The sequence below is a fragment of the Oncorhynchus keta genome, chromosome 10 (assembly GCF_023373465.1).
Source record: "Oncorhynchus keta strain PuntledgeMale-10-30-2019 chromosome 10, Oket_V2, whole genome shotgun sequence".
Classification (NCBI taxonomy): Eukaryota; Metazoa; Chordata; class Actinopteri; order Salmoniformes; family Salmonidae; genus Oncorhynchus; species Oncorhynchus keta.
The window spans coordinates 37,810,507-38,096,934 of record NC_068430.1 but is presented as its reverse complement, the minus strand read 5'-3'; the positions used below and the strand labels follow the sequence as shown (position 1 = coordinate 38,096,934).

At 44.0% G+C, this 286,428-nt stretch overlaps 4 protein-coding genes and 2 long non-coding RNA genes across 15 annotated transcripts; 3 read left to right on the top strand and 3 right to left on the bottom strand.

Moving 5' to 3' along the window:
* Window positions 1-23,652: 23,652 nt before the first annotated feature.
* On the top strand, window positions 23,653-29,220 carry LOC127932689 (uncharacterized). Its single transcript, XR_008146358.1, has 2 exons — window positions 23,653-23,937; window positions 27,364-29,220. It is a non-coding gene; the product is annotated as an uncharacterized LOC127932689 (long non-coding RNA).
* A 10,386-nt stretch (window positions 29,221-39,606) lies between these two features.
* LOC127932688 (uncharacterized) lies at window positions 39,607-42,034 on the top strand. Its single transcript, XR_008146357.1, has 2 exons — window positions 39,607-39,862; window positions 39,959-42,034. It is a non-coding gene; the product is annotated as an uncharacterized LOC127932688 (long non-coding RNA).
* Window positions 42,035-49,036: 7,002 nt separating this feature from the next.
* Window positions 49,037-225,973, top strand: LOC118388177 (low-density lipoprotein receptor-related protein 1-like). 4 transcript variants are annotated; one of them, XM_052526961.1, is made up of 88 exons: window positions 49,037-49,629; window positions 84,402-84,524; window positions 117,681-117,818; window positions 130,438-130,557; window positions 130,789-130,917; window positions 131,105-131,365; window positions 142,498-142,660; window positions 146,430-146,652; window positions 147,775-147,964; window positions 148,086-148,229; window positions 149,546-149,782; window positions 149,975-150,155; window positions 151,850-152,072; window positions 152,248-152,437; window positions 155,585-155,710; window positions 156,315-156,455; window positions 156,868-156,993; window positions 157,407-157,523; window positions 157,772-157,852; window positions 159,049-159,216; window positions 161,170-161,352; window positions 161,572-161,769; window positions 162,019-162,264; window positions 163,701-163,898; window positions 164,825-165,029; window positions 165,273-165,437; window positions 165,529-165,773; window positions 166,323-166,454; window positions 167,437-167,664; window positions 167,928-168,102; window positions 176,526-176,620; window positions 176,725-176,874; window positions 177,097-177,237; window positions 177,369-177,494; window positions 178,882-179,013; window positions 179,227-179,361; window positions 180,083-180,212; window positions 181,130-181,256; window positions 181,345-181,496; window positions 181,844-181,968; window positions 182,207-182,581; window positions 188,021-188,210; window positions 188,729-188,933; window positions 189,050-189,242; window positions 190,041-190,172; window positions 190,362-190,490; window positions 190,594-190,713; window positions 190,829-190,942; window positions 191,596-191,742; window positions 194,500-194,622; window positions 194,741-194,857; window positions 195,001-195,129; window positions 195,665-195,787; window positions 197,001-197,141; window positions 197,378-197,565; window positions 197,744-197,927; window positions 199,672-199,757; window positions 199,885-200,004; window positions 200,121-200,308; window positions 200,529-200,734; window positions 200,895-201,083; window positions 201,193-201,341; window positions 201,500-201,593; window positions 201,692-201,928; window positions 202,181-202,303; window positions 202,420-202,545; window positions 202,723-202,839; window positions 205,193-205,299; window positions 205,556-205,688; window positions 205,812-205,934; window positions 206,028-206,150; window positions 206,266-206,406; window positions 206,533-206,670; window positions 206,778-206,897; window positions 207,174-207,445; window positions 207,569-207,747; window positions 208,880-208,986; window positions 209,147-209,266; window positions 209,533-209,709; window positions 211,512-211,652; window positions 218,851-219,024; window positions 219,263-219,424; window positions 221,405-221,588; window positions 221,724-221,825; window positions 221,962-222,035; window positions 222,288-222,381; window positions 223,744-223,888; window positions 224,150-225,973. In XM_052526961.1, exons 1-88 carry the CDS (start codon window positions 49,533-49,535, stop codon window positions 224,288-224,290), a joined length of 13,668 nt encoding a protein of 4,555 aa, XP_052382921.1. In that variant the 5' UTR covers window positions 49,037-49,532; the 3' UTR covers window positions 224,291-225,973. The 4 variants fall into 4 exon arrangements, with proteins under 4 accessions (XP_052382921.1, XP_052382919.1, XP_052382920.1 ...); XM_052526959.1 differs by having other exon boundaries at window positions 223,744-223,900; XM_052526960.1 differs by having other exon boundaries at window positions 200,895-201,089.
* On the bottom strand, window positions 183,182-185,946 carry LOC118388648 (delta-type opioid receptor). The gene has a single exon (XM_035777922.2). The coding sequence runs from the start codon at window positions 184,716-184,718 to the stop codon at window positions 183,708-183,710; it is 1,011 nt and encodes a 336-aa protein (XP_035633815.1). The 5' UTR covers window positions 184,719-185,946; the 3' UTR covers window positions 183,182-183,707.
* Window positions 225,974-227,883: 1,910 nt separating the features above from the next.
* On the bottom strand, window positions 227,884-244,079 carry LOC118388646 (E3 ubiquitin-protein ligase DTX3L-like). 6 transcript variants are annotated; one of them, XM_035777921.2, is made up of 13 exons: window positions 243,802-244,079; window positions 243,453-243,513; window positions 239,436-239,512; window positions 239,248-239,337; window positions 238,193-238,279; window positions 232,352-232,489; window positions 232,155-232,238; window positions 231,872-232,000; window positions 231,427-231,658; window positions 230,998-231,167; window positions 229,333-230,895; window positions 228,974-229,122; window positions 227,884-228,859 (listed from the first exon to the last, which is right to left on the bottom strand). In XM_035777921.2, exons 3-13 carry the CDS (start codon window positions 239,457-239,459, stop codon window positions 228,790-228,792), a joined length of 2,736 nt encoding a protein of 911 aa, XP_035633814.1. In that variant the 5' UTR covers window positions 239,460-239,512; window positions 243,453-243,513; window positions 243,802-244,079; the 3' UTR covers window positions 227,884-228,789. The 6 variants fall into 6 exon arrangements, with proteins under 6 accessions (XP_035633814.1, XP_035633813.1, XP_035633809.1 ...); XM_035777920.2 differs by having other exon boundaries at window positions 228,974-229,191; window positions 232,203-232,238; window positions 243,802-244,074; XM_035777916.2 differs by having other exon boundaries at window positions 228,974-229,191; window positions 243,802-244,073.
* Window positions 244,080-244,395: 316 nt separating this feature from the next.
* Window positions 244,396-282,655, bottom strand: LOC118388645 (extended synaptotagmin-1-like). Of its 2 annotated transcripts, XM_035777915.2 has the most exons (52): window positions 281,985-282,655; window positions 280,691-280,732; window positions 273,576-273,710; window positions 273,309-273,382; window positions 273,091-273,163; window positions 270,819-270,908; window positions 270,068-270,123; window positions 269,723-269,843; window positions 269,185-269,361; window positions 267,182-267,264; window positions 266,874-266,922; window positions 266,706-266,795; window positions 266,393-266,494; window positions 265,727-265,798; window positions 265,474-265,560; window positions 265,161-265,310; window positions 264,710-264,829; window positions 264,398-264,574; window positions 262,625-262,710; window positions 262,343-262,391; window positions 262,101-262,190; window positions 261,590-261,685; window positions 261,338-261,409; window positions 260,719-260,805; window positions 260,448-260,594; window positions 260,206-260,315; window positions 259,921-260,125; window positions 259,599-259,775; window positions 254,880-254,962; window positions 254,647-254,695; window positions 254,421-254,510; window positions 254,177-254,272; window positions 253,915-253,986; window positions 253,745-253,831; window positions 251,590-251,736; window positions 251,195-251,325; window positions 250,253-250,388; window positions 249,961-250,067; window positions 249,687-249,828; window positions 249,330-249,506; window positions 248,922-249,004; window positions 248,527-248,575; window positions 248,241-248,330; window positions 247,911-248,006; window positions 247,609-247,680; window positions 247,441-247,527; window positions 247,127-247,273; window positions 246,906-247,042; window positions 246,500-246,631; window positions 246,289-246,391; window positions 245,988-246,037; window positions 244,396-245,788 (listed from the first exon to the last, which is right to left on the bottom strand). In XM_035777915.2, the coding sequence occupies exons 1-52, from the start codon at window positions 282,342-282,344 to the stop codon at window positions 245,761-245,763; spliced, it is 5,568 nt and encodes a 1,855-aa protein (XP_035633808.1). In that variant the 5' UTR covers window positions 282,345-282,655; the 3' UTR covers window positions 244,396-245,760. The 2 variants fall into 2 exon arrangements, with proteins under 2 accessions (XP_035633808.1, XP_052382916.1); XM_052526956.1 differs by lacking the exons at window positions 254,647-254,695; window positions 254,880-254,962; window positions 259,599-259,775; ... (5 more) ...; window positions 261,590-261,685; window positions 262,101-262,190 and having other exon boundaries at window positions 281,985-282,654.
* Between the last annotated feature and the right edge of the window lie 3,773 nt (window positions 282,656-286,428).

The window sequence follows — 286,428 nt, the reverse complement described above, 5'->3', positions numbered from 1 at the left end:
ATTCCTAATTTTCCTTCATGGAAATGTTTTTTCTCTTCATGACGTTTTGCACAAATGTGTTAGGTGAGAGACAGTTATGAGAGATCATCCTCAAACTATTCCAGAATTAAGTGGTGTGTGTGTGGTGGGTGTCTGTCTGTCTGTCTGTCTGTGTGTGTGTGTGTGTGTGTGTGTGTGTGTGTGTGTGTGTGTGTGTACAACATTGTATACTAGTTGAATACTTTACAATCATCTGTGAGATTGCTTGTGTGCTGCAACTGGATGTGCATGAGTTTGCATGTGTTTGTTTGAGTGCATACCTAGCCTATAGTGTGTGTTTTAGAGAGAGTGTGTCACTGTTAAATGTGTCTCAGGATTTAGGCTAAGTCATGTCTGTCTGTCCGACGGCTGTTGGGTTGGAGCATTCCACTGACTAGCTGCAGACGGGGGACAGATAACACAAGTGACATTGTTGCACTCAGCAGTACCCCGCTCTGATGACGCTCACATTGTTTGGACATCAACAGGCCCGTCGCTAAGCAACCCAAGCCCCTTCCACCCTGAGTGTTCTGACTTTTAAATCCCCACTGATTACCTCTGTGGTGCCCAAGTATTGCATGTGTGTGTTTGTATAGTATATGCGGGTATGTGCGAAATATGTATGTACGAAAGTGTGTGCACACATGAGAGAGAAACGTGTGTCATTTGTGTGTGTGTATGTGGCAGTAATCCCTTCTGTTTTGTGACTCCCCCTAAACCTAAACACTGTTTAGCCTCAGCACTCTTCTGGGTCTCACCAGTCAGGACAGGGACATTGAAGTAGTTTCTAAGTCTTGATCAGGGTCAAACCAGTAACATATATAATCAATACCATATCTGATGCTCCAACAACAGCCTACTTAGTTAGAGTAGTTATTTATTATTTTTTGAACATACTCCTTTACACACGTAGAAAGGGATTATTTTTGAATAATTTTTCACTTGATCAATTCTGAAGACACTTGATCAATTCTCCACCTCCTTGCATGGGGAGAACCCACTATCCCCCATACATCTACACACCCAGCTCAAAACAACACTTTTGTGGAATAAACAGTGCACCAACATCAAAGTGGGGTGGAAGTGGGAGGAAGGGGAGGGATGGTGTGTGTCCCATTGATGTGAATGGCAGTAGTAAATAGTTCCGGGGGTTCATGCGTGTCTGTGTGAGGAAATTAGTTAGGGGGTTGAGTCATTGAGACTGTCAGCGTCGGGTTGAAGGTCAAAATGTACACAGAGCAGGAGGAGAAAGAGCAGAGAAGCAGTCAGAACACAGGTGCCTTGGAGAGGGAGAGAGAGAGAGCACATTTTAATTAAGCAACAATGGAGTCTATTTAAACAGACATGCACACATTCGTTGGTTTTACTGTGCAAGTGATGACCCAAAAATGTATTCTCATTTAAAATCAGGATACTCTAACCTTAAACCTAACCCCAAGTCCTAACCTTAATTCTAAACCTAAAAATGTAAACCCTAAGCCAAAATAGCATTTTTCCTTTTGGGTACTGGCAAAATGTCTCCACTTGTCAAATGTTCCTTGTTTTACTATCCTTGGGATGACTTTTGGAACCCAAAAGCATAGTAAAGTTAGACCACACACATACTGTACACAGACGACCAGATGCACAGAAAGGATTCCATAGACTGAGACAACATGTGTATTGGTGACTCCATCCTCCAGATCAAAGTGATCGTCTCCAGAAGAGACCACACACAGACAGCATCAGTGAGTCAGTGCTGTTCCTGAGAGCTGGAATGTGTTTCATAGTGTGTGAAAGGGGAGGTCTGGGGCTTTGTAGAGGTTTAAAGGGGAGGTGTGTAGTTGGTGCACAAGCCCCCATCTGTCGTCAACAGAAGAAAAACAACATGTCCGTTGTGTTTGTGCGTGCATATGGGCATTGTTCATTATATGCATGTTTGCATGTGTTTGTGTGTGTATGTGTGTGGGACTTGAGTTTGTGTGTAGTGTCTGAATAACAGAACAGTATTTTGTTGCTCGTTTAGGCTAATGCGCCAATGATATATTTTAGAGCGACATAAAGGACTGGTTGTTCTCAGAATACATGATAGTGATTTATATGACGAATGAAAACAGAGATGACATATCCACAGTCTTCCACAAGGTGTAATGAACACAATGGGAGACAAGAGAGCTGTTTTCAAGTGCAGGGTGCAGCAGGTGTTTATTGGTAAAGGACCACAGAAGGAGGCAGGTAGCTGGGTCCAGGGGCAAGCAGAAGGTCATAACACAGGGGGTCCAAAAAGGCAATAGAACAGGCAGGGAAAAGGCTAGTAATGTTGTATGGGAGATCAGGCAATAGGTTGATAACAGGAAATCCGTACAGGCAGGGAATAGGCAAAAGGCGTCGTTAAGTGAGGCAGGCCAAAACTATCATACACAGGATGATTCGTTTATGGGAAAAACAGAGCTCCGAATAGAAGTGTGTCACAAAACAATACCTCACAAAGATGGGGTGCAAAGAACTGAACTAAATAGTGTGTGATAATGACATACAGGCGTGTGAACAGGTGATCAGAAGTCAGGTGATTGGGATATGGAGCGTGAGCTGTGTTCAGGGGATCTATGTGTTTGAGAGTGTGAGCTGGAAAGTGGGCTGGAAAGTGAGCTGCGTTCCGGGGATCTATGTGTTTGAGAGGGTGAGTTGGAAGCGGATGTTACACTAGTGTTTTACAGCTTTTAAAATGCTTTGTGCACATTAACTGTTCCTGTAGCTGTTCAGTTATATATGGTTAATCTTCATGGATTAATAATGTACTAATCATGTGTTCTAAATGCACTCTCATGTCTGGCAAATGCTAATGCAAATGAAAGAAAGGAACGTGTAAGCAAAGAGTGAGGGTGTGATAGTAAAAAGTCGCAGTCTGCACCATGGTAAACTTCTCTTCTCTGGATTCCCCCTAGCAGCCTACTCTGGATTCCCCCTAATAGCCTGTTCTGACATTTTGTGAATACAGCTAACCACCCCTCCTCTTTTGTGCTCAGTGGGAATGTTGTTGTTTTCATCTGAGCAGGTGTATTTGTTTTTGAAACGGCCAGACACAATAACATTCAGATAATATATTTCAGTAGCACTTTACATTAACATAGAATTTATAAAGGGTTCATAGTCAACAACACTTCTTCAACCTCAGGAGGCTGAAGAAATTTGGCTTGGCACCTAAAACCCTCACAAGTCTTTACATATGCACAATTGAAAGCATCCTATCGGGCTGGATCATCACTTAGTACTGCAACTGCACTGACCGCAACCGCAGGGCTCTCCAGAGGGTCGTGCAGTCTGCCCAATGTATCACCGGGGGCAAACTACCTGCCCTCCAGGACACCTACAGTACCCGATGTCACAGGAAGGCCAAAAACCTCATCAAGGACAACAACCAACCGAGCCACTGCCTGTTTACCCCGCTATCATCCAGAAGGCGAGGTCTGTACAGGTGCATTAAAGTTGGGATTGAGAGACTGGAAAAACAACTTCTATCTCAAGGCTGTCAGACTGTTAAATAGCCATCACTAGTACCTAGAGGCTGCTGTTGGTTCCAGACTTGGTGGATTGGTACCGCTTTCCATGAGGTAGTAGTTAGAACAGTCTATGACTTGGGTGGCTGGAGTCTTTGACAATTTTTAGGGCCTTCCTCTGACACTGTCTGGTATAGAGGTCTGGATGCCAGTGATGTACTGGGCCAGTCACACTACCCTCTGTAGCACTTTGCAGTCGGATGCCAAGCAGTTGCCATACCAAGCAGTGATGCAGCCCGTCAAGATGCTTTCAATGGTGCAGCTGTAGATCTCAACCCGCTCCACCACGGCCTCATCAACGTGAATGGGGGTGTGCTCGGCCCTCTGTGTCCTGTAGTCCACGATCAGCTCCTTTTTCTTGCTGAGGTTGAGTGAGAGGTTGTTGTCCTGGCACCACACTGCCAGGTCTCTGACCTCCTCCCTATAGGCTGCCTTATCATCTTCAGTGATCAGGCCTACCACCGTTGTGTCGTCTGCAAACTTAATGATGGTGTTGAAGTTGTGAGCAGCCACGCAGTCATGAGTGAACAGGGAATACAGGAAGGGACTATGCAGGCACCCCTGATGGGCCCCCGTGTTGAGGGTCAGCCTGGCAGATGTGTTATTGCCTACCCTCACCACCTGGGGGAGTCCCATCAGGAAGTCAAGGATCCAGTTGCGGAGGGAGGTGTTCAGTCCCAGGGTCCTTAGCTTAGTGATGAGTTTGAAGAGCACTATGCTGTTGAACGCTGAGCTGTAGTCAATAAACAGCATTCTCACATGTGTTCCTTTTGTCCAAGTGGGAAAAGGAAGTGTAGAGATTGTGTCATCTGTGGATCTCTTGGGGCGGTATGCGAATTGGAGTGGGTCAAGGGTGTCTGAGATGATTGTGTTAATGTGAGCCATGACCAGCCTTTTCGAAGCATTTCATAGCTACAGATATGAATGCTACGGTGCGATAGTCATTCAGACAGGTTAGCTTGGCGTTCTTGGGCACAGGGACTATGGTGGTCTGCTTGAAACATATAGGTATTACAGACTGGGTCAGGGAGAGGTTGAAAATATCAGTGAAGACGCTGGTCAGCGCATGCTCTGAATACGCGTCCTGGTAATCTGTCGGAATGTTAACCTGTTAGGTTAAGTGTCAGAATATGTCACTTTTTGATGAATTGCGTGCCCAAACTGAACCGCCTCCTACTCTGTCCTAGATGATAATATATGCAAATTATTATTAGTATTGGATGGAAAACACTCTGAAGTTTCTAAAACTTTTTGAATGATGTCTGTGAGTATAACAGAACTCATATGACAAGCAAGAACCTGAGAAGAAATCCAAACAGGAAGTGAGAAGTCGAATTTCAAAATCCCTGATAGATATCGATGTGCTTGCACTTCCCAGGGCTTCCACTAGATGTCCCTGTCTTTACATCCTAGTTTTAAGATTATACTATAAAGGAGGAGCTCATGAGACTCATTTTAGTGAGTGGTCTGTCAGGGCGCCTCAGTCTCATGAAGCGCGCTCCCGAGAGAGTGTCCTCTCGTTCCAGGGTTTTTATTCAGACAATGACATTCTCCGGTTGGAACATTATTGATGATATTTCTTTAAAATATCCTCAAGATTGATTGCAGACACATTTTGACTTGTTTCTACAACCTGTAACGGAACTTTTTGAGTTTTTGTCATGGAGGAAATGGTCGCGCCTCCATGAAGATGGATTACTGGACTGAACACGCTAACAACAGGTGGTTAAATGATGGGCTTTATGGAACTTTATGGAACAAATCAGTCATTTATTGTTGAACTGGGATTCCTGGAGGTGCCATCTGATGAGGATTATCAAAGGTTAGTGAATATTTATAGTGTTTTATCGAACTAATGTTGACTCCAAGATGGCGGAATTGTCTAGTTGTTTATAAGAAGATTATCCTTTTTCCGTAAAGTTTTTTTTAAATCTGGCACAGCGGTTGCATAGAGGATCAGTCTATCTTTAAGTCTGTGAATAACACTTGCATCTTTTATCAATGTTTATTATGAGTATTTCTGGGAAAATCACTGGATGTTTTGGAATCAAAATATTACTGCACGTAACGCGCCAATGTAAACTGGGATTTTTGGATATAAATATGCACAGTATCGAACAAAACATACATGTATTGTGTAACATGATGTCATATGAGTGTAATTTGATGAAGATCATCAAAGGTTAGTGATTAATTTGACCTATATTTCTGCTTTTTGTGACTCCTCTCTTTCGCTGGAAAATGGCTGTGTGTGTTTTTGTGACTTGACTATGACCTAACATAATCATATATGATGCTTTCGCTGTAAATCATTTTTTAAATCGGACACCATGGGTAGATTAACGATATGTTTATCTTTCATTTGCTGTATTGGACTTGTTAATGTGTGAAAGTTACATATTTATAAAAAATATTTATTTCAGCGGACTGTTGAGGTGGGGTTCCGCTAGCGGTTTAACCTAGACAGGTTTAACCTGTTTAACGGCTTACTCACATTTTCTACGGAGAGCGTGATCATAGTGTCCAACTGGTGCTCTCATGCATGGTTCAGTTTTGCTTGCCTCAAAGCGAGCATAGAAGACATTTAGCTCTTCTGGTAGCACTCCGACATCATTTACAAATGCAGTACTTCCTGTTTGAGTTTTTGCTTGTAAGCAGGAATCAGGCAGATAGAGTTATGGTTAGATTTGCCAAATGGAGGGCAAGGGAGAGCTTTGTATGCTTTTCTGTTTGTGGAGTAAAGGTGGTCTAGAGTTTTTTTCGCCTCTAGTTGCACAGGTGACATGCTGATAGAAATTAGGTCAAATGGATTTCAGTTTTCTTACAATAAAATCACCGGCCACTAGGAGTGCCGCCTCTGGATGAGCATTTTCTTGTTTGTTTATAGCCCTATACAGGTTGAGTATGTTCTTAGTTCCAGCATCGGTTTGTGGTGGTTAATAGACAGCTTCAAAGAATATGGATGAAAACTTTTGGTAAATAGTATGATCTACAGATCATCATGAGGTATTCCAACTCAGGCGAGCAGATCCTCGAGACTCCCTTAATATTAGAGATTGCCCACCAGCTGTTGTTAAAGGTTAACTCTCAACCCCAATATCAGCCTTTACCAAACCCCTTTTAAAAAATGCATTCAGGTGAGAAGTTGTGGGTGGGGGGAATTGCACTTAAATATCAATTTTGGGGGTGTGGAAACATAGTTGATCCCAACACTTTCTCTCGAAAGCATACTTACCAGAAGTCCACTGGCACGCTCGGATAATAAAATGATGTGCAACACAAGCAAATAAGGCTCGGGACAGTTGGCTTACAGTGGTAAGGTGTCGAGTTCTTGGGATGCAAAAAAATATATTTGAAATGAGGACTCACATTTTGTTTTGCTGTATTGTGTTGGGAAGAAAAGTCTTGAAAATGAAGATGAGATGTTCAATTCAATCCAACCCGCATTGCAGTATTTAAGCAGTAGCTCTATTACAATTGTCAAATTAACTCAGATTGGTCATGCGTACTGTATAAAAACCTACAACTACTACCAGGGCGACCACTCTCACAGGCATGCTTTCACTTTTCAGAATTAGAAGTGTGTGGGCACGGGATGAATATTGTAAATAAACAAAAAACATATCTGCCCCATGTGGGATTAAAACATATAACAATTGAACTATGAACCCACCCTCTTAGCAGGCTGAGCCACCAATCAATCTATGCAGTTAGGAAAAAATAGAATGAGTTGACCTGACCACCATTATCATCTATTTTTTGGTTATGATGGATGTAGTTATGAATATAAACGTATAATCCTCATAGTTTACATGTTTTTTTTCTTTGTAAAAACACGTGTATGAAGTGGTATGCAAAAATGTTGAATTTGATCATTTGCGGAAATGTGCCTTACCACTTAACAAGACCATTGCTTAAAAAAAGGTGCTGCTGTCAGCTGCTTTTATAGTAAACCTTGAGGTGGTACAGTCCAGCAACATACACTGAGCAAAAATGTAAACACAACATGTAAAGGGTTGGTCCCATGTTTCATGAGCTGAAATAAAAGATTCCCAATATGTTCCATATGCACAAAAAGCTTATTTCTTTCAAATTTTGTGCACATTTATTTTTACATCCATTTTAGTGAGCATTTCTCATTTGCCAAGATAATCCATCCACCTGACAGATGTGGCATATCTAGAAGCTGATTAAACCACATTATCATTACACAGGTGCACCTTGTGCTGGGGACAATAAAAGGCCACTCTTAAATGAGCAGTTTTTTTTTACAAAACACAATGCCACAGATGTCTCATCTTTTGAGGGAATATGCAATTGGCATGCTGACTGCAGGAATGTCCACCAGAGCTATTGCCAGAGAATTTAATGTTAATTTCTCTACTATAAGCCGCCTCCAATGTCGTTTTACAGAATTTTGCAGTACGTCCCACCGGCCTCACAACCGCAAACCACATGTGACCACGCCAGCCCAGGACTTCCACATCCGGCTTCTTCACCTGCAGGATCATCTGAGACCAGGCATTGGACAGCTGATGAAACTGTGAGTTTACACAACCAAAGAATTTCTGCACAAACTATCAGAAACCGCCTCAGGGAAGCACATCTGCATGCTTGTCGTCCTCACCAGGATCTTGACCTGACTGCAGTTCGGTGTCGTAACTAACTTTATTAAATGCTCACCTTCGATGGTCACTGGCACACTGGAGAAGTGTGCTCTTCATGAATGAATCCTGATTTTCAACTGTACCGGGCAGATGGCAGACCAGCTGTATGGAGTCCTGTGGGCGAGCGGTATGCTGATGTCAACCTTGTGAAGAGACTGCCCCATGGTGGAGGTGGGGTTATGGTATTGGCAGGCATAAGCTACAGACAACGAACATAATTACATTTTATCAATGGCAATTTGAATGGACAGAGATACCGTGAAGAGATCCTGAGTCCCACTGTCGTGGCAGTCATCCGTCGCCATCACCCCAGTCATGTGAAATTCATAGATTAGCGCCTAGTGAATTTATTTCAATTGAAAGATTTCCTTATATGAACTGTAACTCAGTAAAATATTTTTAATTGTTGCATGTTGTGTTTATATTTTTATTCAGTGGAGAAGGGAATATATTTCATACTGAACCTGTTACACCCTGACTTTAGAGGGCCTTTTTATTTCTCTTTTGGTTAGGTTGGGGTGTGATTTGGGTGGGCATTCTAGTTTTTCCGTTTCTTTGTTGGCCGGGTATGGTTCCCAATCAGAGGCAGCTGTCTGTCGTTGTATTTGATTGGGGATCATACTTAGGCAGCCTGTTTTCCACCTTAATTTGTGGGATCTTGATTTTGTTAGTTGCTGTATAGCCTGCAGAACTTTACGTTCGTTTTGTATTTATTTATTTTTTGGGGTGTTCATTTTAACAATAAAGTAAGATGTTCGCCTACCACGCTGTACCTTGGTCTAATTCATCTTTAAACAAACGTAACAGAACCCCTTCCTTGAGATGACTTAAGGGCACCTTCTCAAGGTGCATCTACATCACAATTTCAATGGTAGACTTGAATTGCTAGATTTACTCATAAAAGACCAAAATACAGTAGCGGTTCGTGGGTAAAATCACTGGGGAAGCCAGAAAGAAAGCCATACTACAAACTATGTGTTGTGGTAATTGCATGGTTTGCATTAAAACATGATTGTTCATATGCCTTGCATCCAAGATATATAGGCCTAAGGTCGAGACAATAAAAAGACATGATGGCAGAATAAATCATTGGCCAGTAGGCTAAGGAGAATTAAGTAAAACCACAAGTCCAAATCCCTATCTCCATCCATTGCTAATTTAGGAAAGGGCCAATTTAAGCTAGAAAACTAGCCACCGGAGGACAACAACAAAATGAGATGCAACGATTCACGTTGTTTAGGTCAATAACGTAGGCTATTTCTCTTGATGTGTTGTGATAGGAATGAAGCCAAATCCAAACTGGCTTCCATTGACACGTTTTTTTTTGGTGTGCAATTACCAGTCCCAGTTTAGCTCAGCACTGATTGGCTATTATGTTATACTTTTTTAATCAAGGTAGAACAAATGCTCGCTGGCTTCCCTTGCATTTAATGCTACGGGAGGCAACAATGTCGTACTCTTTATGACCCTACAGCATCAGATAGATGGCCTACACATGCAAAGATAGAGGCGCTGTTTTGCTTGCTAGAATGCTTTCTCCGCTGAGATACATTCAGCCTCTTGCGAATTGAAGGAACATTATGAAAATACAGAGAGATGAAAGATACATTACTTTATATGTTGTTTTTTCTTGGTATTTTTTGGGTGGGGAAGCCTGGCTTCCCTTGGCATCCATGAATACACTCCGCTGCCAAAATATCACTTTTTCAACAAATGGTCAAAATGAAGACCAGCATTGATGTGTTTCACTATAACTAAGCCAAAAACATTTATTTTTATGAAAACATTTTCATAACAGTTCATATTTAACAAACAGACTCACTTCATAACAAATAACCGTCTTATAAAGTGAGAGAGTTGAGAGGGGCCATTACATGTTGTGAATGTATAACATTACAGCTAATAATGCCCTAATGAATTGTTATACAATTTGTTGATGCATTATGACTATCTGTAATGTGTCAAACATAGTTGTTAAGGCACTACAACATTTCATAAAAAGCCACATCAAGTAAGTGTTACCCAAGTAGTGCTCCGTGCTCCAGCTATTCCAGAGTTAATTTGCTTGTTCATCCTTCAACTAAGTAATTAGATAAGTCATTGTGTGAAAATTCTGGACACACGCTGTACTCATTTGATTAAGACAGTCAGGGTATTGACTGGCCTGGCGCACTACACAATCATTCATGGAATTGTTTGTGCCTGGTTAAACATTCGCTCTCTGCATTCAAAGGACAGTCGTTTTTGAAGACTTGGTGTTAGTTTCGGTTTCTCACAGTGAAACTGTGTGTTTGTCGATAAGAGTCGAGTCTAGTGATTCTAGGGTTCCAGTATCTAACTCAGATTGTCTACACTCGCCACACAACTTCCAGACAGCAGAGGGTTTTTCCTAAAGGGTCCAAGGGATCAAATCTGCCAGCATTTGGGTGCGCTTCACTGTAAGCAGTGTTGTAGACTTTTACGACATTCTGTTTTCTTTCTCTTTTTTATTTACTAGACCCCAGAATCACCAGAACTGAGTATTTACTCTACTCTCCAGATGGAAGTCATTTGTGGAACAGATTTCTGAGACTGAAGAGATGGGGAGAGAGAGAGAGAGGGAGAAAGCAAGGGAGAGGGGGCATGGGGATGAGGGCTGAGGGAAGGGAGGATAGGGGAAGGCGGGAGGGATGGATGGATATGGAGTAGAGCTGATGGAGGAAGGGCTGTTTGTGCATTCCTGGCATTCCTTAGGTGTTATCAGCATAGCCAGCTCTCAATCTGTCCCTGAAGAAGAGAGGAAAACAAACAAACTCTCCTACATGCTAATGCTATCACTAACTCTACTATGGCAGAGTGAGAGTTTGCTGGTTAAAACCCACAGATATTATACATTAAATGTTTACTTTTTGTTGTTTGTTAGGTTTAGGAGGGAGAAAACAAAGACAAACTTTAGTAAATAATTGTAATGCTCTAGCTAGCTCCTTCCATTGCACGTTAACTCACAATAACAACACTTTTAAATTGGAACTCAGAATTAAGTTGATTACAACAAACAATGGGCACAGATTTGTGATAAAAGGCTGTCACTTTGCCTTATTCAAATGTGAATGTTGACCAGATTGAAAGTAAAAACCTCTCTCTACTCTGTCTTCGTGTCAATTAATCCATCTCGCCTCCCAAGTGGCACAGCGGTCTAAGGTACTGCATCGGGTTCGATCCCGGGCTCCAGCGTCTTCCGGGTTAGGGGAGGGTTTGGCCGGCCGGGATGTCCTTGTCCCATCGCGCTCTAGCAACTCCTGTGGCGGGCCAGGCGCATGCATGCTGACACGGTCGCTAGTTGGGCGGTGTTTCCTCCGACACATTGGTGAGGCTGGCTTCTGGGTTAAGGCGGCAGTGTGTCTTGAAGCAGTGAGCTTGGCAGGGTCGTATTTTGGAGGACACATGGCTCTCGACCTTAGCCTCTCCCGAGTCCATACGGGAGTCGCAACGATGGGACAAGACTGTAACTACCAATTGGATATCACAAATGTGGGGAGAAAAAGGGCTAAATAAATCCATCTGAGGTTTGTGACGGTAACCACGGCAATCCCACAGTGTCTTGTAAACGCTGTTCCCTTGGTATTCTAGGTTGATTATGCTGTCCATATCATTGCCAACCCTTGACAGGGAAGCCCTGACCTGCTAAGGTCAAAGTCAAACGGTCAGATAAAAGTATGCAAATCGAGGTTGGTGATACTATTTATTGTGACCCATAAATCATTAGGCTCTGAAGGCCAATAGGGTCATCTCAAAGAGCTGTCTCGCCATCATTTATAACACAAAAATATTACATCTTCCTTAATGCTATATTTCTCTCTGTATCATGTATTAGCATTTCTGCAACATGGTTGCCTTCAACAAATGGAATCCTTACACCTAAGCTGTGTTCGAATACCCATACTAACATACTGTATACTACATACTTAATGAATATATACGACATACTATATACTAATAGTTCATTTTAGTATACTGTAAATGAACAGTATCCTTTCAGTGGAGCATACTACTGCTTCACCAATCTACCGGAAGTTGATGCTGTTGATATGCAAACTCTTGCTAGCTTGTTAGCATAACAAATGACTAGCTAGACATTTTACAGTTTTGGGTGTGTTCATGAACTCAATCTGGAGTACCAGTGTGTGCTCGTAAATCCAGAGCATTGTCAGATTTTCCTTTCGTAAATTCAGAGCGCGTCACTGGACGCTCTTGCCAAGGAGTAAGGTTGATGAGCATTCTGACCTCACAACGGCAGTCAATCACCCAAGCTAACTGGCTAACGTTGGCTAGCTTGCTATTTCCAGACACAAATGAGAGAACACCTCACTCTGACCTTTTACTTAAGCTGTTTTAATGTTATCCAGCGTGTTGGTGACTGTAACTGTTCTTCTGGCAACAATTTAATGACTTTTTTTGTTGCAGACGTTTACGGACATTACGGTATTTAAGGTATTTTTTTTATTGAACCTTTTTTTTTAACTAGGCAAGTAAGTTGAGAAGTAATTCATATTTACAAGGCGGCCTAACCCAGCCAAACCCTAACTCAATTGTGCGCTCCCAATCGCAATTGCGGCCAGTTGTGATACAGCCTGGTATCTAACCATGGTCTGTCGTGACGCCTCTGGCACTGAGATGCAGTGCCTTAGACACCTGCGCCACTCGGGAGCCCATATATTCAACAGGTGTTGAGTGTTCTAAATTCATTAGTTATTCTGCGCTCTGGCACACTCAGACGAGAGTGCTCTGAAGTGTATATTGAGAATGCACAACGACTATGCCACTTGGGGATAATCAAGTAAATAAACGTTGGGTAGTTAGTTAGATTATAGTTAATATACTAGCTGGCAAGTTTTAGGTTTTAGTAGCCAACTAACGTCATGTAACTAGCTAAGATGCCGGTACATACTGCTGTAATGCTGTGTTTTTTTTTTTAAAACATGTTTTTTAATGTGGTTCGTAAGGATAGCGTAGCTAACAAATTGTCAGCCAACATAACATGTAATGTAACTTATTTGAAAAGTCATTACTTTGCTCAATCTTTTCTTAATATTTGTCACAATTAGCTAAAGCAATGAATTTGTATTCGCTGTCGTCGGATTTCGGCTGCATATTTTCCGCCATGTTCTTCAAATCTGAAAATGTGGCCAAGCCACACCCATTTTCTGAAGAATTGCATTATGGGCCACATAACGTCCCCCTCTACTCACAATGGGATTCGATAAATTATTAGCGTCCGTTGCTATATCAACGGCGTGATTACCTAATAATTCGAATTTTGGAGATCACTACAGCCTAAATTACGTTCTTTACTTTGTCGTTATGCAAACAAGGCTGATTTCCACGATAAGTTCACTGTTTAAATACGTTTTGTTTAGCTAATAAAATGAAAACATTAATTCTAACTACTTTGGGTACGTTGTTAACATTGCAACATGAAATCCATATTTTAAACGTTGCTACGTTTCGGAAATGTCAAAGAAAACGTAATCTGCATGACACATTAAAGTTACTTTCTTACAGATCATGAAGTCAGCTAATTTCCACTCCATTCATATGCAAATCCTTTTAAATCATACACTGGCTTGTCTGGCTGTCATGTTATTTTAATAAACCTGCCATTCCCTTATCTACACTGAAATAATATAATTTCAGTAGTCCTCTACTTTGATTAAGAAATATATATATAGCTCATTAGTACACCCTTGTGGTTGAATATATGTATATATTGCAGGTCCTAGGATACAACAATGAATAATGTGAAATAAATAACAAAGGATACCTTACAACTTACAATAATGAACACCTTGTGAACCAGCTGTGAAGCCCAACCTAGCAATTTAAGATTTTAATACATCAACTTTAATATTTTTACGGCAGGTAGCCAGTCTCAGCTAGGGGTTCATTAACACAGGCCTGGTTTAGTTGGAAGCCCTCTCACCACGTCAAGGTACAGGCTGAGATATTATTATTTTATTTTTTTACCCAGTTGAATTAAGGCCTTTAACACCCCCTACTCTATCTTTGTCATGTTTGACCTGATGGGGCTTGGATAGTTGTAGCAATATGGTGATGACTCCACCCTGCTGTGTAATGGACTCTGTGACACTTCTGACATATTACGTCAACTAATCTAGTACCTCCAGATATGCAAACACTAACTACAAAACCAATGTCTAATTCCATACCAACCCTGGCCTCAAATTTGATTTGGAAATGGGCACAAAAGATTAATGGCTAGGAAGAAGGGGTTAAGGACCAATAAGGAACTGTGCAACTGAACAGTCAATTTCAGTCATTTGAAAACGTTACTTGCAATTAATACATTTAATATGCAAATATAACATTTACAATCAATTCTAACAAGTTTCAAATATTTACCAGCAAACAAATGGACAAATATTTACTTGCTTGTAAACGTAACTTGGAATACAAGACAGATACATGTGCTATATACTTACCAACCAACTTCACAGCCAATGTCTGCAAGAAAACACATCTTTATACAAATTTAAAACAATATACTACACCAGGTTATTATCCCGCCAAGATGGAATAGCAGTCAGACGTCCTTTGTCGTCGTCTTGTCGTGTCCCGTATATATATATATTTACACCTTTCTTCACATATCTTTTATATATTTTTATTTTCCAAAAACTCAACTTCAAAACTCACTCCTGCAACCCGCATCACCAATTGAAAAAAAGTATTATTTACCTCAAATCTGAAATCCACAATAGAAGCTAACCAGAAGCTAGCCAGTTTACTGGCTAACGTTAGTGTTCAGCTAACCACGGTTTGTGGTCATCAGCTATCCTTTAGCTCGAAAATCTATCACCAATTTTGTACAACGCGACTCAGACCAGAACATACCGGACCTATTTTTCTCTCCATATCCTGGATTTCAACTGCAAGCTCTGGACATTTACACCAGGATCTCGCAGCTAGCTAGATGCTATCCATGTGACTATTGGCTTACGTCGATCCCGGAGCAAACATAAATTATTCCGGAGCTAGCCAGCTGAAGAGTTCCATCAGTCACTCCTGGGCTACAATCACCTATCCGGACCCATTTTACGGCCAATGCGGAGCCCCACCGGGCCTTAACGACTGGACTACCGATGTTATCTGCCCGAGGGAGTTATCCAACTGGCCCCTCCGTCGCGACGTTACCTGAACGCCCATCTGCGGCCCGCTAATAGTTAGCTGTCTTATTGGCTGCTATCTGAATAGATCTATCGGACAATTTTTCTTGGGTCACGATAACTATATCTATTTTGCCAATTGGATTGATCCCCTCTACCACACGGAACCCCACTAATCTACCGACGGAAACGCACGAGGTGGCTAAAAACAGACCTCCATCCTATGCTAGCTTGCTACCGATGGCCCGGCTAGCTGTCTGAATCGCCGTGACCCCAACCAGCCTCACTACTCACTGGACCCTTATGATCACTCGACTAAGCATGCCTCTCCTTAATGTCAATATGCCTTGTCCATTGCTGTTCTGGTTAGTGTTTATTGGCTTATTTCACTGTAGAGCCTCTAGCCCTGCTCATTATACCTTACAATATCTCTCTCATCATCACTCAATACCTAGGCTTACCTCCACTGTATTCACATCCTACCATACCTTTGTCTGTACATTATACCTTTAAGCTATTTTATCGCCCCCAGAAAACTCCTTTCACTGTCTGTTCCAGACGACCAATTCTGATAGCTTTTAGCCGTACCCTTATTCTACTCCTCCTCTGATGTAGAGGTGAATCCAGGCCCTGCAGTGCCTAGCTCCACTCCTATTCCCCAGGCGCTCTCTTTTGATGACTTCTGTAACCGTAATAGCCTTGGTTCATGCATGTTAACATTAGAAGCCTCCTCCCTAAGTTTGTTTTATTCACTGCTTTAGCACACTCTGCCAACCCGGATGTTCTAGCCATGTCTGAATCCTGGCTTAGGAAGACCACCAAAAATTCAGAAATGTTCATCCATAACTACAACATTTTCAGACAAGATAGAACGGCCAAAGGGGGCGGTGTTTCTACATTTACATTTACATTTAAGTCATTTAGCAGACGCTCTTATCCAGAGCGACTTACAAATTGGTGCATACACCTTATGACAACCAGTGGAACAGCCACTTGCATCTAAATCTTGTTGGGGGGAGAGAAGGATTACTTACCCTTACTTACCCTGTCCTAGGTATTCCTTGAAGAGGTGGGGTTTCAGGTGTCTCCGGAAGGTGGTGATTGACTCCGCTGTCCTGGCGTCGTGAGGGAGTTTGTTCCACCATTGGGGGCCAGAGCAGCGAACAGTTTTGACTGGGCTGAGCGGGAACTGTACTTCCTCAGTGGTAGGGAGGCGAGCAGGCCAGAGGTGGATGAACGCAGTGCCCTTGTTTGGGTGTAGGGCCTGATCAGAGCCTGGAGGTACTGAGGTGCCGTTCCCCTCACAGCTCCAGGCGAGCACCATGGTCTTTAGCGGATGCGAGCTTCAACTGGAAGCCAGTGGAGAGAGCGGAGGAGCGGGGTGACGTGAGAGAACTTGGGAAGGTTGAACACCAGACGGGCTGCGGCGTTCTGGATGAGTTGTAGGGGTTTAATGGCACAGGCAGGGAGCCCAGCCAACAGCGAGTTGCAGTAATCAAGACGGGAGATGACAAGTGCCTGGATTAGGACCTGCGCCGCTTCCTGTGTGAGGCAGGGTCGTACTCTGCGGATGTTGTAGAGCATGAACCTACAGGAACGGGACACCGCCTTGATGTTAGTTGAGAACGTCAGGGTGTTGTCCAGGATCACGCCAAGGTTCTTAGCGCTCTGGGAGGAGGACACAATGGAGTTGTCAACCGTGATGGCGAGATCATGGAACGGGCAGTCCTTCCCCGGGAGGAAGAGGAGCTCCGTCTTGCTGAGGTTCAGCTTGAGGTGGTGATCCGTCATCCACACTGATATGTCTGCCAGACATGCAGAGATGCGATTCGCCACCTGGTCATCAGAAGGGGGAAAGGAGAAGATTAATTGTGTGTCGTCTGCATAGCAATGATAGGAGAGACCATGTGAGGTTATGACAGAGCCAAGTGACTTGGTGTATAGCGAGAATAAGAAGGGCCTAGAACAGAGCCCTGGGGGACACCAGTGGTGAGAGCGCGTGGTGAGGAGACAGATTCTCGCCACGCCACCTGGTAGGAGCGACCTGTCAGGTAGGACGCAACAAGCGTGGGCCGCGCCGGAGATGCCCAACTCGGAGAGGGTGGAGAGGAGGATCTGATGGTTCACAGTATCGAAGGCAGCCGATAGGTCTAGAAGGATGAGAGCAGAGGAGAGAGAGTTAGCTTTAGCATCTACTGCAAAGGTAGCCTGCAGAGTTCTCTCCTCCTATACAGGTCTGTACCCAAACAATTTGAACATCTACTTTTAAAAATCCACCTCTCTAAAAACAAGTCTCTCACTGTTGCCGCCTGCTATAGACCACCCTCTGCCCCCAGCTGTGCTCTGGACACCATATGTGAACTGATTGCCCCCCATCTATCTTCAGAGCTCGTGCTGCTAGGCGACCTAAACTGAAACATGCTTAACACCTCAGCCACAGTCTAAACTTGATGCCCTCAATCTCACACAAATTATCAATGAATGCCGTAAAGACGGGCACCCTCATAGATATCATCCTAACCAACTTGCCCTCTAAATACACCTCTGCTGTTTTCAACCATGATCTCAGCGATCACTGCCTCATTGCCTGCATCCGTAATGGGTCAGCGGTCAAACGACCTCCACTCATCACTGTCAAACGCTCCCTGAAACACTTCAGCGAGCAGGCCTTTCTAATCGACCTGGCCGGGGTATCCTGGAAAGATATTGATCTCATCCCATCAGTAGAGGATGCCTGTTTTTTTTTAAATGCCTTCCTCACCATCTTAAATAAGTATGCCTCATTCAAGAAATGTAGAACCAGGAACAGATATAGCCCTTGGTTCTCTCCAGACCTGACTGCCCTTGACCAGCACAAAAACATCCTATGGCGTTCTGCATTAGTATCGAATAGCCCTCTTGATATGCAACGTTTCAGGGAAGCTAGAAACCAATATACACAGGCAATTAGAAAAGCCAAGGCTAACTTTTTCAAGCAGAAATTTGCTTCCTGCAACACAAACTCAAAGTTCTGGGACACTGTAAAGTCCATGGAGAATAAGAACACCTCCTCCCAGCTGCCCACTGTACTGAAGATAGGAAACACTGTCACCACCGATAAATTCACTATAATTGAGAATTTCAAGAAGCATTTTTCTATGGCTGGCCATGCTTTCCACCTGGCTACCTCTACCCCAATTCCAAACAGCACTGCACCCCCCACAGCAACTCGCCCAAGCCTTCCCCATTTCTCCTTCTCCCAAATCCAGTCAGCTGATGTTCTGAAAGAGCTGAAAAATCTGGACGCCTACAAATCAGCCGGGCTAGACAATCTGGACCCTCTCTTTCTAAAATGATCTGCCAAAATTGTTGCCACCCCTATTACTAGCCTGGTCAACCTCTCTTTCGCGTCGTCTGAGATTCCCAAAGATTGGAAAGCAGCTGCGGTCATCCCCCTCTTCAAAGGGGGGGACACTCTTGACACAAACTGTCACAGATCTATATCTATCCTTCCCTGCCTTTCTAAGGTCTTCGAAAGCCAAGTCAACAAACAGATTACCGACCATTTAGAATCCCCCCATACCTTCTCCGCTATACAATCTGGTTTCAGAGCTGGTCATGGGTGCACCTCAGCCACGCTCAAGGTCCTAAACGATATCTTAACCGCCATCGATAAGAAACAATACTGTGCAGCTGTATTCATTGACCTGGCCAAGGCTTTCGACTGTCAATCACCACATCCTCATCGGCAGACTCAACAGCCTTGGTTTCTCAAATGATTGCCTCGCCTCGTTCACCAACTACTTCTCTGATAGAGTTCAGTGTGTCAAATCGGAGGGTCTGTTGTCCGGGCCTCTGGCAGTCTCTATGGGGGTGCCACAGGGTTCAATTCTTGGACCGACTCTCTTCTCTGTATACATCAATGATGTCACTCTTGCTGCTGGTGAGTATCTGATCCACCTCGACGCAGACAATACCATTCTGTATACTCCTGGCCCTTCTTTGGACACTGTTAACAACCCTCCAGGCGAGCTTCAATGCTATAATTCTCCTTCCATGGCCTCCAATTGCTCTTAAATACAAGTAAAACTAAATGCATGCTCTTCAACTGATCGCTACCTGCCCGCCTGTCCAACATCACTACTCTGGACGGCTCTGACTTAGAATATGTGGACAACTACAAATACCTAGGTGTCTGGTTAGACTGTAAACTCTCCTTCCAGACTCACAAACATATCCAATCCAAAGTTGAATCTAGAATTGGCTTCCTATTTCGCAACAAAGCATCCTTCACTCATGCTGCCAAACATACCCTTGGAAAACTGACCATCCTACCAATCCTCGACTTCGGCAATGTCATTTACAAAATAGCCTCCAATACCCTACTCAATAAATAGGATGCAGTCTATCACTGTGCCATCCGTTTTGTCACCAAAGCCCCATATACTACCCACCACTGCGACCTGTGCGCTCTCGATGGCTGGCCCTAGCTTCATACTCGTCGCCAAACCCACTGGCTCCAGGTCATCTTCAAGACCCTGCTAGATAAAGTCCCCCCTTATCTCAGCTCGCTGGTCACCATAGCAGCACCCACCTGTATTACGCGCTCCAGCAGGTATATCTCTCTGGTCACCCCCAAAACCAATTCTTCCTTTGGCCGCATCTCCTTCCAGTTCTCTGCTGCCAATGACTGGAAACAAACTACAAAAATCTCTGAAACACTCCTCCCTCACTAGCTTTAAGCACCAGCTGTCAGAGCAGCTGACAGATTACTGCACCTGTACATAGCCCATCTATAATTTAGCCCAAACTACTACCTCTTTCCCTACTTTATTTATGTTTGCTCCTTTGCAACCCATTATTTCTCTCTACTTTGCACATTCTTCCACTGCAAATCAACCATTCCAGTGTTTTACTTGCTATATTGTATTTACTTCGCCACCATGGCCTTTTTTTGCCTTTACCTCTCTTATCTCGCCTCACATCGTATATAGACTTGTTTCTACTGTATGTTTGTTTTACACCATGTGTAACTGTGTTGTACGTGTCAAACTGCTTTGCTTTATCTTGGCCAGGCCGCAGTTGTAAATGAGAACTTGTTCTCAACTTGCCTAACTGGTTAAATAACTTGCCTAACTGGTTAAATAAAGGTGAAATAAAACAAATTACAAAAAAAATGTTTATTTATTTACAATAACATACAATTTACAACATGATCCAATGTAGCAAAATATCTACCGTCTTGAGGTGTGGAGCCAGCCAAGCAGTGAAAACAAGGGTGGGGAAAACATCAGACAAAACAAATGACAGTCACGATGGACAGACAAATTCATGCACATTCATCTTAACGGATGATGACCCCAGCTAGGAGCGAAAGAGCAACGATGTTTCCCAGGTCTCTCCTTCCTTTCGTCCTTCTTCCAAACCTGTTGAAGCACGTGTCCCCTTGATTCTCCTCCGGTAGCTCTCCTTCTGCTTATCCTGCGCCTTGTTGATGTTCCGTCTCACCTTGATTGATAACAGAAATAAATGCAAATATATTGCATATTATTACAAATATCTCTCGGAGGGCCAGAAAATAAATTAACAGCAGGTCATAAACCTCCACGTCCTTCTCAGCCTGTGACTGAACGTGGTCCTTCAAGGCATTCTGATCTGGTTCGACAACTTCCACATCAGGTGGAATTTCAATGATCTGAAAGTATGTTATTCAAAAGTAGTGTAACAGTATAACTTTAGACCGTCCCCTCGCCCATATCCGGGCACGAACCAGGAACCAGGTTACCCATCGCTCCACAAAAGCTGTGGCCCTTGCAGAGCAAGGGGAACTACTACTTCAAGGTCTCAGAGCAAGTGACGACCGCTGCGAGGTAAAATAGAGCCAAGCAACAGACGATTTGGTGCAAGAACCCTAGCAACAGCAGCTAGAACTCATCGAATGCCATTGTGATGTAGACGGGGACACTATTTGTCATGACAGGCCCTAAAAGAACAGAAATAGTGTCCACTGCTTGTATAGTTAGTATTTTGGAACTCTATTTAATACGACATCTGGGAACTTTTGGCATACTAACTATAGCCATACTATGACCAATAAGCATACTACATACTCAATTTACTTCACAGATAGTATGGTTAGTATGAGTATTCAAACACAGATCGACTTTAACATTTTACAATAGTTATTGCATCATATATATTGCCACCATAAGTTACATGCAGGAACACACAGGAGGAACATGGCCTTTGGGGTATTAACCATGCAACCCTCTGAGATCAACAGTTTATTGGTAATAAGAGATGAATAGTGTATTGGTAATGAGAGAGATCTCTGGCTGGGTTTGATAGGGGAAGCTCTTCTTTCTCTCTAGAAGACAGTGTTGGGTTGGGAGCTGCTGTCTGATTGCCAGGAATCACTGTGTTCTGTGACAGCCCCTCACTGATAAGACCGCTTTCTTGTCGCTGGATTCTCTCTCCATCTCTGCCTCTCTCCATCTCTGCCCCCCCCCCCCTCTGTGTGTGTGTGTGTGTGTGTGTGTGTGTGTGTGTGTGTGTGTGTGTGTGTGTGTGTGTGAGTGAAGAGGGCTCTAGCTATCTCTATGTGATAGAGAGTTCCAATGTATCATGCTTCCCGAACCTCTGCCAAACCCTCATACAATACATTTCTGTGAAGCACTGTATTAAGAGGTTTTCGTGCCTGGACTAGATTAGCTGTTTCCTGTTTGAGTGCTTCACAAAGTGTAGATAAATAGAGTGGGGCTGATGAGGTAATTGAATTTTTTTGACTGTTTTTTGACTGGCTGGGGATAGTACAGTATTGGTGGGATACACAAAGGAGGCAGAGCGCTCTGGGAGACTGTGATTGATGAGATAATCCATCTGGCTCTGAGGCTAGTGGAGGCAGAGAGGGAAGAATGGGAGGGGGGAGCACAGACTACGGAGGGGATGATCATAGTTCCAAATAATGATGCAACCCATAGTGTGTGTGTGTGTGTGTGTGTGTGTGTGTGTGTGTGTGTGTGTGTGTCCGTCCGTCCCCTTTGTGGGCCTCATCAGGAGAGGGCAATATACAAGAGAGCCCTGTGTGAAAGCTCCTCATCTTGAAGCAATAAAGTTTCAGCGGTGACATTACCTTATTTAGGAGTTAATGATGATGAGCACTACAAAAAGTGTTACAGCTTTATCAAGCCTTTATGGTTAAGGTGAAACAAAATCAGCAGAAAGTCAAGTTTGTCTTGAAGGCTGACTACAAATCGGCACCCACAACCAATAGGTATTTCTATTAGTTCATTCTGAGAATAAACTCAGACATAGAACTATACTAAACAACTAGAACTACCAGAAATCTGTTTTGGCCTGAAACCAGTATTAGTTAACCACCATATCATTTGAGGCACTACACTGAGATAGGTCCCCAGTGAAACAGCATGCAGATGCTGATGTGTTCCCCCTTGTCTGTATGTACAGTATCTGCTGTGGGGCTTCTTCACCAGAGGAATGAGATGCCTGGGTGGATGTTCCTCTCATCGTTGGCCTCAATTATGCATGTACGTACAGTGTTACACAGGAAAATGATTCACACCCCGATTGGGACACAAAACAGTGTGACTAAAGCTATGAGTTATTCTGAAATAAACCATTCATTTAACACCAGGCCCAATCACTTCTCTTTTAGAATGCAGAGGTTTTTAGTGAGTGGAGGAGAAATTAAAAGTAAGCAAAAGCCAGAGAGACTCTTTATTTTTGCGCAAATCATTTGGCCGGCTAATGCCCACTTGTCTGTATTGTGTTTCATCTTTGGCTTTTCTGGTCTCCCTGTCGCTCCTCTGGTGGTTTTTACCAAATTACCATACAACGTATACACCCTGCACACCCTAATTGACAACCAAAATAAAAGCAAAGTCTTCACATGCTTTGGTGACGTCAAAAAAGCTTTTGACTGAATTTGGCATGAGGGCCTGCTGTATACACTGACGGAAAGTGGTGTTGGGAGGAAAACCTATAATATTATAAAATCAATGTTTCTTCCCTCAGGGCCGGGGGTGGGGTGAGACAGGGATGCAGATTGAGCCCCACCCTCTTCAACATTTATATAAATTAATTGGTGAGGGCACGAGAACAGTCCGCAGCAGACGGCTCACCCTACTAGACTCTGAAATCAAACGTCTGTTTCAAATCAAATTTTAGTCACATGCGACAAATACAATTGGTGTAGACCTTACAGTGAAATGCTTAAGAAAGAAAATATTTACTAAATAAACTAAATTAGAAAATAAAATGAACAGTAACACAATAACGAGGCTATAAGCTAAATCATGCAAATATAACTTGTCTGTATATCTTATATACTGTATATAACCAGTATAAAAGAGTTCTAACAGGACTGCCCTGGGGGAGCTCACTTCAGACCAGTACTTTATTCATCTAAGTTTGACTGTGACCTCTCCAGCTTGCTGTTGGGAAGTTCCCATCTGACCAAAAGACGACAAGGACCCGCCCAGACCCTTACTGTGAGCTGCCCAGGAGGAGACGCATCATCCATGAACAATTGAGTGAGACGACAACTGAATTTCAGTAAGTCAATTTAAATGAATCTGAAAAAAATGTTTTATAAAATAGTTTTTTTTTAACTTAACAATAAAATGGTACACAGTCTTATGGTGAGAAGGCTATTTATTCAGTGAGCACAGACAGGAGAAGCCATTGAAAAGCTTGAGAGGGTAACAGGCGAGATGGATAAGGGTTGTTCATCGATACACTGAGATTTCACTGAGATTTCCATGAGAACATGTGTACCTCTCAGGCTGGCTGTGCTCATTGCTGGTGGCGTGGATGTGAATACATAAGTTGATTGAACGTTATATAGGGAAATTAAATGTGTGAATGGAACACTAAGGTGTGTGTGTAGGAAGATATGAAATTAAATTGTTGCCTGTATAAATCGGTTACTAGAGATTTGATCACGCACACACACACACACACACACACACACACACACACGAAATGTCCCTTTTCCAGGACCCTGTCTTTAAAGGACCCTGTCTTTCAAAGATAATTTGTATGAATCCAAATAACTTCACAGATCTTTATTGTAAAGGGTTTAAACACTGTTTCCCATGGTTGTTCAATGAACCGTAAACAATTAATGAACATGCACCTGTGGAACGGTTGTTAAGACACTAAAATCTTACAGGCGGTCGGCAAATAAAGTCACAGTTATGAAAACTTAGGACATTAAAGAGGCCTTTCTACTGACTCTGAAAAACACCAAAAGAAAGATGCCCAGAGTCCCTGCTCATCTGCGTGAACATGCCTTAGGCATGTTGCAAGGAGGCATGAGGACTGCAGATGTGGCCAGGGCAATAAATTGCAATGTCTGTACTGTGAGACGCCTAAGACATTGCTATAGGGAGACAGGACGGACAGCTGATAGTCCTCGCAGTTGCAGACCACGTGTAACAACACCTGCACAGGATCAGTACATCCGAACATCACACCTGCGGGATAGGTACAGGATGGCAACAACACCTGCACAGGATCAGTACATCCGAACATCACACCTGCGGGACAGGTACAGGATGGCAACAACACCTGCACAGGATCGGTACATCCGAACATCACACCTGCGGGACAGGTACAGGATGGCAACAACAACTGCCCGAGTTAAACAAGGAACGCACAATCCCTCCATCAGTGCTCAGACTGTCCGCAATAGGCTGAGAGAGGCTGGACTGAGGGCTTGTAGGCCTGTTGTAAGGCAGGTCCTCACCAGACATCACCGGAAACAACGTTGCCTATGGGCACAAACCTACCGTTGCTGGACCAGACAGGACTGGCAAAAAGTGCTCTTCACTGACAAGTCGCGGTTTTGTCTCACAAGGGGTGATGGTCGGATTCACGTTTATTGTCGAAGGAATGAGCGTTACACCGAGGCCTGTACTCTGGAGCGGGGTTGATTTGGAGGTGGAGGGTCCGTCATGGTCTGGGGCGGTGTGTCACAACATCGGACTGGGCTTGTTGTCATTGCAGGCAATCTCAATTCTGTGTGTTACAGGGAAGATATCTTCCTCCCTCATGTGGTACCCTTCCTGCAGGCTCATCCTGACATGACCCTCCAGCATGACATTGTCACCAGCCATACTGCTCGTTCTGTGAGTGATTTCCTGCAAGACAGGAATGTCAGTGTTCTGTCATGGCCAGCAAAGAGCTCGGATCTCAATACCATTGAGCACGTCTGGGACCTGTTGGATCGGAGGGTGAAGGCTAGGGCCGTTCCCCACAGAAATGTCCTGTAACTTGCAGGTGCCTTGGTGGAAGAGTGGGGTAACATCTCACAGCAAGAACTGGCAAAATTATTCAATTTCTGTTAGCCACATATCTGTGGAAGTTTGTCTCAGAAATTGAATCTTATGTTCAATTAAATATTTACATGTTCAGTTTGCGGAAAATAAACGCAGTTGACAGTGAGGATGTTTTTTTGTTGCTGTGTTCATTATATACACACACACACACAACTTGCATATCCACATGTAGACGTACGGAAGTGGTGAAAAAAGTATTTGAGAAATAAATAATATAATGGGTTATTAGATTTGATGAAGTAACAATGTGTAAATGTAAATTGGATCAGAGTTTCACTTGCTAGGTGGAGACTGGACAGAGCACGCCATCTGCAGGGGACTGATAGACAGTGCTAGCCCAGTTATAATACATGTTTTAATCCCAGAAAATGTCTCTTCCCTTCTGAATTGGCCGATGTGTTCTATCAATTTAGGCGCATTACACGTTCATCTTAAAATAATATACATTTAATAAGTGTGAAGCAGAAAGTGTATATCCAACAGAAATTGGTAATAAATATTAAGTATGACTAAAATTAAAACAATGCCTTCCAATAACGAGAAAGTTATGTTTGTTTTGTTTTTAAACCGTGTAATAGGGGAAAAAGCAGAACATTGTTTGAGAGTGATCCAATTGTATTAGCAATAGTGATTGAGAAGTTCTTCCTGTTGGGAAGAAGGGAGTCCTAGTTTAAGGAAACATATGCAGACTAGTGAAGATAACAAAGTGAATGGTAATATTAGTGGCTTTCAGATTGCACTCTAATAATGCAATGTTTTAGTAATTTGAAGAAGTAAATGTTTCAATACAAGGTCACATGACGAACAGAGGGATTGAGGCTTGGGACTGACGTTAAATTAGAGGCTGTCATCTGGTGTTTGTTAGAGATAAGATTCCTGTGAAACAATAGATAGCCGCCAGTACTCACTGAACTCAAACAGGCTTAAAAAGGGACACAGTGGGAAAATTTGGGACAGAGGTTTGAATAATTGAATAAGAGACGTTTTTGACCATTTCCAATTATTATTAGTCAATTCTATAGTTTGGGTAGCACCACTGATTTAAGTAAGAAGGTAATGTGGTCCTTCTGTGGCTCAGTTGGTAGAGCATGGCACTTGTAATGCCAGGGTAGTGGGTTCGATTCCCGGGACCACCCATACGTAGAATGTATGCACACATGACTGTAAGTCGCTTTGGATAAAAGCGTCAGCTAAATGGCATATATTATTATTATTATTATAATGTCATCTAAAACAATAATCAGTTTCCATTACGTGGAGCTGTGTCCACAATTGAAGTAGATCTGGGTTGGCGCCCCCCTTGGGTTGTGCCGTGGCGGAGATCTTTGTGGGCTATACTCGACCTTGTCTCAGGATGGTAAGTTGGTGGTTGAAGATATCCCTCTAGTGGTGTGGGAGCTGTGCTTTGGCAAAGTGGTTGGGTTATATCCTGCCTGTTTGTCCCTGTACGGGGGTATTGTTGGATGGGGTCACAGTGTCTCCCGACCCCTCCTGTCTCAGCCTCCAGTATTTATGCTGCAGTAGTTTGTGTCAGGGGGCTAGGGTCAGTCTGTTATATCTGGAGTATTTCTCCTGTCTTATCAGGTGTCCTGTGTGAATTTAAGTATGCTCTCTAATTCTTTCTCTCTCTCTCTCGGAGGACCTGAGCATTAGGAACATGCCTCAGGACTACCTGGCCTGATGACTCCTTGCCGTCCCCAGTGCACCTGGCCATGCTGCTGCTCCAGTTTCAACTGTTCTGCCTGCGGCTATGGAACCCTGACCTGTTCACTGGACGTGCTACCTACAGACCTCCTGTTTTCAACTCTCTAGAGACAGCAGGAGTGGTAGAGATACTCTGAATGATCGTCTATGAAAAGCCAACTGACATTTACTCCTGAGGTGCTGACCTGTTGCACCCTCGACAACCACTGTAATTATTATTATTTGACCCTGCTGGTCATCTATGAACATTTGAACATCTTGGCCATGTTCTGTTATAATCTCCACCCGACACAGCCAGAAGAGGACTGGCCAGCCCTCTTAGCCTGGTTCCTCTCTAGGTTTTGGCCTTTCTAGGGAGTTTTTCCTAGCCACCGTGCTTCTACACCTGCATTGCTTGCTGTTTGGGGTTTTAAGCTGGGTTTCTGTACAGCACTTTGAGATATCAGCTGATGTAAGAAGGGCTTTATAAATACATTTGATTTGATCCAAGTACCAAATATTGAGCTGATAAGCCAGCACCAACCTTTTGAAGGTCGTAGCAGATTTGTTAAACAACAGGTTTCATATTTTCACTAGTTGATGTCATCGTCAGTTCAGATCATATGTCAATGCAACAGGTCAAAATGAATGGTGTCCATTCAGCTTAACAGGACACCGTATCATCTGATGTGTCTGAAGTTCTGTATACGCATGGATTTATCAAGACTTCCTGCCCAAGATGCAGTAAACTCGATTAAGAATGTTTAGGACTGATTAAGATATGCAAACTAAGTACATGTTCATTTTCTTTCTTCCAGGACTTATGGAACGTCCAATAACAAGTTCTGATGAGTATACCAATGATTCTGTATCCCTCCCTTTGAAATGCTTTCTGAGGAAGGTGCCTTGGGAGAAGTTTGTATAAAAAGGTACACAAATATGTCTAAGGGAGCTCCCATATTAATTAAGGCCTGGCCATTATGTTCGTTTTTACCCTACATTTTTACCACAAACGCCAGTACCCACACACAATCCACCTGTTATTGAATATTTGTTAGTGGTGTTAATACTGATTTATTGTGTGGGGTCTTTTTATTTTAGTGGTTTTTCACAGGTTAGAAAGGATGCACCTTAAAAGGGCACACAAATGTCATTTTCTGAAGTTCTATTGTCAGAGTTTGTTGCACACACGTCAGTTCTCCTGATAAGAAATATACTGAAAAACCCAATGTGAACATGGTATACAAAATGTTTGAAATGTTTGAAATATCTTTCAATTATGAGGGAAAGAAACACTAACTTAATGTGTTGAATGACCTCTGTTCTGACTTTCTGTTGAGGCCTGATCACCCTCACTAGAAAGGCTAGAGACATTGGGTGACATTTAATTGCAATATGTAAACACTGATAATTAGGATTACATTTATAATTTAACAGTCCTGTGTGATTCGAACCGCGAGAGAAAGAGAGAGAGAGAGAGATGCCCCTGAATGAGGGAAACCTGTCTCTAGTCTATTTTATGGGAAACAATGGTTTTCCTTATAGAGTTAAACAGTTGTAATTAAAATGTTATTTGTTATTTTGATTTAACCCTTTCCTGTAGTTTTTTTTTTCTTTTTACATATGAATCCCAATGTGAGTCATGTGTCTAAAGGGAAGAAGTGTATTGTTGTTTTGTTTTTGTCTTGTTTCAATACAAATCTCACCAGATTTGGTCTGCTGGATGGTCGGGATTAGCCCTCTAACTCGCTGACTCTGTAACTGCGGTGAGATCGCCGATATGATGGGGGAGTATAAACCAATTTGAAAAATTCATCAGTGTCTTGCTAATCTCTTTGAAATTTGTGTTAGATGCTTGTATTCAGAATATTGGTAGTAGTTATAATTAGTCATACCATACCAATTTGTCAACCATTTGTCTAGATTTCCTGAATCAGAAAATCCCTAAATTAAACTGTTGTTCTGGTCTGTCCTCTCTTGAGGTTATGTTGAAGGTGACCACAGACGGCATCTAGATGCACAGAAGGGATAATTTGGCCAAGAACAGTGTGAGCCTCACCCCCTCTAATAGGCTTAAGTAATGGCGACAGTGGCATTCACGATGGCCCTTCACCACTTCTACCTGAAACCGAGCCAGCAACCTGTACACAGCATCCAGTCGAAGCTATCAACTGCCTTCTCTCATGAGTGATATGTGCCCACGTGGAGAGAGCATGGAGAAAGATCCTGTCCAAACTTCTCATGCTGCTGGTGTACTGGTAGGAAATTAGACAAGATATAAATGGACCGCAAAAGATGGTGCCAGCCTTGGTGAGAGTTTCGTTTGCTGGAGGAAATCAGATAATTCCTCAGATATTGAAATTGGGACATTATAAAAAGGGCCATCCACTTTGAACATGTGCCATTGGGAGGACTAACTGAAACACTATCTGAAGAAGGAAATGAAGAAGTACCAGAAAAAATGGAATGCCGAGAGGGAGGGGATGGTCAACCGTGTCTGTAATTGATTAAGGCTTGTCCAAAATTGTTTATTTGGGGTATCAGGTTGATTGTAGAGGTCTTCACACCGCAAAATGTATAGTAATAAAGACAAAATGTATTGAGATACCGATCTGTCATCAACATGCCACTCACGACAAAAGCTCTAGCTGAAAATGTCATTACACAATTTCATTTATGGATTCTGGCAATGAAGCATATGTGTAACTGTATGAAGCAAAGGTCTTAAGCCATGGCCCAGAATGAAGGGTTTGAAAGGATGAAGTGTCTGGTTTTATGCGTTGATTTTGTTTACCTACTCCTTTGATAGTTTAAGTAATAACCAAATGAATAAAATGAAATTATAATCACAGTGAGTGATAAAAGGAGGGAATGTGATGGAACATTTTATGTTTGTGCTTTTCTAATAACCAATTTATGTATTAATGCAAGTGACTGATTGATCGTGGCTAGGAAGAATCCTCACTATTAGTATCTGCAATTTGGCAGTATGGCCAGAACCTTATTTTGAGAACGAAAGGGATATCTCCATTTCAAGGTCTCAGCTTGGAGAGAAGCCTCGTGAGGTATCGGTCGGTCACATGCATGAACCAAACATTAACAATGAATTAATTATGAATAAGCTAAATCATGCAAATAACACTTGTTTGTGTAAGCAGTAAAGAGAACTGGACTGCCCTGACAGAGCTCACTTCAGACTCATACTTTATGCATCTAAGTTTGACTATGACCTCTCCAGCTTGCTGTTAATAAAGAATGATTCATTTAAGATTGACTTCGACTGTCCCTGTGTAGAATTTCCACGACAATGTACAGACTCCGTGAGCATAGCCTTGCTATTGAGAGAGGTCAGCATACACAGACATGGCTCTTAACCTTTTCAGGAACAGACCCTTTCTAAAACATTTTCATCTGAAATGACATACCCAAATCTAACTGCCTGTAATTCAGGCCCTGAAGCAAGGAGATGCATATTATTGGTACGATTTGAAAGGAAACACTTAAGTTTGTAGAAGTGTGAAAGGAATATAACACAATAGATCTGGTAAAAGATGATACAAAGAAGAAAAAAAAAACATTCTTTTGTATTTTTTTTTGTACGATCTTTGAAATGCAAGAGAAAGGCCATCATGTATTATTCCAACCCCAGCTGCAATTTAGATTTTGGCCACTAGATGGCAGCAGTGTATATGAAAAGTGTTAGACTGATCCAATGAACCATTGCATTGCTGTTCAACATTTTGTATTAAGTCTGCCCAAATGTGCCAAATTGGTTTATTAAATCACTTTTCATATTAAAAATTGTGCATGCTCCTCAACAATAGCATGGTATTATTTCACTGTAAATTGGACAGTGCAGTTAGATTAACAAGAATTTAAGCTCTGCCAATATCAGACATGTCTATGTCCTGGGAAATTATCTACAAGCTCATGCTAATTGCATTAGCCTACATTAGCTTAAAAGTTTTAAGAGATGACAGGATATATGTGGCCACTGCTCACAAAATTAGGTGGAAACCGAGCTGCAGTTTCTAACCTTAGGTCAAATATACGACCGTACAAGAGAAATGCACTTTCCTCAAATTACACAAACCCACAAAGAATTCAAACACAAATCAACATTTTGACAAACTCTGAGGTGAAATACCACAGTGTGCAATCACAGTATTAAAATCTGTGACCTGCTGCCACAAGAAAAGGTCAACCAGTGGGTCAAAAACCAATGTAAGTATAACATATTTATTTCCCCCGTAATTTGTATATTATTATATTAATAGCCATTTAGCAGACTCTTTAATCCAAAGCAATTTACAATCATGCCTGCATACATTTTACTTATGGGTGGTCCTGGGAATTGAATCCACTACCCTGGCATTACAAACGCCATGCTCTACCAAATGAGCTACAAAAGGACCATTTGTTAGGTGCCTCCTAAGAAGAGGTAGGTGCAGGAGTCAGGAGCAAGAGAGCAAGGACTTCCAGTTGGACCAGTTGTTTATTATAAGTCCCAACCCATCAACAACAGGCGGGGAAAATCACGAAACACACGGAGGAGAAACCTCTACTGCTAATACAGTACCAACAGGTACAACGACAGTGAGGGAAAAGAAACCTGTGGCGCAAACACGCACCCCTAACAGAGCTAACACAGCAAAATAATCCCACACAAAGACTAGCAGGCAGCGGAGGTTAATAAACCTAATCAGACACAGGTGATGACAAAACAGACAGACACAAACGAAAAGGAGAAACGGATCGGTGGCAGCTAGTAGGCCGGCGACGACGACCACCGAGCGCCTCCCGAACACCTTCGGTGGAAGTCGTGACACCATTTTAGAATTTGCACATTGTCACAACACTTATGTAACAGTTAAATGTTATACAGTAAATTGATCCCTAATATAATCTTTTAAACGTTGTTCTTCTCTTGAAACTTTGTGTGTAATGTTTTACTGTTAATGTCTGTTCATTTTCAGTTTTTTGTTTAATACACTTTTTTGGTATCGTTTGATTATTTCACTTGCTTTGGTAATGTAAACCCATGTTTCCCATGCCAATAAGGCCCATTTGAATTGATCAAAGAGCGAGTGAGAGCAAAAGCATGAGAGAATTGTTATGTCGAAGGCAGCTCTGATACAACTCTGTAGAGGTGGAAAAGGAAAAGACTACAGTTTTGGAGTGAAAGTGTGATGACGTACGTGCCTGGTGTTGTAGTCCCAGAAAAGTCTGTAATTGAATTTAACATTTATCATCTCAGCATGATAAATCAGCCTGGCAAACAAGAACACCTAAAGTAACTTATCCACTTACAAGAGAAAATTCATTCTCAAACTATCATCCACTTCTGGTTTGTCCTTAAAAAGTTGTGTTCTATCCTGTCCAGCTCCTCTCCCCAGTCCCATCCTTACCAGCTCCTCTCCCCAGTCCCATCCTTACCAGCTCCTCTCCCCAGTCCCATCCTTACCAGCTCCTCTCCCCAGTCCCATCCTTACCAGCTCCTCTCCCCAGTCCCATCCTTACCAGCTCCTCTCCCCAGTCCCATCCTTACCAGCTCCTCTCCCCAGTCCCATCCTTACCAGCTCCTCTCCCCAGTCCCATCCTTACCAGCTCCTCTCCCCAGTCTCATCCTTACCAGCTCCTCTCCCCAGTCCCATCCTTACCAGCTCCTCTCCCCAGTCCCATCCTTACCAGCTCCTCTCCCCAGTCCCATCCTTACCAGCTCCTCTCCCCAGTCCCATCCTTACCAGCTCCTCTCCCCAGTCCCATCCTTACCAGCTCCTCTCCACAGTCTCATCCTTACCAGCTCCTCTCCCCAGTCTCATCCTTACCAGCTCCTCTCCCCAGTCCCATCCTTACCAGCTCCTCTCCCCAGTCCCATCCTTACCAGCTCCTCTCCCCAGTCCCATCCTTACCAGCTCCTCTCCCCAGTCCCATCCTTACCAGCTCCTCTCCACAGTCTCATCCTTCCCAGCTCCTCTCCCCAGTCTCATCCTTATCAGCTCCTCTCCCCAGTCCCATCCTTACCAGCTCCTCTCCCCAGTCCCATCCTTACCAGCTCCTCTCCCCGGTCCCATCCTTACCAGCTCCTCTCCCCGGTCCCATCCTTACCAGCTCCTCTCCCCGGTCTCATCCTTACCAGCTCCTCTCCCCGGTCCCATCCTTACCAGCTCCTCTCCCAGTCCCATCCTTACCAGCTCCTCTCCCCAGTCCCATCCTTACCAGCTCCTCTCCCCAGTCCCATCCTTACCAGCTCCTCTCCCCAGTCCCATCCTTACCAGCTCCTCTCCCCAGTCCCATCCTTACCAGCTCCTCTCCCCAGTCCCATCCTTACCAGCTCCTCTCCCCAGTCTCATCCTTACCAGCTCCTCTCCCCAGTCCCATCCTTACCAGCTCCTCTCCCCAGTCTCATCCTTACCAGCTCCTCTCCCCAGTCTCATCCTTACCAGCTCCTCTCCCCAGTCTCATCCTTACCAGCTCCTCTCCCCAGTCCCATCCTTACCAGCTCCTCTCCCCAGTCTCATCCTTACCAGCTCCTCTCCCCAGTCTCATCCTTACCAGCTCCTCTCCCCAGTCCCATCCTTACCAGCTCCTCTCCCCAGTCCCATCCTTACCAGCTCCTCTCCAGTCTCATCCTTCCCAGCTCCTCTCCCCAGTCTCATCCTTACCAGCTCCTCTCCCCAGTCCCATCCTTACCAGCTCCTCTCCCCAGTCCCATCCTTACCAGCTCCTCTCCCCAGTCTCATCCTGTCCAGCTCCTCTCCCCAGTCCCATCCTTACCAGCTCCTCTCCCCAGTCTCATCCTTTCCAGCTCCTCTCCCCAGTCCCATCCTTACCAGCTCCTCTCCCCAGTCCCATCCTTACCAGCTCCTCTCCCCAGTCCCATCCTTACCGCCCTGCACGCCACAGCTGGTCCTGCTAAGCCTGGTCTGCAGTGGGATTGTCTACAGATGTGCCGGTCTCAGTCTCGAGGGTGCCCAGCGTCTCTGACCTAGCACAAATCCCAAACGTGCCTCCCATCTGCCTCTGCACCTGTCACTGACTGCAACAGTTCGGGAACATTACAATACTAAACAACGACACACACTCTTTCTTCCATTGTGTTCGTTGATGTTTGGTCATAAATGTTTAAATGTAGTTTTGTTTTTACATGTGATTCTTCTAGAGGGTATCTTAATGCAGTGAAATTATAACCTCCAATGGACATGGTCTCTTTAACTATGTCATCATCATGGGACACCATCACTCATTGGCTGCTGCGTCAACTGATGCCATGGGACTAGCCATGTCAAACACAATTTGGGAGAGAGCATAAGGGGTGGTGTTGTAGAGTAGAGCAGGCCCTGCCTGTCCTATACAGACCCCACCCACACGCCCTTATGTCCCAGGACTGCGTCTCCTCCGTTCACACTGACACTCGCCAGATTGCCAGCTGAACCTTGTCCCCATGGATACGATGTCAACAAACACAGCGAGCAGCAAGCACTGATACAACCATACAACACTGGAAAAGAGCCTAATTACCTACAACATGGCAGACAGTTACTACTACTTTGTCCTTTGTTAAGGCTAAAGTGTAGTTGGCTAATGTATGGCTGCAGTAACGACACAAGGATCCCATTGTCATGTGAATACTAGCAGTATATTCAGTGCAGGCCAAAGTGCTGGTCTGGGATGCAGTTCTACGGGATGTGTTTAAACAAACTTAGCGTCCAACATTCCAACTGTCTGACATTAGCATTAGGTATTACGCAGGCAGAAGGATGTGATGAGATTTTCCATTTCCTGTACCGTCTGGGAGCTGTAACTAATGTTTCCTTTGATGTTAATAATAGGGGCCCGTTGCCCTGTAATGCATTGTATCCATTCAACACTTACCATAAAGGTCCCTTCTGAAACTTACAATCGGACCAACAGACACCAGGACTTCCCATAAAACCACTTGTGTCTTCAAGGGTAATGTTGGGGGATGTGTTCACCCGCTACCAGCACCACCTCACATGACAGAATGGCCAGCTGCAACATCCCCAGATGCTCACTTGGCCCCAGTGTGTGTGTGTGTGTGTGTGTGTGTGTGTGTGTGTGTGTGTGTGTGTGTGTGTGTGTGTGTGTGTGTGTGTGTGTGTGTGTGTGTGTGTGTGTGTGGTGTGTGTGTCATAAACCCCACACCTGCCAGACTTGTGTTCAGAGTACAGAGCCCTTTTTTTTTGCTCACAGCCCCCTTGAGAGTGACGGAATGGAATGAGTCCTCTGCACTTTAAGAACTGGAGACGAATGGGGAAAGTATCTGTAAGATGCCTTGTCTGAGAGAAGAAAAGGGGACATTTGAAACATTTATGCAGTAACTGTTGCCCCTTGATTTGTTGATTGTTTCTCTTTATGATGAGAACGGCCTGTTTCAATTACTTTTCTGTTGGTTTGTGGAGTGAGTGTGCAAAAATGACAGGAAGATGGCGCCATCTTGAGTTCAAAAGACTATACTGTTGGATATAGGAGTTCAGGAAGAAACCTTATATGGGGTGTGTGGGCAAGCGTGTGCATTTGTATGTGTGCAGGCATGCATAGTGTCTTTGATTGTAAGTCCTTCCTTTTCCTCATTCTCTCTCTATTTATTTCTCTTTGTTTAGTTTTAGAACCTTGGTCTCTTAGTATGAGGAGAGTGCTTGGACCAAACTGCTACATTTTATAGATTAAGTAGTGCATGTAGACAGTTACTGTTGCTGTGTGGGGTGTGAGACACTTAACTCTTGGAAACCAAGTAATAACACTAGATTACGCCCTCCAGTTCCTTACAAAGCACTCAGTCTAATGTAGCAACAAGCTAGTCTATCATAGTATCAGAGACAGCAGGAAAACAGTTTGATATTCTGGGTGGAAGGGACTCTGTACAAAGGCTGTGTTTGAAGTGGTTTAATCTAGGAAGCCTTCACAGAGGGAGACAGGAAGAGCCTACCGGAGCCTCAAGGATGCCTATCAAAGGCCGGAGGGACGAAGTGATACTCCTGAGGGGTAAAGGGAAGGTCAGTGCTTTCCAGGATCCCTGGGATGTTCCTGCCCTAAACTTAAAGGGAAATTTGTTTAACTTTATAGTAGTCATCATCTCTAGCACCACCCTAGCATATGTGGGGGAAAAGGAGGGGATAATTAGTGTTTCCAATGACGTTGGTGCGCATCATGTGTGATTTTAACCAATTATGAGTAGTTTTCTACCAATTGGTTGATGATGTCATTGAAAACACTTACCTTCCTCTATCTTTTTGACTACAAAACATAGAAATGCACCATTTTCACAAATGTTGATATTGGGGCGGTGGTGATGATGAATATGAAGATGAGAAATGTATATTTCCCAATTAACCATTTAAAAAAAACATTTTAAATGTGTTGGGACACCCCAAGGATCTCGTGTAGCACGGACCGTAAAAGGAAGGTCAGGGTGATCTTAGTCTGCATGGGGCTTGATCGCAATCTGTATTTCTGCAATTCCTCACATCCCATCTCCTTGCCTCCTCTGCAACCATATTGGAGAAGATCCTTCCTCTCAGATATTTTTCTCTAATGCATTTTGAGGAGAAAGGATGCTAGCAACAAAGGAAAGGAATTGAGAAAGAGCCAAGGACACAAATGGAACAGGTTAAGGCCAGGAACAGACAGCTACATTACAGTAAGATAGCAACCATATCCTAACATAAACAACCACAATGATAAACACAGCTACTGCCCTAGAATTAGAGTCTCCACGTCCTGGGCCCATTGTGCTGCACATGCACGGACATGCACAACCAAACTTCTTCTGAGGCAATTCATTAACATTGCTGTTTGCCTCAGAGCCGCAAGGAAACTGAGCTGGATCGATATGTGGTGAGGAAAGGGAGGACAGATGACATTCTTTTGACGGGGTGGTGACCTTGTGTTCCTCCAGCGAATTCCTCATAGGAGAAGAAAACACTGGTAGCCATTGATGAGAAGGATGTTTGTCTCCGGTCAGTTTGATTGCAGTTTCCATAAGCTCCCTTTTTCTGTTTGGAACAGAGCCATGGTCTCACCAAGGAAGTTTAGTTCATATTCTCAGTTGGTAGAGCATGGCGCTTGTAACGCCAGGGTAGTGGGTTCGATCCCCGGGACCACCCATACGTAGAATGTATGCACACGTGACTGTAAGTCGCTTTGGATAAAAGCGTCTGCTAAATGGCATATATTATTATTATTATATTACTCATTTGGGGTCTGAAACCTTTTTGGGAGAATGAGAAGCAACCTCAGAATAAAAATCCTGCATCTATGGGCTACTATAGTGTATTAGGCCATCTGCATCTCTTAATGACAGCGCTACATAGCCTACCCAAGCCCATTCCTGAATCCTGGCATGTCACGCAGGTAAATCATTCATTGAATTGTAACATCCGATTGGCTCCGTTGCTCATTTGAAAATGTAAAAAAAACAGCCAGCCATATTAGAGATGTTTTTTTTTAAATGGAAAAAACCCTGTTGTGTGAGTGTTGACCAAGAAGATGGGATACTTTTATACATCAATATTCATGAATACAAATAACTTACTGTGCCGACACCATGGGAATATTAAACAAATCTACATAACAATATAAACGTGTTGGCCACCACATTCATGTAATACTCACAGTCAATAAATGCATCGTGAGGGTACCATTCTGGTTTGGTTGAAAAAGAGCTAATGAATTTCAAATGGGAGCATTTAAAGGGATAGCCCCACCTCTTTCAGGTAAGCCCCACCTCTTTTTTTACAGGACCATTGAGGGAGTTTGATTAAGCTGAATTGTGGTGCACCAGGCTATGGCCCGTGATGTGAACCGGTTGAATCGGTGATGGAGGCGCACCCTTTTCAAATCAAACAGTAATCTGTCCCAATCTGTCATGTTGTCAATACTGCAGCATGATGCATGGTTTAGAAACGTACAGCATCTATTTTTGGGGGCTATCGGCCGAAACAAGGCACCTTGCTCACACTCGGGAGGCAGCACGGTTCCAAAAACGAAAGCAACCAACGCTAACCCAATTCACTTGGGGAAGGCCAAGGGAATAAATATAATCCTCTCAATGTTTTACAACTGGTTGGTATATGCCATGTTTTATCACATCCACTAAGGGTCAGACTTGTGCCACATGTCACTGGGAATACAAGTGTTTAAGCTTTGGGTTCTACAGATTTCTCTGACATCTTACCTCTCTCGGTTTCAGAAGTTGAAATGTACATTATACAATTGCAATAAAATAAACAAAAGAGATATTTAATTACCTCAAATTTTGCCTTGGGTATTAAACAAATGAGACCACTGTTCACCACAGTTTAACCGCACTGGCAGATTTTTCAAGAGCAACGCTGACATCTTTCATAGAATCCCATAAACCCGATGCAAAAGCTTGCTGCTTCTAACCATAGAAAATGAACTGTCACTCCAGGGAAAAGAGCGAGAGAAGAACAGACAGATGGAGGAGGACGAGAGGAGCCAAGCAAGACGTCCATTGAATTAACCTTTTAGAGTGACACACTGCCCTGGCAATTTAATATTGTGTGTGTGTGTGTGTGTGTCAGAAGACTAAAAGCTTGAGAGAGACATTGGCCTCTCTCTCGCTGCAGCATTGCTGCCTTTGCATGCTTATCAGCGTTTATGCATCTACTGCGATAGAGAGATAGTTACAGCCTGGTGGATAGAGGAGGGGAAGCGAGACAGAGGGAAGGGGGGAGAGAGAGACATACACACACACAGAGATCAAATAGATATGTAGAGACTACAGAGAGGGGGTTGCACAGTAGGAAAGTGAGCCGAAAGACCATGATTAAATATATATATATATTTTTTTCTTCTACACTTTAGTCATTTAGCAGACACTTATCCAGAGTAACTTACAGTTAGTGTATTCATCTTAAAGGGATAGTTTGGGATTTTGGCAATGAAGCGCTTTATCTATGTCACATCTGCTCCGGCAGCATAACGTCACCGGTTTACAAACCACTGGTCCTGGCAACCCATCATTAAGCACACCTGGCAACCCATCATTACACACACCTGCGCCCCATCATCAGTTACACCTGGACTTCAATTACTACCTTGATTACTTACCATTTATCTAGCACTCTGTTCTGTCATTCATCAGGTAGTATTGTTTAAGTTTCCTTGTTAGATGCTGCTCTTGGTTTGCATTAGGTCCATGGTCATTAAACTCACACTGCACTTGTTTCCCTACTCCCATTACAGAATACTACCTCACAAAATATGGAAGCAGCAGTAGAGAACTGTGTACCAGACAGTTGGCGAACAGGGACACCTATTCTGCCAACACCACGATCAGCTGGCGCAACTGTGTGTGACTATGGATGAGGTCCTCCACCCAAGAGGATTCACTTGCAAATAGCGGAGAGCCTTCTACCACGAGTCGTCCCAGCGAGCCAGTCCCCCAGCCTACCCAGCAGTCAGCCCAGGTCAGTGATGCCCAACTATCTCCCAGACACATGACTGGACTCCATCCAAATGTTGTGGCTTCCTACTCCAGTGCTCGCTCTTTTTTTGCTCATCAGACTGGAGCCCCCACCACCGAGAGGTCCTTGGTTGCCCCGATCATTTCCCTGCTGACTGGGCGAGTATTGGATTGGACTGTGGCAGTTTGAGAGAGGGGAGAAGAGGAGTTGGGTTCCTACGAGGGGTTCATGTCTCTATTCTTGGCGGTTTTCGATCATCCACCGGAGGGCAGAGAGAGAGGTGAGCGACTACTCCGGCACGGTGCCCAGACCGCTGAGGAGTACGCCCTCACCTTCTGAACTGTGGCAGTCTCCAGCAAATGGCATCAGCCGGTGCTCCGCAACCTATTTCGAAGAGCACTGCGTGAGGAGGTCCAGACGGCGTTGGCGTGCTGGGATGACAACCCACGGAGATGGGTCAAACACCTCTCCATGACAGCACTGGAGACATTGCGTGTCACTTTTGCGGGCAGGAGGGGCTCCAGTGGTGTCTGGTGCATCTCAAGCCGAAGTCCACTAGGGCAGAGGGACAGCCCTGTGATTATCTATCTCTCCGGGTAGGCGTAAGTATTCCCTCATCGTTTTCTGCCAAATCCTTCTTGGTTTCTATTTCCCTGGCTGGCTGTCCCTCAGGTGTTGTCTCTACAGCTCTAGTGGACTCCGGTGCCGCAGGGAATTTTATCAACAGTCCCTCAACTCCTCTCTGTACATCACCACATATCTGCTCTCCTATCCTTTTCTGTTACATGCCCTGGATAAACAACCATTGGGATCTGGCACCCTCACGCACGCACATCACATATACGTACCCACGGAGGTGAGGGATTGGCTGTTGACCTGGGCGCACGCATCCCTTTCCGCTGGACACCCACACTAGACAGACCATCTCCACTAAGTACTGGTGGCCGGACTTTTCCCAGGACGTTTCCCGTAGCCTAGCAGCAGGTAGCCTAGTTAGAGCGTTGGGCCAGTAACTGAAAGGTAGTTTGATCGAATCCCTGAGCTGACAAGGTAAAAATCTGTCATTCTGCCCCTGAGCAAGGCAGTTAACCCACTGTTCCCCGGGTGCTGAAGACGTGGATGTCGATTATGGCAGCACCTCTCTGATTCAGAGGGGTTGGGTTAAATGCAGAAGACACATTTCAGTGAAATATCTAGTCAGTTGTATAACTGAATGCATCTCCCTTTCCCTAATTCATGCTCCATCTATGCCCAAACAATGTCCTTGGCACACTCTGGCAAGGAAACTCCCCCTGCCCCCTTCCAGTGACTCAGCGGCCTTGGTCCCATCTGTCACGGGCATACAGTTTCACCACTGTTAAGGTTCTTGTGGACAGAATTTCTAAATCCTTCAGTTTTTCTCCCTCTCTCTGGCCTCCCTACCACCCTCCAGGTCGATGAGGCACTGTTCCAGCAGGTCTTCCAACACAATGGCCTTCGGAGGACATCTTCTTTGACGTGCCCACATTTCACTTCACTGGTGTGGAGAGCCTTCATAGAACCTGGGGGTCACGGTCAGCCTCACTTCCGGGTACCTGCCTCGCTCTAATAAGCAGGTGGAGATGATGAACCAGCAGTTGATGTTCCTGAGGAGTCACTGCCAGGACCGGCTGGGGGAGTGGGCCCCAATGCCTTCCCTGGGTGGAGTACACCCAGAATTCATTACATCACTCTTCCACCGGGCTGACTCTCTTCCAGTGTGTTCTGGGTTATCAGCCAGATCTGTCTCCGTAGATCCCAAGCCAGACTGAAGCTCCTGCGGTGGACAAGTTATTCAGGTGCACAGAAGAGGTCTGGAACAATGCCCATGTGAGGTTCCAGGAGGCCGGCAGAAGGATGCAGGCAGGTCGATAATGCAGTGAGGCTCCCGTGTTCCATCCTCGTGATCGCATCTCGCTCTCCACCAGGAACCACCCACTCCGTCTTCCCTGTTAGAAGCTGAGACCCCAGTTTGTGGGGCCTTTCAAGGTCTTCCAGAGGGTCAATGAGGTTACATATACACTACTGTTCATGAGTTTGGGGTCACTTAGAAATGTCCTTGCTTTTGAAAGAATCACTTTTTTCTTCATTTAAAATAATATCAAATTGAACAGAAATACAGTGTAGACATTGTTAATGTTGTAAATTACTATTGTAGCTGGAAATGGCAATTGTTTAATTTTTTTAATGGAATATCTACGGAGGCCCATTATCAGCAACCACTCCTGTGTTCCAATGGCACGTTGTGTTAGCTAATCCAAGTTTATCATTTTTAAAAGGCTAATTGAGCATTAGAAAGCCCTTTTGCAACTATGTTAGCACAGCTGTCCTGATTTAAAGAAGCAACAAAACTGGCCTTGTTCTGGCAGCTTCATATGCATTGTACCTGCAAAACACCAGTCTCGACATCAACAGTGAAAAGGCGACACCGGGATGCTGGCCTTCTAGGCAGAGTTCCTCTGTCCAGTGTCTGTTCTTTTTGCCCATCTTAATGTTTTTTTATTGGCCAGTCTGAGATCTGGCTTTCTTTTCCTAGAAGGCCAGCATTTTGCTGGTACCACTTAATGACACTGACAGTTGAGGAGTTGTTAAGAACTTTCAAAGTTCTTCATGTCTTAAAGTAATGATGGACTGTTGTTTCTCTTTGCTTATTTGAGCTGTATTTTACCAAATAGGGGCTATCTAATGTATGCCACGCATACCTTGTTACAACACAATTGATTGGCTCTAATGCAAAGCTGTCATCAAGGCAAAGGTTAGCTACACTTTTTGGATACTACATGATTCCATATGTGTTATTTCATAGTGTTGTCTTCACTATTATTCTACAATGTAGGAAATAATAAAAATAAAGAAAAACCCTTGAATGAGTCGGTGTGTCCAAACTTTGACTGGTACTGTGGGTCCTGGATGGCTGGAAGCTTTGGCCCCAGTGACGTAATTGGCCTTACGCGCTACACTCTGTAGCGCCTTACGGTCAGATGCCGAGCAGTTGCCATACCAGGTGGTGATGCAACCAGTCAGGATGCTCTCGATGGTGCAGCTGTAGAATGTTTTGAGGATCTGGGGACCCATGCCAAATCTTTTCAGTCTCCTGAGGGGGAAAAGGTGTTGCTGTGCCATCTTCACGACTGTCTTGGTGTGTTTGGACAATGATAGTTTGTTGGTGATGTGGACACCAAGGAACTTGAAACTCTCGACCCGCTCCATTACAGCCCCGTCGATGTAAATAGGGGCCTGTTCCTGTAGACCACGATGAACTCCTTTGTCTTGCTCACGTTGAGGGAGAGGTTCTTGTCCTGGCAACGCACTGCCAGGTCTCTGATCTCCTCCCTATAGGCTGTGTCATGGTTGTCTTGTGTCATCAGCAAACTTAATGATACAAGTCAGACATGCAAGTTAGTTCATAGCTCACACGTGTGTTCTGTGTAATCTAGGGGAAAACTAAATAATGGATGCAGTTATGGTGGTAGCTAACTCATGTCTGAGTGTGACTAATACAGTGAACTTGGAGCAACAAACCTTATCGAAGTCAACAGCCTTAATCTAATTCAATCAGGAGCTACAGTCTACATCAGCAAATAACACAATTAGGGTTTCCACTAGTTCCCACAGCCACAAAGTCAAAATTGGTTATATTGTAAAAATTCTTGAAAACAAAAATGTGCTTTTTGGTCTTAATTTAATGTTCGTTAGGCATGGGGTTAGCAGTATGGTTAATGTTAGGGTTATGTTTAAAATGAATTTTTAAGTAGATAAATTGGCTACCTAAAATTGACTTGACCCGAGTTACTGCCCAGATGACACACTTCATCAACAACAGTAATGTGTGTTATTTGAAAAGTGATTAAATATTGACTTACTTTTTGAAAATCTTCCTCTGATTTGTCATCCAAAGGGTCCCAGTGTAACTCTTGTCGTCTGGGGAAGGAGAGGAGGACCAAGGTGCAGCGTGGTAAGTGTTCATATTATTTAATGAAATATGCAACACTAGACAAAACAACAAAACACGAAAAACAAACAGTCCTGAAAGGTGAAACAAAAACACTAAACAGGAAACAACCACCCACAAAACACAATGGAAAACAGGCTACCGAAATATGGTTCTCAATCAGGGACAACGATTGACACCTGCCTCTGATTGAGAACCATACCAGGCCAAACACAGAAATAGAAAATCATAGACAAACTAACATAGACAACCCACCCAACTCACGCCCTGACCATACTAAAACAAAAGACAAAACAAAGGAACTAAGGTCAGAACGTGACACCCAGCTATAACATGTAGTGTTATTTTGTTAGTTAAAATCCTTCTTTATATCCCAAAAACTCTGTTCCCAAAAAGCCATCGATTTGAGTAATCCACTCGTTCAACATGCAGAGAAAGGAATCCAAAAATCTACCCCTAAACTTTGTTTCAAAAAGTCAAAATACGTTTCCATTTACTCCTCAGATACCCTAAAATGTAATCACACTACAATATTTCTTACGTAAAGAAGTGTGTTCGATAGGAAACCAATTTTAGCAGCTGCGTCCTGTCTTCATGGCCCGCTCAAACACGAATTTCCAAGACTGTGTCCCTGAACTAAAACTGATATTTCTTATTCGTTTTTGAAGTTACAAGCCTGAAATCTTGAAAATAGACTGCTGACACCCTGTGGAAGCCATAGGAATTGCACCCAGGGAGATTAATGACCCAGCTAAGCAGAGACGAGCTGTAGAGTCATTATGGTTGTGAAGTGCATTATCAACTTTGTTAGAATAGTATAACATGTTTTACTGATTGATGCTGACCAAAAATCGCATTCAAAGGTCTCTCCCAGTCCCTTGAGAAATCTAATGCAATAGTAACTTCAACCTATTTCAAATGGCTTGACTTTTGTTGTTGTTCCTTCGTCTTGTTTCACAACCATCCTGATTGGTTTCAAGTGCAACGCAGGGTAAGCATTTCCAATCTGTAGGGAGTTGTAATAATTACACCCAAAGGTTTTCACTAAGTGGCCTCTTTGGCAGTCAGACCACTTCAGAACTTTCCATAGATGATATTTTTTGGGGCTCGGGTGACATTATTTCTCAATCTGAGCAGCAGCACATCCCAGTAAGCAATATTACGTGGAAAATACGTATTTGAACCAGACGTTGACATCACATGCATTTCAGGTGCTGAATGAAAGGATAGAAGACATCATTCCGAAAATATGTTTTTCAGAAGTTGAAATCGGGTGCATTTTAGGTGACGAATGAAAGTTGCAAATAAGTTATTTTAACCCTATTTACAGACATTGAAAATCCATATTTCTTGGTAATTGATTCTACGACCAGATTTCCTATACATTAAATTAAGTAAACATTATACACCACATACGAAGAAGGTATATGGACACCCCTTCACATTAGTGGATTCGGCTACTTCAGCCACACCCATTGCTGACAGATGTATAAAATCGAACACACAGCCATGCAATCTCCATAGACAAACATTGGCAGTAGAATGGCCTTACTACAGATCTCAGTGACTTTCAACATGGCACCGTCATAGGATGACACTTTTTCAACAAGCCGGTTCGTCAAATTTCTGCCCTGCTAAAGCTGCTCTGGTCAACTGTAAGTGCTGTTATTGTGAAGTGAAAATGTCTAGGAGGAACAACGGCTCAGCCGCAAAGTGATAGGTCAAACAAGCTCACAGAAAGGACCTCCAAGTCTGAAGAAAGAAGATTGTAAAAATCGTCTGTCCTCGGTTGGAACACTCACTACCGAGTTCCAAACTGCCAGCACAAGAACTGTTCGTCGGGAGCTTCAAGGAATGGGGTTCCATGGCCGATCAGCCGCACACAAGCCTAAGATCACCATGCACAATGCCAAACGTTGGCTGGAGTGATGTAAAGCTCGCTGCCATTGGACTCTGGAGCAGTGAATCACGCTTCACCATCAGACAAATCAGGGTTTGGAGGATGCGTGGAAAACGCTACCTGCCCCAATGCATAGTGCCAACTGTAAAGTTTGATGGAAGATTAATGGTCTGGGGCTGTTTTTCATGGATCGGGCTAGGCCCCTTAGTTCCAGTGAAGGGAAATCATAACGCTACAGCATACAATGACATTCTAGATGATTCTGTGCTTCCAACTTTGTGGCAACAGTTTGGGGAAGGCCTTTTCCTGTTTCAGCATGACAATGCCCCCGTGTACAAAGTGAGGTCCATGTAGAAATGGTTTGTCGAGATTGGTGTGGAAGAACTTAAATGGCCTGCACAGAGCCCTGCGCAAGCGGCAGGTAGCCTAGTGGTTAGAGTGTTGGGCCAGTAACTGAAAGTTGCTGGACGGAATCCCCGAGCTGACAAGGTAAAAATCTGTCATTCTCCCCTGAGCAAGGCAGTTAACCCACTGTTCCCCGGGTGCCAAAGATGTGGATGTCGATTAAGGCAGCCCCACGCACCTCTCTGATTCAGAGGGGTTGGGTTAAATGCAGAAGACACATTTCAGTTGAATACATTCAGTTGAACAACTAACTAGGTATTTCCCTTTCCTCAACCCCATCGAACATCTTTTGGATGAATTGGAACGCCGACTGCGAGCCAGGCCTAATCGCCCCTCACTGCCTGACCTCACTAATGCACTTGTGGCTGAATGGAAGCAAGTCCCCACAGCAATGTTCCAACAATGGACCAAATCTGAACCAATTAGAGACGTCTATTTTTGGGCTAAATCCAGCTCGGTCCGGACTGCACCAAAAAAATACCAAAAGACGTCACCTGAAGTAAAATGCTTAGTGAGATGTTTGTGGTTATTCACTTGTCAGACAAAAACAAAACACAGTACAGTCATGACTTAAATGTATTTAAATGACATCTAGGTCATTACACAAAATTAGTGCCTTTTGCGTCCCTTTCATATTTCAAGTTGAAATTGTGCCACAAGATTGTATTTTAAAAGCCTGTTATATTAAATAAAGTGCCATTTAATATAGACCACATGGATAATTCAGTCAATCTGATTATTAATGTCCCTCCATGCACCCTCTGTGACTTCTATGAAGATTTTAACCCACTTAAGCCCCATATTTCTTCAAGTTTTCACCATCACTGTAAAACCTTAGTTATTTATTTGCTTTGAAACAGTCATTTCAGAAGATTCATATTTATTTTATGTGATTAGTGATATATTGATGTCAGTCCCTCACTTTAAGGTCAACCCTGTATCTTGACCTGAACTCTTGTTTTAATATGGTGAAAATGAAACATTTAAAATCTAATAATCAAAACATAGTGTAAAAGCAGGTGAGCTGGTTGTACTCTTTTTGGCAATTTTCTTGTTCTTTTGTGGCGTAAAACTGAGCCGGTCGACCATAACACATCAACCCTGTTACACATAGATAAAAATGTTTAAACAATGTATACTTTTTGGTGAAGTTTGCATTCAATTGCCGCTCACTATTGCACACAACAAGGGTATTTATAGCTGATTTAAGATTAAATTGTCAACCCTGTTACGGTCAACTCTGTTACTTTATTTGGCACTTAATAGACACTTAGTAATTTTTTTGGGGGGTTAAAATTAGGTTAAATCAAAAAAACATTATGACTAAGTTAGACTTCTCAAAAGGCACCAAACTGATGGAACGGCCCGTCTATGTAACACAAGTGTGGACAGTACAGAGTGTATTTCAACAGAGTACAGTTTAATTCAGTTGCGTACAGTACATCAGAGTACAGTAGATTACAGTTGAGTTTAATTCAGTAGAGTATAGTAGGATACAATACAGTACTTTATATTGTACTCTACCCTACTGTGCTGTACTCTACTCTACAGAACTATACTCTAATTTACTGTACTGTATCCTACTTTGCTCTACTGTACTGTACTGTACTGAACTATACTATACTTTTCTTTTATTTTCTGTACTGTATACTGTATGCTGTGCTTTACAAACTTGTGAAACTTAGACTTCTATGATTGGTTCAGATTTGGTCCGGTTCGACCTGCTTGTCAAAACTGACACACACACACACACACACACACACACACACACACACGCACAGATGCACAGACAGACATACGCACACAAACACACAGGCACACACAAACAAACCTGTTCCTGTTTGAAAGAGTGTTCTTTGTTTTCAACAAAAAGCGTTAACTTTACTTTTTTAACTTTATCTAAATAGTTTATTTTTATCCAAATATCAGATGGTTACTGTTGTTTGTTTTTATTAAGCATTAACATGATGATTTGAGTGGAGTAAGAACTACAATGTCAAATCATCTAACTATGTTACATTTATTTTTCCTCAAATAAAGGCTTACTTTTTCCAAAACTTTGTAAATTAGTTAAATTGTTGCTGAAAAACAAATGGCAAACACTGTGACAACCAACCCCATACTGTGTGACAACCCCGTGATGGGGCTGGTTGTCACAAGTCGACAGTGTGTTTAATGGTGTTTAACTACATGTTGGAATAAGATATTACCCAACACCTTGGTCTTTCTCCTAATAATGAAAAGTGTATTGTAAAATATACCATCAAGCCCAGTCTCTCCTACATAAACATAGTGATAAGGTGAGCTTTTCAACACCTTCCACACTTCGTTTTCTTTACTCATCATTTTGATTTACTATGGGATGTTTCATCCCCATCCCAGGAAAAAATGGTCCTGAAACTTTGCAAATAAATTCTCACTCTAGATATAGGATTATGCTAACAATTCTGAAGTATGCACCTTTACCCAGACATAAATATAACAAAATGATGTAATGTTTTTTTCATACATTTATTTGTCCGCTTTCGCACAATCTAGGCTGCCACTGTAGGCCTTTCTTGCTAGCCTATCCTGTACGACACATGGGCAAATATCAATATTTTAGCAGATTCTGTGGACAAATTTGGCATTCGAAACAGGCTTTGGATGAGGAGATAACGACGCCACTAGCATTTGAAAGAAAAATAATCATATCCATCTAAGACAACTGAAAATGGGTAGCACTATTATCAACATACACTCTTCGCGCTCTGGTTTGATTCGTGGAGCTTGTCACCGAAAATAATTTGCCCAATCGTCGCCTGGCGCGCAGGATGCTCGGTGGACAGAATTGTGGCCAGCCATTGGTGTTGGTGACGTCACACACACCAGCCCGCTGATTTAAGGGGATGAGGCTCAATACCGACTCAATCTGCGTTACCACCAGCAACAGAGGTGGTGGGGTTGGGGAGAGAAATTGCTATTACTTTTTTTATTTTCTGCTGTGGTTGTCAGAACTGTGTCGCCGGCTGTCACGGAGAACAAAGAAAAAGACACCCCTGTATGGTTTGGGCACATCATAGGCGCCGTCTCTCCTGTTTCTTCATCTCTGCTTGCGTGTGCTGCAACCCAGAAAGGCTAGCTAACAGATAATTCCAGCTACATGGTATCCATGCATCAAAGGAACCCGTAGCATTCCCGGGGTTGGAGAAGCCTTGGCTTTAGCTCTGATAGAGTACACAGTTTTCATTCTCGTTGCGAGCACAAAGCCCTTGAAGCTCGGTTGCGCATCGACAGAGCATCGCTCAGGCACGGAAACATTTCGCAGGCTGACTGCGAACTCTCACTTGACAGGACCAAAAAGCGGTGGTGGATGAGTTTTATTTCGTTTATCTTGTTTTTATCTCTTTTATGAAACAATGTTTCGCGCCACAGCGAACACGCTGGCGGTTGGGTTGTTTTTCTTGGGATTTTTGCACAGTTTGGAGGTAATCGTTCCAGCCAGAGCCATTGACGGTAAGCCGCACTGATAACCTTCTCTAATTCTATTTTATGCGCCGTCCTTTACTACCCTTTCTTGAACCATTCAGAAAAAAATACCTTTGACCCGGTTTAGGGATATTTGCAAGAATAATTTCTGCCTATGTTTGCCCGGTACGCTGCTGCATGGAATACACATTAGCTCTCAAGTGACTGTTAGGCTATGTGGCTATTTGATTTAGCACAGGGCAAGTAAAAACAGTCGCTTATTTGTGTACCAGCCATTGGAATTCACATCTGTTGTCAATTGCCATATCCACGTTGAATAGGTTAATCTTGTTATTTGGTTGCGACTGTTATATTCGGTGAATAGGTAGGCAATTCACAGAAAACGATGTGATGCATTGTCACATCTACATTCATGTAGTGAGGTCTTTGGCTACAAAATGTAACCAGTCAGTATGTAGCCATTCATTTTTACATAAGATATGAATATGTGTGTTTAGGCTACAATGTTGCAACTTCCTTCAGGGTCGTTCCATTTGATTTCAATCACTTTCTGACCCCACCCCTTTTGGTTTGAACGAAACTTTCCATACAGATTTGCCGAAGGCAGAAATGGTCAGAAAGTGACATCTTGGACTTGAATGCCAAGACATTCAGGAGATAGAGATGCTCAAAGTTGACCCATTTTCCATACCCCACCATACCATGAGAAATTCAATTCTTCATCATTGGAAAAGATAAACGGTTGAGTTTGATCATTTAAAAGCTAACAGGGTTGTCAAACACTTTTGTTTTCTTTAACTTAAAATAGCCTGTCTAAACTAGTATACTTAGCTTGTTAAATAAACAAAAAAAATCACACGTAGTTTAGACTCTATTTGATATAATCTGAGTTGTTTGGGTTGTGACTTAAATGTAAATGTTGTGCCCACCATCAGTTGACACAGCATACTCTTGAATACAGGGTGGGAATACAATTGCAATTTCAACTTTCAGATGGTATCACAAATATGGTTGGAGGTCCACACATCAGGTTGACTTGAATGGGAATATCAGTTCTTATACATTAAACTGAAAATATTCAAGAGAAATCTAGATAATGGAACAGACATTCACATTTTAAGCTGACATTTGACGGCAGGTGGACCAACGCCCGTCTTTGTGAAAGTAAATTGGAATTAAAAATGTACATTTTAAATTATGTGCCAGTTAAATTGCAATGGTTTGAAGGGATAGGTCCATTATAAGAATTATAATTTAAATGAAATCCACCCTGTATTCAAGAGTATGCTTTGTCTCAACCGATGTTGGGCACAACACAAACACCTCAGATTATATAAATTAGGGTTTTAGCTACAATATAGGTGGAAATTGAAGAAAGAAAAAATCAGCGATTACGTATTTTCAGATAATTGATGTTAAACAATCTCGCAGTATCACTTTTTCTACTTACCCAGAGTCAGAGAAACTCATGGATAACATTTTTTATGTGTCTGCTTGCAGTTTAGTGATGATTGAAGTTATCATATCGTTAGCTTAGCACAATTGCTACAAGTCTGCCGGTACAGTAGTCAGCGCCTCTTAAAAGCAGAGAAATGGACTTTCTAACAGCACTAAAGCTGCGTGGTTGGCCCCAAAATTTGTCAAAGATTCCAGTCACCCAAGTCAGACTGTTCTTTCTGCTACTGCACGACAAGCGGTACCGGAGGGTGAAGTCTAGGGCCAAAAGGCTCCTTAACAGCCTCTACCCCCAAGCAATAAGACTGCTGAACAATGAATCAAATGGCCACCTAAACTATTTCCATTGTTTTTACACTGCTGCTACTCATTTATGCATAGTCTATTTACCCCCTACATACATATGCAAATTATCTCGAGTAACCTGTACCCATGCACATTGACTCAATACCGGTACTCCCTGTATATAGCCTCGTTATTGTGTTTTTTAAAATTTTATTTGTCCTTTCGTTTATTTAGTAAATATTTTCTAAACTCTATTTCTTGAACTGCATTGTTGATTAAGGGCTTGTATAAGTAAGCATTTCAGGTCTACACCTGTTGTATTTGGCATATGTGACGAATTAACATTTTATTTGGTCGTTTAGTCTTACAACGCTATACATATGATTTTATGATAATTTGTATTATTAGGATCGCCATTAGCCAACGCCAATGGCGACAGCTAGTCTTCCTGGGGTCCGACACGTAACGGAAAATACCTTGCAGACAAAAATACTCATACTTATCATTTCATTAACAAATGCATTTAGACTTGTAAGTAAACACTAAATACAAAGTCATCGTTATTTTATGCATTCGTCATTAATGTTACTGATTAATCATAAGAAACAATATTCTGTCCACTTCTTCATTCCTTCCTTGTTGCATAGAGATCGCAACGTTGCATGCTACTCAATGGCGCTGCGCGTGAACTCAGACGCTATAATGGGACAGATACAATGTTGTGATCTCTATGCGAATTCTGGGAAAGAATGAGGAAGTGGATAGAATTGTTTCTTATGATTGTCACTCAGTAACTTTAACAAATGTATAAAATATTGACTACTATGTATAGCTTTGTAAGACTAAATGACCAACCACATAACATAATAGCACAATTGCTGGAAGCTAACTTTCATAATCTCCAAACTCTACGCAGAGACATAAAAATTGTACCCATGAGTTTGTCTGACTCTGAGTAAGTAGACAAAAAGTAGACAAAATACTAAATCTTAATCTCTCAGTACCCGTTTAGTTTAATGGTTAAAAGCATGCCAACATGCTGTAGATAAAAAAATAAAAATTCTAAAATAGTTTGACACTGTTGGTAAGCTGTTAAATCATATCAAACTCAAATATTCATATTTTCCAGTGATGTACATGAATGTCATGTTATAGTGGGGTGTGCAAAATGGGTCCACTTTGAGCACCTCTAACTCCTGAATGTTTTGGCATTCAGGCCCAAAATGTCACTTTCTGACCACCTCTACCATGGACAAATGCTGTATGTATGGAAAGTTGCACTCAAATCAAAAGGGTGTGTGTGTGTGGTCAAAAAGTGATTTGAAATCAAATGGAATGACCCTTCAAGCATTTACTTTCAGCTCATTACTGAATCAAATACATATTGCATTAAATGTCATTAAAAAGGCTACATTGCATGAACGGCATGTAGCCTAATGCTTTCTCCAATTTCATGAAGGCTACTGTAATGTACTGTGTAGCCCATGTATTTGGCAGAATTACACAAAATACAAGGCCTGCATATTTCATGAACCCGCTCCGTTTCTTTTCCCCAGAACCACCACCGCTGCTGCTTTCCTAAAGAAAGCGTTGAGTTTAAAAGCCTCTGTCTTCCAAGCTACTCCTCATCCTGTCTTTATATTTCATTCATTTTAACATGCTGATGACTGTGTAATGTTAACTAAATAAGATGAGTGGGATGTCATGCAATTGGTGTTTACACGATCTAAGCAGCTCAACAATCTAAGCAGCTCAACAATCTAAGCAGCTCAACAATCTAAGCAGCTCAACAATCTAAGCAGCTCAACAATCTAAGCAGCTCAACAATCTAAGCAGCTCAACAATCTAAGCAGCTCAACAATCTAAGCAGCTCAACAATCTAAGCAGCTCAACAATCTAAGCAGCTCAACAATCTAAGCAGCTCAACAATCTAAGCAGCTCAACAATCTAAGCAGCTCAACAATCTAAGCAGCTCAACAATCTAAGCAGCTCAACAATCTAAGCAGCTCAACAATCTAAGCAGCTCAACAATCTATCTCAATGCATTTGGTTGAGCATGAGGCCTTCTAGACTAATTAACAAAAATAATAGTGATTTGTCAACTGAATGAGTTTGTGCAACTGCCCATCGAGGCTGCTCAAGTGTTGCGCATGCCTTCTGTGCTGCACATACCTTTTATGTCTTATCAAATAATAGCTGTTAAGTTCTGGTGAGTTTGTGGTAGCGCTCTTATGTCATCTATTCAGAATGTGGAAGGTGCTACACAACAGGCGGCTCCCAACCTCAACTGGATACCCCAAATGACCAAATCTGGAACTTCTGGAAACAATTACCCGTGCACGCCTCTGAGCGTTTTGGTGACACGTTTTTTTAAAACGCCCCTTTCCAGACTTTCAGAAACATTCTTCAGTTAGCCAGTTGCAGTTAGTCCCGGTCATAGCTGCTAAAATATGTTTTGAGTTTGTGGGGTGGGGGTGCTTTTTAAAAATGAATGAATTATTATTTTTGCGTACTGGCATAGTTGTGCAGACACATGTTTGGGATTTCCACACACACGGACTACTTTTTATGCATGGTCTTGGGGTGGGATAGCCTTTTTATAAAAGCATTTCATGCAATTCTACATTTATTTACATAATAGAGGACATAAGCAGAATATTTTTTAACACTACAAAAATGGCCTTATGCAGGCTACTGTGCAACTTGCTATTCAGGTAGGATGCAATTATTAACTTTTTGTAGTATTTAATTTGTTTTATTATTCTTGTATATCCTTATTGTAGGCCTATGTATTAATCTAAATCAGTTCTTTAAATATGCAAAATGTGCTTTGTTACATTCAGTTGAGACATTTTTCATTGGATAAATTAAGTTCAACCTGTTTTTAATCGTGTGCTCTGTTTTTAGTTTGCTTATACATACATATGTTTTTTTTGGGGGGGGGGGCAATTTTAAGTTCCAATTGTAACGTTGTGCAGCTATAATTTCCTGCTCGTATTTTCCTTCTAATCAATGGCTTGACTGATTATTGATATTACCCTATTGAAGTTCAGAAACTTTTGTAAAGGTGTGGCTATTAACCTATTTTACTGCGGGCCTATGATATGAAGGTAGTGCACACCAGTGCTCCAATTTAACTCTGACAGTTGAACTTGAGGTGAAAAACAATGTTTTAGGCCTACCAGAGTTACTCCTATAATCTAACAATATAATTCTTATCTTTTATTTAAAAAATATTCGGCTAGAATTGCGAATTAGCCTCCTGTGTGTCTATCTGTATAGCAGACACTGTAGCCCTGTGTTTCCCAAACTCTGTCCTCTGGACCCCAAGGGGTGCACATTTTTACACTAACACTACACAGCTGATTTAAATGATCAAAGCTTGATGATTAGTTCAGAATTTGAATAATCTGTGTAGTGCTCGGACAAAAACATGCACCCCTTGGGGTCCTGAGGACAGAGTTAGGCTACTGAGCAGGGTTTCCCAGTCTGACAAGGATACATAAGTGCTTGTTGGTGTCGTAGAATGCCGCCTGCATACCTTGATCTCTCCTGGGGCTAGGCCTAAGCTTCTTTAAAAAAAAAAAAGTTCACATATTAATATCATACGGTGGATGCCTATCCATGTAATGCATTTATTGCTCAAATCCCTAACAGTTGAACCGTGAGGCGGACAATTATTGATTTGGGAAAGTAAACGAATACGCTATAAAGTTTTGCACTTTGAAAAACAAGGAATAGTGTTTTTGTAATTTGTTATGTCTCATTTGGCCAATATCCATAGTTTGATGGTGCTGGCTGCGTGGGTAGACACCCTAATGGGTTACGCACCCAATGATGAATGGGACATTTCTCAAATGTCAGATAAATCAAAATCTTCCCAGTCGCTTGTCCGGTGACAAATTCTCCTGACAGAAACCCGTGTGTGTTTATTAGAGGTCGATCGATTTATGATTTTTCAACGCCGATACAGATTGTTGGAGGACAAAAAAAGCCGATACCGATTTAATTGGTCGATTTTTAAAATGTATTTGTAATAATGACAATTCCAACAATACTGAATGAACACTTATTTAACTTAATATAATATCAATTTAGCCTCAAATAAATAATGAAACGTTTAAATAATGCAAAAACAAAGTGTTGGAGAAGAAAGTAAAAGTGCAATATGTGCCATGTAAGAAAGCTAACGTTTAAGTTCCTTGCTCAGAACATGACAACATTTGAAAGCTGGTGGTTCCTTTTAACATGTGTATTCAATATTCCAATCTAAGAACTTTTAGGTTGTATTTATTGTAGGAATTATAGGACTATTTCTCTCTACTATTTGTATTTCATATACCTTTGACTATTGGATGTTCTTATAGGCACTTTAGTGTTGCCAGTATAACAGTATAGCTTCTGTTCCTCTCCTCGCTCCTCCCTGGGCTCGAACCAGAAACACAACGACAACAGCCACCCTCGAAGCAGCATTACCATGCAGAACAAGGGGAACAACTACTCCAAGTCTCAGAGCGAGTGACGTTTGAAATGCTATTAGCACGCACCCCACCAACTAGCTAGCCCTTTCACATCGGTTACACCAGCCTAATCTCGGGAGTTGATAGGCTTGAAGTCATACACCGCGCAATGCTTGACACACAACGAAGATCTCCTGGCAAAACGCACGGAAGTGCCATTTGAATTAATACTTACGAGCCTGCTGCTGCCTACCACCGCTCAGTCAGACTGCTCTATCAAATCATAGACTTAGTTATAACATAATAAAACACAGAAATACGAGCCTTAGTTCATTAATATGGTCGAATCCAGAAACTATCATCTCGAAAACAAAATGTTTATTCTTTCAGTGAAATACAGAACCGTTCCATATTTTATCTAAGGGGTCGCACCCATTAGTCTAAATATTCCTGTTACATTGCACAACCTTCAATGTTATGTCATAATTACGTAAAATTCTGGCAAATTAGTTCGCAATGAACAAACTGTTGCATATACCCTGACTGCGTGCAATGAATGCTAGAGAAGTGACACAATTTCACCTGGTTATTGCCTGCTAACCTGGATTTATTTTAGCTACATATGCAGGTTTAAAAATATATACTTCTCTGTATTGATTTTAAGAAAGGCATTGGTGTTTCTGGCTAGGTACACGTTGGAGCAACGACAGTCCTTTTTCGTGAATGCGCACTGCATTGATTATATGCAACGCAGGACACACTAGATAAACTAGTAATATCATCAACCATGTGTAGTTATAACTAGTGATTATGATTGATTAAATTTAATGCTAGCTAGCAACTTACCTTTGCTTCTTACTGCATTCGCGTAACAGGCGGGCTCCTCGTGAGGCAGGTGGTTAGAACGTTGGACTAGTTAACCGTAAGGTTGCAAGGTTGAATCCCTGAGCCGACAAGGTAAAAATCTGTCGTTCTGCCCCTGAACAAGACAGTTAACCCACCGTTCCTCGGCCGTCATTGAAAATAAGAACGTGTTCTTAATTGACTTGCCTACTTAAATAAAGGTGTTACATTTTTTTTTTTTAAACGGCAAAATCGGCGTCCAAAAATACCGATTTCCGATTGTTATGTAAACTTGAAATCTGCCCTAATTAATCGGTCAACCTCTAGTGTGTATGTGCACTGTACAGAATTAACAGTGGGCATAGTGCCTTGCGAAAGTATTCGGCCCCCTTGAACTTTGCGACCTTTTGCCACATTTCAGGCTTCAAACATAAATATATAAAACTGTATTTTTTGTGAAGAATCAACAAGTGGGACACAATCATGAAGTGGAACGACATTTATTGGATATTTCAAACTTTTTTAACAAATCAAACTGAAAATGTGGTCGTGCAAAATTATTCAGCCCCTTTACTTTCAGTGCAGCAAACTCTCTCCAGAAGTTCAGTGAGGATCTCCGAATGATCCAATGTTGACCTAAATGACTAATGATTAGAAATACAATCCACCTGTGTGTAATCAAGTCTCAGTATAAATGCACCTGCACTGTGATAGTCTCAGAGGTCCGTTAAAAGCGCAGAGAGAATCATGAAGAACAAGGAACACACCAGGCAGGTCCGAGATACTGTTGTGAAGAAGTTTAATGCCGGATTTGGATACAAAAAGATTTCCCAAGCTTTAAACATCCCAAGGAGCACTGTGCAAGCGATAATATTGAAATGGAAGGAGTATCAGACCACTGCAAATCTACCAAGACCTGGCCGTCCCTCTAAACTTTCAGCTCAAACAAGGAGAAGACTGATCAGAGATGCAGCCAAGAGGCCCATGATCACTCTGGATGAACTGCAGAGATCTACAGCTGAGGTGGGAGACTCTGTCCATAGGACAACAATCAGTCGTATATTGCACAATCTGGCCTTTATGGAAGAGTGGCAAGAAGAAAGCCATTTCTTAAAGATATCCATAAAGTGTTGTTTAAAGTTTGCCACAAGCCACCTGGGAGACACACCAAACATGTGGAAGAAGGTGCTCTGGTCAGATGAAACCAAAATGTAACTTTTTGGCAACAATGCAAAACGTTATGTTTGGCGTATAAGCAACACAGCTCATCACCCTGAACACACCATCCCCACTGTCAAACATGGTGGTGGCAGCATCATGGTTTGGGCCTGCTTTTCTTCAGCAGGGACAGGGAAGATGGTTAAAATTGATGGGAAGATGGATGGAGCCAAATACAGGACCATTCTGGAAGAAAACCTGATGGAGTCTGCAAAAGACCTGAGACTGGGGCGGATATTTGTCTTCCAACAAGACAATGATCCAAAACATAAAGCAAAATCTACAATGGAATGGTTAAAAAATAAACATATCCAGGTGTTAGAATGGCCAAGTCAAAGTCCAGACCTGAATCCAATCGAATCTGTGGAAAGAACTGAAAACTGCTGTTCACAAATGCTCTCCATCCAACGTCACTGAGCTCGAGCTGTTTTGCAAGGAGGAATGGGAAAAATGTTCAGTCTCTCGATGTGAAACTGATAGAGACATACCCCAAGCGACTTACAGCTGTAATCGCAGCAAAAGGTGGCTCTACAAAGTATTAACTTAAGGGGACTGAATAATTTTGCACGCCCAATTTTTCAGTTTTTGATTTGTTAAATAAGTTTGAAATATCCAATAAATGTCGTTCCACTTCATGATTGTGTCCCACTTGTTGATTCTTCACAAAAAAATACAGTTTTATATCTTTATGTTTGAAGCCTGAAATGTGGCAAAAGGTCGCAAAGTTCAAGGGGGCCGAATACTTTCGCAAGGCACTGTATGCTCCTGTCTAGGAGGGTTGCCAATTAAAATGGGCTTGACTATGTGGGGCACAACGGACCTGAGACCGTTTAGATTTACAGGTCAAATGTAAGTAGTAGATTCACTGAGTGGTCAAAATATTAAGAACACTTGCTCTTTCCATGACAGACTGACCAGGGGAATCCAGGTGAAAGCTATGATCCCTTTATTGATGTGGATTTAACAAGTGACATCAGTCAGTGTAGATAAAGGGTAGGAGACAGGTTAAAGGCTGATTTTTTTATTTTTTATTTTTATTTTTTTATTTAAAAAAAATATATTTTTTTAATTGTAAAAAAATTTAAAGCCTTGAGACATGGATTGTGTATGTGGGCAATTCAGAGGGTGAATGGGCAAGACGCAACATGTCTTTGAACGGGTATGGGTATGGTATCTTTTATTTAACCTTTTTAACTAGGCAAGAACAAATTCTTGTTTACAATAACGGCCTACACCGGCCAAACCCAGACGACGCAGGGCCAATTGTGCGCAGCCCTATGGGACTCCCAATCAAGGCCGGTTGTGATACAGCCTGGGTTCTAACCAGGGTGTCTGCAGTGACTCCTCTAGCACTGAGTCGCAGTGCCTTAGGCTGCTGCATCACTAGGGAGCCTGAGTAGTAGGGAGGTTCTGTAGTTTGTGTCAAAGGGGGATACCAAGTCAGTTGTTCAACTTAAATGTGTCTTCCACATTTAACCCAACCCCTCTGAATCAGAGAGGTGCGGGGGGCTGCCTTAATCGACATCCACGTCAACGGGGAACAGTGGGTTAACTGCCTTGCTCAGGAACAACAGACTTTTACCATCCACCAACCTTTCGGCTACTGGCCCAACGTTACTACCCGCCAGAACCGCAACGCTGCTGTGTCTTTCACGCTCAACAGTTTCCCCATGTGTCTCAAGACTGGTCCACCACCCAAAGGACATCCAGCCAACTTGACACAACTGTGGGGAAGCATTGGATTCAACATGGGCCAGCATCCCTGTGGAATGCATTCGATACATTGTAGAGTCCGTACCCAAATTAATTGAGGCTGTTCTGAGGGGTGCGCAACTCAATATTAGGAAGGTGTTCCTAATGTTTGGAATACTTGGTGTATGCCTCTGGTATGGAGAGGCAAGACCTATTAATAAGATCACATTTGATTGGTCTCATTCCCCCAAAGTGCATTTTGGATGGTGTGGTGGTGCACAGTGGGTGGAGACTTAACCCCCCCATCACTTTGAAATGAGGATTACACATTAAACTGCAACAGAGAAGTGGGAAGAGGAAGAACCATCAGACCATTGCTTCTTTGATGTGACCGCAATCCCCTGTTAACAATAAGGGAATCTGTAATAATTATTTTCCAAATAAGAGGCCTCCATTTACCGCATGACTGATTCTGTACAGTCTTTACCTACAGTGCAGTAGGCCAGGCATGACAGTTAAAGCTACTTAGATTGCTGCTGCTGAGGGAAACATTTTAGAGGGGATTATCATGAAATCCTTTAGTGTCTTCTCACGGGACCAAACACAAGCTTACAGGCAGTGTGGGATGCACAACTTAGTTCTCACTTTGACTTATCTACCATCCCTAAGACCGTTTTCACCCCTTTTCGTCCATCATCCACTGTAGACACCCATGAATGTAGTGTGTAAGAGACTCTGAGGGACGATGATTCAATAGCAGTTGTGGCATCGTAACCATTACCATACAACTGTTGCACAATACAACTCAACCGAAACCATAATGAGATGGATCGGACCCACTGTCTGACCACAAGATGAGTCATTTACCCTAAATGTAATTGGTTGGATGGAGATCTAATAGTCTGTACCAAGCATTCATTCACAACCTGAATGCATGCTGCATTTACCCAACCCCACAGAATCAGAAAGTTGCAGGGGGCTGCCTTAATCAATGACTACATCAGCACCCAGGGAAAAGTTGTTGGCAGTTACCTGCCTTGCTCAAGGGCAGGACAGCAGATTTTTTTCCCACCTTGTCAGTTTGGGGATTTGAACCGGCAACCTTTCAGATATTGGTCCAATGTTCTTAACCGCTAGGCTACGTAACCGCATTAGAGATGAAGTGAGGGCAAAACATTTTTATCATTTCAGTATGTTATCATTCTCAGTGAGTAAGAGTTGAGTTTACGAAATATGTATTTATTGCAGCTCCCCTGGCACGCACCAGACTTCGCACATTGAAAACACATTACAACCGTAGTTTATTTATTCCATCTCCTATGAAAAACACGTGCAGTTTTGCCTGCTTTTAGTGATGTTACATCATCAACCAGTGTGTCTAGGTCGATCTCATTTGGTCCACAAACATCACCAGTCCAGTACACTTCACTCCCTCTGTCCCTGGTCAATGAGGTGTGAAGATGGAGGGCATCAATGTGACAGTGTGTCCCTGTCCAGGATGTTACATCATAGTAAAGACAGCCTCTGTCTCTGTCCAATCAGGTGTGATGAAAGCCTTTGACCACTAGCAATTTTTTTTCCCTTCACAATGGAATCAGCACAATTCCATGGTAACGGAATTACACTGACTGCAGTTTTTTTTAAAACTTTAAAATGTATACCAAACAAGTCATTGATTTCAAAGTTTAACAAACTATACAAGACTATGCACAATAACTATTTTTAATTTCCACTGAAATTTACAAAAACAAATTTATTGGAGAACTGTGACAATGCCAACGGAATTACGGTAAAACCTCTCAGGTTTTTATGCGACAACGTTTTTCAAAAACTCTGTTTATATATCTGCTCCAGATTTAAAAGATGTCTGCAGAAAGAATGACATGGCACCTTGAGGTTAAAAACACATCTCTTTTGATTATTGAACTACAGCGAGTGAAGTGGATTTACACAGGGTAACGGAATGACATCATGGGTCCCTGATCTGTACTGCGTCACTGTGGATATGAATGTCATTCTCCCCATGTTTCACAAGTTTGGACATCACAGAGACTGTGCCTTATAATGGAGTACAGCAGAGTTCAGTGCAGCATAATATACTGTACTATTCTTTACTATTGTATTGCACTGTGCCCTACTCGCTGTATTATCCAAACTTGTGAAACGTGCAGTACGTCTATTGGGTCCGGTCAGTCTGTGGACATTAACATCAACGCCAGGGCGGACTGACCTCATGTCAACGTCCATGGGTGTCCGGTGCTCGGTTGGTGAGGAGGATAGTTACAGTAAATGGAAAGAGAGGGGGCACATGGGTAGGTGTCGGTAAGATCCATGAGAGGTGACATCAACTGGAGAGTGAGAGGCACAGCGACAGTGCCCATCCAAGAAGGCTCTCACGATCTTTGGCCACAGATAAAATGACGTCAAAGCATTGCAAAACTATCACTAGCCTGCTATTCAGTTGAGTGGGTGTGTGGTCCCAAGTCTGAGTTTAAGGGTCTCTTTTCAAAGTTTAAAATGTTAAACATTCACAATTGGCCATGCTGTCAAGCCAGCATGATTTCTGCCGCCAAGCTCTGACAAGGAAAATGTGTTTTGAACGGTCATCCAACTCGGAATTGTAAGTCTGGACCTCGGGCCTCTTTCTAGAGCTACAACCTGAAGATCACTGACGTCATCATGATTCAACCTTGTTTTTTCCCGAGCTCCCAGTTGTCTTGAAAGCACCATACATGCAGAGAATGCCAGACTTTGACAAAGTTTGACAAAATTTGCCCACGAAAGACCGCCGCGCTACCTTCCTGTTCAAGTGCGTACAGCACAACGTGAGTCAAATTGTTTTGGAGGCTGCTGCATAAATGATGTAATATGCCAGGGAGATGTGTACTGTTGCTAAGAAAGTAATACGGAGTGAATGTTGTGTAGTAAACTTTTAGTAGCCATGTGCCTCACCCTAATAATTTGTCCCCCCCCCCTCTTAATTTCAACTACTGCTCTGACTTGGTAGTGCACATGTAGCATATAACCAGTTTTAGCGAAATGTAATTATTGAATATTGTAAGAGCTTTCATTGTCTGCTTAAACACACCCTTTATTTATTTATTCTACGGTCCTGACTTGGTGTACAGGGAGAACACTAACACCGGCCCATTTTCTGAATTCTGTTGCTGTACATTTCAAAAGCGCTGAAAAAATTAACTACGTTTGTCCTAGCTTGCTCATTAGAATTTATCAAAATTACGGATTTCCTCTTATCTGTTTGTTGTACTCTTATGTTTAAAAAAGGCAGTAAATAAGGCCGAATGAACTGTTTCACTGCCAGACAGCGCTCCGCTGATAGCTGGGTGTAGCGATGGAAATGCTTCAATCCATGGCTCTGAAAAGAAAGCTCTGCTGTTGGGACAGCTTTATGTAGGGCCTAACAGTTTGTGGGCTCTGTTTGCCACCAATATAGTGCAATGTGTTGTGTAGTGGCTTTGCTGGTATGCATCCCCAAAACATTTTTTGAGTTTACCCCCAAAAAATGTACATGCTAAAATCACCACTGCTTTTAAGAGTTTTTTTCCTGGTAGATATTTTCTACAATCCCTTTTCTATTTGTTTATCCAGAAATCAAAGCATTTGCTTACGCCATGTTTTTTTGATGGAAAGTGGTTTAAAAATGTATATACCTTAATTTCCCTAAAATATAGATTCTTAGCTTTAATTTGATGCCCAGTTTGATATGCTCCTATGAACTTCACGTTGGTGGTTATGGTTCCTTTTTGATGGAAATGCCCAGCATTGAATTGCCTATGGTATACTAGAGGCACACCGTATGTACTGACTGGAGGAGTGGGGTTTAAAAAACATCACTAATCTCACTTAAAGGTGTTTTAATACCCCAGGCTACATTCACTCACACTGGTGATTTAGAGGCACTAATGGCGCACTAACATCATTCCGTGGTAAACACAGGCAGGATTCTAAATGTTTCACAGGCTTTGTCCACAGCCCTGTGAGGATGGTCACTGGCCAGGTATGGGGCCTAACAGTCGGGAAGCCCCAGGCTGTTTGATTGACCTCCACATACCAACAATCAAAGGCAATAAAATATCCAGAACAAAACATGTACCGAACTCACACAGGGCAAGGGTCAGGCCACCAAGGGCTTTCTTTAATGGACACCCTAACAGTGGTCTGTGACTGAAGTTCAAAATGAAAATGATATTCCTGCAGATGGTGAAAATGTAAATGTGTTTTCAGGAGAATGTGTTAGTGCAGTGTATAAGGCCTATGTTCAGCAAGCATTGGCCTGTCAGAAAGTAGTCAGTCAATAGAAAAACCTGACAAGGTAGTCTGTCCTTGATCGCCTCAGGCGTCAAACTGGAGATAAGACAGTTTCCAAATGGCACCCGACTCTCTACATAGGGCACTACTTTTGACCAGAGCCCAGTGCCCCACATAGGGAATAGTCTGCCATTTGGGTGTAGACAAGAGACAGTTCAAGTGCCAGGCTATACACATAGCCTTGGGCACACTGGTACATCTGTATTGCACCAATTAAAGGGTGTTGCCAAGGATAACCATCTCAGGTTGAGAATAACAAGGAGGCGAGGGAGTGAAAAAAAGAACCAGGATCTCCTTTCAGTAACTCTGGAAACTTCCTCAACATTATTCCCAAAACCTCTGTGGGTTGACGGTGCTGGGAAGGCTTGATTAGCACCACCACATATCGCTTTTTGAAAATATGTTGACACCCATACATGAACTAGAACATAAATACTTAGTCATGTCTTCAAACAACCATTGACCCAGTATTTCTGTCAACAACTTCATAGCAAATCATTGTGCCAGTAAACCTAGGAATAGGAAATGGAAACTGCAACTTTACAAAGAATAATATTAGCATCTCAAGACTAAATTGGCGACAAACAATTGGCGACACACAATTGGCCCAGCGTCGTCCGGGTTTGCTCGTAGTAGGCCATCATGGTGAATTTGTTAACAACTTGCCTAGTTCAATGAAATAACTCTGGAGATGTGAGAAGGGAGCGCAGTTAAAGACCTACTCCTAAGTGGAATTGAATAAAACCCTGACTGCTTATAGGCTACTACACAACGGTATCATTTTGAACCCTTGGCTGTGTTCAAGACAGATATTTGAGACTGAATGACTCCTAATTACAGGGCTAAAGTTAACTTCTAGGAGGACATGGGGGGGGGATGTGAAATGTCATTATGAGCTGAGAGATATGCCTGCATGACACCTAGTCACCCCCACACACACACACACACACACCAGGGTTTTCTTTAAGAAAATGTGGAACCGGACATTTGACATTTTGAATTTACCAGACCCATCTGCATTGGGTGCGTAACCTAATTGGGGCATGCTCAGAATGACAGAAATCACAGAAATCACATTTAGATTATGGTCATTCATATTAACATGCAAGTGGAGGATACAATGATGTGCACTTTGAAGATGTTAACTGACCACATGTACTTTTCCTCAGCCAACAAATGAGTCATGAACAGAAAAATCACTAGTCTTTATCAATCTATCCCACATAGTAGAAAAGTTTAACTATTCTGTTTGTCAAGAACGGCAGCCTATTCCAGACTCTGGAACAGTTGTGGGACGATAGATCCCAAATTCATACAACCAGTAGGCCTAGTGTGTGTGTGTGTGTGTGTGTGTGTATTTCACGCAATGCGTCTGCAACAGGTTGTTCAGCTTAAAATGTTGATACTCTTATTTTTTACATTTTTACGTCCCATAAGCGCAGCAATGTGCACAAGACCGTAGGCTACGAGCAAATGTTAGTTCCACAATGCAACAACTAGCATGGGTTGCTAATGTGACTAGGATTTTGCTTTTGGCTACTGGACAATGAGAGAATGTTTTATATAAAATAATTTCCTCCATGAATATGTTCTGATTTGACTATGATACTTTGACGCAATGTAAGACAATCCTGACAATATGTAGTAAAATGTTCAGGTTTGAAACTATTAAATGTATGTTTTAAAAATGCATGCTGCCTCCAGCTCATTGCAAAGTGGTGTGCTGATAGACTGCCTTCCTATGCTTTTGCTGTTTGGGATGCTGTAGCAGCAGCTCTCCCACTGTCTGACAGATTTTCCACTCAAGGCTCTGTATCTGTAAGCTGTACATGTGATAAGATGCATAATGTAAACTAAAAAAAAGTAATGTCCTCTCACTGTCAACTGCACTGTCAACTGCATTTTATTTTCAGCAAACTTAACGTGTGTAAATATTTGTATAAACAGAAGATTCAACAACTGAGACAAACTGAACAAGTTCCACAGACTTATGACTAACATACATGGATTTATGTGTCCCTGAACAATGGGAGAGTCAAAATCAATAGTATCTGGTGTGGCCACCAGCTGCATTAAGTACTGCAGTGAATCTCCTCATGGACTGCACCAGATTTGCCAGTTATTGCTGTGAGATGTTACTCCACTCTTCCACCAAGGTACCTGCAAGTTGGCCCTAGCCCTCACCCTCCGATCCAACTGGTCCCAGAAGTGCTCAATGGGATTGACATTCCTGTCTTGCAGGAAATCACACACAGAACGAGTAGTACGGCTGGTGGCATTGTCATGCTGGAGCGTCATGTCAGGATGAGCCTGCAGGAAAGGTACCACATGAGGGAGGAGGATGTCTTTCCTGTAATGCACAGCGTTGATTGCCTGCAATGACAACATGCTCAGTCTGATGATGCTGTGACACACCACCCCAGACCATGACGGACCCTCCACCTTCAAATCGATCCCGCTCCAGAGTACAGGCCTCAGTGTAATGCTCATTCCTTCAACGATAACGCGAATCTGACCATCACCCCTGGTGAGGCAAAACTGTGACGTGTCACTGAAGAGCACTTTTTACCAGTCCTGTCTGACAGTGGGTTTGTGCCCATAGGCAACTTTGCTGCCGGTGATATCTGCTGAGAACCTGCCTTACAACAAGCCTACGAGCCCTCAGTCCAGCCTCTCTCAACCTATTGCGGACAGTCTGAGCACTGATGGAGGGATTGTGGACTCCTGGTGCATCTCGGGCAGTTGTTGCCATCCTGTACCTGTCCCGCAGGTGATGTTCGAATGTACCGATCCTGTGCAGGTGTTACACACTGTCTGCCACTGCGAGGATGGACAGCTGACCGTCCTGTCTCCCTGTAGCACTGTCTTAGGCGTCTCCCTGTAGCACTGTCTTAGGCGTCTCACAGTACAGACATTGCAATTTGCAGCATGCCTAAGGCACGTTCACACAGATGAGCAGGGACCCTGGGAATCTTTCTTTTGGTGTTTTTCAGAGTCCGTAGAAAGGCCTCTTCAGTGTCCTAAATTTTCATAACTGTGACCTTAATTGCCTACCGTCTGTAAGCTGTTAATGTCTTAACGACCGTTCCATAGGTGCATGTTCATGAATTGTTTTGTGGTTCATTGAACAAGCATGGGAAACAGTGTTTAAACCCTTTACGATGAAGATCTGAAGTTATTTGGATTTTTATGTTCTTTATTTTCTTTGAAAGACATGGTCCTGAAAAAGGGACATTTCTTTTTTTTGTTGCTGAGTTTATATACTGTACACATGCAACAATTTTAATTCTACAAAAGTATGCAGGGACATTTTCATAACTGTCATTCCAACCCCTCTATCTTTCTTTCTCTGGGTCTTTCCCTCATGTGTGAACTTTTTCACTTCCCCAGTGGTAACAGCCTCTACCTAAAGGAGCTTCTTTTCTGACATGCACTCGCTCTCTCTCTCTCGCAAACTCACACAACCTAATCTGGTGTCTTTAAAGATAGGGTGAACATAATCTCTTAAATGGGACATTTCCCAAGCCCACACTGACTCAGTGGCACCTGGGAAATGCCTTAAACCATGAGACTGATTTTAGGCCTCTGACAATGTGACGAATACCTCATAGGCCAAGTCCGTCTTCACCAGTGGTTGAAACCCCACATTTATAGCGAAGAAACCCATTTATGTCAGTTAATGGTGCTTTCAAGACAACTCTAATTCGGAACCGGCAAGAATTTTTTTTTTTTTTTTTTTTTTTTTTTTTTTTTTGCGTAGGGCTCTATTCCCAACTCATCCTTCATTCTTAACTTGACTCATCTTAATTCAGTCATTGACGTTCTCCCTCCCTCCTCCCCTTTTCCTTGGCTTGCTCCATCTATTCCTCCCTTACTCTTACTCTCACTCCCAAACAGATAAGCAACAGAACTGTAGATATGGGCTCCTTCAGTCCTGAATTGCACAAGCTCTCTATTGCCTTGGCTTTCATTGAGAGATGGATCTTCAAGACCTGTCCTGGAATTATTGTGTTGTAGTGATGTAGAGCCTAAGTTGCAACATTGAGAGTAGTAGGTCTGACCAGTATGCTGTGAATGAATTGGCTTTGCTTGGATGTGTGTAGTATGTATACTGTTGGAATTCTCCAGAGGCCAGTTGCCCTCAACCTATTCAATGGGGGGAATTCAGACCATAGGTAAGTGCGCCTAAAATGGAACATAACTCTGTGCGTATTCTGACCTTGAACTTCAGCATGAGAATAGCACATGCTATTTGTTTGGGGTGGAGATCTAAGAAATGAAGGTGTAGTGATGCTTGGGTAATATCACTGAGGAAGTGAAGCCAGTAACAAGAGCCATATTACAACCTGTTTGCTCTATAACTCATTCGTTCATATGCCACCGTGATATACAATAAGGCCTTGACATCAAAAAGACGACCGTCACACATTGGCGGAATAAATTCAACTACACTACGTTGCACTACGGTTTCATGATGAAACATCTGTTCATTCAATTCCACAAAGCCTATATTGAATCTAACAAACCATTATGAGACTCAAAATTGAGCTCTGGTGCATCCTGTTTCCATTGATCATCCTTGATGTTTCTACAACTTGATTGGAGTCCACTTGTGGTAAATTCAATTGATTGCACATGATTTTGAAAGGCGCGCACACACCTGTCCTATATAAGGTGCAAAAACCAAGTCATGAGGTCGAAGGAGCAATCGGGAGAACGACAACCTTATTCCAAAAAGGATTTAAATAGTTTTGCCTCATCAATCTACACATAATATCCCATAATGGCAAAGGCAAAAACAGGTTTTTAGAAATGTTTGCAAATTTATATAAAAATGGAAGTATCACTTTTACACAAGTATTCAAACCCTTTACTCAGTACTTTGTTGAAGCACCTTTGGCAGGGATTACAGTCTCAAGTCTTCTTGGGTATGACACTACCAGCTTGGCACACCTGTATTTGTGCAGTTTCTTCCATTCTTCTCTGCAGATCCTCTCACGCTCTGTCAGGTTGGATGTGGAGTGTTGCTGCACAGCTATTTTTTTTCAAGTCTCCAGAGATGTTTGCTCGGGTTCAAGTCCAGGCTCTGGCTGGGCCACTCAATGACATTCAGAGACTTGTCTTGAAGCCACTCCTGCGTTATCTTGGCTTTTCTTAGGGTCGTTGTCCTGTTGGAAGGTGAACCCACATGCCAGGGTTTCTGTTAGGAAAATGTTGCACCGGATATTTGACCAGCAGCATTAAAAATGTACAAGAGCTATTGATGATTAGAGCTTTGTAAATTAGTAATTCGTTTGGAGAAGGGGATTGTAAATACAGTTTTTAGATTTTTCCTTATGATCCCTGGAGACATGTGAAACCAGTCATATGGAAGCAAATTGAAAATCATGTGAGTTTCATATCTTTATCTTGGCCAGGACGCAGTTGTAAATTATCTCAACTGGCCTACCTGGTTAAATTACTAAACGATATCGTAACCGCCATCGATTAAAAAACAGTACTGTGCAGCCGTCTTCATCGACCTTGCCAAGGCTTTCGACTCCGTCAATCACCATTTTCTTATCGGCAGACTCAGTAGCCTCGGTTTTTCGGATGACTGCCAAGCCTGGTTCACCAATTACTTTGCAGACAGAGTTCAGTGTGTCAAATCGGAGGGCATGCTGTCCGGTCCTCTGGCGGTCTCTATGGGGGTGCCACAGGGTTCAATTCTCGGGCCGACTCTCTTCTCTGTATATATCAATGATGTTGCTCTTGCTGCGGGCGATTCCCTGATCCACCTCTACGCAGACGACACCATTCTATATACTTTCGGCCCGTCATTGGACACTGTGCCATCTAACCTCCAAACGAGCTTCAATGCCATACAACACTCCTTCCGTGGCCTCCAACTGCTCTTAAACACTAGTAAAACCAAATGCATGCTTTTCAACCGATCGCTGCCTGCACCCGCAAGCCCGACAAGCATCACCACCCTGGATGGTTCCGACCTTGAATATGTGGACATCTATAAGTACCTAGGTGTCTGGCTAGACTGCAAACTCTCCTTCCAGACTCATATCAAACATCTCCAATCAAAAATCAAATCTAGAATCAGCTTTTTTCTATTTCGCAACAAAGCCTCCTTCACTCACGCCGCCAAGCTTACCCTAGTAAAACTGACTATCCTACCGATCCTCGACTTCGGCGATGTCAGCTACAAAATTGCTTCAACACTCTACTCAGCAAACTGGATGCAGTTTATCACAGTGCCATCCGTTTTGTCACTAAAGCACCTTATACCACCCACCACTGCGACTTGTATGCTCTAGTCGGCTGGCCCTCGCTACATATTCGTCGCCAGACCCATTTGCTCCAGGTCATCTACAAGTCCATGCTAGGTTAAGCTCCGCCTTATCTCAGTTCACTGGTCACGATGGCAACACCCATCCGTAGCACGCGCTCCAGCAGGTGTATCACACTGATCATCCCTAAAGCCAACACCTCATTTGGCCGCCTTTCGTTCCAGTACTCTGCCGCCTGTGACTGGAACGAATTGCAAAAATCGCTGAAGTTGGAGACTTATCTCCCTCACCAACTTCAAACATCAGCTATCTGAGCAGCTAACCGATCGCTGCAGCTGTACATAGTCTATTGGTAAATAGCCCACCCATTTTCACCTACCTCATCCCCACACTGTTTTTATTTATTTACTTTTCTGCTCTTTTGCACACCAATATCTCTACCTGTACATGACCATCTGATAATTTATCACTCCAGTGTTAATCTGCAAAATTGGAAACCCAAGCTATATTCTTCTGTAGGGCTGAACCTGCCGAGTTGGGTAGATTTTAAAGGACTATTGTTCAACCCCTATTGTACACTTTTCTGCCTTCCAATATTTCATGGATTGGACATGAATATGAAAACTTTCAACTTTTATATTTCATGTGTAAAGGCTCTCCAAATCTGTTTTTTTTAATGATTCAATCATACTTTCTTAACCCCAAAATTTGACAAAATAATGTACAAGATCAGAGTATTTAAGTCTACCAGTTGGGTGCTGAAACGGAGACGAATTTGTATATTTTAAATGGATATCTTAATTGACCCCTATATTCTGAACCTGTTCTCTATGTATTCTAGCGAGTCTGTCGTCAAAATACAAATTAAAAAGGTACACCATGTCTTAAAGGGTAGGATGCATGAGTTTTTACTCACCAATGTAACAGTGTGGTCAAAGACAAAGTAACTTAGTTGTCGTCATGATCTAGTTACGTGTGAGGTGAGCAGATGGGGAATGTACGGCCATGCAGCTCATCACCAACTTTGTGGCTGTTATCTAGTGGGAACCCGTTAGCACGGCAGGCCCTGGTGACTTTTTGCCGTGGGCTCAAAACGAACGCGAAACACCTGCTTGCTCCAATTGTCGTACCTCATCTGTTATCCTTTTTGTTTTGTCATCTTTTCGGGAATGTTCTCGGAAGTAGGCTATGGGTGTTTTGTATTTTTTTTTTTTACATTTTTCTTCCCCATATCTATTTTGGATTTCCTTGACTTTCCCCTGGCCTGACAAAGCGCCCACCTCCCCCTCGCTTTGGAAGCTAACTCAGCTTGCCCTCTTCTTTAAAAAAAGTTTTACCATTGGATGGACCCCAGCCATCAAGGCTGCTCTCTCTTTTGGTTGTGTTGTTCTCTAGCTGATTTCCAGTAGTTGGGTTCTAGCTTGCCGACCATAAGTGGTGGTTAGCTAGGCTAATAGCTATTTGGCTAAATAGCTAACGTTAGCTTGCTGGCTAAGAACTGCATATAGCTAACATTATTTGAGAATTGGTTAGATCGCATTATGTATTAACGTTTTGGGTTACTTTAATGTAGCTGTAAGCTAGGTGTTGATAGCAACTGGCTGACTCAGGCACTACTAACAATGTCAGCAGGCTAGTTGGCTAGCAACCTTGGAAGTTGATTTGTAACAATACATTCGTAAAGTATTTGCTTGTAAATGGTCTGAAAATGCAATTGAAATGAGTGCAAGTTATTTTATTTAAATTTAATTGATTTCTGTTGGAGTTTACATTATTGGATGGCTTGCCAGGTCCTCCTTATTACATCACACCCCAGAAAAACATTCTGATCGGTTTTATGTAATAATTCAAAAATGAAAAAGTGAGCTGGGACTTTTTATGCATGTACTAATGCAAATCCATGTTACATGTGGTTATGTTTATGCTACTTTTTTAAGAGCAATGTATTATAAAACCTATTGAATGAAAACTCTACGAGAATCTGTTGGCCAGTAAGTGGGAGGGTTTTTAGCAGTTGAAGTAAATGTTTTCAGCCTGCACAAGGGAAGCACACCTGCAAAGCCCCTTACACACCTGCATAAGGTAAGTCTTAATACGAACTACTGAGAAGTGTGTAGGAAATGTGTGCCTTTCCTATGTCTGAATCGGCCCCTAGGCGCGCTCATATGCTTTATACCATTATTGTGATCGTTGTATCCATTATGGGACGATATTGTCTTGTTCAGATTGCCCAGCCCTGTAAGTGGTGCCATGTGTATGCAATTGAATTCAATAAAGTGAATGTCCCACATATCCTGAGCCCCAGGCCCGCTTCACTCCAGTCCACCACAGCGGGTGGCAGTGGCATACTACAGTATAAGCCCTGAGCTACAATGCCTAACCTGGCTGGTTGAGGTAAATAGCAGCCAGCTGTATAAATGGAGCACCATGTAAGCTGAGGGTCACCGTGGACAAAAGACAAAAGCATGTGCTTTGTGAGGGCATTGGAGCAGAGAGACAGGACTAGGGAGTGGATGCTGAACTCTCTCCTTTCACCCAGTGCAGTTGGCGTCTCTTGATGTTACGCAACAAGACATTCACCCTTTCATCCATGGCTTGACCTTTCTCTATCCAGAGCAGAGGTTTGGTGGGGGGGGTGATCCACACTGTCTTTTCTTGGAACTCCGCTGTACCTTCATCTTCACTCCTTCCCTTTGGAAACACCTTTTTGTCTCTAGAGCTGTCAACAAGCTTGTGATGTCAATCACTTCCCCCATTCAACACCTCTGCAGTGAACAAATGCCCTGAGGATTTCCATGAGTCTGGCCTTTTTTCTTTTCTTCACCCTTTGAGATGTTGACAGGACTCTTAACAGTCCATTGGCCAGGGCAGTACACTATAGTACATCAGTGACATAGGAGACAGCACTTGGGCTGTATTACAAACAGTGAACAAAACAGCATGACATTTTAATTTGTGTCAAGGTCAATTGCAGCCTTAGAGATTGTGAAAGAAGTATTGTCAGGTTGTACCCAATGATACAACTGTATCTTCCTAACATTCCATTCCCACCTGGGAGGCAAGCTCACAGTCCGCTCCCATGCATTACAGCACAAAACACAGCTGGAGTACACCTCCATTGCTCAATATTAGCCACCATTTAATTGGATATTTGAGTGATGCAAAACTGTACTTTACCTGACAAGTATGTGGACACTTGCTCATCGAACATCTCATTCCAAAATCATGGGTATTAATACGGAGTTGGTCCCTCTCTTTGCTGCTATAACAGCCTCCACTTTTCTGGGAAGGCTTTCCACTAGATTTTGGAACATTGCTGCGGGGACTTGCTTCCCTTCAGCCACAAGCATTAATGAGGTCGGCACTGATGTTGGCCGATTTAGGCCTGGCTCACAGTCAGCATTCCAATTCATCCCAACGGTGTTTGATGGGGTTGAGGTCAGGGCTCTGTGCAGGCCAGTGAAGTTATTCCACACGGATCTTGACAATTTCTATATGGACCTCTCTTTGTGCACGGGGGCATTGTCCTGCTGAAACAGGGAAGGGCCTTCCCCAAACTGTTTTCACAAAGTTGGAAGTACAGAATCGTATAGAAAGTAAGTGCATGCTGTAGCGTTACGATTTCCCTTCACTGGAACTCAGGTGCCAGAACCATGGAAAAACAGCCTCAGACCACCGAACTTTACAGTTGGTACTATGCATTGGGGCAGGTAGCATTCTTCTGGCATCCGTCAAACCCAGATTTGTCTGTCTGAGCAAGAGGACAAGCACATTAGAATGTCTAGTTTGAGAAACAGACGCCTCACAAGTCCTCAACTGGCAGCTTCGTTAAATAGTACCCGCAAAACACCAGTCTCAATGTCAACAGTGAAGAGGCGACTCCGGGATGCTGGCCTTCTAGGCAGAGTTCCTCTGTCCAGTGTCTGTTCTTTTGCCCATATTTTTATAGGCCAGTCTGAGATGGCTTTTTCTTTCCAACTCTGCACCTTTATTGTGATGTTTCATTGATAACAACCTGACCGTCATAGTTTCAGGAGAGTGAACAGGGAGTAAGGAGACAAAGACGGGAGATATTCAATGTCTGTCAGCTATGACTGGATACAAATGTAGAAGACACAATATCTCATAGCGTTGCATGTCAGAGAGCCAGCAACTTAAGCCAAATAAAATGTGTCTTGGCTACTCTTGGAAGAGCTTTGGATGGAATGTTTTTTAAAATTGATTTTCAAACAATTATTTTATAGAAACTATCTTTCACTCGCCAATGAGAAACTCCTTTCCTAAGGTTTGTAGAGATTATTGAGCTCTTGTTGCACAGACAAAGCATGCTTACAAAGCATAGAATGATGGGGGAATTATTTCATGTAGGCCTTTTCTTTCAGAGGGCCCCCATTTTTTTTTAACAGCCCTCAATTGACAATTCCAGACTAAGAGGAGGCTTCCCTTCAGGAATAAAAGCATTTTGGGTCTGATTTTTAAAACGTCTCGTTTGTTGGTGTCTCAGGACCTTTGTCTTCCATATAGTAACTGAAGAAGGATGGGGCAAAGTCTTCATGAGGAGAAAGGACACATAAACCTAGATGTCCCCTGGTATTGATGGTTTATAATCCTTATAACCACACCCTGAGGAAGGCACAGTGATGCCAAAACGTTGGTAAATGCCCATTCAATTGCTGGGAGTTTATACATGGCGTGTGAGACTCTTTCTTTTTATAGTTTAATCGCCGTTAGTCCGCACCTCCACACAAACCGTTTTTCAGGTTGTGCCCCAGCCCATGTTTTAATTTAAAATTGTTAGAAGGCTTATAATCCATCACCAATTAAGTGTCACATTGCACATACATATCTTAAATTCCAATTATGAGTTCCAGATGATAATTCCTAAATGGATGCCATTAAATTATAAAGGGGGGCTTTTAGGGAATACTGAACAGTCTAGGGTAGGGATACTGAAAATGCATAACACTGAACAAAAATGACTTCTGTTTTGGGCCTCCCAGGTGGCGCAGTGGTTAAGGGCGCTGTACTGCAGTGCCAACTGTGCCACCAGATACTCTGGGTTCACACCCAGACTCCGTTGTAACCGGCTGCGACCGGGAGGTCCGTGGGGCGACGCACAATTGGCCTAACGTCGTCCGGGTTAGGGAGGGGTTGGCCAGTAGGGATGTCCTTGTCTCATCGCGCACCAGCGACTCCTGTGGCGGGCTGGGCACAATGCACGCTAACTAAGATTGCTAGGTGCACGGTGTTTCCTCCGACACATTGGTGCGGCTGGATTCCGGGTTGGATGGCGCTGTGTTAAGAAGCAGTGCAGCTTGTTTGGGTTGTGTATCGGAGGACGCATGACTTTCAACCTTCGTCTCTCCCGAGCCCGTACGGGAGTTGTAGCGATGATACAAGATAGTAGCTACTAAACAATTGGATACCACGAAATTGGGGAGAAAACGGGGTAAAAAAAAAAAAAAACTTCTGTTTTTAGAGGTACTGGGTCCATAGCTGCGGGACGTAGGGATGCTGGGGCAGCACCCCTTATTGTATTTTTTTGTTGTTGGCAAAATTAGGCTATATAAAAAATCCTCAAGTGATATTACTCCTCTGAACATGCACAAATAAAATAATTCAAAACCCTACACCAGAGAGCATAATTTAGCTACAGGTCAATCGCTTCTAAAAAAAGTTCACGGTCAGGAAGGCTACAATTTCAATTTGGGCAGCATATGCACCAAATATAGAACAGCTTGTTGCGTTGTGGCCAGAGATATAATCCATCGCAGGATTTTGGAACCTCTAACCTTGGCACTTTGACTGTTAAATTCATGTGTACACTAGCAATGGCTGCCAGTGGAATTACATTTTATTTTTTATTTTTTTTAACTAGGCAAGTCAGTTTAGAACAAATTACTATTTACAATGACTGTCTACTGGGGAACAGTAGGTTAACTTTCTTGTTCAGGTGCAGAACAACAGATGTTTACCTTGTCATCTCCAGGGATTCGATCCAGCAACATTTCAGTTACTGTCCCAACGCTCTAACCACTAGGCTACCTGCCACCCCTAATGAGAACTGCCATCTATGGATTATACTTTTATGGTTGGTTGCAGCTGTCAGTTTGCCATTCACAAATGTCAAAATACAATTGTGGGAATAATGTAGACCTACCATTTTGGAAAGCAAACGCCTACTGATGAAAAGAGAAGACTAATCTGTCGGTAAATCTTAAAGAAATGCTCAACTTTTTGAGTGATTCTGAGCAAACGGCACTGTTTTTCAATTTTCAATCTTGAGATATTGGCATGAATGATCAGCCATCACTGGTGAGTGACCTATGCTTCATCATCATTGGGTGAGTCAGTGTCACTGGAAAGTGTATTTTGAAGCCCACTATACTGTGTACACTTATGGACACACGTATACATACACACGCCATACTATAAAAAGACGTAAACCAAATATTCCTGCGCAGGCGCGCACACACACACCAGTGCCCTATCCTCTTTGATGTGATGTTAATGAAGGCCTTTATTCACGGATATCAAGCAGGCTCCGCTCATTAAAAGAGCCAAATTGTCCTGCTTTCAAGAAAGTCACCCCATCCTTTTAAAAGATCAATCAGAAACTGCCTGCATTTCATGAACATTTTACCACAGCCCAGAGTCTGTCTGAAATGTCTGTTTTCCTTCTGTCCTCTTGTGGACGGGCACGTTTTGCATTTTTCCAGGCCTTCAAAACTCTGAGCTCCATATTTTAAGATGCACAGCTGGTGCCCCAGGGCTTATTTTGCAACTTGACAAATTGGCAACCTTTTTTCCTCTTCACGCTCTTCCATGACTAAACATTGAGTCTGCTGGATGGAGAGGAGGGAGGCTGGAAGGAGGCCACTGTAGCCACATGGAGTTAACACTTCTTGTTTTGGCAGTTAGATCCACAGTGTAACATCTTCAGGTCAGGCCAGAGGTCAGGAGAGAGGACTTCCAAAGGCACGACAGAGTTTCCAAGGGGACACATCCCCTCAACACCCCCCCTTTTCTCTTCACTCCCTGACCTCGCTCCCTCTGCCTGACTCGGCCTTTCGTTGCGGCTGTTTGCTTTCCCATTATTGGTCACACTTGGGCTTGCAGCCGGTGAAATCCCCAAGGTTTGGAATTCAATGGGGCTGTCTCCAGAGAATCCTGCTCTCCATAGGGGCAAACACATAGTTTTTCCTCTGTTTTAATGGACGTCCAAGTACATTCTGCAAATAGTTGAGAGAAACCATCATGTCAGGGTCTTTTAGCTCCGTGTTTCCAGGTCAAGGGTAGTCCAGTTGATTTGGGAAATCTTATCCTTCTGAAGCTGTTTTCATTCTTGGTCTCTTATTGTCTGTTCAGTTTTGAACGACCATCAAGTCCATTTGGCAGGATGTATCTGAGCGCTAAGCTCTTCCTCTCTCGTGTGAATATGAAACTGTTTTAGATTTGTGTGTTTTGAGGAGGAGGCCGGAACTGTGAGACTAGCCAAGAGGGGAGTTCATGATGGGAAGAAGGATTACACACAACTCAAGTTTGTTTATGCCCCCCTCTTTGTCTCCTTTAAATATTTGCAAAAGGTAATGCCGTTTTTTTTATCACTTGTTAAATAACACCAAGACATATTTAGGATAGGACTTATAATTACTCTGTCTAGGATTGTGTTTTACTCTGTGAAAATAAAAAAAGGTAGTACATGCAAACGTTACTTACTGGACCCTATTCCCGTCAAGTCATTGGAACCATTTAATGGCCACTCTGGCTTTCCTCTCAGCCTCCTGTCACATACCTGGTGTCTTATATCCATGCCAGATTCTTTATTCTCAATACACACTGTACATAGACCTATACTTTAGAGCCAATCCCAATAACAATGGGTCATAACTGAGAGAGAATCTCCCCTTAAGCTCTTAGGAGGTCTGGACCATAATACAGCCTGTCTTCTCTCAGGAAGTTTATCCAAACAGTATTGTGTATGTACTCTAACGGAATCCAGCTGCAGTCATGTACAAGCCTGTGCGAGTGTACACACACACACACACACACACACACACTCGTTTACATAGAATACACAAACGGGACAACAGCAGTCCAACCTGCACGGTCATGGGAAGAAAGTCTCCTGTGATAATAGGCCAGGGTTAACGAGTTGAGACTTACTGTAGTCTCTGAGAGTGAGTATGACTGGCTGCAGGTGTCTACCCCACAGTGACGTTGTCAATAAGGGTGGTGGTTGCGGGGCTCTGTTACTGCCTGGGGTATAGTAACCATGTCTGTCTGGTGACTGGGTTATATTATGTCTGTCTTACCCGGCCGTCTGCCTTTCATATCTATTAGTGGTGGGAAAAGTACAGAATTGTCATACTTGAGTGAAATGTAAAGATGCCTTTTTAAAAGGAAATTACTAAAGTAAAAGTGAGTCGCCCAGTAAAATACTACTTGAGTTAAAGTATTTGGTTTTAAATATACTTAATGTAATCGCTAAAATATACTTAAGTATCAAAAGTAAAAATGTAAATCATTTCAAATTCCTTATTAAGCAACCCAGACGGCAGAATTCTCTTTATTTACGGATAGCCAGGGGCACACTTCAACAGTCAGGCATAATTTACAAACTAAGCATTTGTGTTGCATTTGAGTCTGTCAGATCAGAGGCAGTAGGGATGACCAGTGATGTTCTCTTGAATTAGACAATTTTCCTATCCTGCTAAGCATTCAAAATGTAACGAGTACTTTTGGGTGAGAAGTAAAATGTAAGGAGTAAAAAGTACATTTATTTTCATTATTGGTGAAGTAAAAGTTGTCATATGTACAGTAAAAACAAATACTTAAGTAGTACTTATTTGTACTGATTTTTACCAGTTATTTTAGTGTCACTACTGACTGAAGTACAACCTTGACTAGATGGATAGAGTAAACATGAGACGAGGGAATTCTGTATTCATAAATTGTGATTTTTTTTTTTTTTACTAAATGTTTCTCTTGTCTTAAAGCTTATTATTTATTTATTTTCTTCCCCCTCGGACATTGTTACATGCACGATAGAACAGCAAAATATGTGCTGCAATGTTTTTCACTTAGTTTTCATCAGAGGGCCTATTGTTATTAAATGAAACTATTCAAGATTTAGTTTCCAATTGATTCTGACAGCTGCAACATTTCCATAACTATTATTAGGCCTCCATACATAAACTCAGCAAAAAAAGAAACGCCCCTTTTTCAGGACCCTGTCTTTCAAAGATAATTAGTAAAAATCCCAAACTTTACAGATCTTCATCGTAAAGGATTTAAACACTGTTTCCCATAAACAATTAATGAACATGCACATGTGGAACAGTCGTTAAAACACTAACAGCTTACAGATGGTAGGCAATTAAGGTCACTGTTATGAAAACTAAGGACACTAAAGAGGCCTTTCTACTGACTGGAAAAACACCAAAAGAAAGATTCCCAGGGTCCCTGCTCATCTGCGTGAACTTGCCTTAGGCATGCTGCAAGGAGGCATGAGGACTGCAGATGTGGCCAGGGCAATTAATTGCAATGTCCGTACTGCGAGATGCCTAAGACAGCGCTACAGTGAGACAGGATGGAAGGATTGTCCTCGCAGTGGCACACTACGTGTACCGATCCTGTGCAAGAGTTGTTACATCTGAACGTCACACCTGCAGGACCGGTACAGGATGGCAACAACAACTGCCCGAGTTACACAAGGAACGCACAATCCCTCCATCAGTGCTCAGACTGTCCTCAATGGGCTGTGCGAGGCTGGACTGAGGCTTGTTGTAAGGCAGGTTCTCACCAGACATCACCGGCAACAACATTGCCCATTGTCACAAACCCACCGTCGCTGGTCAGACAGGACTGAGCTTGTTTTCATTGCAGGCAATCTCAATGCTGTGTGTTACAGGGAAGACATCCTCCGCCCTCATGTGGTACCCTTAGTGCAGGCTCATCCTGACATGACACTGCCACCAGCCGTACTGCTCGTTCTGTGCGTGATTTTCTGCAAGACAAGCATGTCAGTGTTCTGCCATGGCCAGCGAAGAGCTTGGATCTCAATCCCATTGAGCACGTCTGGGACCTGTTGGATTGGAGGGTGAGGGCTAAAATCATTCCCCACAGAAATGAATGTCCAGGAACTTGCAGGTGCCTAGGTGGAAGAGTGGGGTAACATCTCACAGCAAGAACTGGCACGATCTGGTGCAATCCATGAGGAGGAGATGCACTGCAGTACTTAATGCAGCTGGTGGCCACACCAGATACTGACTGTTACTTTTGATTTTGACCCCCCTCTTTGTTTAGGGACACATTATTCCATTTCTGTTAGTCACATGCCTGTAACTGGTTCAGTTTGTCTGAATCTTATGTTCATACAAATATTTACACACGTTAAGTTTGCTGACAATAAACGCAGTTGACAGAGAGGACGTTTCTTTTTCTGCTGAGTTTGTTACTGTGAAGTTATTTACATTTTTCTATTTCTTTCACCAGTAAACTTCTCTATGTAGTTGATTGTAGCCTACTTTCAGACATCCAGTATTTCATAGGCTGTGTAAGAGTGGTACAGCACACTTCTGTCCTGTCTAGTATAGTGCTGTACCCTTCTTGATCTTTGCTTGAATTGGTGGGTTCCCTGGCGCAGCTCCAGTTTTATTTATTATATATGTGTTTGTCTGCAGTTGGAGATCCTGTTGCTAGGCAAGAAAATGTTGTATTTGCCTTGAGCCCTTCCTGGGGGATGGTGGGGTGGTTGTGTGGGAGTTGTTATTTAGCCCAAATGGTTGTGACAAGGAGCGTTTTCACACACATCCAGTTGGGTAAACAACATGGAGAGGCGGGCAGCTCATTGATAGCAGGTGTGACATTCCCCTGTCCCGACCCATCTCAACTACCTCTTCCTGCCTCAGCTCCCTCTGCTTTTCCCCTGTCCCGAGCTGGCCTGCTCTGGGATGGGGCCTGAGCCTCAGTCCTTTATCTCCTCCTCCTACTGGTCAGCAGTATAACTTTGATGGCTTGCCCTGGTGCTCTACTCATCATTCTCCTCTCCCCTGTTCTGTTCAGTCATTTCTCTCCACTTTGTGTCCCCCCTCTCCTTTTAGCCACTTGGCTGCTATCCACCAGTTTGCCCATAGCATCATTTATTTAATAATGCAGGTTTCTAGCCAGCATTGCCACCCAGAATGGAAAATACAGATTTTCCTTAACAGTTCTAATATGATAAAGGAAATGCCCAGGAAAAAGAATCTTGTTTGTGTCACTCTGTCATTGTTGTCACCATTCTCTTTACTTATTGCCTCTTCCTCCCACAAGAACATCCCTTCTGGTCACAACAGTCCCATTAGTAGTACAGTTAAAATCTGCTACAGTAGCTTTACCTCCTGACCCACTTCCTGCTCACCCCGGTAGCTTCCTGTCAGCTGCTAGTTGAGTCGTGTCTGAAGCGGCTGCTGCTATGTTAACAGAACACTAGTTTAATCCCACAGCCATTACTGTTTCTGAGATCCATTACACACATGGCTGTTGCAAACATGGCGGCTGCTCTCTGTAGGCCCCGTCACACACAGCAAGTAGCGTTCAGTTTCAGCTGCCTGGCTTGTCCTGTCTCTGTGGCATCTACCGTAGCTTCCTCATAAACAAACGATACAACAAATAAGAGCTACTTTTTCACAAGCATGGCTGCATTATATCAATAATTCAGGGATAACTCATGACTTCTTGGCAAGAGAATGTATGTAGTTAGTCGGGCTGAGGTGCAGGTAGCACTGTCAGGAAGCCTAGGATGAGCAGAGAGAATATCTGCATTTCGGAGTCAGACTTTGTGTGTGTGTGTACACGCCGGTGCCAGAGAGCCATATAAAGACCCCCTTCACCCCAGCAGCCGCCAGTGGAATGCCCTAAAATAACCCAACATGGCCCCATTTTTTTTTTTTTATTTGATGAAAAACAAACAAACAAACTGAATGTTTCAGTCAGTGGTCATCTCAGACTATTTGGCGGCACCTTAGATGGAAAGAATGTTCTGGAATCTAGGGGGCTTTTTTTTTTTGTACATTTCTCCAAGTAACAAGACTTTTCTGTTTTAAGAAAAACGCTAAAGAGCACTGTTCGAGAGGAGGGAAGGTGCTGATACTTCACCGGCAGACAGCCTTGTGGAGATGTAACCAACGGGAGAGACTCGTTACCACACCCCATATATCCCCACGTACCTTTTAGCCACCCAGCCAGAGACCCTCCCTCTTTTCTGTGGTCACTCTTCTGATGAGTGCCTCTTCAACTTCAAAGACGATGACATTCCATTTCCTCATTCACATACTCAAATTGTCTCTCTAATAATAACTTGTTCCACTGTCTGTCAAACAGCCTGGCTCTCACACGTTTGCCCAAAGCCTCTCATCTTGTACACTGACACATCACTGATGTTATAGGGGAGTATGGCTGCTGTAGGCCAACTGTGGACATTTAGAAATGTACTGAACAAAAATATAAATACAACATGCTACAATTTATACAATTTTCCTGAGTTACAGTTCAACAAAGGACATTTTCAAATGTTCATTGACAAAATGCAATCGTATTCGTTGTAAGTAGTTTGACTGCTCATATCATAACCCCACCGCCACCATGGGGCAATCTGTTCACAAAGTTGACATCCGCAAAACGCTCGCCTACACAACGCCATACATGTGGTCTGCGGTTGTGAGGCCGGGTGGCCGTACTGCCAAATTCTCTAAAACGACGTCCGAGGCGGCTTATGTTAAAGAAATGAACATTCAATTCTCTGACAGCAGCTCTGGTTGACATTTTCTCCCCAATTTCAATCTTGTCTCATTGCTGCAACTTCTCAACGGGCTCTGGAGGTAAAGGTCGAGTCGCGCATTCTCCAAAACATGACCCGCCAAGCCGCGTTTCTTTACACCCGCCCGCTTAACCTGGAAGCCAGCCGCACCAATGTGTCGGAAGAAACCCTGTTCAACAGACGACCGAGCTCCGCCCGCCACCAGAAGTCACTAGAGCACAATGAGCCAAGTAGCACTGTGATGCAGTGCCCTAGGCCGCTGCACCACTCTGGAGACCATGATTTTATATTATTTTTTTTGTTCAGTGTAGTAAAAGGAAGATATTCGATTCTGCTAACCTACCTTGTTTTTTGTTGAACTAAGTAGGCCGGTTGTAGAGCCTCCCTTGACATGCTGTGTCACAATCATAATAATCCCCTGACTGTTCAGTATAGGCTAAATACATTGGTTAAATGAGTAGTATACCTTTCTGAAATCAGACCACTGTGCCTGCATTCTAGTTTGAGAAAATGGCTGCTTTCCTAATGTCTGGAAAACATCACTGACTGACCAGTGAATTAATTGATCCATGAACCAATGCACCCTATTTCAGTTTAGAAACTAATTGTAATATCTCTTTGAAGTGCGGTTTTACGACTCGGGGCGACTCTTGCATGTTTCTCCATAACTACCGATTCCAAGTCTGGAAAGTTTCAGGCTGTTAGTTTAGAATTTAACAAAAGTATTCAAGGTCTCCTAGGAGGTATTCAGTTATTTTGTTTTTATAATAAAAAAAGTCTTCACTTTTTTCCCGACTGGATTTTTAGGTCAGCATTCCTCATTTTTCCTTCACTCGCTCCCATATGCCTGCCTGGCTAACTGCATGTTAAACCATCACTCCCTCAGCCCTCCTAAACTACATAACTATGCTGATTAGCGTGTGTGTGTGTGTGTGTGTGTGTTACATGTGCCTGTGCACAGGAGAGGATTTAAGGTGGTACAGCTTTGAGTACTTTCCCCCTTTTGGCTCTGGATAGAAGACAGTTTCCAATTTTTTTGGGTGGTGGGGTTAGGGGGCTTGAGGGAGGGGGGTGCTTTCAGAACAAGATGTCCTTTGATAGTCTAGATGTGTTGCATCACTGCTGTTGGCCTGGGAACACTGACCTGGATATTTGGGGGCAAGCCGACGCAAATACCTACAAGACCGGAGTGTGTGTGTGTGTCCACTCTTGGCCCCTTTCACTAAAGCAGGGGTTCCCAAACTTTTTCACTTGGAGCCCCCTTCCAACATTGGAACGTATTTTCAAGGTTATGCAGTACACAATTATTTAACTTTCCTTGCCTTCTCTATCAACCTCTATGCAACAAACTTTCTACTCAATGTTGTATTTCGTGTTTGCCGCTACATAGTTATCTGCTACATCATTTTACAGTTAATGTCTTGTCTGTTTCAGCCCCAAAGACGTGCAGTCCGAAGCAGTTTGTTTGTAAGGACCAGGTGACGTGCATCTCCAAGGGTTGGCGCTGCGATGGGGAGAAGGACTGCCCAGACGGCTCGGATGAATCGCTGGATGTCTGTAAGTCTGTCTCTCGCGTGCTGTTCGTCTGTTGTGTCCATTTTCCACGGCAGGGTAGCCTAGTGGTTAGCCTAGTGGTTAGAGTGTTGGACTAGTAACCGGAAGGTTGCAAGTTCAAACCCCCGAGCTGACAAGGTACAAATCTGTTATTCTGCCCCTGAACAGGCAGTTAACCCACTGTTCCTAGGCCGTTATTGAAAATAAGAATTTGTTCTTAACTGACTTGCCTGGTTAAATAAAGGTAAAATAAAAAAAATCCAATTGTGTGGCTATGAAGGAAATTAGCGACACAATGCTAAGAAGTAGGCTACTGTGAGGGACAGACATTTTAATGTAGGAAATTATGTCCATTTTGTTTATTCCCTCTGTAGCTAGTTATTCTCAAGTCCTTTACATTTTTAATTTTTTAAATTTATTTTACCTTTATTTAACCAGGCAAGTCAGTTAAGAACATAACATAACATAACTGCCTGTTCAGGGGCAGAACGATAGATTTGTACCTTGTCAGCTCGGGGGTTTGAACTCGCAACCTCCCGGTTACTAGTCCAACGCTCTAACCACTAGGCTACGCTGCCGCCACATTGGTTGGATTGAGTACCAAAGGTCATGCTTAGTTGGTGTTCCGTTTGAGTGGATCATCCATTTGAAATGGGTCACAATGTCCCCCTACAGCTGTCCTATGGTTTGGCAATGCAGTACATCATGGTTGTCACTGTGTTTCATATTGAGTCTAGTTAGCCTAGCTGTGGCATGAGTCATGTCTAACAGAAAGCACTTTCTGTCACATTGAGTCTACAGACTGTCCAGTGCACCCAGAGTTTAATGGACCAGTTATTCTCCTTATGTCCTACACATTCACCAGCTGTTCAAAAAATAAAAAGTTGAATTGTCACGTACACATAAATAGGTTAGTATGTCTTGGGTTTGATATTTGTGCTTTCTCACTCATCATTATTCACGATTAATTCCTGCCTATCCCATAGTCATGGTAGGATCCACTTTAATGTAGAAGTGTTTGTAAATAAGAATACATTTCTAATAAGTGACTCCAACATGACTCACTACATTTTTTTACTATTCATTTCTATTGGGCACCAAATCATCTGAAACACAACCAAAACAAACAGTAAATGCATCCAAGTTTGTAGAGTAACAAGCTTGATGGAATCATTGCTTGCTAGGAATATGGGACCAAATACTAAACTTTTGACTACTTTTAATACACATGAAGTGAATTTCTCCCAATACTTTTAGTCTCCTAAAATGGGGGGACGATGTACCGTTTAGAAATTACAGCACTTTTTGTACATCTGGTATGTATGACAATACCCTCAAATTAAAGCTGACAGTCATGTCATTTCAAATCTAAAGTGCTGGAGTACAGAGCCAAAACAACACAATAATTGGAGCTCATTGTATTTGTGCCTGTGTGCATGGGTGCGATGCTCGACTTCTTTCTGCACATAAACATATACCCCAAACCCTAAAAATATAGATCTAAACTTTAACTGCTGCTTTAAGATGTTTAGCTAAATGTAGGTGTTTCACTTTTATAGTTCCTTGACTGTATCATTCTCCCTTATCACCCATATAATTAGAAAAGTGATTGCGGTACCTCTATTTTATGATGTATGCTTAATTTGATTGTTCACCATAAATATGGCTGGAGTCAAGTCTCCAACGTTAACTACCCTAATGATGGTTGCTTATGTTCCCCTGATAGAAGAAAGAAGAGGGTAAGTCTTCTGAGCAGAGGAGAAGGCTTCCTTGGCATGGAGGGAGGATGACTTATGTGATTTAGATAAACTGATGGCAATTAGGGCCGATTTGCCAGCGATCACGGATAAGGACTCAATTGAAGTGCTTCCTACAGGTCTAGTGCTATAGTATGAAAACCTATTTATACTGCAGTTCGGTTACTTACAGTGCATTCGGAAAGTATTCAGACCCCTTTTTCTACATTTTGTTAAGTTAGCCTTGTTCTATAATATATATATTTCTAAATTCCCCTCATCTACATACAAAACCCCATAATGACAAAGCAAAACGTTTTTTTTAAAGAATTTTTTGCAAATGTTAAACATATTATTTACATAAGTATTCAGACCCTTTGCTATAAGACCCCAAAAAATGAGCTCTGGTGAATCCTGTTTGAATCCTGTTTCCATTGATCCTTGATGTTTTCCACAACTTGATAGGAGTCCACCTGTTGTAAATTCAATTGATTTGGAAAGGCACAAACCTGTCTATATAAGGTCCCACAGTTGACAGTGCATGTCAGTGTAAAAACCAAGCCATGAGGTTAAAGGAATTTCCGTAGAGCTCCGAGACAGGATTGTGTCGAGGCACAGATCTGGGGAAGGGTACCAAAACATTTCTGCAGCATTGAAGGTCCCCAAGCACACAGTTGCCTCCATCATTCTTAAATGGAAGAAGTTTGGAACCACCAAGACTCTTCCTAGAGCTGGCTGGCCGGCCAGCCAAACTGAGCAGTTGGTGGAGAAGGGCCTTAGTCAGGGAGGTGACCAAGAACCCAATGGTAACTCTGACAGAGCTCCAGAGTTCCTCTGTGGAGATCGGAGAACCTTTCAGAAGGACAACCCTCTCTGCAGCACTCCACCAAATCAGGCCTTTATGGTAGAGTGGCCAGATGGCAGCCACCTCTCAGCAAAAGGCACATGACAGCCTACTTGAAGTTTGCCAAAAGGCACCTAAAGGACTCTGACCCTGAGAAACAACAAGATTTTCTGGACTGATGAAACCAAGATTGAACTCTTTTGCCTGAATGCGAAGCGTCACGTCTGGAGGAAACCTGACACCATCCCTACGGTGAAGCATGGTGGTGGCAGCATCATGCTGTAAGGATGTTTTTCAGAGGCAGGGACTGGGAGACTAGTCAGGATCAAGGGAAAGATGACCGGAGCAAAGTACAGAGATCCTTGAAGAAAACCTGCTCCAGAGCACTCGGGACCGTAGACTGGATTGAAGGTTCAACAGTACAACGACCCTAAGCACACAGCCAAGCCGACGCAGGAGTGGCTTCAGGACGAGTCAATGAGTGTCCTTGAGTGGACCAGCCAGTGCCTGGACTTTAACCTGATCTAACATCTCTGGAGAGACCTGAAAAGAGCTGTGCAGCGACGCTCCCCGTCCAACCTGACTGAGCTTGAGAAGAATGGGAGAAAGTCCCCAAATACAGGTGTGCCAAGCTTGTAGCTTCATACCCAAGAAGACTCGAGGCTGCCAAAGGTGATTTGACAAAGTACTGAGTAAACGGTCTGAATACTTATGTACATTTCTTTATATACACAAACAAAAATGTCTAAATCTGTTTTTGCTTTGTCATTGGGTATTATTGTGTGTTGATTTGAGGAAAAACAACAATTTAATCTATTTTAGAATAAGGCTGTAACGTAACAAAGTGGAAAAAGTCAAGGTTTGAATACTTTTCCGAATGCTCTGTGAGAGGAGGGTGTGGTTCTATAACCAGGCTTACATTAACACATAATCAGACTCAACACAGTGGGTCTGGCTGGGGAAAACAATGGGATGCTTCAGCCGTTACAGGGAGCGTTGGCCGTTCATTCATGTGTGCCTTCACGCAACTCAGTCATACCCAATTACCTGATTTACAAAGTTTATCTTTGCTTTGAAAGAAACGGTTTCCTTTTACACCCCTCACCACAGAGGGGGCAGTCATAAGCAGGGTTGGGGGTAACGTGTTACAGTAATTTCATTTTTTTGCGGTAGCGAGTGTTATAACATAGTTACTGTTTTCAATTTAAGTAATAGTATTAGTTACTGATTAAAGACACAGGTTGTTACTTTTGCTATCATTCCCTTCCTACAATAGTTATTGATCCAAATAAATATTTGTGATTATTTCCTCTGTTGGTGCAATATAAAACAAAATCCCCCCCCAACCCCATGTTCTGTTTACACACTACTACTAACTGCATTAGTGAGGGAGATGGAAAATGGCAGCAGCTTCTAAAATGTCAACTTTCTCAGTGTAGATGTACTCCCATTACTTAGATTTGGTAGGACAAAATGACAAGAATATAACTGTAAAATGTAAACTGTACCCAGGCGAGAAACCCCTCTCCACTGCTAGAAACACGACTTCCATTCTCTTGAATCACCTACAAAGGCAACACGCCGGCACAAAACTCATAGCGAAAGACCCCCGAGACCTGACCACTGCTTCTGAAGACGACTGTAGGCCTACCTCATCCCAGGCTTGATTTGAATCATTCAGGAGAACAGGCTGTAACCCAGGGAGAGCTGAACAAGCTGGTAGCTGGATAGGTAGTTGAGGAAATGTTGTCCTTATTAGGCTACTTGTGTTGGTGTATAAGCCTATGTAACAATGACGTTGTTAACAGGGAAAATAAGTAAAGTAATTTGTTATAGCAAGTTATGAGTTTTATGATTATTATTATTATTGTAACCACCGCAACACTGGTCATAAGACAAAACCAAACAGGGTGGAACATAGAAATACGATGGCTGTCATTTTTTCCCCCTGACTCTATGCCTTTATTGGAGATCAGACTTTGTTGGAAAGAGTGTCCCAGAGGGTGTGTGGGGGGGATCAAAGAAGCCCTGTCTATTTGGTCAGCTTCTCCCTCTGAGAGAAATGCTCAGCTCAGCGCTCAGTCTGGAAGGAAGGAGAAGCCAAGGCTAGAAGAAAGGGAAAGGAGCAATCGAAAGAACAAGGGAGAGGGGAGAAGAGAAATATAGAGAGAGGGAGTGACCGAGAGGAAAGGGGAGATTGCCGTGGAGGCAGTCTAGACGAGGACGGGAGGGGAACTGAGCGGAGGAGGGAGCGCCCATCAGTGTGTCTGGAAGTCATCACAGGCTGGCCCAGACCAATGGAGAAACCTGCTGTTTTTCACAAGCTGTTTTTTTTCTTTCTTCATTTGCAGGGCCTCAGCCTACACCCCTGTCTATCTGGGACAGAAACAACAGTAACTACATTCCCCCTTCCCTCTCACTCCCTCTCTCCCTCCCTGACAAAAACAACAGTTATACGACTCCACTCCTAGTGGGGCCCTCGCTCTCCACGACATGAGGGAGAAAAACAAATGAAATGGGTCAGAAGGACAGGAGAAACGGCCAGGCGCTGGATAATACTGTATTTGTGTTGGTAGCAGCACAGACAAAAGTAGAAGTGAGAATACAGAACTAAGTTTGTGCTTTATTACCACAACAAGAGGCCAAGAAGATATTTGTGTAATAGACAAATTCAGAGCAACCCCAACTTCGGTAATATCTCCTCGCATTACTTCAAACATTTGTGTGTGCTATTGCTGATGCTATTGAGTGAAGGATCAGGGTGGATGCATGAGTGGCATTTATTTATCTATGCAGGCTGAATGATTCCCTTTGTCTTTTATTGATATGTGTGGTGGCCATTGAAGTGAAGTCAACCACTGTGGTCATGCAGCTGGTCAGCCCTCCTACAAGCAGAGCACAGCGCACCCCTACAATGTTCATCTTTGTGTCCAGTCTTGCCTGGTCAGAACAGAACAGACAAGCAGAGTGAGATGCTGCCTGCCGGGAATAAGTCTTATAGGCCTATAACGTGTATTAACATGGATTAGAACATACTGCGTAATGCAGTTACATACAATTGTTTTGTTTTCTGCTTTGATTTAGGATAAGATTAATCAACTACACTGTAGAATTTATGCACACTATTCTGAATGGTAGGCTATCTTAAGCTGGCTCAGTCAGGTCAGTTGTCTTGGGGCATGTTGTCTCCTCAGTCTGTCTGTTTTTAATTGTGTCCCCATAACGCTGCTCTGACTGCGACCGGCTGGAACCACAGGAAGTGCGTAACACTGTAGTGACGTCCCCCTGCCGCTGCAGGCCTTTAAGGTTCTGTTTAACAGACGGTTCCCTCCTAAAGCTACAATTAGCTGCTAAGGCGATAGAACTCATTTTCCAATAACAAGCATGTGACCAAGTCTGGACATGAAGCAGCTGTAGTAATGTGTTTTGATGTAATTTAGCTGTTGATTTTCCTTGTCTACTTGTGTAACAGACTAAAAGGAATTACGTGTCAGGACCAGATTCATTGAGTTTTTTTAAAGGAGTGTTTATCTGACGGTTCTCACGGGTCTGCTTGTAGATGGGTTGTTTACTTTGTAGTTCAGCTAAGGGGGTGGATATGTAGGATTTTATTTATTCATTTTTTTGGTCAGTATACTTGCTTGATCACTTATTTGGTTGTGGTTGAGCTAGTAGATGTTTGTCTGCTGAACCCTCCCTCTGTCTCCTGGAGCTGGCGATCTTACAGCGCGCTGTTCCCACGAGTCTGTTACAGGTGTGAGGTCACTACGAGTTTATCCTGTGTTTTTCTCTTTTGCGTAACCCATCTCACATTCTTGCTCTCCCCTCTCTCCTCTCTCTCTTGCACTGTATGTGTTAATTTACATTGCACAGTTTGTGACCTTTACTTCAAAATGAAATTGAAGTCCTAAAGTAGTTCTGAGGTAACATTATGGAAGACAACACAAGAAGTCACAACTTATTAAGACATTAGACCAACAGCAGGGACAGCTTGCCTGTGTGGGTACTGATGAGAGACCGTGTACTGTATATGTAAACTCAGCAAAAAAAGAAACGTCCTCTCACTGTTTACTGCGTTTATTTTCAACTTAACATGTGTAAATATTTGTATGAACATAAGATTCAACAACTGAGACATAAACTGAACAAGTTCCACAGACATGTGACTAACAAATGGAATAATGTATTCCCTGAAATCAAAAGTAAGTCCGTATCTGGTGTGGCCACCAGCTGCATTAAGTACTGTAGTGCATCTCCTCATGGACTGCACCAGATTTGCCAGTTCTTGCTGTGAGATGTTACCCAACTCTTCCACCAAGGCACCTGCAAGTTCCCTGACATTTCTGGAAGGAATGGCCCTAGCCCTCACCCTCCGATCCAACAGGTCCCAGACGTGCTCAATGGGATTGAGATCCGGGCTCTTCGCTGGCCATGGCAGAACACTGACACGCCTGTCTTGCAGGAAATCACGCACAGAATGAGCAGTATGGCTGGTGGCAGTGTCATGCTGGAGGGTCATGTCAGGATGAGCCTGCAGGAAGGGTACCACATGAGGGAGGAGGATGTCTTCCCTGTAACGCAGTGTTGAAATTGCCTTCAATGATCACAAGCTCAGTCCGACGATGCTGTGACACACCGCCCCAGACCATGACGGACCCTCCACCTCTATCGATCCTGCTCCAGACTACAGGCCTCGGTGTAACGTTCATTCCTTTGACGATAACGCAAATCTGACAATCACCCCTGGTGAGACAAAACCACGACTAGTCAGTGAAGAGCTCTTTTTGCCAGTCCTGTCTGGTCCAGTGACGGTGAGATTGTGACCCTGTTGCCGGTGATGTCTGGTGAGGACCTGCCTTACAACAGGACCTCCCCTCAGTCCAACCTCTCTCAACCTATTGCGGACAGTCTGAGCATTGATGGAGTGATTGTGCATCCCTGGTGTAACTGGGGCAGTTGTTGTTGCCAACCTGTACCTGTCCCGCAGGTGTGATGTTCGGATGTGCTGATCCTGTGCAGGTGTTACACGTGGTCTGCCACTGCGAGGACGATCAGCTGTCCGTCCTGTCTTCCTGTAGAAATGTCTTAGGTGTCTCACCGTACGGACATTGCAATTTATTGCCCTGACCACATCTGCAGTCCTCATGCCTCCTTGCAGCATGCTGAAGGCATGTTCACACAGATGAGCAGGGACCCTGGGCATCTTTCCTTTGCTGTTTTCCAGAGTCAGTAGAAAGGCCTCTTTAGTGTCACAGTTATGAAAACTTGGGACCTTAATTGCCTACCCTATGTAAGCTGTTAAATCAAATCAAGTTTAATTATAAAGCTCTTCTTACACCAGCTGATATCTCAAAGTGCTGTACAGAAACCCAGCCTAAAACTCCAAACAGCAAGCAATGCAGGTGTAGAAGCAAGGTGGCTAGGAAAAACTCTCTAGGAAGAAACCAAGAGGGGATCCAGGCTATGAGGGGTGGCCAGTCCTCTTCTGGCTGTGCCGGGTGGAGATTATAACAGAACATGGACAAGATGTTCAAATGTTCATAGATGACCAGCATGGTCAAATAATAATAATCAGTCGTTGTCCAGGGTGCAACAGGTCAGCACCTCAGGATGTCTATTGGCTTTTCATAGCCGATCATTCAGAGTATCTCTACCTATCCTGCTGTCTCTAGAGACTGAAACAGCAGGCCTGGGACAGGTAGCACGTCCGGTGGACAGGTCAGGGTTCCATAGCCTCAGTCAAAACAGTTGAAACTATAGCAGCAGCACGGCCAGGTGGACTGGGGACAGCAAGGAGTCATCAGGCCAGGTAGTCCTGAGGCATGGTCCTAGGGCTCGGTCCTAGGGCTCAGGTCCTCCGAGAGAGAGAAGGAATTAGAGAGCATACTTAAATTCACACAGGACACCGGATAAGATGGGAGAAATACTCCAGCTATAACAGACTGACCCTAGCCCCCTGACACATTAACTACTGCAGCATAAGTACTGGAGGCTGAGACAGGAGGGGTCGGGAGAACATGCACCGTTCCACAGGTGCATGTTCATGAATTGTTTATGGTTCATTGAACAAGAAAGGGATACCGTGCTTAAACCCTTTACAATAAAGATCTGTGAAGTTATTTGGATTTTTACGAATTATCTTTGAAAGACAGGGTCCTGAAAAGGGGACATTTTTAATTTTTTTGCTGAGTTTATATATGTGTGTGTGTGTGTGTGTGTGTGTGTGTAGGACTTGTGAGACGTCTGTTTCTCAAACTAGACACACTAATGTACTTATCCTCTTGCTCAGTTGTGCACTGGGGCCTCCCACTCTTTCTATTCTGGTTAGAACCAGTTTGTGCTGTTTTGTTAAGCGAGTAGTACATAGCATTGTATGAGATCTTCAGTTTCTTGGCAATTTCTCTCATGGAATAGACTGACGAGTTTCAGAAGAAAGTTCTTTGTTTCTGGCCACTTTGAGCCTGCAATCTAACCCACAAATGCTGACGCTCCAGATACTCAACTAGTCTAAAGAAGGCCAGTTTAATTGTTTCTTTAATCAGAACAACTCTTTTCAGCTGTGGTAACATAATTGCAAAAAGGTTTTTCTGATGATCAATAAGCCTTTTTAAAATGATAAACTTGGATTAGCTAACACAACGTGCCATTGCAACACTGGAGTGATGGTTGTTGATAATGGGCCTCTGTATGCCTATGTAGATATGCCATTTCCAGCGCTGTTTTTTTAAAGAAAATACATTTCTATGTGACCCCAAACTTTTGAACGTGTGCACGCACAGTTTAAGTCGGAAGTCTACATACACCTTACCCAAATGCATTTAAACTGTTTTTCACAATTTCTGACTTTTAAACCTAGTCAAAATTCACTGTCGTAGATCAGTTAGGATGACCACTTCATTTTAAGAATGTAAAATCTCAGTTGTAGAATGCTTTTATTTATTTCATCACATTCCCAGTGGGTCAGAAGTTTACATAGACTCAATTAGTATTTGGTAGCATTGCCTTTAAATTGTTTAACTTGGGTTAAATGTTTTGGGTAGCCTTCCACATGCTTCCCACAATAAGTTGGGTGAATTTTGGCCCATTTCTCCTGACAGAGCTGGTGTAACTGAGTCAGGTTTGTAGGCATCCTGGCTCGCACACACTTTTTCAGTTCCGGCCACACATTTTCTATGGGATTGAGATCAGGGCCTTGTGATGGCCACTCCAAAACCTTGATTTTGTTGTCCTTAAGCCATTTTGCCACAACTTTGGAAGTATGCTTGGGGTCATTCTCCATTTGGAAGACCCATTTGCGACCAAGTTTTAACTTCCTGACTGTCTTGATGTTGCTTCAATATATCCACATAATTTTCCTGCCTCATGATGCAATCTATTTTGTGAAATGCACCAGTCCCTCCTGCAGCAAAGCACCCCCACAACATGTTGCTGCCACCCCCCGTGCTTCACGGTTGGGATGGTGTTCTTCGGCTTGCAAGCCTCCCCCTTTTTCCTCCAAACATAACGATTGTCATTATGGCCAAACAGTTTTATTTTTGTTTAATCAGACCAGAGGGCATTTCTCCAAAAAGTACGATCTTTGTCCCCATGTGCAGTTGCAAACCGTAGTCTGGCTTTTTTATGGTGGTTTTGGAGCAGTGGCTTCTTCCTTGCTGAGTGACCTTTCAGGCTATGTCAATATAGGATTCGTTTTACTGTGGATATAGATACTTTTGTACCTGTTTCCTCCAGCATCTTCACAAGGTCCTTTGCTGTTGTTCTGGGATTGATTTGAACTTTTCGCACCAAAGTACATTCATCTCTAGGAGACAGAACGCGTCTCCTTCCTGAGCGGTATGACTGCTGCAAGGTCCCATGGTGTTTAAACTTGTGTACTATTGTTTGTACAGATGAACCTTCAGGCGTTTGGAAATTGCTCCCAAGGAGGTCTCCAATTATTTTCTGAGGTCATGGCTGATCTCCTTTGATTTTCTTCTGATGTCATGCAAAGTGTCACAGAGTTTGAAGGTAGGCCTTGAAATACATCCACAGGCACACCTCCCAATTGACTCAAATGATGTCAATTAGACTATCAGAAGCTTCTAAAGCCATTACATTTTGGGAATTTTCCAAGCTGTTTAAAGGCACAGTCAACTTAGTGTATGTGAACTTCTGACCCACTGGAATTGTGATACAATGAAATAATCTGTCTGTAAACAATTGTTGGAAAAATTACTTGTCATGCACAAAGTAGATGTCCTAACCGACTTGCTAACAAGAAATTTGTGGATTGATAAATATATTACACACACACCATGTTGTTTTTGTCCCTACATGTGTGTCCAGCGGGATGTGTTCATTAGATGTGACAGCAGTTTAGACGGGAGGGAGAGACATGTGTGCAAGGCTGAGGCTGGGCCAGCCGCCTGAGGCAGAGCCATGAGGCCCAGGCCTTTATTCAGCTAAGGGAAGTGTGTCAGGGGTTTACATTTTAAAAATGCCATTATGTGAACTAGTCAGGGCCCTGTTGGTGAGGGGTAGTGGGAGGCGAGGGGGTACCCTGAGGGGGGATACAACAGGGGAAGGTCTAGTGGGAAAGGAAGAGTTTGGAGATGAGGCAGCTAGTACTCGAGGCTAGAGTGCAGGCGAATTACCGAGGATACAGGTCGTCTTAGCATCTCAGACCTCCTTCCTGTCTTCCCACTTTGCCCTCCTTCTGTTATTCTACCTCACTCCTCCCTTCAGCTATCTCTACCCCCCCGGTTCTGTTCCTCTACCTCCTCTATCCCCTGCCTCCCTTCCTGGGTTGTGCCTTATGGCTCTGTGTTACAACCCTCCCCACCACTAAGCCACCTGATGAGAAGGTGGTAATACAAACAACTGTATCCGGTTAGGAGGCCCATATGCATAATGGGACAGACAGATTGGCTTATTCTCTCCTCTTTTGTCTCTCGCTTCTTTTCTCCCTCCACCTCAGGCCTTTTCTGTGGTTTGCATAGCTGTTTCTCATAATGGATCATTAGTCTGGTGTCTGAGTGAGATCACTGTTGCTGGGCCAGGCTTCAATGCCACGAGTGTGAACTTTAGAAGTTCTGTGTTATGATTTGATTGGTGATGATGATGAACGGTATTATTGTTAGTCTCTGTTCTCGTGCTAGTCGTAAGAAGTCGTCCAAGTCAAACGAGCCAATGCACTGAACTGCAGAAGTTATTTAGTCATTTTGGGCAGTTTAGCGCCATCTCTTTTCAAGATGGGAAAAATTGCAATGGTGTTAAGTTAATCTGCTCTCTATTGTAGAGTTAAAGAGAATAAAATAATTGAGTGGTTATTCACATCTCAATGTGTGTGTGTGTGTGGTCTGTGAATGTGAGGCTGGATTGACTGTATAAACTATGCTTTGATGTATGGGTGTCACTGACAGCTCAGGAAGGAACCATTTGTGGAGTGGGTGAGGGAACTGCCACCAATACTGAGCCAATTTACTTTCTCTCCTTTTAACTATGCTTCAAGGGTGTGTTTCTCCTTATTTTTTCAACATGGTTGCGGTGTCCTTTTTCGGAATGCATTGTCCTGTCAGATTCCTCTGATTGAAGCTTTCCCTAGCATGGTCATGCACCAGGGTTTCATTACCTGGTAATAGCCGGCTATTACCATTTTATTTTATAGAAAAGCTGATGAATAAAATCGTCGCCGGGCCAATTGTCTGGGAGAAGAAAAAATTAGCCCAATGCGAAATCATGCTTTTTAGCCTATTCATTGATGGAAATACCAGTCGATGTGAACACATTTGATTGGTCATGCTTATCAATCTATAGGTTAATCTGCATAATTTGGTGGAATAAAATTGCAGATGGGCACAATATATTTGTTATGTATCTTTAGCACATGCGTACAGCATACAGATGCATGGCCTTTGAGCGGAAAATCTGTCAGACAGCATGAGAGCTGCTGCTACAGCATCTCAAACAGCAGACGCATCCACAATGGAAGGCAGTCATTCAGCACGTCACACACCACTGCAAATAGTTGGAGGCGGTATGCATTTTGAAAACATACTTTGTATGTGGACACCTCTTCAAATGAGTGGATTCGGCTATTTCGACTACCCGTTGCTGACCGGAGTATAAAATCGAGCACACAGCCCATGCAATCTCCATAGACAAACATTGGCAGTGGAATGTTCTTACTGAAGAGCCTAGTGACTTTCAACGTGACACCGTCATAGGATGCCACCTTTCCAACATGTCAGTACGTCAAATTTCTGCCCTGCTACAGCTGCCCCGGTCAACTAAGTGCTGTTATATTGAAGTGAACACGTCTAGAAGTAACAACGGCTCAGCCGTGAAGTGGTAGGCCACACAAGCTTACAGAATGGGAATAGTCTGTCCTCTGTTGCAACACTCACTACTGAGTACAAAACTGCCTCTGGAAGCAACGTACCACAAGAACTGTTCATTGGGAGCTTCGTGTAATGGGTGTCCATGGACAAGCCTAAGATCACCATGCACAATGCCACGTGTTTGCTGGAGTGGTGTAAAGTCTGCAGCTATTGGACTCTGGAGCAGTGGAAACTCGTTCTCTGGAGTGATGAATCACGCTTCACCATCTGCCAACTGTAAAATTTGGTGGAGGAGTAATAATGGTCTCGGGCTGTTTTTCATGGTTTGGGCTCGGACTGTTAGTTCCAGTGAAGGGAAATCTTAACTAGAGGTCGACTGATTTTATGATTTTTTTTTTTTTTTTTTTTGTAACACTGATTTTATTGGAGGACCAAAAAAAGCTTGATACCGATTGATCGGTGGATTTATTTTGTATTTTTGTAATGTATATATTTGTAATAATGACAATTACAACAATGAACACTTATTTTAACTTAATGTAATACATAATCTATTTAGTCTAAAAAAAATCATTCAACATGTTCAATTTGGTTTAAATAATGCAAAAACACAGGGTGGGGGCGATGACGTCAAAGTTGGCCCAACTTTTCTGTTGCCAAGAGTTTGGGAGAATGGCTGCCCTGAGAGTTCTGCTTTACATACAGACATAATTTAAACGGTTTTAGAAACTTTAGTGTTTTCTATTCAATAATTATTATATGCATATATTAGACATTTTGGGAAAAAATATTTTCAGTGTACTATGGGCACGCACTTCCTCCAAAGGGGGCAGTATTCAGCCCTATCTCCAAGAGGTTAAAAATCGCACAACATTTCAGCGTCCTGCTACTCATGCCAGGAATATAGTATATGCATATGATTGTGTGGATAGAAAACACTCTGACGTTTCTAAAACTGGTTAAATCACGGCTGTGACTATAACAGAGCCTGCGTTTCATCGAAAAGCGCAAGAAACTGATCACTGAAAACTGGGAAAAAAGTATCAATGCGCCACTTGAATGTATTGTTTATGGGAAACTAAATTACATGGGGCTGAGATTGCAAGTCCTACAGCTTCCACACGATGTCGCCAGTCTTGTCAATTGCCTGCGCTTTGTTTCTTGGTCAAACGAGTAAGAGCCCATTTCTTCCGGTCTCCGACAGGATGTTTTGGAGTAGAAATTTCTGAACATTATTTCAAGACGTGGAGCTATTGAATACACATCGCCCCGTGATCAATTTGATAGATTATTAACGTTTACTAATGGCTAAAGTTGGATTACAAAAGTATTTCGAAGTGTTTTGTGAAAGTTTATCGTCGACTTTTTTAATTTAAAATGACGTTGCGTTTTAAAACGGTGTTTTTTCCTTGATCACACACTCTTCATAGATCGATATTTAGGTATATATGGACCGATTTAATCGGGAAAAAAAGACCCAATAGTGATGTTTATGGGACATCTAGGAGTGCCAACAAAGAAGATCGTCAAAGGTAATGAATGTTTTATATTTTATTTCTGCGTTTTGTGTAGCGCCGGCTATGCTAATTATTTTGTTTACGTCCCCTTCAGAGGGGTATTTAGAGCATGGCGCTTGTGTTGCATGCTATCAGATAATAGCTTCTCATGCTTTCGCCGAAAAAGCATTTTAAAAATCTGACTTGTTGGCTGGATTCACAACGAGTGTAGCTTTAATTCAGTACCCTGCATGTGTGTGTTTTAATGAACGTTTGAGTTAACGAGTGCTATTAGCATTTAGCGTAGCGCATTTGCATTTCCAGATGGCTAGATGGGACGCATGCGTGTCGGGTCGACGTAAGGTTTTAAGATGGTCAAATCTGGAAACTATCATTTCGAAAACCAAACGTTTATTCTTTCAGGGAAATTCGGAACCATTCCGTATTTTATCGAACGGGTGGCAACCATAAGTCTAAATATTGCTGTTACATTGCACAACCTTCAATGTTGTCATAATTATGTAAAATTCTGGCAAATTAGTTCACAACGAGCCAGGCGGCCAAAACTGTTGCATATACAGTTGAAGTCTGAAGTTTACATACACCTTTGAAAGTACATTTAGACAGTTTTTCACAATTCCTGACATTTAATCCTAGTAAAAATGACCTGTTTTTGGTCAGTTAGGATCACCAGTTTATTTTAAGAATGTGAAATGTCCGAATAATATTAGAGAATGATTTATTTCAGCTCTTATTTCTAATGACGATGGTCATTCTTGCCAAACAGTTCTATTTTTTGTGTCATCATAAAGCATGTCTGGTTGGAGGGGTTTATGCTGGGTGAAGAACATTCAGAAATCCCTTCCAATACACATTGCCTGTGAGCATCAGAGGTGAACCAGTTGCATATACAGCTTGAGCAAGACATTAATCAGCATTTCCCTGACTACGTTCCTCCATTGAGTAAAAATAAAAACTCTAATTCCAGGAGGACCATGAGCTGTTGCTATCGATAAGGTGTCTAATTACTTCTATTCGAGGTGACAATGATGAGAGGGTTTATTGAGTTTGCTTGTTGCGAGCGCTAAGGGAACTTTATGCACTTGGCCAGATGATTCTGCATCTTTGTTGCATTCTTCACATATGATTTGGCACAGTATTTACAAATGTACACAGCTTTTAGCTGCAGTGAAATGTCTCTGCATCAGATAATACAGGAAAATTCCACAGGCACTAAAAAAAAAAAAAAAAAAATAAATTCCGTGTACAGTTAACCAGTTAGATTAAACAATTATTTTGTAAGAAATGTTTTAAAATGAAACATGTATGGAAACAGGTGAATTAACACTCAGTTAGCAGGCTCAAGCAAGCTAAAACCCACATGGTAGCAAAAACTAACTAGCAGAAATTGTTAACAAGTTAGAAATGATTTAAACACACTGCTGTAGGCTACTATTTACTAGTTAACACAAAATAATTTGTCATATAACGTGTGTGTGTGTGTGTGTGTGTGTGTGTATATATATATGTGTATATATATATGTGTATATATATATGTGTATATATCTATATGTGTTGTATATACATTGAGTATAAGTATTTGATACACTGCCAATTTTGCAGGTTTTCCAATACAAACATAGAGGTCTATTTTTATCATACATCAACACATAGTCTAAAACAAAATCCAGAAAATCACTTGATTACAATACACATGTTATATGACAAATTATTTTGTGTTAACTAGTAAATAGTAGCCTACAGCAGTGTGTTTAAATCATTTCTAACTTGTTAACAATTTCTGCTAGTTAGGTTTTTGCTACCATGTGGGTTTTATATATACTTATTGTATGAATTTGGGCTCTATTGTCCCAGAGTCTTTTTCGAATAGGCTATTTCTTTCTCAACAAGCTGACCAATAGAGTATGTCAACTTTACTACTATGGGGGATAGTAGATTGACAAAGGCTAGTGATTTTTGCTGTTCGTTACACGTCTTGTTAGCTGAGAATGTAAATGTGGAGAGTTATTCAAAGTGCACATCAGAATTCCGTAAGAAGGACTGCACATCGTTGCATCCTCCACTTGAATGTTCTGTTAATATGAATGACCATAATTTAAATGCGATTTCTATCAGTCATAGTCCTGTGGGTGGATGCCCTAATCAGGTTACGCACCGATTGGGTCCGGTAAATTTCTCAAATATCTGGTCAATTTAAAATGCTGCCGGTCAAATGTCGCAGTGCCACATGTTTCTAAAGAAAGCCCTGTTACACACATTCAGACAGGTTGAGTGTCCCTGCTACTAGCAGTGCCCCTAAGGAGCTGTGTTGGATAAGCAGAACAGGGCAGGGCTTAAGTGTTTGGAGAGAGAAAAAGAGATGGGTTTGTTGTGCTTTGAGAGCTCGATTTAGTCTTACTGCTTGGCTTGTGGCTCTGCCAGGTCCCCCAGAGCAGAGCCCCCTGGGGTAGGAATGTGAGTGTGGCTCGGAGGAGGAGAGGGCGTGGGGGAGGCAAGTAGACTGGATAGGAGCAGATAGGAACCACCAGGCCCAGGGTGGACTGGCCACAGAAGACTGGAGTCCCGCACAACATCCTATTCTGCACAGTTTGCGTTAAAGGGCTGGAGCTGCATTCTATAGGCAGGCACTGGAGTCTATAGTCACAGGAGTCTGAGTTTCTGTGTTGGTTAGTGACAGTACATCAGAATTACAATCACAAAACCATTAGTGTTTTCATTACATTCTCAGGCTCCAGTAGAGACAAGTTTAGACAAAGCCAACCAGGCTAATAATGTTCTGTTCTTGGCTAGGGACATCCACATGAATTGGTCTAAATGAACCATAACAGTACATGTTAGATTATTTTAATGTAAAGAGTAGAAACAGATGGTCTATTGTAATCCAGTGTAGCTTTCTTGAGGCATAAGCTTACTGTGGATTCTCAAAACCAGTGGTAGTGTAGATTCATCGGAGGGAGTGAAGTGTTTATGAAACCTGTCAGAGAAATAACAAACTGTGTTGGCTAGGACGTGTGGGTGGCGATGTTTTTTTTTTGTTTGGTTGTCCAGAGCTGGTCGTCACGGAAGTGAACAGTTGATGGGAAAATACCTCTTGCGAAATAGTTTCATCACGCATTTGTAATATTTCTCTTGTTGAATACAGATAGACTACAACTCCTCTAGAGTCATCCTGTTGGAAGAAGGCTGGTTCTTGTTGGCAGCCATTTTTTGTTTTTCCACAGCCTTCCTGCAGGTTTTGCAGAGGGGATTCTGAAGCTGAACCATGCATCTGGGCTACAGCTGCTGCTGCTGGGTCAGGGTTTGGACCCACCGTCCAAAAATGCACTCCAGGGGCGACACAGGAAGCTGGGGCCTGGCTCTAGCCTGACAGGGAGGGTAGTGGTCATTAGTGGTCAGAGATACGGGGTATTAGCTCACCCTCATTTGGACCTGTTGGCAGCCTGGACACATGCAGCACATTTATTTAATTATTTAGGCCTATTTGGTTGTTGACTCATTTGAAAACGACACTGGTTTATAGTAAGTTGGGAACTTGTGAACGTGTAACTCCAGAGGTCCCAGGTACAGTGAGTTTGTGTAATGGTCAACAGGTTGTGACTGTATCAAAAATGAGACAACGCTGCAAGTCTGAGGGAATGAACTCCTAGTACTGAGAGGATGTCAGAGCCTATCTAGGGCTTACATAGAAGGGACAGCTTGAGTTGACTTAATGATAGTCACTCTCACGGGTTGGTTTAAGCCGGTATGCTGAATGACAAATCTATAATTGAACTGTCCCCTCCTGCATCCATCTTTAGGCCCTGTTAACAGCTCTATTTCGCTCATGTGGAGGCTGCTTTGTTTGTTTGTTTGTTTGGTGCGAGCTGACTGACCATTGTGTTGTCAGGTGAGTGAAGACGTGAGGCATGCTGCTGGAAAATCTCAGGCACCAGCCAAACGAGCTTCGGGCTCAGTGAAAGTCGGGGCCGTACCCGGAACATGGGTCTTCACTTCAGCCCCAGAAATCACTGCCTCTCTTTTACACTATACTGTTCAAACTGCACCTCAGCAGAGCCTGGTGGTTCAGTTTAGTCTGTTGACTAATAATGTCCCAGGATAGTCACAACCAGTTTTTGTTCTCAAACGCTGATGTTCTAGAGAACTTAGTTTGGATTCAGCCTATTCAAAATGGCTGCTTGGTCATCAACCTCAACTCCAAATGTTTGTAGTTAGGGTTGCAAAATGCTGGTAACTTTCCCACAATGCCCATGTTTTTGAGAAATCCCAGTTGGAAGAAATATGGATTCCTCCAACCAGGATTTTCTGGAAAAACTTAGCATTTTGGGGAAGTTACCCTAATTTTAGTTGTCCTGTTTCTCTGAATATAACTCTGCTGCTGCCAAGTCATATTCCTGCTGCTGGTGTTTTGTTAATCCGCGATGGTGAGAACACGTGGCCCTGTCACAGCCAACCTTCAGAGGTCACAGTCCACATGTGATGCCGCTTATGCCCTATCTTAGCGGGGCTTACCGTGCTGCCAAGGGCCACAGGCCGATTTGTGTGACCCAAACAATGGCCCCACTTCTCCCGTAACCTCTTTCCCTTGCCCCACCTCACCATGTGACTGGGCCACTTATGTGAAGAAGCTTAAGGTCTCAAAGTGCGCTTGTTCAGTGTCTGAAATGTGCCACTGTCCCCGAATCGCGTTGTTTTGATAGATGCTTAGAAGTAGAAAGGCTTTGTTGAGAGCTGGAAAAGTCACTGTACTGTTCTTATGTTATTCTGTGGAAAAGCCATAACTCATTCTTAGGGCTTCTTTCCGATCCACCTGACCTTACCAGGACAAACTGGGTAAGATCACATAGTCAGGAAAACTCCTGGTCCAACTCATGCTGAAATGTTCAAACTAATTTGAGTGCACAGTCTGATTTTTTTTTTATAACAGGACACATGCTTATGGAATGGCGTACGCCAAAGTTATACATTTCAATATTTGTACTTTACACATTCTCAATACTTTACACATTCTTTTCAGAAATGGCGTATTCAGATATTTAGTGTAAAAGCTGTCTGGAAGAGAAATCCTATAGCCTGCCCATCTGTTATATTCCTACTGAAATTGAGAGAAAATATTGCTTTTGAGTTGGCCATTTGGTTAGCATAGCCTATCCCTTGTATTCTCAACAAGCAGAAATGTAAGCATTGACTGAGTGTAATGGCTTGGATGGGACTGATGGTAGAGTATGAAGTCTGGGTGTGGTGGAGGATGTATAGGGGGCTGTGTTTTGTGTTGGGAGTGTGTGTGGTGAGAGACTGGACACATGGGCTGTATAGTAACACCTTTCATCCCATGGCCTCCAGAGATTCATACAGACAGACTTATGGAAGAAGTGACCAGCACAGCTCTCGGGCCTCATTTATAAACATTGCAGACATTTCACACGAAATATCTGCATACGCCATATCTGGAAGAAAAATGCGTACAGTATGTATACAAATATTGAGATTTATAAACTTGGCGTACGCCATACTTAAGCATGTTTCCCGTTTTATAAATCAGACCCGTCCTAAAACTGCACACCGCGAACAAGCATTATAACTCCACCTGAAAAATGCCAATCATTCACTTTTCACGGTGACAATAACTCTCCTATCTACTGTTACTTTGGAGCTGTTGGAGTTAGGCCACAACAGTTTCCAAAAGAAAGGGCAATGGCACATTTTATAAAATGTTTTGGGAGGGGTTGCCAGAATGTTTTAATATTTTTGCAGTGACATGCTCTGAAGCACGAAGGACTGTGGCCATTTCTGAAAGAAAGAAACGACCAAATTGTTATGGACCTGTTAGCAGAACATTTGGTACAATGTTTTACATTGACTTTTTCCACCAACCTAAATATGCTGCACGGCACGTGAATTCTGAAACATTGTCTACACGAGAAATGTGAAATGACAGTATTCAGACGTAGGCCTACACACGTCAATGGAACAGGTGAACTGTTTGTTTTACAGTTGTAGCCTATTTAAAAAAAAAAAAAACTTTTTTTTACGGATCTAGTAGAGCAGGATTTTTTGGACATAAAAGACCCGTAAAAACGCCAGATAATCATCTCCAAGTGAATTTAATTTTAGACATATTTTCCAAAGTATTCCCACGCATGGTAGCGAGATCTGTTATCGTGTACAAATGCAAGCAAGGTTTGAAATGATTGTTTTGGTAAAATGTATATCTGTTTGGACTTCTTGCAGTCAACTTGCATTTTACAAAATGTGTAATTATGTTCTGGCCCCCTGACCATGCAGGCATCCTAATGTATCCTATTGTAAGGCCTTTTAGATTTACAAGAAAGGACGCCCACACCAGTAGAAATCCACTTTTTCGAGCTGAAAGATGGCCAGAGCTTACCCAGGTGTTGCACAATGATTTAAGTCAAGTCATCGTTTTAGTGAAAAGTATCATTTATTTGGGCTTGAAGTGACAAATCCGAACTGCCCACTTCGTGTATTCTTCTGTTTTATTGAATGTTACTTACCACCCACCAGCATGGCATTGTTTATTAATCAGAAACACCTGCAAATGTTGTTTCTCTTCGCAAGTTGCGACTTAGCCAAACAACTTTTCGCCGTAGCCTACACTTGGCCACCTGAGCCACAGAGCAAACTAAAATAAGGAGTGCAAACTTATGCCTTTTCACATCCACTTTTTTTTTTACCTGAACATTTCCATAATCCATTGGATAATTGGTCAGTTTTCAATTATTTTTGAGCTAGTCTGTATAAAAAAAGAAAAATACAATTTTATATGACAAATCCAGCTCCAGTAGCCACCTGGCTAATCTTTTGAATAAGGTGTTGTTAAAAACCCTCCGGCAATAAAAGATAACATTTAGCTAGCTAGATAGATAAGGTTAGCAAGATAGCTAAGGTTGGCATGCTAGTTAGCTAAACTGACAGCTGTCAGTTCCCTATTTGTAGGGGTTTCTCCGGTCCACGTGGAAGTCACCAGGACGTTATTTCCCAGCCCCAATTCATATTTTTATATAGAAGTATCCCGTGTCATTCTTCGTAGGTGGAACCTAAACACGTATTTCCACTCTAGGGCAGGAATTGCGTTGAAATGGGGGCGGCATTGCCCTCTGGTAGGGGCCTTTAAAAAACAGCTACATGGTACCACGTGGAGTGTTAGGTGGATTCCTTCTGGGCCTTGCATAATAGCCATATAACTGTGTAACCGATGGTTATGAATGAAGACCGTCATGAGAGATTGTTTGTGGAGATTCTCTGCCCTCGACTTACAATTAAAACCAGTAAATGAATAATTGTCAGTGCTCACTGATAAAGTGGATATCTATTCATGCCAATGCGACAGAGGTGCGACTCCATGACCGGGAAAAAACGTGATCTAAGTTTGAAGGGATAAACAAACTCCTAAAAGAGAAAATTGAATCACTCTAAAAATCATTCCTGTAAATTCAATGTGCGGGTCACAGGACTTGAAACTACTGTGGAGCTGTAGTTAGCCTTGCAAATTGTTAGCATTGCATCAGGATCTGGGGGTCTGACCTATGCAGGGAAGAGGACCATCTACCCAAACCTGACTGCCGAACTGCTAAAACAGAAGACCTAGATCGAGGTAAGATCCCAGCTACGCAAGCTAAGTCTGAAATGCGGCTTCATCCAATCAGCAAAACAGGTATAATATCCATACACAATCACACAGCCTAGCCCATGGCTATGATGCTGCCCTCAGCATAAGACAATGATGACAGCCCTCATGGGTACAAGGACAATATTACTATTATTGCTGAGCATTATGGCTGTCCCCGACTAAAAATAATAATAATATTGGTCGACTGAAAGTCCTCTCTTTCGACCAATTGATTGGTCAAAGATATTCAACATGTATTTTGGCATATAGACACACCCGATGTGTTTTAATAAAATGAACTATATGCATTGAGCTTGCCTGATGCTTTAAGCTTACGGTATGATTAAATAAGATAAATGCCTCAGGCGCCAGAGATTTACATATTGAAAAGGAAAAAACTTAATCTCACCCAACTATTCTCCTTCTACTGGCTTTCGCAGATTCTGCAATTACTCTCAAAGTTGCTGGTAAAAGACTACGAGGAGTCGGCAACCAATCTTACCATTTCTACCGATCTGCATGCCAGGAGGCAGAGCATCACTTTATTATAGACTGACTTCTCTCCATCTTAGCTACTACCGCATCAATGTTTTGACCATGACGGTTTACAATCTAGTGTTACTCCAATAAATTTAGTCATCTCAACTTGCTCAATTTCCACATTTATTTATTGCAAGATTTAGTTGAGGTTTCGGGTTTAGTGGGTGTTTTGTTCCAAATACAATGCTTTTAGTTTTAGAAATATTTAGGGCTAACTTATTCCTTGCCACCCACTCTTAAACTAACTGCAGCTCTTTGAGTGTTGCAGTCATTTCAGTCACTGTAGTAGCAGATGTGTATAGTGTTGAGTCATCCGCATACATAGAAACTCTGGCTTTACTCAGTCAGCGGCATGTCGTTAGTAAAAAAAAATAAAAGCAAGGGGCCTAAATGGCTATCCTGTGGAATTCCTGATTCTAACTGGATTATATGTGCTAGGCTTCCATTAAAGAACACTGTGTTCTGTTAGACAAGTAACAATGAACATTATAGCAGGTGGTATTGAGCCATAACAAATATTTTTTTCCAGCAGCAGACTTTGATCAATAATGTCAAAAGCTGCACTGAAGTCTAACGACAGCTCCCACAATCATTTTATCATCAATTTCTATCAGCCAATCAGTCATTTTTGTAAGTGCTGTGCTTGTTGAGTGTCCTTCCATATAAGCATGCTGAAATTCTGTTGTCAATTTGTTTACTGTAAAATAGCAATGTATCTGGTCAAACACAATTTTTCCAGAAGTTTACTAAGGGTTGGTAATGGGTTGATTGGTCAGCTATTTGAGCCAGTAAAGGGCACTTTACTATTCTTGGTTAGCAGAATTACTTTCGCTTCCCTCCAGGCCTGAGGGCACACACTCCTCAGTAGGGTTAAATAGGAGTGCCAATATCGCCTGCTATTATCCTCAGTCGTTTTCTGTCTAGATTGTCAGACCCTGGTTGCTTGTCATTGTTGATAGACAAGGAATTAACGGTAAATGTACTACTGGTGATATATGTCATGGGGAATTGATATACACTAACAATCAAACGCAAACAAATAACACAATGAATGTGCACAAATTTGCGGGAGAGTGTATTTTGGAGAAAAGTGTATTGTGTGCATGGTCAATCTGACATCTGCATTGGAGTGGCTGAATACTGAATAAATATTTTGGTACCCTTCCCCAGATATGTGCCTCAACACAATCCTTTCTCGAAGCTCTATGGACAATACCTTCAACCTCATGGCTTGGTTTTTGCTCTGACATGCACTGTCAACTGTGGGACCTTTATATAGACAGACAGGTGTGTGCCTTTCCAAATCATGTCCAATCAATTGAATTTACCACGGGTGGACTCCAATCAAGTTGTAGAAACATCTCAAGGATGATCAATGGAAACAGGATGCACCTGAGCTCAATTTGGAATCTGATAGCAAAGGGTCTGAATACTTATGAAAATAAGTTATTTCTGTTTTTGAGATTAGAGAGATTAGTAGGTCAGCAGCCGCTAGTAAAGACGAGGTCAAGTGTATTGCCTGCCTTGTGAGTGGGAGGGGACTTGGAAGGGGGGGTTCAAAATAGGCACAGAGGGGAAAGGGAGTTGGAAAGAAATTAATCGAAGGCAGACATCGGGAGGTTGAAGTTGCCAAGTATGAAGAGTGGTGCGCCATCGTCAGGAAATGAGTTTATCAAGGTGTCAAGCTCATTGAGGAACTCTCCAAGGGGCACCTGGTGGGCGATGGACAATAATGTTAAGCTTGAGTGGACAAGCATGGAATTCAAATGAAGAGATGTAAAGGTGAGAGAGGGAGAGAAAAATCACCACTTAGGAGAACTGAGTAGACCTGTGCCACCACCAGGTCGACCAGATTCTCTCGGACTATGAGAGAGAACATAGTCAGATGAAGAAAGGGCAGCTGGAATAGCAGTGTTCTCTGGGGTGATCCATGTCTCTGTCAGGGCCAAACAGTCAAGGGACTGAAGGGCAGCATAGGCTGAGATGAACTTGGCATTCTTGACTGCACATCAGCAGTTCCAAACACTGCCAGAGACCCAGAATTCCACATGGGTTGTGCTCGCACGGCACACTAAATTAGAAGGGTTGCCGCCAAGGGATGGGGAGCATCTGTAAAGCCTACAGGGAGAGGTGCGAACAGGTATAGAAATACACAGTTGACAAAGATACAAAAGAGCGAAATTATAATCTGTAAATTACTCAAGTGACAGAGTTGTGTGGAGCCTGCCTCCCTTTCCTTCCTGAGATGGAGCCTGGGAAGCTGGTTATATACACTCAGAAAAAGAGTAAACTGCTTCCCCTCCATTACAGCCACTGATTACCAAAAACAAGTCACAGATTAAACTGCCCCTTGATCCTGGTTGATGTGACAACTATCTGCAAATTATAAGCAGTAGGCAGGCTACTGTAGGCTACTGGGAAGACAGGCAGCACTTAAAGGCCCTAGCTAGCAAAAAGACAGTACTAGACCACAACAGATAAAGGCAAACCATGTATACTTATCACTCCTGCAGATATCAGGAGTCCTCAAGCAATAGAATGAAGCACTATTTATACTGACAATGCGTATATCACCCCTATAAACTTTATTTTTAAATTATGTGACAATTTTAGGTTGACAATAATTACATTACACAATTTGTGATATTATATCACATCTTAACTTTAGCTTCCTGCGTAAGTAAAATCAGGATTATGCCTCTGCTGCCATTTCATTCCAATTAGACTGGTTTGAATTTCTCCCTGACCAATATGACTGCCATTTTTACCCCATTCTGTAACTTTTTGAGGGTTTTTGACCGCCCCTCTAGTAAATTAATAGGATCTCTATATATTATATGGTTTAAATATTCCCCATGTAATGTCAATGGACAGCTAACATAAAATGTTGAAGTGTCATAAATGCATCATAATGCAGAAACTGCATTGACCCAACTCTCCGAATACATGGCTCTGGGAACACTCACAATGTCCGCCACTCCACCCATTATGTAATCACTGACTTGAATGGGATGCCCGTTCTATTCATTCTATTTAAATTCCAGCACATGTGGTCAGGAGCGGGGAAAAGGAGGATGTGCATAAGTTATATTTTTTTGCTATCAAAATTCCATGACATTCACAGCCGCAAATACCCTCTTCTTATGCTAACAACTTCTCCTTTTTCTGATCCACTACTTTCATCTTTCACTTCCCTCACTTTCTGTAGCTTTTGTAGAATATGCAGACGTATGAAAAATCTAAAAGTGCTGCATTAGACTCAAGTCGGTGCCCGTGTTTATCCTAGATCAGTGTTTCAGACCCTGATCTCTACATTGAGCCACGGTAGGGGTTTATTTCACTGAAGACCATTCTCTACACGATCATTCACGCAGAACAATGTATTTCACTAGATATTCACATACTGTTTTGGTCCAACAGTCATTGGTGTGGACAACACCCTTGGGAAAAAAAACTTGCGTAGAGCAAACTTCTTGAAATGGCTTTTCTAGAATGGTTTAAGTCAACAACAGTGTTACCTAATGGTCTGTGCCATGCTAGTAAATACCCATAGACTTCCAGTCATTGCACTAATGCGAGTTAGCATTGGCTTGCGAAACTACCTCTTAACTTCCTTCAGACTCAACACGGGGACAAACAAAATGGTATCCACGAGTTCATCTGACTTTAAGGAAGTAGATAAAGGGCCTCATGGCCAAAATCCCGAAGGTTCCCAACAACACTTCACACGTCAGTGGAACAGGTGAACTGGCTCTTCTACCGTTGTAGCCTATTTTCAAATTAAATGAGAGATTGGACGAATGGTATCCTATTAATTTGTTGTATAGGCTCCTTTGGGAGTAGCCTATGAAACCATCAGTCAGAAAGTGTGAGGTTTTATTCTGCACTGATTATGGAAATGAAATAGGAAATTGATTCTCACTAATGGCAAATGACTGCAACTTGTTATTATACACTTAAATAAAAATGTAAACGCAACATGTAAAGTGTTGGTTTCATGAGCTGAAATTAACAATCCTAGATATTTTCGGTACATACAAAACGTTTATTTCTCTCATGTTGTGCACAAATGTGTTAACATGCCTGATAGTGAGGATTTCTCCTTTGCAAAGATAATCCATCCACCTGACAGGTGTGCCATATCAAGAAGCTGAAAGCATGTATGGCATCGTGTGGACGAGCGGTTTGCAGATGTCAACGCTGTGAACAAAGTGCCCCATGGTGGCGGTGGGGTTGTGGAATGGGCAGGCATAAACTATGGACAACGAACACCAATTGCATTTTATCAATGGCAATTTGAATGCACAGAGATACCATGACGAGATCCACAAGCCCATTGTCGTGCCATTTGTCCACCACCATCACCTCATGTTTCAGCATGATAATGCACAGCCTCATGTAGCAAGGATCCGTACACAATTCCTGGAAGCTGAAAATGTCCCAGTTCTTCCATGGCCTGCATACTCACTAGATGTGTCACCCATTGATCATGTTTGGGATGCTCTGGATCGACGTGTACAACGTCCAGCACAAAATATGATTTGCCTGCTTGCAATGCAATACTTTAACCACATGGAATTGTGCATAGGCTTATGCGTGGTCTACAGTTTGCATTGAGGTAAGAACATTCTCACGTCAAGGTCAGTTTTTATAAATGCCAACTTTTGTGTGAACTGTTTTGGGGTATATTTTGTACATATGTAATATTTATAAATGAGGCCCCAGGTGTTTGATGTAGTTGACTCTGATGTCTCTGGTACCATCTTGACCTTCACCAGTAAAGGCCTCGCCTCTGTGCATGAGAAACTCAAATTAAATATATTTATATAGCCCTTCGTACATCAGCTGATATCTCAAAGTGCTGTACAGAAACCCAGCCTAAAACTCCAAACAGCAAGCAATGCAGGTGTAGAAGCACGGTGGCTAGGAAAAACTCCCAAGAAAGGCCAAAACCTAGGAAGAAACCCAGAGAGGAACCAGGCTATGAGGGCTGGCCAGTCCTCTTCTGGCTGTGCTGGGTGGAGATTATAACAGAACATGGCCGAGATTTTCAAACGTTCATAGATAACCAGCATGGTCAAATAATAATAATCACAGTAGTTGTCGAGCAGCACGGCCAGGTGGACTGGGGACAGCAAGGAGTCATCAGGCCATGTAGTCCTGAGGCATGGTCCGAGGTCTCAGGTCCTCCTCTGAGAGAGAGAATTAGAGAGCATACTTAAATTCACACAGGACACTGGATAAGACAGGAGAACTACTCCAGATATAACAGACTGATCCTAGCCCCCCGACACAAACTACTGCAGCATAAATACTGGAGGCCGAGACGGGAGGGGTCAGGAAACACTGTGTATAGCATTTCTTTAGTCGTCGATCCCCTAGTCCTCCACCAGGCTCCAGAGGAAAAGTATAGTCACCACGCCACCACCAACCTCATGGCATTATCACAAAGACAGCCCAACAGAGTCATGCTGATGGAGACACCAGGATAATTTTAATTCACCATGTTTCTCCCTGGCCGAGCCAAAGACTCGTTGAAAACTACAGATACACTTTGGCCAGTGTCATTTGAAAGTCAACTGTGATTCTGTAATAGTCACAGACATTAAGAGAAACTAGTTGGTGTTTAACACTAAACCTGTTGAACTGTTTTTAACTGATGAGTCCTGATGAGAGAATGAGCTCCGGTTTTCCTGTCTGCCTGGGTTTCTCTAACCTGGTTCTTCCCAACCGAGGAATGTTAAATAAAAGAGGCTGTCTGATTCACATTAGCAGTGCGTTTTCCACCAAAGCCCTGCCAGCTAACTTTAGAATGGAGCCTTGTGGGGCTCACTCAGCTTACTGTGCATGAGGAGATCCCTTTTTCCCCTCTTTAGCCTTTTTCTCGCTCTCTCCCACTCTCTCTTGCTTTCTACCTATTTGCTTCTCACTCTCCATTTACTTTTTCTTTCTCCCCCTTTTCTCCCCACATTCTGCCCCATGTTTTAGATTATTTTTTGTAAATGGGTCAGCAGATGTTAGAAAAGGGAGCGATATGGGAGGGGGAGAGGGATGGGGGAGAGATTGCCAAGACCAACAGTTTGGTTTTTCGTGTGGGCGGAGAGAGATGGACCCCTAAGAGAAGGGAGCGTTCAGTTCCAGACTTTGCACCCCACAGACTCTCATTTACATCTGAAAGATCCTGAAAAATACCATTCAACAAGGGGGAACATTTTGCTCGTGTCTGTAAACAAATGTTTTCCCTTGAAGTGTTACTAATCATAGAATGCTACTTTTGGGCAACACTTACAGATCTCCAAGGCTGGCATTAAGTTACAGTGAAGGCTCATCTTTCAGCTAATTAGCAGTTAGCAGGAGTTGTGTTTGTATTCAGTTTGCAGTTTGAAAATATGGCCCAATTAGCCATAATTATAAGTACAAACTCATCCCCTGTTCTTCAAGGTTAGCAAGCTTTGTTTTGGAGGCCATGAGTTGCTCTTTGTTACCTATTCCTTGAACTCTCCCATGTAAGCCCAGGCAATGTTCATGGTATTGTGTAAAGCACTGAAACGTGGAGAGGGACTAACAGGAGAGATGCGTCCATCCAATCTGTCTGAGTGACTAAAAAATACAAGATGCAGCCGACCACCCAGGACTTTAGGTTTTTGTCCCAGATGTCTAAGCACTCTCCGAAACATGATGCTATGCTCGCACAAACAATGATTTCCTACAAATAACAGGCACAGCAACACCATTTCAGTAAACCGTGTTGCGCAACAACATCAAAGCAGTGTACAGCACATAGATCGGGTCTACACTTGACACTTGCATGTAACTTCTGCTATCACAATATGAAGGTCACATTGAAAAGACAGATCTATAAAAGCTTTATTGTGGTTGGATCGTGTTCAGATCTGGCTAACTACTTCAGAAAGGGGTTGTATGCACATTTCTCCTCTGTCTGGGCGCAATCAGGCTTTCGAAAGCGCATCCAGTGGGCAACGTCATCAGCACTTCGCCCACAAGTCAGAAAACGTGTGTTTTTAGGAGCGAGAGGCAACTTTTTTTTTCATCAAACGTTGGCGGAAATGCGTTCCTGGCATCTGAGGAATGTCTGATGGCTTCATAAATGCTAGCCAACAAACTTATTTAGCTTTGCTAGCTAGCTTGCTGGCTAGCTACAGAGGTTAGCTGGCTAGTTAGCTACAGGAGTTGACTACTGCCATCAAGTTGTGTGATTATCAGATTTAGCCTGTTCCACCGTTTGCAGATTGCATACTGCATTTGAATATAGTGCGGGAAAAGGGAATCCGAACACAATGTGGACAGGGTAGACACATTTAAATGTAGGTGTAGACGCAGGACGTTTTTGGAATTCAATGATCAGAATACAAGAACTGCATGAACTTTCAAGTCTAGACATGACCATAGTTACAGCTTTATCACAAACATCCTAGGAAAACATTTTACTGCATCCCACTTTTAATGTAACATATACAGTTGAAGTGGGAAGTATACATACACTTAGGTTGGAGTCATTAAAACTCATTTTTCAACCACTCCACGAATGTCTTGTTAACAAACTATAGTTATGGCAAGTCTGTTAGGACCTCTACTTTGTGCATGACACAAGTCATTTCTCCAATTGTTTACAGACAGATTATTTCACTTAGAATTCTCTGTATTACAATTCCAGTGTGTCAGAAGTATACATACACTAAGTTGACTGTGCCTTTAAACAGCTTGGAAAATTGCAGAAAATGATGTCATGGCTTTAGAAGCTTCTGCTAGGCTAATTAACATTGAGTCAATTGGAGATGTACCTGTGGATGTATTTCAAGGCCTACCTTCAAACTCAGTGCCTCTTTGCTTGACATCATTGGAAAATCAAAATAAATAGGCCAAGACCTCAGAAACAAAATTGTAGACCTCAAAGTCTGGTTCATCCTTGGCAGCAATTTCCAAACGCCTGAAGGTACTGCGTTCATCTGTACAAACAATAGTCATCAAGTATAAACACCATGGTGCCACGCAGCTGTCATACCGCTCAGGAAGGATATGCTTTCTGTCTCCTAGAGATTAATGTACTTTGGTGCGAAAAGTGCAAATCAATCCCAGAACAACAGCAAAGGACCTTGTGAAGATGCTGGAGGAAACAGGTACAAAAGTATCTATATCCACAGTAAAACAAGTCATATATCGACATAACCTGAAAGGCCACTCAGCAAGGAAGAAGCCACTGCTCCAAAACCACCATAAAAAAAACAGACAGAGGTTTGCAGCTGCACATGAGGACAAAGATCGTACTTTTTGGAGAAATGCCCTCTGGTCTGATGAAACAAAAATAGAAATGTTTGGCCATCATGACCATTGTTATGTTTGGAGGAAAAAGGGGGATACTTGCAAGCCGAAGAACACCATCCCACCCGTGAAGCACGGGGGTGGCAGCATCATGATGTGGGGGTGCTTTGTTGCAGGAGGGACTGGTGCACTTCACAAAATAGATGGAAAATGATGTAGATGTATTGAATCAACATCTCAAGACATCAGTGAGGAAGTTAAAGCTTGGTCGCGAAGGGGTCTTCCAAATGGACAATGACCCCAAGCATACTTCCAAAGTTGTGGCAAAATGGCTTAAGGACAACAAAGTCAAGGTATTGGAGTGGCCATCACAAAGCCATGACCTCAATCATATAGAACATTTGTGGGCAGAACTGACAAAGCGTGTGTGAGCTAGGAAGCCTGCAAACCTGAGTCAGTTACACCAGCTCTGTCAGGAGGAATGGGCCAAAATTCACCCAACCTCTTATGGGAAGCTTGTGGAAGGCTACCTGGAACGTTTGACCCAAGTTAAACAATTTAAAGTCATTGCTACCAAATACTAATTGAGTGCATGTAAGCTTCTGACCCACTGGGAATGTGACAAAATAAATGAATAAAAGCTGAAATAAATTGTTCTCTCTACTATTATTTCACATTCTTAGGATCACCACTTTATTCTAACTGACTTAAGACATGGACTTTTTACTAGGATTAAAAGTCTGGAATTGTGAAACTGAGTTTAAATGTATTTGGCTAAGGTGTATGTAAACTTCTGACTTCAACTGTATGTTTATATTTTCTAATAGGCGTTAGTGTCGTAAATTAAAATCGTAAGCCCGCTGTTCAGCAACAATTTCACATTGAAATGTCTAACTCCAAATATATAACTCCAAATGGATGTGGACAGGGGAGGACTGGGGAGATTTGAAACGTGATGTTTTGGGCGACAGACAGACTGGAGGATTGGCTGGTCCTGGGGAACAGTCAGTCTGGTGGCGTGGTTTGCCTGGAGTTCCAAATATAATCTGCTGAGTCATTCACTGAGTCCCACTTGTGGGCAAAGCCCTGTTCTGGTCTAGTCCACTGTGGCTGTGCAGCCCTGGGCAGGAGTCTTCGCTGAGGCCCTAAGCACTCTAGTAAGAAGACGATTAGCCTTTTAAACATTTCTATTAAATAAAGCAATACAGATGAAGCGTCTCGGAGAGCATAGCTTCCTCGAACAGTCCTTTCTGAACTACAGCTTCCTCATCCTGGTCCATTATTGTGTTGCACTGTTTTGTTCCTGCCCATTAACAACACACCTGATTCAGTTAATCAAGGGCTTTTTTAGATGATCAATTGAATCTGAGGTGTCGTCTTCATTCTGGGCCAGAACAAATAGTGCAGCCATGTGGGTCCCCAGGACCAAGAAACTCTGACCTACAGTCTAAACTTCCCATTTCCCATGTGTTTAACCCCTCCTCTGCTTCCCTGTCTCGGCATACAGTATGTTGTCATGCCACCAATTTCACACTGACCAGAGCTGAAGGCTGGTATTATTTTTTTCCCCCTCGTGTGTGTGTGTGTGTGTGTGTGCGCAAAGTAGTAATTTGGCCAATCTCAACCAGGGTAATGATGTGTTTGCACTTCACCCTGCTGTGCCCTGACAAAGCAGACTCTTAGACAACGGTTCACTGTTTATTCCCCAAGAGTTGTACACGTTTCTCTGTGGTTGAACATTTGTCTAAAACTGCTGCACAGGGCACATCTGTATATAGAATCAGGATGATGTGATGGAGTTTGAAGGAAGAGTGGCGGTAGAACACTACAACAGGGAAAGATTGGAAAGGAGAGGAGGGATAGAGGTTCATTGAAAAGGTGCAGTACAGGCCTTTGTTAATGTTGGTCTAAATCAGGGATCATCAACTGCATTCAGCCACAGGCTTCTTGAGTGGATGGTCAAGGGGCTGAGATATAATTATAAATCATTTGTAGACTGAAAATTGATCGCAAGAAGCCCAAACAGAGAACATTTGACTAAAGCATAATCATTTCAAACCTTGCTGACATTTTTATATGATCTCTCTATTATGGGTGGGAATATTTTCAAACAGATTTCCAAAATTGAAATAACGGAACTGATTTGCTGGTGTTCTTAGGCTTTTATGTCCAACATTAAACTTTTTTTAACAAATATATTATTTTTCTCAGAAATCTTGGGGAGGCCAAATTTAAATTGGACCGCCAGTTGGAGATCCCTGGTCTAAATCATGTTTTGTCCCTGCCTGTGTTTCAGGTCCACACAGCCGTGTGTCGCGGTGCCCACCCAACGAGTACCAGTGTGGGGGGATAGAGCTGTGTATCCACATGAGCAAACTATGCAACGGAGTTCCGGACTGTACCGATGGCTGGGACGAGGGGCCGCACTGCAGAGGTACTGAACACACACCCACCCTCACTTCCTCCCTCCCTACATCTCCCCCTATTCAAGTAGCCTGTACAGATAGTACAGTGCATTGTATTTGTCGCCTAACCCTCCCCCATACATTCTCCGCCCAGGTGGAATCTTGCAGCATAACAATGAAGGGGAGGTGGCCTGGTCATGGCAGATTGATTCTAGCATGGCCATGCACTAAGGCTTATCGTCCTACCCCCACATTAATGTACACAGAACATGCATGCTGCCCACATCAGACATTACTCCGTCTATAAAATTGGATTATGATTATGATTACGGATTACTGCAGATTTACATGTGAGAAACATGTGTAGGATTATAATAAACTGATTTTTCCACCAAGCATTGTTGAATTCCCTTGGGGTTTTGCAAGTGTGGCTACCTACAGTATTTCTCCCATTACTGGCCCTGGTTAACTATTATTGACCTGAATGTGCTTAATGTATAGGACAGAGTGGACACACAAGTTAAACAGTAAAATTATTTAAAAAAAAATATTAAAGCTAAATTATTAAGTAAATTGTTTGCCAAGGTCTTTGTCCTCGTCTAATGTAAAGCTATAGAAAGCTGTCCCCATCGCTCTCTTTTCCCTTTCCCCCTCTCTCTAATCTCGGTACCACTCCTCTTTCATCCCCCTCTTTTAATTATCCCCCCCCCCCACCCCTTTCTCTCTCTTTCTGCCCATCTGTATTATCACACTGTTATGTTGTTTCTCATGGGAGATGTTGTTGTCATGACTATACTGCCCATACCTTAGCTACTGCTCTGTAAGCAGGTTTGAGTGTTAGGTGTGAGTGTATAAAGCGGATCAGACTTCTAAACGTGTGTGTGTCAGTTTGTGTCTGTGTTCACACTGTGACTGGCTTTTCCTAAACAAAAACTGTGAGCACACTCAAATCATGATTATCCAGCCTGGATTACCTATTTTCCAAAATAACTGTGCCAACGAAAGTTCTTCACTGAAAACACGTGCCGATTCTGATTTGGTTGACTAAATGGAGAGAAAGAAAAACGGAATCGTGTGAAAAGCCAGTGGATCTTTATTGGACGGGTGAGCTAGAGGACAGGATGGCTGGCTAGATTGGTGTTTGCTGAAGCACTAAAGGTTGTCTAATACCCATGGTACAATCCATGAATGGGTCATGGTTGGCCAACGGCATAAATTGGAAAGGGGGGGTAAAAAATAATACCCTAGTACTAAGGGCTGGGAATTACCAGGGACCTCACGATACAATATTATCATGGTACTTAGCTGCCCATACGATATGTATTGTGATTCTCACCATTCTCTATGTAATGCGATTCCATACTGCGATTTAATGCTCCAAACATATTGCTCACCATGTCTGCTGCAGATGGACAAGAGAGAGCATGACAAAATACATTTTGATCAGTCATGGAAAGAAAAGTGCTGAAAACATGTTGGTTCACTTTTAAAAAGAACAAGCTATAGGATGAAAAATAATAGAGTTTTTGTGCAAAATAGCAAATAATCTACCTAGCAAAAACAAACATTATTTTTAGTTTTTACAAATCAACATATGGAGTCTAAGTATCAATATAATATCGTCCGAAATAATATTGTGATATGTAACTACCAATCCCCCCCCCCGTTCACTACCTAATACTAGACTAGAATATCTGAGTATCTGTTATACAGTGCTTCTGTACTGTGTGCACAGGAAAAGGTCCACACCCGCATTCACTTCAATACATACTGTAGTCACTAGTCACACACACACACACACACACACACACACACACACACACACACACACACACACACACACACACACACACACACGTACTGCATGTGTTAGTGTAACACTAGGATTTTAAGTGTGGTCAACACCACAACCACTTCTTTGGATCCCATGAGACACCTGTCACCTCAATTCCCATCCTTCCATCCCTTCATCCTTCCACCCCTTCAGAAGGATTAAATATTTATGGCAGTAACACGGAGAGAGGCGGGACATCAAATTTTCATGCCGCTTCACGCTGGCAGGGCTTTGAGTGGTGTGGGTGTGCGCATCTCCATAGGCCGGCTTTCATCTTCCCAGGTAGTCAAATGGCAGGTTAGCGGGGTTAACCATCCTTCATACGTTCTGCATGGTTATCAGAGTGCTTACATCAATACCCCCCACCCCCCCCAATGATGACTCCAATGATTCTCACAATTGTGTGAACTTGGCTTTTGGGTGGTGGACCTTTTCTTGATACACACAGGAAACTGTTGAGCGTGGAAAAACACAGCAACGTTGCAGTTCTTGACACAACCGATGCACCTAATACCATAACCCCTGTTCAAAGGCACCACAATCTTTTGTCTTGCCCATTCACCCTCTGAATGACACACATACGCAATCATGTCTCAAGGCTTGAAAATCATTTACATTTTACATTTAAGTTATTTAGCAGACGCTCTTATCCAGAGCGACTTACAAATTGGTGCATTCACCTTATGACATCCAGTGGAACAGCCACTTTACAATAGTGCATCTAAATCTTTTAAGGGGGTGAGAAGGATTACTTTATCCTATCCTAGGTATTCCTTAAAGAGGTGGGGTTTCAGGTGTCTCCGGAAGGTGGTGATTGACTCCGCTGTCCTGGCGTCGTGAGGGAGTTTGTTCCACCATTGGGGAGCCAGAGCAGCGAACAGTTTTGACTGGGCTGAGCGGGAACTGTACTTCCTCAGTGGTAGGGAGCCGAGCAGGCCAGCGGTGGATGAACGCAGTGCCCTTGTTTGGGTGTAGGGCCTGATCAGAGCCTGGAGGTACTGAGGTGCCGTTCCCCTCTCAGCTCCGTAGGCAAGCACCATGGTCTTGTAGCGGATGCGAGCTTCAACTGGAAGCCAGTGGAGAGAGCGGAGGAGCGGGGTGACGTGAGAGAACTTGGGAAGGTTGAACACCAGACGGGCTGCGGCGTTCTGGATGAGTTGTAGGGGTTTAATGGCACAGGCAGGGAGCCCAGCCAACAGCGAGTTGCAGTAATCCAGACGGGAGATGACAAGTGCCTGGATTAGGACCTGCTTCCTGTGTGAGGCAGGGTCGTACTCTGCGGATGTTGTAAGCATGAACCTACAGGAACGGGCCACCGCCTTGATGTTAGTTGAGAACGACAGGGTGTTGTCCAGGATCACACCAAGGTTCTTAGCGCTCTGGGAGGAGGACACAATGGAGTTGTCAACCGTGATGGCGAGATCATGGAACGGGCAGTCCTTCCCCGGAAGGAAGAGCAGCTCCGTCTTGCCGAGGTTCAGCTTGAGGTGGTGATCCGTCATCCACACTGATATGTCTGCCAGACATGCAGAGATGCGATTCGCCACCTGGTCATCAGAAGGGGGAAAGGAGAAGATGAATTGTGTCGTCTGCATAGCAATGATAGGAGAGACCATGTGAGGTTATGACAGACCCAAGTGACTTGGTGTATAGCGAGAATAGGAGAGGGCCTAGAACAGAGCCCTGGGGGACACCAGTGGTGAGAGCGCGTGGTGAGGAGACAGATTCTCGCCACGCCACCTGGTAGGAGCGACCTGTCAGGTAGGACGCAATCCAAGCGTGGGCCGCGCCGGAGATGCCCAACTCGGAGAGGAGGATCTGATGGTTCACAGTATCGAAGGCAGCCGATAGGTCTAGAAGGATGAGAGCAGAGGAGAGAGAGTTAGCTTTAGCAGTGCGGAGCGCCTCCGTGATACAGAGAAGAGCAGTCTCAGTTGAATGACTAGTCTTGAAACCTGACTGATTAGGATCAAGAAGGTCATTCTGAGAGAGATAGCGGGAGAGCTGGCCAAGGACGGCACGTTCAAGAGTTTTGGAGAGAAAAGAAAGAAGGGATACTGGTCTGTAGTTGTTGACATCGGAGGGATCGAGTGTAGGTTTTTTCAGAAGGGTGCAACTCTCGCTCTCTTGAAGACGGAAGGGACGTAGCCAGCGGTCAGGGATGAGTTGATGAGCGAGGTGAGGTAAGGGAGAAGGTCTCCGGAAATGGTCTGGAGAAGAGAGGAGGGGATAGGGTCAGCGGGCAGGTTGTTGGGCGGCCGGCCGTCACAAGACGCAAGATTTCATCTGGAGAGAGGGAGAAAGAGGTCAGAGCACAGGGTAGGGCAGTGTGAGCAGAACCAGCGGTGTCGTTTGACTTAGCAAACGAGGATCGGATGTCGTCAACCTTCTTTTCAAAATGGTTGACGAAGTCATCTGCAGAGAGGGAGGAGGGGGAAGGAGGATTCAGGAGGGAGGAGAAGGTGGCAAAAGAGCTTCCTAGGGTTAGAGGCAGATGCTTGGAATTTAGAGTGGTAGAAAGTGGCTTTAGCAGCAGAGACAGAGGAGGAAAATGTAGAGAGGAGGGAGCGAAAGGATGCCAGGTCCGCAGGGAGGCGAGTTTTCCTCCATTTCCGCTCGGCTGCCCGGAGCCCTGTTCTGTGAGCTCGCAATGAGTCGTCGAGCCACGGAGCGGGAGGGGAGGACCGAGCCGGCCTGGAAGATAGGGGACATAGAGAGTCAAAGGATGCAGAAAGGGAGGAGAGGAGGGTTGAGGAGGCAGAATCAGGAGATAGGTTGGAGAAGGTTTGAGCAGAGGGAAGAGATGATAGGATGGAAGAGGAGAGAGTAGCGGGGGGAGAGAGAGCGAAGGTTGGGACGGTGCGATACCATCCGAGTAGGGGCAGTGTGGGAAGTGTTGGATGAGAGCGAGAGGGAAAAGGATACAAGGTAGTGGTCGGAGACTTGGAGGGGAGTTGCAATGAGGTTAGTGGAAGAACAGCATCTAGTAAAGATGAGGTCGGCGTATTGCCTGCCTTGTGAGTAGGGGGAAGGTGAGAGGGTGAGGTCAAAGAGGAAAGGAGTGGAAAGAAGGAGGCAGAGAGGAATGAGTCAAAGGTAGACGTGGGGAGGTTAAAGTCGCCCAGAACTGTGAGGTGAGCCGTCCTCAGGAAAGGAGCTTATCAAGACATCAAGCTCATTGATGAACTCTCCGAGGGGACCTGGAGAGCGATAAATGATAAGGATGTTAAGCTTGAAAGGGCTGGTAACTGTGACAGCATGAAATTCAAAGGAGGCGATAGACAGATGGGTAAGGGGAGAAAGAGAGAATGACCACTTGGGAGAGATGAGGATCCCTGTGCCACCACCCCGCTGACCAGAAGCTCTCGGGGTGTGCGAGAACACGTGGGCGGACGAAGAGAGAGCAGTAGGAGTAGCAGTGTTATCTGTGGTGATCCATGTTTCCGTCAGTGCCAAGAAGTCGAGGGACTGGAGGGAGGCATAGGCTGAGATGAACTCTGCCTTGTTGGCCGCAGATCGGCAGTTCCAGAGGCTACCGGAGACCTGGAACTCCACGTGGGTCGTGCGCGCTGGGACCACCAGATTAGGGTTGCCGCGGCCACGCGGTGTGGAGCGTTTGTATGGTCTGTGCAGAGAGGAGATAACAGGGATAGACAGACACATAGTTGACAGGCTACAGAAGAGGCTACGCTAATGCAAGGAGATTGGAATGACAAGTGGACTACACGTCTCGAATGTTCAGAAAGTTAAGCTTACGTAGCAAGAATCTTATTGACTAAAATGATTAAAATGATACAGTACTGCTGAAGTAGGCTAGCTGGCAGTGGCTGCGTTGTTGACTTTGTAGGCTAGCTGGCAGTGGCTGCGTTGATGACACTAAACTAATCAAGTCGTTCCGTTGAGTGTAATAGTTTCTACAGTGCTGCTATTCGGGGGCTAGCTGGCTAGCTAGCAGTGTTGATTACGTTACGTTGCGTTAAAAGAACGACAATAGCTGGCTAGCTAACCTAGAAAATCGCTCTAGACTACACAATTATCTTTGATACACAGACGGCTATGTAGCTAGCTATGTAGCTAGCTACGATCAAACAAATCAAACCGTTGTGCTGTAATGAAATGAAAATGTGATACTACCTGTGGAGCGAAGCGGAATGCGACCGGGTTGTTGAGTGCGGAAGTTCTATTCAGTAGACGTTGGCTAGCTAGCAGTGTCTCCTACGTTAAGGACGACAAATAGCTGGCTAGCTAACCTCGGTAAATTAAGATAATCACTCTAAGACTACACGCTCTAAACTACACAATTATCTTGGATACGAAGACAGCAAAGACAACTATGTAGCTAGCTAACACTAAACTAATCAAGTCGTTCAGTTGAGTGTAATAGTTTCTACAGTGCTGCTATTCGGTAGACGGTGGACGTTTGCTAGCTGGCTAGCTGCTGGGCAGATAGCAGTGTAGACTACGTTAGGACGACGAAATCGAAGTTGCAATAGAAGTGCTGACTGTTTCACTTTGTTGTCCTCTTTCTTTTCCTTTTCTTCTGTCCTTTTGTCCTTATTTTGTCTTCCTTTCTTCTGTTAACTAGATATTTTTGTTGTTATTCTTTGTAAGCTAGCTAGCTTCTTCCAGGAGAGTCCCTAGCAACTGCTTAGCAACAAGTAAACAATTCTGCTAGCAATTCAGCTAGCTAAGATAACTGTACAATTTTATGAAAAATAGTTAATTTTTCAAAAGCCTGTTTTTTTGGTTTGTTCCTTGTTTTGTCTTCTATTGAGTCTTGCAGTTCTCTTGATTTTTTTCGATTTTTTCACTCTAAAAAAACATTTAAATCTCAATATATACAGGAGCTCATTTTTCAGCAGCTGCTCAAATTTAGAACTCCGGAACACAAAATCCTTATTTAACCTGTCTCCTTCCCATCATCTACACTGGTTTTTATGTGGATTTAACAAGTGACATCAATAAGGGATCATAGACTGTGGGCAAATAGGCAAATATGCTGACTTGTTTCATATTTTGTGCTACTCAACGATAATGTTCTGAACTGTGGAAAACAAACAAGGAAGTCAGCTACTTTAGGTGTCCCACCTTTAAGAACAAACTCTTAATTTGAAACTTCAGTTCCCTCTACCTCTCTTTCCCTCTCTCCCCTCATCTCTCCCTTTCTCTCTACCTTTCGATCAACACTGCTCAAAAATATAACACATTCTAGATCTGAATGAATGAAATATTCTTATTGAAATACTTTTTGCTTTACATAGTTGAATGTGCTGACAAGAAAATCGCACAAATGATCAATGGAAATCAAATTTATCAACCCATGGAGGTCTGGATTTGGAGTCACACTCAAAATTAAAGTGGAAAACCACACTACAGGCTGATCCAACTTTGATGTAATGTCCTTAAAACAAGTCAAAATGAGGCTCAGTAGTGTGTGTGTGGCCTCCACGTGCCTGTATGACCTCCCTACAACGCCTGGGCATGCTCCTGATGAGGTGGCGGATGGTCTCCTGAGGGATGTCCTCCCAGACCTGGACTAAAGCATCCACCAACTCCTGGACAGTCTGTGGTGCAACGTGGCGTTGGTGGATGGAGCGAGACATGATGTCCCAGATGTGCTCAATTGGATTCAGGTCTGGGGAACGGGCGGGCCAGTCCATAGCATCAATGCAGGAACTGCTGACACACTCCAGCCACATGAGGTCTAGCATTGTCTTGCATTAGGAGGAACCCAGGGCCAACCGCACCAGCATATGGTCTCACAAGGGGTCTGAGGATCTCGTCTCGGTACCTAATGGCAGTCAGGCTACCTCTGGCGAACACATGGAGGGCTGTGCGGCCCCCCAAAGAAATGCCACCCCACACCATGTCTGACCCACCGCCAAACCGGTAATGCTGGAGTATGTAGCCGGCAACAGAACGTTCTCCACGGCGTCTCCAGACTCTGTCACGTCTGTCACATGTGCTCAGTGTGAACCTGCTTTCATCTGTGAAGAGCACAGGGCGCCAGTGGCGAATTTGCCAATCTTGGTGTTCTCTGGCAAATGCAAAACGTCTTGCACAGTGTTGGGCTGTAAGCTGGCAGGGCTGTGGACGTCGGATCCTTATACCACCCTCATGGAGTCCGTTCTGACTGTTTGAGCAGACACATGCACATTTGTGGCCTGCTGGAGGTCATTTTGCAGGGCTCTGGCAGTGCTCCTCCTTGCACAAAGGCGGAGGTAGCGGTCCTGCTGCTGGGTTGTTGCCCTCCTACGGCCTACTCCATGTCTCCTGATGTACTGGCCTGTCTCCTGGTAGCGCCCCCATGCTCTGGACACTACGCTGACAGACACAGCAAACCTTCTTGCCACAGCTCGCATTGATGTGCCATCCTGGATGAGCTGCACTACCTGAGCCACTCGTGTGGGTTGTAGACTCCTGTCTCATGCTACCACTAGAATGAAAGCACTGCCAGCATTCAAAAGTGACCAAAACGTCAGCCAGGAAGCATAGGAACTGAGAAGTGGTCTGTGGTCACCACCTGCAGAACCACTCCTTTATTGGGGGTGTCTTGCTAATTGCTTATAATTTCCACCTGTTATCTATTCCATTTGCACAACTGCATGTGGAATTTATTGTCAATCAGTGTTGTGGACAGTTTGATTTCACAGGTTTTCTCACAGGATGTAGTGGTGACAACTCATGACTCCGTGAGATGACAGAGTTGTGTCATTGTGTGAGCGTGTGACAGCAATATTAAGGTGTGTATGGATGAATGATTCAATGTGTGTGTGTGTGTGTGTGTGTGTGTGTTTGAGGTCCGCCTTGGCACAGGCCTGTCCTGCCTATGAGGGATTGATTAGTGCCGGGCTGCAGTGTTTGCCTGTGGATTTCTCTCCCTGGCCAGGCACACAAAAACCCCATTGTGTGTGTGATGGGGTGTGTGGATGCCCGTAGCTTGGGCAAGCTCTCTGTATATCCCTTTACCAACCACTAAACACCCACACACAACACACACACCTCACACAACCTACTCTCCCACTCACTAAAACCACCCACTCTTTAACATGCACACATACACTCCTACATGCACTGACTTCTCCTCTCTTGGGTGTGAGTACAGTTCACTGGGTTTTGGGAGCATTGATTGCCCATAGGAAGCTGAGAGGTGCACTTTTTCCAAGGCCCAGGGGCCCATTTTTTTATACCCAGGCTTTCCTACTTCCCTATGCCCAGAGGCAAGCCCCCAGCTCTGGGTCTGGTGTGACAGACAATGTCCTATATGGCTAGAGCCTGGGCTACTGATTCCAACATATAAAATTGTTGTTTTGCAGTTTTTAGAGTGATTTATTGTCCACGATGGACAGACATATCTAAGGTAAAGATGGTCAACCTAAACTCGGCAAAAATAAACGTCCTCTCACTGTCAACTGCGTTTATTTTCAGCGAACTCAATATGTGTAAATATTTGTATGAACATAAGATTCAACAACTGAAACAAACTGAACAAGTTCCACAGAAATGGAATATGTCCCTGAACAAAGGGGGGATCAAAATCAAAGGTAAGTCAGTCTCTGGTGTGGCCAACAGCTGCATTAAGTACTGCAGTGCATCATCTCCTCATGGACTTCACCAGATTTGCAATTTCTTGCTGTTCAAGCTCCGTCATATGATGCTGTGACACACCGCTCCAGACCATGACGGACCCTCCACCTCTATCGATCCTGCTCCAGAGTACAGGCCTCGGTGTAACGCTCATTCCTTCGACGATAAACGCCAATCCGACCATCACCTCTGGTGAGACAAAACCGCGACTCGTCAGTAAGTCGCTCTGGATAAGAGCGTCTGCTAAATGACTTAAATGTAAATGTAAGAGCACTTTTTGCCAGTCCTGTCTGGTCCAGTGACAGTGGGTTTGTGCCCATAGGTGACATTGTTGCCGGTAATGTCTGGTGAGGACCTGCCTTACAACAGGCCTACAAGCCCTCAATCCAGCCCCTCTCAACCTATTGCGGACAATCTGAGCACTGATGGAGGGATTGTGCGTTCCTGGTGTAACTCAGGCAGTTGTTACCATCCTGTACCTTTACCGCAGGTGTGATGTTCGGATGTTACAATCCTGTGCAGGTGTAACATGTGGTCTGCCACTGCGAGGACAATCAGGTGTCTGTCCTGTTTCCCTGTAGCGCTGTCTTAGGCGTCTCACAGTACAGACATTGTAATTTATTGCCCTGGCCACATCTGCAGTCCTCATGCCTCCTTGCAGCATGCCTAAGGCACGTTTACACAGATGTGCAGGGATGCTGGGCATCTTTCTTTTGGTGTTTTTCAGAGTCAGTAGAAAGGCCTCTTTAGTGTCCTAAATTTGAATTGCCTACCGTCTGTATGCTGTTAGTGTCTTAAAGACCGTTCCACTGGTGCATGTTCATTAATTGTTTGTGGTTCATTGAACAAGCATGGGAGACAGTGTTTAAACCCGTTACAATGAAGATCTGTGAAGTTATTTGGATTTTTACAAATTATCTTTGGAAGACAGGGTCCTGAAAAAGGGATGTTTCTTTTTTTGCTGAGTTTACATGGCAACAAGCCTGAGCTAGGGAAAGGGAAGAGGGATACCAATTTGCATTTTTATTTATTATGTTCCCCATTTAGCGACAGCTAGTATTACTGAGGTCCGACACATAACGAAAAATACATTTCAGACAAAAGACTTTACAATCGACATTTAAAAACATTAACATGTAGTGTGTGTTACACATACATGTCAGTACATACACACAAGTAGGTCACATGGGGGAGAGGCGTTATGCCGTGAGGTGTTGCTTAATTTGTTTATTTAAACCATGTTTGCTGTTCACTTGCTCAGTATCAGATGTGAGTTCCATGCACTCATGGCTCTGTATAATACTGGACCTGGGGACGGTGAAAAGTCCCCTGGTGTCATGTCTGTGTCAGTGCTGTATGTAGTTGACTACGTAAAAAATGGGGAATTTCCAAATAGAAAACAATAAGTGATGCATTCAGTCTTACCTCCAACAATAAGCCAGCAGAGACTGGCATGCATAGTATTAATAATCAGTTGCACAACTGAATGCATTCAACCAAAATGTATCTTCCATTTTTAACCGAAGCAGAGAGGTGGCGGGGCTGCCTTAATTGACATCAGAGCAGTAGTTGTTGGCGGCTATCTGCCTTGCTCAAGGGCTGAGCGAATTTTCCACTTTGCCAGCTCAGGTTTCGACAAGCAACTTTTTGGTTACTGTCCCAATGCTCTAACTGCTAGGCTACCTGCTGTCCCCAACTAGTCAGCCTTCCAGAGTTGTGAAAACCAAGTAGGCTATTTGGCAGTGTAACGATGTGCACTGAGAGTCGGGAAGCAAGTTCAGGGAGGGAGTGTTTTTAATAAATAAATGCAAAACAAGAAACATGAACAACGCACAGACTAAACACTGGAACAGAAACAATAACACCTGGGGAAGGAACCAAGAGGAGTTATGGCCAAAACCTTTTCACCATCGTTACGCGCACCTGCGCATCATCAGACTCACCTGAACTCCGTCACCTCCCTGATTACCTTCCATATTACCTTCCATCACCCCCCTGATTACCTTCCATATATATATATATGGAAGGTAATCAGGGAGGTGATGGAGTTCAGGTGAGTCTGATGCGCAGGTGCGAGTAACGATGGTGAAAGGTCTGCGCCATAACGACCAGCCTGGTCACCTAGAGGCTGGAGAGGGAGCACACGTGACAGGCAGCAGACACACTGAGCAATGAAAGTAACCCTACTTTCATTGGCTGCCCAATTCTAACTGATTTATAAATCCATAATAATACATATATTATTATGTTGTTAGATCTTTTTATTTACTTAACTTGCAATGTTCACAAGAACTTTTGAACTTCTATTTGCTATTTATGGCCTGTAGGCCTCATTGACCGGAGCTCATACAAGTCGTTTTTGAGTAAAAAATGAATGTATGGATTATTTTGACTGTAACAAATACTCAGATTAAACATATTGTGCTATTTATCACAGACTACTTTGTGTCAAAGTTTAACAAGGACGCTCTCCTCCTCACCAGTGTCACGATCAAAGATATGATCAACATCCTCACATACAGTATACAGTTTGGTCATTGTGCTGCCACAGAATTAATTGTGAGCAAGGCCTCAAAAAAGCTTTATATACCAGAGCTGCGAGAAAAGTTCTATATATTATTGCAACAATGTTGTGATTGTAAGTGAGAATGCCAACAGGTGTGGTTCCCGTGGGGAGTGGGAGTGAGGTTGGGGTGGGGTGTGTGTCCTTCTGATGAATGGGCATGTGCCTGAACTCAATTTTATTCACTAATTGTAGTCTCACCCATTCATTTCTAATGTCTGGTCATGTTTGACTGGGAACACCACAGGTGTATAAAAGTTAAATAAACCACCCAAAATTGTATGAAAATCATCCAAATGTATTTTGTGTGTTCAGATGCCCTGTGTGGACAAAATCATGGATCCTTATGACAATCAGATTAAATGAACTACATTTTTCAGAGCGAGAACTTGTAAATTGGTCCAATTTGACCGGAACACAGCAGGAGGCTTAAAGTAATGTCCTTTTAATTACAGAATATTTATGAATGCCCCTTTTCTCTGTCATGCCAATACCCTCTTCCTGTGTCCTGCTCCCTTCCCCACCGCTCCTCCACTCTCATCTACCCTCTACCCTCCTCCAGCCCATCCATTGTTTCTACAGACATTGCCTCTCAATTGCTCCTCAAAGTGACTCTAACGTATCTTTTCCTATCTCTTCTCCCTCTCTCCCGGTCTCTCTACAGAATTCGCCGCCAACTGCACTCTGTCGAGTTGCCAGGACAACTGTTCGGTGACTCCGTCGGGCACTGCGTGTTACTGTAAGAGTGGATATGAAATAGGGCTGGACGGCAAAACATGTAAAGGTGAGTTCCACCAACCGGAAAACCTTTAGCCTTCTAGACACTGTGACAGCCTGCTATTGGCTTTATAAACAGTAGGCCTGGCCTATACCAGGTTTAACCTAATTGTAAAAGTTTAGTGGGCAATTATTCCTGGTCAAAGGACCATGAAAAAGAGATGGAGGATTTTTGTGCACTAACTATAGCTCACCAGTGATTGTCCCATGTGTAACATCTACTGTGTGTTGTGGCCAGATTTTGACGAGTGCAGTGTGTACGGGACCTGCAGCCAGTCCTGTACCAACACAGAGGGCTCGTACACCTGCAGCTGTGTGGAGGGCTACCTGCCTCAGCCCGACAACCGCTCCTGCAAGGCCAAAAATGGTAGGTATTAACCACCTGTCACTGCTACCACCATTCATCTCTTCTTTTTTTCTCCCTCTCAACGGTACCCTCAATGCTTTCCAGGGGGCTTTCAATCTAGTGTAAATATACTGTGCGGAGTTCTTATGAGCTGTTGACCACTTTGTTGATCGCCTACCTTTACACACCACTCGCACTCCTCTCCTAGTACCAGTAGAAAGGAACTCGGTGCTGCTGATCGCCAACAGTCAGAACATCCAGGCCACGTCTCTGAGCGGCACCACGATCAGCCTGCTGTCCACCACCACCAAGCAGACCACCGCCATGGACTTCCTCTACGCACAGGAACAGGTCTGCTGGATCCACGTTGGCGATTCGTCGGCCTCCACCCACCTCAAGTGTGCCAAGATCCCCAACCTCAAGAGCTTCGCTGACGAAAGGGTCATCAACATCTCCCTCAGCCTGCACCGTGAGTACTATAGTACAATATAATACTACACAATACATAAGCTCCCTCAGCCTGTACCGTGAGTACTATAGTTCAATATAAGACAACACAATACATCAACATCTCCCTCAGCCTGCACCATGAGTACTATTGTACAATATAATACTACACTATACATCACTCCTGCAGCCTGCACCGTGAGTACTATAGTACAATATAATACAATACATCTCCCTCAGCCTGCACTTGTGAGTACTATAGTACAAGATAATACAATACCACTCCCTCAGCCTGCACCGTGAGTACTATAGTACAATATAATACTACACTATACATCACTCCCTCAGCCTGTACCGTGAGTACATTGTCGAATAGTACGCCATACACTATGAAAGGTCACACCTTATTTTGGATAGTATGGCCATCTATATGGGACTATCTGTTATTTAGGGTTAGGTTTAGAATAGGGTTCCCGTATCACAACCGGCCGTGATTGGGAGTCCCATAGGGCGGCGCACAATTGGCCCAGCGTCGTCCGGGTTTGGCCGGGGTAGGCTGTCATTGTAAGTAATAATTTGTTCATAACTGACTTGCCTAGTTAAATAAAAACATGTACGACAATAAAGGTTAAGGTTAGGGTTAGGGTTAAGGTTGTTATTGAACATCTACTGAAAATCTACATGGGACTATCCAATTAGTGTTACCCTATATAATAGTACCCTACAATATCAACATCTGCCTCACTATAGTATAGTACAATACAGTATAATACACATCACTTTGCCTGCACTGAGTGCACTGTAGGAGAGTATGGTACAGTAAAATACAGTATAATATTACTCCGTAACTATACAATACTTTTTAGTACACTACATTGTATCATACCACACTGCTCAAGGTGAGTAACAGTCAGATAATACACCAACAGCTACACTGTGAGAACAGCAAACAGTTATTACAATAGAGTACCACCCTCTGTTACAGCATGAATAGTTGAGTGGAGTACACTGTTACAACACAGCAGGCACATTACATCATAGCATCAACATCTCCCTCTGTCTACCACCAACTCCAGTTGAATATGACACATACTGTGGCAGTTCTACACGTAGAGGAAGTGTGTGTGTGTGCCTGCATTTTGTGCGTGTTGGCGTGTTAACACTGTAGCCGGAGTTGTGTAACGGCCAGTTTGGAAAAATTCCGAAGCAATTTCTCTTCCAGTAAAAAAAAAAAGTAAGAGGAAAAACAGAGCCTGTGGATCTAAGGAAAAACATGTGTGTATGAGCGTGTGTATGAGCGTGTGTTTAGCTTATAGGTCCACCCCCTTCTCTCTCCCGGTCTCCCCTCCCTGTCCCATCTCCCCTCCCTCCACTCCCATCTTGCCTCCCTACCTCCCCCAGTTTACTGCACACTCATGGCCTGGTTTTAGAGGAGACTTTCCACTATGAAACAGAGCAAAAACAGCACCACATCCAGTACTGGTACATACCTGTTTATTACATGTCCCCCTTGTGGACCACACTTGACAACATTACAGTTTTTAATGAGTATGATTTAATTTACACACATTTCATATGTTCATAGTAGAAACTTATCAGTTTTACACACACACACACACACACACACACACACACACACACACACACACACACACACACAGTGGTGGCCATAGCTGGTGTTCAGTGTGTCAGAACAGAGCAAGAGGGGGGTAAACAAGTAGACAGCTTTAATGCATCAACCTACAGACTAACCACACACACTCTCTCTACTGCGTGAGTTTAGAGATACTTCACCCCTGACCCTCAAACCACTATCCCTCCCCTTTCCCTCCCCCCTCTCTCATCTCACCCCTTTCCTGTCTAATTGAGCAGTAGAGCCCTTCGGCTCGCCTTGCTGTGTATGTGTGCTGATTCTGAACCAAAGGAATGTGCAGGAAATTCCAACAGCTTCAGCTAGATTCTCCCCCTTTCTCTGCCTCACACACACACACACACACACACACACCACATGGACACATAGGCACACATGGACACACAAATGATAGAGGCACACACACACACCACATGGATACACATGTCTAACACACACACACACACACGCACACACACACACACACACACACACGCACACACACACACACACACACACACGCAACACACACACACGCAACACACACACACGCAACACACACACACGCAACACACACACACGCAACACACACGCAACACACACGCAACACACACGCAACACACACGCAACACACACGCAACACACACGCAACACACACGCAACACACACACACACACAACAGACACACACACGGCTGCTCCAGTGTGCTGTGTTGTGAAGTGCTGCCTGCCCTTGTCAGAGTGGAGCGACAGGACCGGGGCTGTATTGCCGTGGCGAGGAAACAATAAATTGGCAGTCCACTTCCTGCCACCACGTCACCTACTTCCTGTTTCCAGAGTTATCGTGTGTGTGTGTGTGTAAAACTGCCACAATTCTTTGGAGGATATGTTGTCTGTCCTCCTTATTGCTGTTATTTTCACAGAAACCCTCAGAATAGAAGCTACGACCTTTAGCTAGTTATCCATCCACTATGGATATTGCATATTTTGTTTCTTTCTGTAATATGTTAATCGTTTATTTTATTTTCCTATCGGTTTATCAGCTTGGAACCTTGACTGTGCACTAGAGATGTTGTTGGTAATATGACACTGTCTGAGTAGTGTTTGTCAACGCTCCAGTGCTAGCTAGCCTAGCCCTCAGAGACTAGGCTAGGGAGAGTTGAGTAGTGTTTGTCAACGCTCCAGTGCTAGCTAGCCTAGCCCTCAGAGACTAGGCTAGGGAGAGTTGAGTAGTGTTTGTCAACGCTCCAGTGCTAGCTAGCCTAGCCCTCAGAGACTAGGCTAGGGAGAGTTGAGTAGTGTTTGTCAACGCTCCAGTGCTAGCTAGCCTAGCCCTCAGAGACTAGGCTAGGGAGAGTTGAGTAGTGTTTGTCAACGCTCCAGTGCTAGCTAGCCTAGCCCTCAGAGACTAGGCTAGGGAGAGTTGAGTAGTGTTTGTCAACGCTCCAGTGCTAGCTAGCCTAGCCCTCAGAGACTAGGCTAGGGAGAGTTGATAGTTTGCTGAGGCTCTTGGCGTGTGAGTGTGACAGCGAATGAACGGGCCTCGCTCGCTGAGTCGACGCGGCCGGGTCGAGCAGGCAGCCAATGGCAGTGGTCGTCACATAGCACATGAAGGGTTTGCGGTTGCAGTGATTCATGACCTCGGCATGCCACACAGATGAGCGGTCCAGATGTTCTCTCTCTGTGTCTCTGTGTCTCTGTGTCTCTGTGTCTCTGTGTCTCTGTCTGTGTGTCTGTGTGTCTGTGTGTGTCTGTGTGTGTCTGTGTGTGTCTGTGTGTGTATATATCTTTCTTATCTACCTCCAATACTTACCAAAGTTGATTGGGGCAGCTCTAGCAGAGCAGACATTGACGAACAGACTTGTTGGAAAGATGGCATCCTATGACGATGCCACGTTGAAAGTCACTGAGCTCTTTCGTAAGGCCCTTCTCCAACCATTGTTTGTCTATGGAGATTGCATGGCGGTGTACTCAATTTTCTACAACTGTCAGCAACAGGTATAGATGAAATGGCCGTATCCACTCATTTGAAGCGGTGTCCGCAGTACTTGTGTATAATTGTACGTGGTCCGCTGCAACTTTTTTTCACAATACAACAAACAGGCTCCTTCTGTTCAGAACAACACATAATGTCATCTTGTAGCTGTACATCAAACATAGTGATCATGAATGTTAACACTGTAAATGAGTTTTATGATATGGAAATGTGAAGTGAACGTTTGGACTCACAGGTGTTTGGCTTGTATGACATCAAAGTAGGTATTTTATTATAATCCTCAACGTCTCATCTTTCAAAAATACTTAAGAGTCCTCTTAATTTACAGCAAGTCCCTCACTCAGACAAAACATTTTCAAAAGTTGCCCAATTAGCAGGAGGGATTGGGTCAACTTTTTGTTGCAAGCGGTGCGCAAGTTCAAAACGTTTGTCAGTCAAAACCCGTGAAGCGCAGAGCCAGAGCTCTGACGTCGTGTGTGTGTGTGTGTATATAGCATGTCACTGTACAACCACTGCATTCAGTTTAGGCACTTATCAGTGTCCAAATCAGCCATTTTCAACCCGTTTACCGGTACGAGTGTAAAGGGCTACGTCGTTAACCCAAAATGTGAATAATCCACTGTTATTAACAACGTTTTATAAGCACGGAATAATCCCTTTTAAAAACAATCACACTTGCCTAACACTTTAGCCGAACAGACTGGTGATGGGTGGATTGTGGATGTGGGAATGTGCTTCCGCGTAAAGGCGCTAATTGGTCAAAGGCAGGCGCGTGCCTGGCAAAGCATTCTTTGCTCTAACCCCCTACCCAATCAGTGACCTGACCTCACTAAAGTACATCGCCAGGGAGGGAAGCTCCTCACAGACAGCCACACAGGGCCAGGGTAGGCCCCAGATTAGCCACTGACTAACACTGTGCCTGCCTACACAGCCGTCAATGCACTGCCACCCCTACTGGGTGTTACAGTACTGGGAAGTCCTCATTAAAAGATAAAAATAAACAATGCCTAGGTTACTGGGACAGAGGCTGGGCGGAAATGAGTAGGTTTAATGATGATCTTTAACAAGGGGATTTGAGTTAAGACCAGCATGTCTAGCTGTACACTAGCTTTAGTTGGGGGGTGGGGGGGTGGGGGTGTTTTAAAAGATTAGGGCTGTGTAGCAGTCTCCTCTTGACTGGAGGCCCCAATGTCTGAGCCATGTCTAGCTATGTAAAATGGCTGTTTGTGAAAACCCAAATATCTGTATTTTAGTACATTGTATTGGATTAATTGTGTGTGTGTGTGTGTGTGTGTACAGTCACCTATCCTAAGTACTGTAGGATGGAGCTGGCACTACGTAATAAACCTATCATAGTGTTACCAACTCTGTCAGCTAGCCTTATGTTAATGGTTGAATTGATTCTAAGGCCAGTTTGATTAGCTTGAGTGTTTTAAGGACTCCTTGGTAAAGCAGCAGTCGGGGTTATGGTGAAGTAATGGGGAAGGGGGTTATGGTGAAGTAATGGGGAAGGGGGTTATGGTGAAGTAATAGGGAAGGGGGTTATGGTGAAGTAATGGGGAAGGGGGTTATGGTGAAGTAATGGGGAAGGGGGTTATGGTGAAGTAATGGGGAAGGGGGTTATGGTGAAGTAATGGGGAAGGGGGTTATGGTGAAGTAATGGGGAAGGGGGTTATGGTGAAGTAATGGGGAAGGGGGTTATGGTGAAGTAATGGGAAAGGGGGTTATGGTGAAGTAATGGGGAAGGGGTTATGGTGAAGTAATGGGAAAGGGGTTATGGTGAAGTAATGGGGAAGGGGTTATGGTGAAGTAATGGGGAAGGGGGTTATGGTGAAGTAATGGGGAAGGGGGTTATGGTGAAGTAATGGGAAAGGGGGTTATGGTGAAGTAATGGGAAAGGGGGTTATGGTGAAGTAATGGGAAAGGGGGTTATGGTGAAGTAATGGGAAAGGGGGTTATGGTGAAGTAATGGGAAAGGGGGTTATGGTGAAGTAATGGGAAAGGGGGTTATGGTGAAGTAATGGGAAAGGGGGTTATGGTGAAGTAATGGGAAAGGGGGTTATGGTGAAGTAATGGGAAAGGGGGTTATGGTGAAGTAATGGGAAAGGGGGTTATGGGAAAGGGGGTTATGGGAAAGGGGGAGGTGGTAAAGTAATGGGGAAGGAGATGGTGGTAAAGTAATGGGGAAGGGGTAATGATGGGAAAGGGGGTGATGGGGAAGGGGATGGTGGTAAAGTAATGGGGAAGGAGATGGTGGTAAGTAATGGGGAAGGGGTGATGGGGAAGGGGATGGTGGTAAAGTAATGGGGAAGGGGGTGATGGGAAAGATAATGGGGAAAGTAATGGGGAAGGGGGTGATGGGAAAGGGGGGGGTGATGGGGAAGGGGATGGTGGTAAAGTAATGGGGAAGGGGATGGTGGGAAAGGGGTGATGGGAAAGGGGGTGATGGGAAAGGGGGTGGTGGGGAAATGGTGGTAATGATGGGGAAGGGGATGGTGGGAAAGGGGGTGATGGGAAAGGGGTGATGGGAAGGGGGTAAGGGGTGATGGGAAAGGGGTGATGGGAAAGGGGTGGTGGGAAAGGGGGGTGATGGGAAAGGGAAGGGGGTGATGGGAAAGGGGTGATGGGAAAGGGGTGAGGGGGTAATGATGGGGAAATGGGGGTGATGGGAAAGGGGGGGTGATGGGGAAAGGGGTGGTGGGAAAGGGGGTGATGGGAAAGGGGGTGATGGGAAAGGGGGTGATGGGAAAGGGGTGATGGGAAAGGGGGTGGTGGGAAAGTAATGGGGAAGGGGGTGATGGGAAAGGGGTGGTGGTAAAGTAATGGGGAAGGAGATGGTGGTAAAGTAATGGGGAAGTGGTAATGATGGGAAAGGGGTGATGGGGAAGGGGATGGTGGTAAAGTAATGGGGAAGGGGGTAATGATGGGAAAGGGGTGATGGGAAAGGGGGTGATGGGAAAGGGGGTGATGGGGAAGGGGATGGTGGTAAAGTAATGGGAAAGGGGGGTGGGATGGGAAAGGGGTGGTGGGAAAGGGGGTGATGGGAAAGGGGTGATGGGAAAGGGGAAAGGGGTGATGGGAAAGGGGTGGTGGGAAAGGGGGTGGTGGGAAAGGGGGTAATGATGGGGAAGGGGATGGTGGTAAAGTAATGGGGAAGGGGTAATGATGGGAAAAGGGGTGATGGGGAAGGGGATGGTGGTAAAGTAATGGGGAAGGGGATGGTAGGGAAGGGGGTGATGGGAAAGGGGGTAATGATGGGGAAGGGGATGGTGGTAAAGTAATGGGGAAGGGGTGATGGGAAAGGGGGTGATGGGAAAGGGGTGATGATGGGAAAGGGGGTAATGGTGGGAAAGGGGGTAATGGTGGGAAAGGGGGTAATGATGGGAAAGGGGTAATGATGGGAAAGGGGGTAATGATGGGAAAGGGGGTAATGATGGGAAAGGGGGTAATGATGGGAAAGGGGGTGATGGGGAAGGGGGTGATGGGAAAGGGGGTAATCAGGGCCTATTAGCTGCTCTCTGCCACCGCTCCACATTCAACAAGATGTTCTTTATACACACATATACCCCGTCCCCCCACGTCCCCCACCCCGTCCCATCTAATCACCCCTTAAACTATTTTGAAATGATTGGCATTGCTCTGTCTTTTTCTTTCTCCTCCTTTTTTTCTCTCCCTCCTCTTCTTCAGTTCTTCTTGTCCCTCTTACTGTGCGTGCCCCTGGCTGGTCTTAACCAGTACCACGTTTAGGAGGAGCGTGTTCTTTTCTCCCTTCTCCTTTTCGCCCGCTTTTTCTTTTATGCGAGTTTCCCTTATCATGTGATGCGTTCTCCAGATGGTGTTTAAGACTGGAGTGTTCTGAATGTAGGAGATTGGCTTTGGGGATAGGATGGTGGATGTGAGGAGGGAGGGGGAGAAAGTTAGATGCACAAATATCATACCGACCCAAAAATGCTAACTTCCCCTGTTATTGTAATGGTAAGAGGTTAGCATGTCTTGGGGGTGTGAGATTTGTAACTTTCTCACTTCATCATTAATCACGATTCGTTCCGGACTATCTGTGGTAGCATCCACATTAATGTAGAAGTGTTTAGAAACATATTATATTCTTATTTAGAAAAAAGTGACTCCAAAATACATGATTTACTATTCATTTCTATTGGGCACAAAATCATCAAACACAACCAAAACAAACAGAAAATGCATCCAAGTTTGTAGAGTCACAAGCTTGATGGAATCATTGCTTGCTAGGAATTTGGGACCAAATACTAAACGTTTGACTCCTTTTAATACACATCTATAAGTGAATTTGTCCCAATACTTATGCTCCTCTAAAATGAGGGAATATACACCGAAAACAATTCTAAACTGTTCAACCGATATGGATAATAATACCCCTCGGATTAAAGCGGACAGTCTGCACTTTAACCTCCATAGTCATTGTATCATTTCAAATCCAAAGTGCTGGAGCCAAAACAGAAACAAATCGTCACTGTCCCAATACTTTTGGAGCTCACTGTAGATGTGGCTCTGATTAGTCCAATAGCAAGTGCAGGTTAGAAATACGCCCTCACACATTCCCTGTATATAAATCTAGTCCTCTCTCTCTGAGGTGCAGAGGGCTGAGCAGAGTAAACAACCTATTTGGAGGAGAGAAAAAAAGGAAAAAGGCACTGTGGTCTGTTTTTTCAATTATGTTGTGTTGTTTTTATAGTGCAATTTTGGTCAGACAGAAGTGCAGTAAATGAATGCAGACTGTTTTTCCTCTCTTCTAGGGAAGGAAACACCGGACGGGGAGGGATGGGGTGATGATGCATGGAGGAAGAAGGGAGAAGTGGGAGTAGAGTGGGAGGGAGGGAGGGAGGGAGGGAGCGAGGGAGGGAGGGAGGGAGGGAGCGAGGGAGGGAGGGAGCGAGGGAGGGAGGTGGAAAAAAGTATTTGGCTTCCCGGTCAGAGTTTCTGTTTATCAGTTCCAATGATGGGCAATGGACTTGTTCTACTCTTTTGTTTTTAGCTGTTGAGCACACTGTTAGGGTGTTTTTCAACCCTCCTCCACCACACTCCATTCTTCCTCCACTCCTCCTCTTCCTCTTTTCTCTTGTTTTATCCATGGCTTAATCAACGTAGTTTGGCCTGACGGCCAGCTGGGAGTGTTTCAGCGTCGTTCCATGTTAAAATAAAAAGCACCATGGGGAATATGACCCCTGATACCCGTAAACCTCCTTCTCTCCTCTCCTACTGGCACAATAAAGGTATTTAAAAAAAAAAAAAAAAAAAATTATCCTCTTCGCCAGCTGCTGCTGCATAATACATTTTCCTAATGGAAACCATAAAATCTCTCTTCATCTCCCCCCTTTGTCAATTAAAAATATATATTTTTCTTAAGTGCATAAATGTCATCCATTTTTGCCGGCCCTCTCCATTCAATCACATTGAAGTGTGTGTGTGTGTGTGTGTGTGTGTGTGTGTGTGTGTGTGTGGTGTGTGTGTGTGTGTGAATGAAACAATGAAACCTCCTTTTGAATTCCATTTAGATTTATTGGCCATGAGCTGGTAAGCTTTCACTAGACATACTGTTATTGCCCTCTTAGACCATGGAATTTGCCTCATCATCCTACTCTTTCCTCTTTTAGAGAGAACTATTCCCTTTACCCTCCTAAATCAACACAGCGCCACCAGACGTGTGAGAGAGAGAGAGAGACTGAAAGAGTGTTTGTAGGTTGAGTTTTGGGGTATCTGCTCTATAAAATGCACCTTGTGGGATGCCCCCTGCCTCAGAGAGAGCGCAAGAGAGACACACACACCCACACACTTTAAACCCAGTTATAATATTACAATTTTAGGGGACTGTATCACTGTGTTCCCCAGTGTCTCATCTCTCCTTTTCCTTCAACTCTGACAATGGGGCTCTTTCTATAAGTCTGGCAAACACTCAGTCTATGGTTACTGTGTGTGTGTGTGTGTGTGTGTGTGTGTGTGTGTGTGTGTGTTGCTCTTTCTCTCTCCTCTGCCCTCTGTATGTGCTGGATTCGGCATTGAAGGGAAAATGCCCTGCTCCACCCAAACAAGTCTCCGTGGGGTGGGGCATAACATATATATATATATATATATATGTGTGTGTGTGTGTGTGTGTCAGACTTGGGTTGAAACACTTTGAGGATTTGCTTTAGTCTGGACAGTGCCAGGTGGACGGGGTTTGCACTTCTTTCTATTCATATTATTGTAACAGACAAGGTCAATGTAGCACGTATAGTAGTATCTGAGATCAGGTCTGGCCTGTGTGTTTGTCCAGGTCTTTGAAGTTCTTGGAGGGGTGGGGCTGAGTCTATCCTCAGGCCATGGGAAAATCTACCAGTCTTAATGGGAGATTACACAGTACCATTTCTACCACTCTAACAACCACATTCTCACTCTCCTCTCCCAGCTGGAACAACCATATTAAAAAGGACCATAACACAACCACTGGATAACTAACTAATACCGAACGCAGCCACAGTGAAGCAGGGGGTATATAATGGGTATAATAGTACTGGAGTGCCGGGCTAGAAGTTGCCCCGTAACCACAGATCTAGGATCAGATATTCCAATTCTAAGCCAAACAATCAGCAGGTTTTTTAGAAAGAATCGGACCCTGTATCAGTGGTTCGGGGCAACTTCTGCATACTGTTGGTGGACTTGGGAAGAAGGAGAGTAAGAGAGAGTGAGTGTCTGTGAATGACAGGAACATTGCTTAGAGGAAGCCTAATTTGCCAATGTCACGGTCATCTCTTTTGACATTCAGGGAAATTGCAAAGAATAACCCGAATTACAGAGGCTGCCAGGCTTTCTAGGCAACCGACCTGCGTGAGTCTGTGTGTGTGTGCGCCTGAATGCTTATGTGTGTGTTGCTGTGTGTCATTCTGTAAGCGAGTGTCAAGGCTTTCCGCCACGCTGCATGTTATATTATAGCTTAATATGTATCACTCTTCCATCATCACTCTGCTGCACATACAGTATGTAGAGGACACACACACACACACACACACACACACACACACACACACAATACGGTGCCAGGTTAATGTGCTGTAGATTTAGAAACATCAGCAATGAGTGCATAATGGAATGTTTACATAGCTAGCAGTGAGACAGAGACAGACAGAAAGCCAGGCATAGCAGGACAGTTAGTCCCAGTGACTATAACCATTTCTATCAAGTCATGATGGAGCTCCCTACCATTACCTCAATGTCTCACTCCACCATTTCCTTTACCACAGTACTAAACCGTACGGTACATTAGATCATACAGCGTGCAGGTGCCCACATAGACCGAGCCTGAGAGAGAGAACAGGTCAATGAAGATGTATCAGTCGACATGTAAAGTATTTTCTTTGTTTCTAATCGGTCTCCTCTATTCCATCTATTTTTATTTTCTCCCTCCCTTTTCCTTTCTCTCTCTTGCCCCCCCTTCCTCTTCTCTCTCTGTATCTCCCCGACTCCCTCCCTCTTTCCACTCATCTCTTTCTCTCTCTATTTCACTCTCTGCTGTCCAGATGTGGAGCAGATGGCTATTGACTGGCTGACAGGAAACTTCTACTTTGTGGATGACGTGGACGACCGGATCTTTGTGTGTGACAAGGACGGTCAGACGTGTGTCACCCTGCTGGACCAGGAGCTGTACAACCCCAAGGGCATCGCCCTGGACCCCACTATGGGGTGAGCACACACACACACACACACACACACACACACACACACCCCCAGACTGTTTATGCGTCCGTGTTTTGTCTTTTATGTTATGTATCTTATACCAATCCATCACCACTAGAGGTCGACCGATTTAATCGGAATGGCCGATTTTAATTAGGACCGATTTTCAAGTTTTCTTAACAATCGGAAATCTTTACATTTTTACACCTTTATTTAACTAGGCAAGTCAGTTAAGAACACATTCTTATTTTCAATGACTGCCTAGGAACGAACGGTGAGTTAACTCCCTTGTTCAGGGGCAGAACGACAGATTTTTACCTTGTCAGCTCCGGGATTCAATCTTGCAACCTTACGGTTAACTAACGTTAGTCCAACGCTCTAACCACCTGCCTGTCATTGCACTCCACGAGAAGCCTACCTGTTACGCGATTCATAATCACTAGTTAACTACACATGGTTGATATTACTAGTTTATCTAGCGTGTCCTGCGTTGCATATAATCGATGCGGTGCGCATTCACGGAAAAAGGACTGTCATCGCTCCAACGTGTACCTAACCATAAACATCAATGCCTTTCTTAAAATCAATACACAGAAGTATTTATTTTTAAACCTGCATATTTAGCTTAAAGAAATCCAGGTCAGCAGGCAATATTAACCAGGTGAAATTGTCACTTCTCTTGCGTTCATTGCAAGAGTCAGGGTATATGAGATAATAATAAACGTTTTGTTTTCGAAATGATAGTTTCCGGATTCGACCATATTAATGACCAAAGGCTCATATTTCTGTGTGTTATTATGTTATAATTAAGTCTATGATTTGATAGAGCAGTCTGACTGAGCGATGGTAGGCAGCAGCATGCTTGTAAGCATTCATTCAAACAGCACTTTTGTGCGTTTTTTCCAGCAGCTCTTCGCTCTGCTTCAAGCATTGCGCTGTTTATGACTTCAAGCTTATCAACTCCTAAGATTAGGCTGGTGTAACCGATGTGAAATGGCTAGCTAGTTAGCGGGGTGCGCACTAATAGCATTTCAAACGTCACTCGCTCTGAGACTTGGAGTAGTTGTTCCCCTTGCTCTGCATGGGGTAACGTGGCTTTGAGGATGGCTGTTGTCAATGTGTTCCTGGTTCAAGGGACGGAAGCTATACTGTTACACTGGCAATACTAAAGTGCCTATAAGAGCATCCAATAGTAAAAGGTATATGGAATACAAATGGTATAGAGAGAAATAGTCCTATAAATACTATAATAACTACAACCTAAAACCTTCGAATATTGACGTCTCATGTTAAAAGGAACCACCAGCTTTCAAATGTTCTCATGTTCTGAGCAAAGAACTGAAACGTTAGCTTTCTTACATGGAACATATTGCACTTTTACTTTCTTCTCCAGCACTTTTGTTTTTGCATTATTTAAACCAAATTGAACACGTTCCATTATTTATTTGAGGCCAAATTATTTTATTGATGTATTTTATTAAGTTAAAATAAGTGTTAATTCAGTATTGTTGTCATTGTCATTATAAAAAATAAAATAATCATCCTTATTAATCGGTATCGGCTTTTTTGGGTCCTCCAATAATTGGTATCGGCATCGGTGTTGAAAAATCATAATCGTTCGACCTCTAATTACCACACATGGTGTTCCCTATAAGGAAATGAAGGTCATTTGAATTGAATAGATGTACACACCTGCAAAATAATTGTACATATACACACATTCACACTCATCATCTAACCCTATTCAATGCCCCCATTGGTTGGTCAAGGTTGGATGGGCATGTCTTTGCATGTACGCAGTGAGACAGCGAATTTCACACTGCAGTCTGTCTGTCCTCCCTCCTTTATCCCATGGGAACAGACCAATGTCCCAGAGCATGTGTGCTTTAACACACCATAACAGTCCCATGAGAGGCCCAGTATTTGGGCCACCGTAGTCTGTCATTGTTACACAACCCAAAACAATGGGCTGGGGTTGAGGGGTGGGTGGAGGGGTGAAGGGGTTTCAGTTTTCCGAAACACTTGGAAGTGTTCCATTCCCCTCTCTGACTGGAAGTTTTGGGGGAGCAGTAATTTAGTGCAGATGTTTCATTTGTGTTGTTCAGCCCTGAGCCCCTGAGCGCTCCCAAATCCTGCCTTTTCACTTTTTTTCTATAGTCATGTTTTTATTTCAGCCCTGCTGTTTATGACGGGTCTCGGAACTCAATTCCAAAAGGGGTTGGTGTGTGTGTGTGTGTGTGTGTGTGTGTGTGTGTGTGTGTGTGTGTGTGTGTGTGTGTGTGTGTGTGTGTATCTCTGTGTGTGTGTGTGTGTATCTCTGTTTGTGTATGTGTGTGCATGTGCAAGTATTTGTTTTTCATTCCAACCAATTCCCAGTGCTATAATTGTCTGTGCAGTAATATACTCTGGTACATTTACTTCCCCTGCCTGATGTTGTCCAGCTGCTATAAGAGGATGAGAGTAATATTCTTGGCTGTAATTTAGAGATTATATAATATTTGTGTGTGTGTCTGATTTGCCTTTAAATTGTTTAACTTGGGTCAAATGTTTCGGGTAGCCTTCCACAAGCTTTAAAATAACAATCTATCAGAAATATGGTGTAGACGTTGTTGTAAATGACTATTGTAGCTGGAAACGGCCATTTTTTTTTTTTTTTGAATATCTACATAGGTGTACAGAGGCCCATTATTAGCAACCATCACTCCTGTGTTCCAATGGCACGTTGTTCGCTAATCCAAGTTTATCATTTTAAAAGGCTAATTAATCATGAGAACCCTTTTGCAATTATGTTAGCATAGCTGAATACTATTGTTCTCATTTAAAGAAGCAATAAAACTGGCTACCTTTGGACTAGTTTAGTATCTGGAGCATTAGCATTTGTGTTCGATTACAGGCTCAAAATGGCCAGAAACAAAGACCTTTCTTCTGAAACTCGTCAGTCTATTCTTGTTCTGAGAAATGAAGGCTATTCCATGCGAGAAATTGGCATGAAACTGAAGATCTCGTACAACGCTGTGTACTAGTCTCAACTTAAACAGAGAAGAGGCAACTCCGGAATGCTGGCCTTCTTGGCAGAGTTCCTCTGTCCAGTGTCTGTGTTCTTTTGCCCATCTTAATCATTTATTTTTATTGGCCAGTCTGAGATATGGCTTTTACTTTGCAACTCTGCCTAGAAGGCCAGCATCCCGGAGTTGCCTCTTCGCTGTTGACAATGAGACTGGTCTTTTGTGGGTACTATTTAATGAAGCTGCCAGTTGAGGACTTGAGGCATCTGTTTCTCAAACTAGACACTCTAATGTACTTGTCCTCTTGCTCAGTTGTGCACCGGGGCCTTTCCGAGAGCATGTCCAAGACAGTTTCCTCCCGTTTAGGAACCAGTGAGAGGCACGGTAAACAAGCTTTTTAAGGAGAAAGACATAATAGAATATCAAATGTTCTAGTTAGGCCCAGGCGGTCTCCCTAGGTTGTTGTTGGACAAACTGTTGTCACACTCAAATAGTCCTCCATATATAACCTAATGAAGGTAATAAGGGGTATTCAACTACAGAGCCAAGTTTCCCCTACATTTATCAATTCACCAATCAACCAATCACTGTCAAGCAGCTGTCTCTCCTCTCCCACAGCTCTTCCCTAGGTTGTTGCTGGAAATGAAAACATCCTCATGCTCAGTTAACTTACCTGCTAAAATATGTTTGGAAATCAAATCAAATGGAAATAAAATAGAATCTCGAATTCTTGTCTATAATCATCTCCCTCCCCTATTCTTCTTCCACAGTAAAGTGTTCTTCACAGACTACGGGCAGATCCCCAAGGTGGAACGTTGTGACATGGATGGTCAGAACCGGACTAAGCTGGTGGACAGTAAGATTGTGTTCCCCCACGGTATCACCCTGGACCTGGTCAGCAGGCTGGTCTACTGGGCCGACGCATACCTGGACTACATAGAGGTGGTGGACTACGAAGGAAAAAACAGACACACCATCATACAGGGCCTGCTGGTGAGGACATGCACACGAGCGCACACAAGCACACACAAGGACATCGAGGGCCAGAACAGACACACTATCATTCAGGGCCTGCTGGTGAGCTCATCAACCTGAGACTGTCTGGAAGCTAGCATACTTCAGAGTTCTGGAAGGGATCAGTTAAGTGGGTTTAACATTGTGGAATGTTGCAGATTGTTAATGTTGTGTAGAGCAGATGGACATCTTTATGTGGCGTAAGGAGCTGTGAACTTTACATTCATAGTTTTCCAAGCAGTTCAATCTTAAATGGAAATACTTGGCACTAAAACCAAGTGCCCCCCCCCTTTTTGTGTGTAAATTTATGTAGAGATTCCCTTGTTTTTCTCTCCTGTGAGGATCCTTTCTCCCCTGCGGTTGTAGTAGTTTGTAGACCGGTGAGCTATGGCCAGAGAGCAGGGGGTGGACAGTAGCCTTTTCATTAGAGTGCTGATTAGTAGGAGGTAAGGCTGAGCTCTGGACGGTGCCGCGGCAGGCGTGGCCAAGCGCCTTTTAAACCTGTTAGCAGGGCTTTTATCGCTAGCTGTCTCTGTCTGCACAAGTAATAGCCCTCATTTACTCACTGGGCCTGGGGGCAGAGACATGTGTACACACACACACACACACACACACACACACACACACACACACAAAGCCCCTTCATTTGTGTGTGTGTGTGCCAGATAGCCATCAGCAGCAGTTTAAAGTCCATGGACGGTTATTGATGGTGTGGTATGGGCTGTGTTGCAGAGAGCATCTGTGTTTATCCCTGCCCTGCCTCATCTTAATGGACGCTAGTTGCTCTGATCTGAAACACTGATGGGCCTCCAACGTCGTTGTGACGTTAGTGCTGTTTACTGGGACAGTACGCCTGGCTTTCTTCTCACGGATGAATGTGTGTTTGTTTAGGCGTGCTGGAGTGCATTGAATCAAATGGAGCCCTGTGTCATGCGAAGGGTGATGTTTAGAATTCTGAAGCACCTTTGCGGTTGGGTTCGGACATACTGAGTGAATGAGTGTGAAGGGGGAATGCTGTATTGATTGTAACTTTTTGGGGTTTTGCGTCACTCATTCTCTCTCCCCTCCCCTATTCTCTCTCTCCCTCCCTCCCTCTGTCAGATTGAGCACCTGTATGGTCTGACAGTGTTTGAGAACTACCTGTATGCCACGAACTCGGACAACGCCAACATGCAGCCTAAGACCAGTGTGATCCGAGTGAACCGCTTCAACAGCTCTGACTACCAGGTGGTGACCCGCGTCGACAAGGGAGGGGCCCTGCACGTCTACCACCAGAGACGCCAGCCCCCAGGTAACTGTTATAGGGTTCTGTATTTTATGCTTGGCATATTGTCAAATCAATTCTATATTGAACCCACAGACAGTGGTATAGTTGAAATGAATTTGAATACTAAAAAAGTCCTCTCCTCCAGTGCGTAGCCATGCATGTGAGCCAGACCAGTTTGGGAAGGCAGGAGGCTGCTCTGATATTTGTCTGCTGGGGAACAGCCATAAGACCCGCACCTGCCGCTGTCGCTCCGGCTTCAGCCTGGGGAGTGACGGGAAGTCCTGCAAGAGTAAGTACCACACAGCCAATCCCGTCTCAGGTACACCACAGCACAGCCAATCACCTCTCAGATACTCCATAGCACAGCTTATTATCTGTTAGGCACTTTTACAACCCAAGCCAATCTGCTTTAAGATGCTGAATTATATCTGCTCTGAGATACAACAACACAGCCAACCCATTCCTACATACGATAGCCTACGGCACAGATGATGTCACAGCCAATCCACTTTCAGCTCCTCCAATCAGCTCCTTCACAAATCTGGCTATCCATTCCTCCTCTGCGGCGGTCTCTTTGAGCAGCTAAATCTCATGTCTGAGCAGTAGAACTAGTCTGACTCACCTGGCATTGACAGCCAACCTCCCTAATCAATGTCTGCATTACTGAAATCCCACTAACTTGAAACCGGGGGCATAGATTGATTCTGTGATTGAACCTGTTCCAAGGGCAGTGAAGGTTCAGTCAGGAAAACCGCATGTCCCTGAGCTAAGGTCTGGGACACCCCTAATGTGCATGTATTAACCAGGCTTATCTCTTGATTGACTACTTTGGTATGCTGCATCGTGTAAGTTTCAACCGCATCCCTGATCGATTCACTTTGCCCACAAGGTATGTATTAATATTCTGTGAGGATATGAAAGCAAGCACATATTGATCTGTTTCTAGACTATAACCCTTTGGTGGCGTTGATAACCACACCACGGTAGATTGTTTCAACAGAAGCCTCTCCTGTCCGCCATGCGGAACTCCCGCTTGTAAATTTGAATGATTTGAAAATCGCTTACGATTCTCATTAGGTTGACGGGATTATGCTGCTCTTGCGCCGTTTCTGTCTGTTTTTAAATCATGCAAATGACACTGGGCAGTGTAATTTAGTTTCAGCATTTCAATTGGGAATTATTTTCTGAGACTCAAATCGGTCACAAGATTTAAGAAAGCCGGGAATATTGGAAGGGATTGGAATCGTGTGGATCTCATTAAACAACAAAGGCCTCACCAATGCTCTCCTCCTCCTGGTCCCATGTCTGTCTGTCGTAGCATTGTAGTGTGACTTCAAATCCTTTTTAGACGCTACCTCTCAGGTTGGGCAGACTTGCTAGAGAGACGCTAACTAGATATGTGTTTATAATAAGTTTACAGTCAAAAGCCCCTATTCATAAAGCATCTCAAAGTGCTGATCTAGGATCAGTTTTTGTCTTCTTGATCATAATGAATAAGATTACATGGACAGGGGGATGGCTGATCCTAGATCAACATTCTTACTCTGAGATGATTTATGAATACATACCCAGTAAGTCCTCTCGATCTCCCATGCTGTTTCTCAGAGCCGGAGCATGAGCTGTTTCTGGTGTACGGTAAAGGTCGTCCAGGGGTCATCAGAGGGATGGACATGAATGCTAAGGTCCCAGATGAGTACATGATCCCTATAGAGAACCTGATGAACCCCAGAGCCCTTGACTTCCACTCAGAGAGTGACTTCATATATTTCGCCGACGCCACCAGCTACCTCATCGGCCGCCAGAAGATCGACGGTACAGAAAGGGACACCATTCTGAAGGAAGGTACGGTAATGTTGGCCATTTTCGGGAATCATTACAGTAATAGGGAGTAGTGGCCATTTTGGTTCCAAAATAATGCTAGCGCCTAGTCAGGTGCTCTTGTGAGGGTAGAGGTGGTCATTTTAGCTCTTTGTCCAGTTCTGTTGTGTATAATAGGGCGACTGGCCTCTCACCACCTATTCCTCTGTATTCCAGGGATCCATACAGTCGAGGGTATAGCGGTGGACTGGATGGCTGATAACCTGTACTGGACAGATGATGGGCCCAAGAAGACCATCAGTGTGGCCAGGCTGGAGAAGGCTTCCCAGACTCGCAAGACTCTCATCGATGGCAAGATGACCCACCCCCGCGCCATCGTAGTGGACCCCCTGCACGGGTAAGAGACGGAGAGAGGGGGGGATGGTGGGAGAAAGATGAAAGGAAAGATTGGTCTTTAAACTGTTGAGCTGCAACTTTAAAGTTTGTGGGTTGGATGTGTGGGAGAGGTTAGGTAAAAGTTGTTTTGTGGGAGGCGGTAGTTTTTAATTTAATTCGGTGTGTGTGTGTGTGTGTTGGGAGTATTTGATTCCCTCTGCTTCTTAATAGATTCTTTTGATATTCTAATGAGCCTCTCCCGTGTGTGTGTGTGATGTGGCAGGGAGATGATTGGAAAGTTGACCCTGGGGGGTGTGGGTTAGTGTGTGTGTTAGTGTACGTGCATACAAAATGTACATGCACATGTGTGTGTGGGTCAGAAAAGAGCAGATGGTCATCTGTCGATAATAGCCTCCTGTCACTAAGCCCCCATTGTCCCCTCATAGCGCTTCAAAGTGTGTGTGTGTGTGTGTGTGTGTGTGTGTGTGTGTGTGTGTGTGTTTAATATCCTTGTGGGGACCAGAAGTCCTCACAAGGAGTGTAAAACAAGGATAATTTGGACAAGTGGGGACATTTCGCCGGTACCCAAGGAAAAGGCTTTCTAGGCATAGGTGTTATGGTTACAATTAGGGTTAAGGTTAGGTTAAGGGAAAATATAATTATGTTGGGTCCCCGCAAGGATAGTAAAACAAACGTGTGTGATAATTAAACGATAGGACATATACCACAATCCCCAGTGGTGCCTTATTGCTATTATAAACTGGTTACCAACGCCATTAGACCAGTTAAAAAGGTTGATATACCTCAGCATCCAGGAGACAAACTACCCGGTTTATAATATGATATTTAGCAGACGCTTTTACCCAAAGCGACTTAGTCATGTGTGTATATATTTACTTATGAGTGGTCCCTGTAATCAAACGCACTACCCTGGGGTCACAAGAGCCATGCTCCACCAACTGAGCTACAGTGTACTGGGCACCCGGGGTTCTCTCTCCAAGCGGTCTTAATCTGTGTGTGACTCTTCATATTGATGTACCCTCACCTGGCCCGCTCCCTAGAGTAATACAAACACACTTCAGATTGGCCGTGACAGAGAGATGTGCGTCCACACACACTCCTGGAGAAGCGCTCACCTCCACTAAGACCTGTAATCAATCAGCCAGCCAGAGAGAGCGAGAGAAATAGGGGAGACGAGGAGAGACTGAGTGGAGGAGCGAGAGGAGAGTGAGATGGATCGAGCCCGAGGTAGAAGTAGGGAGGAATGGGGGAAGGAGAGGTGAAGATGACGTAGAGACCGGTAGAGGGGATGAGTCTCAAAGGGGGAGAGGGGGAGGGAGAAATTGATTGAGTCAGATGGTCACTCATACTACAGTGTGATGAGGAGAGGAGAGTCTGGTGTTACATAATGAGTTGTTTAACAGCCGATATTGGACTTGGTCATAGTGGTGGCCGGCTGGCTGGATCGATAGTCCTTTGGTGTCCATCTATCAGGGGCTTTGACAGACAGCTCCAATCTGGAGAGAATGTCATTAGTCAGTATATTGACAGCCAGACTAGGGGACCCTTCAGACCCTTCTGTGGGGGTGGACGAGGGTGGTTAGGAGACGTCCTATAGAATGCTACTCGATCAGATGTCAGCTGGGGCAGAATTGTCCAGTCACAATGGACCAAAACACACACACCCTGCTCACCCACCCCTCTCTCTCTTCCAAGGTGGATGTACTGGACTGACTGGGAGGAAGATCCCAAGGAGAGTAAAAGAGGGAAGATTGAGCGGGCCTGGATGGACGGTTCTAACAGGAACGTGTTCCTGACCAGTAAGACAGTCTTGTGGCCCAATGGTCTGAGTCTGGACATCCCACAGGGAATTCTGTACTGGGTGGACGCATACTATGACCGCATCGAGATGGTCTACATTAACAACACTGAACGCAAGGTCAGTCAGACTGGTTACTAGTGCTTAACCTAACCCCAACCCTAACCCTATTATGACCACCTCAACAACACCGAACTCAAGGTCAGACATTGACAATACCTGTGTTTCAGTTGCAAAATGTTTTGCTACGGTGTGCACTAATGAATGTGACCTTGTGTTGTGCTGTTGCTATCAGACGGTATACGAGGGTCAGGAGTTGAACCACGCCTTTGGCCTGTGTCACTACAAACACTTCCTGTTCTGGAACGAGTACCGCAGCGGCAGCATCTACAAACTGGACCAGGTCACCAGGACCGTCACCCTGCTCCGCAACGAACGGCCGCCCATCTTCGAGATCCGCATGTATGACGCCCAGCAGCAGCAAGGTACAGGACACTACACTCTGTCCACCCAGACACAACCCCATCCATCTGTCTACCCAATCACTCATCACTTTTTATTATCGCTACCGTGCTCATATCAGATGACAGATCTGCAGCTAGGTCTGAATTGGAACTTGAGATATAATGCATTCGGAAAGTATTCAGACCCCTTGACTTTTTTCACATTTTGTTACATTACAGCCTCATTCTAAAATGGATTGAATATTTATTTTTCTTATCAATCGATACACAATACCCCATAATGACAAAGTGAAGACGTTTATAGACATTTTTATAGACATAATAATTAAAAAAAGCAGAACTTATTTACATAAGTATTCAAACCCTTTGCTATGAAGCTCTAAATTGAGCTCAGGTGCATCCTGTTTCCATTGGTCATCCTTTAGATGTTTCTACAACTTGATAGGAGTACACCTGTGGTAAATTCAATTGATTGGACATGATTTGGAAAGACACACACCTGTCTATACAGTGGGGCAAAAAAGTATTTAGTCAGCCACCAATTGTGCAAGTTCTCCCACTTAGATGGGAGGCCTGTAATTTTCATCATAGGTACACTTCAACTATGACAGACAAAATGAGAAAAAAGAATCCAGAAAATCACATTGTAGGATTTTTAATTAATTTATTTGCAAATTATGGTGGAAAATAAGTATTTGGTCACCTACAAACAAGCAAGATTTCTGGCTCTCACAGACCTGTAACTTCTTTAAGAGGCTCCTCCTCCACTCGTTACCTGTATTAATGGCACCTGTTTGAACTTGTTATCAGTATAAAAGACACCTGTCCACAACCTCAGTCACACTCCAAAATCCACTATGGCCAAGACCAAAGAGCTGTCAAAGGACACCAGAAACACAATTGTAGACCTGCACCAGGCTGTGACGACTGAATCTGCAATAGGTTTGCAGCTTGGTTTGAAGAAATCAACTGTGGGAGCAATTATTAGGAAATGGAAGACATACTGATAATCTCCCTCGATCTGGGGCTCCACACAAGATCTCACCCCGTGGGGTCAAAATTATCACAAGAACGGTGAGCAAAAATCCCAGAACCACATGGGGGGACCTAGTGAATGACCTGCAGAGAGCTGGGACCAAAGTAACAAAGCCTACCATCAGTAACACACTACGCCGCCAGGGACTCAAATCCTGCAGTGCCAGACGTGTCCCCCTGCTTAAGCCACTACATGTCCAGGTCCGTTTGAAGTTTGCTAGAGAGCATTTGGATGATCCAGAAGAGGACTGGGAGAATGTCATATGGTCAGATGAAACCAACATATAACTTTTTGGTAAAAACTCAACTCGTTGTGTTTGGAGGACAAAGAATGCTGAGTTGCATCCAAAGAACACCATACCTACTGTGAAGCATGGGGGTGGAAACATCATGCTTTGGGGCTGTTTTTCTGCAAAGGGACCAGGACGACTGATCCGTGTAAAGGAAAGAATGAATGGGGCCATGTATCGTGAGATTTTGAGTGAAAACCTCCTTCCATCAGCAAGGGCATTGAAGATGAAACGTGGCTGGGTCTTTCAGCATGACAATGATCCCAAACACACTGCCCGGGCAACGAAGGAGTGGCTTCGTAAGAAGCATTTCAAGGTCCTGAAGTGGTCTAGCCAGTCTCCAGATCTCAACCCCATAGAACATCTTTGGAGGGAGTTGAAAGTCCATGTTGCCCAGCAACCGCCCCAAAACATCACTGCTCTAGAGGAGATCTGCATGGAGAAATGGGCCAAAATACCAGCAACAGTGTGTGAAAACCTTGTGAAGACTTACAGAAAACGTTTGACCTCTGTCATAGCCAACAAAGGGTATATAACAAAGTATTGAGAAACTTTTGTTATTGACCAAATACTTATATTCCACCATTTGCAAATACATTCATTAAAAATCCTACAATGTGATTTTCTGGATTTTTTTTTTTCTCATTTTGTCTGTCGTAGTTGAAGTGAACCTATGATGAAAATTACAGGCCTCATCTTTTTAAGTGGGAGAACTTGCACAATTGGTGGCTGACTAAATACTTTTTTTGCCCCACTGTATAAGATCCCACAGTTGACAGTGCATGTCAGAGCAAAAACCAAGCCATGAGGTCAAAGGAATTGTCTGTAGAGCTCCGAGACAGGATTGTGTTGAGGCACAGATCTGGGGATGGGTACCAAAATATTTATTCAGTATTGAAGGTCCCCAAGAACCAGTGGCCTCCATCATTCTTAAATGGAAGAACTTTGGAACAACCACGACTTTTCCTAGAGTAGGCCACTCAGCCAAACTGAGCAATCGGGGGAGAAGGGCCTTCGTTAGGGAGGTGACCTGATGATCACTCTGACATCTCCTCTGTGGAGATGGGAGAACCTTCCAGAAGGACAACCATCTCTGCAGCCAAGTGTCTCGTGTGGAAGAAACCTGGCTCCACCCCTACGGTGAAGCATGGTGGTGGCAGCATCATGTTGTAGGGATGTTTTTCAGCGACAGGGACTGGGAGACGAACATTGCAAAGTACAGAGAGATCCTTGATGAAAACCTGTTCCAGACCGCTAAGGACCTCAGACTGGGGTGAAGGTTCACCTTCCAACAGGACAACGACCCTAAGGACACAGCCGAGCTTCGGGACATTTCTCTGAATGTCCTCGAGTGGCCCTGCCAAATCCTGGACGTGAACCCGATTGAGCATCTCTGCAGAAACCTGAAAATAGCAGTGCAGCGACTCTCCCCATCCAACCTGACGGAGCGTGAGAGGATCTGAAGAATGGGAGAAACTCCCCAAATACAGTTGTGCCAAGGTTGTAGCATCATACCAAGAAGACTTGAGGCTGTAATCGCTGCCCAAGGTGCTTCAACAAGTACTGAGTACTTTTAATATTCTATAAAAAAAAGTGTCTAAAAACCTGTTTTTGGTTTGTCATTATGGGGTATTGTGTGTAGACTGATGGGGAGAAAACGATTTAAGCAATGCGGAAAATGTCAAGGGGTCTGAAATAAAATGCGGAAAAAGTCAAGGGGTCTGAATACTTTCCGAATGCACTGTATCTCTGATACACATACATTGCATTGCATGCACAAACCCTTATATTCAGACACTAGTCTGTGTGTTTATAACCCCCCTGCCCATCTCTCTCTCTGCAGGTTCTAATGCATGTCGTGTGAATAACGGTGGCTGCAGTAGTCTGTGTCTGGCCATCCCTGATGGGAGACAGTGTGCCTGTGCAGAGGACCAGCTACTAGATGACAAAGATAACACCAGCTGTAAAGGTGAGAGGTCCGGGAGCAAGGGCCACCTATAGGAGACCAGGAGTTTACACTCAATTCAAAACTCCCACTGTGTGTGTGTGTGTGTGTGTGTGTGTGTGTGTGTGTGTGTGTGTGTGTGTGTGTGTGTGTGTGTGTGTGAACTCGTATGGAAGGGAATTTTATCACATGCTACCGACATCAGGGTTTATAGAGATTAGCCTAGAATAAAACTCTATTTCAAAGTTGAACTGTCAGTGTATGTGTCTGTGAGAGGGGAAGAAAGAACAAATGTGTATAGAATGCAAATAGAAATCCCTCTCACGCATGGAGCAGTCAGCACAGATTTTAAGGGTGTGGAGAGGGGTGGATTAGGGTCTGACAGTAGGCTTGACACACACACACACACACACACACTGGGCTCATGTTTACTCACTGCTTTGACAGGGTTTGTATTTGTTGTTGGTTGCTGATGTGATTGGTGTTGGTTGCAGTGTATTAGCTAGTATCTCACTGTCCCTCTCCACTCATTAAACTTTGTCGGTGAAATGTGTTATTTAAACGTTCAACTTCTCTCTTTCCATGTCTATCTCTTCCTCTGTCCCTCTCCCCCCCCTTCTCCCTCCAGTCAACCCCACCTACATCCCTCCTCCTCAGTGTCAGCCAGGGGAGTTTGCCTGTAAGAACAACCGCTGTATCCAGGAGCGATGGAAGTGTGACGGTGACAATGACTGTCTGGACAACAGCGACGAGGCCCCCGAGCTCTGCCGTGAGTGTGCATACGGACACACACACACACACACTGATTTTAGATCAGCTACCTTTCCTTTGGTCTCTGTGCAGCTGGAGACAGATGGCCTTTCAGTATTTCAATTTGACAGTCTTTTGATGCCAGACTGAATTGAGAAACGACAGACTTTGTGTGTTTATGTGGAGTTTGTATTTGCACATGCCTGCGGGAGAGTGTGTGTGTGTGTGTGCATGTGTGTGAAGGAATGTGGGAATGTTGGTGGGTCTGGAAAAGCTCTCTCTGTCTGTCTGTGGTCAGAGTGCAGACAGGCTCCAGTAGCCTAGCCAGAGAGTCTGTGTCTGTCTGTGCCCTCTTACACTCTGTACCCCTGCTATCCCCCTTCTAACCTTCTTCAATCCCTCCCTCCCTCCCTCCCTCTCTCTCCCTCCAGACCAGCACACCTGTCCGACCGACAGGTTTAAGTGTCAGAACAACCGCTGTATCCCTCTGCGCTGGCTCTGTGACGGAGACAACGACTGTGGCAATGACGAGGATGAGTCTAACACCACCTGCTCTGGTAGGACGGTCACACACTCACACACACTCACAGATGTACACGCTCAAACGCAGATGTGCACACGCGCACACACACGAGTAACACACACATATTCTGTACACATTATTTTCTCTCTTTCTAGCTCTTCATTTTTCTGTTTTGCTGTCTCTTTCTTTTCTCTCTTTCTCTGTCGTACACATCGTTCAGACAATGGTTGTTTAGGGCTGACCTTTCCCTCAGCTTAGCCCAGTGTACATGGACTGAATCCACACAATGCTCTGGAGATCCTCAAAATGTCATTTGTCATTTCCCATGAATCCAACTCCTGTTGTAACATTTCAAAGGGCAATCTAATAACATCCTATTGGAGTCGTTCTCCTGAGGATAACTGTTTATTAATCTCAATGCCCCCCCCCACACTCCTACCATTTCAGCACGCACCTGCCCTCCCAACCAGTACTCGTGTGCCAGCGGTCGCTGTATCCCCATCTCCTGGACATGTGACCTGGACGATGACTGTGGGGACCGCTCTGACGAGCCTGCGTCATGTGGTAGTTCACCTGCCTCAACTTTGACCCTTGACCCTTATCTTTCTGTTATGCTATAACACACAGAAAATAAATCTTCCTCAGAAAAGACGAAACACAATACCCATATCACTGAAACCCAGGCTCGTAGTGTGGCCCGGAACTATCATGGTCATAGCTAGTAAAGTCGTAAGTTACTGTTACTGTTTTTTCTTATGACACGAAGCACTCGGTCTTCCATTTGCTCTCTCTCATTCTCTCTCTCCATCCAGCCTACCCCACCTGTTTCCCTCTCACCCAGTTCACCTGCAATAATGGACGCTGCATCAACATCAACTGGCGCTGTGACAATGGTGAGTGTCTCTCCTTCGTCTTCCTCGTTCTCCTACTGCGTGTGCATCTCTAGTCATCACCAGCTTTATCACTGACTCGTTGCTACTACGCATGTCATTTGATGTCCACATGTCTGTCTGACTACAGCTTTCCTCTCTATTTGGCAAGGGTGTTTGTGTGTTTGTTTCTACTCTCATTGTCATTGGCTCGTTGTGTTGTTGTTGTTGTTGTTGTTGTTCTATGTGTGTTGTTGTCGTGCCGTCCGCCCACTCCGCTGTCTCCGTTGATTTCTTTGTTTCAGAAAAGGATTGTGGGGACGGCTCTGATGAGTTGAATTGTCCGAACCCGACCGGTTAGTGCATAGATCAACATGCACCAAAGCCAGCGCTCGCTAGGGGGGCCCCAGAGGGGAGGGAGAGGGAGGGGCAGAACTGCTACTGTAGGGGGAACCAGGGATGCTTTCCTTACTAACGGCAGCTTGACCCTTTAACAGTACTTCATTATTCATCTCAATAGGACCGATAATGGAGGCTCTTACTGCTTCTACTCACTCACTTAATGCAGGAGGAAGAGCTCTCCATTGTAATCGTAATGAATGGACAAGAATCAAAGCTGGAGAACATCTGTTGTTCGGGGTGGTGGGTCATCATTATTAGACAACAAGGTCCAATTGGCCTCAACCCTATCGGCAATAGTGAGCTTACTTTTTTTATATTGATCTGCCAGTGGACACCATTAGGGTTTAGTTACCAGACAAACCTCCCTGTTAGAAGTGCTTAGATGAGGTCTGTGGGGAAGCATCTCCTCTGCTGCCAAGCTCAATGTATCAGTGCTGGGTACATTCACTCGCGGTGCATGGTTTGATCTATGCAGTTTCTGTGATTTATTTTCCTCTATCTCTTCTCCTTTTTTTCCCTCACGTTGAAATTCATTTGTAAATGTAATGTTAAGTGTTTTTGTGTGCGAGTCTGCATTTTATGTCATGGAAATTGCATTATGAACAATAGTTGTGTAAAAGGCTATTTACATTATGATAAAGACCTATTGTCTGAGTGACGAGAGAACTGACATTGACAGTGTTCTTCATAACTAATGTAAATGACCAGGTACATAAACAATAACTTGGGAGATGTAGTTTTTGTCTTTCACTCTAGTCTGCCTATGTTGTGTTGTATGAGCGGTGCGAGGCAGAGGTTTGACTGCGTTTGCCTTGCAGATAATGATTGTGGGGACAACAGTGACGAGGCGGGCTGCAGCCATTCCTGCTCCAGCGCCCAGTTCAAGTGTAACAGCGGCCGCTGCATCCCGGACTACTGGACCTGCGACGGGGACAACGACTGTGGAGACTACAGCGACGAGACTCACGCCAACTGCACCAATCAGGGTGAGTGTCGGCACTGTAGCCCACCAATCGCTGTCTGTGAGAGCGTAAACCCACCAAATCTTTGTATGAACTCCGTAACTCACCAATCATTGTGAGTGTTGATTCCATGTCGGCTCCGTAACCAACCAATCGCTGTCTGGGTGTGTCAACTACTGTATGTAACGCACCAATCAGGTGCCACATATATTACTGTATGTGCTATAGACCAGCCAAATGAAAAAGGGTTCATCTACAACAGGCTTCTAGATGGCTGTTGACTTGTGTGAAACCTCACTACATCATGTCCCTAGTTGTGCAACAGACATGCAATTATGTCATAAACACTACTCCATCTCTCCCTCTAGCTTATAAATCTGCTAGTATCTCCTTCGAACATATAATTAAGAATTGTGGGAAACAAACTCACTATTTATACTGTAAACACTGCATCCAATTATGTCCCGTGTTGTTTAGTTGGTCGAGAATTGTAGAAAGCCTCACCTGAAAGGAAACTGTCCTGCGGTCGACTCCAAAGCACTTTATTACATTTGTTGCGTAGGATCTGAACCAAAAGTAACAGTCTTAGACGAGAAACAGACAAGTTAAATATGAAATACTATCAGGGGAATTTTGAATGAACTTATATTTATCTGTGGCCTGTAACCCCCCCGTGGTGCTGGCTAATGGGCTGGCCTGGTTTTGGCTCCCCTCGCAAGGCCCAGGGAGAAGCAGAATCCTGAGGTTTTAATGGAGGGCAGGCAGGATGCTTCAGGATCTTTTACACACACATACACACACACTCACACAAACACCTGCACAATGAAACCTGACACACATACTTACACAGATTTAGTGTCATGGTCTTCCACACTTGCACAGCCATTTTGAAGCACACTATTTCCATTTATCCAAAAGAAACCTACAGTACTTTTTTCACTTGGACGTGACACATAACTCTTGTGACAGCCGTTGACCGTTGACGTCCGGGTCTTTCAATTCATCCCGTAATCACCGATGCCAATGATGGCTCTATTGGTAATCCACTGGAGCATGGCCTCTGCGTGAAAGCTGTACCCTTCAGTGCGCTGCATCACCCTGGCATTGTGGCACTGCCAACCCTTGACTCGTGGGCGTCTTTGGGTCATCGGTTTCCCTTCATTTAGCCGTGACAGGTCGTTAGTGAATGTCAGCATTTTGTTAATGATGTGATTTGATGTATTGTGTGTATGAATGAATCACGTCATCTTTTGTCTCATGGCATTGTCAAGCTTCTGCCCACTGTGAGGTCCACACACATGCTAACACCTTAGCCAAATTTTGCCATCTGTGTCTTTGTCTGTGCCAGATGCCTGTTGGTTTTGCCAGTCCCTTTTTATTACCCATTGAGTGAATAGTCGGTGAATAGTGTCCATCATTGATGCGTGATGTTCTGGTCAAACTGATCCCCCGGGATAGAGAGTGTCATTGTTTCCCATTGGAGCCCCACAGTGGGAGAAACAGCTAGTGAATGACTCGATATCTGTCCTAATGTGGTTGCATTAGCATTTTCTCAAAATCACCAGCATTGGCAGTTACTCAGTGACAAATTATGAACACAGATGAAGTCATTGCTTATTTTATTTATTCTACCTTTACAGCTAGTGAATGACTCTATCCAGGCAAGTCAGTTAATTCTTATTTTCAATGACGGCCTAGGAACAGTGGGTTAAACTGCCTGTTCAGGGGCAGAACGACAGATTTGTACCATGTCAGCTCGGGGATTCGAACTTGCAACCTTTCGGTTACTAGTCTAACGCTCTAACCACTAGGCTACCCTGCCGCCCTTATAACAAGGGCCCAGAGTTTTACCTGGTTCTGTAAAAACTCCCAAATATCTCTGTTTTTAATACATTTCCATTTCTGCAATTGTTTGAGTGTTATGGTAGTGATATAATACTCCTCGTTTCTCTGTCTTCCATCACTCTCCCTCCCCAGCCACGCGCCCCCCTGGCGGATGTCACACGGATGAGTTCCAGTGTCGTATGGACGGTCTGTGCATCCCTATGCGCTGGCGCTGCGACGGGGACACAGACTGCATGGACCTGAGCGATGAGAAGAACTGCGAAGGCGTCACACACATGTGTGACCCCGCCGTCAAGTTTGGTTGTAGAGACTCTGGTACGGAGACTGGGGGGATGGAGATGGTTGTGACACAGCAATAAGGAAGAAATTATGGGAGTTTAAATGAAATGGGGGGGGGAATGGAAGATTTGCCTGTTGAAAAACATAAATGTAACAGTATTAAAATGGGTAGCTCAGAGTTATCTGGGGGAGATGGACTGCATTTGGTTGTAGCTGTATCTGCCTGTAATGTCTGACCTTTGCCCTCTGACCTAGCCCGCTGTATCAGTAAGGCCTGGGTGTGTGACGGGGACAGTGACTGTGAGGACAACTCAGACGAGGACAACTGTGAGGCGTTGGTGTGTAAGCTCTCCCACCATGTGTGTGCCAACGACTCCACCATCTGTCTGCCCGCTGAGAAGCTGTGTGACGGCACAGACGACTGCCCCGACGGCTCTGACGAGAAACTCTGTGGTAAGACCTGCTGCTACTAAAGACTGCATTACCCAGCACCGGGCGGTAGGACAGGGATCTCACCGCTGACACCAACGTGCCAGAGTAAAACTGGGAATATTGCAAGTTGAGCTGTCGTGACTGTTTATGATGCCTGTTATGTCAATGTTGTGTATTCCGCATGAGGGAGAGCTCTAGAAGAGTGTTGACCCATTGTTTTTGTTCAGTGTCACCTCCTCCCGTAACACCCATCCCTCTCTTTCCTTGCAGACCTGTGCTCGCTGGATAACGGCGACTGCAGCCATAACTGTACAGTAGCCCCCGGGGAGGGCGTGGTGTGTTCCTGCCCCCTGGGCATGGAGCTGGACTCCAACAACAAGACCTGTCAGATCCAGAGTTTCTGCGCCAAACACCTCAAGTGTAGCCAGCGCTGTGAGCAGGACAAGTTCAGTGTCAAGTGTTCCTGCTACGAGGGTTGGGAGCTGGAGCCTGATCAGGAGAACTGCAAGAGCACTGGTGAGGAGGGTGGGTTGGAGGAGATGTAGAGGGAGAGAGGAGAGGGTGATGGGAGGCTTGGAGAGAAATATGGAATGGAAGAGCAGGGGAGGTTAAAGGGTGGGAAACTGGGAAGGAGAGAAGAAGAGGGGGATATGGTGGTTTGGAGTGAAATGGAAGAGAACGGAGAGATTCTAAGGATTATGAGAATGAAAGACACTGGCACAGAGGGTGATGTGTGTCAACATGATGGATGTGGGGAGAGTCAAAGTGAGAGAGGGGATTGGGGTTTAGGATCCGCAAATGAAGGAAAAGGAAACTACAGTACATTTCCAGGAAGTATTGTGGTTTTTGTTCAGGCGATAGAGAAAGCAAATGAGGTGAGTGAGTAGGAGAGGGAGGATGAGGCGTATTGGCAGGAAGCTGGGTGGTTTCAGTGGTTCCACCAAACTCTGACTGGGAGCTGATACCACCACTCTGGACAATAAACAGAGGGTGGGAGAGGATAGGCGAGGAGGCAGGAGGCTGGAGGCGGTGTTCACATGAGGATGAGAAGAGAGCTGGAGGGGAGGCAAGGGATTGAAGAACAGAAGGAGGAGAGGGAGACCAGAAAATCGAAACGGGGACATGAGAATAGTTGGGGGGGGCTTCTAGCTGTGAGAGTTGGATAGAGAGAAAGGGATAAGGAGATGAGTAGAGTAGAAGACTAACAACAAAGAAGATGAGGTAGATTGAGGAAAGTTGGGGAACTTGTACAGGGGAAGAGGAGGTGGGATAAATATAGCAAGAATAAGAGGAATGGATCGGGAAAACTCAATCAATGTAATGGAGGAAGAACGCTGTTACCCACATACATACTCAAGGCTCTAACCTCACAGAAACTAGCCACTGACTCAAATAAAGCTGCATATAAGTCAGCCCTGCACCCACAGCGACAGTCTGAGTTACACACACACACACACACACACACACACACACACACACAACCATTTATCACACTGTCTGTTGTCCGGAGATAACTCTCCTCCATTTAATACATACAGGCTTTTAATTACCAGGGATTAGACAGGGTTCCTAACTACGTTCCTCTTTCATTTAGCCACATTGCACTGTGTGTGCGTCACACTACCATGGTTGTATTCAGGTTCCTAACAACCAACGACTAATGGGTAGCCACAGTATTGTTTAGTTACTGGATTTTAGTCATGACCAGGCAAACTGAAATAATGGAAGGCATTTACTGTTAAAGCTGTTAATTTCGACTTTGAATAAGTTGAAACCAGGACCCAACACCCTTATAATCAATCCTGGGGAGGAAACATTCCTCGATTTACAGCTTGTTCTTACTACATTACCCAGGATGCACTGGGTGCAAAATAGATGCAGGGATACCACCGCTGCCACCAACAGGCACCAGTACATCACAATGATTATGTAATCTCCTGTCTTCACCTCAGATCCCTTCAAGCCCTTCATCATCTTCTCCAACCGCCATGAGATCCGACGTATCGACCTGAACAAGGGGGAGTTCAGCGTGCTGGTGCCTGGCCTGAGGAACACCATCGCTCTGGACTTCCACCTCGCCGAGAATGCTCTCTACTGGACCGACGTGGTGGAGGACAAGATCTACCGCGGCAAACTGTCCGAGAACGGAGGTGAGTGTCTTTTACTACACACGCATAATGTATACAGACTCTGTCCTCATTCAGGTCCACTATCACATTCATGCACACTCACTATAGTGAAAGGTACGGTTTGGATTTCTCCACTTTTTACCTCTAGTTTGTGTATAGTCATTGAGACCAACAGCACACTTCTTTGTCTTTAGTGGAGTACCCCAACTTCCATGATTTCCCAATTGCCTTCACAGTGGGGAATTCTGGGAATAGTTGTTGTGCTGTGCTGTGCAGGCCTATAGCTGCTGAGGGAAACAGCTGGTAAATAACAAAGCAGATGGTCCAGCTCCACGCCGAAAGACAAAACAAATCAATCAAACCCACACTGTCACCTTCCAAACAGGCAAAGCCAATCAATCAAAACTAAACCGCTACCTTCAAAAATGCAAAACCAATCAATCAAAGACAATCTATAGAGCAGAAGAGGCCCATTCATTACAGTGGGAAGCATAATGAGCATGTGTGTGTGTGTGTGTGTGTGTGTGTGTGTGTCTACTCCAGTCAGGATAATGACTAATAATTAGGCCGTTCTCTCTGATTAGGGACCTGTAATGGGAAAATGAATGGGTGAGAGAGGGGGATGAAAAGAATAGTTTCTTCTCCTCACTTCTTTTATTTTCACTGGCGCCTCACGTCATGTTGTTTGCTTAGGCTCAAACTGGAGTAGAATGTATCCTGTCAGTCGTAGGGAGAGTCGTGGCTGTGTAGGTGGCATTATTAGATACGCTGGGGCTGCATTGGCATTAGAAACTGTCGCTGTGTGATTGATGTTCATGGTACTGGTAAGACACTTTGACAACTTTTTTAATGACAAAAATTGAATAGGCCTACAGAAGAGGGTAAACGATCACCGCAAAGCTTCACAATCTAATGAACCACAACCTCTCCCTCCCTCCCTGCTCCAGCTCTGACTAGTTTTGACGTGGTGATCCAGTATGGTCTGGCCACTCCAGAGGGTCTGGCGGTAGACTGGATAGCAGGGAACATCTACTGGGTGGAGAGTAACCTGGACCAGATAGAAGTGGCCAAGCTGGACGGAACCATGAGGACCACTCTGCTGGCTGGGGAGGTGGAGCACCCCCGGGCCATCGCCCTGGACCCCCGCTACGGGTGAGAACCAGCACACTGCTGGGAATGGGTTAGCCTGGTCCCAGATCTGTTGGTGCTCTATTGCTAACTCCTATGTTGACAATGACCATAGGAGTTGGAAAGGCAGCACAAACCCATCTGGGACCAGGCTAGGAATTAGTATACACACGGCTTAAAACTGAGTCTTGATTTCAGTCATTGGTTTTTGTTTTATTGGGTTTACTGGACCACATAGTTGAATTTGAAGCCCCCCTATTTCTGTAGGATTCTGTTTTGGACGGACTGGGATGCTAGTATGCCAAGGATCGAGGCAGCTTCCATGAGTGGTGAGGGAAGGAGGACCATCCATAAGGAGACAGGAAATGGGGGCTGGCCCAACGGACTCACTGTAGACTACCTGGAGCTACGCATCCTGTGGATCGATGCCAGGTCAGAGAGAGGACATACTGTGTATATATACACACACATATAAAGGCTGTCATAAGTCACTGTATTGTGTTGTCTTCCATCCATCCTCCAGGTCTGATGCTATTTACTCAGCCAAATACGATGGTTCCGGCCTGATCGAGGTGCTGAGGGGACACGAATACCTGTCGCACCCATTCGCAGTCACTATGTACGGGGGAGAGGTTTACTGGACGGACTGGAGGACCAACACGCTGGCCAAGGCTAATAAGTGGACCGGTAACAACGTAACCGTGGTCCAGAGAACCAACACACAACCTTTTGACCTGCAGGTCTACCATCCTTCCAGACAGCCCCAAGGTAAGACGCGCGCGCGCACACACACCTGCTAACAAACTTCGTGTTTAAAAGAGGTTAGCTACTTTTAATTGACTGTGTCCCGAGTCAGTGGCCACTTTGATTGACAGCTTCTCTAAGTCCATGTGTCATTCAGGAGGGTAGTGGCATCTGGCCTCCCCTGTCACAACCACTCACCTCAAAATGGCCATGCTCAGAAAACCATCCATTTATGGATGAGACAGATAGGCCTGCTGCCTGAGTGGTAAGAGCTGTTTTATATGCACATACTGGATGATTGTAATTGATATTTTCCTCCCTCCTTCCCTTTCCTTCTCTCGTCCCCTCGCTTATCCTTTCCTCACATTTTCCTTCTCTCTTTCTCCTCGTCTCTCGCATTCCATTTCGCCCTCTTATCGCTTCTCTACCAATTCCTTTCCCCCCTCTCATTCGCTCTCCCTTCTCTTCTCATGTCTTTCTCTACCACCCTCCATTTTCCTTGTGCTTACGCTCTACCTATTTCTCTCTTTACCACTGTCTCTATCCCCGCTCTCTCGCTCTTTTTCTCCACAGCTCCTAATCCGTGTGCAGCTAACAATGGCACAGGTCCCTGTTCTCACCTGTGTCTCATCAACTACAACCAGACCTTCTCCTGTGCCTGCCCTCATCTCATGAAGCTGGGAGCCGACAAACACACTTGCTATGGTAAACACACCTTAACACACAGACGCGCACGTACACACACACACACACATACAATCAATCAAAAACCTGGAACAGGTGGACAAACAACCGCTGCTCCTACACACACACACACACACACACACACACACACACACACACACTCCACACTCCACACTTTCTCCTCCTCCCCCCCCACACACTCTTCCTCCTCCCCTGAGCTGGCAGATTGTCTCCTTCTCTGTGCTTGGCTTGGCAGAGAGGTGGAGTTGCTGAGAATGACATAGTGGGATTCATGGTATGTGTGTGTGTGTAATGATTCAGAGACAGGTCTCTTCTCCAGTACCCACGTACAGAGGTTTATTCTAACCACAGGGGGTCGAGAGGGAACAAACATCCCTCATGAGTGGGATTGGCTTTGTGATTGGCTTTGTGTCACAGTCCACAAACAGTCAGGATTATCTCCTGGATTCTGTCACTTGTGACGCCAAGAGTTTGAGGGGTTTAGGCCTCGTCTCTAAAGTGAAAGGGTGTGTGTGTGCGTCTGTGTATGCGTGTGTTTCGTATTCAGGGGAGCAGTTTCTATTATCTGTGGCGTAAAGGAATGGAGAGGCCCACTGTTTAAAGCTGGCATCAGCCACAACTCTCCCTCATTCACTACCTAGAGTATACACACATGCCTGGGCTATCTGATCTAGACAGGCTGAGAAGAGCCAAGTACAATCAGTTAACATGCACGCCTCACTCCTGACTGCTTGTTATTGTGGCAGATTGTATTAAGTGGACTCTTAAGTGGCAAAGACATTTCGCACACATACTCGCTAGCACACGTGCTTGCACACACACTCCATCACAATTGAACCCCTTTTCTTCCAGACAGTCCCTGCTGTATGTCCGTTCGATCGAATAGAAGCCGTACACACTCACCATAACTCCCCAAACCCAACCCTCCCGAACTCCCCTCTCCTCCCTCCTTAATATGTCATGTCCTTCTCTCCCTCTCCAGAGTCCCGTCAGTTCCTGCTCTATGCCCGTCAGATAGAGATCAGGGGAGTGGACATAGACAACCCCTACTATAACTACATCATCTCCTTCACCGTGCCAGACATAGACAACGTGACCGTGGTGGACTATGACGCCGTGGAGCACCGGATCTACTGGTCAGACGTCCGAACCCAGACCATCAAGAGAGCCTTCATCAACGGCACCGGAGTGGAGACCGTGGTGTCTGCTGGTAGGGAATTTACTGTGGGAATATCTACCTTGCTTTGGTTGAAATAGTCAAACAGCTAGTTTATACAGAATGAGTCAATCAATGAGTCCAAAAATCAGTCATTTAATTTGTTTAGCATTGAGCGGTAGTTAATTCAAATTAGAAACCTACATATTTGTGGGTCTCCTTGTTCGAAGACCTCGTACAGGGTAGGGAAACGCATGTCATTTAATGAACATTTGATATTTTTGCGTCGTCTCTTGGATAACTTTGTCTTTCCCTAGACCTGCCCAACGCCCATGGTCTGGCAGTAGACTGGGTGTCTAGGAACCTGTTCTGGACCAGCTATGATGCCAATAAGAAGCAGATCAATGTGGCCAGACTGGATGGATCATTTAAGAACGCTGTCATCCAGGGCCTGGATAAACCTCACTGTCTAGTGCTGCACCCCATACTGGGGTAAGTAGAACAGACACACAGACGTGATAAAGCTGTTTAACTGAGATCAATGCAGCGTTAAGAAATGGCTGTCAGACACCCTACTGCTTTCACCTCTAACATGCACACACACACACACACACACACACACACACACACACACACACACACACACACACACACAGAGAGAGAGACCGTCTGACTGTCAGGCAGGCTCCCCACAGCTAGAAGTCTGCCATGATAGGCAGGGTAGTTTAGATCGTGGCTGACCTCTAGCAAAGAGCAGCCAGCTCTCCCGCTCTAGAAGGGACTCTAATTCCTCTCTCATCTCTCCCTTTTCATCTATCCCTTGTTATCTCTCTCTCTCTCTCTCTCTCTCCCTTTCCTCTTTCTCAACAGATGGCTTCTGTGCTGAAAGCCATACATTATTTACACACTGTCACACACTGGCCGATCTCTGTCTCAATTTTCTCTCTCGCTCGCTCGCTCTCGCTCTCTCACCTCAATTTACTTCCCTCTAAAACGTATTTTCTGTTTTTCTCTCTTTCTGTCTTTTCGTCTTTAAAGAGACAAAAGCTCAGCAGGCATACATCCGCTCCTAAGATCACTAACAGACATTTCTTGTTTGTGTTTTTATCTCTGAGTGTGTGTGAGTAAGAGTGCTCTTCTTTGTCTGAGTGTGTTTGTGAGTATGTGTGGGGCGGATGCGGAGGATATTATCTTTGAGAATGCCTCTGCCTTTTTTTGTCCTTTCTCTGTTTTCTGAGAGACTTACTTAAGCTGAGGAATGTTTCCGATCTGGGCTTAGCTGCTGGCATGGGGGAAAAACCAGAAGCAGATGCTGAAGCTGTCTCCCCCCCCACACACACACACTGCCTATAATGAGTCCAGGATAGGAGGGGGCTGGGAAAGGGGGGATAAAGGGGAGAGACTGGGATGTTTAAATTGTTTGCAGGAACTGTATTCAAACGCATGATACCTAAACAAATGCAGGGTGTGGTGGAAGTGGAGGGGGGTTTAAGTACCTCCTTGATTGAAATAGAGTGACACACATGCTAAAGCAATCACAAATGCACATGAATCGCCCTATATTTTTTTTTTAGGCAGGCATCACATCCACAAGTGTGTGTGCTGTCTTTGATTGCATACATTTTTCTTGTTTTTTACAATAAACAGAAACATAAATAGAAGAAAGGTTTTGATAAAGTACAACTGGAATTGATATACTGTATACAATGCATTCGGAAAGTATTCAGACCATTTGACTTTTTCCACATTTTGTTACGTTACAGCCTTATTCTAAAATGGATTCAATAGTCCCTCCCCCCTAATGAATCTACACACAATACCCCATAATGACAAAGCAAAACCAGGTTTAGAAATTTTTGCAAATTTAAAATAAAACACAACTGAAATATTACATTAACATAAGTATTCAGACCCTTGTACTTTGTTGAAGATCCTTTGGCAGTGATTACAGCCTCGAGTCTTCTGGGTATGACGCTACAAGCTTGGCACACCTGTATTTGGGGAATTTCTCCCAATCTTATTTGTAGATCCTCTCAAGCTCTGTCGGGTTGGATAGGGAGTGTCGCTGCACAGCTATATTCGGGTCTCTACAGAGATATTCGATCGGGTTCAAGTCCGGGCTCTTGCTGGGCCACTCAAGGACATTCAGAGACTTGTCCTGAAGCCACTCCTGTGCTGTCTTGGCTGTGTGCTTAGGGTCATTGTCCTGTTGGAAGGTGAACTTTCACCCGTCTGAGATCCTGAGCACTCTGGAGCAGGTTTTTATCAAGGATCGCGCTGGACTTTGCTCAGTTCATCTTTCCCTCGATCCTGACTAGTCTCCCAGTCTCCCACTCCCTGAAACGCATCCCAACGGCATGATGCTGCCACCACTATGCTTCACCGTAGGGATGGTGCGAGGTTTCCTCCAGACGTGGCACTTGGCATTAAGGCCAAAGAGTTCAATCGAACTCCAGGTGGGCTGTCATGTGCCTTTTTACCCGAGGAGTGTCTTTCCTCTGGCCACTCTACCATAAAAACCTGATTGGTGGAGTGCTGCAGAGATGGGAGAATCTTCCAGAAGGACAACCATCTCCACAGAGGAACTCTAGAGCTCTGTCAGTGACCATCGGGTTCTTGGTCACCTCCCTGACCATTTTTTGTTTAATCCACCAGAAAAGACAGAACAAACATTACAAAGAATATTGTGTTTAAACTCAAATATACTAATTTCCCCCCCCAAAAAAAAAATATATATGGTGGAGTTATGTAACACATGCAGCTAACAAAAATATATGGAAATGTCTGCTCAAATCAAAGCTACAACCAACTAATTGCAGCATTACCGCACAAATAGAAGAGGTAAGTGGAAGGGGGAAAAAGTAAGGAACTTGTCTAGTGGCCCTGCATTGAAGACTCAAATTGGTTAAAGAAAATTGTGATAAATATAAGTCTACCAGTTTCATTTAAGGACCCAAAAAATGGACAGCTGTGCCATATAGGTGGGTGGAGATTTTTGATGTACCGATTCCATGGCACATGAACTGATACACAAAACGACACTGGATTCAGAACTTTGAGTTTTTCAATTAAAATGATTATACAAAATTTGTGCAACCAATAGAATGTTATATGGGGGATACAACCATCCCAGCTCTGCAGATTTAGCTGTGAAGAGACAATCATTAGATAATTTGTTTTGGTACTGTCCAAAGCTTGTTTTTGGTCGCAGGTTCAGGAATGTCTGAAGAATTACAATATTTACCTGTAAATGTAAAAAGTCATAGTCAATCGATCAGTAATATAATAATACTCGTAGCAAATTTTTTAATTTTTTATTAACATTCTGTAGGAACTATGAGAATAGAAGGGTTCAAAACCTTTGAAACATCACAGCGTACTTGAAAAATATATGGCGAACAGATGGGAGGGGTTGAGTGGAGCTGAAGGGTGGGACAAACAAGAACTCATGTAAAATTATACTGTGTCTGTAAAAGGTTCAGAACAGCACCGTGAAAAATATATAGCAAATAAAAATCTGAGCTGGATGGTCTTCAGAGAAAGAATCAAATCAAATGTTATTTGTCACATACACATGGTTAGCAGATGTTAATGAGAGTGTAGCGAAATGCTTGTGCTTCTAGTTCCGACAATGCAGTAATAACCAACAAGTAATCTAGCTAACAATTCCAAAACTACTACCTGATAGACACAAGTGTCAGGGGATAAAGAATATGTACATAAAGATATATGAATGAGTGATGGTACAGAGCGGCATAGGCAAGATACAGTAGATGATGGTATTGAGTGCAGTATATACATATGAGATGAGTATGTAAACAAAGTGGCTAGTAATACATGTATTACATAAAGATGCAGTAGATGATAGAGTACAGTATATACGTATACATATGAGATGAATAATGTAGGGTATGTAAACATTATATTAGGTAGCATTGTTTAAAGTGGCTAGTGATATATTTTACATTTCCCATCAATTCCCATTATTAAAGTGGCTGGAGTTGAGTCAGTGTGTTGGCAGCAGCCACTCAATGTTAGTGGTGGCTGTTTAACAGACTGATGGCCTTGAGATAGAAGCTGTTTTTCAGTCTCTCGGTCCCAGCTTTGATGCACCTGTACTGACCTCGCCTTCTGGATGATAGCGGGGTGAACAGGCAGTGGCTCGGGTGGTTGTTGTCCTTGATGATCTTTATGGCCTTCCTGTGACATCGGGTGGTGTAGGTGTCCTGGAGGGCAGGTAGTTTGCCCCCGGTGATGCGTTGTGCAGACCTCACTACCCTCTGGAGAGCCTTACGGTTGTGGGCGGAGCAGTTGCCGTACCAGGCGGTGTTACAGCCTGACAGGATGCTCTCGATTGTGCATCTGTAGAAGTTTGTGAGTGCTTTTGGTGACAAGCTGAATTGCTTCAGCCTCCTGAGGTTGAAGAGGCGCTGCTGCTGTCTGTGTGGGTGGACCAATTCAGTTTGTCTGTGTACGCCGAGTAACTTAAAACTTACTACCCTCTCCACTACTGTTCCATCGATGTGGATGGGAGGAGTTGAAGGTAGCTGAAGGCTCATGGGACTAAAAACAAACAAAATATACTGTGTTTGTGAAATGTATATAGTGTATAAGCTGGAAGTAGAGGCCTAGGTGTTGTTGTCGATTAATTTACTCCAATTAAGGGAGGGGTGGTAGGGTTAGGGGAATATAAAAAAGGAAAATATATTAAACAGTATGTATACCCTACCGGTCAAAAGTTTTAGAACACTAACTCATTCAAGGGTTTTTATTTATTTACTATTTTCTACATTGTAGAATAATAGTGAAGACATCAAAACTATGAAATAACACAGATATGGAATCATGTAGTAAGCAAAAAACTGTTAAATCAAATATTTTATATTTGAGATTCTTCAAATAGCCTTGATGACAGCTTTGCACACTTTTGGCATTCTCTCAACCAGCTTCACCTGGAATGTTTTTTGAACAGTCTTGAAGGAGTTCCCACATGCTGAGCACTTGTTGGCTGCTTTTCCTTCACTTTGTTCGAGGTCGGGTGATTGGAGGCCAGGTCATCTGATGCAGCACTCCATCACTCTCCTTTGTCAAATAGCCCATACACACCTCCAGGCTGTGTTGGGTCATTGTCCTGTTGAAAAACAAATGATAGTCCCACTAAGAGCAAACCAGATGGGATGGGGTATCGCTGCAGAATGGTGTGGTAGCCATGCTGGTTAAGTGTGCCTTGAATTCTAAATAAATCACAGACAGTGTCAGCAAAGCACCATCACACCTTCACCTCCTCCTCCATGCTTCACGGTGGCAACCATACATGCGGAGATCATGCGTTGCAACCAAAAATCTGAAATTTGAACTCTTCAGACCAAAGGACAGATTCCCACTGGTCTAATGTCCATTGTTTGTTTCTTGGCCCAAGCAAGTCTCTTCTTCTTATTGGTGTGGTTTAGTAGTGGTTTCTTTGCAGCAATTCGACCATGAACGTCTGATTCACGCAGACTGCTCTGAACAGTTGATGTTGAGACGTGTCTGTTACTTGAATTCTGAAGCATTTATTTGGGCTGCAATTTCAGAGGCTGGTAACTCTAATGAACTTATCCTCTGCAGCAGAGGTAACTCTGGGTCTTCCTTTCCTGTGGCGGTCATCATGAGAGCCAGTTTCATCATAGCGCTTGATGGTTTTTGCCACTGCACTTGAAGAAACGTTTGAAGTTCTTGAAATGTTCAATATTGACTGGCCTTCATGTCTTAGGAATGATGGACTGTAATTTCTCTTTGCTTATTTGAGCTGTTCTTGAAGTGCATTCCAGGTGACTACTTCATGAAGCTGGTTGAGAGAATGTCAAGAGTATGCAAAGCTGTCAAGGCAAAGGGTGGCTACTTTGAAGAATCTGTTTAACAATTGTTTTGGTTACTACATGATTCCATATGTGTTATCTCAGTGTTTGTCTTCACTATTATTCTACAATGTAGAAAATAGTCCAAATAAAGAAAAACCCTGGAATGAGTAGGTGTCAACATTTGACTGATATTGTTATAACGTTGATGGAAGCCACAATATCTGCAACACTAAAGCTGATCTACCCCTAAAAAAAAACAAATAATAAAAAACAATTTAGACCCCTTGACTTTTTCCACATTTGTTTTACGTCACAGCCTTATTCTAAAATGGATTAAATACATGTAATTCATCACAATACCCCATAATGACAAAGCGAAAACAGGTTTTTTGATTTTTTTTGTGCAAATGTATTAAAAATTAAAAACTGATACCTTATTTACTTAAGTATGCAGACCCTTCACTATGAGACTTGAAATTGAGCTCGGGTGCATCCTGTTTCCATTGATCATCCTTGATGTTTCTACAACTTCACTGGAGTCCACCTGTGGAAAATTCAATTGATTGGACATGATTTGGAAAGGCACACACCTGTCTATTTAAGGTCCCACAGTTGACCGTGCGTGTTAGAGTGAAAACCAAGCCATAAGGTTGAAGGAATTGTCTGTAGAACTCCGTGACAGGATTGTGCTGAGGCACAGATCTGGGGAATTGTACCAAAACATTTCTGCAGCATTGAAGGTCCCCAAGAACAGTGGCCTCATCATTATTAAATGGAAGAAGTTTGGAACCACCAAGACTTTTCCTAGAGCTGGCCACCCGGCGAAACTGAGAAATCGGGGGAGAAGGGCCTTGGTCAGGGATGTGACCAAGATCCTGATGGTCACTCTGACAGAGCTCCTCTGGAGAATTTTCCAGAAGAAGAACAACCATCTTTTAGGCACTCCACCAATCAGGCCTTTATGGTAATGGTAAGACTATGTTTTTCACTTGGAGTTTGCTTAAAGGCACAAACAAGATTCTCTGGTCTGATGAAACCAATATTGAACTATTTGGTCTTAATGCCAAGCGTCACATCTGGAGAAACCTGGCACCATCCCTATGCTGAATCATGGTGGTGGCAGCATCAGTCTATGGACATGTTTTTCAGTGGCAGGAACTGGGAGACTAGTCAGGATCGAGGGAAAGATGAACGGAGCAAAGTACAGAGATTGTTGATGATAAACCTGCTCCAGAAAGCTTAGGACCTCAGACTGGGGTGAAGGTTCACCTTCCAACAGGACAATGACCCTAAGCACACAGCCAAGACAACGCAGGAGTGGCTTCAGGTCAAGTCTCTGAATGTTCTTGAGTGGCCCAGCCAGAGCCCGGACTTGAATCCGATCGAACATCTCTGGAGAGACCTGAAAATAGCTGTGCAGCAACACTCCCCATCTAACCTGACAGAGATCGAAAGGATCTGCAGAGACGAGTTCGAGAAAGTCCCCAAATACAGGTGTGCCAAGCTTGTAGGGTCATACCCAGAAGACTCGATGCTGTATTCGCTGCCAAACATTACAATTATAAATAATTTGATTCTTCCATTTTCTTAAAGTTGTAGTATCATTCGACTTCCTGTATTTAAGTAATAGCTTCTTCAAAATAAGTGACGGAAATAATATTGTCCAACCCATTGGGTATCTCCCCGCACCCTCATATGCCATGTCTTGAAATATGCAGTTAGACGAATTAAAAGTACATTTACATTGTAAAACGTCTGACAACTAACTTTTTAACTTCATATCATTCCCAGAAGGCATGAATTATTGAGTCATTGTTAGTTTTACACAACTCTGCCATTGTGCTGTAGACTTTGTGAATGTTGTCTCTTGTGTAATCAAATCAAATGTATTTATATAGCCCTTCGTACATCAGCTGATATCTCAAAGTGCTGTACAGAAACCCAGCCTAAAACCCCAAACAGCAATCAATGCAGGTATAGAAGCATACATCCTATACATTAGTTTATACTTGATTTAGTGTACAACTGTAATTTTGTTCGTTATTTTCCAAAACTCCCTTCCTCTTGTGCCAATATCAGTTATTTTTAAGTCTTGGTTCCAATAGTTAATTTTTTTTCTACGAGATTGTCAGTCGGATAGGCTCTCTGCAAGGTTTAGTATATCTTGTCATATGAGTATATTATTCTGACTGAAATAGGATTCCCTCAACATTGCTCTGATGCCCAAAAGCTTACACGTCAAAATGTGATACATTTGAAAATGTCTACATTGGTCAGTCCAAAATGTATTTTTCATTCTGTCATGGAAATACTTGTTTATCCTGTTACCACATCATTTACAGTTTCGATGTTTCTAGTTTTCCATGTGGGCCAATTAATTTGTGAATTCTGATCGCATGTGTTTCTGTACGTGTTTTTTGTTTTTATGAGTTTGTCTGTTTCAGCCCAATTTTGTGTGTAGCCTACATAGGCCTCTGTCAGGGAGAGGGAGGGAGAGGGAGCATTTCAGAGAAGGAGAAGCCATTTATGGGGCATTACATTTGAATGCAGTGAATCTCAATCGCTGCAGGACTCTACACTAGCCAATCCCCACTGACATGTTTTCTGCTTGGCCGAACCCAATCAACATCCACACACAGTATTCTAAGCTAACCTTTACCATGCAATAAAAAATGGCTCCTGTACTTTATACCCAATGAAAGATGCTGCTGTTAAAACACAGGGCACGTTTTTACGTTTTTACATACATTGTAAACTAGATGTATAACTACATACATTTACATCTGTCAAGGCGATGTTCAGTAGATAAATAGTCCATATGGGACCTCCACATGTGTAGCTGTTGGTGGTTTTTGCTAGTTTTAAACGATCCCTTTCTCACTTATAAAAAGAAGTATGAGCGTTGTGATGGGTGTTGTCTAATTGTGTGTGAAAACAGAATAAATAGTTTTTACAAATAGTTTTAATGGTAACACACTGTTAGGCGCTATCCAGGCTAATGAACGACAGGTCCTGTCACTTCTAGTGATTTCAGTAGCATGATGTATTGATATTATGTCTCTCTCTGTGTTCCAGGAAGCTGTACTGGACAGATGGAGACAACATCAGCATGGCAAACACGGACGGCAGCAACCGCAGTGTCCTCTTCACCAATCAGAAAGGCCCAGTGGGTGAGTGGCTCTAGGGAAAAAATAGTGCACTATATATAAGGAATGAATTGCAATTTGGGATACATCCATAATGTTCCTCCCTCCCTCTCCCTGTCTGTCTCCAGGTCTGTCCATAGACTTTGACACAGAGCAGTTGTACTGGGTCAGCTCAGGGAACAGCACCATCAGCCGCTGTAAGCTGGATGGTTCGGGTCTGGAGGTTCTGGAGGGGGTCAAGGGCAAACTGACCAAGGCCACAGCTCTGGCCATCATGGGTATGTAACTTGGCTCCACTCTCTCTAGGACTGTACATTCTGCCTCCTAGCTGCCTTTAGCTTTCTGTCCCGAACAGTTTGAGTACTCAGAAATGGAGCGACAGTAGGTCTCAACGTCGGTTCTTTGAGTGATCATAGTATGAGTACGATGGGTCATTTTGATTGGCCCACTTGTGTGAAGAGATGAAATGATGTCATTTTGTGATTGGCTGTTGTGTGTAGGGGAGAAGCTATGGTGGGCGGACCAGGGGACTGACCAGATAGGAACCTGTGACAAGCGTGACGGAGGGAACTGGAAAGTCCTGAGAAACAGCACCTCCGCTATGATGCACTTGAAGATCTACAACGAGACCGTGCAGAAAGGTGTGTTTGTGTGTGTCTGTGTGTGTGAGAGTGTACATTATGTTTGGGCAGCATGGTAGCTATAGATTAGAAATGACCATTTTAATCTATGTGAGCGTGTTTGTTAGTGTTTTTGTGTGTTGTGTTTCCAGGCACCAATCTGTGCAGTAATAGCAATGGAGACTGTTCCCAGCTGTGCCTGCCCACCTCCCCCACCACACGAGCCTGCATGTGTACCGCTGGATACAGCCTCAGGAGTGGACAACAGTCCTGCGAGGGTGAGACACACACCGTGAACATTTTGTTTGGATCTTTAGTCTGATATTTTGAAAGGTCATAGATGTCTTGCAGTCATGGAAACAAAACGTTACCTCCGTTTTTAGTCAAACAAACACAAGCTACATTTGGATGTGCTATATTTAATATAATAAACTCAGCAATAAAAGAAATGTCCCTTTTTCAGGACCCTGTCTTTCAAGGATAATTTGTAAAAATCCAAATAACCTCACAGATCTTCATTGGAACGGGTTTAAACACGGTTTCCCATGCTTGTTCAATGAACCGTAAACAATTAATGAACATGCACCTGTGGAACGGTCGTTAAGACACTAACAGCATACAGACGCAATTAAGGTCACCGTTATGAAAACTTAGGACACTAAAGAGGCCTTTCTACTGACTCTGAAAAACACAGAAAGAAAGATGCACAGCGTCCCTGCACATCTGCGTGAACGTGCCTTAGGCATGCTGCAAGGAGGCATGAGGACTGCAGATGTGGCCAGGGCAACAAATTGCAATGTCCGTACTGTGAGATGCCTAAGACGGCGCTACAGGGAGACTGGTCGGATTCGCGTTTATTGTCGAAGGAATGAGCGTTACAACGAGGCCTGTATTCTGGAGTGGGATCGATTTGGAGGTGGAGGGCCCGTCATGGTCTGGGGTGGTGAGTCACAGCATCATCGGACTGAGCTTGTTGTCATTGCAGGCAATCTCAACACTGTGCGTTACAGGGAAGACATCCTCCTCCCTCATGTGGTATCCTTCCTGCAGGCTCATCCTGACATGACCCTCCAGTATGACAATGCGACCAGCCGTACTGCTCGTTCTGTGAGTGATTTTCTGCACGACAGGAATGTCAGTGTTCTGCCATGGCCAGTGAAGAGCCCGGATCTCAATCCCATTGAGCATGTTTGGGACCTGTTGGATCGAGGGTGAAGGCTAGGGCCGTTCCTCCTAGAAATGTCCAGGAACTTGCAGGTGCCTTGGTGGAAGAGTGGGGTAACATCTCACAGCAAGAACTTCCAAATCTGGTTCAGTCCATGAGGAGAAGATGCACTGCAGTACTTAATGCAGCTGGTGGCCACACCTGATACTGACTGTTACTTTTGATTTTGACCCCCCCTTTGTTCAGCGACACACTATTCCATTTCTGTTAGTCACATGTCTGTGGAACTTGTTCAGTTTGTCTGTTGTTGAATCTTGTTATGTTCATGAAATATTTACACGTTACATTTGCTGAAAATTAACACAGTTGACAGTGAGAGGAGTTTATAATATCGTAATCATTCATTTGTTTTCATCTGGAAAGATTCCATGTCTTGTACTGCCACTGACCTCTAAGTGTGTCCAGTGATAAACTCTGTGTAATGTTTCCTTCGGCCTCAGGAGTGGGCTCCTTCCTGCTTTACTCTGTTCATGAGGGCATCCGTGGCATTCCCCTGGATCCCTCGGACAAGTCAGACGCTCTGGTGCCAGTGTCAGGCACCTCCCTGGCTGTGGGAATCGACTTCCATGCAGGTAGGGACGCACACATACACACTCCTTGGAGGGAGGGGTTTTCAAACACTATACAAAACCAAAATCTCGTTTTTTTATTTAGATCGGTAGTAATGAAAACTATTTTGTCATGAAAATATGCTGAATCGAGCCACTCATTAATGAATGAGTATAATGGGTATAGTAGATATGCTGTTCTGTACTGATGGTTCTCTCCTCTCCTCTCCCCTCCAGACAATGATACGATCTACTGGGTGGACATGGGCCTAAGCACCATCAGCAGAGCTAAGAGAGACCAGACCTGGAGAGAAGATGTGGTCACTAACGGCATCGGCAGAGTGGAGGGCATCGCTGTGGACTGGATCGCTGGTGAGGCACGCTCACACATATACACACATGCATGCAGACTCATACGCGCACATGTACAGGCACGTGCATACTAACTCATACTGTGCACACACTCACACACACACACTCTCACACACACATTTGGCATCTGTCAGACTCATGGCTGACACGCTTCACAGCCTTACAGAAGAGAGATGAGACTCATTCTGATCACATCTTCACCTTTGCAAGGTGAGGGAGGGAGAAGGCCAGGGAGAGAAGTACAGTCAGAGGGAGGGAGAAGCTAACAAAGGAAGAGGAAGAGGGTTAGACCGAGGAGATGGGAAGAAGCCCAGATAGGTGCCTCTATAGCCAAGATAGGTTCCTGTATAGCCCAGGTCACATGACATGGGTGCGTACAGAGCGAAGCCTTACTGCAGGATGAGTAATGAACACTGCAGCATTCCATCAGCCCTCTGAGGTTACCCTGGGAAACCCTGTTAACACTACAACACCAACACAACAACACGGCAGCACTCTCCATTTGCCTAGTTGTATTAGGTGTCATATATACAGTGAATGTATAGAACTTTATTCCTCCCAAAAGATACAGTAACCTTCCACAGAACTACTTTATCAGTTCGACTCTTGTGGTTGATCCCATTAATGTTGTTGTACTGTAAAGCATGTTGATTGTTTAAAATACACTGTGGTAAAAGTGTGACTGGTTTTGTATTGCTGTTGGTGCTCTGTCCCTCCATAGGGAACATCTACTGGACTGACCAGGGCTTTGATGTGATTGAGGTGGCCAGACTCAACGGCTCCTTCCGCTACGTGGTCATCTCCCAGGGCCTGGACAAGCCCCGCGCCATCACTGTCCATCCAGAAAAAGGGTGAGCACAGGGGGAGATGGGGGATTGGGGGGGGATCAGCTGCTCATCCTGGGGAGCACATTAAGGCAAAAGATAAAACATAACATAACCTTATTACACCACTACATATCTACAAGACACATAGTAGTATACCACCATACAGCAGAATTACAATGTAGGTGTATGTGGAGTGCGTGTACTAGCACCTGTGGTTGTACCCGTGTGTGTGTCTCTTCACAGTCCCTGCTGTTCCATAAGGTGTTACCTGATGTGGAATAGAGTTCCATGTAGTCATGGCTCTATGTCGTACTGTGTGCCTCCCATAGTCTGTTCTGGACTAGAAGAGACCTCTGGTAACATGTGTTTGTGGGGGTATGCATGAGTGTCTGAGCTGTGTGCTAGTAGTTTAAACAGACCACTCGGTGCCTTCAGCATGTCAATACCTCTCACAAATACAAGTAGTGATGTCAATCTCTCCTCCACATTGAGCCATGAGAGGTTGACATGCATATCATTAATGTTAGGTCCCTGTGGACTTTTAAGGGCCAGCCGTGCTGCCCTGTTCTGAGCCAATTGTAAAGTCCCTCTTTGTGGCACCTGACCACACGACTGAACAGTAGTCCAGGTACGACAGAACCAGGGCCTGTAGGACCTGCCTGGTTGATATTGTTGTTAAGAAGGCAGAGCAGCGCTTTATGATGGACAGACTTCTCCCCATCTTAGCTACTGTCGTATCAATATGGTTTTTGACCATGACAGTTTACAATCCAGGATTACTCCAAGTACTTTAGTCAGCTCAATAAGGGGAAAGTGACCTTGCTTGTGTGTGTGTGTGTGTGTGTGTGTGTGTGTGTGTGTGTGTGTGTGTGTGTGTGTGTGTGTGTGTGTGTGTGTGTGTGTGTGTGTGTGTGTGTGTGTGTGTGTGTGTGTGTGTACAGGTATCTGTTCTGGACAGAGTGGGGTCAGTACCCACGGATCGAGAGGTCTCGTCTGGACGGGTCTCAGAGAGCTGTACTAGTCAACGTCAGCATCAGCTGGCCTAATGGCATCTCCATAGACTACCGGGTACAGTGTAACACCCACACAGACACACAGACAAATAACCACCACAACACACACAAACTGAACTCCCTGTCCTGGTATGTGTGTGCAGGAGGGTCTTCTGTACTGGTGTGACGCTCGTACAGACAAGATAGAGCGTATCAACCTGGAGACCGGAGAGAACAGAGAGGTGGTGCTGGCTAACAACAACATGGACATGTTCTCTGTCTCTGTGTTTGAGAAATACATCTATTGGAGTGACAGGTCTGTCTCTCTCACTCACTCTCTCACTCTCACTCTCTCACTCACTCTCTCTGATATTCACTCTTCCACCTATTCATTGTCTGGAATGAATTCACTCCCTCTCACCATAATCTGCCACCTTTCATCTCAGCTGTTGGCTCCCTCACCCTTTCTCTTTCTGCACTGATGTCATGTCTTTCTGACATTCTTTCCCGCCTGTATTTACTGTCACCTAATTTATTCACTCAGTCTTTCTCACTCATCTTTCACCTTCCTTCTCAGCCAGGGTGTCTCCCTCACTCCTTTTACTTAGTCTGTCTCCCTCTCCCTGATGTCATGTCTCTCTCTCTCGGTCTGTGCTGTATCAGGACTCATGCCAATGGCTCCATAAAGAGGGGCAGCAAAGACAACGCTACAGATTCTGTGCCTCTGCGCACTGGCATCGGAGTACAGCTCAAAGACATCAAAGTGTTCAACCGGGCCAGGCAGCAAGGTGGGCAGCGTGTGGATGTGTTCGTTTAGAGAGTCTACTCCGAGATGATTATAGGGGCAATAATGATGTAAAGTTTGGTAATACAATTATTTTAAATCCCAAACCCATTAAAGATTTTATTCAGAATACCATTTAAATGTGATATTTTTCAAATGTTTCATATTTGAATTATTATTTTATTGAGAGGGATTTTTAATCTACAGTGAATATTACATATGTTTGTTTCCCCTCTACACAGGAACGAATGTGTGTAAGGATAACAACGGCGGCTGCCAGCAACTGTGTCTTTTCCGTGGCAACGCAGAACGTACATGTGCCTGCGCTCACGGCATGTTGGCCGAGGACGGACGGGGTTGCCGTGACTACGACGGCTACCTACTCTACTCAGAACGGACCATTCTAAAGAGCGTTCACCTATCGGATGAAGAGAACCTAAACGCTCCTATAAAACCATTTGAGGATCCTGAACACATGAAGAACGTTATAGCTCTGACGTTTGACTACCGTGGAGGAGGAGGGAAAGGAGCCAATCGCATCTTCTTTAGTGACATCCACTTTGGAAACATCCAGCAGATCAATGATGATGGCTCTGACCGCAAGACACTGGTGGAAAGTATGTTACTCACCCTCTCTCTCTCCTCTCTTATTCATCCAATCAAAATAAGCATTTCGCTGCACCTTTTATACCTGCTGTAGTCTGTGTATGTGATTAACATTTACTTTTTTTTTTTAAATAATGTTATTTGATCTGTTATCATCCCCCGAATCCTAACTTTTCTCTCATAACCCATAATTCATTGATTTACTCTGTCGTCAATGCCAATTGATAAGGCCAAGTGAATGTAGGTGAGCACACTCGTTAATCAGGCTATTTGGCTGAAGTTTGAGAAATGTGCTAAAACATTTTCCTCTGTTAGATGGCTCTCTCTCCCGTTAAGCAGCATCTTTCATCCTCCGCTCCTCCTCCTTCACTAAGAACAAACCTTATTTGGTGGTGACATACAGCAGACCCCCCCAATGGGTAGCATTCTCCAGGAAGAAACAGCCGGGGCTCAAAACCAAACTTGTTTTCGACCTCCAACTGAAACATGGCAGGAAAACCTAGTGGCCAACTATTATTTCTGAGAGTCTGGAAAACAGTGGAAAGCTTTCATATCTACCTTAGTTTGGGAACACACTGTACACAACAACATAAACCAGATTGAGGCACAGCTAGACCTTCATTCTCTTTATCTCAGAAGAACATCGCAGAAAGAAACAACAATCGCCACAGAATGGTATTAATGTGTAAAAGAGCTCACATCCTTTAAAGCTTTCTCTTGTTTTTTGTTTTTTTTGCAAGCATAAATGTATTTCTCCCAGATGTCTATGTTCTTTGCCATGTCCCAGGAGGCCCTCGAGACAGAGGCCTTTGATTCTCAGTGTTCAGATCCTCCTTTTAGACTGTTGTCTCACAGTGGGGAGGCTCTTTACTTCAAGTGCCGTCCCTCAATTGAACCTTGGAGCTCGAGCTTTGTACCAGAGCTTAGTGTGATAGTTGTGTACTGGAGTAGCAGTGAGATTTGGGTAGAAATGGTTTTGTAGTTTAGTCCCGTAGAGTTGTTATTAGGACACTTCCCAGAAGCTCTCAGACAACAGATGTTCAGCCCACATCCAGTTTGTCATGGACACGCAGTTTAACCGTAGAGATTTAGAGACATGTCCACCAGTCTTGTATAGTTAGTTGTCTGTTGTCACGGTTACTGACCCCCACCCCTGGCACCACCCCTGGCAACCAGCTCCAGCAGGTCCTGTCTGAACTTCTGGGACATGAGGACGTAGAGGATGGGGTTGGCCACGGTAGAGGAGGTGGCCGTGATGCGGGCGAACACGCTGAAGGGCCCGAAGCGCGGTGATGACCCCGTGGCCCCATGGCTGCCTCCCCCCAGGAGGGCAAAGGTCAGGCCGTAGGAGGGCAACCAGCACAGGGTAAAGGCCAGCACCAGCAGGGCCGATGTCTGGGTCACCTTCCGTTGGTATCGCTCCACCTGGGGCGCTCGGTTGTCCCTACAACTCCGCCACAGGAACAAGTAGATCCCGCTGTAGGCCACAGCGATGACGCCCAGTGGTAGGGCGAAGGACAGCAGGAATTGGCAGGCTCCATAGGCCAGCTGGCCATTGTGCGACAGGAAGTTGAAGCAGGCCAGGCCATCGGGGGAGATGCGCCGGTCACCCACGGAGCGGAAGGCCAGCTGTGGGGCAGCCAGGGCGCAAGCAGGAAGCCAGAGAGCAGCGGAGGTCAGCGCCACGCGGCGAGGAGTAAGAAGGCGGTAGGCCTGGGTTGGCTGCACCACGGTCAGATATCGCGTCACGGCCAGGGCGGCCAGCGTGAAGGCACTAGCCGAGGAGCAGGCGGCACCCAGGAAGCTCACCAGCCGACACAGGAAGTCCCCGAAGGGCCAGTGCTGCATCGCTATGGCGACGGTGTGAAAGGGAAGCATGGAGAGGAGGAGGAGGTCGGCCGCACTCAGGGCCAGCAGGAGGGTGTCTGTCCCTGTCCCTGTTAGGTTCCCCTGGTTGTGTTGACCCCCCGGACCTGCCCTTCTTCGACGACCACACAGGATGACCATCACCAGGGAGTGCCCAGTCACACCCAGCACCAGGATCAGGACATCCATCACTAGAACCAGGACCAGCTCCACACTGCCGACCCCAGTCTCCTCATCACCAGAACCACTGTCATTCCTCCACACAGATCCATTATCCGCCATGGAGAGGACAGACAGACCAGCCTTAAAGGGGCTACTCCTTAGTCCTTACACTGAGCCTAGAGATGATACAGTGAAGCAGTGATGACTGATGAGAAAAAATCATAGCAGCAAGATGACACTCCCATGGGTCGATATCTACCTGCTGTAAAAACTAGGCTTCTGCTTATGACTGATCAACTAGCCACTGATAACAAAGCGTGTGGGAATTATTATTGAAACGGAGAGTCGATAACACGAAGGTGTGCCATCAACAGGAACATTCAGCAGATTTGACATTACATAGGTTCTCAAAGTTAATTCTTCTGACCATAACCACTCTGAAGTTGCCCTCCTGTCAGTTAGAATTCGATGGGTTTGTCTCGCTCAGCATTTTCCTCTCCATAGTCCAGAAACTCACAGTAGAAAAGTGTGTCGTTCTTTTTTCTTCTGAAGTGTTTACCTTTCCAAAAATGGTCCTTTGAAAGACTACTGATGAGGGACTGTTACCAGTCACATGATTGAGGTCTCCCACAATTTGAATCAATCCTTTCTCGTCCTGCCAATCAGCTCTACCTTTGTCCTAGTCCCTCCAAAGAAAGGAGCGAACATAGACATCAGCCCCCCTCTGTTGACGTTTGCGATGCTATTGATTTAGCATCCAGCTAGCCGCCGGGCTCTGTCTCTCCCCAGGACTCCTGCTATGTCTGTCTGACAGTGGCGGCCGTCTGGGTCTAAACTCTCCGGATGACTCTGTCTCCGGTCAGCTCACATCAGAAAGCCTCTGCATGACGCCTCAATCAGTCTTCCACTGCTAAGTCATCGACAGTCTGCCTATTCAGAGCCCACAGGAAGGAATCTCTGGAGAGACAGAGGGAGAGAAGCAGCGTACGGTAGGAGAGGCAGGTATATGTATGGGCTTGAAGAAAGAGGTGAATCACAGTAAATAACATGTGGACTCTGGACTTCTCTGTACTGTATGGCTTTGACAGTGCCAACGCAAGAGAGATGGGTTGGTCTTTTGTCAATGGGAGGACCTGTACAGGACAATCAAAGCCTTTCACAGAGTTTGACACACACACACACACAAATAGCCACACTCTGTACTTGTGCATGTGACATTACAACTTGAAACTTGAAAAATCAGGGTAATTGTTTACCTTTGCCCTGAGAGCAAACACTCAGCTAGAGTGTTGTGGTCTGTTATCACACCCAGATAAGTGCCATAAAACTCTGTGTGTGTGTGTGTGTGTTATAGTATGCGTGTGTCATTCCACCTCAAAAAGCACAAGAGGATTTCGACACCCATCTCAGATTGTTCTGAAATTGTTTCTGTTGTTAGAAAACAGATAAGAGTTAGCATTCCTGGAACATTGTTTAAATATCATTTGATCTCTGAGAAATTAAACTAATAGTTTGCACCCACATTTGCCATTTTAGTTTATAGGATTCATATCATATTCAATAAATATAGTATCTAACATCCCATTTGGACCATAATTCTTCCTAACAATGAGTAAGACATGAGGAATACAATACAATTACCAATAGCCACCCACAGACCACCTACGCCAATCCCACCCCAACAAAGTAGTATGGAGCTGCTGCTTGGAGTATTGCTTCTTCACTATGTATTTCAATGAACAAAAGGCAATTGGTTTTCTACCCAAAGTTGTAAAGAACATGTTGTGAGCCGTTTTAATAAACACTAGAGACCAACATAATGGATCAAAGGCAGTAAGTAGCAGGAACAGTGACATCTAGTAGGTAGAACTTGGTATTTTCACACTCATTTATGGTATAGCGACTTCAATGGCTAATTTATCTGAAGAGGGGAATAGACCATCACCATGTTCACAGGGAATACATTCCAAAGGCTGAACAATCAATATACAACAAGGTAATGTTCCTGGAATGCTAATCTTATCTGTTTCTAACTACAGAAACAATTTCAGAACCATCTGAGATGGTAGGTGACATGGAATGACGTGTGTGTGTGTGTGTGTGTGTGTGTGTGTGTGTGTGTGTGTGTGTGTGTGGCTCAGGATAAGAGGGTGAACTCTACATTTACCACGAGCTCGTAAATTCAGCTCCTTTGTAAACTTCAACTGCTGCAGTCGGCTTACAGGACAGAGACGGGCCTCTATACAGCAGAGATACACAGATGGGGAAGCCGCCGTTAAAAGGTGTGAGGAACGGGGGAAACAAGGAGAGGAAAGTGTAGAGCCTTGCAGTCTGACGATTTATTAAAAGCACAGAGGAGAGAGGGAATTGAGGGAGCAGATTTAGTGTTGCACTTTATCCATTTAAAAAAAAACGTTGATTTATGAGAGTGGAAAACCGGAGGGAATTGTTTTAACGTCGCACACCTGGGCTCTCCGCACTCCAGCTCTTAGATCCTTAGCTCGGTCTCATTCAGAATCTCTCACAATACCCTGCTAGCCAGTCCGTGACTCATGTCTGTGGTAATGAAATAGAAAGATGGAGGTGAAGTGAAAAGTGTCCCAACTGGTGTTGCACCTTCCAGAGACACTGGCCAGGCATGTGATGTACTTATTAGGTCATAAACGCTTCAGAAGAATGCCTATTAAATCATTCCAGTCCCTCTGTTTCTACTGGGATAACAAGCAGGTGACTATTAGTCTTTTGGAACAATTAGTTGACTGTAGGTGTGCTGTGCGTAACCCAAAAGTGTCCTTGGAAGACTTTAAGGGTGTGTGTGACTGTGGGAGTGTGTTTCTCCACCACCAGAGTACAGTGTGTTCCTCTATCTTGGCCAGCTCTCCTCTCCCCAGTCTCCTCTCGTCTGAACTGGGCTGAGCTAAGCTGAGCTGGGCTGAACTCAGCCAGTTACTCATTAGAAGGCTGCGGAGCACAAAAATGCTGTGAACACTCCCAACTATCGATGAAAAAGAGCAGTGGAAGGAAATATGCTGCGAGCTGTTAGCCATTTATGTTGTGACCTTTTGGAGAGCTGTTAGTTGGATGAAAGCCTTAGATCACAGAGGGTTCTAGATCATTACCAGTGGCCTGTCATGTCCTCTGAGTAGTGTCCTGTGAGTAGTCTCTGGACCTCCTCTGCTATGGCATCCAGCTCCACTCTGCCTGCCAGCTCTGTGCTACTGCCAGAGACCTGAGTCATGTCCTCCTAACACTCAACTGGGATTGACGTGGTATTTGTCTCTTCTCCTCCCTCCCGGTCTTTCTTTCCTTTTCGTTTTTTCTTCCTGCCCCCCCCCCTTCTCTCCACTCATCCTCCTTCTTTCTCCCTCCTCTCTCTCCTCTCTCTCCCCTTGCCTCCCCTCTGCCTCTTTCCCCCTCGTCAGATGTGGGTTCGGTAGAGGGCCTGGCGTACCACCGTGGCTGGGACACTTTGTACTGGACCAGCTATACCACCTCCACTATCACCCGCCACACGGTCAACCAGAGCCGCTGGGGTGCCTGGGACCGCGACACCGTGGTCAGCATGTCTGGAGACGACCACCCCCGGGCCTTTGTACTGGACGAGTGTCAGGAGTGAGTGTTTCTTGGACCATAAGGGTCATAAATCGCACTGTTCCAAGTTTCTGACCCAGGTCATAGGGTTTTAATTGATATGGTTTTGTAAGTCTTTAGTGTCAGGAGTGAGTATCTGATATGAGTCTGTTGCAGTTTGTCTGACACTAGCTAACATTCCCATATCCTGACCGTTGTCATAAGGTGTTTTAATTGGATGAATACAGATTGAAGTACAGTATAGATGTAAGTAGATTTTCATAGATTTTCTCCTTGGATAGCGTTTAGCCCATGTACCTGCCTCTTCTACAGCACCTCTTTTGGAATCTTAATATATTCTGGTCATTTAGCAGATAGCTTTATGTCTCTTTGGATAAATCGAACTAATATATTCAGTATGCTGTATACAGTATATGTCTCATGCGGGAACCTGCATGGTGTTGGAAGGGAAGCACCAAACCAGTTGTGCTGTTTGAATCAGAACGTTTACACACATCTGCCTTCTATACTGTAAGTTCCCTCATGTTGTCACCCATCAGCCTGATGTTCTGGACCAACTGGAATGAACAGTCCCCCAGTATCATGCGTGCCACCCTGTCTGGTAACAATGTACTGGTGATCATCGGCAGTGACATCCGCACCCCCAACGGCCTGGCCATAGACCACCGCGCTGAGAAACTCTATTTCTCCGACGCCACCCTGGACAAGATCGAACGTTGCGAGTACGATGGCAGCCGCCGCTACGTGAGTAACACTGGCACCCACACACTCGCAGATGATGTATACGCAATAACCCACCCACACACATGAAACACACTTGATGGTTAAACTTTTGTGTGTATCTCTGCTGCCCCCTATAGGTGGTGTTGAAGAATGAGCCAGTCCATCCGTTTGGCCTGGCAGTGTATGGAGACTACATCTTCTGGACCGATTGGGTCCGCAGGGCCGTCCTCAGGGCCGACAAGTACGTGGGCGGAGACATGAAACTCCTCAGAGCCGACATCCCCCAGCAGCCAATGGGCATCGTCGCTGTGGCCAACGACACTAATAGCTGTGAGTTCTCAACAAAAGAGGGTGGGGTTTGGGTGGATATTTTTTTATTAGGGCAGATAAAGGGGTGGGGGGTTGGTGTGGCCAAGCAGAGTGGTACATGTACCAGAGGAGGCTGGTGGAAGGAGCTATAGGAGGACGGGCTCATTGTATTGGCTGAAATGGAACAGAGTCAAACATGGTTTCCATATGTTTGATACTGTCCTCCTATTGGTCCTCCCACCAGCCTCCTCTGGCACACACACACACACACACACACACACACACACACACACACACACACACACACACACACTGCTGCGCCACCAAAGTTAATGAGGTGCCAGAAGTAATCAGAGAGTGTGACACAGCTGAGGGGAGCTCCATACACCTGGAGAATGAGACCACCTGAGACTCCACTGCCCCAATCTATCACCCTGTAGACACACACACACACACACACTCCCCATCTTCTGCTCCAACAGTCCCATGAAACACATATTTCCTCATCTCTCTACCTCGTCCAGTTCAATTCACACTTGTTCATCTCACTGAGTTTCCAATCTCCCTCTATCACTTCAAATCAATGGTCCTGTCTCTCTCAACCCCCCCCCCCCCCACACACACACACCCACTATTGACTTCCCAGTTGCTTACCTCCTCCCCACTCTCAACACACACAGTAAACCTGTGGTAATTGCTGCAAATCCCATTTACACTGTGTCAGTTTATATTAGACACAAGTAGATGGAGAGTTGTGGTCTCTGACCACTCACTGTGCGTGCGTGCGTGCGTGCGTACTCTAACCCTCTCTCTGTGTAGGTGAGTTCTCTCTGTGTCGGGTGAACAACGGAGGTTGTCAGGACCTGTGTCTTCTGACCTCCGAGGGCAGGGTCAACTGTACGTGCCGTGGCGATGGCGAAAGGAAACTGCTGGAGGACAACACCTGCATCGGTGAGAAAGGGGGAATAGGGAAGGGTATGGAGAAATGAGAGAACTAGGGGACATGGGGAGGGAGAGTGGATGAGGGCATTTTATCATGTCATTAATGATGTAAGAACAGCCAATGGGGCTGAACTTTAAATGTTCAGCACTAAAACCATGTTTTTTTTATTATGAAGTGAAGTGTCTCTTTCCTCTCAGCCCTAAACACCACGTGCGGCAGTGTAGATGAGTTTGAGTGTGGGAATGGAGACTGTGTGAACTACACTCTGACCTGTGACGGCATGGCCCACTGCAAGGACAAGTCAGACGAGAAACAGTCCTACTGCGGTGAGTGAGACCGACGGACACATTCTTTTACACGACCTCTATAAGCTATAATGTGATGAATGTTTCTGACGTTATTTTCTCCTTGCCCTTTGTACGTCTTCAGCCAACCGGGTGTGTAAGAAGGGCTACAGGCGGTGTGTGAACGGCAGGTGTGTGGGACACAGCTCCTGGTGTAACGGACAGGACGATTGTGGGGACGACTCGGACGAACTCTTCTGCAACAGTAAGCAGGCTAGCTATGTCATGCAGTATATACTAGGTGGTAGTCTGGGTGGATGTTCTACGGAAATGTTCTATGGTTGTCACCAGTGTAATGTGTGGATTTGTGTGTGTTCCAGCCACCTTGTGTACGGCAGAGACGTTCCAGTGCAGAGACGGTGGCTGCACCACCAACTCCAGCAAGTGTAACCAGATTGTAGACTGTGAGGACGCCAGCGACGAGATGAACTGCTGTGAGTCACCTTGGGCGCCAGGCTAGTTAAATCGATTTGTTAGGTTTAGTTTGAACTCGAACAAACCCAGGCTTCAGGATTGACTAGACTCAACTCAAGAAAGAACACAGACTAATCTTTAGACTAGACTCAGCTAAACCTAACATCAGACATAACACTAATCCAGACTTAATTTTGGACCAGTTGCTCTGTCATAATGTACAATGTCACTTTACAGCTGGATGAGATCTTTAAGGTCAGGGCCCTCCAAGGGTCACAAAGTCATTTTAGACCCAAGCCACCCCCTGTACCCAACCTTTGAACTACTCCCCTCTGGGCGCAGGTATAGGGCACCCCTCGTTAGGAAAAAACAGAACTAGACAAGAATTTGTGCCAGGCGTGATATCCCTCCTAAATAGTTTGGCCTGATGTTCCTATCGACCCAGTAAGGCCAGCAGGCTAGTCTCCTTTTTGGTATCTAACTGTTATGAAAGTTGTATTGTCAGTTTTTTTGCCATTTTTAAATGTGTACATGACACTGCATCAACATTTCCCCATGGGGACAATAAAGTCAGTAAAGTTAGATACGATGCTGAAGCTAAATGAACTAAATGAGTTTAGACTGACTTTATAATATATATACTCACTGTGTAACCGCTGTCCTTGTCCACCAGCTACTGACTGTTCCAGCTACTTCCGGCTGGGGGTGAAGGGTGTGACCTTCCAGAAGTGTGAGTTCACCAGCCTCTGCTACGCATCCTCCTGGGTGTGTGACGGAGCCAATGACTGTGGAGACTACTCCGACGAGAGGAACTGCCCAGGTGAACACGCATGCGCACGCACGTGCACTCATAGACACAGCACACATGCCCAAACACAGATACACAATAAGCTGCAACATTTGAAAAGTTTTCAGACTGTTGTGCTTGTGGACTGATTCAGCATATCTCTTTAAGGCAACCAGCTGTAAGGGGAGCCCCCAGAGTTCACTTTAAAACACCAACATTTCATTAACACATGGCACAAGTCTATTAAACTCTCCCAAATTCAAGATGAGTACGAAAAGTAAAGAGGACCTAAGATATCACAAAACTGCAAGATTAGAAATGTCATTAAAAGTAGAATTGTTTGTCAGTAAATAAGTATTCTCGTAAAACAAACGTGCTAATCAACATGCTACTCTTGTTCCATAAACTTCCCTATTTAGTGCCACCCTACTATAATGTTATAGAAGGTGAGGTCAGTACAGGTGCCTCAAAGCTGGGACCAAGAGACTGAAAAACAACTTCTATCTCAAGGCCATCAGACAGTTAAATAGCCATCACTAGCCGGCCACTACCCTGTACTTAGTCACTGTCACTAGCCGCCCACTACCCTGTACTTAGTCACTGTCACTAGCCGCCCACTACCCTGTACTTAGTCACTGTCACTAGCCGCCCACTACCCTGTACTTAGTCACTGTCACTAGCCGCCCACTACCCTGTACTTAGTCACTGTCACTAGCCGCCCACTACCCTGTTACTCAAGCTGAGGCTGTCGCACTATGTACACAGACATGAAATCACTGATCACTTTAATAATGTTTACATACTGTTTTACTAATTTCATATGTATATACTGTATTCTAGTCAAGGCCCTTCTTTTAAACTATTGCTGTATATACAGTTTAAGTCAGAAGTTTACATGCACTTCGGTTGGAGTCATAAAAACTCGTTTTTCAACCACTCCACAAATTTGTTGTTAACAAACTATAGTTTTTGGCAAATTGGTTAGGACATCTACTTTGTGCATGACACAAGTCATTTTTCCAACAATTGTTTACAGACATAATTTTTCACTTATAGTTTACTGTATCACAATTCCAGTGGGTCAGAAGTTTACATACACTCAATTAGTATTTGGCAGCATTGCCTTTAAATTGTTTAACTTGGGTCAAACGTTTCGGGTAGCCTCCCACAAGCTTCTCACAATAAGTTGGGTGAATTTTGGCCCATTCCTCCTGACAGAGCTGGTGTAGCTGAGTCAGGTTTGTAGGCCTCCTTGCACGCACACACTTTGTCAGTTCTGCCCACAAATTTTCTATAGGATTGAGGTTAGGGCTTTGTGATGGCCACTCCAATACCTTGACATTGTTGTCCTTAAGCCATTTTGCCACAACTTTGGAAGTATGCTTGGGGTCATTGTCCATTTGGAAGACCCAATTGCGACCAAGCTTTAACTTCCTGGCTGATGTATTGAGATATTTCTTCCATATATCCACATAATCTTCCTCCACATGATGCCATCTATTTTGTGAAGTGCAGCAGTTCCTCCTGCAGCAAAGCACCCCCACAACATTATGCTGCCACCCCCGTGCTTCATGGTTGGGATGGTGTTCTTCGGTTGCAAGCCTCCCCTCTTTCCTCCAAACATAACGATGGTCATTATGGCCAAACAGTTCTATTTTTGTTTCATCAGACCAGAGGACATTTCTCCAAAGTACTATCTGTCCCCATGTGCAGTTGCAAACCGTAGTGTGGCTTTTTTATGGCAGTTTTGGAACTGAGCGGAGCGGCCTTTCAGGTTATGTCGATATAGGACTTGTTTTACTGTGGATATAGATACTTTTGTACCTGTTTCCTCCAGCATCTTCACAAGATGAAATACAGTGTAGACACTGTTAATGTTGTAAATTACTATTGTAGCTGGAAACGGCTGATTTTGAATGGAATATCTACATAGGCGTACAGAGGCCCATTTATCAGCCACCATCACTCATGTGTTCCAATGGCACGTTGTTAGCTAATCCAAGTTTATAATTTTAAAAGGCTAATTGATCATCAGAAAACCCTTTTTGCAATTATGTTAGCACAGCTGAAAACAGTTGTGCTCATTAAAGAAGCAATAAAACTGCCCTTCTTTAGACTAGTTGAGTGTCTGGAGCATCAGCATTTGTGGGTTCGATTACAGGCTCAAAATGGCCAGAAACAAGTAACTTTCTTCTGAAACTTGTCAGTCTATTCTTGTTGTGAGAAATGAAGGTTATTCCATGAGAGAAATTGCCGTGAAACTGAAGATCTCGTACAATGCTGTGTACTACTCCCTTCAGAGGAACAGCGCAAACTGGCTCTAACCAGAATAGAAAGAGGAGTGGGATATCCCGGTGCACAACTGAATAAGAGGACATTTGTGTCTAGTTTAAGAAACAGACGCCTCATAAGTCCTCAACTGGCAGCTTCATTAAATAGTACCCGCAAAACACCAGTCTCAACGTTAACAGTGAAGAGGCGACTCTGGGATGCTGGCCTATTTCTGATAAATTATTTTAGTAGACCTAAAACGGACACTTCTAAGTGACCCCAAACTTTTGAAAGGTAGTGTAATATACACTTGAGATTCCAACATTGCTCATTCTAATATTTATATATATATTCCTTTAATTACTTTTACATTTGCGTTTATTGTTGTGAATTGTTAGATGTTACTGCACTGTTGGAGTTATTACACAAGCATTTCGCTACACATCTGCTACATGTGTGTATGCGACCAATAACATTTGTTTTGATGAACCACTATCTGTCCATCTGTTTGTCGAGCAGACCGGAGGAAGACCAAGTGTCCTGCTTCATTCTTTGCGTGTCCTAGTGGTCGCTGTATCCCTATGAGCTGGACCTGCGACAAGGAGAACGACTGTGAGAACGGAGCTGACGAGACACACTGTGGTCAGTTCAGATGGCTTCTTACTGGACTGCTGATCACTGTAGTCTTTCACCACACATTTCTGACAGATGTTCTTTCTCTTCATTGCACCACCCTCTTTGGTCTCTCTCTCTCCTTTAGATAAGTTCTGCTCGGCCAGCCAGTTTGAATGCGGCAACCACCGCTGTATCCCCAACCGTTGGGTGTGTGACGGCGCTGACGACTGTGGTGATGGGACTGACGAGGGCAGCAAGTGCAGTGAGTGTGATTCACGCCACACACAATCTCTAACAGGGAGGTCACTCAATTGGAAATACTAGACGAATTCAAAACGAATGCACCCAAGAGTAATACCCTTGCCCCATATCTGTCTCCCCTCCTCCCCACACCTCTCCTGACAGAGAATAAGACGTGTAGTCCACATGCCTTCCAGTGTCCTGGCTCTCATGTGTGTGTCCCCCAGCACTGGAAGTGTGACGGGGACAAGGACTGTCCTGACGGAGTGGATGAGAGTGTCAAGGCTGGATGTGGTGAGTAGTGGATCAGAGTGTCAAGGCTGGATGTGGTGAGTGGTGGATCAGAGTGTCAAGGCTGGATGTGGTGAGTGGTGGATCAGAGTGTCAAGGCTGGATGTGGTGAGTAGTGGATCAGAGTGTCAAGGCTGGATGTGGTGAGTAGTGGATCAGAGTGTCAAGGCTGGATGTGGTGAGTGGTGGATCAAGAGTGTCAAGGCTGGATGTGGTGAGTGGTGGATCAAGAGTGTCAAGGCTGGATGTGGTGAGTGGTGGATCAGAGTGTCAAGGCTGGATGTGGTGAGTAGTGGATCAGAGTGTCAAGGCTGGATGTGGTGAGTAGTGGATCAGAGGAGGATGGAGGACTATTGACTGGATACATCTTTACCTATGGAATTATGGGAGATGTTACTTAACCCCAAACAATGTTAAGCAATTTGAGTTTAACAGAAGTTATTTGTGCAATCATTATCAAATACTTACTTGCTGGTATACAGATTATTTTGATAATGCAGTAGCTTATTGACTAACTGTCTGTCCGTCTGTGTCTCAGTGTTCAACAACACCTGTGATGAGAATGAGTTCATGTGTCAGAACAAACAGTGCATCCCCAAGCACTTTGTGTGTGATCATGACAAAGACTGCAGTGACGGCTCTGACGAGTCCCTGGAGTGTGGTGAGTGGATGTCCCCTGTTGTACCCCCTCTTACACTCACACACTATCATAGTATCATTGTGTTAATCCTTAAACATTTGGAATGAATATTCTGTTTTCATGATGCACTACATGACCAAAAGTATCTGGCACCTGCTCGTCGACCATCTCATTCCAAAATCATGGGCATTAATATGGAGTTGGACCCACCTTTGCTGCTATAACAGCCTCCACTCTTCTGGGATGGCTTTCCACTAGATTTTGGAACATTGTTGCGGTGAGGTTGGACACTGACGTTTGGCGATTAGGCCTGGCTCGCAGTCGACGTACCAATTCATCCCAAAGGTGTTTGATGGGGTTGAGGTCAGGGCTCAAGTACTTCCACACCGATCCCGACAAACCGTTTATGTATGGACCTCACTTTGTGTACAGGGGGCATTGTCGTGCTGAAACAGGAAAGAACCTTCCCCCAAACTGTTGCCGCAAAGTTGGAAGCATAGAATCGTCTAGAATGTCATTGTATGCTGTAGCGTTAAGTTTTCCCTTCACTGGAACTAAGGGGCCTAGCCCGAACCATGAAAAACAGTCCCAGACAATTATTCCTCCTCCACCATGCTTTACAGTTGGCACTATAGACTGGGGCAGGTATAGTTTTCCTGGCATCCGCCAAACTCAGATTTGCCAGATGGTGAAGCGTGATTCCTCACTCCAGAGAACGCGTTTTCACTGCTCTAGAGTTCAATGGAACTTGGTAGTGAGTGTTGCAACCGAGGACAGACGATTTTTACTCGCAATGTGCTTCAGCACTCGGCGGTTCCATTCTGTGAACTTGTGTGGCCTACCACTTCGCAGCTGAGCCGTTGTTGCTCCTAGACATTTCCACTTCAGAATAACAGCACTTTCAGTTGACTGGGGGCAGATCTAGTAGGACAGACATTTGACAAACTGACTTGTTGGAAATGTGTCTTCCTATGACGGTGCCACGTTGAAAGTCACTGAGCTCTTCAGGACGGCCATTCTGTTGCCAATGTTTGTCTATGGAGATTGCAAGGCTGTCTGCTCAGTTTCATACACCTGTCAGCAACGGGTGTGGCTGAAATAGCCGAATCCACTCATTTGAAGGGATGCCCGCATACTTTTGTATATACAGTGTATATGATAGGCCTACCAGTGACATAACTGTATAGAAAAAATGCAATTAATCAACCAACCAATCACTCGTCTCTCCTTTTAGAGTACCCTACGTGTGGATCCAATGAGTTCCGCTGTGCCAACGGGCGCTGCCTCATCCAAAGCTCCTGGGAGTGTGACGGAGAGTTCGACTGTCACGACCGCTCTGATGAAGCCCCCAAGAACCCCCACTGCAACGGCCCAGGTTAGACACACACTCACAGATGGTGCTAACTGTCTATTTTCTCTGGGCCCTAAGAGATCTCCATCTCAGCCCACTATTTGCAAGGAATTGTAAGGGATTTACTAAATCCCTGCTAAATTGCAATATTGGATTTAGGCCAATGTGTGAGCCAAGCCCCCTCTTCCTTAGATGTTAACTCTCTATTCTCCTCTTCCTGAACCATCCTCCAATCTGTCCTCCACCTCTTCCCAAAACAGAGAAGAAATGTAACGACACAGTGTACGCTTGCGGCAACGGGAACTGTGTCAACGAGACGCTGCTGTGTGACCGGAACGATGACTGTGGTGACGGCACTGACGAGCTCAACTGCTTCATCAATGAGTGTCTGAACAGCAAGCTCAGCGGCTGCTCTCAGCTCTGTGAGGACCTCAAGATAGGCTTCAAGGTAAGGACGCGCCTGCACCTCGAGACTCTGCTAAATAAATAGTTGACCGTGATGACTGTTCATCTGTAGTCATTGCCATTTTATAGTGTCAACTACGTAACAACTATTTGTCGGAAAGGTTAAACATTGTGAAGTAGTACACACAGCCTTACCTCTCCTCTCCTGTGTGGTCGTGCAGTGCAGATGCCACCCTGGCTTCCGTCTGAAGGATGATGGGAAGACGTGCGTGGACATAGACGAGTGTACGACCAGCTACCCCTGCACCCAGCGCTGCATCAACACCCACGGATCCTTCCACTGTCTCTGTGTGGAGGGCTTCCAGCTCAGCCCCAGTGACCCCACTATCTGCAAGTCCACCTCTGGTAAGAGCTGGTGGAGGGGGGGTATGAGGTGGTAAGAGCTGGTGGGGGGTGTATATGAGGTGGTAAGAGCTGGTGGAGGGGGGCATATGAGGTGGTAAGAGCTGGTGGAGGGGGGCATATGAGGTGGTAAGAGCTGGTGGAGGGGGGCATATGAGGTGGTAAGAGCTGGTGGAGGGGGCATGAGGTGGTAAGAGCTGGTGGAGGGGGGCATATGAGGTGGTAAGAGCTGGTGGAGGGGGGATGTGGAGGTGGTAAGAGCTGGTGGAGGGGGGTTGTGAGGTGGTAAGAGCTGGTGGAGGGGGGTTGTGAGGTGGTAAGAGCTGGTGGAGGGGGGTTGTGAGGTGGTAAGAGCTGGTGGAGGGGGGTTGTGAGGTGGTAAGAGCTGGTGGAGGGGGGTTGTGAGGTGGTAAGAGCTGGTGGAGCGGGGTTGTGAGGTGGTAAGCGCTGGTGGAGCGGGGTTGTGAGGTGGTAAGAGCTGGTGGAGGGGGTTGGGGTTTGTGAGGTGGTAAGAGCTGGTGGAGGGGGGTTGTGAGGTGGTAAGAGCTGGTGGAGGGGGTTGTGAGGTGGTAAGAGCTGGTGGAGCTGGTGGGGGGTTGTGAGGTGGTAAGAGCTGGTGGAGGGGGGTTGTGAGGTGGTAAGAGCTGGTGGGTTGTGGGGGTTGTGAGGTGGTAAGAGCTGGTGGAGGGGGTTGTGAGGTGGTAAGAGCTGGTGGAGGGGGGTTGTGAGGTGGTAAGAGCTGGTGGAGGGGGTTGTGGAGGTGGTAAGAGCTGGTGGAGGGGGTTGTGAGGTGGTAAGAGCTGGTGGAGGGGGTTGTGAGCTGGTGGTAAGAGCTGGTGGAGGGGGTTGGGGGTTGTGAGGTGGTAAGAGCTGGTGGAGGGGGTTGTGAGGTGGTAAGAGCTGGTGGAGGGTGGAGGTGGTAAGGTGGTGTGAGGTGGTAAGAGCTGGTGGAGGGGGTTGTGAGGTGTGGTAAGAGCTGGTGGAGGGGGTTGTGAGGTGGTAAGAGCTGGAGGGGGTGGAGGGGGGTTGTGAGGTGGTAAGAGCTGGTGGAGCTGGTGGAGCTGGTGGAGGGGGTTGTGAGGTGGTAAGAGCTGGTGGAGGGGGCTGGTGGAGCTGGTGGGGGGTTGTGAGGTGGTAAGAGCTGGTGGAGGGGTTGTGAGGTGGTAAGAGCTGCTGGTGGAGGGGGTTGTGAGGTGGTAAGAGCTGGTGGAGGGGTGGAGGTGGTAAGGGGTTGTGAGGTGGTAAGAGCTGGTGGAGGGGGTTGTGTGAGGTGGTAAGCGCTGGTGGAGCTGGTGGAGGGGGTTGTGAGGTGGTAAGAGCTGGTGGAGGGGTTTGTGAGGTGGTAAGAGCTGGTGGAGGGGTTTGTGAGGTGGTAAGAGCTGGTGGAGGTGGGGTTGTGAGGTGGTAAGAGCTGGTGGAGGGGGTTGTGAGGTGGTAAGAGCTGGTGGAGGGGGTTGTGAGGTGGTAAGCGCTGGTGGAGGGGGTTGTGAGGTGGTAAGCTGGTGGAGGGGGTTGTGAGGTGGCTGGTAAGGTGGAGGGGGTTGGGGGTTGTGAGGTGGTAAGAGCTGGTGGGAGAGCTGGTGGAGGGGTTGTGAGGTGGTGGAAGGTGGAGCGCTGGTGGAGGGGGGTTATGAGGTGGTAAGAGATGGTGGAGGGGGGTATGAGGTGGTAAGAGCTTTACTAAGGACGGCCTGAAAAGTTGAACTTCATTACCTTTTCTTCCCCAAAAAATCCTTCTTTTGTCCAGAGGAGGAGCCCTTCCTGATCTTTGCCAACCGTTACTACCTAAGGAAACTCAACCTTGATGGTTCCAACTACACCCTGCTCAAACAGGTGAAACTGGAGCCTTAACACCTCAAAGACCTACAACAGGTGGAAATAGCACATTGCTCCTTATGACCATCATGCTATGTTTGATCACTTCTCTCCCATTGTGTGTGTGTGTGTGTGTGTGTATTAGGGCCTGAACAATGCGGTGGCGCTGGACTTTGACTATAGACAGCAGATGATCTACTGGACAGACGTGACCACTCAGGGCAGCATGATCCGACGCATGCACATCAACGGCAGCGACGTACAAGTCAGTGTGGCTCCATTACTTCTTACCTCTTAGAAATATACATTTTGATTGGTAGCCTACATTTAGTTGCATAATGTGGGGAACTGAACTGTAATTTCCGATTGGCTCTTTGGCAGGTCCTTCACCGCACATCTCTTAGCAACCCTGATGGTCTGGCTGTTGATTGGGTGGGAGGGAACCTGTACTGGTGTGACAAGGGGCGGGACACCATCGAGGTGTCTAAGCTGAATGGGGCCTACCGGACAGTCCTGGTCAACACCGGTCTGAGGGAACCACGCGCTGTGGCAGTCGACGTACGAAACGGGTACGAACGTAGCTCTAAATAACAAGCAGGAATTGCATTCATGTTCTCTTATTTTCTCTTTGATGAATGCTGCTCAAATATTGACTATAGCATTGATTATTTTACTTCAAGAGAGACTCATTGATCCTCACTTTGCTGAGAATGTAGTGTGGCGTTATGACCACTCACCTGGGTGTTCTGAGTGGTTCTGAAGCCTCACACTGAGCTGTGTCCATGCCAGGTACCTGTACTGGTCAGACTGGGGTGACAACCCCCACATAGGGAGGATAGGGATGGACGGCTCCAACAGGACGGTTATTGTAGAGGACAGGATCACCTGGCCCAACGGCCTCACTCTGGACTTCATCAACGACCGCATCTACTGGGCCGACGCCAGAGAGGACTACATCGAGTTCGCCAGCCTGGACGGAACCAACAGACACACTGGTAACACACTCTGTCATACACGTGTGCACATTTGGATATTGACATTGTAACACACAGGCATGAAACGGAAGTCGTGTACACTATACACACCACAAGCTCACGAGTAAATAAATCACTGCTCGTATCTGACGCGTCTGTTTCCCTGTGTGCCCCCCTGCAGTGTTAAGCCAGGACATCCCCCACATCTTTGCCATGACTCTGTTTGAGGAGTACATCTACTGGACCGACTGGGAGACCAAGTCCATCAACAGGTGTCACAAGACCCAGGGCACCAACAAGACCATGCTGATCAGCACGCTCCACCGGCCCATGGACGTCCACATCTACCACCCTTACCGCCAGCCAGAGGGTATGAGTAAGTCTACTGTTACCGCCACCTGAACACCCTGCCATGTATCGACGTGTGCCTGCACTCCTCTCTCACCTGGGCCTATTGTGTGTGTTTGGTTGACCCACAGTGGCCAACCACCCGTGTCAGACCAATAACGGAGGATGCAGTAACCTGTGCCTGCTGTCGCCTGGAGGGGGGTACAAGTGTGCCTGTCCTACTAACTTCTACCTGGCCAGTGACGGGAGACGGTGTATGTCCAACTGCACCGCCAGCCAGGTGAGTTTAGCCAACGTCTGTGTCTTTCTCTGCCTTTCTGTGCTCAGAACTAATCTTTCACTCTCTTCCCCCACCATCTATCTCTCTTTCCCTCTTCCTCTTCCTCTCCATCCTCTATCCTTTTCCCTACCCCTCCCTCCCTCACTCCCTCCCTGCAGTTTGTGTGCAAGAATGACAAGTGCATTCCGTTCTGGTGGAAGTGTGACACAGAGGATGATTGTGGGGACCGATCAGACGAGCCTGCGGAATGCCGTGAGTGACAGACAGTCCTAGTCCATGAACACTAACTATAGTCGCTGCACTGCACTAAAGTCCTGGTTGACTGATGTTGTATTTGGTATCCCCTGTAGCTGAGTTCAAGTGCAGGCCCGGCCAGTTCCAGTGTGGTACAGGCATCTGTACCAACCCAGCCTACATCTGTGACGGAGACAACGACTGCCAGGACAACTCTGACGAGGCCAACTGTGACATCCACGTGTGTCTGCCCAGTCAGTTTAAGTGTAGCCACCCCAGCCGCTGTATCCCAGGGATCTTCCGCTGTAACGGCCAGGACAACTGTGGAGAGGGAGAGGACGAGAAAGACTGCCGTGAGTAGACTGCTGTTCCTACAGTATTGGAGGGTTTAAAGGGGGGGGGGTGTATTGTACTGCACCAACGTCTCTTCTTTTCAAACCAGTGTTTTTGTGTCATTTTCGGCCTACCATGTTTTCTACGCACGTTTACATGTATAATTTAAATGAATTTTAAATGTATGTTTACAAAGACGAGGAGCGAAAGCCATGCATCATATACGGATATTGGTAAGTGACGGTCTCCTCTCTCCTCTCTGTCCCGTGTAGCGGAGGTCACGTGTGCCCCTAACCAGTTCCAGTGTGCCATCACCAAGCGCTGTATCCCCCGTGTCTGGGTGTGTGACAGGGACAACGACTGTGTGGACGGATCCGACGAGCCCGCCAACTGCAGTACGGATCCACTCTACTGTCACGTCCTTCTCCCTGCTCCCTGATTCCTCCCCTTCTCTTTCTACCGCCCTTCATTGTATTCTCTCTGATCTCTTAACTTCCCCCTCCCCCTCCAGCCCAGATGACGTGTGGCGTGGATGAGTTCCGCTGCAAGGACTCTGGTCGCTGCATCCCGGCCCGGTGGAAGTGTGACGGAGAGGACGACTGTGGGGACGCGTCAGACGAACCCAAGGAGGAGTGTGGTGAGTGATGGACGGGGGGTTGGCGGTAGAGAGATTGAGATGCAGGCGAGATGGTGGGATAGGAATGGAGAGATTCCTAAGGTTCTTTTGTGTAATGTGTTTTACATAATTGTATACTATTAAAATATTTGTTATAATTTCTACTTTGACTGTATTCTGTGTGTGTCGTGTCCTCAGATGAGAGGACATGTGAGCCGTACCAGTTCCGCTGTAAGAACAACCGTTGTGTCCCGGGTCGCTGGCAATGTGACTATGACAACGACTGTGGAGACAACTCCGATGAGGACAAGTGTGGTAGGTCCCCTCTGCTCTGTCCAGTCTGTGATGCTAGGTCTCCTGTCTCTTCTCGCTGTGGGGGAGATTAGAGCTACAGAATATATGTGTGTTCTATTTGTATATGATGCCTTCTTTCACTGTACGGGTTCAGTTACATCTGTTCCCCAGATGTTTTTAAAGGCACACTGTTGTTTGTGTGTTCACTCAACTGCGCTGCTCATTCAAGATTTTGATTTCCATTGCTTTGATTTAACTTTGTGGCCATTTGCACATCTCACAACATCTCGTGTTTATTCTGCATTTCACACTGGCCTGTTGACGTGGTTTAGAGGTAGGTGTCTTCACGATCAGCATGAACACCCCCAACCTACCACCAATCTACCCAAGCCCCAACTGTCTGTCTACACTAACTATCCTATTGCCATTAGGGGACAAAAATGTACACAAAATATTTAAAAGGTAGCTTTGCTCCTTGACTCCATAAAAAGTGTTTCTACTCTATCCAGACTCTCAGCTCCTTTCCAATCCCACTAGTCCTTTTAGCCCCTCCCCCTCGATGTACCATGTGACCCAGTGTACTCCCACCCCCCATCTTCTGATATGTCCCTTGCTACCAGTCTCTTCCTCCTGTCTGTACAGCCATTTTACCCTCATGACATACGTCTGAAGTTCTTATTCTTTTCTACTCCTCACCCCTCTCCTCTCCTCACCCCTCTCCTCTCCTCACCCCTCTCCTCTCCTCACCCCTCTCCTCTCCTCACCCCTCTCCTCTCCTCACCCCTCTCCTCTCCTCACCCCCCCTCCTCACCCCCTCCTCTCCTCACCCCCTCTCCTCTCCTCACCCCTCTCACCCCCTCCCTCTCCTCACCCCTCTCCTCTCCTCACCCCTCTCCTCTCCTCACCCCTCTCCTCTCCTCACCCCTCTCCTCTCCTTACCCTCTCCTCCTCTCCTTACCCCTCTCCTCTCCTCACCCCTCTCTCCTACCCCTCTCCTCTCCTCACCCCTCCCCTCCTACCCCTCTCCTCCTCACCCCTCTCCTCTCCTCACTCCTCTCCCTCACCCCTCTCCTCTCCCTTCACCCCTCTCCTCTCCTCACCCCTCTCCTCTCCTCACCCCTCTCCCTCTCCTCACCCCTCTCCTCTCCTCACCCCTCTCCTCTCCTTACCCCTCTCCTCTCCTCACCCCTCTCCTCTCCTTACCCCCTCTCCTCTCCTCACCCCTCTCCTCACCCCTCTCCTCTCCTCACCCCTCTCCTCTCCTCACCCCCCCCTCTCCTCTCCTCACCCCTCTCCTCTCCTCACCCCTCTCCTCTCCTTACCCCTCTCCTCTCCTCACCCCTCTCCTCTCCTCACCCCTCTCCTCTCCTCACCCCCCCTCTCCTCTCCTCACCCCTCTCCTCTCCTCACCCCCCCTCTCCTCTCCTCACCCCTCCTCACCCCTCTCCTCACCCCTCTCCTCTCCTCACCCCCTCTCCTCTCCTTACCCCTCTCCTCTCCTTACCCCTCTCCTCTCCTTACCCCTCTCCTCTCCTTACCCCTCTCCTCTCCTTACCCCTCTCCTCTCCTTACCCCTCTCTCTCCTCACCCCCTCCTACCCTCTCCTCACCCCCTCTCCTTACCCCTCTCCTCTCCTTACCCCTCTCCTCTCCTTACCCCTCTCCTCTCCTTACCCCTCTCCTCTCCTTACCCCTCTCCTCTCCTTACCCCTCTCCTCTCCTTACCCCTCTCCTCTCCTTACCCCTCTCCTCTCCTTACCCCTCTCCTCTCCTTACCCCTCTCCTCTCCTTACCCCTCTCCTCTCCTTACCCCTCTCCTCTCCTTACCCCTCTCCTCTCCTTACCCCTCTCCTCTCCTACCCCCCCTCTCCTCTCCTCACCCCTCTCCTCTCCTCACCCCTCTCCTCTCCTCACCCCTCTCCTCTCCTCACCCCTCTCCTCTCCTCACCCCTCTCCTCTCCTCACCCCTCTCCTCTCCTCACCCCTCTCCTCTCCTCACCCCCTCTCCTCTCCTCCCCCCTCTCCTCTTCTCACCCCTCTCCTCTTCTCACCCCTCTCCTCTCCTCACCCCTCTCCTCTCTCTCACCCCTCTCCTCTCCTCCCCTCACCCCTCTCCTCTCCTCACCCCTCTCCTCTCCTCACCCCTCTCCTCTCCTCACCCCCTCCTCACCCCTCTCCTCTCCTCCCCTCTCCTCTTCTCACCCCTCTCCTCTCCTCACCCCTCTCCTCTCCTCACCCCTCTCCTCTCCTCACCCCTCTCCTCTCCTCACCCCTCTCCTCTCCTCACCCCTCTCCTCTCTCACCCCCCCTCTCCTCACCCCTCTCCTCTCCTCACCCCTCTCCTCTCCTCACCCCTCTCCTCTCTCTCCCATCAGTGCCAAGGCAGTGTTCAGAGAGTGAGTTTTCCTGTACCAACGGTCGCTGCATCGCTGGGAGGTGGAAGTGTGATGGAGACCATGACTGTGCTGATGGATCAGACGAGGTACAGTGACACTCACAGTTATTAATTATAGAGTAAAATGACTCACATCAAATAAAAAAACCTGACTGTTGCTCCCAAACATGATTTTTTTTTGTTGATGCTTAGTGATATGGAAAGTCAATGCCATCCCCAATCTTACTAGTACATGTCCTAACTCATTGTCACAACGAATACATCATTACTAGAGGATTGTTAATTTATGAATAGCATTGTCATTGGTGTGACGTAAGTGATGTCCCTGCGTGTCCTCCTGCAGAATGGCTGTGATGTGAAGTGTGACAGTGATCAGTTCCAGTGTAAGAATGGCCACTGTATCCCCATCCGCTGGCGCTGTGACGCAGACCCTGACTGTATGGACAGCAGTGACGAGGAGAAGTGTGACAGCGGAGGTGAGTTTTTTTTTATGCACACACATTAGTGTACTGTTCATTAAGTACAAGTTGTGGGTATGTATTTCATAGAAAAAAGTAACTCTCCGTCTCTCTCTCTGTCTCTCTCTCTCTCTGGCTCAGTGGGTAGACACTGCCCCCTGGATGAGTTCCAGTGTAACAACACTCTGTGTAAACCCCTGGCATGGAAGTGTGACGGAGAGGACGACTGTGGAGACAACTCTGATGAGAACCCAGAGGAGTGCAGTGAGTCCCCATGACATCAATAACACTGTCCCTGAGGATCATTCAACACCTACCTCACACCTGCCATCTCTTCTCTCCTCCTCTATCCCTCAGCTAAATTCCAGTGCCCACCCAGAAGGCAGTTCCGCTGCCACAACGACCGCGTCTGCCTGCCGATAGCCAGGCACTGTGACGGTGTTGATAACTGCGGGGACAACAGTGATGAGCTCAACTGCCGTGAGTTTTTCTAGTAGTAGAGTGTTTATGGAGTGGACTTTTGCAATAAAGAGTTACGGAGTTGACTAGATGGTTATGGAGTTGAAATAATGCAGCCTCCTCCCTGTACCTCCAGAGACGACTCCTTCCACGCCAGTCTGTCAGAAGGATGAGTTTCAGTGCTCCAACGGCCGCTGCATCAGCTCCAACCTGCGCTGTGACTACTTCAACAACTGTGAGGACTACGGCTCTGACGAGATCGGCTGCAACAAGAAAGGTGTGTGTTGCATCTCGGCACGCAAGAGGTGTGTGTGTGGTGTGTGTGTGTGTGTGTGTGTGTGTGTGTGTGTGTACATGTTATTGTCTGCAAGTTTGACTCTCTGTCCTGTCTGGTTCTTTGCAGACTCTTCCCTGAATGACTGCCGCAATAACAGGACAGTGTGTGGTGACGGTGATGAGGCCCACTGTGTGGTGAACGGCACTGAGGCCTTCTGCTCCTGCAAACCTGGCTTCAAGACCACAGGCAACAACCGATGTGAAGGTGCAGCACTGCTACAGATACACTCTCTATGTTACTGTGACGACTAAATGTCGACTAGTGATCTGTAACCCAAATCCTTTTGCTTTTGGGGGGGGGGTTGTTCACAGATAAGAATGAGTGTAAGCAGTTTGGAGTGTGTTCCCACATCTGCAACAACACCAAGGGCTCCCACAAGTGCAGCTGCCACAAGTACTTCACCAGGATCAACGACACCTGCAAGGTTGATAGTGAGTACTGCTCAGTTCAGCATTACCAGTGGATCGGTTACAGTTACTGCTTCTCTATGTCTGTAGAAACCTGCCTGAATTTGTCTCTGTTTGAATGTCTTAGCCTCTGTCACAATTGTGCGTGTTACATTTAGTTAGATATCAGTTAGTGGATGTGTGTGCCAAATAGCTCTTAGCCACGCAAGACAATTGCATTGTATAGCGATGGTCTTATAACCTTAAGTCAGAGGGGATGTCCTAACTCTGGTTGTGACCTCCCTTCCTCTGTCTTCCCAGGCTTGAGACAGGTGCTCTACATCGCCGACGACAACGAGATCCGCAGCCTGGACCCTGGCATGCCCAACTGGCGCTACGAGCAGACCTTCCAGGGCGACGCCAACGTGCGCATCGATGCCATGGACCTGCACGTCAAGACCAACCGCATCTACTGGACCAACTGGCACACGGGCAGAATCTCTTCCTACGAGCTGCCATCCTCATCCACGTCACCGAACGGCAACAACAACCGCCACCGTCGTCAGAGCGACTCCCGCGTCGCCAACCTGGAGGTGTGTGTCTGTCCGTGCTCAGATAGACTTGACTGCTCTTGTGTCATGCCCTTGGCCCTTTCTCACAAACAATGATTTAACTGGTATTGTCCTCCCAACCCCCCCTCCTCTCCCTGTGTTCAGATCCCCGGTCTGAAGATGCCCCGTGGCATCGCCGTGGACTGGGTGGCAGGGAACATCTACTGGACGGACTCTGGCCGAGATGTGATCGAGGTGGCCCAGATATCAGGCCAACACCGCAAAACCCTCATCTCCGGCATGATTGACGAGCCCTACGCCATCGTAGTGGACCCCCAGAGAGGGTGAGTCTGCCTTGGGAAAGGAGGATAGTGGGGGTGGGAGAGTAGTCTGGACTACTGTGGAAATACCTGGGTCTGGAAGATAATTCCTGAGTCCTCAAACACATCCTTCTTTGTGCACATACTGCTTTCTGATACAGTATTTAAATAAGACTGACGATAGAAAGATGTTGTGCTAGACCAGGGACAAATCAACTGGACATCCAGGAGATATGGTCAAACGCATTACTATGTGATGGTCAAACTAATTACTATGTGATGGTCAAACGCATTACTATGTGATGGTCAAACGCATTACTATGTGATGGTCAAACGCATTACTATGTGATGGTCAAACGCATTACTATGTGATGGTCAAACGCATTACTATGTGATGGTCAAACGCATTACTATGTGATGGTCAAACGCATTACTATGTGATGGTCAAACGCATTACTATGTGATGGTCAAACGCATTACTATGTGATGGTCAAACGCATTACTATGTGATGGTCAAACGCATTACTATGTGATGGTCAAACGCATTACTATGTGATGGTCAAACGCATTACTATGTGATGGTCAAACGCATTACTATGTGATGGTCAAACGCATTACTATGCGATGGCGCGAGGCATTACTATGCGATGGCGCGAGGCATTACTATGCGATGGCGCGAGGCATTACTATGTGATGGCAAAGGCATTACTATGTGATGGTCAAACGCATTACTATGTGATGGTCAAAGGCATTACTATGTGATGGTCAAACGCATTACTATGTGATGGTCAAACGCATTACTATGTGATGGTCAAACGCATTACTATGTGATGGTCAAACGCATTACTATGTGATGGTCAAACGCATTACTATGTGATGGTCAAACGCATTACTATGTGATGGTCAAACGCATTACTATGTGATGGGCGCGATGGGCATTACTATGCGATGGTCGAGGCATTACTATGTGATGGTCAAACGCATTACTATGTGATGGTCAAACGCATTACTATGTGATGGTCAAACGCATTACTATGTGATGGTCAAACGCATTACTATGCGATGGCGCGAGGCATTACTATGCGATGGCGCGAGGCATTACTATGCGATGGCGCGAGGCATTACTATGTGATTGTCGATGCTGTGTATCCATTAGGACCATGTACTGGGCTGACTGGGGAAACCACCCAAAGATTGAGACGGCTGCCATGGATGGAACCATGAGAGAGACACTGGTACAGGACAACATCCAGTGGCCCACAGGTAACATATATATATATATATATATTTCTCCACAAATTGAAGGATGGGCTGTGCAGAGCTTTGTTTCACTCAATAAGCTTCGCCTCAAACTGACATGTTTCAATGACTGTTCTCCCTCTGCTTATCTCTGTCTCTCTCTTATCTCTCTCTGTCTCTCCAGGCCTGGCTGTGGACTACTTTAACGAGCGTCTGTACTGGGCCGATGCTAAGCTGTCAGTGATTGGCAGTGTGAGGCTGAATGGCAGCGACCCGGTGGTGGCTGTGACCAGCATTAAGAACAGTTGAGTGACCTGCACGGGTCTGGGTTTAAAGACCTGGGCTGACATCGCTAAGCCACAGAATTATGTTTTGATTAGAGATATGTGGGCCCATTTTTAGATGTGGAGTCTTCTCATGGCACTGGGACTGTCAAGAATAGGTGCATTCAATTGGAGCATGCTGATATCCTCAGCAAGTGGGAAAATGTTGTATTTTAGCATAGCTAATAGCATGTCTAACTGGTAAAGAGTTGGTCTGAGCTGTGGTATTCGGTCTTGTTTGTTCCAGAGCTCCACCACCCGTTCAGTATCGATGTGTTTGAGGACTACATCTATGGCGTCACCTACATCAACAACTTTGTGTTCCGGGTCAACAAGTATGGCAAAGGCCCCATGGAGAACCTGACTACAGGAATGAACCACGCCACAGACATCGTACTCTACCACCGCAACAAACAGCCTGAGAGTGAGTGGACATCACAGTTATTATCATAACAATCGCTGGCTGACAAAATGTCATTACCGCCACAGCCCTGGTAGAGGTCAACACGGATATTCTCTAAACACTCTTTCAGGGTTGAATTCTAACTTGAGATGTGTGCACAGAACTAGGCCTACGACAAATTGACTTGCACACCAAAGATCTCAAGTTAGGCTTAGGTCTTTAAAGTCCAAGGGCCACCCATCAAAAATGTGTTGTTCCGTGACCCAGAAAACAGAATTGCAACATTTCAACAACACAACGTAGATAAAGTTATGAACATGAATACTGTGTGATTTTAAAAACGTGTAAAAACTGCACATTTTAGTTTCTTTAATCAAAGTTATTATATTTAGCATCAATCACAGTGCATCTTGGGTAATTTCCCTAGCTAAGTTCCGACATTGCTGTATTTCACCTTGGTTACGTCTGTTGCACACTGATCCAGATGAGGAAATGTTTTAACCATGTGCAGTGGTTGTCTCAGTTAATAGAATCGGTTTTGGCAGCTGTATTCAGCCTCCAGGGGCCATCATTGCTCTTGGCTGCTAGACAAACTAAAGACAGCATGTTTGCTAGCTAGCACAGCTCTCAAAATAAGCTAAATAAAGTGGTGTTATGCGAAATCTATTTAAACTGCTTCTTCTCTCCTATTATTTTCACATTCCTCCAGTCTGGTAGCCTAAATGCCTTGCTTTCTGAATGCATGGACAACAGAACACATGTAACCAAGATGTAACATGGCAACCTCATAATGTTGTTAGGGGAAATTACCCAAAATGAGCTATGATTTTGAAATCGTACCCTTTGAATTATACACTTTTATTAACTTTTACCATTTTTGATCCACACAGTATTCATAACATTATCAATGTAATGATGTTTAAACTTTGCAGTTTTTTTTCCTGGATCACGGAATGCCTTTTTTGAGGGGTGGCCCTTAGACTATTAGAGACAGACTTACAGTCTGGTAGGAGGGCTAAACTTATCATTAAGAAATGCAGTGGCCATGACTGAAGCCAAACGAGAGTTGGCTTAGGTGTGTGTGTTTGTGCGTGTGTTCGCACGTGGCAAGTGTTTGTACATTCACGCTGCCAAAACAGTACACAGTCACTCTTCTATGTAACTTATAACAGTCTAACCAGGTTTTGAAGTCGACTAGGCTAGCTAGCGCTAGCCAACTTCTTTTTGTCAATTGGCTTCAGCCTGCTGCTGTGGACAGTGGCAAAGTTGGTTTGACATTGGACAGCCTATATCTGGGGCTAGTTTGGGACTGTCAATTACACAATGCAAATAGGACAATATTTTCATTTTGCACATATTTAGTTGTCTCATTAACTGCGTTCAATATTTGTATGTGAATTTCTACAATTTTACAATTGGTTTGAGGTTTTTAAGTCATTTAAATTGAGATATTGACATTTAAAAAAAAAAATATTGTCCTATGTAGTTTGTGATATCAAATGTCAAAAGAAATTGACCATGGGCATAATGATGTGGTCGTGTGCAGCTGCGCTCCGAATGGATGATTATTTGGGTGCTGTGGGCATGAGGGCAGGATTAAAATAAACCCAACCCATGGACAACTGTTCAGGTATCCTTCATTCTGTGACATAGGAAATAATTTTATCATCTCGCAAATCTCCGTTTTGGACGAGACTGACTTAATGACCAAAATGATCCAATTTACACTTTGTAGTCAATTTTGACACTAGAATAAATGTTGCATTTTAGGGGCAGTTGCTTTTTAACTTGTCGGTCTCTCTCTCTTTCTTGCTCTCTGTCAGTGACCAACCCATGTGACAGGAAGAAGTGTGAGTGGTTGTGTCTGCTCAGCCCCAGTGGTCCAGTCTGTACCTGTCCCAACGGACGCACCCTGGACAACGGAACCTGTGTGGAGCTCCCTACTCCTACACTCTCCCCTATCTGTGAGTATACAAATCCTACACACCCACACTCTCCCCCTGTGAGTATACACTAACACCCTTATACCTAAACTGTTATATTCAACATGTATTGCATTGTCTATGAGTTCACATACAGATTAGATTTCTTTGTCTGAGTTTCATAGATATTTACTTTATCTACAAGAAAATGCATTGCAATATGTTGAGAGACATGGCATAGGCCAGACATAACGTCAAACATTCATAAAAACAAGAATAACTGCTTAAGGACTCTTACCCCTCCCCTCCACATTACATAGCGGTCTCTCCTGTACTCAATGTTACACATCTCCTTAATGTTCACGGTCCTTGAGCTTTGCACATACTGCACAAACCCAATAGTTTCAATGCCCATGCTTATTTAAGTTATATTTCACTTTTCACTATCGCCCGTTCCTGAATGAGTGAATCTACTGTGTCCCTAATGTCCTCCTTATTTGTTCATAAGGGTCAGTGCATGTGGCACAAATTCATTTTTGTACCTGACCAGTTTGCACAGGGGGAGTCTGTAGGGCTTCCTGGATGGCAGAAGCACAAACCCTGAGTTGAGCACAGGGGAGGGGGGCTCTGATATTTTGTTTGCCGTCCTCAGCATGTTTGTGTGGTAGCTGTCCAGAAAGGTTTTGATGGTCAGCTTGACAATCATTTTTTGGGCAGTTTTCAGCAGACTTGACATCCTGTTTTTTGCCTGTACTGTGTGTTGTACCAAGCAGTGATGCAGTACTGCAAAAACACTCTGGATAGTGGAGCAAAAGAACATGTTCAGTATTTCCAAGGTTGCCCTGAAAGACAGCCTGCAGAGAAAGTGCATGCACTGTTGCACCTTAGCACACACATAGCACATAGTCCACTTTGACACTCCATCTCAGGGCATGGTCAACATGTACTCCCAGATATATATATGAGAGTAGACCTGCTGGATGTGTTCACTGTGAAGTACTACCTGGTTTCGGTCAGCCACTGACCTGGGCTCAAAGATAACCTCCTGTGTTTTTGTGACATTCAGGACAAAATAGTTTGTCACATCACTGCACAAGGCTGGAGGTCGCTGTTGTCCTCCATTAGGGCCAGCAGGACAGTGTCATCGGAGTACTTAATCATAAAATGCTTGGTGTTTTGACTTGTGCAATTGGTGTACAGAATGAAAAGGACGGGTGAGCTCACACAACCTTGTGGGGCTCCCCGGTTGGTGACCACAGGAGGGGAGAGAGTGTTGTTTACCTTGAGTTCTGTTACTGAGAAATGAGTGTTACCAGTAAATGAGGTGTGGGTTAATGTCCAGTTCTTTCATTTTGGCTAGTAAAAGGTGTGTTTGTATGGTGTTAAAAGCACAAGAAAAATCTATAAGGAGTTCTCTGGCGTAGGTTTTTGGTTGGTCTAGGTGTTTCAGGATCAGGTGTGTGAGGGTGGTCATTGCATCCTCTGTACTGTGCCCGTTTCTATAGACAAACTGGCAAGGGTCCAGTTTCCTCTCCACAGAGTCTTTTTAGGTTTCGAGACACTATTCTCTCCAGACATTTGATGAGCTCTGAGGTCAGATCCATAGTCATTTTTTCATGATGAAGTGAATCGTTTTCTAGGCCTGTGGTATTGGTGTGTGTGAGTCGATGGATAACTGGAAGATGGGTTGCCAGACTGGGCCAAGCTCCTCGGCAAAGTTCTTGAGGAGGACTGGGCTCACATTATCTGGCCCAGAGGCCTTCCTTGGGTTCAGCAGTTTAAAAACCTTTAGCGACTCCTGTGGCGGGCCAGGCAAAGTGCGCGCCGACCAGGTCGCTAGGTGCACAGTGTTTCCTCCGACACATTGGTGCGGCTGGCTTCCGGGTTGGATGGGCGCTGTGTTAAGAAGCAGTGCGACTTGGTTGGGTTGTGTTTCGGAGGACGCACGACTCTCGACCTTCGTCTCTCCCGAGTCCGTACGGGAGTTGTAGCAATGAGACAAGACAGTAACTACTAACAATTGGATACTATGAAATTGGGGAGAAAAAGGGGGTAAAAATAATAAAAATACATTTTAAAAAAACCTTTGGCCAGCTCTGTAGTAACCATGATTTCCTCTGTGTGAGAGGTAGGGACATTCCGTAGGACAGCAACGCAGTCATTTGTGTGATTATGGGTGTCAAATCTTTCGTAGAACAGGTTCTGTTCCTTCACATGTGGGTTCGCAGGCTCTTCATGGCTTGCCCCCCCCCCCGCCCCCCGCAGCATGGGGTTGATCTGTTTCTGGGTCCTCTTAACGCTCCTGTCCTTGTTATTGAAGGCCACTTTCTTTTCTTTGAGAGCCTTTTCGGCCCTAACTGTTTTAGTGGGTATTACTGTCTCTACAAAGAAGGTCATATAGTCTATTTATGGTGGTTGTGTTATTTATACTAATGTTCGCTTCTGAACAAACAGGGTACAACTGGAAAATAGAATACTAGGAAAAGCTCTAACCAAGTTTATTCAACCAATGGGTCATACAGCTGTAAAGACAAAGCACATATATTTCTAACCTCCTACTAGGCGGGGTCAACTCCTTACACATCTAGACAGCCAATACATCACTGTTGCTAAGCAGGAACTTAATTAACCTCTGGCTCCCTCCCCAGAGGTTTTTTTTCTCTCACTTTATCTTTTGACTTGACCTGAGCCAAATTCCTTGCTCCTCCCTAGTTCCGCAGCTGGCCTGCCTTATCAGGCAAACTAGACTGTTTCCCTTTGCCTCTCTCGTTCTCAGTCTGGTTTTCTTTAGCTTTGTCTTATACAGTGGCGCATTATGTTATGTTACAGCTTTATTCTAAAATGAATTCAATAATTTTTTTCCCAATCCACACACAATACCCCATAATGACAAAGTGAAAACAGGTTTTTAGAAATTTTAGAAAATGTATTAAAAATGAAATAGCTTATTTACGTAAGTATTCAGACTCTTTGCTATGAGACTCGAAATTAGGCTCAGGTGCATCCTGTTTCCATTGATCATCCTTGATTTTTCTACAACTTGATTGGAGTTCACCTGTGTGTGCAAATGAGGTAAGTTAAGGGAGGTAAAGGCAATAAATAGGCCATGGTGGCGAAGTAATTACAATATAGCAATTAAACACTGGAATGGTAGATGTGCAGAAGATGAATGTGCTAGTAGAGATACTGGTGTGCAAAGGAGTAAGATAAATACAGTATGGGGATGAGGTAGTTGGATGGGCTATTTACAGATGGGCTATGTACAGGTGCAGTGATCTGTGAGCTGTTCTGACAGCTGGTGCTTAAAACTAGTGAGGGAGATATGAGTCTCCAGGGGGTTCTATAGTGACCAGTGAGCTGAGATAAGGCGGGGCTTTACCTAGCAGAGACTTGTAGATGACATGGAGCCAATGGGTTTGGTGACGAGTATGAAGCGAGGGCCAGCCAACTCGAGAGAACAGGTCGCAGTGGTGGGTAGTATATGGGGCTTTGGTGACAAAACGGATGGCACTGTGATAGATTGCATCCAATTTGTTGAGTCTATTTTGTAAACTACGTCGCCGAAGTCGAGGATCGGTAGGATGGTCAGTTTTACGAGGGTATGTTTGGCAGCAAGAGTGAAGGATGCTTTGGGGCGAAATAGGAAGCCGATTCTAGATATAATTTTGGATTGGAGATGCTTAATGTGAGTCTGGAAGGAGAGTTTAGTCTAACACTTAGACACTTAGGTATTTAGTTGTCCACATATTCCAAGTCAGAACTGTCCAGAGTAGTACTGCTGGACGGGCGCGCAGTTTTACTTGCATTTAAGAGCAGTTGGAGGCCACGGAAGGAGAGTTGTATGGCATTGAAGCTCGTCTGGAGGTTAGTTAACAGCTTCCAAAGAAGGGCCAGAGGTATACAGAATGGTGTCGTCTGTGTAGAGGTCGACCGATTAATCGGAATGGCCGATTTAATTAGGGCCGATGTTATGAAAACTTGAAAATCGGAAGTCGGTATTTCCCACAACGGTGCGTTAACTGCCTCGTTCAGGGACAGAATGACAGATTTTCACCTTGTCAGCTCAGGGGATTCAATCTTGCAACCTTACAGTTAACTAGTCCAATGCTCTAACCACCTGCCTCTCATTGCAATCCACGAGGAGACTGCCTGTTATGCGAATGCAGTAAGCCAAGGTAAGTTGCTAGCTAGCATTAAACTTATCTTATAAAAAACAATCAATCAATCATAATCACTAGTTAACTACACATGGTTGATGATATTAATATTTTATCTAGCGTGTCCTGCGTTGCATACAATTGATGCGGTGCGTATCGTTGCTCCAATGTGTACCTAACCATGAACATCAATGCCTTTCTTAAAATCAATACACAGAAGTATATATTTTTAAACCTGCATATTTAGCAATAAGAAAGGTTAGCAGGCAATATTAACCAGGTGAAATTGTCACTTCTCTTGCGTTCATTGCACGCAGAGTCAGTGTATATGCAGTTTGGGCCACCCAATTTGCCAGAATTTTACGTAATTATGACATAACATTGAAGGTTGTGCAATTTAACAAATATTTAGACTAATGGATGCCACCCCATAGATAAAATATGGAACGGTTCTGTATTTCACTGAAAGAATAAACATCTTGTTTTCAAGATGATAGTTTCTGGATTCGACCATATTAATGACCCAAGGCTCGTATTTCTGTGTGTTATTATGTTATAACTAAGTCTATGATTTGATAGAGCAGTCTGAGCGGTGGTAGGCAGCAGCAGGCTCATAAGCATTAATTCAAATAGCACTTTCGTGCTATCAAATCCTTGATGAAAACCTGCTCTAAAGCGCTCTGGACCTCAGACTGGGGTGAAGGTTCACCTTTCAACGGGAGAACTACCCTAAGCACACAGCCAAGAGTCTCTGAATGTCCAGCCAGAGCCTGGACTTGAACCCGATGGAACAGCTCTGGAGAGACCAGAAAAAAGCTGTGCATCGACGCTCCCCATCCAACCTGGCAGAGCTTGAGAGGATCTCCAGAGAAGAATGGGAGAAACTCCCCAAATACAGGTGCACCAAGCTTGTAGCATTATACCAAAGAAGACTTGAGGCTGTAATTGCTGCTTCAACAAAGTACTGAGTAAAGGGTCTGAATACTTATGTCAATGTGATATTTAAGTTTTTTTTTTAAATATACATTTGCATTCATTCCAAAACTTGTTTTTGCTTTGTCATTGTGGGGTATTGTGTGTAAATGTAATACATTTTTTAATAAGGCTGTAATGTAACAGCATTTTGTAAAGTCGAGAGGTCTGAATACTTTCCGAATTAACTGTACTTTTAAGTCCTGTGCAATCTTTTTAGATTATATGATTTTATAGTACGAAGAATATAATTGAACTAATTTAATAAAATTGAATGGATATTTTTCCCATTCCGGAGTGAGAGTGCATGCATATGAAGTGGCTATGTTGAGTGTAAAAGTGATTTTTTTTAAACACTAGATTTAGTTATTTGGCAGCTCTACAAACCTTAGAATGCCTTTAGAAATCAAAAGATATATTGGCTGCATGATACGACTATAGGCTATTGATGATTTGAGAAAGCGCAAGCTTTTTTTTGCAACTATGTTCCTTGCCGCAGGCCACACAGGTTGTCTCATCAAGTGCTCATATTTTAACCCCCTCACAAAAAGAGATTGCAGTTTTGGAACTGCAGTAATTGCAGTCGACTGCTGTATTTTGGACGCAGTAATTGAAGAAAACTGCAGTTATACTGCACTCTGACTGCAATTTTTTTTTCATAAGGGCCATCAGACTATCTCAATTAAATATGGTCTTTACTAGTATTTTAAATTAGTTTCCATTTAGAATGGCCCATTATCATATGGGCAAAACAAAAAATAAATGTCGTCCATATGCACTGGAATAGTGAATGAAGGCCACTTTCCCATCGGTAGGGTAGGCTACTCCTGTTATTTCCCTGTGCCACAGAGGATATTCCACTCTGGACTCTCGAAGAGAGAAATAAATAAATAAAATCTGTTCGGGAATCAATAGTTACCTTCTGTAGCTAACGGTAATGTCAGTCTATTCGTTATGAAAATATATCTTTTAAATGCCCTATTACTAGGCTATTCAAAAATAAATTCACTATAATTCTAGGCTAAATCTGAATTTGTTTAATTTAGGCTAGAACAATTATGTACCAAAGATATATTTTAAAACGAGTGTAATATGCAGGAGGTTATGTATTGTATAACGGCACAATCATTATTTGAATTCTGGGTTTTTTTCCGGGCTTGGGTTCTTATGCATAAACTCTAATATGCATATAAGTGTTTTTTAATTAATCATCATGTTAGAAAAAGCTGCCCATTTTTAGTTGTTAGGCTTTGAAACAACATCCACAATGGCCATCCTTTCCACCCAGTTTCAACCTATTTTTTTTCAACTTCTTTCTTCAAATTGGTCAATCACAATGAGGTGAGTTTTAAAAGCACATACTGCTTTGATAAGTGTTTTGATTTGATTTTCCATTGCATTTGCATTGCTGTCAGAGTGGTTCGAGGGACAATCGAGCCCTGAGTACCAGGCCATTAGCAACCTGATGCTCGCTAATTGTTGGTTTCTACTAATGAATGTCCAGAGTGCATAAAAGGAGATTACCGTGACTCAGTGGTCACGTGGAATTTTACTGGGATTATGACTCGTGACTGCTGGTGTGGTGGTAATATGGTCACTGCAACAGCCCTAGTCTTGTAGACAGAGATGATCTGGACAGCGTTGTGGTCAGAGTTGGAGATCAGTGGTTTGATGTTGGGGGTGTAGCAGTCTTTGATATTGACATAGCACTTGTCCAGGATATTCCAGATCCCGGTGTTGCCTTTGTCTTCCTTGTTTTCTCCTCACCCGTAACTCGATTGGGATGTTGTAGTATTCCGGGGGTCTCGTTGTTGGTGGTACTGATGAGCGCAGGGACATTAGTCTCCCTTGAGTACACCGGCTCCGTGGTGCTCGCTTGCATGTTTGTAATCCTGTTGTGGTCTCCGCTTGACATCCAAACGCACCGTATTACAGAAGTAGCGTTGTGATCAAAGTTAATCTTATAGTCTGTTTGTGTAATAATCTGCAGTGGGTATAAAAGTCCTTTTTAGCTCACATAAAACTCAAAATGATGACAGAAACATTAAACACACATCCACACTAATCCCTACCTGTAATTCTTCACACTCACCCCTTCTCTCCTCCCCCAGCTCCTCCCAGTGGTACGTGTAATGTCCAGTGTCTGAACGGAGGCAGTTGTTTCCTCAACGCCAGGAAGCAGCCCAAGTGTCGCTGCCAGCCCAACTTCGGAGGAGACAAGTGTGAGGTGGACCAGTGCAGGGACTACTGCCAGAATGGAGGCACCTGCACGGCCTCTCCTACAGGTAATACACTACCCTGACAGGAGGGCTGGCTGTCTGAGAGGAGTCAGAATAACACAGTGAGACATATATAAACAAATAATACAACTAGACAGCCGTGTATTGAGTCAAGGATTCTACCCTCAATGAGCAGTCCTGATGTTAGTCTGATGTTAGAGGTCAAGTCTCCTGAGTTTCTCTCTCCTCTTCCTGTCTTATCTCTGTCGGACCATGTCTGTCTTGTCTCTCCCTCCCTCCCCAGGCTCCCCTACGTGTCGCTGTCTGACAGGGTTCACTGGTCCTAACTGTAACCTCCAAACCTGTAAGAACTACTGTCAGAACGAAGGGAATTGCACGGTCAGCGCTGGCAACCAGCCCACATGCCGCTGCCCTGCTGACTTCCTGGGGGACCAGTGCCAGTACCGTGAGTCTCACTGTCTGTCTTTCTGTTGGTCTGCCCCGGTCTGATCTTATTTTTTATTTCATGTAATATTGCCTTGTTGTTTTTGCCTATAAATGCTCTGTACTGTGTCATGTGACCTACCTCTTCAAAAGGCATCTTCAACAATCCCACAGCACACCCCTACCCCACCCCGAGTAAGGGGAGGAGAACAAACCTAAAACCTACTGTTGTACTTGACTTTCTTGCACTAACACTTGTCCTTTCTTACTAGCACTGACGTTGCTGATACCTGCTTTATTGAGGATAATTTTGACTTACTATAAGCAGGTTTCCATCCAACCATTTTTATGTGAGTAAAGAACCTGTCGGATAAAGAACTCACAACCGGCCTGATGTTAGATTATACATTTTAAAAACCTACGGAAGATTAGTAAAGCTCAAACTAAGCTTATTCACCCACAGGGTCACACAGCTGCATAAGATAACATGTTTACACAAGCACTGGTATTTAAACCTTTCTGCTTTGCTGATTCTCCTCCTTACACATCGGGACAGCCAATACTCTTTCTCACTTCATCTGAACTGACCTCGGCCCAAATTCCTCACTCCTCCCCAACTCACGGCTGTCCTGTTGACTTGTACCAGACTGTGGCCCTTCTCCTTTCCAAAGGATACCTGATGTCTAACAATAACATGTTCTGACAGAATGTAAACGTTCAGCATCCCCCTCTCTCCCTCAGTGGCATGGTTTAGGATATTTCAAGTTTATAAGTCAGAACCCATCACTGTCAAATTGTCCACAAAACAAAATACGCTAGACAAGGGTGGATATTTTTTGGGTCGGTGATTAGATTACCGTATGCAAAGAATTGTGGTGGAAACTCTTTATTGCGCAATTATTTGATAGAATATCCATCATGTTGAGGTAAATTGGCAGTGACGCAATGCTATGTTGTGCGGTCCTCCCACTACGACTTGGAAAACCATGCAGTTTATTCGGCTAAGCTACATCTGCTATGGGTTATGATCAACTTCAGAGTGGTTAAAGTGCATGGTGATAAGCTTGCTGCGCCTTTCCATTTGTTTTGGTTCTATTATTAGAGTAAGAACTCGACGGACAATGAAGGCTTAAACTCAGTTTATTCTCCCCAGAGGGTCGATACAGCTGCATCAGTCCCAGACATGGTTGAAGCCTTCAGTGTCCGTGGCGTTCTTACTCTAATAATAGAACCTAACAGCTTGCGTTGTCGGCAGGATCTTAACACAAACTCATAGAACTTCTGTTTTTTTATTTGATCAATCAAAAGTTATACGACAGTGCTTTTTGTGTCCACTGACTACGTCATTATGCACAGCCTTTTATTCGCTAGAAGACAGTTTGATGGAAACATACCACTGCTGATAAAATACACATTTCTTTTTTGCAAACATAAGAATGCTTAAAAAATCTTTCAACAAATTGATGGAAACATAGCTAGTTTGGGAGGGCTGTGATATGTGGTTGTCTCACCTAGCTCCCTTAAGATAAATGCACAAACTGAGTTTTTATTTTACCTTTATTTAACTAGGCAAGTCAGTTAAGAACAAATTCTTATTTACAATGACGGCCTAGGAACAGTGGGTTAACTGGTCTAGGAAAAGTGGGTTAACTGCCTGTTCAGGGGCAGAACGACAGATTTGTACCTTGTCAGCTCGGGGGTTTGAGCTTGAAACCTTCCGGTTACTAGTCCAACGCTCTAACCACTAGGCTACCCTGCCGTCACGCTGGATAATAGCATCTGCTAAATGATATTCTATAATGTGGATCGTAAATGAACTAAAATAAACTCTGTCTGTCTCTGTCTGTACTGTCACCTACTGGCAGTATAACACTATGGCACTTAACATTTTGTAGAAAGCACCATAAAAGTGTAAACTGCTTGGTACTCTTTTGAGATCAACCTTAAGGCTCAGTATACTCAGACTGATAGCTGTCTCTTCTGTATGCCTGTGTGTGAGTAGGTAGCTGCGAGGGCCACTGTCTGAACAGGGGCACATGTCTGCAAAGTGCCAGTGGGGCGCGCCAGTGTCGCTGTCTGCCCCAGTACAGCGGCAGCACCTGTGAGGTGGACAAATGTCACTACTGTCGCGACGGCAAGTGTATCCCCACCAACTCCTTCCAGCCCACAGGAGAGGTCACCTGCGTGTAAGTGTCCACACACACACAGATTAACTGATATTGACAGAAACAGACACCAACACACATTCACACATCAATTCATAACACACACCCACCACCCACACACCTGTCCATACCTATTGTTACTTGTGTGTCCTGTAGCTGCACCAACGGCAGAGTCCAACCCAGCTGCTACACGTGTGATGAGTACTGTGCTAATGGCCAGTGCTCTGTCAACCAACACACACACCTACCAGAGTGCAAGTGAGTATACACACACACACACACACACACACACACACACACACACACACACACACACACACACACACGCTCTCACACTCACTCACTAGAATGTTATCTCTGGTTGCTATGACGTTACATCTCTCTCTCTCCCCAGGTGTTCTGCAGGCTGGGTGGGGCATCGCTGTGAGGTGGTGGCCTCTAGTGTAGACTCCTCAGAGTCTGGTGGACGTAAGTAAACTATTCTAAAGGTTTGCAAAAAGTAGAGGCATAACTTTTGCTTGTGAGTTTTAACGTAGATGTCGGCTGGCCATCAAAATAAAACGCAAGAGCTGCTCCCTAAATTTTACACACATTATTTCAACTTGACGCCAATTGAAGTCTCCTACCATCAAAAATCACCTGCAGGATTGCCAGTTCTGTGTAGAACGGTCGCCAGACTCAGCCTAACTATGTATACCGTTTATGTGTGTCTGTGTGCAGGTACTGCCTCCATAGTGGTCCTAATGCTGCTACTGCTGTTGTTGATTCTGTTGGTGGGAGGAGCGGTGTTCTGGTACAGAAAGAGGATGAGGGGGTGAGTAACACCACACTACACAACACCACACTACACAACTCCAATACACTAGAAGAGTAACACTGGGACATTAAGCTTCTCAAGCTCTGTCTTCTTCATGGTCTCTGTACTCTCAGCCTCCCTTTCCTTTATCTCTTGGTCTTTACTGTTCGCTCCTATTCTCTCTTTCTATCTCTGGTTCTCTCTTTGCTGTGAGTAACTGCATCTCTTCTGTCCCTCAGGTCTGGCAGGCCGGGCAAATCCTGCTCCAGACTCGCGCGGTAACGGTTGCCAGGGTTACGCTTTCCATCCTCTTTCTCTTTTTCTCTCTCTTTTTCTCTTTCTCTCTCTCTTTTTCTCTTTCTCTCTCTCTTTTTCTCTTTCTCTCTCTCTCTCTATCTTTCTCTCTTTCTCTCTCTCTCTCTATCTTTCTCTCTCTCTATCTATCTTTCTCTCTCTCTTTCTCTCTTTTCTCTCTCTTTCTCTCTCTCTTTCTCTCTCTCTTTCTCTCTCTCTCTTTTTCTCTCTCTCTCTTTCTCTCTCTTTTCTCTCTCTCTTTCTCTTTCTCTCTCTTTCTCTCTCTTCTCTCTCTCTTTTTCTCTCTCTCTTTTTCTCTCTCTCCTTTTCTCTTTTTCTCTCTCTCTCTTTCTCTCTTTCTTGCTGTGCAGTGTATAGTCCTGTGGTCAGTGTCTCGACTCTCTTTCTCGCCGTTGTGAATGAGCAGTGCTCTAGTTCAGCTTGCCTCTCCCGTTCTGAATCATTGTTCAGTTTTGGTCCCTCTCTCCAAACCTCCCCACTATACTGTACTTCCAGGTGGTGATCTATTGGAGAGGCTGAGAAATAGATCAGTCTATGGCCCCAGAGTGCCTATAGTACCCCATGCTGTTCTCCATCATACTGTATTGTGCTGTATGTTCCGTACTGAGAGAGGGGGCGCTCTGACTGCATTGTTCCAAATCGGGATTTGGAAAATGCAACATGAAAAATCCAGCATTTACTATCCTTCAAGTCCATGGTTTGACCCGAAATGCTCCAAACTGACAACATACATTTTTATCCAAAATGCCTATAGATTTTCAAGACGTCAATAGATTTGACCTTGCTTATGTTTTTCAAGCAAACTGTTAAACAGGCATTCCGTAGTACCATTTTAGGGTACCGTTACAAACCCCTCTCCAGGACCAGTGTGTCTAGTGTATTCTAGCTAGGTGAATGCTGGGTTTGCGTTGTTGCCTGTGCTGTGGATCCATGCACAGTGATGTGACAGCCACTACCCCCCCTCCCTGACTCTGTGATGTGGCCGTGTCGCTGCCCGCGCTGTGTGGACTCGCTCAGGACCCGTCTGTACCTTCGGGTCATGACCTTTCACCTCTGTGTCTGCAGGACCAAGGGCTTCCAGCACCAGAGGATGACCAACGGAGCCATGAATGTGGAGATAGGAAACCCAGCATACAAGATCTACGAGGGCGAGCCAGACGACGATGCCGGGGAACTTCTAGACTCAGACTTCACACTGGACCCAGACAAGGTAACACACACGGTAATAAAAGCAAGCCCAAAAACGCACTTACACCATGTCACACAGACCTGTACACACACACACACACACACACACACACACACACACACACACACACACACACACACACACACACACACACACACACACACACACACACACACCCTGGACACACCCTGGACACACCCTGGACACAAATGAGGCAACATACAAAAACACTTACTATGATGAATGTAGTTTATCTAATGGTCCTCCCTGGTCTCTTTCCAGCCCACCAACTTCACCAACCCAGTGTATGCCACCCTGTACATGGGAGCCCACAATAGCCGCAACTCCCTGGCCAGCACGGATGAGAAGAAGGAGCTTCTGTCACGGGGGGATGAGGAGCCCCTGGTGGACCCGCTGGCATAGAATGTCCATTAGCCTGGGGCGTACCATTCCAAATACACCCCTCTTTTTGCCTTTTAAAGAAAAAAAATGAAGAAAAAAAAGCTATAAAAAAGCCTGAACACTGTATAAAATGTACAAAAATGAAGGACTACTTTTGTATGTGATTGCAGTATTATATTTTGTTCTTTTACGATTCATCTGGTCAAAAATTAACAAAAGCGTTTTCTATAAGATATTTTTTATTTACTTTTTGTCCCTTCCCCTTTACCTAAATAGCCACTACCTCTGTGCAAAATGAAATGGAAAAAGAAAATTAGAAGTTAAAACATAATCATTGGACAATTTTTATTTTTGTATGAATTGTATAGAGAAAAAAAACATTGTTCCATGTCACCAGTGCCAACTCTGTTCATGTTGACTTCGAGCGGGGGGGGAAGCTAACTCAAAGTTTTGTAAGTTGAAACCAATGTTGTCTTGATGACAGTTTTGTCTGCGGGAGTGCGAAAGACAGGAATAATATAGCACGATTTGTGTACAGCACGTGTAAAATGTCAAAATCGGATGGCAACTTCAGTATTTCCATATTATTTTCTCAGAGAACAATCTTCATGAAATTGTTTTCTTCCTTGCACAAATGTAATGTTTTACGGTGTATATACCGTAAGATGTAACACAGGTCAATCAATATATGTTTGTTTCTAGCATATTCTAACAGTGTGTAGGGCTTGTGATGATAAAGTAGCCTGGTGTTGAAGCGACTGAGGAGTGACTGACTGATCTCTGGTGATGATGTTGAAGATGTGTTCAGCATTCTAGGCTTGTGAGTGCTTCCATGTGGTGGGAAATGTGCCCAGTGGCCATATCACAGCAGGTCAGAGCATTCTAACGAAGGGATGGACAAGAGAACCTGTGACAGACAGTGTGACACCTTTACTGAGAAGAACGTCACCCGTTGGTCTGCACCCCTTCAGTGGACTGTGGTGCCAGAGGACAGAGAAAAGAGATGGGAAACATTTGGTCTGTTTTTTCCCCCTGCAGCATTTCTTTATTTGGTTTCTGGCCTAGAGACTGGCTGTCTGTCAGACCTGTACAGATGAATCCTTCTAACCTTGAGATCTGTGCTTTTATGGTTTTGGAACAGATCCCTCTTGAAGTGCATTCATTCCTTTCTCTTGCATAGCTTGCATAGCATTTCCCTCTGTTTTTCCTTTAGCCATTCCTGATCATCTCTTGGTCTCCTGTACCCTGTTGCTGGCGCTGCCATTTTGGTCGCTCCGATGTGTCTTTAAGCTCGGCCGCTGTCCCAAAATGCTGTTTCTGTCAGGTGATCAGCAATATTTTAATGCATGTGAAAAAACACATTCAAGTAACTAGAATAACAAATCCTTATTTTGCTTAACTGTCAGCAAGTGTAAGTTTTGATTTATGCTGTCGCATTTTTTCTTTTTCTTTTAAAAGGAGAGAAGTACAATCATTTTACTTAAAGAACATTTTTGCAAAATCATAAATGCATTTTTGGATTTAAGTTGTTTTTGATTAATCCTTGTTTTATAATGAAAAATTACACTTTTATAGTACAAAATGCATGGAGGTTCAAACTTTCTTCTGGAAAGAAAATAAAAATAATGTTAACATTTTTGCTGGAGTACTTTACAGAATAAATAAGATTGTTATAAATAAAATGAAGAACTGTACAGAAAACAATCAGTTGGATGTTGTCTTCTTTCAGTACCTAAATACTTTCAGAAGATGCCATGACTGGCATAACATTGTTATGCGTTTGTGCTAGTCGGAGATCTGAAATGTCTGATTTGCTAACTGTTTCGATTGCAGCATGTGTACAGTTGAAGTCGGAAGTTTATACACTTAGGTTGGAGTCAATAAAACTTGTTTTTAAACCACTCCACAAATTTCTTGTTAACAAACTATAGTTTTCGCAAATTGGTTAGGACATCTACTTTGTGCATGACACAAGTCATTTTTCCAACAATTGTTTACCGACAGATTATTTCACTTATAATTTACTATCACAATTTCAGTGAGTCAGAAGTTTACATACACTCAATTAGTATTTGGCAGCATTGCCTTTTAAATTGTTTAACTTGGGTCAAACATTTCAGGTAGCCTTCCACAAGCTTCCCACAAAATGTTGGGTGAATTCTGGCCCATTCCTCCTGACAGCTGGTGTAACGGAGTCAGGTTTGTAGGCCTCCTTGCTCACACATGCTTTGTCAGTTCTGCCCAAAAATTGTCTATCTGATTCAGGTCAGGGCTTTGTGATGGCCACTCCAATACCTTGACATTGTTGTCCTTAAGCCTTTTTGCCACAACTTTGGAAGTATGCTTGGGGTCATTGTCCATTTGGAAGACCCATTTGCGACCAAGCTTTAACTTCCTGACTGATGTATTGAGATATTTCTTCATTATATCCACATAATCTTCCTCCACATGATGCCATCTATTTTGTGAAGTGCAGCAGTCCCTCCTGCAGCAAAGCACCCCCACAACACGATGCTGCCACCCCCGTGCTTCAAGGTTGGGATGGTGTTCTTCGGCTTGCAAGCCTCCCCCTTTTTCCTCCAAACATAACAACGGTCATTATGGCCAAACAGTTCTATTTTTGTTTCATCAGACCAGAGGACATTTCTCCAAAAAGTACGATCTTTGTCCCCATGTGCAGTTGCAAACCGTAGTCTGGCTTTTTTATGGCGGTTTTGGAGCAGTGGCTTCTTCCTTGCTGAGGGTCTTCCAAATGAACAATGACCCCAAGCATACTTCCAAAATTGTTGCAAAATGGCTTCAGGACAACAATGTCAAGGTATTGGAGTGGCCATCAAAGCCCTGACCTCAATCCTATAGAACATTCGTGGGCAGAACTGAAAGTGTATGCGAGCAAGGAGCTTACAAACCTGACCCACTTATTGTGGGAAGCTTGTGGAAGGCTCCCTGAAACGTTTTACCAAATTTAAACAATTTAAAGGCAATGCTACCAAACACTCAATTTGTATCTGTAAACTTCTAACCCACTTGGAATGTGATGAAATAAATCAAATCTGACATATCACACATTCTTAAAATGACCGAAAACATGGATTTTGTTTTCTGGAATTAAACTTCAGGAATTGTGAAACTGAGTTTTAATTTATTTGGCTACGGTGTATGTAAACTTACGACTTCAACCAGTAAGCACGTCAAACATTTCGGACTCTCCTAGTTCCCATTAGCACGTGAACACGGTATTGGTGCAAGTATGGTTAACTGCATAATTGGAGTGTGTCTGAAAGTGGTGTTGCAAAAGAAGTGGGTGGATCAACAGCGATGGGTAACATCAGCGCTCCATTATTGGTTCGACGCTAAAATGCATAGCAGTTTAGGATAATTAACATGGCAGGTTATGAGAACGAGGTTGAGGTTTGGAATAGGGTTAGGCTTAGCTAAAATGCTACAGTTGTCAAAAATGTACTCATCGTGCAGCGCAACACTCCATTAGTATCGCAGTTTGGTCACCGTTGAACATCAGTCACTTCTCTAGTTAGATATAAAAACAACCAGACAGGACTCGAGTTGGCATATTGTGGACGATACAACAATTAATACCAAGTTAACCACAAAAGTGAGATCACTGTTTTATTCTCATTGCCAATCATCAAACACAAAAAAGTGAGATCACTGTTTTATTCTCATTGCCAATCATCAAACAAAATTCAAAGCAAACTTAAACCCGAATGCTCACCCTTGTTTATCACACGTGTCCTTCATAAGTGAGCACTGAACCAAGCTTTTCAGTTCCAGCAAGTATCTTTATCTAGTGAGAGCTCACCAACTGGTAATTCATATATTGAAGTTGTTTCCACTCAATGTTACTATTCTATTGCCTGGCTCCCCAAACTCCTTGCTCCGGCCGAACGCTGTGCCACGGATGTGAGTTTCCGCAAAAAAGTTAAACTCACCAGCGTGCGGTTCGGATCTAAAGCTGATCACTTTGTTTTGTACAACATCCCGCATTTAGACTTCACCGCAAAAAAAAAAATGGCCGTCCTTTCTAAGCCTGAAGTATGTAGAAAACAGCTCAGTTTGTCATTAGGCAAACTATTCTGTATAATTGTTTGATAATTCTGTCAGTGCTTTTTTATGTTTCGTAGTTCTATAAATTCAATATGTATTTTTTGTCATAGCTCCACCTGTCACCCTGCATTCAAACATCTATTATGAACTACTTGTACACCAATCAAAAGTTTCCATTTGTTAAAAAAAAATACATCTTGATCAAAATGGTTCCAGACACAGATATTCTTAAAGATTATTGTAGTACATTAGTCAAAACAACTCTCACTGAGGTTACAATGATATTGTAAATATGGCATATTAATCCACAAACATCTTGATTTCATAGAATACATGTCCCCTGCCTGTTTGATTAGAAAGTGTACTGTTATTATGGATCAACTATTTAAAAGGCATCTATTCTAAACAGTTTAAAATCTCAATTTAACTCGTCTGTTCTATTTTCAAGACTGTCTTCATTCAATGCCTTTGGCTTTCAGCTCACTCTTCACTCTGCTCAGGTAGTCAGGGTCAGGATAACCAAAACTGTGGAAAAACACAAAGCACACAATACAATCTTGTAAATTAATCAAATGTAAAATAATTGTCAACTGTTACAGAAGGTTAATATAATCATATCCATCGTTTTAGGTATTTTACACTTGTGCCCCTCCATCGATGTTGGTCTTGTGGTGAATGTCGTTCCATGTCACACAGTCGTCTGTCCCAGTGGTTCTGGAGGTCCCAACTGTGAAAATCAGCTTCTGGTTGAAAGCTCTCTTCAGTAACTTCAGCACTTCATTGCCCTCCTGGTTGTCAGGGAGATAAGCTATTCTATGGGTCCCAATGAACCCTTTTCCAGGGTTGGAATGTTTCTTCTGAAGTCAGGAAAACATGTCAGTGTAGTTAAACATTTTGCTGTTAATCACCACAGTGAGGGTTAGTACAAACAATGCATTATGAGATAATTCAGTGCTGTAAATGTTACATTTATAATGAAAAAAATGAAAGCCTTTTACCGTCTGTTTTCCACTTGGTATATCATAGCTGATAACTATCATGCCGTAGCCAAGGTATCCAGGTATGCAGTGGTGACGTTCATGTTTCACTTTCATTGTTCCCTCAGGCTGGTCTCCCTCCACCTTTCCAAACACATCCTTACACAAAGGACATCTGGGGCCTGAGAATGTCACTGCCTTCCTCAGACATTCTGTACAAAACTCATGGCTGCAGGACAACTTCCTCTTGTTGATAAATCTGTCCATGCATATGGAGCAATTATCATCTTCAGGCCCTCCTGTTGCTCCTCCATCTCCGACTGCTCCCCCCATGGCTGCTCCAGTGCTGGATCTGTCGCCAGGATACTCAATCTTGTGCTTGTCTTCTTCTTTAAACATAGGCCTTTTGAGCATCATCTCAAGCTCTTTCACAGCAGGGCCCAAATGTTGCGGTAGGCCGATCAGCCTCCAGGGACCATAGTTTTCTCCTGCCCAGACACAGCGGTGTCGAGGGTGGATCTCCTCCAGCTTGTCCCCCACAGCCTTTGCATGGGTAGGGTCCAGCAGGTGGCAGCTCATCGCTGATGTCGCAACCTTCTGGTAGAGGTGCATGAGAGCTCTGATGGCGTTGCTTTCCAGAGAGACTGATGTTGTAGGTCTTGTTTTAATTTTTACCTTGCCTGGAGACTTTTCCTCCATGAAATCTACTCTAAATTTATTTTTGATTGCTGTTAATTTCTCATGAAAGGCAGATTTCATTAGATCCCAGTGAGTCTGGTCCATGACCAGCCCATGTGACAAAAGTGGATCTTTGATGTCCATCCAGATCATCCGTGGTGTTTTTGGAGATCTCAAAACAGGTCCTCTAGCAAATCCAGATGCTTTCTCTGTGGAGCTGTGATCCATTCCAAATGTCATTACTGTAGTCTTCACCCCAAGAGCCTTCTCGACTGCCATGATGCTCTGAGCCGGCCCAAACACAACGCAGCCATTGGCAGACACATTTAGTACCAGCCTAGTCTCCTCATTCTGGATGTTTTTCAGCGTATTCATGAGGTCTCCTGGATCCCCAGGTGTCAGATGGGTGGAAATGCTGTCCAAATTAACTACATACTTCTGGAAGAGGTCACTGAACTCCTGGTGGGCTTTGGTCAGCATAACATCTCTGCCTGTTTTCTGTGTGTCCTCTTTGATGGACACCTTCACTTCTGCATTGATTTTGACTCCATTTCTTTTCTCTATGTCCTCCATCTCCTTCCGGTAGGCCTGATTCAAGTACACAAAGTGGTTCAGTGGGACTGGAAAGCTCATTTCCTTCTGCCCAGGTTCTTCATGGGTCTTCATTCCATTGTGAGTCATGCTTTGTGCCGCTTCTGCATTATCGTTCCAATCCGCTTCTGGCTCGGTTTCCGCTTCCCTGACGATCTTGGTAAACTCTCTGTGGAACTGGTTCACTTCATCAAAGCTCCCTTTTACAGCCAACTTGTGATCGGTGGTGTGGTAATGACGGTGAATGGCAGCCCGTACTTCAGGTTTGTAGCCACCGATGTCAATGCTAGCACTTACAGTTATTGGGAGATTGACCTAGAGGCGGGGGAAATAATATTTAAAAGATGTATATTATACTTTTTATATTATAGTTGATTTGAAAATGCTGTCAAATAATCACGCATTTGATTTACATACATCCTGTGGCATGTTGGATGTTGGAGGCAAGTCTTCCATTGAGCTGGGTTTACTGTTTGATTGATTCCAGGGTGGTGGTATAGCCCCGTGAAACCGCACAGTGGCTGATGTCTTGGCCTGGTCTTTGAAGGTCATCTGCGTTTCCTTCAGCTTCAGAAGGTTCTCAACGACTTAACAGGACAGATGAATAATAGCAGACAATCACACAATAATAATCATTAAAACTCTTAAGAATAAAAGACAGAAATGTATTCCCAAATCCAACTTGCTAACACGGCAAAAAACCTTTGCTATAGGTTGGGGAATTTAAAACAGGGACACATTGTTTGCATCAATGTTAGTGAAGATTATTTTCTTATAGCAGCACCTCTATGTCTTGAGCGTCTCCTCGACATTGAAATGATACAGGTATTAATGTATCCTTCTAACCTGATGGGGGATGTATCTTGACTTCGGCCAAGTATCCGTTCAGCCTACCCACGGTGCAATCTGTTTCTTTAAAGTTATTATTCAACCACGACTGGAGACTTTTTTGAAGTATAGACTTCCATGACAATATTGCTTTCCCAGGCCACAACACACTGACATAGACTGTAGCCTCATCTAAAGTGGTCTGCTTTTCCTCGGTCTCGTCCGTCTCGTCCTTTGCCTGATTCAGGTCCTGAAAAAGTTACATTTGCGTTGTTCAGGTGGCTTAGTAACTGATAAGATAAGAGGATGACGTCATGCTTTCAAGGCAGATATCAGAACCTGATTGACAGGGGCAATAGCAGAAACTGTTGTCTCCTGAGCATTGACCAGAGAGTACTACAGTAGTGTCTAAAGCTAGTTAGAAAAATGACACATCCTTTGATCTGCTAGATAGAATCATTACCACATCCTGAGTGCTTTGGGGGTTGATGGGAGAATGTTGATCTCGCTGTGATTGTTTGTTTCTAGCAGAGCCATTATCTCCTTCAGCAGGATAATCCACACTCATCTCTTTGGAAGAGGATGAATGAGGCTAGAGAGAGTGTTGTAAAATATCTACCATCAATGCTTCAAGAGATATATATATTCTAAAAACACCAATAAAAAGAAAACAAGTAATGTCCTTATTTAACATGTAACGTACATTCATCAGAGTTTCACAGCTATCAAAAGACAAAATTACTAACATTGCCAGAGTGCCTGGAGTCATACAGGGGTGCTGAGGGATGCTTCACCTTAAAGTCATTATCTGCTTGATACAGGTCTGGGTCCTGGATTATAACATGTGGAAATATTGATTTGTCCAGTGAATGTGTGCCCTTGTTGCACATTAATATATGTATTATACAAATATTCACAGCTGTCTAAAAATAAAATGACTAACGTCATCAGAGCTTGGGATATCAACACAGGTTGCTGAAGGTGTCCCTCCTCCAAAAGTCTCAGAGAACCGATCGGAAGTCTCTCGGGCTGATGCGTCTTCTTCAGACACGTCCTCGGATACTCCTGCCTGAAGGAATAACTGAACATCAGAATGAGCGGCAATTCTAGTCCAAAAAAGGAAGCCACTTTGGACAGTCCAATAGAAAAACTTGATTATTGGTTTGATAATAATCCTGTTTTTTCAGAGATTAGTTGAGTCACAGTGTCACGAGGTCATGTAATACATACACTTCAGGTCCCTGAGGCGTAACTAAGGTTGATGTCCGCACCCCGTGGAAATTTCATTAGCACAATACAAATACCCCCATATAAATCTGACATTTTAAACTAAACTCAGCAAATAAAGAAAAGTTCTCGCTGTCAACTGTGTTTATTTTCAGCAAACTTAACATATGTTCATACAAATATTTACACAAGATTCAACATAAACTGAACAAGTTCCACAGACATGTGACAAACAGAAATGGAATAATGTGTCCTGAACAAGGGGGGTCAAAATCAAAAGTAACAGTCAGTATCTGGTGTGGCCACCAGCTGCATTAAGAACTGCAGTGCATCTCCTCCTCATGGACTGCACCAGATTTGCCAGTTCTTGCTGTGAGATGTTACCCCACTCTTCCACCAAGGCACCTGCAAGTTCCCGGATTTTCTGGCGGGAATGGCCCTAGCCCTCACCCTCCGATCCAACAGGTCCCAGGCGTGCTCAATGGGATTGAGATCAGGGCTCTTCGCTGGCCATGGCAGAACACTGACATTCCTGTCTTGCAAGAAATCACGCACAGAACGAGCAGTATGGCCGGTGGCATTGTCATGCCAGGATGAGCCTGCAGGAAGGGTACCACATGAGGGAGGAGGATGTCTTCCCTGTAACGCACAGCGTTGAGATTGCCTGCAATGACAACAAGCTCAGTCAGATGATGCTGTGACACACCGCCCCAGACCATGACGGACCCTCCATCTCGATCCCGCTCCAGGGTACAGGCCTCGGTGTAACGCTCATTCCTTCGACGATAAACGCCAATCCGACCATCACCCCTGGTGAGACAAAACCGTGACTCATCACTTTTTGCCAGTCCTGTCTGGTCCAGCGACGGTTGGTTTGTGCCTATAGGCGATGTTGTTGCCGGTGATGTCTGGTGAGGACCTGCCTTACAACAGGTCTACAAGCCCTCAGTCCAGCCTCTCTCAGCCTATTGCGGACAGTCTGAGCTCAATGGAGGGATTGTGCGTTCCTGGTGTAACTCAGGCAGTTATTGTTGCCATCCTATACCGGTCCTGCAGGTGTGATGTTCGGATGTACCGATCCTGTGCAGGTGTTGTTACACGTGGTCTGCCACTGCGAGGATGATTAGCTGTCCATCCTGTTTCCCTGTAGCGCTGTCTTAGGCATCTCACAGTATGGACATTGCTATTTATTGCCCTGGCCACATCTGCAGTCCTCATGCCTCCTTGCAGCATGCCTAATGCACGTTCACGCAGATGAGCAGGGACCCTGGGCATCTTTATTTTGGTGTTTTTCAGAATCAGTAGAAAGGCCTCTTTAGTGCCCTAAGTTTTCCAAACTGTGACCTGAATTTCGGAATGTTCCACAGGTGCATGTTCATTAATTGTTTATGATTAATTGAACAAGCATGGGAAACATTGTTTAAACCCTTTACAATGAGGATCTGTGAAGTTATTTGGATTTTAACTAATTATCTTTGAAAGACAGGGTCCTGAAAAAGGGACATTTCCTTTTTTTAGTGAGCTTAGGTATTTCTTTGCATTGGATGTGCCTCAATCCACCGTATCCGCCTATGTCCCACTTCCACATTTGCGGTGAATATCAAATCAAATTTTCAAACGTTATCAAATTGTATTTGTCACATGTGCCGAATACAACCGGTGTAGACCTTAGTGAAATGTTTACTTAACACTTATTTTTTCTTACAACTGCATTGTTGGTTAAGTAAAAAATGAATAAGTCAAAAAAATAACATCATTAAAGAGCAGCAGTAAAATAACAGTAGCGAGGCTATATACAGGGGTACCAGTACAGATTCAATGTGCGGGGGCACCGGTTAGTTGAGGTAATATGTACATGTAGGTAGAGTTAAAGTGACTATGCATAGACAATAAACAGAGAGTAGCAGCAGTATAAAAGAGGGGGGACAATGCAAATAGTCTGGGTTTCCTGTTCAATACAGGATACAATGTAAGATTATGTTGGAGGAAATTATAGTTGAAATGATTAATTATGTATACATTTATTTAAGAACCATTTATTTTAATACTATTATGTTATGGTATGAAATGTATGGGTTCTTGGTTAAGCTGTTACTGAAAATGTAAGTAAAACAAATTAATTGTCTGTACCTTGCGGGAAAGGGAGAAGGAGGGCATATATCTTTTCTGACAGATAAGAATGGTCTTTGATGTTCCATTAGTGGAGGAGAAGATGTCTTTTAGACAGATTGGAATGTTTGTTTTATGAGGGGAGTAGAAGAAGATCTCCAGACCTGAAGACACTGCGCTATTGTATGGATCGGAGAGGGTGTGAGAAACTGATGTCATTTTATGTTGTCTCTTTAAAATGTAAGGTTCTTTGTATTTTTGGGCAGTACTCTCTTGAAATAAACGCTGTTACCTGAGTTTAAGACTGGGGCTCTGTCCATTCCTATAATAATATGGGTTTTACGATCCCATAGAATGCATTGACAGAGTACTTCATTCTGATTGGGAAATAATACAGAGGAATTTAGAATTTCACTAACAGATTATGCTGCTCACCTTCAAGGCCCTCAAGGGGATGCACCTAAATACACATGCCAACTTCTAGAGAACTATTCCCCAGCACGCACACTACGATCATCAGACTCAGCCTGGTCACACCAGCCACAAACCTGTGGAGCATGGGTGACAGGGCCTTCTGTCATGAGGCCCCTCAGCTCTGGAATGCTCCACCAACACGCCAAATCAAACTTTGTCACACGCGCCAAATACAACAAGTGTAGACCTTGCCGTGAAATGCTTACTTACAAGCCCTTAAAAAACAGTGCAGTTCAAGAAGAGTTAAGAAAATATTTACCAAATAAACTAAAGTAAAAAATTATAAAAAGTGTGTAATAATCCAGTGGCCATTTGAAGAATTGTTCAGTAGTCTTATGGCTTGGGGGTGGAAGCTGTTAAAGAAGCCTTTTGGACCTAGACTTGGCTCGCCGGTGTTTGTAAGACCATGAGACATCACGAAAGTCGGTCTTCTCACAAAATCGTCTGTAGCGTCCGAACGGTTTGGCCTACAAACTATGACGACCCCTTTGAAGATGAGACTCTCACAAACACGATGGTGTTCTCCATTTTGCACTACTCCCCCACAAGCGTATTGGGACCTGTCTGTACAGCCGATCTGCTAACTTCTGTCTGTAGCGTCCAAACAGTTTGGGCTACATACTAATATGACCCCTCTGTCGGAAAGGTGAGACTCTCACGAACACCTACATGTTGTTTTGCTTTAGGATGTCCACAAGCCTCACAAGACTCATCTGAAGGTCCCCCAGTACCAGTTGAAAAAAAAATGAATGGAAGTACACTACCGGTCAAAAGTTAACACCTAACACCTTCAAAAGGTTTTTCTTTATTTATACTATTTTCTACATTGTTTTGATGTCTTCACTGTTATTCTACAATGAGATAACACATATGGAATCATGTAGTAACCAAAGTGTTAAACAAATCAAAATATATTTTACATTTGAGACCAAGATCTCATTTACAACTGCGACCTGGCAAAGCAGTGCAACAAAAACAACAGAGTTACACGTGGGATAAATAAACGTATAGACAATAACACAGTAGAAACATCTATATACAGTGTGTGCAAATGTAGTAAGATTAGGGAGGTAAGGCAATAAATAGGCCATAGTGGCAAAATAATTACAATTTGGCATCAACACGAGTGATAGATGTGCAAGTAGAGATACTGGGGTGCAAAAGAGCAAAAGTAAATAATATGGGGATGAAGTAGTTGGATGGGCGAGCTTCATGAGGTAGTCACCTGAAATGGGGGTCCTATTTGGTAAAATACCAAGTCCATATTATGGCAAGAACAGCTCAAATAAGCAAAGAGAAATGACAGTCCATCATTCCTTTAAGACATGAAGGTCAGTCAATCGGGAACATTTCTAAAACGTTGAAAGTTTCTTCAAGTGCAGTCGCAAAAACCATCAAACGCTACGATGAAACGGGCTCTCATGAGGACCGCCACAGGAATGGAAGACCCAGAGTTACCTCTGCTGTAGAGGATAAGTTCATTAGAGTTACCAGCCTCAGAAATTGCAGCCCAAATAAATGATTCACAGAGTTCAAGTAACAGACATCTCAACATCAACTGTTCAAAGTAGACCGCGTGAATCAGGCCTTCATGGTCAAATTGCTGCAAAGAAACCACTACTAAAGGACACCAATAAAAAGGAGAGACTTTCTTGGGCCAAGAAACAAAAGCAATGGACATTAGACCAGTGGAAATTTGTCCTTTGGTCTGGAGTACAAATTGGAGATGTTTTGTTCCATCTGCAGTGTCTTTGTGAGATGCAGCGTGGGTGAACGAATGATCTCCACATGTGTATTTCCCACCGTAAAGCATGGAGGAGGTGGTGTTATGGTGTGGGGGTGCTTTGCTGGTGACACTGTGTTTTATTTAGAACTCAAGGCACACTTAAACATCATGGCTACCACAGCATTCTGCAGGGATACACCATCCCATCTGGTTTGGGCGTAGTGGGACTATCATTTGGTTTTCAACAGGAAATTGACCCAACACATCTCCACCAAGAAGGAGAGTGATGGAGTGCTGCATCAGATGACCTGGCCATCACGATCCCCCAACCAAATTGAGATGGTTTGGGATGAGTTGGAACACAGAGTGAAGGAAAAGCAGCCAACAAGTGCTCAGTATATGTGGGAACTCCTTCAAGACTGTTGGAAAAGCATTCCAGGTGATGCTGGTTGAGAGAATGCCAGAAGTGTGCAAAGCTGTCATCAAGGTAAAGGGTGAGAATTTTATGAATCTCAAATATATTTTGATTCGTTTAACACTTCTTTGGTTACTACATGATTCCATATGTGTTCTCATTATTTTGATGTCTTCACTTTTACATTTACATTTAAGTCATTTAGCAGACGCTCTTATCCAGAGCGACTTACAAATTGGTGCATTCACCTTTTATTCTACAATGTAGAAAATAATATAAAGAAATAAAAACTCTTGAATGTGTTGAAGGTGTTCAAAAACTTTTGACCGGTAGTGTATATATGGAGACATAAATAAGGGGTTAAATACATGTCAAGAAAAATAACAAAATGTTCCCCCCCAGGTTAGACAGGGGCTTAGAATGTTTAGTGCCAAAAATAAGGGGTTAAATACATATATATTTAAAAAATGTTTCCTAGTCTTTCTTATATCTCTCAGATACAGGACAGACACATCAGAACAAACTTCCTTTAGATTTTCTTTATGAGACTATCTGGTCCATGCAGTGAATCTGTTATTCAATCCGTTTGTGTGGGCTAATACATTTTGATACTTCAAGGGGTCTGAAAATTCTAAATCAAATAGCAAAATTAGCCTTGGTATGACCTTTTTTTTTAAAGATCCTATAGCTTAGTAAACCCCCATCCACCCTCCCCCGGCTTAGACAGGGCTTAGATTTACGGGTTAAATGACACTGTTTAAGGCTCTCAAAAGATACTGAGCAACAGTAAGCGGTGCTAGTATACCACAATAGAGTCCTATAAAGCTCCTTACCTTGTAAGTAAAAGCACTTTGAGAAACACTAGACCGTTGAGGCTGTGACTGTATCACTGGTACAGGGCCACTGGATGTTCCTGTGGGCTGGGAGAGACAGTGGAGAGCACTTTTATTTACCATCATAAACCTGTGCCTTCACAAAGTTATAGTTCTTATTATATTGTTGAATTCTCTCTCTTAGTGGCTCTGAACTGAAGTCTTAGGACAAGGCTCGGGACGCACTCTATTCCTCCGTTGAGGATGCTTTTTAGTCCAGTAGTAGGCGAAGGCCGGGATTCAGCCGATCCCTCATTGTCGGCAATGCAAAACCAGCCGCAAATCAGTTGTTTATGTCAAATGGTTGTTATATTTGTTTATAGTGAAATATTGGGATGCAAACTCAAAATTGAATACATTTCAACTCTATATCTGACATGGTACAGGTGTCTTATTTTTTTAAAGCCCATAACCATGTGTATGAGGTGTATACTTTTGTTTAAAAGTAGATTTGTTTAAGACTAGCAAGAAACACTGGGTGACCCTGATTTAGCTCACTGCAGTACAAGGTTAAAGGCAACAATACCCGCATTCAAGAGATCACATTCACGGTAAACCTTCCACATGTCGGCTCAATAGCAAACTGCCTTTAAATAGTGCATAAATAGTGCATGGTCGACACTCTGCAAATGGATAGAATCCAAGCCTAAGGCCTATATTCAATCAGTTCCAGCGCTAACCCGCAATAACTGACAACTGCATAGCCGTTTCATTGCTTTTGTTTATGGTGATGTCGGACATGTAACTGCATTGGAGAAGCTGTCAAATCGATGAACGGTTGTGCCTCCTCAACATGTGGTTAACGCAATAGCCTACATTTCCACATTCTAAATAGAAGTAGCCTACCCCGAGACAAAAGTGTTTAGTCATAATAATTAGAGCACAAGAACATTGTAGGCCTTTATGAAATACTGTTAGTTTATGTTAACCCTAAATACCCAAATTAAGTCACCGGTTTTAATAATGTCACACCTGTGTAACATATGCTACCCCTGGTCCCATGCTTTGATACCTACCACATGAATCTGTATTTGCGAAAGGTCATGGGGCCGTTGCTGTTCTGGTCCAGAGACTTCATGGTTTCTGTTCATCTCTGCAGTTGTTGTCTTGAAAGAAATAATGATTGTTAAGTTCTCATCTTTTAATTTTTTTTTAGGATAAAAATGTTCCATGATCTAGCCACAATACAAGTGCATATACTCACATCCATGTCCTCTACACCTGACATGTTCAGTCTCTGTGCTTACACCACTCAAGATGTCACTTTCACTTCAGCCAGTCCTAAACACCATAGGTTTAGCATTTTAATTGCCCATTTGAACACAATGCACATCAGGCTGGTATGTGGAAAACTACTATGTGTGTGAAATTAGAACTAAAATGTATAGAAAAGGCCATTTCTTTCTCTGACTATTAGGGGACACTGGATTGGTTCTCACTTTTCTATTACTCTTGTTCTTGTGTTTCTCAGCATGTCTTAAGCCCCGTTTATACCCGGTTCTGACAGGCATCCTTTGTCCTGATCTTGTCCACATTCTGATTGTGTCCACATTTCCAGACAGGTGTAGATGATTAAAATACACATTGTGGTCTGATTGTGATCAGATCTTCCTGACCACCTTCGGATGTAGTCAGGAACGGATTGTCTCTGGATATATTACAAGTATAGAGGATTCTTTAAATCATTATCCCACCTTCTAAAATCATTGACAGGTGACCCCATTAACTTATGACATCAATGTGTCTTAAAATAAATCAACATTTTGAAAGAATAGCGGTCAAATAATTTGCATACAGGAAAGGACCAGGAAATGTGGTCACGACGAGGACACAAATAAAATACATTTTAATAACATGTAGACACTATTTCTGAAGATGTGGGCACGATCAGAATGTGGATATCAGGGCAAAGGACACATGTTAGCTGCAGGTATAAACTAGGCTTTGGACTCCTTTAAAGCGGCAAGCAGTAGTTAAAGCAATTTCCCCACCCCTGTTCTGGTAAAAATCTGAGGGATGGGGCTGTAGAAATATAACCATTCTCAGATGTATAAACAGAGCTATGGATGCAAGGACTGACCATCCATGATATCAAAATTATAGTTGAAACCATGTTTTAAGGTTTGTTTACATTTACATTGTTTACAGACATTGGAGTAAAACAAGCTTATATATTTGGGGTTCTGATGGGGTACCACAGTTGATACAAGCTCATGAGGCATTTATTTAGAAGTTATATTCTTCAAGGCGCATGAGAAAAAGGAGAGCCACCGGAGAAGAATCAAGGGGACCAAGTGCTTCGACATCCAAACTTGGTTTGGAAGAAGGGCGAAAGGAAGGTGAGCCCCGGGAAAGCTTGGTGCTCCTAGCTGGGGTCACCATCAGTTAAGGTGAATATAAAAATATCATAACTATTTGCATTTGCCGCCTCGTGGTGGGCGGCATCGCCATGCTGTCAATAGTACCCAACACTGGCCCAAGGGTTCCTCAAAATAGTCCATCTCAAGACTAACCACTGGGTCACGTTAAGTAACCGCTACTTCCAGTGTACGAAAGACTATTGAGAATAAATATTAGTTCATCCTGGGAGAGCTGTAACTCCGCCCACCGGTGATGTGGAGCAGAGCATGCTGGGCAATCTCTGAGTAGAAGGAAATAACTAGAGAAAGCACACAAGCCGTGATGAGTTCCAGCCATCTCCTGTGATTACCTCTAGTTAGCATTCTTTGTTTTAGCCAAGGCCCGTGTGCGTCCTTCAGAAATGTGAGTTCATATTTCTTACAATATATGTGTTATGGACGCACTCCGTTGTTATGCTAATTAGCGTAGTCTTATGCCCTGTGGTTATATGGATATATACTGATTGTGGGTATTTTGTTAGCAATGAGCCTTGTGGATGCATTATACATTCAAGTTCATGCAGTAGTGTGAGGATGATGGTGCTGTGTAGTTGCACTCCTCTGATCATTCCTTAGTGAAGTCACAGCCATGTTGTTAGGTTGTATTGCCCTGTGCAGCAGATAAGATATAAATAATATGGCTACAATTGGTTATGTAATTGGAGGTTGTATTAAGCCTATACCTGCCATTTACTATTGTATTTAATTTCCCCCCTTTCAGAACCACACAAACTCTTAGTTAACACATTTGTTAAGCCATACACTGTGCTGTGCTGTTACTGCTCTGTGAATCAGCATCATTAAACAACCTCAACTGGAATCATACCGGTCTGTCATCTGTGCTCTTACAAGCACCTGGGAGAGAACACAGTGCTAAGTAAAACCTAACCCTAAATAATATACAGTCCACCAAGTCCTCAACTACCTCCAGGTAGGTACTGTTAAGGTATATGACTCCAGTGGTCATGACACCACCCTGGAGTTTCTCTCACAACTCACATCTTTATCTTTTCGAGGGAACATCCCTGACCTTATCCTTTCTTTTCTGTCTGCCATTAACATTACTGCATGTCTAATCAAACATTTAAATGATTCAATAACTGTATTTTTACATACCTGATAATCCTTTAACCTGTGTGTTTGCTTGTTTACATCCGTCTCCTACCCTTTACTCTGCTCCTGTTCTCCAGGACCTATGGGTTCTGCCTAACACCCAGACATGGATCCAGCTGATGTCCTTCAATGCCAACCACCCCCCAACTTTTCATTACATCAGCTACTGTTATTGTCAAGTTGTCATTATCTCCTAAGAAAGAGCATTGAAAACTATCATGCAGGGCACATAATGTGAGATGCACAGATTAGCTAAAAACAGTAGCACTGCAACCACTCAGAACAAAGACGGCAGCAGCACCTGGACTTTGCAGTTTCCCTCTTCGAGTCCACCTTCCAAGACGGACTACGTGATGAAAACAAGTGACAAGCAGAACCTCCCATCCACACAATACCCACCACCTCTATTCCACACATCGGAATTCAGTATTTCAGTCTGATTCCCATGTGAGTGTACAAAAAAAATCTGAAAGTAAATTGACACACATGCACCAAAAAAATTAAGTTTATGTATTTAAATCTAAAATATTGCCAGATTGGTTTTCACAGCTGTTTCATAAGGTGTTAATTATTGTAAATTGTAACTTATCCCTTGATGGTATTTGTTAGTTCAACATTGTTGTATCACAGGACATACAATAGATATATTCAACCACAAGGGTGTACTAATGAGCTGAGTTTTTTTTAAATCATAAGAGGACTAATATTATTTCAGTGTAGCTAAGGGAAGGCCTGTTTAAAATGAAAAACATGCCAGCCAGACAAGCCAGTGTACAATCAAATGTATTTGCATATGAATGGAGTGGAATGTGGATGTCTTTGTGATCTGTAAGGTAAGTAACAATTCAGTTGACCGTTTTATGTGTGGATTAATTGTCAGAGTAGAGGACCTTGTGCATTTCAGGTAAAATAACAACTCAATGTTTATATCCCAGGACAAATTAGCTAGCAACAGCAAGCTAGCTAAATAGGACAAATTAGCTAGCTAAATTGCCATAAAAGGTTTAATGCTTTTCGACCTGTCCCCAAATGAATGTAATTGCTTGTTTGTTTTGATATTTAAACCTGTGTGTCGTGATTGCGTTTGGTGTGGTGGGACAAAATAATTTATTCACGATGGCGCACACGCGCAGCCGGTTTGGGTTCCATGTACATAGCTAGCTGTCTGTGCGGATCGCTACAATAGAACATACATGCAAACTAACACTACATCTACATGACGTGAACGAGCCGGCAGTTTGACGACTTAGGGAAAAAAAACTTGTCTCCATTGACAGTACATGTTAATACATAGTGGTCTTTTATGGCGCTAGGAAGACGTTAGGTGACTTCATGAGAGGTATCAGTAGCTTCACGAGTATTATTTATGACCTTCATCACCCCCCATACACTCCAGTCAAATAGGGATACTCTGCTTTACACACACCTCGAATGCAATGTTGATACAAATAAGATTGTGTATTGTCTATTGTATTTAAACAAATATGGGATCAACTCAATGTTTTATGTAGCCTGCTTTACTGCCCAAATACAGAAAACAGTATCACTTTCGTTTTACACAGAATTGATCATCTTTGCATATCGATTAAAATGAATCCACAAAATTCTAGTAAACAGTTGCTTTCGTGATAGGCTGGTAAAAGTTCTAGAACCACATACAACCCTAGAAGAAAATATATATAATTTAGGTGCGATTAAAGTTTACTTACAAGTGCGCACTGCGTGGCGTTCTCACTCAAATGTCTTGTAAACATATTTTGACACCTGGGGCTGTACAAGAAAACGAAAATGAAAGTCTGCCAGCTAACGTTACTGCTGACTACTGTAGCTAGCAAGTTGGCTAACTGACTAGAGCTAGCAGGCTACTGGCTATAATCATGATAGCCAGTGGAAGTAATTAGTCCCTCATGGTAACTAACGTTAGCTAGTGAAAGTAAATCACGTTAGTCCCTCAACCTGCTACAAACTTTCTACGTTACTTTCTGTAGCTAGATCTTCTGTCTGGCTGGTGCCTATTGATATTGTTTGTGTGTGTGGGTTCAGACGTAGAAATCTCACCTTTCTGCAGCAGGTACCTCTGGGCTGGGGACTTCGTTTTGTAGCAGGTTGAGAGATTAAGGTTAATTTACTTCCATTAGCTAGCTACTAAACGCAACCATTAATGCACCGTGAATATTATATTAGGGGGCGTGTACTTCCAGGTATGAACAAAAAAAATTAAAAATGGGCTACGTCTTTTCGTTTGTTTTGTTTCTGTTACTCGATGCACAATTTGGAAACTATAAACGAGAAAACGAGTTGATATCCAGTTTTAGATTTCAAACGGAAAAAGTATTTTAAAAACGATGTATTTCCTCGTTTGGTCTTGCCGAAATGAAAGGAAATAGGAATGATCCAAAATTACGAGGAGCGACTCAAATAACGTTGATGGATATGGCCACTTCTGTTGTTTGAAAAATAGTGTGCTTGCTGCATTTATAATAGTTTAATGTATACCACACGGAGTAATATGGCATTTTAATCAGTTTGCAGAATCATTTTGGTTAAATTTTGAACACCACTAATAGGTTTGTAGGGCTTGAGGACTAGTTTCTGTACCACAGGAGATTGATCTCGTAAGGTGCAAAAAGTGTTTGACTGCCACGATGCACACTGATTGTATTACCATCTTTATTTTTTCAAAGGAATTTTCATTTTGGCAAAGTTAAGGGACAATATATGCACAACTGTAATGCGTTAAAAAATCTGCTGCAATAAAACAAAAATACACAAATGTAAAACACATCAAAGCAGTATAGTAACACAAGGGCAAGTAAAATGTTTTAAAAGTTTAAACAAAAAGATATGTAACAAAATGGAATGGAGCATAACAAACACTATGACAATGAAATGGCAGATAAATAGTTTGAAAGGAATAACTGTTAACACTCCATTTAACACATTTGAACCCCACTGGTCAGTATCTGTGATGTGTATTTTCAGAGTGACTTTGGCTATTGGGTGCATTTCACATGGATAATATATGGATGACAGTACTGTATATATCATTGTTATATACTATAGTGGTAGTCTCTGTTTAATAACATAAGGAAAAGTAAGGTAACATAAAAGCAATGCTCTTTTAGTAAGGGAGGTTCCTGACTAGACACTGAGTAAAGGCGTGTGGGTTAAGGTGTATTGTCTATCTGACTACATGACACTGAATATGCAAGGACCCATACTGTACCTAAGCCCATAATACTGTACTTTCAATCTTACATATTCCTCATTATCCTTCTATTAATATTAACATGCTTAACAACCCACAACAAATAACATCCCATAATATATTATGGAATTCCCTGATATATCTTCCAAATCATGTTTGTTACTTTGGTATTATCAAATACCGAACTGATACTGTATCCTGACAACGCCTTTTGCTGGTCCCTATTCACTTCCTGTTTAAGGAAAGAGTTTCTTTACCTTGATAACATGAACTCCTTCCTCACTGGCAAGATAAATGCATATAACTATCATTCATCAGTACATTAACCTTCAAGGTACACAACCTTCAAACGATCTTCAAATAACCCTAACAAGTTGGTAATATACATTTAAAAAGTAACTTTCATATGCAGGTATAACCCTCATCAGTTCTTAAAAGTATGCAGGTATAACCCTTAACCTTCTTTAAGTGTGTAACATCCGTAAGTATATACACATTTTGACCTTCATAACTATTACATCATAACTATTAATAATAGGTATAAACTTCAGATTAAACTGTCCAATACTGACTTTCTGGTCCAATCCAGATTGTCTGACGTATTGAGTTGCCCTGTCTTTAGTGATAATATTGATATGTGAATATATAGAGATAGACATTAACAGGCAGACAAGTGACGAGAGGTGAAAGGACAGAGCAGGCTGCAGCAGCGGTAAAGGTAGGTGGGGGAAGGCATCAGCGTGAGTTAGGCTGTACAGGTTCACTTTAAACCTGTGGTATAACAGGTATGGCAGCTGCAAACAGATCCACTATTCAGCCTCCTCTTTCAAGTCAAACCTGTGGGAGGGTTAAAGTAAAGTAAAAGTGGTTTAATCAATTAACCCATCATTTTGTATGGCTACCACTCCAACGAGAAGACACACACATAATAACAGCGTCAAGGTCAGTGTATTGTGGCTAAATTGTCAGTCAACCACCTTCGTTAGCGCAATCAATCAATTCGTTAATTGCTACCTGTTTTATGGCTACTACTCACCATTCTGTGACACCAGAGGCCAGGTCAATCTGAGCCAGCTCTATGTGCACCTGAAAGAAGAAGTTTGATAAGAACAAATATTACTATACACAGCATTCAAAACAAGATCCATTTGCATAATACTAACATGATATTGCATGGGTGGAACAGAAGCATGAGTCATCATTTGCACCAGGTGAGAAAAAAACAAAACAATGTTCAGACACCATGTTTACTCCAAAGCTACCCAGCTGATACAGTTTAGTATGATGAGTAAAATATAGCCATAAAAGAAGATGCTGTAACCCAAGCCCAGGCTGACCTGTCCAATGTTATCGCTGCTCCTGAAGGACGCTGAGCTGTTCTTCACCGACACACTCAGATGCCTGCGCCTGGCCTCCTCCACAGACAGATCAAATTCAAACCTACACAGAGGGGGCAGGGACAATACTTTTACACTCTGCCGCCATTTAACACAGATAGGTTCAAATGACTCAGTTGGCAATGAGACACACACACATAACACCTCACACCTCTCGTTATATTCTGGGTTCAGGTCTCTCTTCTTGACGCTTGTCTTCTTCTTGGTGGCCTTGGTTTTGTCTGGCAGCAGCATGAGGGAGATGTAGGTGTCTAGGCCATCCTTACTGGAGGACTGGAGATCCCTATACAGAAACACACAACATGTAACATGATCCATGGCCTTAAAAACCAGTGTGGTCAAATGGTAAAGTAAGAGAAAGAGGTACAGTATGAGGAATTTGTTGAAAATAGGGATATCATTACATGAATGGACCCTTTCTTTAGCAGTGAGATCAAAGCTAGGCTATATGTAGGGGGCAGTAGTGTTTGCAGACCATCATGTGACCTGACAATGACAAACTCTGTGCTCTTGCTATATGAAAAGAGTTGAGTTGATGCAGACACTCAGATGCAGACCTGCAGGCATGGACTGCAATGGTGAGTTTCTTCTCCTTTGAGGCATAGGAAAGAGACAGCTTCACCTGCCCACAGTTTCCTGCAGCGCACGGCAGTGTCCCTTGACCTATCAGCTCCACCATTTTAGAGTCCAGAATCTGTTAAAAGATACACCTTGTAAGTAATAATTTCAACAGTAACAATAGAGGATACAGAAGTGTGTGTGCGTGTGTGTGTTTTACCTTAAGCTCAGCCCTCAGTAGAATCTGACTGTCAGGTGAGGCCCCATCTAGATGCAGCCACTGATCCAGGACCAGATCTGGTTCTGACAGCAGCTCTCTGATTGGTACCACCAGAGAACCCATCGCCTGATCCCAAGCACTGGAGAGCTACATGTAGAGATAGAGAGAGACGGAGACACCCTTAAGTGACTGACCTGCTGCTGACCTGAACAAAATGTCCACATTAATGGACAATAAAGAAATTGTATATTGTTGTAAATGAGTAACGCAAGAGAAAGCAAAGTGCTTGCAATGACACTCAAACAACCACCCACCTTCACTATGAGCATCTCTTCTTTGGGGTCACGAACCAGGAAGTAGAAAGCCTCGTCCCACTGGGGGGAGTGGGTGCGATCACACACCTTAAGAGAGATAGGGAAAAGAGACGTTAGTTGGTCAATCTAAGACAAATTACAAGCGTGATACTGTAAGCTGAGTCTCACCTTGGTTCTGTAGGTTGTCTTCCCCAGAACTAGCTCAGCTCCAGCCTTTGGCTCCTTCCCACTCTTCTTTAACTAGAAACACAGATAAAGATCACTCTAGGTCAATTAGTGACATAACTGATAAGGGAAAAAAATGGATAATGTAAGACTATTATGGTGAGATAATGTATCAGCAATGAAACAACACAAGAGAAAATAACCAAGTGAAGCATCACAGTTTATCACAAACATCAGATGACAGTAGGCCATCAAGATCATGACAACAGAATCCCATCAGAGGTAAAAGGTCAAAGGTGACTCACAGGCAGTGAGTGGGCTCTGTCCATATAGACAAAGAGGAGAGCAGTAGAGGGAACAGCCTTGTTCTGGTAGGACTGGAGAGACTGCAGCTGCAGCACCTGGAGGTTGGGGAGGAAAGAGTTACATTGAGACATCTCGTGATACTAATGCTGTGCTCTGTTATGCCACATAGCAGGAGTTATGGAATGTGAATCAACTGCTTTCTGCAAATAGAAAAACTTTCTTGGAGTGACTGACAGGACGGGGAGGAAAGAGATTGCTGAACTGAAATCATAGTGAAAGAGATAGGAGATGAGAGAGACAGAAGAAACTGAGAAAGGAGTTGGACTGACCTGATCCAGTCTGTCTGGTTGTGATACTGTAGGTACCCACTCCAGTACCAGATGTACACGACCTGACTTCACTTCATTCAGAGTGTACCACTGGAACACAGAAATATACGCTTTAGACTGTGTACAAATCTAGCACAATCAGTAGAGGTAGAATGTAAAGCTAGACTGTGACAACAGTAATAACCTCACAATCAAAACTTACAAGTGATAAAAGGGCCACAGGACAGAGGAATTAAATCAATTCCAAACTCTGTCCTGACTTCCTGTATAAAGACTCTTGACTCACCTGGTCTGTGTACTGGGACCTGATGACATCACTCAGCCTGATCATGAACCTGCACACACAAAAAAAAAAAAAAGTTTTGGCAACTTTTTGGCATTAGATTCTTGTGACTTTTTTTATATAGATCTGTTTGATACGTAATAGTAGACAAGTAGAAAACTTTGCAAAGCCGTCTACCATAAGGCCAAAGTTTATAAAGACAGTACCTCTTATCTTGTGTGCATCCCAAATAGCACTCTGTTTCCTCACTTGGTGCACTATTTTTGACCAGGGCTCATAGGGCTCTGGTCAAAAGTAGTGGACTATAAAGGGAATAGGGTGCCATTTGAGACATATCCCTTGAATATCAATAACAGGTTACTGATTAAATAGTGTATAGTTGTCCAGTTAGAACACACCTGCCCAGGAAGTCATCAGAGTCCATGTCTTTATCATACAGCTCTACCTGGATCTCCTCTCTAGCCTGGGGGGTCAGCACAGTCTGGGAAACACACATCAGGGAAAATCAATAACAACAAAACTAAACACAAATAATACTATTACATGATAATAAGGAAGAAAATGTACAAAGGTCACAAACTTCTAGTGGTCTCAGATACATTTTTACGACAAAACCCTTCATAATGATCCACGAGTGGAGACACTGCAGCTCATACAAACGATCTCTACTCTAAACTCTAAAATGTATAGCTTTTACTTTTTAAGGCACCGCACAATACATTTGACTGCTCATTTAAATGTGCACAATGTCTAACACCCTGTCCTAGAGAGATGAGCTTTCCTAAAAACTCCAACTCCCTCCATACCTCATACATCTCGTTCCAGATAGGGTTGAGGTTCTCCTTGATCACATGACTCTTAAACTTGACCCCTCCGATGTTGATCTTGACGTAGGGGTCACTCTTGCCCTTCTTCAGGCCCCCCATCAGTTTATCCATGGCAACCAGATCCTTGGCCTCCAATAGGTGGATTCTCATCACCCCCTACAGGACAAACAACATAACCCCAGTGACACTCAAGCACGTTTTGAAGGCATCCTAGTATTCTCAAAATATGAAATATTATAGTCTTTTTGATACATTTTTGGTTTAATCCTTTACATTTTGGTTCAAACTATTGGTCTAAGCAATATATTTGTGTTGTCCCTTCAGTGAAGCACCCACCTCTGTGCCAAAGCTGGGGTTAGGTGTTGTGTGAGGAGGGCGGGTTTCAAGGACGACATCAGGCATGGCCTCAGCTTTCTCAGGTACAGACACAGAGGGAAGGCTAAACACTGTAGCTCTGGCAATGTCTTCTATACCAGACCTGAGTATACACACACAGGAACACAACACACACACACAGCATGTTTATAGTTGCTTCACCACACTGAAGATTGTCTATGCAGAGTCAGAGTACATGAAAAGCTCTCTGCATGCGTTGTTGAATGGAGCTCACCCTGCTGTTGGCCTCTGCCAGGGTTCTTGCTCCTCAGTGTCTGCTGTGACTGACTGTTGGGTGATGGTGATAGGTTCCTCCACCTCACTGTCTTCTGGCTCCTCTATCTGTCGGTCAAAAACACACGTCAATACTTTCACCTGCAGCTATAAAGTTGTAGTCGGTCATGTAATTCATATCAAAATCAAACAGAATCTATCTTGTTAATACATAAACTCTTGGTTTCAATAAAAACACATCCACAGAATGCATCTTGAAACCCATATACAGACATCCACATCCAGGATCTCACCTCAGTATCAAAGTTGGGATCAGGGCTGGTGTGTGTGGGGAGTGTCTCAGGAGGGCTGGGGTCTTCTTTGGCAGCCTCAAAGACCTCTTCTTCTTCAGGTTCTGAGACAGCGGGTTGGCTGGAGACTGCAACAGACCTGAGAATACACACAAAGAGACACACATGTTGAAGAGTTTTATAATTTACATAAACTTTATTAGGGTTGTCACGGTACCAGTATCACAAACATATGATACCTGATTTTCCGTGGCAAAAAGGAAAACACAAAGCAGATTCAACTCTTTGGTCGTTTAAAAAACCTGCTGTATGTAATATATTGTGTGCAATAAAAAAACATGTCATTCTGGGGGACAACATTGTCACGACTCCTACCGAAGGTGGCTCTCCTTCCTGTTCGGGTGGCGCTCGGCGGTCGTCGTCACCGGCCTACTAGCTGCAACTGATCCCTTTTCCCCTTTCTGTTTATTGGTTTCACCAGTTTGTGTTTTAGGCTGATTAGTCGGGCTTTATTTACCAGTAGGCCCGCCTGCTCTTTGTGCGGGATTGTTTTGTGTAACTTGTGTGCACGTCTATGGGTTACGTGTTTCCCATTTCGTGGGTTTTGCTGGACTGTTTAAGTCCCCGTGTTTGGGGCATTTGTTTTGTGGTGCGCCCTGTGTTTCGTGGGGTTGGCTCATGTTCGCCGTTTTGTGCATTAAATATAGCACTACCCTGAACTCTCTGCTTCCTGCGCCTGACTTCTCACCCACTACACCCGGTATGTTACAAACATGAGGCTGCTTGTTTCCAACATTAGGACTGTTTTCTTCAGGAAATGTTGTCCGCTTCATGTTTTGTCCCTTGCCACGTGAAAACCCTACACTGCACACATTTGCATTTGCAATCAACTTATAATTACAATTCAACAATTTGAATACTGGGAGGAGCCAAGACAAAACTCACTCCTCAGATGGCACCTCATTGTGTTGTTTCTCCTCATTGGTCGCAGTAACTTGCTCCTCACTGTATCTCCCAAGAGTAGTTTCTGGACCTTGTGGTAGCCCAACACCCTCAGTCATCTTTGAGTTCAGGATCTGTGAACGAAAACATGCAGCTAATTACTTACCAATAGCTTTAAGATTAGACTGCTAGGTGCAGGAAAAGTACATAACATGTCCCAGGGTTATGGGTTTAATTCCCATGGGGACCAAAAATATATGCACTCACTAGTGTAAGTCGCTCTGGATAAGAGCGTCTGCTAAATGACATAAATGCACTTTGTGTACTATATGGCACATTTTGTTTCTCACATTGATAGTTGATGTTTGTGAGTGCGAGTATGAGTGTGCGTGTCTCACCTTGAGTTCAGCCCTCAGTAGAATCTGACTGTCAGGTGAGGCTCCATCCAGACTCAGCCACTGATCCAGGACCAGATCTGGTTTTGACAGCAGTTCTCTGATTGGTACCACCAGAGAACCTATCGCCTGATCCCAAGCACTGGAGAGCTAGAGAAAGATAAATACAGAGTGAATTAGAAAGGAAAAGAGAAAAAGGTAGAATGGGAGATTTGTATGGATGAATTGCATTTATCAGTGACTGTGCAAGCTGTTTACAGTGGGTTATGGTTCGGTTTGGTTTCTGTACAGCGGGGCAATTAAATGCCATTCCCAATGCTCCCAGGATTGACTGTTGTGACAGGATTGTTATGTTGGGCATTATAGGAGATGGAAATTTACCAGTTGGACGCATTCATGTAATTTGAACAATTGGCTAACTGCCAACAAGCTACGTCAACTATAAACTAAGAGTACAGCTATTAGGCTTGAAAACAAATTATAAAGTAAAAAAAACACAGTGGCTTTTTATGAATAATGTTTTGTTGTTGCATTTAACTCCCGAAAATGCTGATATATAGAGGCATTTCCTTAGTAGGTACCATCAGAGGTCACCATGTGGGACAAGTGGGTGCTCAGAACTATAGATGAGTTTCCCACTAAATTAGAAGTTGGAGGGCCATTCAAGAGGATTTTTCCCAGTCGTATGTGGTAAAATTCCACTTCCTACTTGGTTACGAACGCACCAAGACACTGCCTCCTTTAGTACCAGATGCGCACATGCGACTCTCGTAAAGGGGGCGTGTCTGTAGCACAGTACATCTCCCACTCTGGTGTAATATGATAGGCTGTCACTGTGAAGTAAGCGCAACACAGGGTGCATTGGCCAATTCATTGAAAACTTCGGCTTTGGCTTGCTTATATAGAGCGGGTACTACCTGTTTGCTGAAATGGGTGCAAGAGGGAAGTTCGTAACGTGGCTCGAGCACTTTCATGAGGTGCTGAAACTCCCTATTCTCAACCACAGAGAAGGGGTGTGTCACGACTTCCGCCGAAGTTGGTCCCTCTCCTTGTTCGGGCGGCGTTCGGCGGTCAAAGTCACCGACCTTCTAGCCATCGCTGATCCACTTTTCATTTTCCATTGGTTTTGTCTTGTCTTCCATCACACCTGGTTCCAATTCCATCAATTACATGTTGTGTATTCAACCCTCTGTTCCCCCCCATGTCCTTGTGGGTAATTGTTTTCTTGTAGTGCTTGTGCAACGGTATGCTGGTGTTTACCGGGTTTTGTTTGACCCATTTATTGTATTGTTCTGTTGATGTGGTTTATGGATATTAAACGAAACCGTTGTAAATCCGTTTTCGCTCTCCTGCGCCTGACTTCTCTTCCGCCAGTACGCACCTCACTACAGGGTGCTATAAACCAAATACTGTAAAAAATATATATAAATATAGCCTACCTATCGCTCTTGTAATTTCTTTGGCCAGGTCAGAATCAGCTGCCAAGGGCTGCTTGAATGCAGAGGGGAGACAATGTTGTGTTGTTGTGTCTTTGCCTTTCCACTTTGCTCGGGCTCCGGTATACTCGGGCGATGTCAGCGTAAATGTGTCAACATATTTGAATTGTTGGCAGCTGCATAAGCTATTCTCGTTGAGCGTGGCGACATACTGTTAATTTTTTATCCACAACACTCTGTCCATCGTCGTTGTAATCTACTGAGAATCCAAAATGTTCCCAACCTGGAGATTTAAATGATGGAGGAATCCTCCAATTCTGGTTAATCGATCCCACCACTCGCCATCATACAGAACTAGTTCCCGGCTGCGCTTCACAAAAGGACAATTTGAAATGCGGCCGTTAAGATTTTAATTTTGATTACAACGTGTACATAAGCTCTAGTTATTTTAACGGAATAGCCTGAAATGTTTTATCAGCTCAGATGTACTCAAGAGGCATAGGCCTACAACGCAAAGTATATAGGCTTAGTGTTTTTATTTTGCCAATATATTTGTATTTATTTATTCCTTCGGGTTCACAATGCAGACCGAACTAAGGTCCCTTTAGCGAACGGTTCGGTACGAATATTTGTACCGTTACACCCCTAGTGAGTGATATTATGTTTAGATTAAACATTATCCATGTTTAGCAACTCCATCCTGAAGCAGACTGAACTCTCACCTTCACAATGAGTATCTCCTCTCTGGGGTCACGAACCAGGAAGTAGAAAGCCTCATCCCACTGGGGGGAATTGGTGCGATCGCACACCTTCAGAGAGACAAATAAGTTCACATTCAAGGCAGATCCTGTTACAAGTCAAACATCTCAGCTCTACATCTACTGTATCTCACCTTGGTTCTGTAGGTTGTCTTCCCCAGAACTAGCTCAGCTCCAGCCTTTGGCTCCTTCCCACTCTTCTTAAACTACAAAAACCATAGAGATCAAACAATACAACAGTCATAACAAAAAAGTATTGTGAGACACGAGACAAAATAAAAAAGAAACATCTGTGCTTAACCCATATTACAGCTGTAAAAGACAACAGACCCAATGACAACAAACCAATGCCAGGGTTCATAAATTCAAAGTGGCTCAGTGTCTGAGGTGACTCACAGGCAGTGAGTGGGCTCTATCCATGTAGACGAAGAGCAAAGCACTAGAGGGAACAGCCTTGTTCTGGTAGGACTGGAGAGACTGCAGCTGCAGCACCTGGAACATGAGGAGGTTAGAGTTAAATCACATCAAACCAGGTGGTTAAAAGGTTCAAAACTAGTAATAGAATGAGAGATAGGGCAAAAGAAGAAGGGGGAAAAAAAGCTAAATTTGTAGAGACAGAGAGGAGAGAAATAGAACTGACCTGATCCAGTCTGTCTGGTTCTGATACTGTAGGTACCCACTCCAGTACCAGGTGAACACGACCTGACTTCACATCATTCAGAGTGTACCACTGGAACAGACACAAATCACACATAAGATAGAGTGTTCTGAAACTAAAAGTAATGCAATATGAAGTTGAGTGTTCCAATGTAAGAGAGTACAGACATGATTTAGTACAAGAGAAGAGGGAGACATGTAAACCTTACCTGGTCTGTATACTGGGAGTGTATGATGTCTCTCATACTGATGTTACACCTGTACAGAAAATGGAGCATCATTGTAGTCCAAAGTAAAACTAAACACTTACAGGGAACTATAAAGGATGCTTCAAACAACAGGGTAACAAAACATTACAGGACATCGGCTATGGCCTCTGGTCAAAAGTAATGTACTCTATAGGGAATAGAGTGCCATTTGGGACACAAAAGCAGTTTCTCACCTGCCCAGGAAGTCATCCTTGTCCATGTCTTTATCATACAGCTCTACCTGGACCTCCTGACCTGCCTGTGGTGTCATCACAGTCTGGGGACAAACATCACAATGATGTTAAAACCATAGGGAGGAATCACACATATAGAGCACAACAGACAGTGGTAGACAAAATGTAAAATACTTTATACTAATATTTTTACAGTAAAGTGTACAAAGTGTACAAAGTAAGCACTATTTTCACTCATCAGAGAGGAATATATTTCATGAAATGGAGTTATAGAGAACAGTTTACACAGACAAAGACCACAATTAGATAGAGAAAGAAGAGACCGTGCTGCAGAGAGCTAAAGACGAAAACAAGGTTGACTACAGTCAGAATACAATGTTTGTTACACTTGGCCAGAGCTGGGGTCAATTCTATAGTCGCTATTGTCACACCTGACCTTAGAGAGCCCTTGGGGTTCTCCGTGGTGTTTTAGGTCAGGTCGTGACTCGGGGGGTTTCTAGGTATTGTATTTCTATGTTGGTGTGGTGTGTATGGTTCCCAATTGGAGGCAGCTGATGATCGTTACCTCTAATTGGGGATCATACTTAGTGTGTCCTTTTTCCCACCTGCGATGTGGGATATTGTTTTGTATGAGTGCCTATGTGCGCTACGTATTTCACAATCGTTATATCTGTGTTGTTTTGGAAGTTTCACTATCATTAAAATGTGAAACTCTACTCACGCTGCGCCTTGGTCAAATTATTCATACGACGGTCGTGACAGAATATCCCACCACTACAGGACCAAGCAGCGTGCCCAAGAGGTAAAAGAGAGTTGGTCATGGGAAGAGATACTAGGTGGATGCGAGTCGCCGAGGAATAAAGGAGGACAGCAACGACGCCGGGGTCCGCGGCCACAAACAGCCCAAGGGCAACCCCAAAGTTTTTTTTGGGGGGGGGCACAAGGGGTGGTCGGCCAAGGAGAGAGCCTGAGACCGTCTGGGAGTCGATGGAGCAGTTTGAGGAGGGATATCGGAGAGATGTTGGCGAGGAGTATGCTGCAGCGCAGGCATTTTGAGGAGTGTGTTATCAGTCCGGTACAACCTGTGCTGGCTCCACGGACCAGGCCTCCAGAGCGCCTCCGCAGCCCGGTGCAACCTGTGCCAGCTCCAGGCCTCCAGTGCGCCTTCCCAGCCCGGTACGTCCTGTACCGGCTCCCTGCACTCGCCCTGAGGAGTGTGTCATCAGTCCGGTGAAACCTGTGCCGGCTCCACACACCAGGCCTCCAGTGCGCCTTCCCAGTCCTATGCCGGCTCCTCCCACTCGCCCTGAAGAGCGTGTCATCAGTCCGGTGCAACCTGTGCCGGCTCCACGCACCAAGCCTCCAGTGCGTCTCCCCAGCCCGGTACGTCCTATGCTTGCTCCCCACACTTGCCCTGAAGAGCGTGTCATCAGTCCTGTGCAACCTGTGCCGGCTCCACGCACCAGGCCTCCAGTGCGCCTCCCCAGCCCGGTACGTCCTCTGCCGGCTCCCCGCACTCGTCCACCAGTGCGTGTTTACAGTCCGGAGTCTCTAGCGACGATCTACAGCCCAGAACCTCTAGCGACGGTTCACGGTCCGGAGCTTCCAGCGACGGTTCACGGTCCGGAGCTTCCAGCGACGGTTCACGGTCCGGAGCTTCCAGCGACAATTCACGGTCCGGAGCTTCCAGCGACGTTTCACGGTCCGGAGCTCCCATCGACGTTTCACGCCCCGGAGCTCCCAGCGACGTTTCACGCCCCGGAGCTCCCAGCGACGTTTCACGCCCCGGAGCTCCCAGCGACGGTTCACGGTCCGGAGCTCCCAATGACGGTTCACGGCCCGGAGCTTCCAGCGACGGTTCACGGTCCGGAGCTTCCAGCGACGGTTCACGGTCCGGAGCTTCCAGCGACGGTTCACGGTCCGGAGCTTCCAGCGACGGTTCACGGTCTGGAGCTTCCAGCGACGGTTCACGGTCCGGAGCTCCCAGCGACGTTTCACACCCCGGAGCTTCCAGCGACGGTTCACGGTCCGGAGCTCCCAGCGACGGTTCACGGTCCGGATCTTCCAGCGACGGTTCACGGTCCGGAGCCACCATCGACGGTCCACGGCCCAGAGCCTCCAGCGACGAGCCACTGTCTGAGCGGGTGCTACGTCACGCACCGGAGCCGCCACCGACGCTAGTTGCCCACCTTAACCCTCCCCATCTAGTTTCAGGTTTTGCGGTCAGAGTCCGCACCCCTTTGGGGGGGTACTGGCACACCCTGACCATAGAGAGCCCTCGGGTTCTCCATGGTGTTTTAGTTCAGGTCGTGACTAGGGGGGTTTCTAGGTATTATATTTCTATGTTGGTGTGTGTATGGTTCCCAATTATGAGTGCCTATGTGCGCTACGTATTTCACGATCGTTTTATCTTTGTTGTTTTGGAAGTTTCACTATCATTAAAATGTGGAACTCTACTCACGCCGCGCCTTGGTCTAATTATTCATACGACGGTCGTGACAGCTATACAGGTTGCTTAGGAGTTACTTGAAGCAAATATCTTTTCTGTTCAGAGAACACACCAAATCTGCTGAAATACTTTTTGTACATATCACGAAATCTGCTGAAATACTTATTGTGTATATTTTTGCATGAATTGAGTGTTAGATTGTGTTGCTTGTAGGAAGCAGTAACTCCCCATGGCTGACCTATACTTCTCTATAACTGGGCTAATAACTCAACTGGGCTAATAACTCAACTGGGCTAATACTCAACTGGGCTAATAACTCGTCAACGAGCAAAGAATATCAACAAATGTGCACACGCACGACTCTGAGCTCTGACCTGAAAAGTGCATTCACTCGCAGGTCATTGGTTGAAAGACACCAGCCAAAAAGAATTCTACTCAGTTGCGCTCTGGCTCTGCCTACAACAAAATCAGACTCGTCAGATTTGTTTTTTTTACATTGAAAAGGGGCTGATATAATGTTGATTTCATCACAGGAAAAACGTTGATATATATATATAGTGAAACTAATGGGGCGAATTCAGTTAAATTAAATCTCTTGCGTCTCTGCACGTCATTGGCATATCTTCTGCGCGGCAGTACTGGACGAAGTGCTCGGATAGTGACACGCACAGTTTAGAGGGAACATTGCTGTAGAGGTGTTTATTTTACAATGTTTTAACCTTTATGAACTGTAAATGTAATTGAACTGACAGCAGAATATATTTAAATGACATTCGTTGATCCATGGATATTTGGATGAGGCAGGCTCTGTGGTCCCTATTTGAATAGATAGATCCTGGCTAGTCTCAAACGATCAGAACGTGTTGACCAATCAGAGGACTCGTGGGAGTGGCTGAGATCCATACAGGTCAGGTTTAGTGGGTGGAGCTTAAGTCATAGCAACCACGTGAGTTGATGGGTGATGCGTCATGCTTGAATCACAAAAGTAATGTCATACAGCCTTGTTCTGGATTTTTTTTAAATATCATCAATCTACACACTATACCCCATAATGACAAAGCCAAAACCTTTTTTTTTCTGTTTTTTTGCAAATGTATAAATTTTTTTAAACAGAAATACCTTATTTACAGAAGTATTCAGACCCTTTGCTATGGGACTTGAAATTGAGCTCATGTGCATCCTGTTTCCATTGATCATCCTTGAGATGATTCTACAACTTGATTGGAGTACACCTGGGATGCCATCCCCACCAACACTCTTCCTAGAGCTGGCTGCCCTGCCAAAAGGCACCTAAAGGACTCTCAAATCATGAGAAACATGATTCTCTGGTCTGATGAAACCTAGATTTAACTATTTTGCCTGAATGCCAAGTGTCACATCTGGAGGAAAACTGGCTCCATCCTTAAGGTGAAGCATGGTGGTGACAGCATCATGCTGTGGGGATGTTTTTCAGCGGCAGAGACTGGGAGACTAGTCAAGATCGAGGGGAAAAAAACAGAGCAAAGTACAGAGATATCCTTGATGAAAACCTGCTCCAGAGCGCTCAGGACCTCAGACTGGGGTGAAGGTTCACCTTCCAACAGGACAACGACCCTAAGCACACAGCCAAGACAATGCAGGAGTGGCTGCGGGACAAGTCTCTGAATATCCTTGAGTGGCCCAGCAAGAGTCCGGACTTGAACCCGATCTAACATCTCTGGAAAACTGAAAATAGCTGTGCATCGACGCTCCCCATCCAACCTGACAGAGCTTGAGAGGATCTGCAGAGAAGAATGGGAGAAACTCGCCAAATACAGGTGCGCCCAGCTTGTAGCATCATTCCCAAGAAGACTCAAGGCTGTAATCACTGCCAAAGGTGCTTCAACAAAATACTGATTAAAGGGTCTGAATACTTATGTACATGTGATTTCAGTTACATTTTAAAATAAGGCTGTAACCTAACAAAATGTGGAAAAAGTCAAGAGGTCTGAATACTTTCCGAACGCACTGTATGGTAGAGACATGGGGTTTGGACTGATGTTTTTCTTACTGAATTGAATGGGCATATTTGTGTAAACCTTTCATTAATTCATCCTTTTATGGGTGAACACCCTACTATGTGTTTATGATTAGACCGATGTAACACTACTCTAAGTATTATGTAATACTGTATAATATATTATGTACATGGAGCTGTACTGACAAAATACAAGTTAATGTGGGTTTACGGTTTAAAATGTATATAGACACAACACATTTTTCCTAAAAACTACAACTCCCTCCATACATACCTCATACATCTCATTCCAGATAGGGTTGAGGTTCTCCTTGATCACATGACTCTTAAACATGACCCCTCCGATGTTGATCTTGACGTAAGGGTCACTCTTGCCCTTCTTCAGGCCACCCATCAGGTTGTCCTTGGCGATAAGATTCTGGGCCTCCAGTAGGTGGATTCTCAGCAGCCCCTAAAAACAAACACTTGTAACAAGACTGCACAAATACAGCAGTATAGCATGACATACCTAATTCACACAGTACTGTATGTGGTACTATACTGTATACCTAAAAAAAAAATGTAATAATGGCCTTCACTGGCATACTGTATCTCACCTCAGAGCCAAAGCTGGGATTAGGGTTGGTGTGTGTGGGTAGTGTTTCAGGAGGACTGGGTTCCTCAGTGAGCTCCTCAGGTACTTTCCCAGAGACCATCTCAGTAGCTGTTACTCTCTTAGCCTTCTCTGGCTCTGGTGCTGGGATAGAGGGAAGGCTGGGGACTGGAGCACTGGGAGTGTCCACTGAACTAGACCTGAGCAGACTTGGTGGAATAAAATAGAAATTGGTTAATCGTGTGTGTTTGTGTGTATGTGTGTATTAGTACACCCTCATTTATTCTACCTCTTCTGCACTGTGTTTCTCTCCAGTCTCTGTTCAGCAGTAGAGGCGGCTTGAGCTCTGGATTGATCTGCCCTCTCCACATCAATCTCACACTTCTTGGGACACAGCAGCTGTTGTAGAACAACACATGTAATAACACCATCATATAACCTTATTACAAAACATCATGCATTCAATTAACACACGTCTAAAGTGACTCCTACAGAGTAATCGAGTGTTTGTTAAGTGCAAGTATGTCTCACCTTGAGTTCAGCCCTCAGTAGAATCTGACTGTCAGGTGAGGCTCCATCCAGACTCAGCCACTGATCCAGGACCAGATCTGGTTCTGACAGCAGCTCTCTGATTGGTACCACCAGAGAACCAATAGGCAAGGTCCAACTGTGAGACAACTAGAGGAGAAGAGAAAATGGAAGATGGATGAATAACCTCGTAATTCTGTGAAAAGTATAGTACCCTTTTATAAAAACCCACATCTTTAAGATCTAAAAAATATATTTTAACATACACACTTACCTTCACTATGAGGAGCTCTTCTCTGGGGTCATGAACCAGGAAGTAAAAAGCCTCGTCCCACTGGGGTGAGATGGTGCGATCACACACCTTAATAGAGATAGAAAGGAGGCATGAGCAGTAATTCACTGTCACAGATCAAAATATCAAATCAAATTGTATTTGTCACATGCGCCATATACGTGAAATGCTTACTTTACAAGCCCTTAACCAACAATACAGTTCATGGAATAGAGTTAAGAAAATATTTACTAAATAAAATAAAATAAAAAATCAAACAAAAAGTAATAATAAAATAACAATAACGAGGCTATATACAGGGGGTACCGGTACAGAGTCAATGTGCAGGGGTACAGTCTGCGGGGGTACAGGTTAGTCTAGGTGATTTGTACATCTAAGAAGAGGTAAAGTGATAATAAACCGTGAGTAGCAGCAGTGTAAAAACAAAAGGGGTCAATGTAAATAGTCTGGGTGGCCATTTGATTAGTTGTTCAGCAGTCTTATGGCTTGGGGTAGAATACCATATTAATATTACCATATTATTTTTAAGACACATTGAATGGTTTTACATTGTCATATGTCCATTTTTAACAGGACACATTGAATGGGTTGTCTGTCTCACCGTAGTTTTATGGGAAGTCCCCCCCACAACAAGTTCAGCTCCCACTTTTGGATCCTTCCCACTCTTCTTAAGCTGGAAACACGCCACAATAAATAAACATTCAAAACAAACACACTACACGTGCACAAAAGAGGCACCCAGGTTCATATGCAAAATATAATTAGTCCTCTAAACATAAACATCATTAACATTAGCCCTGCACACAAAATCATAAGACCCCCTCCAAACTGAGAAAGAGGTGCAAAGACTCACTGGCAGGCCGTCTGCCCTCTCCACAAACACAAAGAGTAGAGCCATAGAGGGAACCGCCTTGTTGTGGTAGGACTGCCTTGACTGGAACTGGAACACCTTGGGGACATTTACACAGGTCACTGGGTCTGTATGGCACTGTGTACAAGGATGCATTACTCTGATGGCAGTGTGTATAATGATTTTATTTTTATTTTATTTAACTAGGCAAGTCAGTTAAGAACAAATTCTTATTAACAATAACTGGCCTACCCCGGCCAAACCCGGTCCAACTGTGCGCCACCCTACAGGACTCAAAAATCACGGCCGGTTGTGATACAGCCTGGATTTGAACCAGGGTCTGTAGTGATGCCTCTAGCACTGAGACGCAGTGCCTTAGACCGCTGCGCCACTCGGGAACCCCATGACACGTTACACTACTGTTTAATACTGCCTATTATAAAGCTTATGTTTTGCGAAAGAGATTCTCTTATCACAATACGATATCTCTAATAAAAGAGGAAGAAGGGCTGACCTGGTCCAGTATGCCTGGTTCTGATACTGTAGGTACCCACTCCAGTACCAGGTGAACACGACCTGACTTCACATCATTCAGAGTGTACCACTGGAACAGAGAGACAACAACTCAGTGCAGTCTACCACTGAAACATGGAAACTAATGAGCTTTTACATAGGATGGCAACATATGCAGTGGTCTGTTTGTGTGAAGGAAAGTATGAAGTCATGTTAACTCTGAGGCAGGCAGGCAGATCTCACCTGGTCAGTGTATTGAGAGGTGATGATATCCTTCAAACTAATCTTCAACCTGTATAGGTACATAGGAATATCAGGTTAGAGCACAAACAACTGTACAAACAAACGGAAAATGGAGCAAAATCTAATCCGTGGGAGTTACATGTCCATGCCCAAGGGGGTGCCAAAGTCACCACACATAGAAATCTATCTAGTTCCCAGAGACTCCATTTGCATCCCAAATGACACCCTAAAGTAGTGCGCTATATAAAGAATATATTGCCATTTGAGTCACAACCTGCATACCTGCCCATGAAGTCATCTTTCATGTCCATGTCCTTATCAAATATCTCTGCATGGAGCTCCTGGCCAGGCAGCGTGGTCAGAACCACCTGGGAGACAACACAACACACAACAACAGCTTCAGTAAAAGCAATATCCTACATTCTAAAACTGGAAACACACAGGGAAGCACTGAGATTTTGAGGTCACCTAATATTTTCCTCCAAATAATGGGTAAATACTCATTGGTAGACTGCTGTCCTGGTTGTTAACAGTGTTAATTCCGTCAACAATAACTATGATGAAAAATATTCGCCCCATGACCGATTTTTCCTATTGAAAGCTAATGACGATAACGATATGAGATGCCATGAAAAAAAAACAATAAATGTAAGAAATTTGTTTATTTTAGTTGACGAAAATGTGACGAGACGAGGATTTCACGTGAGACTAATGGACATTCAATTTGACATGAAGCTCCTTTTCATCTGATTTATCCAATCATAAGCATGAATGCCTTTGCAGAATATTTAATGCAATCCTCTCATTGGCAGAATTAACATCTTTCAATTGCGCGGTCCGGCTCTTCCACACAGCTCCCGTGAGGTAACTTCAGTCACTCGTCAATCTTTTGAACTGGTGCACTGTCACGCCCTGACCTTTGAGATCCTTATTATTCTCTATGTTTGGTTAGGTCAGGGTGTGACTCAGGTGGGAAATTCTATGTTTTCTATTTCTTTGTTTTTGGCCGAGTGTAGTTCCCCATCAGAGGCAGCTGTCTATCGTAATCTCTAGTTGGGAATCATACTTAGGCAGCCGATTTTCCACCTGAGTTTGTGGGATCTGGTTTTCTGTTTAGTATCTGAGCCTGACAGAACTGTGCACTTTCGTTTTTTGTCTTTGTTATTTTGGTGTCATCAATAAAAAGACGATGTACGCCTACCACGCTGCGCCTTGGTCCACTCTTCATTCTACAACCGAGAGCCGTTACATGCGCATTCAGGACACTTCAGTTGTAACTAACCTAAACTAGAAACAATAATGTTTACTCTCTCTTACTTTCATGTAGGCTATTTCTCCTTGGATCACATCAGAAGCTCTATGTTATTAATCTGTGTTGTTGCTCTCGCGCTTTGCAAATGCGACTGCAATTGGAAATATGAATGCTATTTGCTGAATATTAGAGTACAGTAGCCTAACATTTCTGGCATTGTTGGAAAGCTCAGATTCTCCCCCTGTTAGGGGAGTCAATATTATTTACTCCAAACCAAAGGTTATGATGGGGAGAAAAGAGATGTATGCCTAAATTGTTTACCTGTAGCCAAGGCTTTGTAGCCTATGGTAAATCATGGCTGGCATAGGTTACAATCTGCCACAATAGCAATGTGCCAGCTATATGAGGGTCTAGTTGGACAAGGCTATCTTAATGTGCACATGATGATATAGATTATTTCATGGGGGAAAAATGCAATAAAATTACTGTGATTAAAACTAGACTAAAATGGTCCAGAGTTTTAGCCGACTGACAACAAAAACTAAGGATGAAAATACTCAAATGTGACTAAGTCTAAAAGGTATTTTAGTCATAAAGACGAACACTAAAACAACATCTAAAATAGCTTCCAAAATGATCACTGGTTGGTAAGCACTATGGTTCTGTTTTCTGATGACCAGAAGCCTCCTTGAACTCATTATAACCCTAGAGTGGTATGACTGTCCGTTTTAACCAATTACTTTATTTGTTTTGTTAAAATGTTCCGACTTGAAAATTAAGATAATATTAGGTTGATATCGTACCTCATAAATCTCGTTCCAGGTGGGGTTGAGGTTCCTATTGATGACCCGACTTTCAAAGGTCTCACCCCCGATGTTGATCTTGACATAGGGGTCACTCTTGCCCTTTACCATGCCCCCCATCATGTTGTCCTTTGGGACCAGATTTTGGCCCTCTAGAAGGTGGATTCTAAGCACCCCCTAAAACAACAAAACACTGAAATTCAGCATAGACTCAGACTCTTCAACATTGCAATCATACTTTAACTTGGTTTAATTGTAACTACCTTAGTTACTAACAATAACATGTATGTCCATGTATATTACATGCTTTACCTCTGTGGCAAAGCTGGGGTCAGGGGAGGTCTGTCGGGGGCGTATCTTTGAGAAACCAGCTGCTAGGCCAGCTGCCTCTGTAGAGGAAGTGGGAATGTTCTCCTCATCCAACCATAGCACCTGAGAGAAAAAGGGAGAGCGAGAAACAATGAGAGAGAAACAAAGAGAGAGAGAAACATAAGAAACAAAGAGAGAAACAAAGGGAGAAACAAAGCGAGAGAGATACAGATAGAGAAACAAAGAGAGACAGATGAAGAGAAACAAAGAGAGAGACAGATAAAGAGAGAGAGATAAACAAAGAAAGAAAGAAAGAAAGAAAGAAAGAAAGAAAGAAAGAAAGAAAGAAAGAAAGAAAGAGAGAAGAATGCATTACACATAGGCCAAACTGAGCTTTAAAGATGTGCATCCACCTTACTGTAGGTTGGGATTGAGAGGAGGAACCTGTCCTTACCCTGAGTACAGTGTTGATGTAGATGCGGCTGGCAGGGCCAGATTTGTCAAGCTGGAACCACTGGTCCAGAGACAGGTTGGGGCTGGACAGCAGACGGGACAGAGGGATGGACAGGGTACCTAGAGTCTGTATCCGGTCGTTGTCTTTCACCTGGAAGAGATGGGAGGATAGTGAGAATGTTCAATGAAGAATACACACATAGGAACGAGTGTGGTCATTCAACAGATTGCGATGAGGAAACAGACAGAAATAATGCATTCAAATAATGACAAATTGGTGCAAAACATGTAATGGAGTTAGAATATCAAGGTACCTGAATGTCTATTGACTGCTTGCGTGGATCTGGGATGAAGAAGGTGAAGGCATCCTCCCACTCTGGGTTGATTGTCGTCCAACAGGTCTAAAAACAGTGTTAAGGAATAGAGAGAACGCTAAATAGGAGTGGGTTTGACTTCAAAGCAAAGGGTTATGATAGTCTATTACTATGGTAGCCACCTTTGGTCTTCAATTCCACTATAGGAGCCGGATGGAATAAGTCTAGTAAGTCACTACTCTGGTAGTCTTACCCTGCTCTCTCGAGTGATGTCCTGCACAGACAACTGCACCATGGGACTGGGTTCTTTGTTGCCCTTCTTCATCTAAAACACACACACACAAACACACATCAACATATAAAACACACAAACAACTTGAACACTTTATTAATGTAGCACTACGGGGGCTTTTGTTTCGGCCCAGCACTATCAACATTTGATTCAACTAATCAAGTTATTGATAATTAGATTTGATTAGTTGAAACAGATGTGTTTGTGCTGGGTTTGTAACAAAAGCCTGCACACTCTGTAGCTCTTCAGGACTAGGGTTGGTAACCACTGGCATAGATGTTGCATAGCAACCGCCGAAAAACAGTAGAAAGAGGAAACATAGTTGAGTGCCAAGAGTTTCAGGAAGTCTGAACACAGAACCACTATGGGTGTGTTTCATTACAGAAGGTTGTTCCCTCTCCTTGGCTCCCATTCACAGATCAGACAGGACTGGATAGGTGAAAACAACATGCCGTGACAGCTAGCCTTTAAAACCGATGTTGCAATTATCTCAGATCAGTGATGGGAAGTGAACAAGGGTGACAGTTACAGCGCTACCCTCGCAGCCACAGACAGGATGCAGCTTAAGGGCTGAGAGAGGAGGAGGAGGAGGAGGAGGGGGGAGGAGGTTGACGAGGTGTGACTCACAGGAAGGGCTTCAGCCTTGTCCAGATACACTGCCAAGATGGCTGCCGAGGGGGGATCAGAAGTCTTACTGGACACTGTCAAGTTCTTGTTCCTCTGAAGAACCTGGGAGAGGAAGGGAGAGGGGGAGGAGTTGAGAAGAGGGGAGAGGCACTTAGCTCTAAGCACTTTTCATTCTGCACATTCCTTCACTACAGCTCACTGCCAGCGTACACAGTCAGCACAGTGTATAATCAAACAAGACGGAATGGGCCTCATACTGCTGTAACATTAACTTTGGGAGGAATATTATGATAGGGAGGATACGGATGCAGACCTGCTCCAGTTGCTCTGTATTAGGCAGCAAGACCAACCACTCCAGTCTGAAATGGACCCGTCCTGACTTGGTTTCTTTCAGGGTGAACCACTGAGAAACAAAAATACAGATTGTGATGACAAAGTAGTGTCTAACCGTGTCAGACATTCAATACTCAAAATAACTCACTTCATCAACAACTGTGGACTTCTTCACGATACCCAAATCTATCTTGGTTCTGTAGGAAACGGCAGAGTGGGAGAGAGACAAAAAGAGAAATAAACAAAAACAGAGAAAACAAGACAATGGAGAAAAATAAAGTAAAAGAGATCCAGCAGTATTTAAGGAAGAGAAGAGAACACTACATGTAAAACACTAGGAGACTTTCTACTCGTTCTACTCAGTTACAGGGCAATGTGAGGTGAAAGGGAAGGGAAACAGTCAAAGTGTCAGTGTGGCACACAGAAACCCATGAACAGGCAGTGAAATGTAGCTACCTCCCCAGGAAGTCATCCTGGTCTGGGTCTTTGTCATACACCTCCACCTCCAGCTCCTGACCTGGTACTTCATGGACTATGACCTGACATACACACATGGACATACAGTTGCATTCGGAAAATATTCAGACCTCTTGACTTTTTACACATTTTGTTACGTTACAGTCTTATTTTAAAATTGATTAAATAGTTTTTTCCACTCATCAATCTACACACAGTACCCCATAATGAGAAAGCAAAAACAGGTTTTTAGACATTTTTGCGTATCACATGTACATAAGTATTCAGACCCTTTAATCAGTATTCTGTTGAAACACCTTTGCCAGCAATTACAGCCTCGAGTCTTCTTGGGTATGATGCTACAAGCTTGGCACACCTGTATTTGGGGAGTTTCTCCCATTCGTCTCTGCAGATCCTCTCTAGCTCTGTCAGGTTGGATGGGGAGCTGCACAGCTATTTTCAGGTCTCTCCAGACAGGTTCGATCAGGTTCAAGTCCGGGCTCTGGCTGGGCCCCTCAATGACATTCAGAGACTTGTCCCGAAGCCACTCTTGTCTTCGCTGTGTGCTTAGTGTCATTGTCCTGTTGGAAGGTGAACCTTTGCCCCAGTCTTAGGTCCTGAGTGCTCTGGGGCAGGTTTTCATCAAGGATCTCTCTGTTCCTTGCTCTCTTCATCTTTCTCTCGATCCTAACTAGACTCCCAGTCCCTGCTGCTGAAAAACATTCCCACAGCATGATGCTGCCACCACCATGCTTAACCGTAGGGATGGCGCACGTTTCCTCCAGACATGATGCTTGGCATTCAGGCCAAAAAGTTCAATCTTGGATTCATCAGACCAGAGAATCTTGTTTCTCATGGTCTGAGTCCTTTAGGTGCCTTTTGGCAAACTGCAAGCGGGTTGTCATGTGCCTTTTACTGAGTGGCTTCTGTCTGGCCACTTTACCATAAAGTCCTGATTGGTGGAGTGCTGCAGAGATTGTTGTCCTTCTAAAAAGGTTCTCCCATCTCCACAGAGGAACTCTGGAGCTCTGTCAGAGTGACCATCGAGTTCTTGGTCACCTCCTTGACCAAGGTCCTTCTCCCTCGATTGCTCAGTTTGGCCAGGGAGTAAAGCTCTAGGAAGAGTCTTGGTGGTTCCAAACTTCTTCCATTTAAGAATGATGGAGGCCACTGTGTTCTTGGGGACCTTCAATGCTTGGGGACCTTCAAAACATTTTTTGGCACCCTTCCCCAGTTATGTGCCTCGACACAATCCTGTCTCAGAGCTCTACGGACAATTCCGTCGACCTCATGGCTTGGTTTTTGCTCTGACATGCACTGTCAACTGTGGGACCTTATATAGACAGGTGTTTGCCTTTCCAAATAATTTCAATGAATTGAATTTACCACAGGCAAAGTTGTAGAAGAAACACATCAAGGACGGTCCATGGAAACAGGATGCAACTGAGCCAATTTCGAGTCTCATAGCAAAGTGTCTGAATACTTATGTAAATAAGCTATTTCAGTTTTGATATTTTTCAAACATTTCGAAAGACCTGTTTTCGATTTGTCATTATGGGGGTTTGTTCGTAGGTTCATGTGGGAAAAAAGTAATTCAATAAGGCTGTAACGTAACAAAATGTGGAAAAAGTCAAGTGGTCTGAATACTTCCAAATGCACTGTACACAACACCATGAGGACCAACAACACAGAGACATCAATGTGGAGACAATGTGGCTCTTTACTCCATGATTACTCAGTTTGACTGTGTGTCATTGGCAGAGTAATTGTCTTGTAAAAAAACGAAATAACCTTAATAGACAGACATACATAAGGGGAATCCCCACATTGCTACTGGACCAATGCATTCTCTACCAAGTAATGCATTCTCTCCCTAAACAAATAATTGGAAATGAAGACATGCTGTTTTGCAACAGTAAATGCAACACTAACATGTGGCAATGACATTCATTGAAATAGGAATGAGTGATTTTACGCAATCCTCTGGCTCCTGGCCTCCTCACCTCGTACATCTCTCCCCACTTGGGACAGACAGTGTTGTCCACAACGTGGGAGGTGAAGGTCTGAGGACCCACCCTACACAGGGCGTAAGGGTCAGACAGCCCTGCTATCACCCCCTTAATGTAGTTGTCCTTAGCTGGCAGGTCATCAGCTTCCAAGAGATGGATACGCACCACACCCTGAAAGGGGCAGGAGATACAGAGAGCGGGAGAGAGGGAGAGAGAGAAATAGAGGGATGAGAGGGCACAGATACAGAGTAAGGAGGGAACAATTAACTATTTAATGGGGAGGGAGGGAGGGAGGGAGGGAGGGAGGGAGGGAGGGAGGGAGGGAGGGAGGGAGGGAGGGAGGGAGGGAGGGAGGGAGGGAGGGAGGGAGGGAGAGGAAGACAGTGAGAGGATTGATACTGGTATAAGCTCTACTGTGTGTAACATCTGTATATCAGTTTGGCAGTTATAAGCTCAGACAAGACACAGAGTCTGTGGTTTGAGTAAATAAATGTGTGTTTATGGAGAGTGTTTGTGGAGAGTGTGGACTCACCCTAGGCAGAGGAGAGCGAAGCTGGGCAACGTGCAGGTCTGCTACCAGGGGAACAGTCAGACGGTTGGGCAGAACCAGGTGGGAAGCTATGGCATCCATTATCATGGTGTCAGACATAATGCTGAGAAACACAGGAGAGGGAGCACTCGACTTTATATATACAGTAGACACATGGAAGTGCACAAACATAGTATAGCAAAATACAGCAATATCATAGCATAGCACTGATTGTATCAGTTGGGGCATACAGTAAAGTATAGTTAAGTGTTACATGAAGTGAATTATCATCACATGACATGGTGACTCCAATTACAGAACGATAACAACAGACAAAGTCAGCCTCACTTCAGACCAGGGATGTCCAGTAAGTTGGTCAGTCCAGTCCAGTTGATGTCCAGTTTCTATAGGACAGGGGTGAGGAGATGAAGGAAAATATGAGGAATGTTGGGGTTTCAGACCTCCAATACAAAGAGAAAGAGAGATACATAACACATGTACAGTAGAACAACACACAAAAAAATGAGGGTTCCTCAAAGGTTCTTTGGGAAGGGTTATGGTTCTATGTGGAACCATAATTACTCAAAGAACAATTTGAGCTCTTCAATGGTTCTTTACAGATCGGGTTCAATCCCGGGCTGTATCACAACCGGACGTGATCGGCACAATTGGCCCAGCCTCGTCCGGGTTAGGGGAGGGTTTGGCCGGGGGACCTTACTTGGCTCATCGCACTCCACAAAAAAGGGTTCGTATATAGCCCCAAAAAGGGTTGTAACCACAGTGGAAGCCTTTTTTAGTGTTATGTAGAACCTTATTTAATGGTTCTTTATAGAACCTTAGGCTCCATTTCAAACATAATGAGCATGGTTCTTTATAGAACCTTCAAAAAAGTGTTCTAAGGTTCTATATAGCACCAAAAAGGATTCTGCTATGGTTACAAGCCAAAGAACCTACCTGGTACTATTTGGAACCATTCTTTTTTCAAGTGAAGTAACAGGGAGTGTGAGATGGTGGAGTGTTGGGAGTAAAGAGGATATGAAGGGAAAGATGGACAGACTGATGGTGTTAAGGAAAGAGGGGGATGGTTCCAGCTACCTACCGGCCTACGGATAAAGAACATGGTGACTGCGCCCACGATGGGGACATCTCCAATCAGAGGCTCCAGAATCACCCGCATCATCCCATGCAGCTGGGAAGAGAGAGGAGGGAATACATTAATATAAAATCGCAAAACTGAAATAAAATGTATAAAAACACTTATAGAGATTTATAAGTATAGACTGTGAATTATGTGTTAATACATACATACAGTACCAGTCAAAAGTTTGGACACACCTACTCGTTCAAGGGTTTTTCTTTATTTTTACTATTTTCTACATTGCAGAATAATAGTGAAGACATCAACACTATGAAATAACACATATGGAATCATGTAGTAACCAAAAAAGTGTTGAACAAATCAAAATATATTTTCTTCAAATTTTCTTCAAAGTAACCACCCTTTGCCTTGATGACAGCTTTGCACACTCTTCACATTCTCTCAACCAGCTTCATGAGGAAGTCACAGGTGTGCCTTGTTAAAAGTTCATTTGTGGAATTTCTTTCCTTCATTATGCGTTTACCCAATCAGTTGTGTTGTGACATGGTAGGGGTGGTAAGAACAGCTCAAATAAGCATAGAGAAATGACAGTCCATCATTACTTTAAGAGATGAAGTTCAGTCAATGCAGAACATTTCAAGAACTTTGAAGGTTTCTTCAAGTGCAGTTGCAAAAACCATCAAGTGCTATGATGAAACTGGCTCTCAAGAGGACCGCCAAATCAAAGGAAGACCCAGAGTTACCTCTAATGCAGAGGATAAGTTCATTAGTTTCCAGCCTCAGAAATTGCAGCCCAAATAAATGTTAGTAACAGACACATCTCAACATCAACTGTTCAGAGGAGACTGCGTGAATAAAGCTTTCATGGTTGAATTGCTGCAAAGAAACCACTACTAAAGGACACCAATAAGAAGAGACAAGCGTAGGACAAGAAACACAAGCAATGGACATTAGACCGGTGGAAATTTACATTTACATTTAAGTCATTTAGCAGACGCTCTTATCCAGAGCGACTTGAAATCTGTCCTTCTGGTCTGATGAGTCCAAATTTGAGATTTTTGGTTCAAATCGCTGTGTCTTTGTGAGACTCAGAGTACGTGAACAGATGATCTCCGCATGTGTGGTTCCCACCGTGAAGCATAGAGGGGGAGGTGTGGTGGTGTGCTTTGCTGGTGACACTGTCAGTGATTTATTTAGAATTCAAGGCACACTTAACCAGCGTGGCTACCACAGCACTCTGCAGCGATACGCCATCCCATCTGGTTTGCGCTTAGTGGGACTATCATTTATTTTTCAACACACCCCCAGGCTGTGTAAGGGCTATTTGACCAAGAAGGGGAGCGATGGAGTGCTGCATCAGATGACCTGGCCTCCACAATCAACCGACCTCCCGATGGTTTGGGATGAGTTGGACCGCAGAGTTAAAGAAAAGCAGCCAACAAGTGCTCAGCATATGTGGGAACTCCTTCAAAACAGTTGGAAAAACATTCCAGGTGAAGCTGGGAGAATGCCAAGAGTGTGCAAAGTTGTCATCAAAGCAAAGGGTGGCTACTTTGAAGAATCTCAAATATAAAATATATTTTGATTTGCTTACTACTTGATTCCTTATGTGTTATTTCGTAGCTTTGATGTCTTCACTATTATTCTACAATGTAGAAAATAGTACAAATAAAGAAAAACCCTCGAATGAGTATGTGTGTCCAAACGTTTGACTGGTACTGTACATTAAAAATGTCACACCCTGATCATAGTTTGCTTTGTATGTTTCTATGTTTTGGTTGGTCAGGGTGTGAGCTGAGTGGGCATTCTATGTTACATGTCTAGTTTGTCTAGTTCTATGTTTGGCCTGATATGGTTCTCAATCAGAGGCAGGTGTTCGTCATTGTCTCTGATTGGGAACCATATTTAGTTAGCCTATTTGGTGTTGGGTTTTGTGGGTGATTGTCCTTGTTACTGTCTCTGTGTTACTTTGCACCAGTATTAGGCTGTTTCGGTTTTCGTGGTACGTTTATTGTTTTTGATTCGTGTTTACTTTGTTTCATTAAACATGGATCGCAATAGCCACGCCGCATTTGTCTGACTCTCCTTCACATACAGAAAACCATTACAAAAAATAAAGACGTAATTTCTTAGTTATGTTTTAACATTATTGTGTTACCAATATCTCTTCCTGCCTCTCACTTTCTCTTTGTCAGGTCAATACCTTCTTTTCTCCATATTTTCCATAATATCCCACAGCCTTATTACAGACTAGAGAGAAAATAAAACATACCTGTATTCCCTTGACTCCTGCTTTGCAGAAATACCTCTTAACCTCCACATTGATCTCAACATTTCCAACATAGCTGCAAGGTAAAAGAGAAGGATACTGTAGCACATTACAATAATTGGTCCTTGTATAATGGTTTTGAATTTCCGATTTTGGAAGAGAGAGTGAATGGTGCCTCTGAGGCCTGGAGGAAAGTTAAACATTGAAGGGTTGAAGGTCACCTGATGTACACATCCAGCAGGACTTGTCCCCTCTCATTCTCTGTGTGTGCTTTTACACCCACCACCTTCATGGCCTACAACACACATACAGCATAGTCAACAAAGAACATACACACACCAAGAGAACACAATTATGTAAGACTATGAAAGCCCATAAACCAATACTGTCCATCTCAGTGAGAGTGAAAGAAAATCTTGTGTCATGTATAGTATGATGAGACCTGTAGCAGTGTTTGTGTGTATGGGGGGTGTTATCTTATAAGTTACCTTGTCCCCAAAGTCCACCTTAGTGAAGGTGAGGGTCTGGAGGTGAGTGCTGGAGGCACGGATGGATGGAGCGATGGTCTCCACTAGCAACTTTTCCAGATATTGACCCACAAACGGCCACACCTGCTGCAGGATCTGAGGTGGGGGGAAAGGGAGAGGAGCAGGGATGATGGCTATAATCTGTGTAATGCACACCAGGTAATTGCTTTTCAGCAATACTAAATCAGGTTATTGCAACATTTTCTCTGAGGGAAACACAGATAAGACTTGTTCTACCCCTTGCTACTTTAGGAGGTAAAGTGGAAGCACAAGCACACCACTCTCTAATGGCAATAGGCCTACTACTTTCAAATGTCTCAGCTTCAAATACCCAGGCATGATTATCTTATGGTGGTCGCACTCAATGTGTCAATAAGAACCAGGGCAACATGCAGGTGACAGATTAGACTTCAGCTGTGCACACGTCTGTCTTTTCCATGATAGACAATAGTTTCACATATTCAGGATTCTGGGCCCACCCGTTACCTGTAGATCTGTTTATGTCCAGCGTTCACGGTTTAGATAATATGGTTCCTATTGGGCAAGGTTAGTGTTAGGACGTAGACAAACAATATCCACGAAACACTTCCACACTCCATTCCCCCAGGGGGCAGCAGCAACCTTGTCCAGGTGCTGAGCCTGGTTGATAAGCACACCAGGTGCTGCCAATTAAGGCAGTCGTCAGTCAGTGTCCCAGTTTTGTAAGCTGTGAGGCTGCTGGTTGGTTTGGTGGCCATAGGCCTTTTGTTTGATTTTGAATCTTTAGTTTGTAGTTCTCCTTTTTGTATATATTTGTTTCCGTCACCATCTGAACCTAATAATCCACTTGGGCTCGTTGACCCAAACGAGTCAAGACAGAGCTGGCCATGGACCTACGGTAAGGTTGCTGTCTCCCTGGGCACATGTGCATCCAACACAGTCCTCAAACACTGACTTCCCACATAAATACACACATTCATTCAGATTACATACCAGTTAACTAGGCCTAAGACCCCTAGAACTGGCGAGTGCAACAATATTAGCAAGCTTCGTAGGGAAACCTTCATATCAGGAAATGTTTACACATTTTTAAAACTGTCCCAGATCTTTTTTTTAATCACTGAGATAACTTTACCAGAACCAGAGTTATGAGCTTTTAAAGTTGGCTTCAGCCAAAAAGTAAAAAGTGAAAAAATAGCATTCAAAGATTCAGTTACGTTTACTAGAATAAATTATTATACTGTACAATAATAGATACGTGGAGCCAAAATAAGTGTACATTTCTGTGCGATTATGAGCGATTATTATCAACAACAACACGCTTAAAAAGAAACACACTAAAGACAGAGCTGTTTGATTTGACTTTAAACAACACTGCATTATAGATGTCCAAAATAATCATTGTCATTTAAATTAATCTTGCAGGAATGGGTACTGGAACAAGTTGCTGACATCTCCATGGCCAGAAAGAACAATCTTATCTGCTGAGAGATGAAATGAGTTTGTCATACAGGCAATGTAAAAACAATACAAGTAGTCACAACACAACAAGTCAATCACACAAAACGTAAATATAGCTGTGGAGAGAGTGAACTAGTACAGTACTAGTGTGCAAAAGCAAATAAAGTGACTGGGTAGTGTCGGGTGTTGACTGCAACCTGGTGTTGTTGAAGACCCGGATGGCAGTGGGCAAGAAGGATTTAAATCATATTGATATGAATGAATTTGACTCTCTGACAAACAAACATAGATATCTCGAACAAACACAAACTACTAGGTCATCATTCTTATCTTAGTTAAGTGCTCCATGGTGACGACCACCTTGGACCCAGCGCTGGCCCCCAGATCTATGAGCCTACCCCTTCCCTTCACCATTTTACCCCGAGGGGGAGAAAAGCATGTTTCAGTGCTTTATCAGTCTTATTTATTTGGGTCCACAATAAAGTAAATTGTCATGGAGACCCAAAAGTTAACACAAACACACACACACAAAGGGGCTCTCTATTTCTTCACACCTTTGTGTGTCTCTTATCTCTATATCTCAATTAATTAACATGAACTTGTTAGCTAGCTAACATGTTTTGTGAGCTACAGGGATGAAAAATACCATGGTTAATGAAATAGTAAGTGAAACATTTAGGTGAAAATGTAGCTATATCAGCTTGTCTTCAATAGTACTGTCACTCTCTACCAACATTGGCTATAGCCTACCTTAAACAAATACAAAGTAGATGCAGGTAGTGGAGGCATGATAGTTATGAAGTATGGAAAGCTTCACATACCTTGCTTGCTCCTCATTGAAGAGGCTCTCATCTCTCCATTCATGAGGTGACAGAAGATCGTTGGGACCACTCGTAAAATAATAATTATTTTCCGGTAATTCAGAGCATACTGGCAGTTTCGCTCAAAGTAATTATAACTAATTAGCTAAATCAAACAACATGCAATGTTACTATTTATCTTAGAAGTCAGCTTCAATGATGATTGACGAATGATACTGAACAAAAATAACCGCAACATGCAACGATGTTGCTGAGTTACAGTTTATATAAGGAAATCGGTCAATTGAAATCTATGGATTTCACATGATTAGGCAGGGGTGCAGCCACTAGGGAGACAGGGCCAACCACTAGGGAGCCAGGCCCAGCCAGTCAGAATGAGTTTTTCCCCACAATGGGCCTTTATTACAGAGAAAAACTCCTTAGTTTCATCAGCTGCCCGAGTGGCTGGTCTCAGAAGATCCTGCAGGTGAAGAAGCCTGATGTGGAGGTCCTGGCCTGGCATAGTTACACGTGGTCTGCAGTTGCGAGGCCGGTTGGATGTACGGCCAAATTCTCTACAACGACGTTGGAGGCGGCTTATGGTAGAGAAATTAACATTAATTTCTCTGAAAACAGCTCTTCGTGACAATCCTGCAGTCAGCATCCCAATTGCACACTCCCTGAAAACTTGAGACATTGTGGCCTTTTAATGTCCCAGCGCAAGGTGCACCTGTGTAATGATCATGCTGTTTAATCAGCTTCTTGATATGCCACATCTGTCTGGTGGATGGATTATCTTGACAAGGCATCAAATGCTCACGAACAGGAATGTAAACAGATTGGTAAACAAAATTTGAGAAATAAGCATTTGTGTGTATGGAAAAATCCTGGGATCTTTTATTTCAGCTCATGAAACATGGGAGCAGCACTTTACATGGTGCGTCTATATATTTTTTGAGGGGTAGAAAACAGAAAGACTGCAGGTGTGTGCTATTACAAGAATGACAGGAGCATAATCCCAATTTGCACTCTGTCTCACCTGTGCACTCATTCACACCGCTTCAAAGATTAAAAGCAGTGGCTTGGTGTAACTGTACTGGTAGATAACTAATCTACACCTATCCAATACCTTTATATCTTTGAGGGGAGTGGCCAGGGCTAGCAAGAAATGGGATGCAGCTCAAAATGACATAGCTAACGAATTGTCATTCGAGATGCCTCTCGCTTCCAAGTTTAGGATAGGATATCGATGAGATTGCGTTGCTACCTAAAATCTAAATAATTCTGTATGTAAAAGTGCAGCAATACTGTAAATATATTTTGAGCACATTTCATGTCATTTTGGTCAGCTTATAGGCCTACCCACTGATCAAGCAACATCGGAAGAAAGAAACCTCTTATGAACGTTAGCACCGGTGTACAGCTAATTATAGACAAAATGAACATTCATAACTACATTGTTGATTGTAAATTACAACGTTATACTACTACATTAATAATTAGCTAGCTAATTATTCTGTATCTAAACCAGCCTGATTTAATTTCTCTGTAGCATGTTATTTTGAATGGGTCAAGTCAGCTGTGACACTCTCAGGTCTGGGAAGTTAGAGCTAACCTTTTCACATTGGGCATGCTATCTAACGTAAAAACAACAACTTATAAATTAACTATTTTCCTTAAGTAATCATACAATATTTTTTACATTCCAATAAAGAAAAGGGTTTAAAGTATCCAAAACAACCAAAATCTCAATTTCCACAACAACAAATATTTTTTTTGTCTTTTTCCCAACAATGAATTGGCACGAGATCAGACCGGTTCTCGTAGACCGCCTCACATTTGATCTCTGTCGAGTTCTTGGGGGGTTTCACGTTTGTCTAAAAGCAGGACAAGACTCCCTCCCTGGCAGAGAATATACAATGCATTCGGATTCAAACACCTTGACTTTTTCTACATTTCGCTACGTTACAGCCTTATTGTAAAATTGATTCAACTGGAGGCCCTGGGTTCGCTCCCAGGCTCTGTCGTAACCGGCCGCGACCGGGAGGTCCGTGGGGCGACGCACAATTGGCCTAGCGTCGTCTGGGTTAGGGAGGGCTTGGCCGGTAGGGATATCCTTGTCTCATCGCGCTCCAGCAACTCCTGTGGCGGGCCGGGCGCAGTGCGCGCTAACCAAGGTTGCCCCAAGGTTGCCAGGTGCACAGTGTTTCCTCCGGCACATTGGTGTGGCTGGCTTCCGGGTTGGATGCGCTCTGTGTTAAGAAGCAGTGTGGCTTGGTTGGGTTGTGTATCGGTGGACGCATGACTTTCAACCTTCGTCTCTCCCGAGCCCGTACGGGAGTTGTAGCGATGAGACAAGATAGTAGCTACTAAAACAATTGGATACCACGAAATTGGGGAGAAATAGGGAGAAAATTCCATAAAAATTATAAATCTAAAAATTGATTCAACTGTTTTTTCCCCTCATCAATATACACACAATACCACATAATGTCAAAGCAAATACTGTTTTTTAGACATTTTTTCAAATGCATTCAAAATAAAATTACGGAAATATCACATTTATATAAGTGTCCAGACCCTTTACTCAGTACTTTGTTGAAGCACCTTTGGCAGCTATTACATCCTCAAGTCTTTTGGGGTATATATATTTTTATTTTATTTAACATAATAATGCTATAAGCTTGGCACACCTGTATTTGGGGAGTTTCTCCTATTCTTCTCTGCTGATCCTCTCAAGTTGGATGGGGAGGTTGAGTGGGGAGCGTCGCTGCACAGCTATTTTCAGGTCTCTCCAGAGATGTTAGATCGGGTTCGAGTCTGGGCTCTGGCTTGGCCACTCAAGGACATTCAGAAACTTGTCCCGAAGCTACTCCTGCATTGTCTTGGCTGTGTGTTTAGGATCATTGTCCTGTTGGAAGGTGAACCATCACCCCAGTCTGAGGTCCTGAGCAGATTTTCATCAAGGATCTCTCTTTACTTTGCTCCGTTCATCTTTCCCTCGATCCTGACTAGTCTCCCAGTCCCTGCCACTGAAAAATATACCCTCAGTATGATGCTGCCAAAATCATGCTTCACCATAGGGATGGTGCAAGGTTTTCTTCAGACATGAAGCTTGGCATTAAGGCCAAAGAGTACAATATTGGGTTCATCAAACCAGAGAATCTTATTTATTGTGGTCTGAGTCCTTTAGGTGCCTTTTGGAAAACTCCAAGCGGGCTTTCATGTGCCTTTTACTGAGGAGTGGCTTCTGTCTGGCCACTTTACCATAAAGGCCTGAGTGTTGCAAAGATGGTTGTCCTTCTGGAAGGTTCTCCCATCTCCACAGAGGAACTCTGGAACTACGTCAGAGTGACCATCGGGTTCTTGGTTACCTCCCTGACCAAGGTCCTTCACCTCCGATTGCTCTGTTTGGCCAGGCGGCCATCTCTAGGAAGAGTCTTGGTCGTTTCAAAATTCCATTTAAGAATGATGGAGGCCACTGTCTTCTTGGGACCTTCAATGCTGCAGAACTTTTTTTGGTACCCTTCCCCAGATCTGTGCCTCAACACAATTCTGTCTCGAAGCTATACAGACAATTCCTTCAATCTCATGGCTTGGTTTTTGCTTTGACATACACTGTCAACTGTGGGACCTTAAATAGATAGGTGTGCCTTTCCAAATAATGTCCAATCAATTAAATAATGTCCAATCAGGTGGACTACAATCAAGTTGTAGAAACATCTCAAGAATGATCAATGGAAACAGGATGCACCTAAACTCAATTTCAAGTCTCATAGCAAAGGGTCTGAATATGTAAATAAGGTAACTGTTTTTTATTTGTAATACATTTGCAAAATGTTATAATAACCTGTTTTTGCTTTGTCATTAAGGGGTATTGTGTGTAGATGGAGGAAAAATCCAAATGTAATACATTTTTGAATAAGGCTGTAATGTAACAAAATGAGGAAAAAGTGGAGGGGTCTGAATACTTTCCGAATGCACTGTATACTGTTGATGCGTGCTGTAGAAAGAAATTACAGCTGGGTCCAGTCTGGTAAATCTAGAGTGAGTCATCAGCAACATGAACAGCAAGGGTTTCTGGGCAATGGCAGCTAAAGTCTGCTGATGCTCCTGTTGGGATATCCAACTCAAATATCTGCTTTGTCTAAGAGATAGCTGTGCTCGGACCTCGTGTTCCCAATGTAGCGAACATAATAATTTCAGTCTTGGCTGAGGCCTATTCTTAGAAAACAGGACCAGCCTGGTTTTGCAGGCTGAGCCGCTACAATGGGTAGGCAGTCATTGTAAATAAGAATTTGTTCTTAACTGACTTGCTTAGTTAAAAAAAGGTTCAATTTAAAAATAATACAAATAATTTGCAGGGCTGGAAGAAACAGAGTGAAAAAGAGGTTTGGGGAGAAGGGACAATTGTTGCCATTTGATTGGATTTTAGGGGTTTCGCTGGCCCCTCCCTCTTCCTGTGAGTCAGGCAGAACTACTATGGAAAGGTTGACAGAGTGGCCTGGCAATGGGCCTGCTCTGCTCTCTACTGTAGGAGTGGGGAGAGCTGCCTACAGCCCAGACACAGTGGCGAGGCTACTGGGGTGGGTGTCCCTGCTGTAACATGACAGCGTAGCAGCAGCAGCAGCACTAATCGCTCAGCTACCATGCCCCACCACCTGTCTATCAACATAGCAGCTGGCTCACAGAGACAGCGATAGGCATGTGTGTTTGCTGTGTGTTTAATGGGAGAATGATGAATAGGGTTTCTCTTTGCACTCTCTAAAGGGCAGGCATTTGTAAGCGGAGAGGTTACCAGATGAAAACTGATGTAGGGAGGTAATGTCGCAGTACCTTATTGAGCCATTCCACCTTTTCCACATCTGGGAAGTTGACCTGTGAGGAATTATAAAGAAATACATCAGTCACAGATTTAGGAGGAATACAGGATTGTCTTATCATGTACATAATGAGTTGTATAGCTAGGGTTATCAGACTAGCTTTTCCCAGTGCTTTTGTCTGTGTTGTTAGTGAATGCCACAACAGAAACGTTCTACATCCGAGGGACAGGAAGTGGATGAGAAAGACATAAGTGCACCATCATCTCAATGCCTTCTTTTGGCACTAAACAGAACTCCCTTAAGTCTGTGCTTGAATTGGGCAGGAGCTCACCGGAGCTGAGTACAGGCACCTCAAATGTTCTACCACTTGAGCTCCTGTTCCTCTTATAGAATATTAACTCAAAAGTATTGTGGAGCTCCTGCACCTAAATATAAACAGCACTGGCACCCAAATAATGAGTACCGGAACCTATTTCAGTTAAGTACCGATTATAGTGTAAACAAACACCATTCTTCACCCCAAACAGACTACGTGCTAAAGGTTATGTTGTGACCAGTAGCTTGTTAATTCCCCTTATCTGTTATTCTGAAATAGACTCATTCTCTGACTCACTCTCTCCTTTTTTCCCCTCTTAGTCCCGAGGGAAGACATATTGAGAATTGCCTAATATAGAAGAAGCTGGTGAGGCTGAGGAATCATACATAGGGAGGGAGAGAGATAGATAGAGAATTAAACTGTAGAGAGAATAGAGAGAAACACTGTAGAGGAAAAAGAGACAGCATCAAAAGACCACGCCCCAATCAGTACATCTCAAATGGCCTTCAACATCTATACCTTGGCATCAATGGTCTGAGTGCTTCAGATTAGTACCTTACAGGAAGGCACCTTTGTATATGAGAAGAAAAATCAATTCTGTCTCAGCTCGGCTGCATGGGGATGATGACATAGGGCCTGCATACAGTATACCAGCTATACAAATATTGGAGGCAGTTAGAGCCAGGGATTTTAGCATGTATATGTAATAACTGTATAATAACATTGTTGTCCCTATGTTCAAATTATGTGAATGTTTCCTAGTGCACAGTAATCATTTCGATTAAAATAGCTATGGTTAGGATACATTTGCGAGGATATATTTGGTTCTTTGATATTTTCTGTGTGTGGAACAGACTGGCTCGCTAGGACCATAGAACTAGCTAGGTGGAGGAGGTCGACTTGTGGCATCTGATTGGGAGGAAGGGGACCACGTTAAACATAGATAATGGAGCACCTTATCAGTGACCAATGGTTATCAAAGTTATCTTACCCAAGCAGGGAGATCCTTTTTACTTTTTAACATTTTCATGTCTGAATATTGTTGTTCGTTGTCATTGTGGTGAATGGCGGACCGCAGACGAGCTTCTTTTGCCTCGCGTGAGTGCTTCCATCCCGTGTAGACCATGAGCCCGAACACCAACAGACTGGTGCTAACCCGGTAGTACCCTGCCAGATAAACGGGCAGCAAGGCACCTAGGCACTTGCCGAATGTCCAAAGAACCGATACAGCGTCAACACCTTGTGGTTTGGGGGTTTCAATTTCTAAACTATTCGGTGTATTCTTTTCGGAATGGGCCGAACCAGATGCGTCCTTGGTGGATTCTCCCTGCCCCGAGTCCGGATTTTGCATCGTGGCGTTTTCTGACAGAAAATGTAAGCTAGCGCAAGTTCTTCAATGCCTACTTTTCAACAGACTGCTATCTAATGTCGGCTACAACTCAGTACTGACGAATAGGCTAGGTATCTAGTTGATTTTAAAACTGCATCTCTATTTGTTCATAATCCAGCCAGTCTTCTTAGCGGGTACTGCCAAATTTAGACAATGCGTGGCATTAAACGTTGAGTACACAACTTCATAAGCCATTTACTAAAAAATTACAATAACACATTCCAATACGTAGCTAGCTACTCCTCCATGTGTTGTCTTTCAAGGAGGAAAAACATATGAACCCACTAGACTTAGGCCAGGGCTGTGTTCTAGAATCTAGCCAGTGCCGTTAGCAGAACCAAAATACGCCCAGCCCATAAAATGAAAATGATTACTGCTATCAGGGATTCTTGGGACGTCCCTTCCCTTAACCCTTAACCAACTATTACCAGTTAAAATGTCTATTTCAATGGGGTGACGTCAGAGTTCGACGTCTTAAGGATCCCAGATAGCACGGACTGAAGAGAAAAGCAGCAGTCGAATTATTTGACTCATTCCTGATTTCGCATGCTTGCCTTGTCATAGGTCGATAGTTGGCAACTAAAGCTTAGGGTTGCGGAAAAACTGAAGCGAACTGTCACTGCGGGCTGAAGTGCCGCGAAAGCAGTATTAAATTGTTCGAATATGTAAAAATGTCTATGAAAAATTCTCCCACCCCGGGCATCTATTTCGGTTTGAGAGACGAGAAGGCACAGCTGCGTGGGAAATGAACACATTGGATCCCCCCAAAACAACATATAGTAGGCCTATTCATTATGTTTTTCAGAGTTGTACCCAAAATTACCCATATAGTGAATACAGAAAAGAAATTCACTGACTATAACCCATGCACTTCTGTTTATTTTACACTTGCAGAGCTCCTATTCTTTCCCAATCCCCCAGTGGCGATTTTAGTACATATTGGTGGGGCAAACATCTGCATTTTGAAGCTGCCATTCTCAAGAAAGCAAAAAAGAGATTATGTTTGTATGCAGCTTTATTTTTTCATATATTTTTTTTACATTGCTTGCAAACCGCTCCACCTGCCCTGAATGACAGGTCGCCAACGCAATCCCCCCCTAAAGCCTGTATCAGGGTCATGGCTAGATGGTACAGCGTTTGTCAAATTGATATCAAACTATTTATTTATTGCATTTTAGCTAACCCTAACCCCTTGCCTAACTTTTACAGGCTTTGGTTTTTCCGTTTATATTTCGAGGTTGGACGTTAGCACATTGGGCACACCGATGGGTGTCACCTCTTTAGTCAGTGCCCCAGTTGGCTTGAGAGATGTGGAGTGTTAACACCTTTGGTTGGCTTTCCCTATTTGATTTCTAAAAAACAATCCTTTATCTGATTTCCCTCATTTTTATGTTTTGCTTCCTGTCTTTAAGTTTGGTGTGAGTTTTTATTTTGTTGGGCTCTTCTTGGGCAAACTTAGTGGGTGCTCATGGTGGGTGTCTTAGGTAGGTCCCAGTTGTTGTTGCCAGTCAACTTTCAGAACACCTCCTAAAATCCCACCTGTTAGTTCCCCCCTCTGTTTGAGCAACATTTTTGGTTTGCTTGCTGAGGTACATAACACCTAACCATAACCTAATTATCCTAACCTACTACGTTAATTATCATAACCTGCTAGTGCTACGAAAAGTCCAATTTGACAAAATCTGTTTCCATTCTAGACAAAACTCTGCCACCCTTAGCGTTGTTTTAGTGCTGAGGGATTAGTGCTTTTTTAGTATGTTTCGTTTCGGTAATTTAGAAAAATAATGTTTTTTCGAGTTCGATATATTTTTAAAATATTACATTCATTATAAATGATGTGGGTTGAATGCTGTAACACAGAATTTAAAATATATAAAAGACCCCTGATGGTAGTGACTGCTCCTTACTGCTTATCACTTACTAACCATACTGAGGGTGTGACACAATTGCGGAGCCTCCGAAGGCTTTGCAGGGGTCATTTCGCGCCGTACTGAAACACCGCTTCATATTCATTTCAATGGAAGGAAAGCGGTGAGAAGCAGTGAGAAGCGAAGAGGGCGGTGCGAAGGTGGCGTGGGAGGCGGTGAAAAATATAAAATGTAAGTTATTATAACGTCAGAACGAATCATGCAAAACATTTATAGTTGACAGGAATGTTAGTTAATGTAGAGAAAAACAATTATGCAATTTTTTTAATCAAAAAGTTAATTTACTAAAATCGCGATTTAGAAAGCTAGCTGACTAGCTAACATTAGCCAGCTAGTTGGCTAGCTTTATGGGTCTTGTGACATATGAGTATGAAATTGTAATTCTGGTTGTTAAATGTTTTAGGGACTCCTGAAACAACCAGCAAACCAGGCTCTCGTCTTATGAAACTGGATGTAAAGAATCTAGCTAGCTAAAGCATTTACTGAAAATTGAATGTACAGTTTTGTAAGCTTGCCTTGCTGATATTTGACATGCAATGCAGATAGATGAAACAACATATCTAGCTATGTTCTTGCTTATTGTGCAGTGGATGATTAAAATACCTGTATGCCTATGGATGTGTAGCTAGCTATCTAGCCGATCTGTGTATGGACCCCAACGTTTGGTATACATATTAGTTCAGAACCAACCTATGAACGTCAGCTATCATAGCCAGATGTATCAACTTCAAAACAGTCTGAAGGACATTAATGAATCCTATGGATTTTGTAGAATATAACATAAATGTGTGTCACGGTTGGAGTCGGAAGTTTAAAGTCATTAAAACTCATTTTTCTACCACTCCACAAATTAACAAACTATAGTTTTGGCAAGTCGGTTAGGACATCTACTTTGTGCATGACACAAGTCAAGTCCAACAACTGTTTATAGACAAATTATTTCACTGTATCACAGTTCCACTGGGTCAGAAGTTTATATACACTAAGTTGACTGTGCCATTAAACAGCTTGGAAAATTCCAGAAAATGATGTAATGGCTTTAGAAGCTTCTGATAGGCTAATTGACATCATTTGAGTCCATTTGTGATGTACCTGTGGATGTATTTCAAGATCTACCTTCAAATCAGTGCCTCTTTGCTTGACATCATGGGAAAAACCAAATAGATCAGCCAAGACGTCAGAAAAAAAATTGTAGACCTCCACAAGTCTGGTTTATCCTTGGGAGCAATTTCCTAATGCCTGAAGGTACCACGTTCATCTGTACAAACAATAGTACGCAACTATGCAGCCGCCATACCGCTCAGGAAGGAGACGGGTTCTGTCTCCTAGACATGAACGTACTTTGATGTGAAAAACGCAAATCAATCCCAGAACAACAGCAAAGGACCTTGTGAAGATTCTGGAGGAAGCAGGTACAAAAGTATCTATATCCACAGTAAAACGAGTCCTATATCGATATAACGTGAAAGGCCGCTCAGCGTGGAAGAAGCCATTGCTCCAAAACCGCCATAAAAAAGTCAGACTACGGTTTGCAACTGCACATGGGGACAAAGATCGTACTTTTTGGAGAAATGCTCTCTGGTCTGATGAAACAAAAATAGAACTGTTTGGCCATAATGACCATTGTTACATTTGGAGGAAGATTGGGAGGCTTGCAAGCCGAAGAACATCATCCCAACCATGAAGCACGGGGGTGGCAGCATCATGTTGTGGGGGTGCTTGCTGCAGGAGGGACTGGAGCACTTCACAAAATAGATGGCATCATGAGGGGGGGAAATTATGTGGATATATTGAAGCAACATCTCAAGACATCAGTCAGGAAGTTAAAGCTTGGTCGCAAATGGGACTTCCAAATGGATAATGACCCCAAACATACTTCCAAAGTTGTGGCAAAATGGCATAAGGACAACAAAGTCAAGGTATTGGAGTGGCCATCACAAAGCCCTGAACTCAATCCTATGGAAAATGTGTGGGCAGAACTGAAAAAGCGTGTGCGAGCAAGGAGGCCTATAAACCTATAAACCTTAGTTACACCAGCTCTGTCAGGAGGAATGGGCCAAAATTCACCCAACTTATTATGGGAAGCTTGTGGAAGGCTACCCAAAACGTTTGACGAA

Excerpts from the sequence above, each read along its gene's own strand:
- LOC118388177 (XM_052526958.1), top strand. The coding sequence starts at position 49,533 with ATGTTTCGCGCCACAGCGAACACGCTGGCGGTTGGGTTGTTTTTCTTG. Across the intron at positions 157,524-157,771 it reads TGACGAGCCTGCGTCATGTG|CCTACCCCACCTGTTTCCCT; the intron begins GTAGTTCACCTG and ends CTCTCCATCCAG. Across the intron at positions 190,173-190,361 it reads GGAGGACAACACCTGCATCG|CCCTAAACACCACGTGCGGC; the intron begins GTGAGAAAGGGG and ends CTTTCCTCTCAG.
- LOC118388648 (XM_035777922.2), bottom strand. The coding sequence starts at position 184,718 with ATGGCGGATAATGGATCTGTGTGGAGGAATGACAGTGGTTCTGGTGAT.
- LOC118388646 (XM_035777916.2), bottom strand. The coding sequence starts at position 239,459 with ATGTCAGGTGTAGAGGACATGGAT. Across the intron at positions 231,168-231,426 it reads CAAGATACATCCCCCATCAG|TCGTTGAGAACCTTCTGAAG; the intron begins GTTAGAAGGATA and ends TGTCCTGTTAAG. Across the intron at positions 229,192-229,332 it reads TACCAAGTGGAAAACAGACG|AAGAAACATTCCAACCCTGG; the intron begins GTAAAAGGCTTT and ends TCCTGACTTCAG.
- LOC118388645 (XM_035777915.2), bottom strand. The coding sequence starts at position 282,344 with ATGCAAAATCCGGACTCGGGGCAGGGAGAATCCACCAAGGACGCATCT. Across the intron at positions 265,311-265,473 it reads AGCAGTCAATAGACATTCAG|GTGAAAGACAACGACCGGAT; the intron begins GTACCTTGATAT and ends CATCTCTTCCAG. Across the intron at positions 262,191-262,342 it reads CCTCTCAATACACTGACCAG|TGGTACACTCTGAATGATGT; the intron begins GTGAGATCTGCC and ends TCTCTGTTCCAG.